The sequence below is a fragment of the Carcharhinus amblyrhynchos genome, chromosome 11, assembly GCF_965287045.1.
Source record: "Carcharhinus amblyrhynchos chromosome 11, sCarAmb.v2.hapA, whole genome shotgun sequence".
Taxonomy (NCBI): domain Eukaryota; kingdom Metazoa; phylum Chordata; class Chondrichthyes; order Carcharhiniformes; family Carcharhinidae; genus Carcharhinus; species Carcharhinus amblyrhynchos.
This window is the reverse complement of record NC_137334.1, coordinates 15,377,711-15,625,776: the sequence shown is the minus strand read 5'-3', so window position 1 is coordinate 15,625,776 and position 248,066 is coordinate 15,377,711. Positions and strand designations below refer to the sequence as shown.

General features: G+C 47.7%; 1 protein-coding gene across 1 annotated transcript; it reads right to left on the bottom strand.

Annotated features, from left to right (window-relative positions):
• Positions 1–93,231: 93,231 nt before the first annotated feature.
• On the bottom strand, positions 93,232–214,548 carry LOC145349660 (disintegrin and metalloproteinase domain-containing protein 23-like). The gene is made up of 25 exons (XM_080198184.1): positions 214,241–214,548; positions 213,357–213,547; positions 192,073–192,149; positions 176,574–176,637; positions 160,993–161,075; positions 160,118–160,181; positions 156,111–156,180; positions 153,468–153,547; positions 152,741–152,809; positions 148,055–148,126; positions 140,298–140,464; positions 138,487–138,571; positions 136,490–136,580; positions 135,175–135,226; positions 130,227–130,326; positions 128,035–128,106; positions 125,097–125,183; positions 123,499–123,579; positions 121,517–121,567; positions 121,345–121,408; positions 119,724–119,829; positions 111,799–111,918; positions 109,957–110,125; positions 109,256–109,367; positions 93,232–93,740 (listed from the first exon to the last, which is right to left on the bottom strand). The coding sequence occupies exons 1-25, from the start codon at positions 214,317–214,319 to the stop codon at positions 93,646–93,648; spliced, it is 2,301 nt and encodes a 766-aa protein (XP_080054310.1). The 5' UTR covers positions 214,320–214,548; the 3' UTR covers positions 93,232–93,645.
• Positions 214,549–248,066: the final 33,518 nt, after the last annotated feature.

Sequence of the window (248,066 nt, the reverse complement as noted above, 5' to 3'; positions counted from 1 at the left end):
TGGTCGGTGCTGAATTGGACTGAATGGCCTCCTGCCCTGTAGGATTCTGTGATTCTGTGATTCCACTCAGAAATGGGGAGAGCATGCAGACTCCGCACAGACAATGACCCAAGCCAGGAACCGAACCTGGGTCCGTGGTGTTGTGAGGCAGCAGTGCTAACCACTATGCCGCCATACGGCTAAAAGAGATGGAGTAGGACTTAGCAGGCCATGAAGTTGCAAATTGTAATTCATTGAGTACAATTCTGCTGTTGTTGATGGCCTACATCGCCTCATAGATACCCAGTCATGAGTTGCTAGATCCGTTCGAAGTCTGTCCCATTTAGCAAGGTGATAATGCCACACAACATAATGGAACGTATTCTCAATGTGAAGACAGAACTCTGCCCATCGAGCCACCATGGCTGATCGGACACCACATTCCTTTTACACCCACTGTCCCCATAACTCTTTATTGTTAATCAGAATCTATCAATCTCTGCTTTAAACATACACAACAACTGAGCTTCCACAGCTTGCTGGGGTAGAGAATTCCAAAGATTCACAACCCTCTGTGTAAAGACATTTCTCCTCATCCCGATCCAAAGTGGCTTCCCCCTAATTGTGAAATTGTGCCCCTGGTTCTAGACTCCCCGACCAAGAGGAACGTCCTACCCACATCTCCCCTGTCTATTCCTTGAAATATTTTGTAGGTAACAATGAGATCACCTCACATACTCCAAAACCCAGCCCAGTTTTCCCAATCTCACCCCACAAGACAGTCCCACCATCCCCGGAACAAGTCTGCTGAACCTTCGCTGTACTCCCTCTATGGCAATAATATCCTTTCTGAGGTAAGGGAACCAAAACTGGACTCAGTAATCCTTTTATAGGATTGCTGAAACTCTATAAAAGTGTCAATCAATCAGACCTCTGAAGTAGCAATAGCAGAAAGTATAAGCACTTGACATCTCTTTATCTTCAGCTGCGATCTAACCAAGCTCCTATACAATTGCCCTCAGTGTGTCTCAGTTGAAATGCTCCTTGTTGATGTTGTTTATTCCTGTAGCTTCGCAGCGGAGACTATACCTTAAGATTACATCATTGCCTGTAAAGTGCTTTGGGTCATCCTGAGATTGTAAAAGGTGCTATGCAAATGCAACACGTTTTACTTTGACATGTGCTTCCTCAATGTCTACTCTCTCCCTTTGGTCCCACCTTCTTCCCAGAAGGTTTGCGAACATGGATCTCCATTTCTGCCTGCCCTGTGTCACCCTCACACAAGTCAACTGCATCCACCCTGTTATAGTATCATCCGTTTTCTTCCTCCCTCTCCCACCTTTTCTTTCCCACTGACAATGTCGCTATCTACTGTCTACTCCAGTGATGTGACCAAAGTACCCTTTCCCACTTTGATGTTACCCATTTATTTACTCTTTCCTCACATCATTCCCAAGGTGTAGCACGGCAGTTAGCATTGCTGTCTTATAGCGTCTGAGACCCAGGTTCGATTCCTGTCTTGGGTCACTGTCTGTGTGGAGTCTGCATGTTCTCCCCATGTCTGCGTGGGTTTCCTCCAGGTGCTCTGGTTTCTTCCCACACTCCAAAGATTAGCAGGTTAGATGGATTTGCTGTCCTAAATTGACCATTAACAGATAACGATGAACACGTTAGGTGGATTGTTCATACTAAATTGCCCTTAGTGTCCAAAGATGCGTAGGTTAGGTGGATTGGCAGTGCTAAATTGTCCCTTAGTATCAAAAGGATGTGCAGGTTAGGTGGATTGGTCATGCTAAATTGCCCCTTAGTGTCCAAAGATGTGTAGGTTAGGTGGATTAGCCATGCTAAATTGTCCCTTAGTGTCAAAAAGATGTGTAGGTTAGGTGGATTGGCCATGATAAATTGTCCCTTAGTATCCAAAGATGAGCAGGTTAGGTGAATTGGTCATGCTAAGTTGTCCCTTAGTATCCAAAGATGTGCAGGTTAGGAGAATTGACCAGGCTAAATTGCCCCTTAGTGTCCCAAGATGTGCGAGTTCGATGGGATTATAAATATGTGAGGTTATGGCATTGGACTGGGAAAAGGGCCTGGGTAAAATGCAGAGATTCGGTGCAGACTTGGTGGCCTGAATGGCCTTTTCTATGCTGTAGGGATTCTATGATTTTATGATTTCCAGCACTTCCTCATTAGTCTTTCTGCCTATGTAGGACATGTTTTCCATCTCAAATGCATTCAGCTCCCCAGTAATCTATAGTTTACCATTTGGGAGGCAAGTGGGTGCTGGAGTCAGGCACAGGTCGGAGGTGGCCAGAGGGAGTGTTGAGTATAATAGGGCAGCCTTGGTACGCTGGCACTTCATGTCAGTTGTGCTGTTAAATAGTGGGCCCTCTGGCCTTCACTCTCCCTCAACCCCCACCCACCCCTCCAGGCCAACTCACACCAATACATGCCCCACAACCTCCTCAATCGCTCCTCTTTCCTGCCATGCCAAACCATGGCCCTCCACCTACCTCCAACTGGCTGCCATGCCATCTATGTCAACTAATGGCACTTGACACCGCTATAAAGAACAAAGAACAAAGAACAACACAGCACGGGAAACAGGCCCTTCGGCCCAACGAGCCCGTGCCGCCGTCCCACTGTCTCAGTGACCTATTCATGATTTTAGTCTACACCTAACGTGCGAGGATCAGGGAGGTCCAATTTAGGGACAATTTAGTACCCAATCAATCAGCCTAAAAGCACATCTTTGGGGGATGTGGGAGGAAACCGGAGCACCCGGAGGAAACCCACGCAACCACGGGGAGAACGTGCAAACTCCCACAGACACAGGCCCAAATCCATGTGTCCGCACAGCAACAGAGATAGTCTCTGAGCTGTCATGTTGCCCTCGAGATGGTCCAGTTTAAGCACACTAACGACATGAAGCAATAGGCTATCTTGTGTAAATAAACATTGAGACATTAACAAATAGTTCGAAGACAAAAACTGTCAATAAAGCAATATTTTCCTTTGCATGCAGCTGTTTCAAAAGACTAATGGACATCTGGACTCTCAGCTAACTGTTATCCAAATAGCCTTTGGATTGGCATGGGTAGCATGGAGACTCTTTCTGAGTTCTGCCCCCCTATCCGGGGAACTGTCTGACCCTCAATTCATTGGTTTCCATTAAACTTGAACTGGCTCTATAACAGTGGGCAGATATCAGATAGCAATCTTGGGGAACAAAGAGAAATCCTTGTTCAGGGGAGGCGATGGCCTAGTGATATTAACGCTAGATGATTAATCCAGAAACTCAGCTAATGTTCTGGAGACACAGGTTCACATCCCACCATGACAGATGGTAGAATGTGAATTCAATAAAAAAATTGGAGTTAAGTATCTAATGAAGAGAAAATGTTGCTTGACTGACAGCTTTTTAATTTGATCTATTTGTTAATGGTTCAATGTTTATTTACACAAGATAAAGAAGTGTCGAATGCTTATACTTTCTGCTATTGCTACTTCAGAGGTCTGATTGATTGACACTTTTATAGGGTTGCAGTAACAGTGCTTTTTTAAAGAAAATTACAGATGGCTTTTTTGAAGCTTTTGCACACATGCCACTGGTTGTGATATCCGACCCCTCCCATCTACTCATAACCCCACATGACCATGAAACCGTTGTTGATTGTAGGAAAAACTCATCTGGTTCACTAATGTCCTTTAGGGAAGAAAATTTTACCAGATCAGGCCTACATGAGACTCCAAAGCCATAGCAATGTGGTTGGCCCTCAATTGCTCTCCAAGCGCAACTAGGGATGGGCAATAAATGATGGCCAGTTGGCAACACCTATGTCCCACGAATGAATTAAAAAAAATCCTTGTTTGGGTACCTCACACTGGACCAGCAGACCGGACTTGCATTTCTGCATAAACCCTTCATGACTCTGGGATATCCCAAAGTGCTTTACAGCCAATGAAGCGATTCTAAAGTGTGGTCACTATTGTCCTGTGGGAAACGTAGTGGACAATTTTCACACAGCAAGATCCCAGAGTCAGCAATGTGATACTGAACAAATCAACTTTATTGTGATGTCGATGGAGGGCTAAATAGTAGCATGGGATTGTTTATGTACTCCTGTGTGGGCAGATAGGCTCCTCAGTTTGCCACCTCATCCAAAAAGCAGGTCCTCTGATAATGCAGCACTCCCTCAGTAGCACACAGTCATTTGGGCCTAAATTTTGTACTAGGGTCCCTGGAGTGGGATTAGCACTCACAACCCTTAAACTCAAGAGCGCCACCCATTGAGCCACAGCTGTCATACACTTAATTTTGCAAATGTTACTTAATTACGTCAAATAACCAGCGAACAATATTGTCTTAACCATTTGGCACAGGGGGCTAGTTTCGATTTTAAACGATCTCTCTCCCTCCATTTCCTTAACCACCAACAATTCGATTTAAGTCAATACTTAAATGCAGCTGGGTAAAATTTATTTACATACAAAATAAAATCAGTATAATATTACAGATTGATCACTTTTTTTAACATGAAGAATAGCTTCCCATTCTGTGAGTCACATATGTAATCAAAAACAATAGGCTGGCACAGTTTTTAGCACTACTTCCTCACAGCACCAGGGTTCGATTCCTGTCTTGGGTCACTGTCCGTGTGGAGTTTGCACAATCTCCCCATGTCTGCGTGGGTTTCCTCCAGGTGCTCTGGTTTCCTTCACACTCCAAAGATGTGCAGGTCAGATGGATTGGCCATGCTAAATTGTCTCTTAGTGTCCAAAGGTGTACAGGTTAAGGTGGATTGGCCATGCTAAATTGTCTCTTAGTATCCAAAGGTGTACAGGTTGGGTGGATTGGCCATGCTAAATTGGCCCTTAGTGTCCAAAGATGTGCTGGTTAGTTAGATTGACCATGTTAAATGCGCAGGGTGATGGGGATGTGGTAGAGGAGTAGAGGGGTGGCCCTAGGTGGGGTGCTTTTTTGGAGAATGGGTGCAGACTTGATGGGCTAAATGGCCTCTTTCTGCACCGTGGTGATCAGTTGGATTCTAATTGAATTTCTGAGGCAGCAAGGGACAATTAACATGGATATTCTAATCGTTCTGTTTTATTATTGAACTGAAACGAAGAGAAAGGTGCAAAAAAATGATGGTGTGGCAGGAAGATCTATGTGGCCCTTTTGACTCCCATATTTTTTGTCAGTTTGCCATGCGTGATGCCAGGGCCACTCCTGTACACTTGGATGCCAACCCAGTGTTGAACAAATTCTTTCTCTTCATTCACCCTTTGACCCTCTACATGGGACCCTAAGAAGGAAGCAAAAAAAAAGACATCCCATCATTATTAGCAAACTTGCAATGGGCTGACACATTGCAATGGTTACACCGGCAGACATTTGGTGCGTAGGGTTGCCAACCCTCCAGGATTGCCCGGCAATCTCCAGGAATTGATGCTTTAATCTCCAGGACACCGCTGCAAGAAAAACCATCAGCATTTTCTTTTTCAAAATGATTCGGAGGGTTTTTTTTTAAATTGCAGATTTAAGGGGAGAGAGAGGCTGATTAATTAGTCAAGAATCATCCAATTGCAGAACAAAAAGTAGACTCACTTTTTAACTGAGTACAAGAGTTGGGAATCATGTTGCAACTATATAAAATCTTGGTTAGGCCGTACTTGGGGTATTATGTGCAGTTCTGGTCACCACATTTCCAGAGGGATGTGGAAGCTTTGGAGAGAGCGGAAAGAAGGTTGACCAGGATGTTGCCTGGTCTTGAGGGTGTTGACTATAAAGGAGTTCAACGGAATTCTCTGCCCGTTGAAGTGGTGGAGGCTGCCTCGCTAAATATTTTTAAGACGCGGGTTGATGGGTTTTTGATAAGAGAGGGGATTAAGGGTTATGGGGAGAGGGCGGGAATGTGGAACTGAGCCACGACAGATCAGTCATGATCTTATTGAATGGCGGGGCAGGCTCGAAGGGCTAGATGGCCTACTCCTGCTCCTATTTCTTATGTTCTTATGAGAGTTTGAATAAACTAGGATTGTTTTCACTGGAACGATGGAGGGGAGACCTGATAGAGGTCAACAAAATTATGAGAGGTACAGGCAGGATGAATAGTCAGGGTGGAAGTGTCAGTCACAAGGGGGCACAGGTTCGAGATGGGGGAGGGGGAAGTTTAAGGGCGAAGAACAGAAAATGCTGGAAAATCTCATTAGGTCTGACAGCATCTGTGGGAGAGAATAGAGCCAATGTTTCAAGTCTGGATGACCCTTTGTCAGAGCTGTTTTAAGTTTAAGGAAGATGTGCGGAGGAGAGTACTGGATGCCTGAAATGCGCTGCCAGAGGAGGTGGTGGAAGCAGGCACATGAGCAACATTTAAGAGGCATTCGGATGGGCACAGAAATAGAGAATAGAGGGATATGGACTGAGTAAGGGCAGAAGGTGTTTTTTAGTTTAGTTAGGGCATCATGATTGGCACAGACTTGAAGGGTTGAAGGGCCTGTTCCTGTGCTGTACTTTTCTATGTTCTTTATTCTTGATTGCTGATGGTTAGTGGCAGATGGTGAGAATAGGCAGCCAATAGGGAAAGAGTAATGGGTGGTACACTTGGAAGTGAGCGTTGCTTGGTGAAGGCTTCTGGGTAATATCCAGCCAGAGTTGGCAACACCTTTTCTCTGCCTGACCTCCATGTTGGAGGAGTGACATTTGGTGTAACACGCACAACACGTTACTAGATTTCCAGCGCAGCCAAATTAATCAAGCTTAAATGAGTGGATTGGATTGATTTGCTTTACTCTTTCACAGGATGTGGGTAACACTGGCTAGGCCAGCATTTAAAGCCCATCCCTAATTGCCCTTGGGAAGGTGGTGGTGAGCCACCTTCTTGAACCGCTTCAGTCTTTAATGTAGGTACATCCACAGTGCTGTTAAGGATGGAATTCCAGGATCTCGGTGACAGTGAAGGAATAACGATATATTTCCAAGTCAGGATGGTGAGTGATTTGGAGAGGGAACTTCCAGGTGGTGGTGTTCCCATGTACCTGCTTCTCTTATCCTTCTAGATGCTAGTGGTCATGGGTTTGGAAGGTGCTGCCTAAGGAACCTTAGTAAATTCCTGCAGTGCATCTTGTAGATAGTACACACTGCTGCTACTGAGCGTCGGTGGTGGAGGGAGTGGATGTTTGTGGATGGGGTGCCAATCGAGCTTTGTCCTGGATGGAATGGCGATGTATTTCCAAGTCTGGTGGCTTGGAGAGGAACTTCCAGACGGTGGTATTCCCATGTATCTGCTGCCCTTGTCCTTCTAGATGGTGGAGATGGTGAAAGTCTTGGTGAATTGCTGCAGTGCATCTTGTAGATGGTACACACTGCTGCTACTGAATGCCAGTGGTGGAGGGGATGTTTAAAGTGGTGGATGTTTAAATCCAGTCAAGCGAGCTGCTTTGTCCTGGATGGTGACAAGCTTCTTTGATGCGTTGCTGGAGCCACACTCACCAGTGCGAGTGGGGATAGAAAGAAACCACTCCCCTGAGAGGGAGCGAGCCCGGAACAAGGAGGTTCCACCTTACAGTAAGAGCTTGGCTGGTCATAACTGTGAAAGTAAAAGTAAACTAAAGTTTATTTATTAGTCTCACAAGTAGGCTTACATTAACATTGCAATGAAATTACTGTGAAAATCCCCTGGTCACCACACTCTAGCACCTGTTCAGGTACACTGAGGGAGAATTTAATGTGGCCAATCCACCTAACCAGCACGTCTCTCAGACTGTGGGAGGGAATTGGAGCATCTGGAGGAAACCCACGCAGACACAGGGAGAATGTGCAAACTCTGTGCAGGCAGTGTCCCAGGCCAGGAATCGAATCCAGGCCTTAGCGCTGTGAGGCAGCAGCACTAACCACTGTGCCCCACCCCCTGATGTCAGGAAGCATTTCTTCATGGAGAGGGGAGTGGAAATCTAGATCTCTCCACCCCCCCAAAAAAAGCTGTTGAGGCCACGTGCTAACTGAATATTTGAAATCTGAGATTGTTAGCTCTTGGTTAGGTAGGGGGTATGAAAGGATATGAAACTAAGATGGGTAAAGGGAGTTTATATGACCTAATCAGGTATATGATCTAATTCAATGATTGAATGGATGTTCATGTTGAGTGGCTTCAATGCTGGTGGGACTGTAGATTCCCACCCAAATCAATGGAACTCTGGCTACTTTCCAAATTTTCCAGTCCTGCCCATGCCAATTCCCAACATTGGTGGGACTGAAAAATCCCAGCCTATGGGCGGAACAGGAAAACCCTGGTGTACAGGTGGGATTGGAAAATCCCAGCCCACAGATAGGACTGGAAAATCATAACCTATGGGTGGGACCAGAAAATCCTGGCCAATGGGCAGGACTGGAAAAACCCAGCCTATAGGCAGGACTGGAAACTCCTGGCCTACAGGTGGGACTGGAAAATCCTGGCCTATGAGGGGACTGGAAAATCCCAGCCTATGGATATGACTGAAAAACCCTGGCCCATGCGTGGGTCTGGAAAATCTTGGCCTATGGGTGGGACTGGAAAATACTGGCCTAGAGACATGACTGGAAAATCCTGGCTTATGGGTGGGACTAGTAAATCCCAGCCTACGGGTGACGTTTCTGTTTTCCTCTTGGTGCCACATGGGATGAGAAAAGTGGTGTGTAACCCATAATCAGATTTTCTCGCTATATTGTCCCACACTTGGTAGGAAAGTGTCCTGGATGCATGTCCCATACCATCACACTGGCAGGGCGGGGGCCAAAGAGTTGGCAACATGTCGGCTTTCTTAGAGGGTTCCAGTTAAAAAAAAGGACAAAGAATCCTAACTCCCTACCCTCAGACACAGAGATACCCCCCACTGTGTACATAGGGAACACCCCAACCTACATGGAGAACCCTCCCCAAACCAAGTGCATGAGGACTCCCCCTACCATGGATATGGAGACTCTCCCAACCATGTATACAGTGGACCCCCCCCCCCCACCCCACCACCACCAAGGGCATGGGGAACACCCCTACCCAAATTCCCCGCCATACACTGAGGGAACATCCCATCCTAACCATGTACCCAGGCCATCTCAACCATGTACACGGTGACCTGCCAATTATGTACACAGGGAACCCCATCAATCCATGGGCATAAAGATCTCCTTCATATGCACACAGGAACTCCCCCTTCCTGAAGCACCACAGGGGCACACCTCCCCACCCTCCCAACCCTCCCAACCCCAGTGCTGCCCCATTGGCGCTGCCTCCTGGTACTTCAGGGGCACTGCAGGGGGCACTGCCCAGCGATGTCCCAGCCCTGCCTAGTGGCTGTACTTATCTGTGCGCCCTCAGCATGGTCTGTTTGCCAGGTTCATATTGCTCCTGACCTGGTATGAACAGGAAATTCCAGTGTCATCAATGGTGGTGGGGCAGGGGTAAGGGGAGAGGGGAGGATAAATGATCACACCATGAGACCTCACTCTTGGTCTCTTGTGGAAGTTTTCATCCCTGTGAAATGGTGGGTGCAAAATCCTGGGCATATGTCCTTAACACACAGGCCATGTTCAGGAGCCAACTCGTTCTGAGAATGGGAGCCAGTTCAACAACATGCAAAAGTATTTTGGAAACTTGACCAATTAGTAACTGAGGATGAACACGGACATGGAGGATGATGGGGAGAGGGGTTGTGAGGGGAGGTGGGGGGATCCATTAGAAATTAGGGCAACGTTGTCAACAAGTGAGGCTGGGGTTAAAGTGCCAGCTAGAGACCAGCAGCAGCCTCCTTTGACCTGCCCATTCCTGGTTACGAATTTGGTGGGGTTTTTCTGAATGAGGGTGTTTGCGTAGCAGGTGAACCATGCAAAATGCCATATTGGTGGGACTGGAAAATCCTACCAATGGTGAGTCACCTGCACAAAGCACACCGCAGATGGGGCTGGAAAATCCCACCCAAACAGATCCTCAGGTAGAGACAGGAGCTGGGAACTCTGCCATCCAAATTCCCGACTGAAATCGGCAGACCTTCGACTGGTCTGTCAAATTTTCCAGTCCCACCCATGATGGTTCTGGCCATGGAAGGGACAGGAAATTGGAAGCTGAGGCAAAGCAGGAGAAAAAAAGCAGAAAGGATTATTCATCTTCATAGAATCATAGAATCCCTACAGCGCAGAAGGAGGCCATTTGGCCCATCGAGTCTGCACCGACAACATAACCCCACATATTTAACCTGCTAATCCCCCTGATACTAAGGTCAATTTAGCACGGCCAATCCACCTAACCTGCACATCTTTGGCGTGCAGGAGGAAACCAGAGCACCCAGAGGAAACCCACGCAGACACGGGGAGAACATGCAAACTCCGCACAGACAGTGACCCAAGCCGGGAGTTGAACCCAGGTCCCTGGCGCTGTGAGGCAGCAGTGCTAACCATTGTGCCACTGTGCTGCCCATCTTCCCGCACTGCTGCTGCCCTGCTCTCTGCTGGAGTGCGCTTGCACTGACCAGGGCTGCCACTGCATCCCAGGCAGGGGGTGTGACCCTGCTGGAAGGCCGTCTCCCGAAGCAGGAGTAGGGGGTGTCTCGCTTCTGCTCCACCCCATCAGCATCTTTGTGAGGGCCCCATCTGAAAAGCATGGTGCCATCCTCTGCCACTGTGGGGCAAGTGCTGGGGAAGGGTTTATGTGAAGCTCCCCAGTGTGTTTGCAGCAGTTAATTCATTGCGGGGCAGGTGAATGTGTGGGAACGCGTCACTAGGGCGCTGTGAAACTCGTGGGCATAAAAATGATCATAATGTGGCCTAGGATTTGGCCCAAAAATATGTCAACGCTATTGGAGGGAACCATTCCAGGCATGATCTCACCACCTGTTCATACCACGCTCCCATTGCAGTGAGGTCGGAGAATTTGGCAACCAGCCAAGTCTCCGTTCACTGTGGCAGGATGGGAAAATCCGGCTGGCATGAACAATGGGAAAATTCCGGCCTCTGTTGTTTTGCAGCGGAACCAGCATTGCCATTTTTCGGTAAGATTTGGCCTGCGGTGTGTAATGTCAACTATCGTCAACAGTGACAGATTTAAGGCCAGTTATTCTGTATGTGCAGCACTCATTAATAGAACAAACACATTGAGAAGAATGGAGTTATACTGAACACCCAAGAGTTCGAGCAAGGGTCGGCTAATCCTTCAGATGCAGACATCTTTCTCAAAGACAAATGAGTTAAGGTGGTTGTGGTGAGAGGTTAGCTAGGGCTCCGTGACCGCATTCTCAAATCTGTGTTACAGGGCTAAGCATTCATAGAAACACACAAAAATACAAGCAGGATTAGGCCATTCGGCCCTTCAATCCTCATCTGCCATTCATTCTGATCATGGCTAATCATCAAATTCAATATCCTGATTCTCCCCCTTCCTCCTATATCTCTTGATCTCTTTAGCCCCAAGAGCTATATCTAGGCTGGAATTCTCCTATCCCTCCTGCCACTGGAAATTTAGCAGGTAAGTTGTGGAGAACTTGAAATTCCATTGGCAATCAGGCGCAAATTTTTCAGCTTTTAGACCAGCCGGAGAATTCTGCCCCTAATTTCTTCTGGAAATCACACAACATTTTGGCCTCAACTACTTCCTGTGATAGTGAATTCCACACATTCACCACTCTTTGAGTGAAGAAATTTCTCCTCGCCTCAGCTCAGTTTACCCCTTATCCTCCATCTATGACTCCTAGTTTCAGACTCGGGATTCAATTCCACACCAGAGACTTAAGGCGGGACTTTTCAGGAAAAGAAAGGGTTAGAATTGGCTGGGGACTCACTCGCGAGAAAGACCTGCCTCAGAGACTGACTGGTTGTTCTGTCATCGTTACTGGGAATGGCGGCCATAGTGGAGACTGCGCACAGTTCTCAGATTCAGAGTTCCTCGGAGTTCCAGTAGCCCCCACCTCCCCCCAACTCCGTCCAGGATACGGGTGTGTTTGGTGGGCAGCGGGAGGGGAGAGGAGGGGAACAATTGCCCTTGGCTGTGCGGAGGTAGCAATGGAGTGGGCGTTGGGTTGGAAAAGCCAGGGGCAGAGGGAGCACAAATCTTTGGGACAATCAGTTGGGACATATGCCTGCGTGAGAGACATATCTCCCCCACCATCTCTCTCCCCTCAATACCATCTCCCTTGTCCCACCCCCCCAGTAAAATTTCAGAGAAGATGGGAATGCTCCCTAGCCAATTTCATGAGCCCTCCTCCTGCAGGCACTCCAACAACGGTTTGGATGATTCTACCCTTGGACATCAACTCTTGGCTGGTACTCCAGTGCAGTGCAGAGGGAGTGCTGCCCTGGCAGATGGTGCCATCTTTCAGAAATGGAGCTAAAATCCTTGGGCATACATAAAGATGATCCCATGGTGCCAGCTTGAGAAAGAACAAGGAAGAATTCTCCCTGATGTCCTGGCGATCTTCATCCAACAAGACAAAAGCAGGTTACCTGGTCAGTTCTCACATTAGGGACCTTGCTGTGTGTAAATTGGGTGCTGCATTTCTCACATTGCAGCTGGGGCTACACTGCTTCACAGGCAAGGTAGCTGCGGCAGTGCTGGGCTCCCTCAGTGCTGCATTAGGGTGTGAACCTAGACCCTGTGCCCATGGTGTCACAGTGGTTAGCACTGCTGCTTCACATTGCCAGGGACCCGAGTTCGATTCCCAGCTTGGGTCACTGCCTCTGCACGGTCTGCATGTTCTTCATCTGCAATGTAGGGATTCGATAAAAAAGGCGCGGCACGGTGGCACAATGGTTAGAATTACTGCCTCACTCCCCAACCCGAGAACGATCTGACCTCCCTCCTCCTCCCTCCCCACCACCGATCTGAGTCAGGGAGCTGTTGGAAGCTCTGAACTTCCCTCTTCAGCAGCTGGAGCGCCCGATTCAGTCTTTTATTCAGCGGGTCCGTTACGGCGCAGTTCCGGCTCGGCTAATGCGGTGGTAAAGGGGAAAATGCTGATAAAGTCGGGTTGGCAGTTCATTAATTCAATTTAAATACATGCAAATGTATTTAAATAGTCGTTGTGCCCGTTTCGGGTGTGAATCGGATCACCGCTATTCCTGGGTCTCAGTAAAATGGCTATCTGTGCGGACGTGGGCGTGATTACGTTAATGGCCTCACACCCGACTTTACCACGTTTTCGTGCCCGAAAACAGGTGCGACGCAATGGTAAAGTAGGGCCCATGGTCTTAGTGACCAGACCAGACCATTGTGCAGTGGGAGTCCATTCCCCTAGGGCTGCCCCTGGCCACAGTTGAAGCCAGGCCTATGTCCCAATTGATCATCCCAAAGATTTGTGCTCCCTCCGCCCCTGGCCTTTCCAACTTAATGTCCACCCACCGCCAAGGGCAATTGTCCTCCTCCCCTTCCCCCCCTGCTGCCCATCAAATATACCCGTGTCCTTGGGAGTGGGGTGTTGGGGGGGATGGTGGGGGCTACTGGAACTCTGAGCAATTCTGAGTGTCAGGGGCACAGTCTTTGGGTGGGACTGGATGATCTCAATGGAGAACAGGGTCAGAATATCTCCCCGTAAAATCTGCCTGGAGCACTGCTCCCCACCCATGAACCCCAGTTTCGCATTGGAAGGCCACCTCCTGGCAACTGTTCCCCAGTCCCTCTGGAGGGCTGGAGGCCAATGAGATAATTCCAGTCAACGTCCAACAATGGTCTTAATAGACCTTTAACGAGGTCAGTTGGCTGCCTACAGACAGTTAGCTGTGCTCCCCACCCACTTCAGTCCCACCATCAGGAAGATAGTCAGAAAGTGGGATGGATTTAGGGAACTGGCCCTCCACTTGGTTCACCTCAGCACAGGCTCCATCCAGGTCAAAAAATTCAGGCCCTTACTTCTGGCCATCTTATTCGCAGTAACTTTTATCACAATAGGATGATATTTCAAGGGCAACTTGCATGACCAGAGACTTAGAAAGCTTTGAACATTTCCTCACAAGGCCAGGAATCGGTGATGATTACGTCGGCAAAGGGATTTAGATGGGTAGCATGGTGGCACAGTGGTTAGCATTGCTGCTTCACAGTGCCAGGGAAGCAGGTTCAGTTCCAGCCTCCGGTCACTGTCTGGGTGGAGTTTGCACATTCTCCTTGCATCTGCATGAGTTTCCTCCGGTTTCTGCTCCCAGTCCATTGATGTGCGGGTTAGATTGACTGGCCATGCTAAATTGGGGGTTAGCAGGATAAATATGTGGGGTTATAGGAATAGGGCCTGGGTGGGATTGTGGTCGGTGCAGATCTGATGGGCTGAATGGCCTCTTACTGCAATGTTGGGATTCTATGAGAAATAGTTTAAATAAGTGGGCGAGGGTCTGGTAAATGGAGTACAATGTTGGTAAATGTGAGCTCATCCATTTTGGTAGGAATAACAGCAAGATGGACTATTATTTAAATGGTAAGAAATTGCACATGCTGCTGTGCAGAGGGATCTGGTGTCCTTGTGCAGGAATCGCAAAGAGTTGGTTTGTAGGTGCAGCAGGTAATTAAGAAGGCAAATGGAATTTTGTCCTTCATTGCTCGAGGGATGGAGTTTAAAAACAGCGAGGTTATGTTGTAGCTGTATAAGGTGCTGGTGAGGCCACACCTGGTGTACTGTGTACAGTTTTAGTCTCCTCACTTGAGAAAGGATATACTGGCACTGGAGGTGGTGCAGAGGAGATTCACTAGGTTGATTCCAGAACTGAGAGGGTTGGCTAATGAGGGAAGACTGAGTAGACTGGGGCTATACTCATTGGAATTTAGAGGAATAAGGAGGGATCGTATAGAAACATATAAGATTATGAAAGGAATGGATATGATAGAAGCAGGGAAGTTGTTTCCACTGGTGGGTGAAACCAAAACAAGTGGGATAGCCTCAAAATAAGGGGGAGCAGATTTAGGGCTGAGTTGAGGAGGAACTTCTTCACCTGAAGGGTTGTGAATCTGTGGAATTCCCTGTCCAGTGAAGCGATTGAGGCTACCTCATTGAATGTTTTTAAGGCAAGGATAGATAAATTTTTGAACAGTAAGGGAATTAGGGGTTATAGTGAGCGGGTGGGTAAGTGGGGCTGAGTCCACAAAAAGATCAACCATGATCTTATTGAATGGCGGAGCAGGCTTGAGGGGGCCAGATGGCCTACTCCTGCTCCTAGTTCTTATGTCTATGTTCTATCCAGAGGGAAAGCAGGTTAACTTTGTTTATTTCTCTCTATAACAGTTGCTGACACAGGAAGGATGTTGAAACCTGATTAGACACAATAAACAATTTAGTTGCAAATATATTTGGTGCCAGATTTAAATTCTGCTTACTTCTGGCATATTGGACAAAATTTTCACATCCCTCCTGCTGCGGGGATTGTCACTGGCGGGACACGGACTGTGCAAAGGTCCATTGACCTTGGGAGCAATTTTCCAGTCTTGGGTGGAGTGAGCGTGGCTGGAAAATCCTGTCCGTCACAGCATAAACCAGGGGTCCGACAAATACCTTGCATTCATATTGTACATTAAACAGAGAAACATCACCAAAAATAATTTGGCACCTTAGCTGGAATGTTACAGCTGCTCAGTCTGGCAGGATTTTCCTATCTCGCTGCAGTGAATGGAGATTGGGGCGGGTGCCAAATTCTCCAGCCTTACTGCAGCAAGACAAGGCGTGAATGGTTGGCAAGATCACACCCCAAGTCACAAAAGAAGGCCTGGAATTTCCTCCCTTAACATTTCAAATCTCCGTCTCTCTTTCCTTTACAACTCTCATTGAAGCCTATTTTACTGACCAACCTTCGGTCACCTGTCCTGATGTTTCCTCCTTTTGACTCAGTGTCAGATTTTCTTGATGGAGTCTCTGTGAAGTGCCTTGGGAAGTTTTCCTACATTAAAGACGCTACATAAATACAAGCTGTGAATTTTGCCATTGTCCAGGCTTAGGATTGAGAATGGCCACCTGGGCAAAATGACAAAAGGCTACAAGGTGGCACAGTGGTTAGCATTGCTGCCTCACAGTACCGGGGACTTAGGTTCAATTATCTGCTTGGGTGACTGTCTGTGTGGAGTCTGCACATTTTCCCCGTGTCTGCGTGGGTTTTCTCCCGATGCTCCGGTTTTCTCCCAGAGTCTAAAAATATGTGTGTTAGGTTGATTGGCCATGCTAAATTGCCCCTTAGTGTCAAGGACATTAGTAGGGTAGGTATATGGAGTTACAGGGATAGGGCCTGAGTGGGATTGTTGACAGTGCAGGTTCAATGGGCCAAATGGCCTCCTTCTGCACTGTGGGGATTCCATGATTCTATTAGCAGGAGGCAGTGACCTTGTGGTATTGTCACTGGACTAGTAATCCAGAGGCCCACTCTGGAGTCCCGGGTTTGAATCCCATTACAGAAGAAATTTGAATTCAATAAAAAATCTGGAATTAAAAATCATGAAACCATTGTTGATTGTTGTAAAAACCCATCTGGTTCACTAATGCCGTTTAGGGAAGGAAATCTGCCGTCCTTACCTGGTCAGGCCTACACGTGACTCTAGTCCCACAGCAATGTGGTTGACTCTCAACTGCCCTCTGAAATGGCCCTAGCAAAGCCACTCAGTTCAAGGGGTAATTAGGGATGGGCAACAAATGCTGGCCCAGCCAGTGACGTCTGCATCCCATGAAAGAATAAAAAAAAGAAACGTTGTGTGGAGCAGTTCCCTCATCAAATTAGCCCTTCAGGGTAAATTCGAAAAACAGGGACTGATGGGTGAATGAACAGAGGATGGCATGGAGACATACTGCCTGAGATCTGAGCATGTAGAGCAGTTAGTTCCTTCTCATCATCAATAAAGCGTCTTCGTCCCAGTCCATGGGTTCGAGAGATCATACAATCCACATAGATGTCCCAGAACATCTGTGCCAGGACCCAGAAGAGAGCGGCGTGTTTGGATTCATCCGACGATTTTAGGTAGATCATGAAGTCCCAGAAGCCACTGACGGTGTCTGCTATCCGGGGCTTCCTCATCTCCAGGAGCAGAGTGGAGGAGGATTCCCAACACAGAGGGTCAGCTCGACCCAGAGCTAGCGGGTCAATCTGTCCGTGGCAGGGGTACAGGGGTGGGAACAGCAATCCCATTACAGACAGCGTGCAGAGAAAACTGTGGTTCCTCGCCAGCCATCTTACACTCGTGGGGCCCATTTCCTGCAAAAAAAAATAGGGACGTGAGAGTTTGTATCAAAGGGGAATGAGCCGTGGAGTCATAGAAGTTTACAGCATGGAATCAGGCCCTTCGGCCCAACTTGTCCATGCCACCCTTTTTTTTAAAAACCCCTAAGCTAATCCCAATTGCCTTCAGCTGCCTGGATGCCAAGTTTTAGAAATCCATCTCCACACCTCTCTTTCTTACTTTGAGATGATCCCTAAAACTCACCTCTTTGACCCAGCTGTTTGTCACTTGTCCAAAAGGACTCAAGTTTTGCATGGTAACAGACCTGTGGCCTTGGGATATTTTGCTACCTTAGAGGCACTGGGCAGGAATTTCCGGCCACGCTCGCTCTGAGACCGGAAAATCCTGCCTGAGGTCAACGGACCTTTGCATGGTCTTCTCCCACCCACTACGATTCCTGTGGCAGGCGGGACAGGAAAACTCCGCTCTTTGTCTGTGAAACCTGCCGGGCTTTGTCACCATGCTGTGTTGTAACATGTTGATGACAATACTGTCTTGAATCGTGTGCTCACTGTGCTATATAAACATGGAAACTAGAAGCAGGAGTAGGCCATTCGGCCCTACGAGCCTGCTCCAGCATTCATTTTGATCGTGGCTGATCATTGAATTCAATATCCTTATCCTTCCTCTCCCCCCCAATATCCCTTGATCCCTTTAGCCCCAAAGGCTATATCTAATTCCTTCTTGGAAGCAGATAACATTTATACTACTTTCTGTGGTAGTGAATCCCATATATTTACCACCCTTTGGATGAAGAAATTTCTCCTAAAAGCTTTACCCTTTATCCTCAAACTGTGACTACGTTGGTTTCCAATCCCGTAACGCCTCAAATTTAAAATACTCAGTCTTGTGTTCATGTATCTCAATGGCTTCGTCCGTCCCTCTCTCCAACCTCCTCCAAATCCATAACCCACTGAAATCTCTTTGTTCCTCCAGTTCTGATCTCTTGTGCATCCCTTGCTTCCTTTCACTATGTTTAAGGTATGATGTAGGGGGAGATGGTGGCGCAGTGGTACTTTCATTGGGCTAGTAATCCAGAGCCCGAGTCTAATGCTCTGTGGACATGGGATCAAATCCCACCATGGCAGCTGGTGAAATTAGAAAATCAATTCATTAATAATTCAAGAATTAAAAACTAATCATGAAACTCTCAACAACTGTTATAAAAGAAATCCATCTGGTTCACTAATGTCCTTTAGAGATGGAAATCTGCCGTCCTTACCCAATTTGGCCTACATGTGACTCAGTGGCATAGTGGTTAACACTGCTACCTCACAGCACAGGGCCCCATGTTCGATTCCTGGCTTGGGTCACTGTGCGGAGTTTGCACGTTCTCCCTGTGTCTGCATGGGTTTCCTCTAGGGGCTCTGGTTTCCTCCTACGGTCTGAAGGATGTGCAGGTTAGGTGCATTGGCCATGCTAAATTCTCCCTCTGTGTACCTGAACAGTTGCTGGAGTGTAGTGATGAGGGAACTTTCACAGTAGCGTTCATTGCAATGTAAGCCTATTTGTGACTAATGAATGAACTTTAAACTTTAACCAGGTTAACAAACCTGAGTACAACTCCAATGGCACTGACATTGAGAGAGACCAATCAAGACAGATGTTAAGTTTAGTTTAACAATGTGACCAGGTTAGAACAGGTTAAAGAAAGAGCAAAACAACAGGGAAATACTTTTAATTGGATGAAACAATATTGGGCCACAGTCAGGACTTTGATAGATGCTGAGGTGTCATTAGTAGCTGGACAATGTGATAAGACAATGATAAACCAAACAAAATGTTTGGGCCTGTGACATTGAACTAATATGAAGGATTGGCATTCACAGGACGCCATTCACAGCTCAAAGCACTTTTCAACCATTGAAATACTTCCCTGGAGACCCGTCACTGTTGGATTTGACAAAACACGGCAGCCAATTGTATGCACAGCAAGATCCCACATGCAGCGATTGAAGGAATGATCAGATCATGGCCGGGATTCTCTGATCCCATCGGCCTCTCTGCCAGTGAGAAGGGAGAATTTGGCACTCAGCCAGAGCTTCACTCACTGCAGCGGGGCTGGAGAATCCCAGCCGCGGGCGAGGTCAGAGAATTCCAGCCTATCTGTTTCGATGATAGAAAGAAACAAGCTGTGTTTATTTTGTTGCATTTCGAAGGCATTACAATCACTGAAGTACTGCAGTGAAGTTACTGTGAAAATCTCCCAGTCACCACACTCTGTTCAGGTACCCTGAGGGAGATTTTAGCATGGTCAATGCACCTAACCAGCAGACTGTGGGAGGAAACCCACACAGACACAAGAGGAACGTGCAAACTCCAGACAGACAGTGACCCAAGCCAGGAATCAAACCTGGGCCTCTGGCGGTGTGAGGCAGCAGTGCTAATCACTGTGCTACCGTGCCACCCCAAGTCAGACAGCCCAGTGCCAAAGTGAAAAAGAACAGGGATGTTATTTGAACTTTAATCTTTATATCAACGGGACAAATCAAAATGAGCAAAAGTAGTCTGGAAGATGTAGAATGCTTTTATCACCATTTCCTAGAATAATACATTGTAAAAAAGCAATTTCAGATTTGGTATTGTGTAATGAGGCCAGGTTAATTAACATTCTCATAGTAAATGCCCTCCAGGAAAAGTGATCATCATAAAATTTAATTCCATGTCAGGTTTTAAAGTAGCATCCTCAAGTTAAAAACCATAAAGTTAACAGAAAGTCAATTATGTAAGTGTGAGAGAAGGGCTGGTTACAATTAATTGGATAAATAGCCTAAAAGTATGGTAAACACAGTGGAAAATATTTAAATAAATGGTTGAAAATGTTCAACAAAAATACATTAAAATAAAGAAAAACTCAGCTGGAAACATCTGTCCATGGCTAATTAGGGAAATTAAGGATGTTATAAGATTAAAACAATGTTGCAAATAATGACCAAATAGATGGTGGAATAAAATAAGTAAGTTGATTATTAGAGTGAATTAGCTAGAAGTACATAAACAATGCAGGAGCTTTCGCAAATATAAAGAGGAGGAGAGTAGCTAAAGTAACGGCTGGACAATTGGAGTAAGAAGTCTCACAACACAGGCAATTGGAGCCAGAGACAGGAAATATTATCACGGGGAATGAGAAAATGGCAAGGACGTGGTACAAATTTATATTTTATCTATATTTAAGTTTAAGATTATTTCTTAGTGTCACAAGTAAAGCTTACATTAACACTACGGTGAAGTTACTGCGAAAATCCCCTAGTTGCCACACCGTGGTGCCTGTTTGGGTACACCAAGGGAGAATTTAGCATGGCCAATGCACCAAAGCTTGTCTTTCAGACTGTGGGAGCACCTGGAAGAAATCCAAGCAGACATAGGGTGAAACGTAGACTCCACATAGACAGTGGCCCAAGCCGGGGGTCGAATCTAGGTCCCTGGTACTGAGAAGCAAATTGAGGAGAATGTTTTGAGGATGGAACTAGTCAGGTAGATGAAGGGGAGGTAGTAGACATAGGCCTGAACTCTACCACCTTGCCCGCCACCGAATCAGCATGGGCGAGGGTCCGACAATGGAAATCTCCGTTGACATTGGGTGGGAATTTCTGGTCTCACCCAAGCAAGCCTGTAAAATCCCACCCATCATATGCTTGCATTTCCGAAAGGTAATGGTAAGATTTCACACCAAAGATATAAGGAACCCAAGATAACGGTATTATGGAGTTGTGGGTGATAAATGAGCTTGGACAGATTGTCTAACGGCCAGGAAACAAAGATTAGTGATGCACAGAGTATTTTCAAGTTGGCGGGCTGTAATTAATGAAGTGTCACAAGGATCAATGACTGGATTCAGCTCTTACAATCTATATTAGTGACTTAGACCACTGGAGAGTAATATATCCATGTTTGTTGACAGGACTAAGCTAGATGGGAGTGTAAGCTGTGGGGAGGACACAAAGAAACTGAAAAGAAATACAGGCAGGTTAAGTGAGTGAACAACAAGGTGGCATAGAATCCCTACAGTGCAGAAGGAGGCCATTCTGCTCATCGAGCCTACACCAACAACTATCCCACCCTGGGCTTATTCCTTACATTTTTACCCTGCTAATCCCCCTGACACAAAGGGGCAATTCAGCACGGGTAATCAAACTAACCCGCACATCTTTGGACTGTGGGAGGAAACTGGAGCACCCAGAGAAAACCCACGCAGACACAGGGAGCATATGCAGACTCCACACCAACAGCGACCCAAGCGGGGAATCAAACCCGGATCTCTGGCACTGAGAGGCAGCAGCGCTAACCACTGCGCCACTGTGCCACCTGCGTCAGCTGGAGTATAATGTGAGGAGATGTGACGTTATTCTGAATCTGAGGTTATCCTTAATGGTGAGGGAGCCCAGTGCAGCAATTAAAAAGACACGGCTGAATCATCTTCAACTTGAAATGCTGAGTGGATTCAGTCCGGCTTCCTCCTGAGGTTCCCAACAACACAGGTGCAGGACTTCAGCCAAGTCGATCCACTCTGCATGCTATCAGGAAATGGATTCAGCAAAGGCTATGGACCCTGATAATATTCCAGCATTGATACCAAAGACTTGTGCCCTGGAACTAACCATGCCCCAAACCAAGTTGTTCCAGTTACAGTACATTTGTACAGCTACAATACATTTACTGGGAGGCGATGGTATTATTGCCAGACTATTAATTCAGAAACTCAGCTAATGTTCTGGGTTCAAATCCCGCCACAACAGATGCTGGAACTTGAATTCAATAAAAAAAACCTGGAATTAAGAATCTACAGATGGCCATGAAACCATTGCCAATTGTTGGGAAAATCCATCTGGTTCACTAATGTCCTTTAGGGAAGGAAATCTGCCACCCTTTCCTGGTCTGGCCACATGTGACTCCAGAGCCACAGCAATGTGGTTAGCACTGCTGCCTCACAATGCCAGGGACCCAGGTTCGATTCCCAGCTTAGGTCAGTGTCTGTGTGGAGTTTGCACGTACTCCCTGTGTCGGCATGGCTTTCCTCCAGGTGCTCCAGTTTCCTCCCACAGTCCAAAGGTGTGCAGGTTAGGTGGATTGGCCATATTAAATTGCCCGTTAGTGTCAGGGGGACTAGCTAGGGTAACGGCATGGGGATACGGGGATAGGGCCTGGGTGGGATTGTGGTAGATGGGAACTCGATGGGCTGTATAGCCTCCTTCTGCACTGTAGGATTCTGTGATTCTCAGCTGCCCTTGGGCAACTAGGGATGGCCAATAAATACTGGCCAGCCAGCAACACCCATGTCCCATGGATGAATAAAACAATATATACCTTTCATTGTGGAAAAGTGTCCAGGTATGTTCTGTGCATAACAATCAGGACAAATCTATTCCAGCCACTTACCACCCCATTAGTTTACTCCTGACCATTAAAGTGTTGGAATGCGTCATTGACAAGTGCTACCAAGTGATTAATTCACTGATGTTCAGTTTGGAGCTTGCCAGGGCTGTTTGCCTCCTGTCTTCATTACAGTTTTGGTCCAGTAAGAAGTCTCATAACATCAGATTAAAGTCCAACAAGTTTATTTGGTAGCATGAGCTTTCAGAGTGCTGTTTCTTCACCTGATGAAGGGACAGCGCTCCGGAAGATGCTCTGTCAGAGTCTTTGCAGACTCAATGGGCCGAATGGCCTCCTTCTGCACTGTGTGGATTTTATGATTTGGGAGGGTGCAGAAAAGATTCCTGAAATTGGTTCCAAGGATGAAGAACTTCTGTTATGGTGGATAGATTAGAGATGTTGTTTTGGAAAAGAGAAGGTTGAGAGGAGATTGGCTGGAGGTGTTCAAAACTGTGAGAGGGTGTGGACAGAGTAGATAGAGAGAAGCTGCTACTCACAGTGCCAAGGGCCCAGTTCAGTTCCCAGCTTGGGTCACTATCTGTGTGGACTTTGCACGTTCTCCCTGTGTCTGCATGGGTTTTCTCCGGTTTCCTCCCACAGTCCGAAAGATGTGCTGCTCAGTTGCATTGGCCATGCTAAATTCTCCCTCAGTGTACCCAAACAAGCGCCGGAGTGTGATGACTAAGAGATTTTCACAGCAACTTCATTGCAGTGTTAATGTAAGCCTGCTTGTGACACTAATAAATAAATGTTGTCGATTGATTCACTAAAGTCCTGAGAGTCCTCAACATCGACTCTGGGGTCTCAGGTCAAACACGGACAAGGAGACGTCCTGATGATTACCACCTACCGTTCTCCTTCAGCTGATGAATCAACGCTCCTCTATTTTAAACACCACTTGGAGGAAGCATTGAGGTTGGCAAGGGTACAGAAAGTACTCTGGGTGGGTGACTTCAGAGTGGCTTGTAGTATCACCACAGACCCAAACTGGCCACATCCTGATGGACATGACTGCTAAACTGGGACTGCAGCAGGTGGTGAGGGAGCCAACAAGAGGGAAAAACCTACCTCTTGTAGGCCTAATTAGGGCTCTAATATTGGTAAAAGGATTGAGAACCAGAGGCTGGCTTGAGAGACTGTGTGGTCTACCTCTACTCCGATTTCTTTATGTTCTGACATTAATCACTGGCATGGGATTATTTGACTTCTTCTGGGATAGCTGCCAGATCCTTGGGTCCAGACATCAGGAGTCCAGCTCTCTGGCTAGCTGCTCCCAGTCACTGCTGAGGGTGACTTCTGTGGCCTCCTGGTTCCTCATAGAACCACGCTAATCTCCACTGCTAAAACATCCCACGCCACATCGCTGACCCTTGAGTCTGTTCTCTTTCCTGCTTCCACTTCCTTTGTTTGCGATTGTGTTCAGCAGCAGTCTCCCGTCCTCCTGTGCAACTGTGTTCATAAGACGGACAGACCTGCCTTTAAGGATGGAGATCTGGCCGCACCATCTGCCATTAGTACACGTCGCTCGGCGCCCCCTGCTGAGCACAGGGGCAGCCAGCAGTGCCAGACTCGCTGTCTGCTCCCACTGCAGTCGGGCAGATGAGAAACGGGGCGACACGGTGGCACAATGGTTAGCACTGCTGCCTCACAGCACCAGAGACCCGGGTTCAATTCCAGCTTGGGTCATTGTGCTTGCGGAGTCTGGACGTTCTCCTTGTGTCTGAGCAGGTTTCTTCTGGGTGTTCCAGTTTCCTCCCACAGTCTGAAAGATGTGCAGGTTGGGTTGATTGCCGATGCTAAATTGACCCTTCGTGTCCCAGGATGTGTATGCTAGGGAGATATGGGGTAAATATATGGGGTTTTGGATAGGGCCTGGATGGGTTTGTGGTTTGTGCAGATTTGATGGGCCGAAAGACCTCCTTCTGCACTGTAGGGGTTGTATGATCTTATAGAGGAACTCATCTAAAAAAGGTGCCCAGCATTCCCTCTAATTCTATCTATTACTCTCGTTGTATGCTTCTAAAACTTCACTCTGACCCTTTTAAACTCTCTAACAGTGCTCTAATTCTACGCCTGTAACATTACATTCTGCACTCTCTCCTTTCCTTCTCTCTGAACGGTATGCTACGTCTGTACAGCATGCAATAAACAATACTTTTCACTGCATACTAATAGATGTGATAATAATAAATCAAATTTTAAATATCTAACATTTCTGTTCAAATACCTGCACTTTAACACATGCCTATTCCAGTGACTCTCAATATCCCCTCCTCACTCAGAATCTACACATTCAACCAAAGCTCAATTGTTTTTCTTCCCAGTGTATTGCTTCTCTGTACAGACCGTTTACAACTGCCTTGGGTGACACGGTGACACAGTGACTAATACTGCTGCTTCACAGTGCCAGGGACCCAGCTTCGATTCCCAGCTTGGGTCACTGTCTGTGTGGAGTTTGCATGTTCTCTCCATGTCTGCGTGGGTTTCCTCCCACAGTCCGAAAGACGTGCCCAAACAGGCGCTGGAGTGGGGAATTTCACAGTAACTTCATTGCCACGTTAATGTAAGCTTTACTTGTGACTAATAAATACATTTTAACTTTAACTTACTTTGCACTAAGTGTATAAAAATTTCTCCAGTTCTTTCCTCTGTGAGTTTGCTGACAGTTCAACAATGTGGATGAGAACACAATCTCTGTCCCAGCTCAGACCCACAGTCAACACTGGGGAGCTTACCAAGAATTTGGGAAATTCCCTAAACACGGGATTTTCCAGCCGCGCTCATCCCTGAGGCCGGAAAATCACACCTGAGGTCGGCGGACCTTTGCATGGACCGTGTCCCGTTCACTGTGATTCCCGCCCCCGAGATCCAAAGAAATGGAGCCAAGCACCCTCTATACTGGTCTCCAGGTCAAACACCTACAGAATTCCTGAGCTAGAATTGGAAATGTTGCATTAGCTCTATCGGAGAAAGAGTGGGGGGGAGAAAAAGGCAGATCAGGAAAAGAGGAGGTAGAATAATGAGGGGGAGGAAAGGGAGAAGAGGGGAGAGAGAATGGAGGTAGTGGAATCATAGAATCCTGCAAAAGGAGGCCATTCAACTCATCATGTCTACACCGACCACAATCCCACCTATCCCCATAACCCCATACATTTACCTTAGCTAGTTCCCCCCACACTAAGGGTTAATTTGGCCAATCCACCTAACCCGCACACCTTTGGACTGTGGGAGGAAACTGGAGCCCCCAGAGGAAACCCACACAGATACGGGGAGAACGTGCAGGCTCTGCACAGACAGTGACCCAAGCTGGGAATCGAATCCACGTGAGGCAGCAGTGCTAACCACTGCACCGCCGTGCTGCTCTAGTTGGAAAGGAGGAAGAGGAGGAGGCAAGGAGGTAGGAAAGAGAGGGAGGATGTAATATACGAGGTAAGGCCCAAACTCTGGTCCATGAACTTACAAAGGGTTAGTAATATAATAACCAAACACAGCGCAAAGAGAAAGGTCTTAAACTCTACAGGCCCAAAACTCCGACTGCTGGGACAAGCCCAGAGTGAGTCTCCAACTCAGCTCTCGACTGGGCCCAATTTCAGGGTGATGACACCACGGAGGGGCAAGAGTGAGGGGAGGAAAAGAGAGGGAGAAGAGGAAAAGGAGAGGGCAAGGGATAAGAGAGAGGGAGGAAAAGAGCAGAGGAATGGGCAAGAGGGAGGAATAGGATAGGGGAAGGGTTGGAAAAGTAGAAAGGAAGAAAAGGAAAGGAGACGGAGGGAAGAAAAAAACTGGGACTGGGAGGGAAGGAAGGAAGGAGGGGGAGGGAGGAGGGGGGGAAAGGAGGGGGGGAATGAGAGGGAGAATGGGAGTGGATGGGAATGGGAGGGGGTGGGAGGGGGAGTGGGAGGGAGGGGGAGGATGGGGGAATGGAATGTGGAGAGAGGGGGAATGTGAGGGAGGGAAGAAGGTGGGAAGGGAGGGGAAGAAGAGGGAGGGAAATGGGAAGGGAGGGAGAATGGGAGGGAGCAGGAGGGAAAGTGGGAGAAGGAGGGGAGGGAGGAGGAAATGGGAGGAGGAGGGGAGGGAGGGGGAATGGGAGGTGGAGGAATGGGAGGGGAGGGGGGGAATGGGAGGTGGAGGAATGGGAGGGGAGGGGAGGGAGGGGGAATGGGAGGTGGAGGAATGGGAGGGGAGGGGAGGAGAGGGAGGAGGAATGGGAGCAGGATGGGAGGGAGGGGAGGATGGGAGAGAAGAGGACTTGGCAGGAGAAAAAAAGAATAGTGAGGGTGGGTAAGAGGAGGAGGGAGAGAGGAAGAGGGGATTGGATAAACAGGAAAGGGAGGTAGGGGAGGCAGAGAGATTGGGGAGGGGGGAGTAATGGGAGAGGGTGCAGCAGAGGTAGGGAGGGAGGGAGGATGGGGGTAGGGGGTAAGGAGGAGGCAAAAGGGGAAAGTGAAAGTGAATTGGAAGGGAAACCCCAGATGCCAGCGGAAAGGGAATGTGTAAACACATCACACTCTCTGACATTGCAGCACTGACACGCACTAATGAGTTACTCTTGCACGGTGCAGAATATTGTAACTTTCTACATTCAGTTTCCCTTCCCCGCTTGGTGATTCTACTGGTATTCCCAACTTTGGGAAGCTGGCAGCTCGAATCCCACCTCCAGCTTCCCCTCAATTCCCATCCCAGCGACAAAACTTGCCTGAAATCTGCGGCGCTCCGCTGCTGCTCTGTGTGAAGTCTCACTTTAGCTGCTGCTGTCTCAGTGTGTGTTGTGTTGTGTGTGTGTGTTGTATACGCGGCTCCTCCGAGACTGACAGATCATTGACTGTCTTATTGCCCTTTTCAAGCCCCGATACTCACTTTGCTTCATACGTCAGGCTCTTGACAGAGGGAGACTTGAGAGAGGGGGAAAAAAAATTCTGTGAATCAGCCAGAGAGCATCTGAAAGGCAACATCCCCCCTGTCTCCCCTCTCCCTCGCTTTCCCCATTGCCACTGACCGGCAGGAGACAGACTGGGAATTCAAACCAAGCTTAGCTGCTTGTTTTCTGAGCGATTTTACTGCCCCAGTCTGTCTCTCTAGGTTGTGGTTCTTACAATTGTTGCTAAATCTCTGAGTGCCTGATTACCACGATCAGGAGGACGTGCAGGCTTTGGAGAGAGTGTAGAAAAGGTTTACCAGGATGTTGCCCGGTATGGAGGGTGTTAGCTATGAGGAGAGAGTGGATAAACTGGGATTGTTCTCCCTGGAAAGACTGAGGGGGCGACCTGACAGAAGTTTATAGAATTATATAGAAAGGGTGGAAGCTTTCTCCCAGGGCAGAAATAAGTTCATTAGTCACAAATAGGCTTATGTTCACACTGCAAGTTACTGTGAAAATCCTGACAATTACAAGGGGGCACAAGTTCAAGTTGAGGGGGGAAAGGTTCATTGGAGATATATGGGAGAAGTTTTATTTTACACAGAGGGTGCCTGGAATACACTGGTTAAGTGGATTTGGCCATGCTAAATTGCCCCTTAGTGTCAGGGGGACCAGTTAGGGTAAATGCATGGGGTTGTGGGGATAGGGCTTGGCGGGGTTATATTCGGTGCAGACTTAATGGGCCGAATAGCCTCCTTTTGCACGATAGGATTCTATAATTCCATGATTCTAAGTGAGGTGGTTGAGGCAGATACGCTAGCCACATTTAAGACTTATCTGATAGGCATACGAACAAACAGGGAACAGAGGGATATACGTGGTTGGGTTGGACGGGTCAACGTGATCAGCGCAGGCTTTGAGAGCCAAAGGGCCTGTTTACTGTTCTTTGTTCTTGAATATCTGTGGCATTACAAGTGACAGCCCCAGGGTGCTAAGGAATTAGAAGCATTGCTTTATTTAGGACCTAGACTTGGGGTTACAGCACCATCCACCAAGGCATCATGAACTGTGAGCAGGAGAGGAACCAGGCTGTTGTCAAGGGGCGGGTAAAATTCAGGTAGAATTCTGAAGGAAGGCGTTTTGGTAGGAAGAATAAGTTTTACATTTATTTATTGATGTCACTGGTAGGTTTGCATGAACAGCACGGTGGCACAATGGTTAGCACTGCTGCCTCACAGCACCAGGTTCAGTTCCCAGCTTGGGCCATTATCCGTGCGGGGTCTGCACGTTCTGCCCATGTCTGCGTGGGTTTCCTCTGGGTGTTCTGGTTTCTTCTCACAGTCCAAAGGTGTGCAGATTAGGTGGATTGGTCATGCTAAATTGCCCGTTGGTGCCGGGGTCTAGCAGGGTAAGTACATGAGATTACAGGGATAGGGTCTGGTTGGGATTGTTGTTGGTGCAGACTCAATGGACCAAATGGCCTCCTCCTGCATTGGGCTACATTCACAATGATTTATGGCTGCTGCAATGAAGTTACTGTGAAAATCCCTGAGTCACCACATTCCGGTGCCTGTTCGGGTACACTGAGGAAGAATTTAGCACAGCCAATGCACCCTAACCAGCATGTCTTATGGACTGTGGGAGGCAACCAGAGCACCCAGAGGAAACCCACGCAGACATGGGGAGAATGTGCAAACTCCACACAGACAGTGACCCAAGCCAGGAATCAAACCCAGGTGCCTGACGCTTTGTTAAGTATTATGCTACCCTACCCTGCCGCTGGCTAAGAATAAAAAGAGGCAATATTAAAAAGAAGAATCAGCTCTATCGGGGATGTCCAAGCAAAGCGACCTGGTGGAGGGTGGGGGGGGGGGGTGCTGTGTGGAGGGGGGTGTGAGGGTCATATGTGCATAAATCGCTGGAGGTGATTGAGCAGCACGAGTAAGTCCATGGAGTAAATGGAATGCTTGGCTTTATATACAGGGGCAAAGAATACAGAAGCTAGGGAGTCATGACAAACCTTTATCAAACACCAGTTTAGCCTCAACTAGAGTATTGTGTCTAACTTTGGGCTCCACTCTTCAGGAAGAATGTAAAGGCTTTAGGGAGGGGGCAGAAGTAATTGATAAGAATGGTTGTAGAATAAGGGACTTCCATTAGCTTGGATAGGTTAGAGAAACTGAGGACTGTGGAATGTGGTGTTACAGTCATAGCTGGGGTGTAGAGAAAGATCAAGTTACTGCAACATAGGTCCATTCAAAAGTCTGACGGCAGCAGGGAAGAAGCTGCTCTTGAGTCGGTTGGGACGTGACCTCAGACTTTGGTATCTTTTTCCCAACAGAAGAAGGTGGAAGAGAGAATGTCCGGGGCGTGTGGGGTCCTTAATTGTGCTGGGTGCTTTGCCGAGGCAGTGGGAAGTGTAGACAGACTCAATGGATGGGAGGCTGGTTTGCATTACATTCCCAACCTTTTGTAGTTCCTTGCAGTCTTGGCTATACAAGCTGAGATACAACCAAAAAGAATTCTTTCTGTAGTGCACCTGTAAAAGCTGACATGCCCAATTTCCTTCATCTTCTGAGAAAGTAGAGGTTTTAGTGGGCTCTCTTAACTATAGTGTTCACGCTGGGGGACAAGGACAGGTTGTTGGTGATCTGGACATCCATAGAATCCCTACTGTACAGAAGGTGGCCGTTTATAGAATCCCTACAGTGAAAAAGAAGGCTATTCGGCCCATTGAGTCTGCACCGACAACAATCCCACCTAGGTCCTAGCGCCGAAACCCCACGTACTTATCCTACTAATCTCTCTTTTCCTTAGAGAAGGTTGAGATCTGATTGGATGGTGTTGTTCAAAACCATGAAGGGTCTACGTAGAGTTGCTCGGCAAAGCTGGCTCCATTGGTGGAAGAAAGAGAACTCGAGGAGACAATTCAAGGTGACTGTCAAAAACAAACCAGTGGTTAAACGAGGACAAATATTTCTATGCAGCATTCATAATCCACCACCTGAGATTGAGGAGGAGTCAAATTCGATCATAGTCTTCAAGAGCTAATTGGATCATTATCCGAATGCAAAGCCACAGGGAAAGGTGGGGAAGTCGGCCTAGCAGAGCTGGTATTATAGAAAGCCAGTATGGGATGGACCAAATGGTCTCCTTGTGCTCCATTACTATTGTAATGAACTCCACTGTTTGCAAGACCAAAGGGGATGGGGGTGGGGAGTGGTGGGGGAGGGAGAGGAGGGGTGGATGCAGGTGGGAGGAGTGGGAGCATGTGAGAAGCGTTGTCTATATTAACTTTGGCTTCAAAGTTTTTTTGTTTTGGAGAATCTATAGCCTCAGTTTTTGGACAAAGCATTGGTAAATTGGGATTCCTGGCTGTGACATCAGATTTCTGGATAAATAAACTGTGACGTTGCGTTGCCAAGAAAATGGAGGCTGATTGAAACCAAAAAGAAAATGCATAGCCTTTGGAGATCAGCATTCAGCTGGGGAGTGAATGGAGGTGGCCTTTTGAGGGCTGTGCGTCCGTATGTGTGTGTGAGCGTGTGTGTGTGTGTGAGCATGTATGTGTGTGAGCGTGTGTGTGTGAGTTTGTGTGTGTGTGCATGAGCATGTGTATGTGTTTGTGTGTGTGTGTGTGTGTGAGCGTGTGTGTGTGTTTGTGTGTGTGTGTTTGTGTGTGCGTGTGTGTGTGTGTGAGTATGTGTGTTTCTGTGTGTGTGTGAGTATGTGTGTTTCTGTGTGTGTGTGTGTGTGTGAGATAGCATGTGTGTATGTGTGTGAGAGTGTGTTTGTGTGTGAGATTAAACAGTTTGGGATGTACTTGCTGGAGTTTAGAAGGATGAGAGGGGGAGTGATCGAGGTATATAAAATACTAAAAGGGATTGATAAAGTAAATGTAGACCAAATGTTTCCCCTTGTGGGCCAATCTAGAACAAGAGGTCACACGTATAGGTTGAGAGGCAGTAGATTTAAAACTGAGATGAGGAGAAACTACCTCTCACAGAGGGTGGTGAATTTGTGGAAATTGCTGTCCCATAGCACAATGGAGTCTGAATGGTTTCAAGAAGGAGATAGACATCTTTCGAATAAAAAAAGGGATGAGGGGATACGGAGAATGGATAGGGAGGTGCATTTGAGACTAGGGAGAGATCAGCCAATGTCTGATTGAATAACGGAGCAGGCTTGAAGGGCTGAATTTGCCTACTTCTGCTTCTGATTCCTATGTTGCTACATTCCTATGTTAAATCCCTTTCCATCTCTTCCTCTTTAAGACCTTCCTTGGAAACCATCTCTTTGACCAAACTTTTGGTTCAATCGTCTCAATATTTGCTTCTTTGTTCATATAGTCATATGTCACAGTAAGGGACTAAAATAGACCCTGCAATTTTCTTGGGGCCTGGCCAGATATTGAAGTCTGCACAGTGCTCACAAAATCAGAGGTGTCGTGAAACTTAGAGGGGCCCTTTCTGGAGTCAGGAACTGCATGACACCTATCTTCAAAAGTTATTTCCAACTTCACATGTCATCATGAAATGCTGTATGATAAGGTATATGTGTTTTTAGTACAACTAAAACAATGATTGATGATATAGCTTTGTTCTTAAAAGGCAAGTGGCACTTAAATTGACCAGTATTTTGAATCTGGAGAAGTCTTCAGATACATTATCCACTGGATAAAGTGTTCTTGTGCATTGAAGAATATTGAAATTCCGATTTGCTGGAAAATCTTCAGATATATTATCCACTGAATAAAGTGCCCTTCTACATTGAAGAATATTGAAATTCAGATTTGCCTGTGTCAATTGTCCCTTGTCCCCGGTGCTTTAAATCTCTTCATTGAACTTCAGTTTAGACATCTGTTACACTGCTTCAAAGCTTGAACAAATGGATGAGTTCCTTGAATTGCTTCAAAGGCTTTAATGTATTCAGCTCTGGAGGTTTTGTTCATGGAGTTAAGAAATGTTATCTTATTATGTCTGCTTGGCTGAGTTTTAAACCCACTGGTGGTTGTTGATACAGATGCGAAGGGGACTGTAAGCTTGGTTATTTTGACAGTTTTGTGACCTCTTAATAGGATAATGGATTTTGTTAAGTGTAGTTTGAAGTGTTTGTTAACTTGACAGTTTTATAAGCCCTGCAAGGAAGACTCAGGACTCAAATTTCTCACAATTTTGAAGCTGAATCTCATCAAAGCACTGAACAAACAATACCTCTTAATATCTGTAATCTGGCAATGAAGATGCAACTTTTAGGCCCCAACAACTACAGCTCCAGGGACCCAGTTTCGATTCCCAGCTTGGGCCACTGGCTGTGCGGAGTCTGCATGTTCTCCTCGTGTCTGAGTGGGTTTTCTCCAGGTGCTCCGGTTTCCTCCCACAGTCTGAAGGATGTGCTGTTTAGGTGTATTGGCCTTGCTAAATTCGCCCTCAATGTCCCCAAACAGGCGCCGGAGTGAGGCAACTCAGGGATCTTTGCAGTTGTTTCATTGCAGTGTTAACGCAAGCCTACCTGTGACACCGATAAATAAGCTTTAAAATAAAACAGGCCTTTTCTTTTGATGTTTAATTTTACAGGTACATTAGAGCACTGCAACATATTGGAGCAGGTACAAGTGTGCCTTCATTATACAGATTGACATTTTGAAAGGCCTCACTGGCTGTTCCAGGATTCATGCTTTCTTGCACCATGGTGATGTGGCCCCCTCTCCAACTTTAAACTAGTTAGCCCGCCACTTACAGAGAAAGAAAATAGCATTAGCATTGTGAAGAATACTCAACATCCAGATATTAACCATCTTTGATCCTACTAATGGTTCCAGGGCAAGAGATTTGGTTTATTTTTATAACACTTGCTCTCATCCACTTGCTGAAGTGGGAATCTTTTCATAACATCAATGTTTGCAATAATTGACTCAATATATTCATACTTAGCTTCATAATTTTTGTTTACCAACTATATTTTGCCATAGTTGTATCTATTTATGCACTACATCACTCAACTGTTTGAATCTAATAATGCAAGTGGTGCATGGTCCCATACATTACATGGTAATGGTAACTCACCAAAGTGACAGAGTCAATGTTATGGGTGGCACGGTGGCACAGTGATTAGCATTGCTACCTCACAGCTCCAGGGACCTGGATTCAATTCCTGGCTTGGGTCATTGTCTGTGTGGAGTTTGCACATTCTCCCCATGGCTGCATGGCCTTCCTCTGGGTGCTCAGGATTCCTCCCACAGTCCAAAGATGTGCTGGTTAGATGCATTGGTAAATGTTAAATTGACTTTGATTTGATTTATTATTGTCACATGCGTTGGTATGTAGTGAAAAGAATTGTTTCTTGCGCGCTATACCGACAAAGCATACCATTCATAGAGAAGGAAACAAGAGAGTGCAGAATGTAGTGTTACAGACCTGGCTAGGGTGTAGAAAAAGATCAGCTTAGTGTGAGGTATTGCCCCTTAGTGTCCTGGGATGTGTAGATTAGAGGGATTAGCTGGGTAAGTATGTGGTGTTGCGGGGATAGGGCCTAGATGTGATTGTGGTCGGTGCAGACTTGATGGGCTGAATGGCCTCCTTCTGCACTGTAGGGATTCTATGAAAAAGAATATGAGTCAAAATTTCACTCCGTAGACTTCATAGAATCCCTACAATGCAGAAGAAGGCCATTCAGCCTATCAAGTTTACAATGATAGCAATCTCACCCAGACCCTATTCCTGTAACTCCATGTATTTACCCCACAAATTTTCCTGACACTATGTATGACCAATGCACCTAACCCGCACATCTTTTGGACTGTGGGAGGAAACTGGAGCACCCGGAGGAAACCCACGCAGACATGGGGAGAATGTGTAGACTCCACACAAACAATGAGCCAAGCCAGGAACTGAATCTAGACCCCTGGCACAGTGAGGCAGCAGTACTCATCACTGTGCCACCGTGGAGTGCAGAATCAGGAAAATTCACAATTCTACAAACCTGAAAGGCTTGGATGAAGAGACAGAGAGTAATGTATCCAGATTCACTGATGTTACAAAGCTAGGTGGGAATACAAGCTGCAAGGAGGATACAAAGAGGCTGCAGAGAGATAGAGACATGGTGTGGATAACAAGGTAGTGGTTGGAGTCTCATGGGGGAAAGTGTGAAGTTATTCACTTTGGTCATAAGATTAGAAGAGTAGAATATGTTTTAACAGGTGTGAAATTTGTAACTATTGATAATCAGAGAGACTGAGATGTACTGATACAAGGAACACAGAAAGTTGGCTGCAGCTACAGCAAGCATTTAGGAAGGCAAATGGTATGTTATCATTTATAGCAAATTGTCAAATGAGGTGCGATTGTAGAGTCTGGGTCTACACTTGATGGAGTTTGGGGCAGCACGGTTGCACAGTGGTTAGCACTGTTGCTTCACAGCTCCAGGGTCCTGGGTTTGATTCTCGGTTCAGGCCACTGTCTGTGTGAAGTTTGCACATTTTCCTCATGTCTGCGTGGGTTTCCTCCAGGTGCTCCGGTTTCCTCCCACCGTCCAAAGATGTGCGGGTTAGGTTGATTGGCCATGCTAAGAAATTGCCTCTTAGTGTCCAGGGTAGCAGAGGTTAGAGGGATTAGTGGGTATAATATATAAAGAAATGGGGATAGGGCCTGGGTGGGATTGTGTTCAGTGAGACTCGATGGGCCGAAGGGCCTATGTCTGCACTGTAGGGTTCCATGATCTATGAGTTTACAAGGATGAGGGGGCATCTTATTGAAACTTGCAGAATACAGAGATGCCTAGATAACGTGGATGTGGGAGAGACTAGAACTTGAGGGCACAACCTCAGAGCGAAGGGACACGCCTTTAAAATTGAGACGAGGGGGAGTTTGTTCAGTTAGAGGGTGGCGAATCTGTGCAACTCATCGCCACAGAGGACTGTGGAGACTAGGTCATTGAGTGTCTTTAAACAGAGATAGATAGGTTCTTGATCAATAAAAATCCCAACAAACTACATCTCCCAAAGGATTGTGAATCTGTGGAATTTGCTCCCCCAAAGTGCAGTGGACAGCGAGTAAATTTAAGGAGGAGTTAGACAGATTTTTAATTGGTAATGGGTCGAAGGGTTATGAGGAGAAAACAGGAAAATGGGGATGAGGAGCATATTAGCCATGATTGAATGGTGGAGCAGACTCGATGGGCCAAATGGCCTAATTCTGCTCCTGTATCCTATGGTCTAATTATCCAGGGCTATGGTGAGACCACACGTGTGTGTGATTTTGATCCCTATACCTAAGGAAGTATATACTTGCATTGCAGGCAACACAGTGAAGGTTCACTAGACTGTTCCCTGGGGTGAAGGGATTATCCTGTCTGAAGGCTGGCTGAGTAAAACAGGTTTATATTCTCTGAAATTTGGACAAACGAGAGGTGATCGCATTGAAACATTCAGGGTTCTGAAGGGACTTGACAAGGAAAACACTGGGAAATCTAAAACACGGGGACACAATCTAAATAAGGGGTTGATCATTGAGCAAAAACTTCTTCATCCTATCGTACTCCCTCATCCTATTGTACTCCCCTCTGTTTGGACAGAGGGGAGTACGATAGGATGAGAGAGGAATTGGCAAATGTAGATTGGGGGCGCAGATTGGTTGGTAGGACTGCTGAGGAACAGTGGAGGATCTTTAAGGAGATCTTTCTCGGTGCTCAGCAGAAATTTATTCCGATGGTAAAGAAGGATCGTAGGAGAAGGGATAACCAGCCGTGGATAATGAAGGAGGTAAAGGAGAATATTAAATTAAAAGCTGATGCTTTTAGAGTGGCTAAAAGTAGTGGGCGAGTAGAAGATTGGGAGAGGTTTAAAAATCGACAAAGATTAATGAAGAAGATGATAAAGAAAGGAAGGATAGACTATGAAGCTAAACTAGCACTAAATATAAAAAAGGATAGTAAGAGTTTTTATAAATATATAAAGAGGAGGAGGCTGGCTAGGGTGAATGTTGGACCCTTAGAGGATGAGGGGGGGATTTAGTGGTGGGAGATGAGAAAATGACTGAGGCCTTAAATAAGTGTTTTGCCTCGGTCTTCACAGAGGAGGACGCGAATAGTTTGCCAGATATTAAAGATAGAAGGATGGTAGGAGTTGAGGGCCTGAATGCGATTACTGTCACTAGAGAGGTAGTGCTTGATCAACTAGCAGGACTGATGGTGGACAAGTCCCCAGGACCGGATGGAATGCATCCCAGGGTTCTGAAGGAAATGGCAGAGGTGATAGTAGATGCCTTAGTGATTATTTTCCAAACCTCGCTGGATTCCGGGGAAGTGCCGGAAGATTGGAAAACGGCTAATGTTACGCCGCCGTTTAAAAAGGGTAGCAGGCAAAAGGCAGGGAATTATAGGCCAGTTAGTTTAACATCTGTTGTGGGAAAAATGCTTGAATCCATCATCAAAGAAGAAATAGCGAGGCACCTAGAGAAGAATTGTTTGATAGAGCTGACGCAGCGCGGATTCGTTAAGGGGAAGTCGTGTCTGACGAATTTATTGGAATTCTATGAGGATGTGACTAGTGCGGTAGACAGAGGGGAACCGGTGGATGTGGTGTTTCTCGATTTTCAGAAGGCGTTTGATAAGGTGCCGCACAAAAGGTTGCTTCAGAAGGTTAGGGGGCATGGAGTTGGCGATAAGGTGTTAGCGTGGATAGGGGATTGGCTGTCTAATAGGAGGCAGAGAGTTGGTATCAATGGGTGCTATTCTGATTGGCGGTTGCTGACTAGTAGAGTACCCCAGGGATCGGTGCTGGGGCCTCAACTATTTACCATTTATATAGATGATCTGGAGGAGGGAGCTGAGTGTAGGGTGTCGAAATTTGCTGATGACACGAAGATAAGTGGAAAAGCAAATTGTGCGGAGGGTGTGGAAAGTCTGCAGAGGGATCTAGATAGGCTGAGCGAGTGGGTGAGGACCTGGCAGATGGAGTACAATGTTAGCAAGTGTGAGGTTATCCACTTTGGCAGGAATAATAGTAGGAGGGATTTAAAGGGCGAAAAGCTGCAGCATGCTACGGTGCAGAGGGACCTCGGAGTCCTTGTGCATGAGTCGCAAAAACCCAGTCTGCAGGTGCAGCAGGTGATCAAGAAGGCGAATGGGATGCTGGCCTTTATAGCGAGGAGGATAGAATATAAAAGCAGGGAGGTCTTGCTGCAACTGTACAGGGTACTGGTGAGGCCACAGTTGGAGTACTGTGTGCAGTTTTGGTCACCGCACTTGCGCAAGGATGTTTTGGCCTTGGAGGGAGTGCAGAGGAGGTTCACTAGGCTGATACCGGAGATGAGGGGGTTGGACTATGAAGAGGCTGAATAGACTGGGCTTGTACTCATTGGAGTTTAGAAGGATGAGGGGGAATCTTATAGAGACGTATAAGATAATGAAGGGGATGGATAGGGTAGAGGTAGAGAGATTCTTCCTGCTCAGAAAGGACAACAGGACTAGAGGGCACAGCCTCAAGATAAGGGGGGGGCAGTTTAGATCGGAGTTGAGGAGGAACTTCTTCACTCAAAGGGTGGTGAATCTCTGGAATTCTCTGCCCGCTGAAGTGGTGGAGGCTACCTCGCTAAATATATTTAAGACACAGGTAGATAGGTTTTTGGTAGGCAAGGGGATTAAGGGTTATGGGGAGAAAGCGGGAAAGTGGAACTGAGCCACTTCAGATCAGCCATGATCTTATTGAATGGCGGGGCAGGCTCGAAGGGCTGGATGGCCTACTCCTGCTCCTATTTCTTATGTTCTTATGTTCGTTCAAAGGATGGTGAGTCTTTGCGATATTCTAACCTAGAATATTATGGGTGCTCCATCACTGTTTTTAAAGTTTATTTATTAGTGTCACAAGTAGGCTTATATTAACACTGCAATGAAGTTACTGTGAAAATCCCCTAGTTACCAGGGGAGGGAGAATGTAGCATGGCCAATGCATCTAATCAGCACATCTTTCTGACTGTGGGAGGAAACCAGAGCACCCAGAGGAAACCCACTCTGACATGGAGAGAACATGCAGACTCTACACAGACAGTAACACGAGCATCGAACCCCGATCCCTGGCACTATAAGGCAGCAGTGCTAACCACTGTGCCACTCTGCCACCCCAATTACTAATAGGGTACCTATAAGCTACTCTTACAAGTGACTCCCTGCCTTTTTACTAATTCTTATCTCTGTCCAAACTGATTTGACATTTTGATCTGTAGAGCTAACGTCATCTCTCATTATTGTACTAACACTATTCGGAACTATTAGAGGTACATCATCGGCTCCTCCCAGCTTCCAGTCTTCTGACAGTTAAAGTCTCCTTGAATATTCAGATCCCAGCCTATTTGAAAAGAAAGAAATCCTGATGGAAATGTCTGATGGAAAAGAATTTTTTTAACACTTTTATCATAACAAAAAAGCAAAAATCAACAGAGGGCAAACAATAATTTGACAGAATATACCTTGCAAAATGCTTTTCCTCTACACCATGCTACTGGCAGGTGTTGACACTATAGTTAAGAAAGCCCACCAATGACCCTACTTTCTCAGAAGACTAAGGAATTTTGGCATGTCAGCTACGACTCTCACCAACTTTTACAGATGTACCATAGAAAGCATTCTTTCTGGTTGTATCACAGCTTGGTATGGCTCCCGCTCTGCCCAAGACTGCAAGGAACTACAAAAGGTCATGAATGAAGACCAGTCCCTCACTCAAACCAGCCTCCCATCCATTTACTCTGTCGATACTTTCCGTTGCCTCGGAAAAGCAGCCAGCATAATTAAGGACCCCATGCACCCTGGACAATCTCTCTTCCACCTTCTTCCATAAGGAAAATGATACAAAAGTCTGTGGTCATGTACCAACCAACTCAAGAGCAGGTTCTTCCCTGCTGCCATCAGACTTTTGAATGGACCTACCTTGCATTAAGTTGACCTTTCTCTGCACCCTAGCTATGACTGTAACACTACATTCCGCACTCTCTTGTTTCTTTCTCTATGAACGGTATGCTTTTTCTGTATAGCGTGCAAGAAACAATACTTTTCACTGTATACCAATGCATGATAATAATAAATCAAATCAAAATCAGATATGTACCATTGAAGGGACAGTCTCAAAGTCATCCTCTAGCTCCCTCCAGTTCACCACTCCCTACCAGACCGTAACCTCCAGTGTCCCTTGACAATCATTCCAGCTATTTGTCAGATCCGTTTAGCACCAGCAAAACACACATAGATGGATTTCCTCCTCCTCCCTCACCTCACCCCACCCTTCCTCAGTGTTGATGATCCAGATTTCCAGAGATTCCTGGAGCCAACTCCTTTGAACATTTCAGTCAGCCTGAGTAAAACTGTGATTGTTTTCTTTCCCCTGCAGAGAGATTCTGCTCTCCGTTATTCTGTGTATAACAAAGACCTACCCCTGGAGAGTTCCAATTCTTCACTCCCTGTATTGAAGCAGTACCTTTTACTCTGTTCTTAATTAAAGTTTATTTATTGGTGTCACATTAACACTGCAATGAAGTTACTGTGAAAATCCCCTAGTTGTCACACTCTGACACCTGTTCGGGTACACTGAGGGAGAATTTGGCACTAATACATGTGACAATAAATCAAATCAGAAACCAAAGGAAAGATCCAGAAAGGTAGGAGGCATCCGAGGACAGGAGTTAATTGTGGAGGGGAAAGATTAGAACCTGGAAGAATGTGTCTGCAAGCGATGAAATGGAGAAAAGAAATGAACTTTGCAGCAATGAATAAGTTCACCAAAATCAGCATAATAATGGCACCGAATCACAAAGACCTTTTAGGGAATTAAATTTAAATTGACAAGATAAAAGCTCATTGTAATTAGCAGGGAGAAATGAGCAGTTTCTACCAATTGTCCCTTTACTTAATTCACTATTGACGTGTTCAATTGAGGGAATTGAATACTTTAGGGGCTCTCTCTAAATTCCTCACTCCTGCCTCAGGCACACAGGGGCAGATTTTTAGCTTTAGGACAATGAACAAAGAAAATTCCAGCACAGGAACAGGCCCTTCGGCCCTCCAAGCCTGCACCGACCATGCTACCTGACTTAACTAAAATCCCCTACCCTTCCGGGGATCATATCCCTCTATTCCCATCCTATTCATGGATTTATCAAGACATGAGTGGAGGGTAATCATGCAACTAATTACAAAGGAATAAAAATTCATTGTTTTCTGTAACTGAAGTGGGGGCAGATTGAGGGTGAAGGGGACATACGCTTGCAAGATTAAACCTGCGTAAGATTTATTGGCATTTATTATAATGAATATAGAGAAGTGTTGTTGCAATAGGGTGTTGGTAAGACCACATCTGGAATATTGTGTCCAGTTTTGGTCTCGTTATTTGAGGAAGGATGTGGTGGCATTGGAGGTTCACCAGATTGAAAGGGTTGACGTACAAGGAAAGATTAAACAGTTTGGGCTTAAGCTCGCTGGAGGTTAGAAGAATGAGAGGGGATCTCTCATATCCCTTTATCCCTGAACGAGGTACATAAAATTCTAAGAGGGATTGATAAAGTAAGTGTAGACCAAATATTTCCCCTTATGGGGCAATCTGGAGCAAGAGGTCACAGGTATAGGTTGAGAGGCGGTAGGTTTAAAACTGAGATGAGGAACTACTTCTAGCAGAGGGTGGTGAATTTGTGAAACTCACTGCTTCGTAGCAAGGTGGAGTCTGAATCATTAAATGGCTTCAAAAAGGAGATAGATCAATTTCTAATAAAAAAAGGATAAAGGGATTTGAGAACAGGTGGGAAGGTGGATTTGAGACCAGGGAGAAATCAGCCATGATCTGATTGAACAGGCTGGAAGGGCTGAATTTGACAACTTCTGCTCCTAATTCCTAATATGTTCTTATGTTTAACATAAATAGTGTAAATGCGACAAGAAGATTGCAATGAGGCATTGATAGATGATAGGTTGCAATGAGGCATTGATAGATGATAGGTTGCAATGAGGCATTAATAGATGATAGGTTGCAATGAGGCATTAATAGATTGAGTCTGGGCAGCTGGTGTTCAATGTGGGAAATTGTAAAGTCATCCACTTTGGAGGAACAATAACTCAAAAGTTGTTTCTTCATAAGGAGAGCCTTGCTCAGTCAAGACCAGTAACCATTTTCTAGCTAAACGCCAAAAATATTGCAGATGCTGGAATCTGAACCAAAAACAGAAAAGTGCTGGAAAATCTGACAGCATCTGCAGAGAGAGAATAGAGCCAACGTTTCGAGTCTAATTGACCTTTCGTCAGAGCTATTTTCTAGTTGTTTGGTGGAACCAAACTTGCGTACTGCTAGAAAAAGGGACATGCCATCAAAACTTTTCAGCTTGCACTTATCAGGACAGCTCACAAGAAATTCCCAACATCAAAAGGAGAACAATAATTTATACTGCATGGGAAGAGAGTGCTGATTGATTGGCGTGTGGACAATGATTGTGGAGGCATTACCATGGAGAATTCAGCATGGAAGTTGACTTCCCAACTTTATCCTAATTCAATCTGGTCAACTTTGATTAGTCAAGTCATTGCACTGGAGAATGAACAAGGAAATGGCTGTTTCTGAACTTTAGTTTATTTGGAAAAAGCACAATGTATGGATAGTTTTCTTCTGTCTGTAAAGGACAAACATCACATGCATAAGTGAGTCACACTAGGAGCCAGATTTACAATCTTAAATTGGTCCTCAATGTAATCCTTGGCACAATTGGGGTTGTTTAACAAGTGTTGTCCAATTGCTGAATCACGGGGATAGGGCCAGGGGGGTGTGGGTTGTGGACCTGGATAAGATGTTCTGTCAGAGAGTCGGTGCAGACTTGATGGGCTGAATGGTCTCCTGTACTGTAGAGATTCTTTTCTGATTTTTGCAAGCATGGGCTTGTTGGATATATATTTTTCCAGTAATAACTATTTTCTGTTGTAATCTTTAAGGAGAAGAAAGCTGAAATTGCAGTTAGCTACTGAAAGAATGAAGGCAAAATGATTTTGCATTTTAAAACAAAAGAAGTTTTACTCTACAAGAGTCAAACAAAGCAAACAATAAATACTTTCCTTGGTAACAACCTATACCCTAAAACCCAAAAAACATGAGTTAAGGATCAATTAATAGACAAATTACAGTTGATTATAAATTACATATTAAATGGCAGATGCAAAAAAGACAAATCTTATGAATTACCTCAGCAAATCACTCAACGTAAAGGTCAATCTCAGTCATAGTGGGTGGGATTTGACGGCCTCACTTGGGTGAGATCATGAAATCCTACCTGATGCCAATGGACATTTCCATCCTGGGAACCTCAAATCAGGGTGGACATGGTGGTAGAGTTTTGGCCAATTGTCTTCAGAATTCTGTCTGTCTCATGAAGAATTTCAGCTCCTCTTGTTTTAGGATGTAGCCTGAAAGGAGCACACTGCAAAGCTGGGTACGGTCTTCATCAAAATTGGCACACATCTGCAGAACCTCCCCGATGGCATTGATCCAGCGATGCTACTTTCAAGTAATAGAAACAACCACAGCAACTGCACATTCGCCTATTCTCATCTGTTTGATTCAGCCTCATTTCATCTTTGGCCTGCCTGTACTGCACCATTGGAATCACCACCTGAACATTATGGCTTAATATCCTTTTATACAGTTTCAGCTATAGTTTTAATCAGCCCAGGGGATTTAGGGATTTAAGTTGCAGTTTCAAAGCAGGATTCTCTGGCCTTCCCACAGTGTGTTTCTCGGCAATGGAGGCCCTTCATTGGCTGGCTGCGGCATTTCCTGATCCCGCCGCTATCAATGGGATTTTCAATGGGAAACCTGTGGCAGAGGTTGGCAGGACCAGAAGATCCCACCATCATGAAGAATCAGAAGATCTCGCCCTTAATTTCCAGAGAAGCTGGAGGAATCACGTCTTTTTTTCGATGAGAGTCTGTCTCAAAAAAGTACAAGCTTTGAAACCATAGTTTGCATCCCACGTGGAAAGATAGAAACATTTAGGGATGATGGAAAAGAAAATCAGTAACAGTTGTTGGAGACGTGCCAGAAAATAAGCAATGGGTTTCAACAACACATGTTGATTGGCCTTTAATCGCAAGGAGGTTGGATGACAACTGGGGAGAGATACATTACAGTTATACCTTATATAGCTCTGATTAGTCTAAGTCTTCACTACTCTGGACACTGCACCTCAGAGCGGACATATTGGCCTTAAGAGGGTGTCATAGAAACTCAATAGATGATACTGAGGCCTAAAACGGTTAAGTTCTGAGGACAGTTTCCACGGAGACTAAGCTGCTATTCCCCTCGTTATGGGATGTTAATTGATGATCTAACTGAGGTTTAAGATGGTTAAAGGATTTGATGGGACAGATGGAGAGAACCTACTTTCTCTAGTAGAGGAGTCCAGAATAAGGGGAGGATAGCGGGAGGGAGTCACTTGCCTTAAAATTAAAGCTAGACTGTTCAGGGCTGATGCAGGAGGCACTTCTTTGCACAAGGGGTTATGTGGCGCGGTGGTTAGCACAGCTGCTTCACAGCACCAGGGACCCGGATTCAATTCCAGCCTCGGGCACTATCTGTGCAGAGTTTGCACATTCTCACCGTGTCTGCATGGGTTTCCTCTGGGTGCTCCGGTTTCCTCCCACAGTCCAAAAGTATGTAGGTTACGTGGATTGGCTGTGCTAAATTGCCCCTGAGTGTCAGGAGGATTAGCAGGGTAGATACACTGTAGATATAGGGATAGGGCCTGGATGGAATTCTTTTTGGTGCAGACTCAATGGGCCAAATGGCCTCCTTCTGCACCATAGGGATTCTATCATTCTATAAATCTGCAAAACACTCTCCCAAGAAGCTACTGAGGCTGCAGTTCCAATAATAATGTCAAAACCAAGTTTGTGAGGTAAGGTGATGGGGCAATGAAGTAAGGCAGGCAGCTGGAGTTAAACTGTGGAACAGACCTGATCTAATTCGAGGGAAGAATAGGCTTAAGGGGCTGAATGGTCTTCTCCTGTTCCGACATTGGTACTGGCTTCTCATCTCACATCTAAAGTTCAATTACACTCTGACCCACAGGCTGGCTGTAAATTACACTCACTGCTACCTGTTTAACCATAAGGGCAGAATGGGCTGAATGATCTACTCCGCAAAAAGAGAGGAAAACATGATCCTTTGAGGGCTATCCTTTAACTCAATCGTGTCACCTTCTGTGGTAAATGAACTGTGTCTGAGGCATATTGTCCCTCAGAGGCATGGCAGCACTTCCACCTGATCCCCTCTACCTAACTCCTCACAGCTTTTCTGAAACAAGAACTCTCGGCCTAATGTTTGAGCAGAAACCCTACAGATACCTCATCCTGAGGCTAGAACAAAAAAGATTTGTGAAACAGCAAAAGGGAGGAAGTCTCTAATTCTCTGTCCAGCGATGCATGCTGGGAGATGGTGTCATTATTCTAGTCACAGAATCTTAGAAACAGTGCAAAAAGAGGCCATTCGGCCCATCAAGTCTGCGCTGATCACAATCCCACCCACGCCCTATCCCTGTTATCCCACGTCTTTACCCTGCTAATCCCCCTGACACTAGGGTTAATTTTGCATGGCCAATCCACCTAACTTGCACATCTGTGGAGGAAACTGGAGCACCCAGAGGAAACCCATGCAGACATGGAGAGAATGTGCAAATTTCTAGTCAGCTGACAAGCAGGTGTGGCTTGTTTGTTGTTTCTGTGTGCCCTTTTCTCTCCTCTTTAGGATCTAATTAGTTACTTTATTAACCTGTTGGACCAGGTCAATAAAGCTGTCTCCCTGACCATAAGTCCTGGGGTGTAATCTTACACCGGTGGAATTGTCTGGCCCCGCCGCAGTGAATGGAGGCTTGACAGCGAGCTAAATTCTCCATCCTACCTTGCGGCAGCAGAGGGGGTGAGCGGCTGGTAAGATCATGCCCCAGTAGGGTGACTTAAACCCAGAGCAACTTGCTCAGGGTGATACCTGCTAGGGAACCACTAGACCCCCACAAGTGGAATTGCACTCTCAATCACCAAAAGGACACTTCCTTTAACTCATTCACCTTTCCTGTTGTTTCACTAATGGGAAAATCCGAGATGAGACTACCTGGAACTGTCAAATGCACAAGACAATAAGATCATAAGGCATCGGAGCAGAATTAGGCCATTCGGCCCATCGAGTCTGCTCCGCCATTCATTCATGGCTGACATTTTTCTCATGCCTATTCTTCTGCCTTCTCCCCATAACCTCTGATCCCCTTATTAATCAAGACCCTATCTATCTCTGTCTTAAAGACACTCGATGACCTGACCTCCACAGCCTTCTGCAGCAGAGTTCCACAGATTCACCACTCTCTGGCTAAAGAAATTCCTCCTCATCTCTGTTTTAAAGGAGCGCCCCTTTTGAGGTTGTGCCCTCTGCTTCTAGTTTCTCCTCCTAATGGAAACATCCACTCCACGTCCACTCTACCCAGGCCTCACAATATCCAGTAAGTTTCAATAAGGTCCCCACCACCCCCCATCCTTCTAAACTCCAACAACTACAGATCCAGATTGCTCAGCTGTTCCCCATACGAGAAGCTGTTTATTCCAGAGATCATTCTTGTGAACCTTCTCTGGACCCTCTTCTTGGACACACCCTTTGTCCTTTGCTTGGTCCACCAGTCAAGACAAAGAACAAAGAATAAAGAAAAGTATAGCAAAGGAGCAGCCTTCGGCCCGCCAAACCTATGCCAATCACGATGCCTGCCTAAACTAACAGCGTATGTACTTACATAGTCCATATCCTTCCATTCCCATCCTATTCATGTATTCGTCCAGTTGCCCCTTAAATGCCCCCATCGTACCTATTCCCACCACCTCCCCGGGCAGCACGCTCCAGAAATTCACCATCCTCTGTGTAAAAAATGTACCTCACACATCTCCTCGAAACTTTTCCCCACACACCTTAAACCTATGTTCTCCAGTACTTGACTTTTCCACCCTAGGAAAGAGCATCTCTCTATCCACTCTGTCCATGCCACTCATAACCCTGTAAACCTCTATCAGGTCACCCCGCAACCTTAACCAGACAAATCATTTTAAGTTTCTTGCCATTCTCTTCTCTCAGCATCAGAAGATTGTGTATTGTAGGCCCACTCCAGAGTGCTGCACTGCCGGAGGTGCTTTTTTTAAAATGAAATGTCAAATTGACATCCTCCCTCAGAGATGAGTTAAAGTTCCCAATTCTCTGTTCTTGAGCAATTAGGGAAGGTCTAGCCTGGGAAGCTCACCATGCTGGCACTATAATTCAGAAAGCCCACTGATGCCTCCCCTTTCTCAGGAGGCTAAGGAAATTCAGTATCTCTGCCAAGGCTTCCGCCAACTTTTACAGGTGCACCATAGAAAGCATCCTTTCTGATTGTAACACAGCTCGGTATGGCTCCTGCTCTGTCCAAGACCGCAAAAAACTACAGAAGGTTGTGGATGTAACCCAATCCATCACACAAACCAGTCTCCCATCCACTGACTCTGTCTTCACTTCCCACTGCCTCGGAAAAGCAGCCAGCATAATTAATGACCCCACACACCATAACATTCTCTCTTCCACCTTCTTCCCCCAGGTAGAAGGTACAAAAGTCTGAAAACACCTACCAACCAGCTCAAGAACGGCTTCTTCCTGGCTGCCATCAGACTTTTAAAGAACAAAGAATGGACCTACCTCATATTACGTTGATCTTTCTCTACACCCTAGCTATGACTGTAACATTGCATTCTGTACCCTCTCCTTTCTTTCCCTATGTATGGCATACTTTGTCAATGTAGTGTGCAAGAAACAATACTTTTCATTCTACCCCAACAAAATAATAAATCAAATCAAATCACAGCATGAACAAATAAATAAGTATGGTGGTAAAAATGAGACACTGCAATGCAAACTCCGACTGGACTTGAAATGCCAGCTCTTTTCTCTCTTTACAGATGCTTCCAGACTTGCTGAGATTTTCCAGCATTTTCTCTTTTAGTTTCAGATTCCAGCATCTGCAGTAACTTGCTTTTATCCTTAGCACAAGGTTTAGGGCATGGAGCAGATATTTTGTGTATGGCTCTTGAAGCAAAAATAAAGAAGATAAGGTGGCATTTCCCTTTAATCATTTTGAGTGTAATGTAAATCCCAGGCAGCGAAAAGACATTCAGAAGGTTTAGTAGATAAATGAGCCATTTGTCCGACAGTAAATTGAAATGTCATATGAATCAGTTCATCTGCACGCTGTTTAGAAAAAAAAAATCCACTTGCGATATAGTAATTGAGGGAGCAATTGAAATCAAATGTACTGGATTTAACCCAAGGGCAAGTAAAGTATTTCAATATCTATCATTACCTTCAGATGACTAATTTTTCCGAAAGATTACGCACAGATGAATACAGATTATGTCTGAGCAGCCCATGGCACCTTAACCCTCTCGCTGCATCTGTCACACCTTTTGGAGATGCCTTTAGTTTAGCCAGCGTAGACATATCTGGGAAGTGTAGGGTGCTGCAAAACAAACTACCTTCCAGTCTCCACAAACCCATCCAGATGAGTCATCTGATGAAGGGGCAGTGCTCCGAAAGCTCATGATTCCAGATAAACCTGTTTGACTTTAACCTGGTGTTGTCAGACTTCTTACTGTGCCCACCCCAGTCCAACACCAGCAGCTCCACATCATGACACAGGCTTACAAATAGGCTTACATTAACACCTCAGTGAAAATCGCCCAGTCGCCATACTCCGGGGCCTGTTCAGTTACATTTTAGTATGACCAGCGCATGTCTTTTGGGCTATGCAGGGAAACCGAAGCGCCCAGAGGAAACCCATGCAGACATGGGGAGAATGTACAAACTCCACATAGTGACCCAAGCCGGGAATTGAATCCAGGACTCTGGTGCTGTGAGGCAGCAGTGCTAACCACTGTGCCACCATGCCATCCATAGGAAGTTGCTGCTGAAGGGAAGGCTCCATGTCCAAGCAAATCCTGCAGACTGAGCGATCAGTTTGAAGAACACCTTCGCTCAATCCGCAAAAATCACACTCCAGGGACCTGGGTTCAATTCCTGATTTGGGTGACTGTGCAGTCTGCACCTTCTCCCCGTGTCTGTGTGGGTTTCCTCTGGGTGCTCCGGTTTCCTCCCACTGTCCAAAGACGTACAGGTTGTGTGCAATGGCCATGCTAAATTGCACCTTAGTTCCCAGGATGTGTACTTTAGAGGGATTTTCGAGGTAAATATGTGGGGTTATGGGATAGGGTCTAGGTTTGATTGTTGTCAGTGCAGACTCAATGGGCCGAATGGCCCCCTTCCTCACTGTAGGGATTCTATGAAGCATGACCCCAACCTTTCTGTCGCTTGCCATTTCAATTCAGCATTTTGCTCTTATGGCCAAATGTCCATCCTTGGCCTGTTGCAATGTTCCAGTGAGGCTTAATGTAAACTGGAAGAACAAATCCTCATCTTCGGATTGGGCACTTTACAGCCTTTGGGACTCAACATTGAGTTCAACAATTTCACACTGTAAACCTTCCTCTCCATGTTGACCCCCGGTTTGCTTTTTGTTTCCTTGGCTTGTCCCAATTCAGCCACTCCCCCTTCCCCACAGGGCCATCTGTCACTTGTTCCTCAGTTTAGCTTTCACTGAGCACTAACCTGTGTTCTCCTATTAACACATTATATCTTACCTTTATGCTGCTATTAGCACTTCTTTAGTCCTTAATGCCACCATTAACACTCCCTTTGTCTTGTGCCCATGACACTTTTATCAATCTCAGCTGAGTTCCGACCTATTGCTGACCTTCTGTTCTGTCCCACTCCCCTCTCCATCTACACATCTACACATCTCCATCACAATTCTATCCCTCTTTAGCTCTGAAGAAGAGTCGTACAGACTCGAAACATTAACTCTGTTTCTCCCTCCACAGATGCTGCCAGACCTGCTGAGTTTTTCCAGCATTTTCAGTTTTTGAATTCCTGTTTTTTTTTGTTTCTTTCTCTCATGCCTTCTGATGGCCAAGTTTTATGTTAAATCTGAAGCCACCTATTTAATTCAAAGAAAGCAAACCATAATCCCAGAGAAAGCCAGGGTCAGCTGCCTACCTGAACCTCAGTAATGATATTGTTACTCTGACAAGGCTTCAGGTAGAAATGAAAAGGGTAGACCCTACTTCTCCTAGTTTTTAATTCTGATTTTTTGAAGGGTTGGGGGATTGTCAGGGTCAGGGCGACTGATGGTTACAAATCAAATACTTGAATGCTGTCAGCTCACTGTTAGGGCAGGATAAAGTTCACTCTGCTCCAGTGCAAGTGGCTGAATTTTGACCTTCCGAAGCATCTAAAACATTCTCCCAACATGACTGGAGCCATGAGATGCACGTGGAGCTGCCCAAGAACGGGGCTCTGGTCTCTACCAGAACACAAGTAATTTTTCAGTATCAGAGTAGGGATGTCTTGCACAGGGATATCTTATACAAGGCCTCAGTGAGGCCACACCTTGAGTATTGTGCACAATTTTGGTCTCTTAGTTTGAGGAAGGACATTCTTGCTATTGAGAGAGCTCAGCAAAGGTTCACCAGACTGATTCCTGGAATGGCAGGACTGACATATGAATAGAGACTAGATTGACTAGGTTTGTACTCACTGGAATTTAGAAGAAAGATAGGGGATTTCATAGGGGTATATAAAATTCTGATGGGACTGGACAGGCAAGATGCAAGAAGAATGCTGGGGAAGTGCAGAATTAGGGGTCACAGCTTAAGAATAAGGGGTAAGCCATTCAGGACTGAGATGAGGAAGAACTTCTTCTCTCAGAGAGTTGTGAACCTGTGGAATTCTCTCCCACAGAAAGCTGTTGGGGTCAGTTAAATGTGTTCAAGAGGGAGCTGGATGTGGCCCTTGTGGCTAAAGGGATCAAGAGGGTGTGGAGAGAAAGTGGGAGTGGGATACTGAAAGTGCATGATCAGCCATGATCATATTGAATGGTGGTACAGGCTGGAAGGGCCGAATGGCCTACTCCTACACCTATTTTCAATGTTACTATAGAGTAGACCATTCGGTCCACACACTGCTGTGCCATTCAGTACCATCAAATGAGCCAGACCAGGTGCTAGACTTGGAAGTTGGTGTGCATTTTGGTGATAGTGACCACAATTCGGTTACGTTCACCTTAGTGATGGAAAGGGATAGGCATGAACCTCGGGTCAGTAGTTTTAGCTGGGGGAAGGGTAATTATGAGGCCATTAGGAGAGAATTAGGAAGCATTGGTTGGACTAGGAGATTACAGGGACTAGGAACGTCTGAAATGTGGAGTTTTTTCAAGGAGCAGCTACTGCGGGTCTGTGATAGGTATGTCCCTGTCAGGCAAGGAGGAATTGGTAGGGCTAGGGAACCGTGGTGCACTAAAAAAGTTGATTTGTTGGTTAGGAAGAAGAAGGAGGCTTATGTTCGGATGAGGCTTGAGGGCTCGGGTAGTGCAGTAGAAAGCTTTAGATTGGCTAGGAGGGAGTTGAAGAGGGAGTTAAGAAGGGCTAGAAGAGGGCATGAGATGACTTTGGCTGATAGGATTAAGGAGAATCCTAAGGCGTTCTATAGGTATGTCAAGAACAGAAGGTTGGTTAGGGCAAGATTAGGGCCAGTTACAGACAGTAGGGGGAAGTTGTGTGTGGAACCGGAAGAGATTGGAGAGACATTGAACCATTATTTCTCTTCAGTGTTCACGCAGGACGATATGAATGTAGCTGAGGAGGTCACTGGGGTGAAGGGGTGTAAAATAGAAAGTATTGCAGTTGATACAGAGGATGTGTTGGATATTCTAGAAGGGTTGAAAATAGATAAGTCCCCTGGTCCAGACGGGATTTACCCTAGGATTCTATGGGAGGCAAGAGAGGTGATTGCAGAGCCACTGGCTCTGATCTTCAGGTCGTCGTTGGTCTCTGGTATAGTACCGGAAGATTGGAGGACAGCGAATGTTGTCCCATTGTTTAAGAAGGGGAACAGAGACTTCCCTGGGAATTATAGACCAGTGAGTCTTACTTCCGTAGTGGGCAAGGTTTTAGAAAGAATTATTAGGGATAGGATTTATAGTTATTTGGAGAGTAATGAATTGATTAGAGATAGTCAGCATGGTTTTGTAGCGGGAAGGTCGTGCCTTACTAACCTTATTGAGTTCTTTGAGAAGGTGACCAAAGAGGTGGATGGGGGTAAGGCAGTAGACGTGGTATATATGGATTTTAGTAAGGCGTTTGATAAGGTTCACCATGGTATGCTTCTGCAGAAAATGCAGATGTATGGGATTGGTGGTAATTTAGGTACTTGGATCAGGAATTGGTTAGCAGATAGGAGACAGAGGGTGGTGGTTGATGGTAATTATGCATCATGGAGTTCGGTTACAAGTGGTGTGCCTCAGGGATCTGTTTTGGGGCCACTGCTGTTTGTAATCTTTATTAATGATCTGGATGAGGGTATAGTTGGGTGGATTAGTAAGTTTGCTGATGACACCAAAGTCGGAGGTGTGGTAGATTGTGAGGAAGGGTGTCGAAGTTTGCAGGGTGACTTGGACAGGTTGCAGAGCTGGGCCGCGAGGTGGCGGATGGAGTTTAATGTGGAGAAGTGTGAGGTAATCCATTTCGGTAGGAATAACAGATGTGTTGAGTATAGGGCTAACGGGAGGACTTTGAATAGAGTGGAGGAGCAGAGGGATCTAGGTGTATGTGTACATAGATCCCTGAAAGTTGGGAATCAAGTAGATAAGGTTGTTAAGAAGGCGTACGGTGTCTTGGCGTTTATTGGTAGGGGGATTGAATTTAGGAGTCGCAGCGTCATGTTGCAACTGTACACAACTCTGGTGCGGCCGCACTTGGAGTACTGTGTGCAGTTCTGGTCCCCACATTACAGGAAGGATGTGGAGGCTTTGGAGAGGGTGCAGAGGAGGTTTACCAGGATGTTGCCTGGTATGCAGGGGAGGTCCTATGAGGAGAGACTGAGGGATTTGGGGTTGTTTTCACTGGAAAGAAGGCGGCTAAGAGGGGATCTTATAGAAACATATAAGATGATTAGAGGTTTAGATAGGGTGGATGGTGATAGCCTGTTTCCTCGGATGGAGAAAGCTAGCACGAGGGGGCATGGCTTTAAATTAAGGGGGGGTAGTTATAGGACGGATGTCAGGGGCAGGTTCTTTACCCAGAGGGTGGTGAGGGACTGGAATGCCCTGCCTGCTGCAGTTGTAAATGCGCCTAGTTTGGGGGCGTTTAAGAGATTGGTGGATAGGTTTATGGACGAAAAGGGATTGGTTTAGATTAGTGGGTCAATGTTTTTTTTTTAAAAATAAGACTGGTCGGCGCAACATTGTGGGCCGAAGGGCCTGTTCCGCGCTGTAATGTTCTATGTTCTATGTTCTATCATGGCTGATCTTGGGTCTCAACTCTGCTCACTGCCTGCTCCGTATCTCCTCTAATTCTTGGGTGTTAAGATGTTCAGAATCATGGAAACTCTACAGTGCAGAAGGAGGCCATTCAGCCCATCGAGTCTGCACCAACAACAATCTCACCCCACTCCCTATCCCCATAACCCCACACATTTACCCTGCCAACCCCTCTAACCTACACATCCTGGGGCACTAAGGGGCAACTTGGCATGGCTAGTCAACCTAACCAACACATCTTTGAAGTGTGGGAGGAAACCAGAGCACCCAGAAGAAACCAACCCAGACACGGGGAGAATGTGCAAACTCCACACCGACAGTGACCCAAGCTGGGAATCGAACCCGAAGTTCCTGGAGCTGCAAGGCAGCAGTGCCAACCCCTGTACCACCGTACTGCAGGTCCAATGGTTGTTTGTTGACCTTGCTGTGTGGGAAATGACTGCCACACTTCCTAAATTACAAAAGGGATCTCCAAAGCACCCCATTGCCAGTGAGGTAGCCTGGAACACTCGAAGGCAAACTGGCTGCCAATTTCCGCCCCTGGAAACGGGTTGGTGCTGGCTTCTTCCACTGTGAGAAGGGGTGAAAGGCTCAGTCGCCATTCCTTGGGAGGGGTGTGGGGCAGGTAGGAAAAAGATTTGCATTTATACAGCGCCTTGTCATATCGTCATCTAGAGTGGCCTACATGTGACTCCAGACCCACAGCAACATGGCTGCAATAGAATTTATTTCCTTTCTCGTGTAAAACAACACTGGGAAATGGAAAACACAAATGCATGGAACTAAGGGCTGGATAAGACAGATTACTTAGGACCTTTTAGCCCTTATTAGCTGTGTCGAACCATTTTTCTGCCTAGTCCCACTGCAGTCCTTAGTCTGCACCTGGACCATATCCCTCCACATCCCTCTCATCCATAACCTTTCCAAGTTTTTCTTAAATGTTAAAAATGAGCCCGCTTTCACCACTTCATCTGGCAGCTCATTCCACACTCCCACCACTCTCTGTGTGAAGAAATCCCCCCCCCACTAATGTTCTCTTTAAACTTTTCCCCCTTCACCCTTAATCCATGTCCTCTAGTTTTTTTTTCTCCCCTAGCCTCAGTGGAAAAAGCCTTCTTGCATTCATTCTACCCATACCCATTATAATTTTATACACCTCTACCAAATCTCCCCTCATTCTTCTACGCTCCAGGGAATAAAGTCCTAACCTATTCAACCTTTCTCTGTAACTCAGTTTCTCAAGTCCCGGCAACATCCTTGTAAACCTTCTCTGCACTCTTTCAACCTTATTAATATCCTTCCTGTAATTAGGTGACCAAAACTACACACAATACTCTAAATTTGGCCTCACCTTCACTGAGCTTGTCCAGACTATATACACTCAGTAAAGAAGGCTAGTGGTATGTTGGCCTTCATAGCGAGACGATTTGAGTAGAGGGATAGAGATGTTTTGCTGCAATTGTATAGGGTGTTGGTGAAACCACACTTGGAGTATTGGTGTCCTTATCTGGGGAAGAATCTCCTTGCTATAGAGGGAGTACAGCGAAGGTTTACCAGGCTGATTCCTGGGATGGCAGGTCTGACATATGAGGAGAGACTAAGTCAGTTCGGATTATATTCTCTGGAGTTTAGAAGTGTGAGAGGGGGTCTCCTAGAAATTTACAAAATTCTAACAGGGTTAGACAGGGTAGATTCTGAAAGAATGTTCCTGGTGGTGTGGGGCATCCAGAATTAGGGGTTATAGTTTGAGGATAAGGGGTAAACCTTTTAGAACTGAGGTGAGGAGAAATTTCTTCATCCAGTGGGTGTTGAATGTATGGAATTCACTATCAATGAATGTAGTTGAGGCCAAAACATTGTGTGATTTCAAGAAGAAATTAGATACAGCTGTTGGAGCTAAAGAGATCAAGGAGTATTCAGAGAAAAGGGGGAATCAGGATATTGAATTCGATGATCAGCCATGATCAAAATGAATGGTGGAGCAGGCTCGAAGGGCCAAATAGCCTCCTCCTGCTTCTAGCTTCTATGTTTCTTGAGCATCATGATTAAACACTTTCTCCCCTTTGCACCCACTATCTCCTGAGAGAGACAGGAAAATCCGGGCCCAATAGGAAAGAAATTTCCTGAAACATTCCTCTCCAACTGATTGAAGCCAGTCCAGTAGACCAGAGAGCCACTGTTAGGCACAAACACACTTGGGATGTGATCTCGATCCAGTTAAGAACCGCTCCAGCACGCTTTGAAGACAGAACATGGAGGTGACAGTGACTGAATGTGGGTTCCCAGCAGCTACGAAGCTGGGATGATGAAAGGCAATGTTTCAGAAGGCCACTGGTAAGGCCACACTTGGAATACTGTGTACAGTTCTAGTCACCCTATTATAGAAAGGTTATTATTGAACTAGAAAGAGTACAGAAAGAGGATGCTACCGGGACTTGATGGATTTAGTTATAAAGAGAGTCTGGATAGACTGGAACTCTTTTCCCAGGAGCGTAGGAGCATTAAGAGTGATCTAATAGAGGCCTATAAAATAATGAGGGGCATTGGTAAGATAGATAATCAACATCTTTTCCCAAAGGTAGGGGAGTCTAAATTTAAAGGGCATAGGTTTAAGGTGAGAGGGGAGAGATACTAATGGGTCCAGAGGGGCAATTTTTTCACACAGAGGGTGGTGAGTGTCTGGAACAAGCTGTCAGAGGTAGTAGTAGAGGCGGGCACATATTGTCTTTTAAAAAGCATTTTGACAGTTACATGGGTGAGATGGGTATAGAGGGATATGGGCCAAATGCGGGCAATTGGGACACAGCTTAGTGGTTAAAAAGAAGGGCAGCACGGACAAGTTGGGCCGAAGGATCTGTTTCCATGCTGTAAGTCTCTATGACTCTATGCAGGTACAGCGAGCAGCATTCTTTATGTGGGTCTCAGCGTTGCAGCTCTTGGGTTACTTGGCAGCATTTCTCTCAGCTGCTATTGGGGCATCTGACCCTTGTGTGCCCTCACCTTTCCTATTCCTCTCCCTCATTCGCTGTGGGACTCTGAATGAAGGGGGTTCCATGAAGTGGGCCAGCATCCAGCGCTCACGTAGGGTTTGAAAGACAGAGAAGTTAGGGGTCAGTGACACTTACTGTGTGTGAGAGGGCAGTTAGGACAGGGCGAGCCTGAGTTAGGGGTTTCTGCATGAGGACAGGACTGGGGCAGGCTGTGAGAGGTTAACAGGTATGCAGGGGTCCGTGATTCCCAGGGAGCTGGTAAGTCAGAGCCAAGATCAGACACAGAGAGGAACAACAGTTTTCACGTAAAGATGGCACAATGGCACAGTGGTTAGCACTGCTGACTCACAGTGCCAGGAACACCAGTTCAATTTCAGCCTCGGGTCACTGTCTGTGTGGAGTTTGCACATTCTCCCCGTGTCTGTGTGGGTTTCCTCCGGGTGCTCCAGCTTCCTCCCACAGTCCAAAGATGTGTGGGTTAGGTGGATTGGCCATAGTAAATTGCCCCTTAGTGTAAATATGTGAGGTTGTGGGATAGGGCCTGGGTGAGATTGTGGTCAGTGCAGACTTGATGGGCCGAATGGGCCATCTGTTGGGGCTCTTTGATTCTAATTCCATGAGATGCCTGAAGCCGATATGGATCAGGTTAACTTCAACACTTCAAAGAGTCAATGGAAGCAGTCAAGCAAGGTCTTCCCAACCCCTGCACACTCCCCCTCCCCCATGCATCCCCCTCCCCCCACACTGAGGTCATCCCCTTCCCTCCAACTGGAACACCAGTTACCTTCGTTGTGTGCATGTGTCCCCTAGCAAGATATTACAATATTATAAATGAACGCTTGCCTCCTAGCTCCCCCTCAGATGCCTAGCCTCTGTAGTAAACTCCGCCCACATGACTTCCAGTAGGGAGAGCTGGTGAATATCCCATGGCCGCCACATCTGAGGTCAGTCCCACTAATAACACGGAGGCGAAGGTTTTTGTGTGATTATCAGGTTACCGCTCTGTCTGGTGGGAACCCACTTGGGGCTGGCGAGGGCGGGTACGTCCCCAGAGCCCTCCGGCCTGTCGAGAATCCTTATCTTTGGCCGACACCCCATTCACTGAGGCATCAGGATTCCTGCGGGCTATCTGAAGAGGTTGGAGAACCGAACCCAAAGTGTGCCCATCTTCTCTACGCCTACCATAATGACTCCATAATTTTTAAAGGCCCCTCTTTAGTCGGACCTTTTCTTCTCTGGATCAAAAAGCCCTCCTCTGTTCAGTCTTCCTCGATTGCTGTGAACTCTCAGTTCTCAAAGAATCATAGAATCCCACAGTACAGAAGGAGGCCATTTGGCCCATCAGTACTGCGCTGACAACAATCGGGAGCATTAGGGGTGATCTAATAAGGTCTATAAAATAATGAGGGGCATAGATAAGGTAGATAATCAACATCTTTTCCCAAAGGTAGGGGAGTCTAAAATTAGAGGGCATAGGTTTAAGGTGAGAGAGAGATTAACCCCACATATTTACCCTGCTGATCTCCCTGACACTAAGGGACAATTCAGCACGGCCAATCCACCTAACCTGCACATCTTTAGACAGTAGGAGGAAACCAGAGCACCCAAAGGAAATCCACACGGATACAGGGAGAATGTGCAAACTCCACACAGACAGTCCCCTGAGGCTGGAATTGAACCTGGGTCCCTGGCACTGTGAGGCAGCAGTGCTAACCACTGTGCTGCCCCAGTATCATCCCGGTCAATTCTATCTGCAGAATCAGACACGCATTTTGAAGATCTTGGCATTTAGAAGATCGAGAGGTGATCTTTTTTGGAACATATAAGACACTGAAGGGACTTGATAGGATAGATACCAGGAAGATGTTTCCATTTGTGAGGGAGCCTCGAACAAGGGAACAGATTAAAAGGTAGGGGGAGATGAGGAGAATTTTTGTCTCTTGAGGGTGGTCTGTGAAATTCTCTTCCCAGAGAGCACTGGAGGATGGTCACTGAATTTATTCAAGAATGAGTTAGAGGTATTTTTGATGGACAAAGGAGAGAAGGGGTAGGGTGGGGGCCAAAGCAAGAAAATGTAGCATTGAACCCACTACAAGAGCAGCCATGATCTTATTGAATGGGCTGGCAGTGTAGGCTCAAAGGGCTGAATGGCCTATTCCCACTCCTATGTGCTTAGGCCTTTCATCACCGGAACCACAGCTAACAATGGTCATTTTTGAGAGTTGTATTTTTATGAATGAGGATACTCTATTCAGTAATAGTGACACAAATACCTGAGATAGTTGATCAAAACTGAATTTATTGAAAATGGCTGTGTACAGTACAACAAGTCGATACTGTCTGGTTTTCTGATCGGCTGGATGATATTGGTTAATAAATTTGCAAATTTGACATTCAAGTCCGTTTTGACGTAGTCAATTTTTTTTATTTACACTCCCATGTCAACAGAAATTTCAGATCTGAAATGATGGCCAATAAATGTAACGATTATCTCACACTTTCTGGGGTGGCACAGTGGTTAGCACTGCTGCCTCACAGGGTCAGGGACCATGGCGTTTGATTCCCAGCTCGGGTCACTGTCAGTGTGGAGTTTACACATTCTCCTCATGTCTGCGTGGGTTTCCTCCGGGTGCTCCGGTTTCCTCCCACAGTCCAAAGATGTGCTGGTTAGGTGCGTTGGCCATGCTGAATTCTCCCGGAGTGTGGCAACTAGGGGATTTACACAGTAACTTCATTGTAGCGTTAATGTAAGTCTACTTGTGACTAATAAATAAACTTTAACTCCCTGATTGTGTTGGTCAAGGGAAGATTTAAACTGAAGCGTGACCTAAGTTGCGCAGCTTCAAACACATTTTGGATGGAATTCACCATTGTGGCCACAACAGAAACTCTACCCCAATTTGTTTAACAAATGTGAGCAAATTGTGTGCAAATGTGAACAACTCCTGTATCATTGCTTCATCACTGGCCCCTCTTACCTCAGTTTGGTGAAGTTATTGAATTTCTTCCAGTGTTCCTCGAGATGGCATTTACAGCCAAGGTTTCCTCATTCTGAGCCACACAATATCTTGAGGAACAGGGTTGGCCAGTAGCCCATTCTGCCATTCAGTATAGTCGTGGCTCATTGTCTACCTCAATGCTGCTTTCTCGCACTATCTCCATGTCCGTCTACGGTTAGGGTGCATTGACCCAAACAGGCGCCAGAGTGTGACATCTAGGAGAATTTCACAGTAACTTCATTACAGTGTTAATGTAAGCCTTACTTGTGACTAATAAATAAACTTTAACTTTTAACTTTATGCTATTAGCATCCTGAAATCTATTGATTCCTATCCTGAACATACTCAATGAATGATCTTCCACAACCCTCTTGGGTAGAATATTCCAAACATTCACCTCCTCTGAGTGAAGAAATTCCTCTCCATCTCAGTCCTAAGTGGCCCACCCTTTATCCTGAGATTATGTTCCCTGGTTTTAAAGTTTAAACTCTTCAGTCAGGGTAAACATCTCATCCACATTCACCCTGTTACATGCTGTAAGAGTTTTGTAAGTTTCCATGGAGTCACCTCTCATTCTTCAAAACGCTAGGGAATACCGACCCAGTCTCCTTAATCTCTCCTCATTACATAATCCCACCATCCCAGGGACTAATCGGATCAAGCGCCTTTGCATTCCATCTGTGGCAAGTATATCCTCCCTTAGGTGTGGGGACCAATGCTGTGCACAATACTCGAGGTGAGATCTTATCAAGGCTCCAGTTATCGGCAGTAAGACCGACTCCTGTACTCAAACCCGTCACGATGAAGACCAACTTGTCATCTGCTTTCCGAATTGTTTGCTGCATGTGCATGCCAGCTTTTTGTGACTCTCAGACAAAGACCCCAGGTCCCTCTGGATACCCGCACTTGTCAGCCTCTCACCAGTTGAGAAGATAATTTAGATAAATGCGAGGTGATGCATTTTGGGGGATCGAACCAGGGCAGGACTTACTCAGTTAATGGTAGGACACTGGGGAGAGCTACAGAACAAAGAGGTCTAGGGGTACAGGTTTATAGCTCCTTGAAAGTGGAGCACAGGTGCACAGAGTGGTAAAGAAGGCATTCAGCACGCTTAGTTTCATTGGTCAGAACGTTGAATACAGGAGTTGGGACGTTGTGTTGAAGTTGTACAAGACATTGGTATGGCCACACTTGGAATATTGTGTACAGTTCTGCTCACCCTAATATAGAGAGGATATTATTAAACTAGAAAGACTGCGAAAAGATTTACCAGGATTCTACCGGATTTGAGTTATAAGGAGAGGCTGGATAGACTGGAACATTTTTTCCTGGAGCATACGAGGCTTAGGGGTGATCTTATAGAGGTTTGTACAATAATGAGGGGCATGGATAAGGTGGAAGGTCGACATCTTTCTCAAAGGTAGGTGGGTTGAAAACTAGAGGACATAAGTTTAAGGTGAGATGGGAGAGATACAAAAGGATCTAGAGGGGCAATTTTTTCACACAGTGGGTGGTGATACCCAACTAATAACAGCCTGCCATCCCAGGAATCGTCCGTTTATTCCTATGCTCTGCTTTCTGACTGTTAACTAATTCCCAAACCATACTCGTGTTCTTCCCACACGCTGGGACCTTAGAAAAACTTTCTGAAAATCTAAATACATCACATCCACTGGTTCTCCTTTAGATGAGATTTTTTCTGGCCGCTCCTAATGCCAGGATCTTCCAGTCCTGCCAAAGTCAACGAGGATGTAGATGGATTGCTTCATTCACCAGAGGAAAACCCCTCTCAGGGCAGGTGGAAAGTCTCAGCGTTTATCCACACTACAAGTAATATCGCCAAAAAACTCCCAACAAGCTTGTCCAACACGATTTCCATTCCAGAAATCCAGTGACTTTGCCCAATTTTACCATTCTTTTCTAAGTGTTCAGTTATCATCTTTTTTATAATAGATTCTAACACACAGGAAAATAGGAACATAGGAATTAGGAGCAGAAGTAGGCAAAGTCAGCCCTTTGAGCCTGCTCCGCCATTCAATCAGATCATGGCTGATCTCTCACCGGTCTCAAATCCACCTCCCCACCTGTTCCCCATGTCCCTTTATTTATTAGAAATATATCTATCTCCATTGTGAAACCATTCAATGATTCAGACTCCACTGCGCTACGGGGCAGCGAGTTCCACAACTTCACCTCCTTCTGTCAGAAGTAGTTCCTCCTCATTTCAGTTTTAAATGCACCGCTTCTCAACCTTTTACCCGTGACCTCTGGTTCGAGATTGCCCCATAACATTTGGTCTACGTTTACTTTATCAATCCCTTTTAGAATTTTATATACCTCAATCAGATCCCCTCTCACCTTCTAAACTCCAGCGAGCATAAGCTACTGACGTCAGACTAACAGATCTGGAGTTCACCATTCTCTCTCTTCCTCTCTTCTTAAATAGTGAGGTTACACTTGCGACTTCTCAGTCCAAAGGAACCTTCCAGAATCTATACAATTCTGAATGGTAGTGACCGATGCACCCACTATCTCTCTCAACACTTTGGGATGAAACTCATCTGGTTCAGTAGATTTTTCCGGTCTTGTTAGCTGTCAGAAATGTCGCGGGTGGGATGGGAAATTTGACAGGCCATTGAAAGGTCCATTGACCTCAGATGGGAATTTCTAGTCTTGGGTCAGGCGGGACTGGAAAATCCTGCCCCGGGGTAAAAACAAGAGGTCAGGAGTACAGTTTCCAGAACATTTTAGGCAGCGTTCCCTCAATTTTGCTTGTGGCGTTAGACCAATTGATGTCAGGGCATGGGACCCTCATTTCTTACGTACACATGCCAGACTTTCAAAGGGGCCAAGTTGTACGTGACCTGCTGAGAAGCTTGGAGGCAGCACGGGCTGGGGGAGGGAGCACAAAGTACGTGAAGGGTTTGAACGCAAGGATGAGAGTTATAAATCTGAGGCTGACTTATACTCTGGCAAACTTATAAGGTGTTGAATGAATCAACCCCGCAAGACATTGGGAGTGATTCTCACATTCCAACCGGGTAATTTTTTGGTGGGTGGGAATGGGAAATATACGCAAGCAATGATTCACATGCATTCCCGACACGTGCACGTCTCCAGAGCCAGGGAGCAGGCATGGTCGAGACCACGCTGGAAATCGGCAGGAAGGCCAGGTAAGCCATTTTAATCTATTTTTGATGTAATTTAGATGTGATTATCGAACCCAGGTCTGAATTCTCCCAATCCACTAGCGTCTCCCTCCCCGCCAGGAGTATCTCACACCAGCAGGATTTAGACTAGTTCCCCACTTTTGGGGAACTGGTAAGGGACCCCGCTGGAGTGAAGGGGTGGGGGGCAGTCGGGTCCCCACAGGGGGGCCGGGCAGTGTGGTGCTTCTGGGCATCCTAGCAGTGCCAGCCGGTGCCCCTGGCACTGCCCAAGGAGCAAAGTGCCCATGCCCCAGGGGCACCTTGGCACCACCCGCCAGGCATCAGGCAGTGCCAAGGGGCGGGGATTATTGTGGATGGAGCTTAGGGATGATCGTGGGGATATGAAGGTCACACTGCCACTCTGCATGGGGCATCAGTCGGGGCTGAAGGAAGGCTAGCGATCAGGGCGGGCTGGGGGCGGGGGGGGGGGTGCGGGCATCGTGATCTGCCGGGTTGCATCTGCCTCCTGGATGGGGGGGGCGTTCTACTTCCCATCGGGTGGGAGCGGCGTCTGCCGTGGTGTGGGGTATTGTTACTGCTTGGGGGGACGCAGGGTGCTGGGGATCAGGGTGATCAAGCTGGCCAGCAAAGTGCAGGCTGACAGTTTTGTGCACGTGCAGAGTTCCAGGACTGTCAGCTTCCTGTGTGAATAGGCTCCGCCTCCCCCGAGCTTTTAATGATATTCACGATTGTGACCTCTGCATTGCACAGAGTGTGGGAGATTCGAGTCTGAACTCCCGCTGAAAGAAACAATCGTGAATTTTTTCTGCCAATTCAGCACTCAGAATTTTTTTGGGAGAATTGCCCCTGTTTTGTGGGAGAGTTCCCAGGCAGCCTTTAAGAATCCAGCCCTTTGAAGGAATCACACATGCTTTGGAAAAAGGGGAACCAGTGGATGCATTGTACTTGGATTTCAGGAAGGCATTTAGTTAGGTGTCAAATCAAAGGTTATTGTGGAAAATGAAAGTTCATGGTGTTGATGCGGTAACATGTTAGCATGGATTGAAGATTGGCCAACTAACAGGACTCAAAGTTGGCATATATGGGTCTTTTTCTGGGTGGCAGGTTGCAATGTGTGGATTAGTGCTGGGGCCTCAACTCTTTACTATTCATATAAATGACTCGGGTGATGGTCTGAAGGGACAGTCACTAAATTTGTTGATGGCACAAAGATAAGAACAAAAAAATGTACAGCACAGGAACAGACCCTTTGGCCCTCCAAGCCTATGCCGATTATGATGCTCTAACTAAACTGAAAGAAAAACGCTTCCGCCCTTAAGTAGGAAGGTAATTTGTGAAGAGGACATAAGGAGGCTACAAAAGGGGCATAGATAGGCTAAGTGAGTGGACAAAAACCTGGCAATTCTGTTTGGGGTCTGCACATTCTCCCCGAGTCTGCATGGGTTTCCTCCGGGTGCTCCAGTTTCCTCTCACATCCCAAGGATGTGTGGCTTAGGTTGATTGGCCATGCTAAATTGACCCTAGTGTCAGGGGATTATTAGGACAAATTATGAGATTACAGGAATAGAACCTGGCTGGGATTGTGGTTGGTGCAGACTCGATGGGCCGAATGGCCTCCTTCTGCACTGTAGGGAGTCTATGATTTGATGAAATGTGGGAAAATGAGAAATTTAACAGGAAGAATCAAAAAAAAAGTTTGATACCATATTGGTGAGAGATTTCAGAGCTCTGAGGTGCAGAGGGAGCTGGGGGTTCTAGTGCATGAATCGTGTAATGTTAGTATGCAGGTACAGCTAGTAATTTGGGAAGTTAGTAGAATGTTATCATTTATTGTGAGGGGAATTGTTTACAGAAGTAGAGAGATTATCCTTCAGTTACGTAAGGCATTGGTGAGACTACATCTGGAGAATTGTGTATGGTATTGGTGTCCTCAAATGAGGAAAGGAGCAACCACGTTAGAAGCAGTTCAGAGAAGATTTGTTACATTAATACCATGAATGAGCTTATGAGGAAAGTTTGGAGAGGTCAGGTTTGTATGCACTGGAGTTTAGGAGTAAGAGACGGTTTGATTGAAGGCTTTAAGATTCTGAGGGATATTGACAAGGTGGATGTGGAAAAGATGTTTCCGCTTATCGTTGCCACACTACCAGAAAGACATGGAGGCTTTGGAGAGGGTACAGAAAAGATTTACCAGGATGTTGCCTGATATGGAGGATATTAGCTACAAGGAAAGATTGGAGAAACTTGGCTTGTTCTCAGTGGTTGAGGGGTGATCTGATAGAAGTCTACAAGATTATGAGGGGCATGGACAGGGTAGATAGTCAGAAGCTTTTTCCTCAGTCAGTTACTAGGGGGCACAGGTTTAAGGTGCAAGGGGCAAGGTTTAAAGGAGGCAAGTTTTTTACACAGAGAGTAGTGGGTGCCTGGAGCTCGCTGCCAGGGAAGGCAGTGGCAGCAGATACGGTAGTGACTTTAAAGAGGCATCTTGATAAATACATGAATAGGATGGGAATAGAGGTCCCATGAATAGGATGAGAATTGGTCCCCAGAAGGGTGGAGAGCTTTAGTTCAGTCAGGCAGCATGGCCGGTGCAGGCTTGGAGGGTGGAAGGGCCTGTTGCTGTGCTGTAATATTCTTTGTTCTTTGGTCTTTGTTCGTGTTGGAGAATCTAGAATGGGGGGGGTCACTGTTCAAAAATAAGGGGTCACTCATTTATGATGGAAATGATCTTATTGAATGCTGGAACATGCTTGAGGGGCCAAGTGGCCTACTCATACTCCTAATGTGTATGTCTGGACGTAGCTCCAATCTCCCTTGTTCTGCTCCATAAAGAAGTTCCTTCAGTCACACAGGGCGGGAGGTTTTGGCCTCACTCATTCCAAAACCATAAAATCCCATCCGAGGTTTATGGACCTTCCCATGATCCGCCCCTCGCCCTCTCCGATTCCTGTAGTGGGTGGGACGGTAGAATTCTGACCACAAGGTTTCAGGGACCTGTGATGTTACTCTATCTGTCACATACAGGGCAGCTTCCCACATTCTGAAAGACCTGCTGGTTAGGTGCATTGGCCATGGAAAATTCTCCCTCAGTGTACCCGAACAGGCACCAGAGTGTGGCGACTAGGGGACTTTTACAGTAACTTCATTGCACTGTTAATGTGAGCCTACTTGTGACACTAATAAATAAACTTAAAACTATGCCCTCATTTTGAACAACTCAACGATTGGCCAATCTTATTGCAAGTCAACTAATTTATTCAAATATTGACTGGCAACCAGTGTGTCACAGCTCGTGGTACAATGGACTGTGGGCTCCAGAAATTTGAGTATAAAATCCAGGCCGGCACTCTCAGTGAAGAACTGAGGGGAGTGCAGCATCTTTCAGATGAGATGTCAGACTGAGGCCTCATCAGTCCTGTATAATAGGGGGTATTCCTTTCTAAGAAAAGCAAGAGAGCTCTCCTGAGCGTCCCTTAACCAACATCCCGAAAATAGATTTTCCGACCACTATTTTGGTGTTGATATGGGATCTTTCTGTGCAAAATCTGGCTGTCACATTTCCTGCATGACAACTGGCTGTAAAGTGTCCTGAAATGCCCTGACGCCATGGAAAGCCATGAAGAAACGATAATCATATCGTGCGAACAATCCCACGTAAATCTCGGGATTTCCAAATGGATCACCGAAAGCAGTTGTGTGGAATTAGGAGTGCTGTTTCAAGTCATGGACACCATGGGCGGGATTTTTCAGCCCTTCCTGTCAGTGGGATCTTCCAGTCCTGCCGAAGGTACCCCGCGCCCACACCCCCCCCCCCCCCGCCCACCCACCACCACCACCATCACCCCCTCCCGCCAACACCCCACCCATGGCTGAAACCTCACCAGTGCAGACGGCAAGCAAGGCCATTGACTTTGGCAGGACTGGAATCCCAACAGTGGCCAACCGCAAGCCGCCTCTATTGTTGGAAAACATGTCCATGGTAGGGGCTGGAAAACCCTGGCCATTCTCTGTTGGGACGGTAACCAAAAGGCCAACTTGACGCATTTGTTCATTGAAGCGTACCTGATTGAGTAATTGGTAAATCCGTGTGGTTTAAGGCGCAGTAGCTGTTGCAGTTCATTTTCTCGAGGGTTAACCAGTGAATGTGGAGCCAGTCTAAATGTCACAGTTATCAAGATACCTCAATGGGGGCCTGATGTCATCTGGTGGGAGGTCATTTGTAAGTCACCACAGGTTCCAAGAGAGAGTGCACTTTATAACCTTCAACATTGAGTTCAACAACTTCAGAAAACAACCACCTTCTTGGGGAGCAGATGTAGTAATGCTCCTGTAGTTACCACTTACACCACCTCCAGACCCATCAATTGCCTTTTTACTTGTGCCACTACCCGTTGCTTTATGACGTGCCCCATCATTAAATCACGCCTGCCCTCTGCCTCCTAAGCAAGCTTTCCTTCTGTGTTCTGTGCCCCTCCCTGCCTCCCTCCCCGACTCTGGACTTGCTCATACGATGCTAAATCTCTCATTTTCTTTTCAGTTCTGCCCGTAACACTGTGCTGAACATTCGATGGCGTGTGGCGGAGGGGCTGGAGGCAGACTTGGCTGAAATTCCCCAAACTGCCCATCTGGTGCCATGGTGCCAGCCCCAGGCTGGACGGGTTGGGGGGAAAGGGGGGGAATGGAGGAGGAAGAGAGTCACAGCTGCAGCCCCAAGCCATGCCATGGAGTGGCTTCCTCCTCCACAATGATGTTTGGGTAGCTATGACCAGCACTTATTATTAATCTTAGTTAAAGGCGTCTCCAAGATCAGCACGGTGGCATGGTGGTTAGCACTGCTGCCTCACAGTGTCAGAGTCCCAGGTTTGATTCCCAGCTTGAGTTCCTATCTGTGTTTTGAGTCTGCATGTTCTCCCCATGTCTGCATGGGTTTCCTCCGAGTGCTCCAGTTTCCTCCCACAGAGCACAGATGTGCGGGTTAGGTAGATTGGCCATTTAAATTGCCCCTTAGTGTCAGGGGGACTAGCTAGGATAAATGCATAGGGTTATGGGGATAGGGCCTGGGTGGGATTGTGGTCGGTGCAGACTCGATGGGCTGCACTGTAGGATTCTGTGATAATGATACCATCGTGAGGTGCCCCTTCATTTTCATATTCAGACCTGCAGCTCCCACCTGTGAAGATGGGGTTGCCTCCAATTAGACGTCCAGCCTCGAGAGCCCGTCCTCCATCCTTAACTGAGTACTTAATTGGTCACCTCCTCGAAAACTGTCCTCTGGACTTCGGCACTGGCCGTTTCCCACCCACAATTCATCCCAACCACGAGGTCGAGACCCCAGAATGAAAGTTGAGCACTTTACCTCTACGGATGCTGCCTGACCTGCTGAGTATTTTCCAGCATTTTCTCTCATTATTTTTGGATTGACAGCATTGACGAGTATTTCTGTCAGTGGGAAGCATCTGTAATTCCGACATGAAAAATATCAATAATAACTATCCACATGCTGCTTTCTGGTATATTGCGTCAGAACAGGTGACTGCCAAGTCAAGAAGTGGCTTTACACAATTTCTAAATGTTAGAAGTCATTTCTTATTTTAGCAGCAGTTTATCACATGCAGAGAGCCACAAAGTTCACTTACAATTCTGTTGGCTGTGAGGTATCTGCTCACTTATAAAATATTAGAACATGAGCAATAAGGGTAGGGGTTGGCCATTCGGCCCTTCAAACATAGTCTACCATTCAATAAAGTCACGCCTGAGCTTCATTTCAACGCCGCTCTCCTGCGCTGTCATCATATCCATTAACTACTCAAGTAAAAATCTATCAATTTCTGTCTTAAATATAGTTAATGGTTAAGTACTCACAGCACTCTGGGGTAGACTGTTCCAAAGATTCACAACCATTAGAGTGAAGACAATTTTCACTCCTGTCCTAACAGGACAGAATCACAGAATCTTACAGTGCAGAAGAGGCCCTTCAGCCCATCGAGTCTGCACCTACACTTGAAAGGCCTTGACCTGCCCACCTAATCCCACTTGCCAGAACTTGGCCCATAACCCTGACTGTTACAACATGCCAAGTGCTCATCCAGATACCTTTTAGAACATAGAACATTACAGCACAGTACAGGCCCTTCAGCCCTCGATGTTGTGTCGAGCTATGTCCAATCCCAAGATCAAGCTATCCCCTCCCTATCATTCTGGTGTGCTCCATGTGCCTATCCAATAACCGCTTGAAAGTTCCTAAAGCATCCGACTCCATTATCACAGCAGGCAGTGCATTCCACACGCCAAAGGATATGAGACATCACACCTCTACCATCCTCCCAGGCAGCGCTTTCCAAATCATCAACACCTTCTGGGTAAACAAGATTTTTCCTCAAATCCCCCCACTCCTCACTTTTAACCTGTCTCCTCTTGTAATTGACCCTTCAACTAAAGGGAACAGCTGCTCCCTCTCGACCCTGTCCATGCCCCTCATAATCTTGAACACCTCAACCAGGTCACCCCTCAGTCTTCTCTGTTCCAATGAAAACAACTCAAGCCTATCCAACCTCTTTTCATAACTTAAATGTTCCATCCCAGGCAGCATCCTGATGAATCTCCTCTGCACCCGCTCCAGTGAGCTCACGTCCTTCCTATAATGTGGTGACCAGAACTGCACACAGTACTCCAGCTGTGGTCTCACCAAAGGTCTACACAACTCCATCATGACCTCTCTGCTTTTGTAATCTATATCCCGAATGATGAAGGCGAGTGTGCCATATGCCTTTTTCACCACCCTATGTACCTGCCTTTCTGCCTTATTCTGAAACTGCAGCCCCTGAATTCTAGACTCCCTTTTTGTTTTGTTAGGCACAAGTAAGCTTACATTAACACTTCAATGAAGTTACTGTGAAAATCCCCTAGTCTCCACACTCTGGCCCCTGTTTGGGTACACTAAGGGAGAATTTAGAATGGCCAATGCACCTAACCAGCAGACTGTGGGAGGAAACAGGGGGACGTGCCCCGGACATGGGGAGAACGTGCAGGCTCCACACAGATAGTAACAAAGCCAAGAATTGAACCTGGATTCCTGGCGCTATGAGGCAGCAGTGCTAACCACTGTGCCACCGTGCCATTCATTCCCCAGCCAGAAGAGGCATTCTCCCTTTTAAACCCGTGAAGAATTTTATCCATCTCAATGAGATCACCTTTCATTCTTCTGAATTCTGTGGAATATAGGCCTGATCTATTCAATCTCTTCTCACCGTACAATTAAGGGTGGTACGGCAGCACAGTAGTTAGCACTGCTGCTTCACAATGCCAGGGAACTGGGTTTGATTCCTGGCTCGGGTCACTGTCTGTGTGAAGTTTGCACATTCTCTTCATGTCTGCGTGGGTTTCCTCCGGGTGCTCTGGTTTCCTCCCACAGTCCAAAGATGTGCGGGTTAGGTTAGTTGGCCATGTTAAATTACCCCTTTTGTTATGAGATTAGTAGGGTAAATATGTGGGATTATGGGCCTGGATGGGGTTGTGGTCAGTGCAGACCCAATGGGCTGAATGGCCTCCTTCTGCACTGTAGGGATCCTATGAATTCTGAGTTTCTTGTTGTATCTGATGCTAACGTTCTGTGATTTATGTAAATATGCACCTAGGGCCCTCTGCCATTTCCTTAACTCTCTCACCATTTAATAAATATTTCACTTTTCCTTCCAAAGTGGATAACTTCACATTCTACTCCTTTGGACTCTAAGGGGCAATTTAGCATGGCCAATCCACCTAACCCGTGCATCTTTAGACACTAAGGGGCAATTTAACATGGCCAGTCTTTGGAGTGTGGAGGAAACCAGAGCACTCAGAGGAAACCCAAGCAGACATGGGGAGAATGTGCAGACTCCACAGCCAGCCCCCTGAGGCCAGAGTCGAATCTGAGTCCCAGGCGCTGTGAGGGAGCCGTGCTACCCACTGCTATCCCAACTCTTTCCTTGTTCTCAGAACTTACAGGTCATAGGTGTGGTATGGAGGTTACAATTTACTGCACTACTGTGTGTCTTACAGTCACAAGAGTTACAATGCTCCGGTTGCATTATGAAAACTGGGTGCAAATATAAATGAGCCCAACACATTTTCTTTTAGTCTGGTGACCTTTAATGAAAATACACCTGGTGCTGACATATTACTAAAGAACTAGTTAGTCATTCCATTTATGGCATTTCAGTAAAACCTTCAAGAACAGAAGTAAGTATATAAAAAAATCATTTTTTTCATGATCTTCAAGTATTTAGCAGTTCATACCGTGATTCTTTTTTTGTGTGAATATCTGTGTGCAATACACATCTTTGCATAGTAAATAAAAAACGTAATTGTTAATCTTTCCTTTCTTTGTTTAATTCCCCATGCACCTATTAGCATATCCCTGCTGAATGTAATCTCGAATTTCTCAATGAATGATCCAAGCCCTGGTTACATCGCGGCATGCAGCATCCCAGCTATAGCCAAGGTTGTGTGTTCTCTAGACGGGCTAATGTTATATACAGTACTAAAAGCAGTAGCTATAGAGCAGGTGTACTGGGCAAGGCAGGTGTCTATTCAGGCGCTGTGGTCCAGATACCATCTTCCATTGATCTCACCAGAAGCAACGGGAACCCATCTCCCTGAGGATTACCATTCCTGCGGGAATGGAAGGTTAATCTCCGAGATGGGTGCTTGGGGGCGTTACACAAAAAAAGAACACTTTGTATCGGCCACAAAAACGTCATCAAGGTGGCAAAGAATAAGCCGTCTGATTTGGATGCTCCTTCACAGCCAATCAGATATTCAACAGTCAGCTCTCTTTCCGGTTGGTGGGTAAAGGTGGAATGTCACATCAGATGACCAATGGGTGAGGAGCGAGGCAATCGGAGGGGGCACCAGGGGAGGGGGGGTCATGTCAGAAAATCCCCAGGAATGCCAGCTAGGGGTGGCATTGTTCGAGGAATAGTTGGTGGAACTGCACTGCAAAATTAATGTTCTCCATTGCAGACGACAGTGGAGGATTGGAGACAGAGACTTCCTGACATCACCGGTAAGGGCTGTCTGGGGACGGAGAGGGTCTGGAGCAGGGGATTCGGTCTAGGGCAGGGGTCCCGGTCTAGGACAACAGTCGCAGTCTAGGGCAGGGGGCCCAGTCTAGGACAACGGTCCCAGTCCAGGGCAGGAGGCCCAGTCTAGGACAACGGTCGCAGTCTAGGGCAGGGGGCCCAGTCTAGGACAGGGGGCCCAGTGTAGGACAGGGGGCCCAGTCTAGGACAACGGTCCCAGTCTAGGGCAGGAGGCCCAGTCTAGGACAACGGTCCCAGTCTAGGGCAGGGGGCCCAGTCTAGGACAACGGTCGCAGTCTAGGGCAGGGGGCCCAGTCTAGGACAACGGTCCCAGTCTAGGGCAGGGGGCCCAGTCTAGGACAACGGTCGCAGTCTAGGGCAGGGGGCCCAGTCTAGGACAACGGTCGCAGTCTAGGGCAGGGGGCCCAGTCTAGGACAACGGTCCCAGTCTAGGGCAGGGGGCCCAGTCTAGGACAACGGTCGCAGTCTAGGGCAGGGGGCCCAGTCTAGGACAACGGTCGCAGTCTAGGGCAGGGGGCCCAGTCTAGGACAACGGTCGCAGTCTAGGGCAGGGGGCCCAGTCTAGGACAACGGTCGCAGTCTAGGGCAGGGGGCCCAGTCTAGGACAACGGTCCCAGTCTAGGGCAGGGGGCCCAGTCTAGGACAACGGTCGCAGTCTAGGGCAGGGGGCCCAGTCTAGGACAACGGTCGCAGTCTAGGGCAGGGGGCCCAGTCTAGGACAACGGTCCCAGTCTAGGGCAGGAGGCCCAGTCTAGGACAATGGTCCCAGTCTAGGGCAGGAGGCCCAGTCTAGGACAATGGTCCCAGTCTAGGGCAGGGGGCCCAGTCTAGGACAGGGGGCCCAGTCTAGGACAATGGTCCCAGTCTAGGGCAGGGGGCCCAGTCTAGGACAATGGTCCCAGTCTAGGGCAGGGGGCCCAGACTAGACCAGCAGTCCAGTCTAGGGTGGGAACTCGGTCTAGGATATGGGGACCCAATTTAGGGGAGGGGATCCAGTTTGGGATATGAGGACCCAGTCTGGGACATGGGGGTCCCCGTCTAGGATAGGGAACCCAATCTAGAACATGGGGTCCCAGTCTGGGACGTGGGAACCTAGTCTAGGACATGGGGACCCAGTCTGGGATATGGGGACTCAGTGTAGGGGAGGGTACCCAATCTGCAACATGGCGACCCAGTCTAGGACAGGAGACCCAGTCTGAGAAATGGGGATACAGTCTATGACAGAGGACCCAGTCTGGGACATGGGCACCCAGTATAGGGGAGAGGACCCAGTCTCTGGGACATGGGCACCCAGTTTTGGGATAGAGGAACTGAGCATTTTCTCCTGGAATATCTTTATCAATGACTGAGTTGGGATGTTCTGTTAGTGTGGAGAGTTCAGTGCAACTGGATAATGATAGTAAGCATGTCCACTGAGAACAGATGATACTGTCTTTGTCTCCGGCAGGCTGTCACGGATGGAGTAGATACTTATCACAGTCCCCACTCCCCTCGATTCCCCTACAAGTAATTTTTAAAGCTATTCAGTGAATCACGTTATCGTACCTCCCTGAACCCCTGGCTGCAGTCTGTCTTACAAAAGGACGCACTGCAGTGACTCACTCGGACAGCATCTATCAAACCTGCAAGCTCTACCACCTTTGAGAAAAGCAGCCAATACATGGTAACACCACCACCTGCCAGTTGCCCTTCAAGTCATTCTCCACCCTGACTTGGAGATATAGCGCCGTTGCTTCGCTGTGGGTCAAAAGCTGGGCCCTCCCTCCCTAACAGCACCATGGGTGTACCTACCCTAAATGGACTGCAGCGGTTCAAGATAGATCACCTTCTGGAGGGCAATTAGGGATGGGTAATAAATGGTAATTAGCCTTCCCAGCCACATCCACCTCCCAAGAATTGTTTTCTTTCACATATTTTGTTTTAAGCCACAACTTACATTTTAAATAGAAATTGGTTTAATACATGTACAGACCCTGAAATGTCTCAAGTTCCTTTCCCTTTGAAAAGAAGATTGATTGCAGTGCTGGAGAAGGTAAGGGACATCAGTGCTGGGAAGCGGCAGCATTTTCCTTATTCAGAGTCCGAGCTCAGTGTCAAATCCTCCCACGTGTCAGGTATGGTCCACATTGGCGGGAGTGCCAGTTTCTCTGTGTCGTTCTGTCAAGCACTCCAATTGGGGTGCAGGGTGAGGCTCCTTCAGACATTTCCAAGGCCCACAGGTTCGAAGCAAAGCCTGTCAAAGACGTCAGAATGGTTCCAATCGTTGTGGGTGCTGACACTGTGCTCTGAAGGATTTTCTCTACTCATGTCGGTGGGTGGGGGTGAGGGGAGTGCATTAACAACCACGGACAGCAACGCTTACTCAATCTGATCGCTGTATAAGTCCGCACGCTTCCAGTTCCCAACATTGAGTTGGCTAAGTAAGTGCCAAATCTTGATCCTTTGAACTCTCAGCACGCTGGGTTGAAGCTGCGAGGCAGTCCCACCTAGAGAGGGCAAGATCATTCAAACCCAGGCCCCAGATAAGAACAGGACACTGTTCGAACTCAGAGATCTAAATCACAGCCATGAACACAGCCTAGAGTGTTACCCTGACAGAGATGGTCAATAGCAAGTCTACAGTCACAGTTTTTTAGGCGGCAGGGAAGTGTGCGTAGGGAACGTTGACATCTCTCTTTTCCACACCCTGTGCATGTCTGGAAAAGATGTCCCTGGGATCGCAGCTTCTAATCTCTCTACCCGGCAAATAGGGTTTTGGCTGCCAGATTTTCTTTTGAGGATGCGCGAGAGTACAGCAGCGTGGGTTGACCCAGGGGAGCGTAAGCTGGCTTGGTGGGCATTCATCAGCGTGCATCAAAACATCACTCTCTCGGTCTCTGGGTGGCAAGAGGTTCTCTCGTCAAACCGTGCCAATCAGATTGTTTTTGTAGTGCAGTGTCACGGGAGGGGGAAGAGTGAGGCATTCCTGCCTTCAGTGGAACCCATTTAGTCAGAGAGGTTTACAGCATGGAAATGGGCCCTTCAGCCCAACTTGCCCATGCCACCCGGTTGTTACCACTAAGCTAGTCCCAAGTGCCTGCATTTAGCCCATATCCCTCTACACCAATGGGCGATAAATCTACCACTGGCCAAAATGCTGAGGCCTCATCCACGAGATAAGGGAGTAAAGGTCAGGGGAGTTGAGGAGAATTACTCTGGGGGTTGGGTTCTGGAAATCACGCCTTGAAATGGTGGCAAAGGCAGAAAACCATTTAAAGGAAAAAAATACCTGTTCGCTTGAGTGCTGGAATTCTACCGACTCGCCCACCATGGGAACGGAGCGGGGGATGGGCAGACAACGGAACTGTCCGTTGACTTCGGGTGGGATTTTCCAGTCTCGCTCAAGTGAGGCCCTAAAATCGTGCCATAAGTGTTGTGAAGCACAGGGCTATGGATCAAGAACTGGAAAGGAAATTGGCACAGTGGCTCATTCTGGAGCCAGAGGGACACAATGGGCCATGTGGCCTCAGGCGGGATTATCTGGTCCCACCGGGCAGGATTATCAGTCCTGCTGGGGCGGGATATTCCAGTCTCGCCGGGGCGGGATATTCCAGTCTCGCCGGGGCGGGATATTCCAGTCTCGCCGGGGCGGGATATTCCAGTCTCGCCGGGGCGGGATATTCCAGTCTCGCCAGGGTGAGATATTTCAGTCTCGCCAGGGTGGGATATTCCAGTCTTGCTGGAGAGGGATATTCCAGTCTCGCCAGGGTGGGATATTCCAGTCTCACCAGGGTGGGATATTCCAGTCTCGCCAGGGTGGGATATTCCAGTCGCGCCAGGGTGGGATATTCCAGTCGCGCCAGGGTGGGATATTCCAGTCTCGCCAGGGTGGGATATTCCAGTCTTGCCAGGGTGAGATATTTCAGTCTCGCCAGGGCGGGATATTCCAGTCTTGCTGGAGGGGGATATTCCAGTCTCACCAGGGTGGGATATTCCAGTCTCGCCAGGGTGGGATATTCCAGTCTCGCCAGGGTGGGATATTCCAGTCTCGCCAGGGCGGGATATTCCAGTCTCGCCAGGGCGGGATATGCTGATCCTGACGGGGCGGAATATTGTGGCCTCACCACGGCAGGATATTCCAGTCTCGCCAGGGTGGGATATTCCAGTCTCGCCAGGATGAAATATTCCAGTCCTGCTGAACTGGACAATGAATTTAATAGCCTGCCACATGTGCAGTGAAATCATGGGTGGAATGTTTCAGCCGTTCACATCAGTGGACTTTTCCAGTCCCGCTGCAGTGAACGGAGATTAGGCTGAGGGCCAAATTGCCAATTCTCGCTTGCAGCAGCAGTGGGGAGCGAATGGCTGGAAAATCCCAATCGGTTTGTCTTAATAATCTCCTAAAATCTCCCGCATTGCCTTAAAAACACCTTCAAATATATATTACACATGGGGATGGTGATGAGGGAGGTATGGGAAGGGATAAAAATCGAAATTTGCCTTTTACAAGTGCCCCAATATTTGATTGTTTTACATCCATACGCACACATACACGCACACACGTATAAATAATATACTCTATTTTACACATATCCTGTGGCTGCCTCGGTGAGTGGGTGTAGGAGAGGGAGAAAAAAAATCAGTTAAAAGCAGATAAAGAAGAAAAAAATTAAAATGGACCTGAGATTGGATGAAAACACTTTGTTTTGTTTTTAGAAACTGCTCCCGAGCTGGTGAGAAGATTTTCCTGTCACGGCATCTGCCCCTCCTCCCCCAGGTCCATCGATGCTGCAACATCTCTCGCACTCCTTGCTTTCTTTCCCGATTATTTTTTTCTTTAAGTGTCCATGCAGGTATCCATTTTTCTGGAAAAGAGAAGTATGGCATACCGCGGGAGAGCAGATGAGGGAAAAGTGTCAACCCAAGGGGAAAAGAAATCGTAAAAGGAAGAGTGAAAACTCCAATGGGGGGGTGGGGCGGGGGCCTAGTTGTTGTTCTCCTCCATCTTGGTGCAGCTGCTAAACCGTCTGTGATCTCCAGGTCATTTGTGGGGGGGGGCGGGATGCTGAGTGGGTGGGGGAGGATTGTATGTGTTGCCCCACCCTTTTCCCCTCTCATTGTCCTGGAGGTGGCAGGGGGGGTGGGGGGGGGGGGGAGGGGGAGGGGTTGGGGAGCTCGAGAGCCCACCCTCCCCCTCACTGTGTGTCGGTGTCAAACCAAGATGGCGGCTGGTTGGGTGAGTCGTTGTTCTGCTCTCTCCTGGGCCTCTTCTGTCGTTGTCTTCTTGATTTTGTTTCTTTCTTTCCGCGGTCAAAGCCCATCGGCGTCGTCCCGCCCCCACCCCCCTCTCCCCACCCCCGGAATTCGGAGGCGAAGCGAGGCGGCTGTCTCCTGCCCAGGCCTCACCATCTCTTCAGATGGCGCCCGCCTGACTGGGGTCGTACCTCCTCTTCTTGACATTTCTTGCAACGGGCAGCGGAAAGGAGAAGGAGGGGATGTCGGGAGGCAGGGGAAACATAATTGGGGGAGGGGAGGGGGCCAGAGGGAAGAGAATCGGGGGACGATAGGGTGGCAGAGGGAAGAGAATTAGGGGAGGGGGCATATGGAAGAAGATGGGGGGAGAGGTGCAGTCAGGGGAAACATAATTAGGGTTGGGAGGAAAGGAAGCGGAATTAGGGATAGGGAAAGAGGAGGCACAATTGGTTGGGGGGGGACAGGAGACATCGTTGGATGAGGGGGGAGAAGAGACATTGTTAGGTGAGGGGGGAGAAGAGACATTATTGGGTGAGGGGGGAGAGGGAAAATAATAGGGGGAGTGAAATGGGGCAGAGGAAACAACAAGGGGAGGGGGGAGAGGAATCATAATTGGGGGAGGAAGGTACATTATTGCAGGAGGGGGATGAGGGAACATAATTAGGGGAGGAGGAAGAGGGGTCATAATTGGGGGAGGGGAAAGGAAACAGAATTGAGGAACAGGAAGAGGGGAAACACATTTAGGGAGTGATAGGGCAACAAAACCACAATTGGGGGAGGGGCAAGGGTAACAATGGGGGGGGCAGGGTAACAATGGGGGAGGAGCAGAGGTAACAATGGGGGGAGGGGCAGGGTAACAATGGGGGGAGGGGCAGGGTAACAATGGGGGGAGGGGCAGGGTAACAATGGGGGGAGGGGCAGAGGTAACAATGGGGAGAGGAGCAGGGTAACAATGGGGGAGGAGCAGAGGTAACAATGGGGGGAGGAGCAGGGTAACAATGGGGGGAGGAGCAGGGTAACAATGGGGGAGGAGCAGAGGTAACAATGGGGGGAGGGGCAGAAGTAACAATGGGGGAAGGGGCAGAGGTAACAATGGGGGAAGGGGCAGAGGTAACAATGGGGGGAGAGGAAGGGGGGAGAGCAGGAGGGAAAAAAAAGAACATTAGTAACAGAGCTCGCGATCAGACGTTGGGGCTGCCTTCATGATACAGGCATACCCTTACTCTAAAGCTTCTTACTGTGCAGCTGAGGTGGGGGGCGGGGGGATACAGAAATGGCAACGTGAAGCACATAGACTATCTGCGCCATATTGCTGTTCACATTGGATGGGGAAACCCATTGTTTTGTCCAGCCCCCAGCAGATGTTGCAGGCGGGAGGGGCGGGGAGAGAGTGAGTCATTGATTTTCCCTGCCTTCCTCTGGAGTGTGAGGGGATGAAGCGACGGAGCTGCCCTCAATGCCATGGACAAGTTGGCACTGCCACTGAACCCAGCCGTGGCAACTCCAAACGCCAACCCATCAGTTATTACATTCAGTTTTCCCGCTTCCCGTTTAAATCATGTCACGATTTGACAAATGGTGCGGCCGTCGCTGTCTGAGAGGGGTGGGGGTGGGGGGAGTGCAACTACATGACTCTTTGTCTCAAAGGAAGCTTTAGACTGAGGGATGCCTGTACAACTGAAGCACAGCCTAGCTGCATCAACAGTGGGAAGAGTGGGGAAGGGGGGGGTTGGTAAGAGGGTCACACGTACACATCACACCTACTGTTGGAAAATGGACAGAACCGTGACCTTTGCATTGTTAACAGGTTGCTGGGATTTAACGTGTCTGCCAACCCCCCCACTCCCTTGAATATATTGGGCCGTGTTGGCACTGGCTGTCCATTCTCCCAGGAAGGAGGTGGTTGTAGAGGAGGAGGAGGAGGAGCAGGAGGAAATAAAGCTCGTTCTTTTACAAGAGTGGTTGGGGGGGGGGGGGGGGGTGGAGGGGGGGAGGTGAAGGGAACAGCAAGACATCACAAAGCGATGGGAATAGGGATATGCTCCAACCTCCTCAAAGTCTGGCTTTATGTGGGGCATATGTGCATGGCCTCATGCTAAGGCATCTCAACCTATTATTGTATATTCTTTGCCTTCCAAAGATAAAGCATGCCCAGTACTGTTAGAGATGGCATGCAAAGGAAATCTAGAAGAAACCTTAAGAAGATCTTAAAGAGTACACACTGACACCAAAAAGTATACCAGAGGTCAGGAGCGATGCAGACAACCAAAAGTTAGCACACAATTTCTCCAGCTCAATAACTGAGGCTTCTTTCTCCTGCAGTGGTTAGAGCTTACCCCTAAAAAGGCAAAATGTAAGGCAAAACCATCTCCAGCATTGCCCTTGCTGCCCCACAACAGAAAGTGACTGCCATGAGCAATCCAGGGGATGGGGTTGCCAACTGTGATCAGATGCATTCCTGGAGACTTCATCATATGACTCCCCCCTCCGCCTCACCGAGTTCCAGCCATTACGTTTTCGTTGTAAAGTTTATTTATTAGTCACAAGTAGGCTTACGTTAACATTGCAATGAAGTTTACTGCGCCACACTCTGGCGCCTGTTCGGGTACACAGAGGGAGAATTTAGCACTGCCAATACACCCAACCAACATGTCTTTTGGACTATAGGAGAAAGCCCACACAGACATGGGGAGGACATGCACACTCTGCACAGGCGGTGACCCAAGCCGGGAATCGAACCCAGGTCCTTGGCGCTATGAGGCAGCAGCGTTAACCACTGTGCCTCCCATTAGTCTGCCAGCACGGCCTTCCTACGCCCATTGGAGAGCAAAATAGACTCGCTACCCAATTAGGTGATGCTTGACTGTCAGCCAAACAGCTTCTTTTCCCCCATTTTCACTATTTTTATATCTGGTACAGAGATGTGAAAGAAAATTGGCAAAAAAAAGATTTTTAATGCCCCCACAGGGTCGCACACAGCAGTGCCCTGGAGATGGATCTTTAATTCCCTCCAGATGCCCGGTCAACCCTGGAGGGTTAACAACCCAACTGGGTGCAAATAAACTGTGTGATTTCTTTTCATTTCCTTCAAATGCTTTTATCACAAATAAAAACAAATTTACTTCTTTATTTGTTAGTGTCACAAGTAGGCTGATATTGACACTGCAATGAAGTTACTATGAAAATCCCCTAGTCGCCACAGTCCAAGGCCTGTTCAGGTACACTGAGGGAGAATTTAAGTGGGAGTGGGAGGCGAGTGGCTGTTTGACAGTTAACTATTTTCCAACTAAGTCAGATGGAGTCTGTTTACTTCCATTGGGGTAAATGGAGTCCAGGGGATGGGGATGGTGGTTGTATCAATGGTGAGAGGCTGGGGGCCGGACAGGATGGAAACTTCTGCAATGCATTCAATGACAGTTGGCTACTCTGAGTACAGTTATATTTGCAGCGTGATATTAGAGATTTGGATAGCTACTTTTCTTCATGTCACAAGGTCTACCCCCCCCCCCCCCCCCCCCAAATCACACTTACGCCTATAAATGGTGTTTTTAATACCTTTGTGTAGAGACCCATGACTGGATGGAACAACAGAAATGTCAAGTGTGCTCTATACCTGAAACATATCAGCGCACCTCAGCTCTGATACTATATTTGGTACAAGATATGAAGCCAATTTTACCAGGTCAATCTCACAGGGAACTTCAAATGGCATTGCCAGCTGCCGATTATCGTTACCAAAATATGCATCAGGCTATCTTGTTCCAGGAACATGGGAACACCATCACATCCAAGCCACTCACCTGACTTGGAAATATATCACTGTTGTTTCACAGTCACTGGGTCAAAATCCTGGAATTCCCTCCCTAATGGCATTGTGGGTCAACCCACAGCACATGGACTGCAGCGATTCAAGAAGGCAGCTCACCATCACCTTCTCAAGGGGTAATTAGGGATGGGCAATAAATACTGGTCTAGCCAGCGACACCCATGTCCCACAAATGAGTAAAAAAATGTCCAGGCTGACGCTTGTTGATCCTTTTGGATTCTGCTGATTGATGGTGAACATTCACTTTGCCATTGTATCCTCGTTGTCTAAGGCAACAACGCAGTGAGAGGACGACCGGAGGAGGACACACGAACCTCCAAACAAGCCACCTCCCCAACTTCTCAAGCACCAAGCCCACTCCTCATTGCGGCAGGATCTACAGATTGAACCCATCAAATCAAAGTGGAAGCAAGTCACACTCGATCCCAAGGGACTGCCCCAGAAGAAGCGAGCGGCGCCGGTCCAGGGAACAGCTGGCACAACTTTTAGGAGAAGATGGGAATTGGAGCAGTGATGGCTAATTTCACCAGGCCTTCCTCTTCCAGTAAGTTACCCAAGGCCTTCTCCACTGGAGTGGGAACATTGCTGATATGTTGTAAAGTGAAGGAAGGAAACTTCATACAGCACCTTTTTACAGCCTCAAGAATTCCCAAAGCATTCGGAAAGTACTTTGGGAATGTTATCATTCTTCCAAAGTGAGAAATGTAGCAGCAAATGTGTACACGGGAAGGTCCAACAAACAGCAATATGATAATAACCTGATTACCTGTCTTTTCAATGATAGTTCAGGGATCAATATTAGTTGGGGAATTCCCCCCATCCCACTGAGATCCTTTCCGTCCATCTGAAAAACCTCTGTTTAATAACTCCTCAGACACTCAGCACCTTCAACAATGCAGCACTCCTTGAGTAGGGTGCTGGAAATATCAACCTAAATTCTCTACGAGTCACTGGAGTGGGGTTGAACCCGCAATCTTCAGACTCAGATGTGAGTGTAGTCCACTGAGAGACAGCTTTAACATGGCTAAAGAGGCAGAAGTAGGTAACGATGGTGCTGTGAGCCACAACAGCAGTTGGCATGCTTGGTTTTATCATCAGAACATCGAATACAGGAGTTAGGCCATCTTGTTGAAGTTGTACAAAACATTGGCAAGGCCACACTTGGAATACCATGTACAGTTCTGGTCACCCTATTATAGAAAGGATATTATTAAACTAGAAAATGTGCAGAAAAGATTTACTAGAATGCTTGTGGGACTTGATGGTTTGAGCTATAAGGAGAGGCCGGATAGACTGGGACTTTTTTCTCTGGAGCATAGGATACTTAGGGGTGATCTTATAGAGGCATATAAATAATGAGGGGCATAGATCAGCTAGGTAGCCAACGTCTTTTCCAAAAAGGTGGAGGAGTCTAAAACTAGATGCATAGGTTTAAGTGGGAGGGGAGAGATACAAAAAGGTCCAGAAGGGCAACATTTTCACACAGAGGGTGGTAAGTGTCAGGAACGAGTTGCCTGAGCTAGTAGTAGAGGCAGGTACAATTTTGTCTTTTAAAAAGCATTTAGGCAGTTACATGGATAAGATTGGTGTAGAGATAGGCCAAACATGTGGGCAGCATGATGGCACAGCAGTTAGCACTGCTGCCTCACAGCGTCAGGGATCGGTTCAATTCTGGCTTCAGATTACTGTTTGTGTGGCATTTGCATATTCTCCCCCTGTCGGGATGGGTTTCCTCCAGGTGCTCTGGTTTCCTCTCTCAGTCCAAAGGTATGCAGGTTAGGTTGATTGGCCATGCTAAATTGTCCCTAGTGGCAAGGGATTAGTAAGGTAAATATATAGGGTTATGGGAATAGGGGCAAGGTGGGATTGTGGTGGGTGCAGACTCAATGGGCTGAATGGTCTCCTTCTGCACTGCAGGGGTTCTATGAAAGGATTCTATGATAAATGCAGGCAATTGGAACTAGGTTAATGGTAAAAACTGGATGGCATGGACAAGTTGGACTGAAGGGCCTGTTTCCATGCTGTAAACCTCTATGGCTCTATCATAAGCCATGACACCCCACAAAGCAACAAATGAAAAGCCCCAAGGCTTTGCATTCAGGCCTACAGCTGCTCTCCAGATCTTCTCCCTGGCTTTACTGACACTAGGCCCTGTTAGGGACAGATTTGTACTTTGGTGGTTATTTTCCAGATGTCGCTGGATTCCAGGGAAGTGCCGGAAGATTGGAAAACGGCTAATGTTACGCCGTTGTTTAAGAAGGGTGCCAGGCAAAAGGCGGGGAATTATAGGCGGGTTAGTTTAACGTCTGTGGTAGGTAAAATGTTAGAATCCGTCATTAAGGAGGAAATTGCGAGGCATCTTGAAGGGAATTGCTTGATAGGGCAGACACAACACGGTTTCATTAAAGGGAAGTTGTGTCTGACAAATCTAATGGAGTTCTATGAGGATGTGTCTAGGGCAGTGGATAGAGGAGAGCCGGTGGATGTGGTCTTTCTGGATTTTCAGAAGGCGTTTGACAAGGTACCTCACAAGAGGTTATTGCAGAAGGTCAGGGGACATGGAGTTGGGGGTAGGGTGTTAGCGTGGATAGAGGATTGGTTGTCAAATAGGAGGCAGAGAGTGGGGGTCAATGGGTGCTATTCGGATTGGCGGTTGGTGACTAGTGGGGTGCCCCAGGGGTCGGTGCTGGGGCCTCAGCTATTTACCATTTATATAGATGATCTGGAGGAGGGAACCGAGTGCAGGGTGTCGAAATTTGCTGATGATACCAAGATTGGGGGAAAGGCAAATTGTGCGGAGGGTGTGGAGAGTCTGCAGAAGGATCTAGATAGGCTGGGCGAATGGGCCAGGAAATGGCAAATGGAATTTAATGTTGGCAAGTGTGAGGTGGTCCACTTTGGTAGGAAGAATGGTAGGAAGGACTATTACTTACGTGGCGAAAAACTGCAGCAGGCGACGGTGCAGAGGGACCTCGGGGTCCTTGTGCATGAGTCGCAAAAACCCAGCTTGCAGGTGCAGCAGGTGGTCAGGAAGGCGAATGGGATGCTGGCCTTCATAGCGAGGGGGATTGAATATAAAAGTAGGGAGGTCTTGCTGCAGCTGTATAGGGCATTGGTGAGGCCGCAGCTGGAGTACTGTGTGCAGTTTTGGGCGCCGCACCTGCGCAAGGATATTTTGGCCCTGGAGGGAGTGCAGAGGAGGTTTACTAGGCTGATACCGGAGTTGAGGGGATTGAGCTATGAGGAGAGGCTGAATAAACTAGGCTTGTACGCGTTAGAGTTTAGAAGAATGAGGGGAGATCTCATTGAGACGTATAAGATGATGAATGGGATGGATAGGATAGAGGTGGAGAGACTCTTCCCGCTCAAAAAAGACAGTAGGACTAGGGGGCACAGCCTCAAGATAAAGGGGAGGCGGTTTAGAACGGAGTTGAGGAGGAACTCCTTCACTCAAAGGGTGGTGAATCTCTGGAATTCTCTGCCCGTTGAAGTGGTGGAGGCTGCCTCGCTAAATATTTTTAAGAAGCGGGTTGATGGGTTCTTGATAAGAGAGGGGATTAAGGGTTATGGGGAGAGGGCGGGAAAGTGGAACTGAGCCACGACAGATCAGCCATGATCTTATTGAATGGCGGGGCAGGCTCGAAGGGCTAGATGGCCTACTCCTGCTCCTATTTCTTATGTTCTTATGAAGCCCAGGACAGTAAAACATGGAACAAGAAACCTCAGTGGGTTTAAAGCAGGAACCTCTCAGATCCAGGGGTTCAGCATTAACAGCAACGCACCAATAGGATGATGTGGAGAGAGATAGACCAAAGGTATATAGAGGCATACAAGATGATCAGAGGATTAGATAGGGTGGACAGTGTGAACCTTTTTCTTCAGATGGTGATGGTTAGTACGATGGGACATAGCTTTAAATTGAGGGGTGATAGATGTAGGACAGATTTCAGAGGTAGGTTCTTTACTCAGGGAGTAGTAAAAACGTGGAATGTCCTTTCTGAAATAGTAGTGGACTCGTCAACATTAAGGGCATTTAAAGGATCGTTGGATAAGCACATGGACGATATTGGAATAGTGTAGGTTAGATGGGCTTTAGATTCGTTCCACTGGTCGGTGCAACATGGAGGGCCGAAGGGCCTGTACTCCGCTGTAATGTTCTATGTTCTATTAAAGATCTTCGCCTCCCTGAAATTTCTACTCTCTTCTCTGCACATTCAAATCAAATGCTACCAATTGAGATACTGGTTGATACTGTGCAGGAATCATGGGATGGAGAAACATGGCTACCTCCTGGATAATGGATACCCGTGTGGGACAGTGGCCTCATTTGCCTTCCGAAAGTCTCACGCAGCAGTTGCCATGGCAACGATAACTTGGCACTCAATATCTATTCCCAAGGCAATTCACAGATGTGTTGACCAATCAAAAAAAGAAATGACACTGGACCTGAGGAGAGAAAAGGCACCCAAAGCTTTGTCGAGGAGCATCTTGGAAAGGTAAGGAGGCAAAAAGATTTAGGGAAAGAATTAAACAGTTGAGGGCCAAGGCAGTTTAAGACATGGCTTCCCACAATGGGTCAATAATATGCAGACAGCCAGAACTGTCAGGGTGTGGAGGCCTTGAGAGATTTTATGTATAATTAGCCCTTTTTGCTTCAGTCTACACAAAGACTTCATTTTAAGATATTTCTGCCAACGTAACTAATTCTGCCAAGCTGAAAGATTGATTCTAACTTGACTATGTGTAGAATCAGAAGGCTAAAGTTAGCTAGAACTTGACTGCATTCCTGAAGGGTACACAATGCAGGCAAACAAGATTTTCATAACAGCAGCTGCCAGGAATGTTTTTCTAGACCGAGTCACCCTGCGGAAAACATTTCCAATAACGAGATAAGAGTCGAAATATAGTTTGGATTTTAGTGTGTACGTTTTTTCAGTTTGTTTTCGAGATCCGTTCAGTGCGTTCCAGTTCAGGACGGAGGCTGGCAGTAAAAGCCAGTCCCAAGTTCACTTTCCTTTTCGTTTTCACTTTTGTCATGTTAATCATTTCTGTTCAATAAAAGAAAACCATTTTAAAACACATATCAGTGCTGTCCCTCATCTATTCGAATGAATGAATCGATCGAACAGGCCTCATAAGGTTGTGAGGCTGGAGGAGATTACAAAGATCAGGAAAGTCGCAAGGCCTTGGGGGGATTCAAAATCAAAACTGAGGCCTTACCTGACTGAGAGCCAGTGTAGGACAGCGAGATGTGGGGTGATGGGTGAATGCGACTCAGTCAGAGGTTCGGACACCAGAGTTTTAAATGAGCTCAAGTTTATGAATTGTGGAAGATAATAAGGCCAACTTCATAAGCTCAGATCAGAATCATAGAATCTTACAGTGCAAAAGGAGGCCATTCGACCCACTGAGTCTGCACCAACCACAATCCCCTCCAGGCGTTATCCCCACAGCCCCATGCATTTACCGTAGCTAGTCCCCCTGATACTAAGAGGCAATTTAGCATGACCAATCCATCTAACCCACACATCTTTGGACTGTGGGAGGAAATCAAAGCACCCGGAGGAAACCCACGCAGACACGGGGAGAACATGCAGACTCGGCACAGACAGTGACCCAAGCCAGGAATCGAACCAGGGACCCTGGCGCTGTGAGGCAGCAGTACTAAGCACTGTGCCACTGAAGATAATGTCTCTTAGAATGCTTCACGAATTGGGACTCTTCTACAAGAAGAGCAGGTCATTGTGTCATTTGTTTCAGTCTTTCAGAGGTGGGGAAATCCTATATCCAGAGGTGGGGACTTTGGCCAAAATTCCTGAAGGGTCAGTGAGTCATCTTCAAGTAGGCTTCTCTTCCTCACATCAAAGGGCATTTTGTGCTCGGAACTGGTGTTGGACTGGAGTGGGCACAGTGAGAAGTCTCACAACACCAGGTTAAAGTCCAACAGGTTTATTCACAATCACGAGCTTTCAGAGCGCTGCTCCTTCACCTGATGAAGGACCAGCACTCCGAAAGCTCATCATTCCAAATAAACCTGGAAGAATGAGGAAGACAACTCCTGGTGATGGGGAAAGAAGGAATATTTGCCTTCAGAAAAGCAAAAGTAGAGGCCTAGTCAGTAAGATGTAGGCCAAATCCAGCCCAGCCAATTACCACCCCATGTGCTTACTCACAAACATCAGCTCAGTGACAGATAGTATCATTGACTGTGCTATTGGCAGCACGTCTCAGCAACTATCTCCTCAGTTTGGGTTCATTCAGGGCCACTCAGTTCCAGAAATCATTATAACCTTGGTCTAAATGTGAACAAAAGAACTGAATGCCGGAGGTGAGGTAAGAGCCACTGCCCTGGACGTCAAGCCAGTATTTAACTGAGTGTGGCCTCAAATAGCTTTAGTAAAACTGGAGTCAAGGGGAGTCAAGGAATTGGAAACTGCACAGGTCAGAGACATACCAGCACAAAGGAAGATGCCTGTGGTGATTGGAAGTCAATTATCTCAGTCCCAGACATCACTACAGGAGTTCCTCAGGGCAGTGTCGTCAGCCCAATCATCTTCAGCTGATTCATCAATAACCTTTCCTCCGTCATCAGGTCAAAAGTGGGGAGATTCATTTGATGATTGTGCAGTGTTCAGTTCCATTCACAACTCCTCAGATACTGAAGGTGGGCATGTCGGCAAGACCTGGACAAGTAGCAAGCAACCTTTACATCACCCAAGTGCCAGGCACTGAACATAAGAACACAAGAACTAGGAGCAGGAGTAGGCTATCTGGCCCCTCGAGTCTGCTCTGCCATTCAGTAAGATCATGGCTGATCTTTTTGTGGACTCAGCTCCACTTACCCACCCGCTCACCATAACCCTTAATTCCTTTACTGTTCAAAAATTTATCTATCCTTGCCTTAAAAACATTCAATGAGGCAGCCTCAACTGCTTCACTGGACAGGGAATTCCACAGATTCACAATCCTTTGTGTGAAGAGGTTTCTCCTCAACTCAGTCCTAAATCTGCTTCCCCTTAATTTGAGGCCATGCCTCCTAGTTCTAGTTTCACCCGCCAGTGGAAACAACTTCCCTGCTTCTATCTTGTCTATTCCCTTCATAATCTTACATGTTTCTATAAGATTTCCCCTCATCCTTCTGAATTCCAATGAGTATAGCCCCAGTCTACTCAGTCTCTCCTCACAAGCCAACCCTCAACTCCGGAATCAACCTAGTAAATCTCCTCTGTTCCCCTTCCAATAGCCCCTCCGGTTTTGGAGGGGGTATTGGAGTGGGTGCAGAGGATATTGACTAGATTCCTTCTCAAGGAAGGAGACCAAAACTACACAGTTGAACCATCTCCAACAAGAGAGAATCTAACCACCTCCCTTTGACATTCAATGGCATTCCCATTGCCAAATCCCCCACAATTGCCATCCTAGTGGGTTATCATTGACCAGAAACTGAATGGAATCAGCCATAAAAATACTGTGGCTACCAGAGCAGGTCAGAGGCTGGGAATACCGAGGTAAGTAACTCGCCTCCTGATTCCCCAAAACCTATCTGCAGGAGTGTGATGGAATACTGTCCTCTTTCTTGACTGAATAAGTGTACCTCTCCCAATACTCAAGCTGGATGCCACCATCCAGGGCAAAGCAGCCTCTTGATTGGTAGCAGCACATAGTGGCAGCAGTGTGTGCCATCTACAAGATGCACTGCAGCAACTCGCCAAGGCTCCTTTAGCAGGGCCATCCAAACACATGACCTCTATCACCCAGAAGGACAAAGACAGCGGGGAACACCACCATCAGCTGGTTCCCCCACCAAGTCACACACCATCCCTGACTGGAATGTTCCTTCATTGTCACTGGTTTAAAATCCTGGAACACCTTTCCTAACAGCAGTATGGGCTTACCTACATCACACAGCAGCAGTCAATATCGCCTTCTTGAGGGCAACTAGGGATGGACAATAAATGCTGGCCCAGCCACATGCTTAGAAATAATGAAAATACAGACTTATAGGAGACGGACACTGAACCCTTTTTAGATCAGATATTAGACATCTTTTTAAAGTTTATTTACTAGTGTCACAAGTAGGCTTACATTAGCACTGCAATGAAGTCAGAGTGAAAATCCCCTAGTCGTCATACTCCAGCGCCTGTTCAGGTACACTGAGGGAGAATTTAGCATGGCCAATGCTCCTAACCAGCATGTATGTGCTGTGGGAGGAAACCAGAGCATGCGGAGGAAACCCACGCAGACATGGGGAGAACATGCACAGACAGTGACCCAAGGCTGGAATTGAATCCAAGTCCCTGGTGCTGTGAGGCAGCAGTGCTAACAACTGTGCCACCATACCACCCTCCACATCTACCCCTTTGATAATCTTGGAAGACCTACATCAGGCCACCCCTCAGATTTCTCTTCTGTAGAGGAGCAAACCTCAGGTTGTTCAATCTACTTTAAAATGTACAACCTCTCAGTTCTGGTATTAACTTTGTGAATCTTTTCCCACCTTCCCCCAAGCCTCTGCACTCTTCCTGGCAGTGTCAAGATACATTGGCCGCAAGTTGGTGATACACACTCAGAGTAATTGGCAAGTGGCAAAACACCAAAATAATATCTGGTTGCCATCGAAACACAATCGATGAAGGAAGTCGATCGGCTGTCACGCACCAACTCTAACAAAATAAAGCATTCTCCATGGGAAGGAGAAGTGGGAGATAAAACTGATAGTTAAGGGGGGGGACTTCTCCTGTCCTGCCCACCATGAGAACCGTAGGGGGGATGGGAAGGGGGGATAAAAACACAAAGGTCCGTTGACCTTGGGAGGGATTTTCTGGTTTTGGGGAGAGCACGGTCAGAGAATCCCACACAAGACCTTTGCACTTTGAAAGATTTTTCTCCCGTGACTATTAAATGGCAAGGAATGCATTAAGAAGCACGTGGGTGTTCGGAAGGCAAGTCTCGAAGGCTATCCGGCATTATTACTATGACTCCGTCAGGTTGCTGAGGAATCGCTGCCGTGTCCAAGCGAACTCGAGCATTTTTGTGGAGCTAGCAGGGAGAGGTTATAGATAAGACAACTGGCTGCCTAACCTCAGGAGACTGTGAGAAACAGATTTGCATGTTACATAACAAAGATAGCAAACCATCCGTTTTGCTATAAGTTCTAGAAGACAAAGTGGCAGTAGATTAAAGAAGATACCAAATAAAGAACTTTACTTGTCAGCCAACCAAAGTAGAATGATGGTCATTCTGAGCTGCGCATTATGCCACTGACCACATTTGTAACACCCTTCGCCATGTGCATGGAGTGTTCTGGCTAGAACTCTCCATTCACCTGACAAAAGGGGTAACCTCGAAAGCTTACTATCAAAAAATTTAAAATTTTACTATCAAATAAATCGGTTGGACTTAAACCTGGTGTTGTCAGACTTTTTACTGTGTTTACCCCAGTTCAACACCGGCATATCCACATCATCACATTTGTAACTGCAGAACCGCCGCATTTTAGTGCCAGTAAAACTAATCATTCAGTAAAGATTTTAGCCTCCAGGGTACCTCCCCAGTACCCTGAAGAGAGAGAGATGAAAACCCTACAAACAGCAATATTTCACTGAGCTTCTCTCACTTTCTCTCTGCATGTAGCATCCTTGATACCCGAGGGATGCTAATTGTGGCTTACGGCAATGGTACCATTTGGGACAAGGTGAGGAGCCCAAGAACTATCTTAGCCAGTATGGATTGTCAGGAGTTAAGTCTGTACCACACTCTGGCCATCTAGTCTAATTAGGCCCTTCCCCAAACTTGGGTCATCTATTGCCCCGCAATTTGCAATCCTTCTTAAACAAGGCGGATGTATTCCCATTCCTTAAAATTCCACATCTCATCTCCCCGCATCTGCTCCATCTCAGATAAAGATGCCCCAGGGAACCAGGTGGGTAAAATAGTCTTATCAAACTTAATATGAGAGTGGTGAATTCAAGGCTCACTTCCTGTTGATGCAAAAAGTGCATCCAGATCGATATTGCCTCTCGGAATCGAGTACATTACACTCATTCACGGGAGGTTCAAGGCCACAGCTGCAGGGGCAACAACGGAGACACTGAGGTGCTTTCCTTAATCGTGCCAATCGTGGCACATGGGGAAAAACGGTAGCTTAGTGACATTATCGCAAGACTATTAATCCAGAAACTCAGCTAATGTTCTGGGGACCCGAGGTTCGAATCCCGCCACAGCAGATGGTGGAATTTGAATTCAGTAAAAAATATTTGGAATTAAGAATCTACTGATGGCCATGAAACCATTGTCAAAAAAGCCCAGCTGGTTCACTAATGTCCTTTAGAGAAGGAAGTCCTTACCTGGTCTGGCCTGCGTGTGACTCCAGAGCCACAGCAATGTGGTTGACTCTCACCTGCCCTCTGAAATGTCCAAGCAAGCCATTCAGTCTAGGGTCGGCCAATAAATGCTGGCCAGCCAGTGACACCCATGTCCCATGAAAAAAAATCACCTCCAAGGGAAAGCAGTTAAAAAGTATTACGACTAATGGCAAAGAATTTTAGGAACTTAACAACGGCAATCATAGGGAGTACAACTCGTAGGGAAAATAGAACAATGCTGACACGAGTCTCACATGAGACACTCTTCTTTTTAATCAGGCCTTACTTCCTCACAAGGAGTGGAAAGAAATGTGCGACAGTACGCCCCCCCAAAGACCAGGCCAGGCAAGGAGGGTGTTGCTTGGCTGGTAAATCAATGGCACGCCAACTGAAGCATTCATAACCAAAGGAACATAGTTGTTGGTCCAGTTCGCTGGATTCCAAGTATCTCCCAAAGGTCTCCCACACCCCATTTAACTCCTATAGAATCGTGAAAAATTAAACTTCGACTCCTTTCCCATGATCAACAACTGATCAGTGCATCAAAACCACTTTGCATGTGTCCTGGTCTTGTGAATCACTTTGGGATATCAGATAATGACACAAATTATAGATAGATAGATAGATATATATATATATATATACTTCATAAAACATGCACTTCAAGCTTTGAGCTAGGCCAGTCCAAATTGTCTGTGGTTCTGCTGCAGACCAATTAATGGAAAAAGAATGTTTCTCTCATTATCCGAGATTTTTTTTTTCCGTTTTGCCACAGAGAGAAACAGAAGAAAAGAAAAAGGACAGCAAAAGTTTCAGTGCTGGCCCCTTCAGATTAACGGTCAATCTCTCAGCCAGAATTTGATATTTTTCTTAGGTCTTGTAGCAGGACCTCAAAACTTGGTGTTGTAAGCAGAGTGTAGTGCCACAGCTATTGAAGATAAGACATGCGACATTGCTTACTTAAAGCCCCATCCTGTACCCCCAAGGACAATAGCAGCCACTAGGATGGCGCCAGCGATGGACCCTATTATAAGATTGGTAGCACTAGGACCTGTGACAAAGGATCATGGGAAGAAACAGCGTCAGAACCAGTCACTGTGGTCACACTTGAGGGAAAACAATTTTTAATTCATGCTAATTAAGAATGATTGAATAACAAAACTTCTTATCACTTCATTAATAAAACACTACACCATGCACAAAAACAAAACCGCCAAGATCCCACTCTACAGCTCACAGGAAGATGTGGTTGGACAATTCGATCTGTGAAAAGGATTCCTCAGGCGAAAGCTGCGTTTTAGCTAGGTGCCCAGAGACAACTGCGGATACGCGGTGCCAAATCAGTTCTGGAATGTTCTACCGGGAAAAGAGAGAGAGAGAGAGAAAAAGAGAGAGAAAGAGGGAAAGAGAGAGAGCAAGAAAGACAGAAAGAGAGAGAGAAAGAAGGAAAGAAGGAAAGAAAGAGGAGAGGAAGAGAGAGTGAGACAGAGAAAGAGTGGGAGTGAGGGGAGTGGAAGAATGGAGGTGGGGAGATTAAGAGAGAGAAGAGGAGCGAATAAGGAGAAAGAGGGAGATTGGGGAAAAGGATGTGAAGAAAGACTCTGACCTCTTTATACCTCAGTCGGATACTTCAACAGATTCGGGCAATACCTAACGTTCATTCTTCGAAATATGTTAACTTGTTGAAGATTTAACACGCACTAACGACTTGAGCAGGTTTTGTACCAAGGAGTTTCTTTCAACCCGACTAAGTAGTTTTTTTTTAAACTGTTCATTAGTCCACAATTACACGTGGATAAATTAACTCGATAAGAAATGTCAGAGAAATTTGGTTAATGGAGTTAAAGCCTAGAGTACTCATACGTTGGATCATACACAGTCTCTTTCAGCTGGGCCACACTCAGGCAATTGAGTGACTAAACTAACCAGAATGAACACTGTTTGCAAAATAAACTAAAACTGCAAAGACAGTTGCTATGGCCGATTCTGTGATGCAGTGTGACAACGTGCTGAGACCAGGAGATTTGGACAAGAGCTGCGTTTGGGACTTGGGTGGCAGAGTGATGCGTCCCCAGGGAAAAAAATGTGGCCCTTTCGATAGAAATGAGCTGCTGTGGGCATATGGCAGTGCCTCATCGCTGCCCTGTGTGGTTAGCCAGATAACCCAATTTGTCATCACCTCTCTTTCACCCCATAGTGCAATCGGTAGAATCCAATTCAACTGGAAACAAATAGAATGGAATCGGAAAGTTACCACTGCGTCGGTCCAATCACTGACCCCCTCATTTTGTGATTTCCTCACATTTTATTTCCTGCCATCCAATGGTGGCCTTCTGAAATTCTTTTTCTTGTTTCCTTAAGTGCCAATTGGCGCCAAGGCATCTCTTGCGGTCTGTGGCACTGATCCTTCCCCACTGGGCGTTCTCTGTATTGAGTGGTCTTGCCACTGTCAGGACCGTGAGGGGAGAGACATAGCGAGTCATTCGGTGTAGAAAAGGCCCTTTGGCCCATCAAGCCTGCACCGACTAAAACTACCATTAATGGCAGAGAGTTGGAATAAAGATTTTTAAAAATGGGTGAAGGGTGAAGCTTTGCTCCTTGCCCTCAGTCTGTCCAATTCCCCCATATAAATGCTGCCCTGGTGACTTCTAAGAAGTCTGGATAACTGCAGATCAATTTTGTATCAACTCTATGGGTGTTGCCTTGTCTCATTGACACTGCAGCTAATTACTCGACTAAATCCTCTTTCTAATGAGAGATCTGATTATTCGAGGCCTTGTCAAACAGGCTTCAGCCAGAACTGGTTGCTAGGAAACTTGTTAGGCCTTCACAGTTTGAAAGCAGAACCAAAAGACATCTCAATTACCACGTCACATTTCAGCTATTTATTTTTTTGTGAGCGTTTCTTTTCCCCCAATTATTTTCTCTCTCATGCCCCACATGTCCCAGAAAGGAGAGGGTTTCAACACTACACAAGCAAATCACAGGACACAGACACAGTCAATCACATGACGCAGAAATACAGTCAACCACACTGACACAAAGCCAAGAAGGTGACACACAGAAAGGCCTCGGGTGCATAACATGTACCTCACACACTGGCACCAATATCAAACTCAGACCGAGAAGGATGCTTACTCTATTCCCCACCCTGTTCCTCCAAATATCACCCCCAGAGCCAGAATGGTCCCTGCCACTGCACCTATTAGCCTGTTAGTGGTCAAGCTCACTGCATAGAGGGAAAGATAAGGGATACTTTAAAGCAACACTTGGAAAACAGGTAAACTCCATACAGACAAATGAAAGCTGCGTTCTCTTTAACACAAAGTAATATTTTGAAATACGACTTTGTGGTTTTTCTCAATGTAATTTAGTCAAAAAGAAATTCATATTACTCTCATTACAAAGAAAACTAAACTGACTGAATACGTAATTAACCTAGCTAGCTGGGGAAAAAAAAAAGCAAATTACTGCGGATGCCAGAATCTGAAACCAAAAGAGAAAAACGCTGGAAAATCTCAGCAGGTCTGGCAGCATCTGTAAGGGGAGAAAAGAGCTGACGTTTCAAGTCTGGGTGACCTTTTGTCAAAGCTAAAAGGCAGAGAAAGCGGGAGATATTTATACTGCAGGGGGAGGGAATGAAAGATGAATCATAGCCACAGAAACCAGGGGAAAGGGCTGCTAATGGCAGTCCAGAGAGAGAATGGAAAAGATGTGAATGGCCAAATGGACGTAGAGCCATTAGGAATTGGGGTGGGGTGTTGTTTTTGCTCTTGCTTCTTGCAGATGTGCATTCCAGCTTTGACAAAGGGTCATCTGGACTCGAAACAGCAGCTTTTCTCTTCTTACAGATGCTGCCAGACCTGTTGAGATTTTCCAGCATTTTCTCTTTTGGTAGCTAAAAAAAACCCTTCATTCCTGCAGACCAGGATTTTTTTTTAAAACCAAATGCATGGAAAGAAAGTATCTTACAAATCGCAGCTTCATTTTTTTTCCTCTCGGTGAGTTCATGCGCGTTTTAACATACGATTCCAAACTGACACATTCACAGAAAGGCCTCAGTGGTAACTCTTGTTTAAACAAAAAAAAAGAGTCAAATGCACGGGTGAACACAGGGAGGGGTTACAGTTTACAGGCAGTACGATGGTGTCATAAACCCCTTTGGAAATGAAAGGAAAAATAATCAGTGATCAAACTCAAATGTGTTCACAGTAACGTAAATGGATGGAAAGTTCTGGAAATGTGCAAAATGAAACACCAGAACACAAATTTAATCAAATGGTGCTTCGAAGGACGCCATTGGCTGATTCTCCTTCCCCTCCCTTTATACAGAAACTTCACAAGGTTTTGACAGGCTGAGCTATTTTCTGCCAAAATAATCCTCAAATGAACCTTGCCCGTGTCAGCGTGGGTCTCTTTCTCCCAGTTTTGGGTGGGTTTTGTGAGTCTGTCAGAAATCATAGAATCCCATCGGTGCAGGAACAGGCCATTCGGCCCACTGAGTCTGCACCAACCATAATCCCAGCCAGGCCCTATACCCATAACCCCACACATTTACCCTGCTAACCCTCCCCTGAGGAAATTTAACATGGCCAATCAACCTAACCCGCACATCTCTGGACTGTGGGAGGAAACCGGAGCATCCAGAGGAAACCCACGCAGGCATGGACAGAATGTGCCTAATGCCAAGGCCATCCACACATAGTTCTGGGAAGGCAGTGGTGTAGTGGTATTTTTGTTGGACTAGTAACCCAGGGGACTGTTCTGGGGACCCAAATTCAAACCCCACCATGATGGTGGAATTTATATTTGATAAAACTCTGGAATTAAGAATCTACTGATGACCATGAAACCAATGTCGATTGTCGGAAAGAGTCCATCTGTCTCATTAATGTCCTTTAGGGAAGGAAATCTGCTGTCCTTACCTGTTCTGGCCTACATTTGTTTGACTCCTAAGCACCCTCTGAAATGGCTCAGCAAACCACTCAGTTCAAAGGGAGGACAATAAATGTTGTGACGCCCAAAAAAGCAGTGATTCACAATTTCAACAATAGCACCCCTACAGTTCAGGACTAGGCCTTGCAGCCCATCTAGTCTGCACTGACCGCAATCCAACCCAGCCTCTATTCCCATAGCCCCACGTAATAACCCTGCTCGGTCAATCAACCTAACCCACACATCTTTGGACTGTGGCAGGAAACGAAAGCACCCAGAGGAAACCCATGCAGACATGGGGACAACATGCAGACTCCGCACAGACAATGACCCAAGCCGGGAATAAGGCTGGGCCCCAGGTGCTGAGGCAGCAGTGCTAACCACTGTGTCACTGTGCCATCTACTATCCAGAGAGTTGTTGGTTAATTCTTAGTGTTTAGTGAGAGTTTCTATGTGAAAGCTGGGAAGCTCACTTCTGTTTAAAAGATATTGAGTGGGATTTTATGGCATCACTCGGGTCACTCGCCCGAGATCAATGGATATTTCTGTTGTTGGACCCTCTCCTGCTCCAATTCCAAGCGGATGAGGTGGCAGAGTTCCGGCCAGAGAACTTAGATGAGAAGCCTTCGACTATGAGGTTTCTCTCTGCAAGCTCCCTTCCTCTGAGGGTACAACTCTTCCAAATATACCTTGACACTTGGGCTGCACAGTGGTTAGCACTGCTGCCTCAAGCTCCAGGGAACCAGGTTCAATTCCAGCCTCGGGTAACTGTCAGTGTGGAGTTTGCACATTCTCCCCGTGTCTGCGTAGGTTTCCTCTGGATGCTCCAGTTTCCTTCCACAATTCAAAGACCTGCAAGTTAGGTGGATTGGCCGTGATAAATTGCCCCTAGTGTCAGCGGGACTAGACATGAAGTTATATGGATAAGGCCTGGATAGGATGATTGTCGGTGGGCTGAATGGCCTCCTTCTGAACTGTAGGGGCTCTATGACTCTATCCCTCTGCCGTTTCTTTTGGCTAAGATCAAGTGTTGGATCAAGCCCAAGATGGGGTACAACGCCTCACTTTGTCAGCTTGTTCCCTTCCCTTGTGAAGACCACTGGATTCAATTTGAAATTGGTGTTTGGCACAAACAAGGCGATGGACTCGGGTTGGCCCAGTCCACTCTGCGCACTGGCTTTCTAACGTTAAGAATGAAGTGAAAATTTACTCTGCCCAGGGCTCAGGCCATACTCAGTTGCTTTGATTGATAATGTGGCCATGGAAAAACTTTGATAAGAAGGCTTCTTGCTAAAAGTAAAATCCAGCTAGTTGTTTGAGGACATGTTTGAAAACTTGGCACCTCAGGACATTCAGGCTATGAGCCAAGTGCTTGTAAATAGGATTAGGTGGGAATTCAGGTGTTTCTCACATATCGGAACAGACTCGATAGGCTGAAAAGCCTCTCCTGCGTTGCATTGTTGCAAAGTTGTGTACAGCAATTGTAGATTGGAAGGTAGGAAATTAGAATTTGGTAAAATTATAAAAATAGTAAAATGCCTGGGGGGGCCCTTTGCATGGTGCTGTTAAAAGGTGGTGCTCTTTCTACACTTAGAGTGTTAAAAAAAGTACACAGAGAGCCCAAACTGAAACCCGCATATCAAATGGCCAAGCAGCAGTGTTACCAAGGCAACAGGCTTTTGAATTTAGCCAATCAATTTGAATCAGGCACTTAGATACCAACAACCTATTAAATTTAAATATGATGGTTTTGACAACCTAGGGCCAATCCTATTGTGGAAAATATTGATGCGTCATCACAGGTATAAAAGAAGGGGGCAGTGGGACAAAAGGGGAGAGCAACAGCCACCTGCCAGGGCTATTAGTTCTCGAAAGAGAGAGAGAGAGAAAATCATTGGCTCTCATAGCTTTTTTTTTAAAGCACCATTTAGATAGCAAAGGTACCAAAGAAGAAAGAAGTTCCAGACAGAAGAATCAACAGAGAAAGCCCAAAATATTCCAGAAGAGACAAAACCTGGTTGTAATTTTGAGAGAGACTAAATTCTATTTTGTTAATGAGTGAGAATTGTATTTATCTGAACAGTATACAATTAGAATCTTGTTTTATTCGGGAAGTGTTAATAGTTAGAAGGGAGTTATTCAGTTTGTTAATAGTTTAATTTGCTCACTGTTAGTCAGATAAATAAGTTGTTACGTGCTGATTTTAGAGAGTGTCATGAGTTTATTTTGCATTTAACCTTTAAAAGTTGCTGAAGAGCAGGTCACATCACTTCTCACACACTTTTTACAGATTATAGGATGAGGTACTCCTCTTTGGGCATTTCGGTGTTAGTTCTCAGAAGGGGGATCCACCCCTGCTTTATAACAATGTGATTCTATGTATGAAGCAGGCAGATTCTCATAGGCACAAAGTACAGGACTGGTATAAAAGAGAAAATTTGACAGTCTGCCAGCCTGTCCATTCTCACTCAGGAACAGTGAATTCTCAGTATTATTGTAAGTAATCTTAAGTAGTTGTGTCATCATGGCTCAGATCTTTCATTCAGAGTCAGAAAAAGGACATCAGCCACTCTTCACACTTACATTTGTTGCAGAATCATAGAATCCTACAGTGCAGAAAGAGGCCATTTGGCCCATCGAGTCTGCACCGACCACGATCCCACCCAGGCCCTATCTCCATATTCCGACATATTTTACCCATTAATCTGTCTAACCTACGCATCTCATGACACTAAGGGGCAATTTTAGCATGGCCAATCAACCTAACCCACACATCTTTGGACTGTGGGAGGAAACCAGAGCACCCAGAGGAAAGCCATGATGGATGTTTGCACTGGAAGTTCCTATTAGGCTACTTTACAGAACACCAGGGGGGATCTTTCCTGTTCCGTCCACCACAGGAATCATAGCGAGTGAGGGGCAGACCATGGAAAGGTCAGTTGACCTCAGGTGGGATTTTCCGGTTCGGGGTGAGCGCGGCTAGAAAATCCCACCCCAGGAGTCTGGGTGTACAGAGCAAGAAATTGAGTATCTCTGTAACTAATCAGATTGAAGGATTGTTGCTGAGCAGCACAGGAAGTATTGGTTTGAATAATTAATTCAGAGTCAAATCATGTACAGAAAACAAAATAAAGAAAGAAGTACAATTGGGTTAAAGGAGAGATGAAAGAGACAGAAATAAATACTTACTTAAATATTTTTAAATCTCCAACAATAATTAAAAGCTGAGTGAATGAGACTCCACACTTGCAGGAGTTGATTTTCAGCGTCAGAGGGATTTGGCATTAATTAAGTTTCGAGAAGGAGGTAGATCTATTTCGAATAATTAAAGGGATATGGGGAACAGCTGCAGAAAGGTTAATGGAGACAACTTGCCTGGGAGAGTTGAGTGATAAAAGCGATAGAGGTATTAGATGCATGCATTTGTAACATGGTAGAGTGGATTTATAAATATGTTGGTTGAGTTTAGAAATTCACATTTAGAGATACATAGGGACTTGGCTTTTCAATTGTTCAATTTCGAATGGGAGTGAAAGGCTTTTACAGCTTGCAATGTTTCCCAGGTAAATGAGAAAAGATTCTGAAACGTTATTGCAACATTTAAGAGGCGTCCGGATGGGTACATGAACAGACAGGGAATAGAGGGATATAGTCTGAGTAAGGGCAGAAGGCTTTTTGTTTAGTTTAGTTTGGGCTTCACTATCAGCACGGGCTTGGAGGTGTCAAAGAGCCTGTTCCTGTGCTGTACTTTTCTTTGTTCTTTCATCCAAAATGGAGGCAATGGGAAAACATGGAAGTTCATTTTATATTTTGGAGTTCAGCTCAGAGTGATGCTGTGGACAATGGAATTGGAATATTAATGGGAAAAGGGTATTTAAAAGAAATGTGTTGGGCTTTTGCGTTGATTGTCTGGGAAAGACCTCCTGGGTCTATACTGGGAGAGCGTGAATCAGCCATTTAGTCAGGGTGAAAGAGTCTTTGTTGCAGACAATAGTCTTCTTTCTGAATATCCTTAGATTTCCATAGCAGAGTGGAAGTGAGTCATAGAATCCTACAGTGCAGAAAGAGGCCATTCAGTCCATCGAGTCTGCACTGACCACAATCCCACCCAGGCCCTATCCACATAACCCCATATATTGCCCTGCTAATCCTTCTAACCAATGCATCCTGGGACACTAAGAGGCAATTTAGGATGGCCAATGCACCTAACCTGCACATCTTTAGACTGTGGGAGGAAACCAATGCAGACATGGGGAGAACGTGCAAACTCCACACAAATAGTGACCCAAGCTGGGAATCAAACCCAGGCCCCTGGCACTGTGAAGCAACAGTGCTAACAACTATGCCACCATGCCACGCAAGTGAGAAGTTGTGTGGTATACCTGTCCTAAAGTGATAACAGTTTTGCCTTGGATGACATTACTGAATTTTTTAGAATTAAAAATCAGTAAGAAATTGTTGTCACAAAGGTGTTTACTTGTGAGTTCTGACTAATTTTTTTTATGAAGGATGTTCTGTAAAACTGTTTTTCTTACTGTAACTGTAATCTTGTGTGCTTAAGTTTTCTTTTCCTCTTCATTATAAATCTTTAAAATTTATCTATACATCTCAAAAATGTTACTGGAATTCTATGCTACTGGGATCAGTAGGTTTCTTAGAATTATAGAACTCCTACAGTGCAGAAGGGGGCCATTTGGCCCATCAAATCTGCACTGACCACAATTTCACCCAGGTCCTATCCCCATAACCCCATCTACCCTGTCAGTCCCCTTGACACTAAGGGGCAATTTATCAGAGCCAATCCACCTAACCAGAACATTTTGGACTGTGGGAAGAAACCAGAGGAAACCCACACAGACACAGGGAGAATGTGCAGACTCCGCACAGACAGTTACCATCCAAGGCCGGAATTGAACCCCAGGTCCTTGGCACTGTAAGGCAGCGGTACTAACCATTGTGCCACCGCGCCAACTTTTAACTAAAACTGCCTGGTCAAACGTCACTGGCTTGCTGAAATTTTGGTGGCCAGCCACGAGATTACAACCATAATTCAGGTTGATAATCACACGGATCCAAACATTTATTCAGGTGACCAATCACAAGAATCCTAACACAGTTTATGTTGACCAATCACAAGGTGGCTAACAAACTTAGCTGACAAATCACAAAACTCCTAACATAATGTATGTGACCAATCACAAGGGGCTTAACATCATTTGGGCCCAATTACAAGGAGGCTAACATAAATTGGGTGGCCAATCAGAAGAGTCCTAAGATAAGTTAGGCAGCCAATTGCGACAGTCTAGTATGTTGGGTGGCCAGATATCCAAAAGTACAGCAGGTATTGGGCAACACAGATGATTTGGGCCAGCAGAAACCTTGATTAGAAAGAGCACTATAGAACCCCTATAGCACAGATGGAGGCCATTTGGCCCACAGAGTCTGCACTGATTCTCCGAAAGAACATCTTATCCAGGATAACTCCCCCACTCTGTCCTATCCCCAAAACCCCAGGCATTTACCATGGCTAATCTTTCTAACCTACACATCTTTGGACACTAAGGGGCAAATTAGCAAACAAGAAGGGGAGATGCCACACAGGAGCGAAGCGCAGCCAGACCTGCTGGAACAAGCCCAGGCAAGTCTGAGTGAGTCCCCAACTCAGCTCCCAATTATCCCATGACCCTCTCAGGGAACCATCCCTTAACCTGCACACCTTTAGACTGCTGTTGGAGCTGAGAATGTAACCCTTCTGAGATGAATACTAGGGAGTGAAAGGTTATGTGGGGTGGGAGAGGAGGGTAGGCAGGAATGTAGGGTTGAAGCTCCAACCAGATGGGTACTGGAGTATTGTGCACAGTTTTGGTCCCCTTATTTGAGGAAAGACGTAGTGTCATTGGAGGCAGTTCAGAGGAGGTTCACTCAATTGATTCCATAGATGGGAGGTTTGTCGTATGAAGAGAGATTGAACAGTTTAGGCCGATACTCTCTGGAATTTAGAAGAATGAGGAGAGATCAAATTGAGGTCTACAAGATGATAAAAGAACATAAGAACATAAGAAATAGGAGCAGGAGTAGGCCATCTAGCCCTTCGAGCCTGCCCCGCCATTCGATAAGATCATGGCTGATCTGTCGTGGCTCAGTTCCACATTCCCGCCCTCTTCCCATAACCCCTAATCCCCTCACTTATCAAAAACGCATCAACCCGCGTCTTAAAAGTATTTAAAAGTATTAAAAGGTATGGATAAAGTAGACATGGAGTGGATGCTTCCTCTTGTGGGACATTCTAGGATGAGAGGCCTTAGGATAAGGGATAGCAAATTTACAACAGAGGAAAAACTGCTCCCAACGGATTGCGAACTTGTGGAATTCACTACCCCAAAGTGCAATGGATACTGGGACAGTGAGTAAATTTAAGAGTGGGTTAGACAGATTTTTAATTGGTAATAGGGTGAAGGGTTACGGGGAGAAGGCAGGAAAACGGGGATGAGGAGCATATTAGCCATGATTGAACGGCAGAGCGGACTCAATGGGCCGAATGGCCTAATTCTGCTTCAATATCTTATCTTGTGAACTTATAAACAATGACCTTATTGGATAACAAAGCAAGCTCAAGGCCGAGTGGCCTACTCCCATTCCTAATGATGTATGTAAGTGCATAAATATGCATATTTCTGTTTTATACTTTGAAAAAGGAAAGTTTAAACACATCATAAGGACCTTCCTTAAAATCCTTTTATGCACAGCACTGGAGAGGACACCTTCCAAGCACTTGTAGGACAAGTGAGATTTCTTCATGGAGCAGGTCAAGTCAAGGAGGGATTTCAAGATATTCAGATTCACAAAGGATATCAGCAAAGGGAAATAAGATAAGCAGATGGGGACACAGATTTCAAACAGACAAAGGGCAGCACAATGGCACAGAGGTTAGCACTGCTGCCTCACAGCATCCGGGACTCAGGTTCAATTTCTGACTTGGGTCACTGTCTGTGTGGAGTCTGCACGTTCTCCCTGTGTCTGCGTGGGTTTCCTCCGGGTGCTTCGGTTTCCTCCCAGAGTCCAGGATGTAGGTGGATTGGCCATACTAAATTGCCCCTTAGTGTCAGGTGGACTAGGTAGGGTAAATGCTTGGGATTGGGGGATAGGACCTGGTTGCAGATTCAATGGGCCGAGTGGCCTCCTGCACTGTAGACAAGAAGTTTCTATGTACAAGAAGTTTTTTTTTAAAACAGAATGAGTTGACCCAATCTGGAATGCGAGGGAGAAATTTGTGGAACGATGGGATAAAAGATGGGGATGTGGGACTGATTGAATAGCACGTACAAACAGCCAGCACAGTAAGGATGGGACAAATGGCCTCTTGTGGCATTTCATTCCATGGTTCAACAAAATAATGAACCCTCATTCCACGCCCCCCTCCACCCCTGTCTGTACCTATGTGGGTTTCCTCCCACAGTACAAAGATGTTGTGGTTGGTGCAAACTCGATGGGCTGAATAGCCTCCTTCTCCTTTTATTAAAGTTGCAGTTAAAAATTTCAAGGCGGTGATTAATCTCAGGCATGATCAGTTGACCTAGAAACGTCTTCCTTAGCTTAGTCACTGACACTGATTAAATTACAGCCTGATAACTTTTTCCTGCTATCCAATATTCTCGATATAATCCATTACTGAACCTCTGTTATTTTCTATAATGCGTCTGTGGGATTATTCATGATTTTATTGCGTCCATAGGGTATGAGGTAAGATTCATGCTCCGGTCAATGAACTAACAAAGGTTTATTAACTGAACAACTGTGCACATTGTGATGTTAGTGTACCTTTAAGAGTTCTTTTTTTATCATGTTCTCATAGAATCCCTACAGTGCAGAAGGAGGCCATTTGGCCCATCGAGTCTGCACTGACAATAATCCCACCAGGCCCCATCCCAGAAACCCCGGAGAGTTAACCCACTAATCCCTCTAACCTATGCATCCTGGGACACTAAGGGGTAATTTAGCGTGGCCAATCCACCTAACCGGCACGTCTTTTGGACTGTGGGAGGAAACCGGGGCGCCCAGAGGAAACCCACGCAGACACGGGGAGAACGTGCAAACTCTGCACAGACAGTGACCCAAGCCAGGGAATCGAACCCGGGTCCCTGGAGCTGTGAAGCAGCAGTGCTAACCACTGTGCCACCTCCTTCACCAGTCTGTCTGCGGCACTGTTTTCAACGAACTATGTACTTGTATTCCTAGAACTCTCTGTCCCTTTCTCCAGGGGAGTGTTGAAGTGGTTTGGGGGGAGGGGGAGAAGGGAAAGGCAATAGAGGTTATGCCGCAAAATCGAGGAGGGGTGGGGGGGGGGGGGGGGGTGGTGGAAGGAGATGGCAATGGGATGCATGTAGAAACACAGCAGTACTAACCACTGTGCCATTTTCTGGAGCTCACAGCTCTCATTGTGGCTCCAGTTGTCTAACAGCCTTTTTACTGCTCCTTATGTGGTTTTAAATGGAGGTTGATTTATTTTTACTTTGTCCATTAGTTTTATGACCCTGCATTGTCAGCGAGAAGAATGTTTGCAGGTCAGGTAAGTGCAGCTTGTTCATTTCCAGTTCTGAGCTGTAGCTTTTAGTTTAGAAGGAAGGAGGGAAATCAGATTGAAAGCAGTGTCTTCTCTCTCTCTCTCCCCGGTTTTGGGAAATTCTGCTGTTTATAGAATCATAGAATCCCTACAGTGCAGGAGGAGGCCATTTGGCCATCAAATCTGCACCAACCTCAATTCCACCCAGGCCCTATCCCCACTTACTTACCCCCTTGGGGCAATATAGCAAGGCCAATCAACCTAACCCACACATCTTTGGAATGTGGGAGGAAACCGGAGCACCCAGAGGAAACCCACACATTCAAGGGGAGAACATGCAAACTCTGCAGAGACAGTGACCCAAGCCGGGAATTGAACCTGGGGCCCTGGTGCAGTGAGGCAGCGGTGCTAATCACTGTACCTTCCTGGGATAGGAAATTTGCTGGTGATGACTTGACCAGAGAGTCTCCTTGGGTTTCTAAGAAGCTGTTCTGACTTCAAACTGTTCTGAGAGTATCAACAGAAATGTAGATTTCAGCCAAAGGGAGCATTAGTCTTTGCTGTGTTAAATCTGTGGAAAGGGTTTTGTCTAAAGGAAGTTTTGTTTTTGATTGGAACACCTTAGATATATTTGTTAAAGGTTATACATTATTGTGGTTGTTTTTTTTTGTTTTGTAATTGATAAAAGTTATTGCTGATTTTCTTTCCATACATGTTAACTATATTCTGAAATTATCTTTGCTTGGTAAAAGCTCCCTAGTGGGTTATTTGAATTGTACCTGAGATGAATCATATCATGCTTATCCTAACCAAATTCAATGTGAAAAACTTGTGATCCAGGCGGACTCAAGCCAGGAATCAAACCCGGGTCCCTGGCCCTGTGAAGCAGCAGTGCTAATACTGCGGCACCATGCGCCCCGGTTATAACAACATTATAGAGCAAGGAAAAAGGTCTTAAACTCCATAGGCCTAAAACTCCGAATGCTGGGACAAGCCCAGACAAGTATGAGTGAGTCCCCAACTTGGCTCCCAATGGACTAGCAGGTCACATGATCCTTTCAGGGAACTGCCCCTTAATGGGATATGACACCACGGCGCCTACCACGTAAGGTGACCAATGTTATGCCTCTATTTGTGACTGCCATCAGTGTGGTGATAGCTAATGAACAGTAAGATGTATCAAATGAATGTGTTACCACTGTGGCCTAGTGCTCACAGCCTTTGCAAAGGGCTGTGGAGACTTGCGTATAAATTATTAATAATATATACCGTAGCCGCTCACACACACTGTGTTCCCATTTCCTTCCCCCCGTAATGCTGGCGGATCACCCATTATTGTTCCTAATAGCTCTTCACTGGTTGTGGCACCTAGAATTCTGCCCCTGGCACTCTTGCTGTGCCCGATATAACACACAGTCGTCAAACAAAACTTATCTGAATCAGCCGGAATTCTACCGCATCGCCTGTCATGGAATCGGAGAGGGCGAGGGGCGGACAGCGGGAATGTCTGTTGACTTTGGGTGGGAATTTCTGGTCTCGGTCGAGCGAGACTATAAAATCCCGCCCCTAGTCTTTTCAGACACGATCAGCTCACTCCTTCTTTGGTTTGCGGTGCGTCTAAAAGAGATGCATGATGGTACTGGTTACTGATCTGTCTCCTTCTCCCCACCTCCCTTCTCCTCACAATGAACTGAGGGGAAAGGCACACTGACATGTGTCTCTGTCTGGTCCAGCTCATGTTATATTGTCCATCAGCTATCTCAACACTGACCACACTTATGAATAGAGGCACATTATTGGCCATCTTACATGGTAGGACACCGAGGAGTCGTAGAATCATAGAATCCCTACAGTGCAGAAAGATGCCCCGAGTTTGCACCGACAAGTTTCACCTATCCCCATAACCCCACATATTTACCCTGCCAGTCCCCCGACACTAAGGGGCAATTGAGCATGGCCAACCAACCTCACCCACACATCTTTGTAATGTGGGAGGAAACCCCCAGTCACAAGTAGGCTTACATTAACACTGCAATGAAGTTACTGTGAAAACCCTCCAGTGGTCACACTCCGGTGCCTGTTCAGGTACGCTGAGGGAGAATTTAGCATGGCCAATGCACCCAACCAGTATGTCTTTCAGAATGTGGGAGGAAACCGGAGCACCCGGAGGAAACCCACGCAGACACAGGGAGAACATGCAAACTCCACACAGACAGTGACCCAAACCGAGAATTGAATCTGGGTCCCTGGTGCTGTGAGGCAGCAGTGCTAAGCACTGTGCCACCATGTAGCCCTGGCGATCATTGGGATGGACGCCTGAGAAAGGAGGTCTGATTGACCTTGTTTTCCAAGCTCAGAAACATAGAAACTAGAAGCAAGAGAAGGTCCTTCAAGCCTGCTCTGCCATCCATTATGATCCTGACTGATCAAATTCAATATCCTGATTACCCCCCTCCTCTCATACCCCTTGATCCCTTTAGCCCCAAGAGCTATATCTAATTTCTTTTTGAAATCATACAATGTTTTGGGCTCAACTACTTTCTATGATAGTGAATTCCACACATTCACCACACTCTGGGTGAAGACATTTCTCCTCACCTCAGTTCTAAAAGTTTATCCCTTATCCTCAAACTATGACCCCTAGTTCTGGACTCCCTCCACCATTAGGAGCATTCTTTCTGAATCTACCCTGTCTAACCCTTTCAGAATTTTAGAAGTTTCTATAGATCCCCTCTCACCTTTCTAAACTGCAGTGAATATAATCCTAACAGACCTAGTCTGTCTGCATATGACAGACCAGCCATCCCAGGAATCAGCCTGGTAAACCTTTGCTGTACTCCCTCTATAGCAAGGACATCAAAACTGTACACAATACTCCAGGTGTGGCCTTACTGGTGCCCTGAACAATTGCATCAAAACATCCCTATTCCTATACTCAAATCCTCTCGTTATGAAGGTCAGCACATAGCATTTGCTTTTTTTTTTAAAACTGCCTGCTGTACCCTGAACTATAAGATATTTGAAATCTGCAACTAAAACTTGCAGGGTTTATGTGTTGTGTGCACTGCTGAGTGTATAATTATTTATTGCATAGCTAATGATTCAGTGACAGCTGACATTCTGTGTTGCAAATTGTATTAATTTCAGGAGTTAATTGTACATAAGATTGCAATCTGTCACTGATAATTACCTGGGAGGTTGTGGTTGGATATCTTTTCTTTCCTGCTGTAAAATTGGCAGAAATTAAATTCTGGGCCTCAATATTCTAAGCCTTGCAGTCAACCATATGGATCTTTAGTTGAATTCAGTTTGGAAGACCTCAGCCTACATAGCATGAGCTGGAGATGGTGTTTGTAACAAACGTTTTGTAGTTAGCCCATGGAATGACAAACACAAAAATGAAATGGGAATTTTGAACAGAATTTACCCCAATGATGAGCAGATTTAAAAGCAGATGTCTCATTAAGGGGATTCTAGAGTTTTCTTTCCAGCCTTCCCCCCACTTCTGAGCACGTGCGGGCCTTCCCCCCACTTCTGAGCACGTGCGGGCCTTCCCCCCTCTCCTTCTGAACACATGCGGGCTTTTGTGGTGGTTTTCCATCTGCAAGAGTGGGCAACACTTTCCTGCTGCACTCACCCCAAGACCGGGAAAATACAGGCCAAGGTCAACGGATCTTTGTATAGTCTGTACTGCCTGCTACAATTCCCATGGCGGGCGGAATGGCAAAGTTCCCAAGAGTCTTGCAAACCAAGACATGCTCTAGTTTTCATTTGTTCCCTACTGTTCTGTTAAACTTTGTAATGTACTTATTTATATCAAAAAATCTTTCTTCGAATCACAGAATTCTGTAGTGCAGAATTGGCCCATTGAGTCTGCACCAAAAACAATCTACCCAGGCCCTATCCCTGTAACCCCATGTATTTACGCTGCTAATTCCCCTGCCACTTAGGGGCAATTTAGCATGGCCAATCCACCTAACCCACACATCTTTGGAATGTGGGAGGGAACCAGAGCACCCAGAGGAAACTCACACGGACACGAGGGGAGAACGTGCAAACTCTGCACAGACAGTGACCTGAGGAATTGAGAGTGCCTCTCTCTATTCAATGCATTTACCTTCAATGAACCATTCTACCCAACGCTTAGTCCCCTCAAACCCTTTGTGAGATTCAGTGCTCAGACACTTTGGCAATTCTCCGGCTGTTTACACCAGTGGGATTCTCCGGTCCTGCTGGCAGCGTACACCTGCCCACGGATTTCCCACTAGTGTGAAGTGACATCAGTGGGAATTCCCATTGACAGTGGCCGGACAGAGAATCCCACTGCTGGCCAAAAATGCCCACCTCCCACCGGTGAGAAACGTGCAGCTGGGAGGCCAGTCAGTTAAATCCTCTGGTCACCTTTGACGTATCTCTAGTCAGGCACAACACTTTGAAGCACAATTCCTCTGGTGTCCAGAAATTTTGCCTGAATCAAAATGCCACAATCCTCTGTGCCCAATCCTTCTAAAATGCTCTGGCTGGCTGCTCTACCTCACTCCTGCTTTCAAATGTCTCTGGATCCTGCCCGCCAACTGTCCCTCTCCACCTCATCCGGTTTTCTATATTCCTCCTCGTGTTCTTTCAAACACCAAGCTGTTGGGAGGCAGGGGGTTGGCCTGAAGGCAAGAAGTGCAACGGAAATCTAAATCGCCATACTTGCTCTCCATTCATGCCGAAAAGCCGGAGACATCGGCTTGGACTGGAGATCTCGCCAGCGGCCCCCTCCCCATGCTGCAGGGGAAGGGCCAGAGAATCCTCTCTGAAAGGTCCCAGACATGGGTGAGAGCGAACGGTCAAAGGTCAATGATTAAACCTAATGGACCAATGGGAATTGGTGGTTGGGTATGGGGGTCACCTATTGAGTTGTCGTCAGGCATCGCTTCCTCCCTGGACAGCCTGATACAAAGCAATGGGAGCACTCACCTCAACAATAGTTGGCTAATAGTCTACGACCCACAGTGAAAAGACACTAGCAGGGAGGGCAAGGAGAATATAAAAGGTGTTCTTTAAAGGAAAACAGAAATGCAAAAAAGATAGCAACATTTCTCTTTTCACGCCTGCCTGGTTTTTCTAGCCCGCTTAGGTTCCAAACTGTGAAAATGCCAAGATTTTATCTTAGAGAATGCTAAAACAGTCTGCAAAAAGGATAGAGACGCCAAGAGCGTTGGAGAGAGAGAGAGGCAAAGAGTAAAATCAAACAAACAAACCCTTAGGGCCCTCAGGCGGCGGTTTTGTCTCATCGCGTTTAGGGTCGTACATGCTGCAGTCCGTCCCCGCCCAGGTCCCCTCGCAGATACACGTTGCCTCATTGCTGCATAGCTGTAACAGATTGGAATCAAATCAGCAGCCATTCTACACTCGTATCGCACTACCAGTCAGACACAGCAAGAGACGGTCTTCCTATGCCTTCATCCCGTGATGTTTCAGATGTTGGCAACATTTTCCATCCGGATGCCTCTCGAGTGGGCGAGCTCCAGGCAGACAGCCAGTTAACAGGCCGCCCCCATGCCCCTCATCTGGTTCAGAGGGTGGCAGCTGGATCGGGGAGCCGGGAGGGCAACCGGGAAGATCACCAGCCAAGGCCGGGAGGACGAGGGAGGGTCTCAAAATGGAGGCCTCACCAAAGGCTCCAAGCTTGCCTGAACATTGGGTACCTGAGATCAGCCTGGAATGATCCTCCCAGAGCCCTGCCGTTTCCTGAAGGCGCCATTTTGAAATCAGTCAGAGACATGGCTGCTTCTGGAAGTGAGGCCAGGCTCCCTCACAACGGTGGGTGGGTGGGGAGGGGCGAGGAGTCCATGCAACATCAGGAAATTTCCAGCACTGACAGGAAATGGCCCTCGACTGAGACCGTAATTACCTCGTAATCAACATGTGCTCCCCCCCCGTACAACACGCACGCACTCACCCCATGGCCGGAACATATCTTTGTCACTGATCCACTGGGGCAGCTGCTGAAGTTGAAGGAATTAATGGGCTGGCACTTTCGGTCCATACACATCATGGACGGTCCACAGGGCGTTCCATCCTCAACGTATCCCAGATCGGTCCCGTCATCCATGATGATGTGACTACCACTGAAAGACATGGGACAGCAGGGATAGTGAGAGAGTCATCACCCGCTGAGCAGAGTCCAGTCACCTGAGGCCACCCAACAACAATGCATTTACGTGGCACCTTTAACATGATCAAGTGTTTGAAGATTGTAGACACCAGCGTTATCAGACACAATTTGTCTGAGCCACATTGGGAGAATCGAGGACAGCTGATCATAGGTGTTAAGGATCCTGATCACAGAGGATCATCATAAAGGCTGACAGGGGTTTAGGGAGGCAATCTCAGAGCTTATGGCCTAGACAGTGGAAGGCACGGCCGCCAATGGTAAAGCAAAGGATGTGGTGAGCGTACACACGGAGAGAAGTGGAGGAAGACAGAGATCCTGGAGGGGTGTGGGGCTGGAGCAGCTGTCAAGACAGGGATGGATCTGAACACAAGGAATCAGAACGCCAGTCTAGATCAGCGAGCACACAGTGATGGATGAACCGGACTCGCTGTGAGTTAGGGTACGGGCAGCAGGATTCGGATTGGGCCAAAGCTTATAGCAGCTGGAAGGTGAGAGGTCGGCCAGAACACAAAACGTAACAAAAGCACTGATTTGTGACTTGGCAATAAATCAGCCAGGACCAGGGTGGAGATGGGCCTTGAATACAATGTTCCTGTGAGTGGGCACACAGCAGCAATCCTGCCAAGAATAAAAAACTGCACATGCATTATAAACGTGCATTTACAAACATACACATTACACACATATTATACTTGCAAACATATGTACACACATTATACGTTCACACATATACACAGAAGTGGAGTATTACTGAAAAAAGAGACATCCTGTCAAAGTTTTTCATCTTACACTCATCAGGGCAGTAGTAGAGAATCAATTAGCAGATTTCTCAACTAGCACGTCGAGGAAGGATTGCCTATTAGATCACTCCATTTCAACAACGAATTTGAGCACAGGATGGAGCACATTAAGGTGCGTAAGAAAACTTTCACATGCAACCGTAACGTGGTATATGAATTTTAGTGCTAGTGCGATGCACCTACTGTGTGTCCCAACAACTGGGGGATCGTATCAAACAGCACATTCATATGACTGTTTGCAACAAGCAAGATACTGTCTGTACCCAAACCAGCTTGTGCTGGGAAAACTCAGAACATAATGGGTTTGCCCAAATCTGCATATATTCACGCACAGAGAACTTCCCTCTGCAGGCAAAAGGAGCATGTCCAGGCAGTGCACCTTTCAAAACAAATAGTTTCCTGGTACATTCAATTTGAGTCAACTTGCCAGCCAATCACCACCATTTTCTCAAGCAGTTTAAACCATTGCTCCCTTTGAAATTTGATATTCTTGCATCTGTCCTGATGAGTGAAAATGGAAGAGATTCAACAGTACGTCTCTTTTGATACGAGAGGTGAGTTCTGTGATTATTTATACACGGGAGCTGTATATGCACACAAACATATACACCTACCCTTGCTAGAAGCAAAAATAGGCACACAACTGCCATATTACAGCAATTACACAAATTAAGTGACTGTGGATTTTACACAGCACAGTTATGGTTCGAGTTTAAAAGATAGTGCAGCAGATATTCAAGCGCTCATGTTAACACCAACCTAGTCCAAGCACTCAAACAGCTAATAGTTCCCAACTTTGTGAAACAGAAAGACACTGAATTCCTACCTGCAGTCCACCAGCTTGCCCTGGTGATAGAACGACGTGGGCGTGATCTCACCAAGGAGGCGGCCAATCCGAGGGACCCGGCTAACGCCAGTGCAGAGAAGGTAGCCACAGAAAACATCACTGGCACGGAGAGAGGTCAGAGGGCAGGGGAGGAGAAGTTAGGGAGGGTGCAATAGGAGGGGAAAGAGAAAAGAGAGAACGGTCTTTGATACAGACAATGTGTTGGAAACTCCTGACAACCAGAGACACTTTTACACCCGAGGAGTCAGTACAATAACAGTGCCCGAGTGACACCCAGAGTCACAGACACAGCAACCCACACATTAAAAGGTCGATTAATACCACTCCTTGGAGCAACTCTTGGCCGAGGTTAGACTTGACCATATGCGCTCTAAGCTTTCAGGTCATGTAGAGCTCGAGATAGAGGGAGGGGCGGCACAGTGGCTCAGTGGTTAGCACTGCTGCCTCACAGAGCCAGGGTCCTGGGTTCGATTCCAGCCTCAGGTGACTGTCTGTGTGGAGTTTGTACATTATCTCTGTGCCTGCATGAGTTTCCTCCGGGTGCTCTGGTTTCCTCACACACACTCCAAAGATGTGTAGTTTAGTTGGATTGGCCATGCTAAATTTCCCCTTAGTGTCAGGGGGGATTAGCAGAGTAAATATGTGGGGTTAGGGGGATAAGGCCTGGGTGGAATGGTTGTCAGTGGGCCAAATGGCCTCCTTCAGCACTGTCGGGATTCTATGAAAATAAATGCCAATTCCCTTGCTACCTGCTCTCATGCTTTGGGGAAAGCCTTTATTGTATACTTGTGAGATATCCCTTTCATTCCAAAGTGAAACTGGGGAGTTAAAAGAGAGCAATTTAACTTACTAGCAAGCATTTTTATTCTTTTAAATGCCCGAGTGATGTGGATTGCTCTGAGGCTGAAGCAAAGGTGGAGGGGGGATGTCAAAGTTACACCTGGTCTCAAACCTTTGGTTCAAAACAGATGTGGGTGGAGATGTAGGGAGAAGGGTTTAGAGTATATATGATGTAGTGGCGTTGGAGGCAGTTCAGAGGAGGTTCAATAGATTGATTCCAGAGATGAGGGGTTTGTTGTATGATGAGATTTTGAACAGTTCAGGCCGATACTCTCTGGAATTTAGAAGAATTAAGGGGAGATCAAATTGAGGTCTACAAGATGATAAAAGGTATGGATAAAGTAGACATGGAGCGGATGCTTCCTCTTGTTAAAACAGAGTTGGGGAGAAACTACTTCTCCCAAAGGGTTGTGAATCTGTGGAATTCGCTCCCCCAAAGTGTGGTGGATGCTGGGACAGTGAGTAAATTTAAGGAGGAGTTAGACAGCTTTTTAATTGGTAATGGGGTGAAGGGTTATGGGGAGAAGGCAGGAAAATGGGGATAAGGAGCATATCAGCCATGATCGAATGGCGGAGCAGACTCGATGGGCCGAATGGCCAAATTCTGCTCCTATATCTTATGAACTTATGACCTTACAAACTAGGAGACTCTGAGAATAGAGTAGGTGCTGTGTTACAGTGCAGCACAGTTAAAAAGAGACAGAAAGCTGAAGAGGGGGGGGTGGGATCAGGAGATTGTGGACTGGCCAAGTCCACTGCTGCTGTTTCAATTTTGAGGTCCAAACAAACTCGCCAAACTGGCCTACAAAGTAGGCCAGAGGTGGAGTCTCTGGGATCCTGTGCAAACATGATTATTAAACATTGTCTAAGGACCGTCTGCAGAGGTGGGCCGTTTGGATGTCAGTCATACCCAGGAACCTTGGGCAGAATATGACTGACGGTGATAGCTATTTTTTGATTTGATTTGATTTATTATACAGTGAAAAGTATTGTTTCCTGCACGCTATACAAAGCATACCAGAAGGAAAGGAGAGAGAGCAGAGCGTAGTGTTACAGTCATAGCTAGGGTATAGAGAAAGATCAACTTAATATACAGTAGGTTCATTCAAAAATCTAACGGCAGCAGGGAAGAAGCTGTTCTCGAGCCGGTTGGTACGAGATCTCAGACTTTGGTGTCTTATTCCCGATGGAAGAAGCTAGAAGAGAGAATGTCCAGGGTGCGTGGGATCCTTGAGCTTCCATTGTTTGCTGGAGCAGAGAGAGAGAGCTAAGATTTTACCTGTTAAAAACCTGTTTAAAATAAGTTTAAAGCACTTTACTCTTTGTAGAACTGTTTAAAGCATTTATTTATTGTATTTACTGCTTTAAGAATTCTGAGGGTGTGGTGAAAAGGCATTTGTGGACCAGCCTGCTTTAAATCAGCGCCAGGTTTAAAAGGAGGCCTGGTGTAGACAGCGGGCAGCGTCTGAGCGGGCAGCGGAGTGAGGGGGAAGCAGAGTGAGTTAATAGGGCTTAATATCAAAAAGGGCTTGAAGGAAAAAGGCCAGGTGAGTTTGTTTGAAAAAAAAAACAAGGAAAAAACATTTTTTTCAAAACTACTACAGCAAGAAACAAGGAAAAAAATTTTTTCCCCATAAAAAATTACAGTGAATAATGGAGGGGCATGTGATGTGTGGTTTCTGTATGATGTGGGAACTGGCGGACCCCAGGGTCCTTCCCAGTGACCATGTCTGCAGTAAGTGCAGGTTGCTGGAGGAGCTCCAGCTCAAGGTGGATGAGCTGGCCTCTGAGCTACAGACACTGAGGCTCATCAGGGGGAGAGAGGGTGCCCCTAGACTGGCTAAATCTAAGGGTCAGGGACAAAAGGGGGCTGCTGGGAGGAGGAAGGGGGGTGAGGAGCGGAGGCCTCAGCCTCTTAATCTGCATAACAGGTTTGAGGTTCTTGCTTCCAGTCTGGAAGAGGACGAGGCAGGTGAGGTTGGTGAGCAAACTGCACACGGTACAGTGATGCAGCAGGACATAGGCAAAGAGAAGGGGAAAAGGAACGTAGTAGTGATTGGAGATAGTGGGGTGAAGAGTATTGACACTGTCCTTTGTCACAATGACAAAGTGCACAGAAGGGTGTGTTGTCTGCCTGGTGCTCGGGTACAGGATGTCGCAGCTGGGCTGCAGAGGAATCTGGAGTGGGAGGGTGAGAATCCGGTCGTTGTAGTACATGTGGGTGCCGGCGACGTAGGCAAAGTGCGGACTGAGGATCTGGGGAGGGAGTATGAGAAGCTGGGAATGGAATTAAAAAGTAGAACCGACAAGGTGGTCGTCTCTGGGCTACTGCCTGAACCGAGTGCAGACGGGCGTAGGGTTGACAGGATAAAGGAAGTGAATGGGTGGCTCAGGGATTGGTGTGGGAGGAATGGGTTCGAATTTATGGGGCATTGGCGCCAGTATTGGGGTAGGTGGGACTTGTTCGGGCGGGATGGGGTTGGTCTGAATCGTGCTGGGACCAGAGTGTTGGCGAATCGAGTAAAGAGGACTGTAGACAGGGCTTTAAACTAATTAGGGGGGGGGAGGGTGCGAGGGTAGGTGACGCTACGAGGTCTAACGTTAAGGATAGGGTACAGGTAAGGGAAGAGGCCAAGGATGTCCCAATTGGTGGCGTTACGGCAAATAGGGTCCAGGTGAAGGCTGGGATGAAAGCGCTTTATCTGAATGCACGAAGCATTCGGAATAAAGTGGATGAGCTGGTGGCGCAGATCAACACAAATGGATTCGATCTGGTGGCCATTACAGAGACGTGGCTGCAAGGTGACAGGGACTGGGAGATGAATGTACAGGGCTATCAAGTGTTTAGGAAGGATAGGCAGGAGGAAAGAGGGGGTGGCGTAGCTCTGCTGATTAAGGATAGTATCAAGGTGGTAGCAAGGGATGATATCGGAGCCAAAGAGCAGAACGTGGAATCGTTGTGGGTGGAGATTAGGAACAGCAAAGGGAGGAAGACGCTGGTGGGTGTCGTCTATAGGCCCCCGAATAATGATCTGGAGGTGGGGCGGGCTGTTAACACGCAAATAAGTGCGGCGTGCAGGAATGGGACGGCAGTAGTTATGGGAGATTTCAATCTGCATATTGATTGGTCGACCTATGTTGGACGAGGTGGGCTCGAGGAGGAGTTCTTGGAATGCTGCCGGGATAATTTCCTTGAACAGTGTGTGTTGGAGCCGACGAGGGAGCGAGCTATCTTGGATCTGGTGCTATGTAATGAGGCGGGTAGAATTAGGGACCTTGCGGTGAAGGATCCTCTTGGAGAGAGTGATCATTGTATGGTGGAGTTTCTGTTGCAGATGGAGGAGGAGAAAGTGGGTTCCCGGACACGCGTCCTTTGTTTGAATAGAGGGGAGTATGGTAGGATGAGAGAAGAATTGGCGAATGTGGACTGGGGGAGTGCGTTGGAAGGTAGGTCTGCTGAGGAGCAGTGGAGGATCTTTAAGGAGATCTTTCTTGGTGCTCAGCAGAAATTTATTCCGATGGTTAAAAAGGACAGTAGGAAGAGAGGTAATAAGCCGTGGATAACGAAGGAGGTGAAGGAAAGTGTTAAATTAAAAGCGGAGGAATTTAGAGTAGCTAAGAGCAGTGGGCGAGAAGAGGATTGGGAAAGGTTTAAATGTCAACAAAGATTGACAAAGAAGTTGATAAAGGAGGGTAGGAGAAGCTATGAGGCTGGGCTAGCACTTAATATAAAAAAGGATAGCAAGAGTTTTTATAAATATATAAAAAGGAAGAGGCTGGCTAGGGTGAACGTTGGTCCTTTAGAGGATGAGAAAGGGGACCTAGTGGTAGGGGATGGGGATATGGCTAAGGTCTTGAATAACTTTTTTGTTTCTGTCTTCACGGAGGAGGACGTGAATAATTTGCCAGGTGTTAGCGATGGAAAGGTGGTAGGAATGGAGGGTCTTAATGACATTACTGTTACTAGAGAGGTGGTGCTCGACAGACTGGAGGGGCTGATTGTGGACAAGTCCCCAGGACCGGATGGAATGCATCCGAGGGTTCTGAAAGAAACGGCGGAGGTTATAGTGGATGCCTTGGTGGTTATTTTCCAGACGTCGCTGGATTCCGGGGAAGTGCCGGAAGATTGGAAAACGGCTAATGTTACGCCGTTGTTTAAGAAGGGTGCCAGGCAAAAGGCGGGGAATTATAGGCCGGTTAGTTTAACGTCTATGGTAGGTAAAATGTTAGAATCCGTCATTAAGGAGGAAATTGCGAGGCATCTTGAAGGGAATTGCTTGATAGGGCGGACGCAACACGGTTTCATTAAAGGGAAGTCGTGTCTGACAAATTTACTGGAGTTCTATGAGGATGTGTCTAGGGCAGTGGATAGAGGAGAGCCGGTGGATATGGTCTTTCTGGATTTTCAGAAGGCGTTTGACAAGGTACCTCACAAGAGGTTATTGCAGAAGGTCAGGGGACATGGAGTTGGAGGTAGGGTGTTAGCGTGGATAGAGGATTGGTTGTCAAATAGGAGGCAGAGAGTGGGGGTCAATGGGTGCTATTCGGATTGGCGGTTGGTGACTAGTGGGGTGCCCCAGGGGTCAGTGCTGGGGCCTCAGCTATTTACCATTTATATAGATGATCTGGAGGAGGGAACCGAGTGCAGGGTGTCGAAATTTGCTGATGACACCAAGATTGGGGGAAAGGCAAATTGTGCGGAGGGTGTGGAGAGTCTGCAGAAGGATCTAGATAGGCTGGGCGAATGGGCCAGGAAATGGCAAATGGAATTTAATGTTGGCAAGTGTGAGGTGGTCCACTTTGGTAGGAAGAACGGTAGGAAGGACTATTACTTACGTGGCGAAAAACTGCAGCAGGCGACGGTGCAGAGGGACCTCGGGGTCCTTGTGCATGAGTCGCAAAAACCCAGCTTGCAGGTGCAGCAGGTGGTCAGGAAGGCGAATGGGATGCTGGCCTTCATAGCGAGGGGGATTGAATATAAAAGTAGGGAGGTCTTGCTGCAGCTGTATAGGGCATTGGTGAGGCCGCAGCTGGAGTACTGTGTGCAGTTTTGGGCGCCGCACCTGCGCAAGGATATTTTGGCCCTGGAGGGAGTGCAGAGGAGGTTTACTAGGCTGATACCGGAGTTGAGGGGATTGAGCTATGAGGAGAGGCTGAATAAACTAGGCTTGTACTCGTTAGAGTTTAGAAGAATGAGGGGAGATCTCATTGAGACGTATAAGATGATGAATGGGATGGATAGGATAGAGGTGGAGAGACTCTTCCTGCTCAAAAAAGACAGTAGGACTAGGGGGCACAGCCTCAAGATAAAGGGGAGGTGGTTTAGAACGGAGTTGAGGAGGAACTTCTTCACTCAAAGGGTGGTGAATCTCTGGAATTCTCTGCCCGTTGAAGTGGTGGAGGCTGCCTCGCTAAATATTTTTAAGAAGCGGGTTGATGGGTTCTTGATAAGAGAAGGGATTAAGGGTTATGGGGAGAGGGCGGGAAAGTGGAACTGAGCCACAACTGATCAGCCATGATCTTATTGAATGGCGGGGCAGGCTCGAAGGGCTAGATGGCCTACTCCTGCTCCTATTTCTTATGTTCTTATGTTCTTATACTGGCTGCTTTTCCAAAGCAGGGGATGTGTAGGCAGAGTCAATGGATGGGAGGCTGGTTTACGTGATGGACTTGACTTTATTCACAATCCTCTGTAGTTTGGGCAGAGCAGGAGTCATACCAAGCTGTGATACAACCAGAAAGGATGCTTCCTATGGGGCATCTGTAAAAGTTGGTGAGAGTTGTAGTGGGCATACTGAATTTCCTTAGCCTCCTGAGAAATTAGAGACATTGGTGGGCTTTCTTAACTACAACTTCGGCGTGGAGGGACCAGGATAGGTTATTGATGATCTGGACACCTAAAAACTTGAAGCTACTCGAGTGCCTAATCCATTGGGTGGAATTTTCGCAGCATGTTTTCCGATGATGGAGGCAGCTTGCCATTGGCTGCCGGTAAGATCTTCCAGTCCTGCCAATGTCTACACCATTTTGCGTGGCTGTCCATCCTGCTGCCAGGGAATATCCCACGGGGACGTCACTTTCGACACGAGCGGAAGATTCCACCATTGGGAAGGGCCGGAAAATTCTTGTCCGTTGAGTGGGAATTGAGAGATACTCCATATCAGAGATCAGGTCGAAGAGATAGTGAGGTTTTATTTGGTGCCATATTAGTGCAGGAAGAGAGCTTGTTGTTCCAGGAAGCCTGTCTTTGTTGTATCAACCATTTCAAGTGAACTACACCTTTTGATTTGAAAAGTCATTCACCTCTTAATTAGTGTTTGTATTACACTGAATTTAACTGGTTTGTTACAGTAAAGGTTTTAAAGAGATAAGTCTAGAAAATTGGATTTGTGGGGATTCCTTTTTTTTTTAAAAAGTTATCCATCTCGACAGGAATCAGAACAGTGTCCCTGTTGCCAGGGGCTAATAACTCAAAGGCGCCACTCTGCATCCAGCCTGACTCACCAGGACTCTCTCCCACCCTTACCACCAGCCATTGGTGCGTTTGGAAGGATTTGCAGGTTGACACTCAACCTGTTTGGCTGCGTTATGAATGCGGTTTCACGGGGCGGGACTCTGTAATGACTTTAGTCAGGCAATTCAGGCGGGTCTGTTAAAATATTAAAGGCCAAATTGATTTGTACACAAGCAGGCGTGTCAGTTCCTCTGGCACTCCTAGTGTAGACTGCTCACTGAAAGCTCTCTGCATGGTATTGTCAGACTTGTAAATAAAGGGATTTTGGGTGAAGGACCTCCGAGGATTTATTAAAGACTTGAGCCCGGAGCTCCTGGCTCAGAGGCAGGGACACTAATCCACCATACCTCCACCCAACCAAAGCTACCAGCGAGTAAAGATCCAAACTGGGGACCTAACCTCATTACAAGGAATCCAACAGGGGACACATTTTTGCTGCACAGCCACTGGCCAGAGGACAACCTGCAGAGACCTCAGAGATGTGCCTCTGTGCAGCCGTTTTGTCCAAACTCTTTGAGAGTGAACTCATTGTTAACCAGCTCCTACTTACTGTTTACTGCACTGCAGCCATTTATTACCATCCTTTCCACAGTTCCCTTTCTCAGTACCTTCAGTGTTGAGTTTCTCGTAGCAGAACTTGTCTGAGCCCCTTGCCTCTGTGGATGAGAAAAGCTGTCAAAAAGTAACTCACACTGTATTGTATCTGTATAGATAGTTGGAGGCTGGAATTTTTCAGATGGGGACACAGGGTAACCTCACCCCTCCCTCCGACTGCCTCCCCCCCCACACCACTCCCCACACTTCCCCCTTCCCTTCAGTGGGCGATGGGACCCAGGACTGCATTTTATCAGTGGCAGTCAATGAATAGGTTGCCTCTAAGCCTTCCAACCTATTAGGCAGCACGGTGACACAGTGGTTAGCACTGCGGTCTCACAGCGCCAGGGATCCGGGTTCAATTCCAACTTCAGGTAGCTTACTATCTGTGCGGAGTCTGCATGTTCTCCCCATGTCTGCATGGGCTTCCTCTGGGTGCTCCGGTTTCCTGCCACACTCCCAAGGGTGTGTGGGTTAGGTGGATTGGCCATGCTAAATTGCCCCTTAGTGTAAGGGGAATTAGCTGGGTAAAAAAATTAGGTTACAGGGATAGGGTCTGGGTGGGATTGTAGTCAGTGCAGACTCGATGGGCCAAACGGCTTCCTTCTGCAATGCAGGATTCTACGATTCCCAGCAACAGTCCATTCAGGAGGACAGCAGCCCTGCTGGGGTCGTAGCTGGAGGATGGTCCATGGCCAGCCACTGTAGCAGGCAGGTTAAGTGGGATCTGGTGGGGGCCCACAAGGCAGGGCAGGCAGGCGAAGGGAGGTCGGGGAAGGGGCATTTAGTCACTGAGGGCAGGGATGGAAATAGAGCGCCCTGATAGGAGGGACCATCCTCTCTGGGATGCCGCCCGGGTTTACTAGGCCTCTCCACAAGTGGCAGACGAACCCCTGTCACTGGTCAAATATCAGTGGCGACAGGAGGAGGTCCTTAACTCGCTCCGTAAGTGGCTCAATTGGGCTCCAGGCAGGTTGGACATTTTGCCACCTTTATCACCACTGGCAAAATGGCAGGACGAACTTGGGCATGACACGTGCCCCACCGTTTTAGCCCACCCTCTGCAGCTCCCGGCAGAAGCAAAAGATTGCTTCTGGGTCAGTCAGCGAGCAGAAGGCAGGCCAGGATGGAAGCCACGTTTGAGGAAATCGGGTGTGACAAGTTAGAGAGCACGGAATCACCAGACAGAGCCCTGTGTCAGGAAGTCCATCCGATTGTGCTTCAGGGGTTGAGTGAAAGGGATCTTGTCTATAAACATTTGACAAAACATCCGACATGGCAAGAAGACGAGATCCTATTAGAACCAAATCAGTGTTAGAACGTTAACTCAAGGTTACACATCCGTTGAGAGTGCCGTGTAACATTGAAACATGGCCTGGGGTTTTCAGGTGTGTCAAGAAATTAAGAAGGAATATCTTTCTCTGTAGTTTAGAATATTAGTAAGTAATGTTTGGTCAATGTTGATTTTAGTAGGTTTATTACAGTAAAAGTCTTAAACATGAAATATTGTCCAATTGTTTGCATGGGTCACTGCACATCTTATTTTAAAGTCTCTACAAGTAAGACAGTTCACTTACTTGAGCCCCAGATCAGTTTGCACTGGTTGTCTCTTGTTTTGCATTCTCCACTGAAGCATCGGCCCTGCGAGGTGAAAAAGGTCAAGGGTCAACTCCACCTCTGGAGCCACTGAGGTCAAGGGGTAAACATGGTTCCAATAAAACATGCTGGCAGAAGCCTGAATGAACCTACCTGGCTAAGGTCACAGGTATATCCATCCTGCTTGTGAAGGTTGGGTGGGCACTGGGGAAGAGAAAGTACGTAATAAAGTCAATGAAAATTGATTGTGTAGGATACATGGCACAGAAACTGACCGTTCGGCCCATCATAAACTCTATTTATGCCTGAGCTATCCACCATCTTTCCTCATCTAAATTAATCAGCCATCTATTCTTATCTCCCTCATGTGCAAGTTTAGCTTCCTCTTAAATACATTCATACTAGGTGTGGCACAGTGGTTAGCACTGTTGCCTCACAGTGCCAGGGTTCCAGGTTCAATTCCACCTTTGGGTGACTGTCTGGTTGGATGTTTCCGGCTGCACACACCCCAAAACCCAAAAATCCTGCCTGAGGTAAATGGATCTTTGCCTGGTCCACTCTCCCTCGCCCACTATGGTTCACGTGGCAGGCGGGACGGGAACATTTCGCCCTCTGTAGGGAATTTGTCTGTCCTTCCCACAGTCCAAAGATGTGCAGGTTAGGTGGATTGGCCATGCTAAATTGTCCCTTAGTGTCCAAAGACATACAGGTTAAGGGGATTGGCCACGGTAACAGAATAGGGTAGGGGAGAGGCTAAGACGTTCTTTAAGAGAATTGGTGCAGATCTGATAGACCGAATGGTCTCCTTATGTAGGCATTGCTATTCACTTCAACCTTTCCCTGTGGTAGTGAGTTCCACATTCTCACTACTCTCTGGGTAAAGAGGTTTTTCTGAATTCTCTATTGGGATTTCTTGGTGACTGTCCATACTGGTGGCCTCTGCTCTTCCCTGCAAGAGGGAATAGTCTCTCAGCATTGACCCTAACGCAATTTTTCTTAATTGTAAATACCTTCTCGGTCCCCTCTCAGCCTCCTTTATTCAAGGGAGAAGTGTCCCAGCCTTTCAATCCTTTGCTGATGTGTAGGGCCCCCCGCAATTCAGCGATCGTCAGTGTGAATCCTCTCTGCATCCTCCCCAGTGCCTCTATTTCTTTTTCCTAACAATTCAGAAGGACTGATTTGCTGACTTCCTGACAAGACACCAGCCAAAGGTTATTCTTTTTTGTTTTTTGGGGTTTCTTTTGTTTGTCCCAGTGCCACCCCTCACAAACTCTTCCCCCCCTCTCCCCCATACAAACAGGGCCATCTGACACTTGTTTTTCAGCTTCGCTTTCACTGAGTATTGACCTCTTTTCTCCTATTAACACACTCTTACCTTTACGTCGCTATTAGTACTTCTTTAGTCCTTAATCTTAGAATCCCTATAGTGCAAAAGGAAGCCATTCAGCCCATCAAGCCCGCACCAATTCCACCCAGGTCTATCCCAGTAACCCCACATATTTACTGTACTAATTCCCCTAACACTAAGGGACAATTTAGCATGGTCAATCCACCTAACCTGCACATCTTCGGACAATAAGGGACAATTTAACGTGGCCAATCCACCTAAACCCACACATTTTTGGACGCTAAGGGACAATTTAGCATGGTCAATCCACCTAACCTGCACATCTTTGGACACTAAGGGGCAATTTAGCTTGGCCAATCCACCAACTTACACACCTTTGGAGTGCCACCATTAATACTCTCTCTGTCTTGTGCCCAAGGCATCTTTGTCAATCTGGTTTGAGCTCTGACCTATTCCTGACCTATTTTGTCCTGCCGCCTCTCCAACTGTACAATCCATCACATTTCTATCCCCCTTCGGCTCTGAAGAAGAATCATACGGACTTGAAACATTAACTCTGTTTCTCCCTCCACAGATGCTGCCAGACCTGCTGAGTTTTTCCAGCATTTCCTGTTTCTATTGCAGGTAGCCTGTGGTGCAAATAACCCCAACATCCCCAGTTTGGGATGGGGGCTACAGTCATCCATGAGGGAAGATGTTGGGAGGGGGGGAGGTGGGGATGGTAAGCTCCACCATCCTTCCAGCCTTACAGAATTTTGGGCCCTTTGAGAGAATGGACAATACGTACCTGGCCAGAATCTCCCGTGCAGTACTCCGCAATGTCGCAATCATTCACAGCATCTCGGCAATCATACCCTCGCTTTATGAACTGAGTATAAGAATACAGAACATTTCCGAGTTACTTACTGACCTTTGAAGAGGATTCCTTTTTTCAAAAGTACTTCAGAAAGGTTTATCCTATCAGTGCTTTGTGGGAACTCCTGCACATTTTCCACATTTCCTACATTTTTTCATTCATTCATGAGATATGGGTGTCACTGGCTAGGCCAGCATTTATTGCCCTTGTTGCCCTTGAGAAGGCAGTGGTGAGCTGCCTCCTTGAATCACTGCAGTCCACGTGCTGTGGGTTGACCCACAATGCCGCTAGGGAGGGAATTGCACCCGGCAACTGTGAGGGAACGGCCGATATACTTCCAAGTCAGGATGGTGAGTGGCTTGGAGGGGAACTTGCAGGTGGTGGTGTCCCCGTGTATCTGCTGCCCTTGTCCTTCTAGATGGGAGTGGTCATGGGTTTGAAAGGTGCTGTCTAAGGATCTTTGGTGAATTACTGCAGTGTATCTTATAGATAGTACACACTGCTGATACTGAGCGTCAGTGGTGGAGGGAGTGGACGATTGTAGATGTGGTGCCAATCAAGCGGGCTGCTTTGTCCTGGACGGTATCAAGATTGTTGAGTGTTGCAGAGTCACACAGTCAAAAGCGCTCTTTCGATTGTTGAGTACTCTGGGACATCCTGAGGTTGGTGAATGTTGCATTCATATAGAACCTTTCTCGTATGCCATCTTTCAGCACCCGAGTGGACTTGTTTGCAAAATGTGACACAGTCCTTGTGCTTTGCGTCGACTGGCGGCAGTGGTAGGATGCCATGTGAACTGAGTGGGCATTCGGAACTGGGTTCTCCAATCGGGTTAGGCAATCTGTGCTGTGTGTGTGTGCGAACATGCGTGAGAGTCCGTGCGTGTGTGGAATTCGCAGACATCCAGGAGTCATGTCTGGACTTGCCCAGAGGAATAGAGCAGGCCAGAGACAATGCCTAAGTGTGTTGGAAGGAAGAAAAATTAAAAAAAATCTGGAACTAAGAATCTATGATGACTATGAAACCATTGTCAATTGTCAGAAAAAACCATCTGATTCACTAATGTCCTTTAGGGAAGGAAATCTGCTGTCCTTACCTGGTCTGGCCTACATGTGACTCCACAGCCACAGCAATGGGGTTGACTCTTAACTGCCCTTGGGTAACTAGGGATGGGCAATAAATGCAGGCCCAGCCAGCAACACCCATGTCCCATGAATGAATGATCTGGTAAGTGGTAGTTATGGTATCGGGTTGAGCTGGGTAACCCTGGGCAAATGAATGTTAAATAGAATGACCGTTTCACCACTCTGCCACACAGCCCAGCGGCTGACAGCTCGCCTGGTGACTGCTGACATTGAACCCGTCAGATTGTCACTGCCTCCCCCGACCCACCCAACCCTCCTCACCCCCACCATCCACCTCCAGCACCCTGCATTACTGGGGAAATTGGTGTTAACCCCATGGTGAGTGATCATTACACTGGCACATGCAGAGTTAACGGTGGAGCTGGTATTATTGGCACAGGTTACCTGGCATGTGTGATTGCAGCAAGGTCCATCGCTACAATGGGCACCGTTGGCAAGGGAACACTTCTTGCAACAACTCCCGAAGCATTCCTGGGGGGGGGAGAGGGAAAGGGAGAGAAACAAGGATAAGTCATCTGCCATAGTCACACAACCCATATCCCAGAAACAGGCCATTCAGCCCCACTGGCATTTATATTTCCCATGAGTCTCCTCCCACTCTACATCATTCCTTTCTCCATCACGTACTTATCTAGGTTCCCTTTAAATGCATTTATATTTGACCACCATGTGGCAGCACATCCCGCACTCACCTCCCTGAATAAAGAGATTTCTCTGGAATTCCAGATTGAATTTATTGCTGGCTAACTTTATTTATGGGCCCTAGGTTTGGATTTCCCCAAACACTGTTTGGTTAGCACTGCTGCCTCACATCGCCACAGACCCGGGTTCGATTCCCGGCTTGGGTCACTGTCTATGCGGAGTCTGCACATTCTCCCCGTTTCTGCATGGGTTTCCTCCGCATGCTCCCATAGTTCAAAGATGTGCAGATTAGGTAGATTGGCCATGCTAAATTACCCCTTAGTGTCCAAAGATGTGCAGGTTAGATGGATTGGCCATGCTAAATTGCCCCTCAGGATCCAAAGATGTGTAGGTTAGATGGATTGGCCATGCTAAATTGTCCCTTAGTGTCAGGGGATTAGAAGGTAAACACATCGGGTTTTGGGGATAGGGCCTAGATTTGATTGTTATTGATGCAGGCTTGATGGGCCAAATGGCCTCCTTCGACACAATAGGGTTCTATGAAAAACTGCGAACATCTTTGTGTTGATTCTCTCAAACTTGTTTATAATTTTGAGAAACCGTATCAGATCTGATAAAAGAGCTGGATTAACCATAGAGAATTCACGCACTTCTTTCTTGTACAGGACATGTCTGAACAGTATCAACCGGAGTGCCTCTGACAGCTTCACCAGGGATCGTGCCATTCTGCTCGGGGCTAAAATTTGCCTCAGTGCCCTGGGAGAGGCCATCAGCCATGGTTCCCACTCACGATCAGAATCTGGACTGTACGATGAAATGTGTTGCAGGAAGGAGCAGATGGCACAGCAGAATGCCACTTCCATGCCGCTCCCAGATGTTTCTGTCACATCAGGCAGTCTGCAGTGTTGACCAAGAGGCTGAAATTCTATTGGTGAAGAAGTGATATCTTCACCCCTCAAACCTACGGCCTCACCCACCAAGGAGGACAGTGGAATTAAGGGAATGCCATCACTTTCTCGCCATGCCACTTACCACCCTGACTTGGAATTATGTCATAAGACCATAAGATAGAGCAGGATTAGGCCATTCGGCCCATCAAGTCTGCTCCACCATTCGATCATAGCTGATATGATTCTCATCCCCATTCTCCTGCCCTCTTCCCGTAACCCTTGATTAAGAACCTATCTATCTCTGTCTTAAAGACACTCAATGACATGGCCTCCACAGCCTTCTGTGGCAATGAATTCCACAGATTCACTGTCCTCTGGCTGAAAAAATTCCTCATCTCAGTTTTAAAGGAACGTCCCTTCACTCTGCCCTTGAGTTCTAGTCTCTCCCACTACTGAAAACTTGTAGCATCTTTGCTGTCGCTGGGTCAAAATCTCTGGAACTCCCCCTCTAACAGCACTGTGGGTGTACCTACACCACCGCTGTGGTTCATGAAAGCGCCTCACCACCACCTTCCCAAGGGCAGTGGGGGAAGGGCAATAGCGATGCCGAGGTTCATGAAAGAATAGTTTTTTTTAAAGTAACAACAGGACTCAGACTTTAAGGGGTGCAGAACCTTCCCAGCATGCAACTGGGGATGTGCAATAAATGCCAACCCTTCCAACAGTGCCCAAATCTCAAAAATGTGTAAACAAACCAAGGTGGGCAGGTACAAGATGCAAAGATTAGCACCCACATGAGCTTGATGGATCTTCACTCTACCGCATTCAATCATAATTCAGGTAGCATCTGGTAACCCCACATATTTACCCCCCTAATCCCCCTAACCTGCACATCCTGGGACATTAAGGGGCTATTTAGCATGGCCAGTCTACTTAACCTGCACATCTTTGGACACTAAGGGGCAATTTAACATGACTCATCTACCCAACCTGCACATCTTTGGACTATGGGAGGAAACCGGAGCACCTGGAGGAAACCCACACAGACATGGGGGAAGAACATGCAAACTCCACAGAGACAGACTGTGGCCTCAACTCCGCCTTTCTATCTGCCCTGATAACCCTGATCTCCATTTTAGATCGCAGCGTGTTTTGTGGCAGTGGAATGGTCCACCATTGGCCTGGGGAGGGGGGGGGGGGGACAGGATTTTCCAGTCCTGTTGCTGTCAACATTGTTTGTACCCTCTGCTGGCGGGGAAACTGCGGCTGGAGGGATGAGTGTGGTCGCCATCGGTGAATCTGGAAAATCCCGCTGGCGGGTAAAATCAGAAAATCCTACTTGTAATGCTCAAATTACCATGGTAACCTCAGACTCAATAGCGGCCTAACATAAACACAAGCCTGTAAAGTGCCATCTGGAGTGAGGCTCTCCCATTTAACCCAGAGTGGCAGCAGGTCAAAGGCTAGGTGTCGGCGTTCCTGGCCACGGTTAAACTTGTAAGGTGTTCTGGATTCCCTGCAGTTAACCTCCTACCTTGCTCGGCCAAGACGAGGCCTAAGGCCTGACTCGCTTCCCTGCCTCCCACCTTTCGAACGGAGGAACATCACTTCATGGATCTGACGGAGAATCCTCCACCGGGTAGTTCATGGAAAAGTTGAAAATTAGCCCCACACAGTAACTACGGCAACGGCCAATCACTGGGCTGGCCAATTCATGTGCTCCCAATCCACAAGGCAGGCCTCACACAACAAGCAGGGGTGGGGAAACACTGTTAACATTCGAAACTTACCACTCGCAATCCACAGTCACATTCTTCCCCGGATTCGACATATCCGTTCCCACATTCTGTGGTCTCAAACAACTGTAAAGGGACAGAGAAGGGAGAATGATTATCACACTGGTCAGAGGTAAGAGACTGGGCCCATAACACCTCTAGAATCATAGAATCCCTACAGTGCAGAAGGAGGCCATTTGGCCCATCAAGTCTGTTCCAACTCCCCGATAGAGCATCCCACCCAGGCTCAGACTCATTCCCTGGCCCATCCTCAAAACCTCACACACCTATCCAGCTAATCCCGCTAAACAACACATCTTTGACACTAAAGGGGAATTTAGCATGGCCAATCCACCCAAACTGCACATTTTTGGACACTAAGGGACAATTCAGCATGTCCAATCAACCTAACCCGCATATCTCTGGACTGTGGGAGGAAACTGGAGTACCCGGAGGAAACCCACGCAGGCACAGGGAGAACGTGCAGACTCCACACAGACAGTGACCCAAGCCAGGAATCGAACCCGGGTCCCTGGAGCTGAGAGGCGGCAGTGCTGACCACTGTGCCACCGTGACTTGGGCCTGGGTGGAATGGGGCAGATCACCTTTGAAGCGGTCTGGAAGGCGGAATGGATTGTCCAGTTCTACAGAACCTCGCTCTGTATTTCGTTCTGCCATTTGCCATTGCTCAGAGAGGTGGGGAAGATCTTCCATTTACATCTTGTGGGGGTGAGGGGGTTCATTCCTGCATGAGCACAGAAATTCAGGCTTCCACATCCTCCCTAGGCCTCAGCCAAATATTTGCCAGTCTGAGAGCTGAGAATGTGCCAGAAACAAGGTAACTAATCCCCAGGGCAATCCATCGCTCTGATTGAATCATTACTGCCTCTGTCGGAACTGAAGATTACACTAGGGCTTCTTCCGCCTTTGGCCTTGGGGTCCTTTCAGTGGGGCAGCTTCTGCCTGTCATCACATGGGTTGTGGCAGGTACCTCTAAGGTGGCCCCACAAAAAAAGGCCCCCGAGAAACATCAAGAAAATACAGTTTGAACCAGTATTCTTATTTCCCCTTTATACTCCTGTTTACAATCTACAAGACCAACTCAGAGTTGTATTCCCATTTCCCCATTTTCCCTTCTGGAAGAACAAAGAAAAATCAATCTAAAAATAAAATTAGCCACCGTATTTACAATTTACAGGGTAATTGACAGGAATTCGATACAATATAAAATATATTATGTTTTAAAAACAAAACATAGAAACCCTATTGTGCAGAAGGAGGCCATTCGGCCCATCGAGTCTGCACCAATCACAATCCCACCCAGGCCCTACTCCCATATCCCTACTAATTTTACCCATTAATCCCTCTAACCTATGCATCTCAGGGCACTAAGGGGCAATTTTAGCATGGCCAATCAACATAACTGGCACATCTGTGGACTGTGGGCGAGAACTGGAGCACCCGGAGGAAACCCACGCAGACACGAGGAAAATGTGCAAATTCCACACAGACAGTGGCCCGAGCCAGGAATTGAACCCAGGTCCCTGGAGCTGTGAAGCAGCAATGCTAACCACCGTGCCACCTGTTTGTCCTCCCACAGTCTGAAAGACATGCTAGTTGGGTGCACTGGCCATGTTAAATTCTCCCTCAGTGCACCTGAACAGGCGCTGCAGTGTGGCGACTATTTTTACAGTAACTTTATTGCAGTGTTAATGTAAGTCTACTTGAGACTAATAAATAAACTTTGCATTGTTTAAAATTTAAGTTTATTTATTAGCGTCACAAAGTAGGCTTATATTAACACTGCAATGAAGTTATGTGAAAATCACCCAGTTGCCGCACTCTGGCGCTTGTTTGGGTACACTGAGGGAGAATTTAACATGGCCAATGCATCTAACCAACACGTCTTTCCAACTGTGGGAGGAAGCCGGTGCACCTGGAGGAAACCCGCGCAGACACGGGGAGAATGTGCAGACTCCACAGTAGGTGACCGAAGCTGGGAATTGAACCCTGGTCTCTGGCACGGTGAGGCAGCAGTGCTGATCACTGTGCACCCCCCACACCCCCCCACTGGAAAATTGTTTGAGTATCTGGTATCTTGAGTGAACCTGGATGGTTGAGATTAAGTGAAGTTTTTGCTGAGGGCTGGAAATTGATACTAGTTGGATCTTACTGATCTGGGGCCTACTTGACGAAGAAAGCCTTACCTTCGTTGGTCTGTTGAACAGGCAAGCTCCCCCACCTCTCTGTAGAAATTCCTTGTATTCCATAATACTGCACTTGGAAAATTTGCGAGGATGGTAGAACCTGCGGATGGGGCCATAGCAACAGTTGGCATGAGAGCTCAAACAAAGCCAAGGGGCATATAACCCAAACCAATGGAACGAAACAGATTGCAAATAAAATCCATCTCGGTTTGATGTCTAACACAGTTAAAGTACATCTCAACCAAATCAATGTCGCAAAACTCAGCGTGTTTGACCCACACAGAAACCAAACCCAACTCAAACTGATCTGAGCAAACTGGGCTAGTCAAAACTGAACAGCCCTGTCCCTAAAGTTCAATTCAAAGCAATACAAGAAAAGAACTATGCAACCAAACGGAACCCTCTTAAAGTCAAGACTTGAGCAACAGTTGGACTCAAGGAGTTGAACCCAGGTCCCTGGCGCTGTGCTAACCACTGTGCCATTGTGATGCGCCCTCTAGTGGAAGTGAGGCTATAGGGAGAGGCTGGATAGACTTAACTTTTTTCCCTGGATCACAGAAGGCTGAGGAGTGATCTTATAGAGGCCTACAAAATAATGAGGGGCATAGGTCAATGAGATAGATGGTCAACATCTGTTCCCAAGTCTAAAACTAGAGGGCATAGGTTTAAGGTGAGAGGGGAGAGATACAAAAGTGACCAGAGGGGCAATTTTTTCACACAGAGGATGGTGAGTGTCTAGAACAAGCTGCCAGAGGCTGTAGTTGAGACGGGTACAATTTTGTCTTTTAAAAAGCATTTAGACAGTTACATGGGTAAGATGGGTTTAGAGGGGTTTGAGCCAAATGTGGGCAACTGGGGTTAGCTTAAAAGAAAGAGGCAGCAAATTGGGCCAAAAGGCCTATTTCCATGCTGTAAACCTGTATGACTATATGATTATGAAGAGATCCAGTGGGACAATTCAGGAGAGGAAGGGATGCTTTCCCTAATGATTGTGTGGATTTTTGGCCATGTTTAAATAGATTAGCGATCGAAAGGCTTTTGAACAGTATGGTAAACACCGCCTCCTCACTGTTTATTTTTTTCTTCAAGGTCGTAGTCAAGGTGCACTTGGAGCCTCCTCATGGATTGAGCGCTGGGAAATTAAAAAGACTCAACAAGGCTGACCGAGGCGCTTTGCAATTCCAATGACTGTTCTCTCCTGTCTGTTCATGAGCAAAGCTGAGAGGCCTCAGCACCAAGTGCCTCTGAAGAGCTCCCTCGAGACACATTGGACTATTTTTAAAATCTAGGCTCCTGCTTAAATAAAAGATTATTTCTTTTCGTCCGCCAATGTCCTCAACCTGCCTTCGAGGGCCCTCAGCACAAGCGACCAGGCCGTTTCTCTTTTTCATCTGAAACCACGCTCAAAGGGTCACAAAACCAAAATGTCCCTGGCAGCCAGCGCTAACACTCTCTTTCTTGGAGTAGTTCTCAATGATTTTCAACTCTTTCTCCAGCTCCCCAACTCACCCTCTTCCCATCACCCCTCTTGAAAGAACAGAATCTCCCTGAGGGTGTCATTCATAGAATCCCTACAGTGCAGGAGGCCATTCGGCCCATCAAGCCTGCACTGACCACAATCCCACCCTAGCCCCATCACCAGAACCCCAGGTATTTATCCTACTAATCACCCTGACACTGAAGTACAATTTAGCATGGCCAATCCCCCTAGCCTGCACATCTTTGAAGCACCCAGAGAAACATAAGAACTAGGAGCAGGAAGAGGCCAGCTAGCCCCTCAAGCCTGTTCCACCATTTAATAAGATCATGGCTAATCCGTTTATGGACTCAGCTCCACTTACCCATCTGCTCACCATAACGCTTAATTCCTTTACTGTCCAAAAATCTAGCTAGCCTTGCCTTAAAAACATTCAGTGAGGTAGCCTCAACTGCTTCACTGGGCAGGGAATTCCATAGAATTCCATATTCCATGGGCAATGGAGAATCCATCAATAGGCACCAGCCTTGATAACTAGGCCCCAATATCCCGGCTCACCCACAGTTCTCCTCTTGATCCCCAAATCCCCAATACCCCCTGCACCCCCCAATTCTCAATGCCCTCGGCCGCCCTGAGTTCTGATCCCCTTGGCATACCAATCCCCTCACCTCACCCACCACAATCGCCAATCCCCTTTGTACCCCCTTCAATCAACTCCCCAATTCCAAATCTCTTTTCCCCCTCTCCCCCACCAACCTACCCCAACTCACCAACCTCCTCCCTGTTCTCTGTCCCTCAACGATTCCCAATCAAGTCTGCAGTCCCCAACCCTGAGCTCCTGCCAGACTGGCGAGAAGCAGCTGTTAAGTGTCCTCAGTTGTGTGTGGGGGGGGGGGGGGGGGGGGGGGGCGAAGGTCAGCAGGCCTACCCTAGGCCTTGCCCACCCTATGTACAGCTGCAGGTGGGGAGAGGGGCATTTCCACTACCTGCAAACCTGGTGATGGGGGGGTAGGTGTGAATGGGGGGACAGGGGGGGAGAAATCTCTGCCCAGGAATCCTGAGGTGAGACTCAATCTCATCTTTCCTGCTGCAGATTCTTGCAGCCTGGGTTCAGAGGCTGGATTCACTTTGGCCAATTCAACACAGTCTGTAATGACCCCAACAAAGATCATGAGGTGGGCCTCTTGGAGTATGAGCTCCCTGATTGAGGTAGTGATTGTAGAGCATGCAATGGCCTAGTGGTATTATCGCTAGATTATTAACCCAGAAATTCAGCTAGTGTTCTGGGGTTCGAACCTCACCACGGCAGATGGTGGAATTTGAATTCAATAAAAAATCTGAATTAAGAATCTACTGATGACCATGAAACTATCGTCAGAAAAACCCATCTGGATCAGTAACGTCCTTTAGGGAAGGAAATCTGCCGTCCTTACCTGGTCTGGCCTACAAGTGACTCCAGAGCCACAGCAATGTGGTTGACTCTCAACTGCTCTCGGGCAGCGAGGGATGGGCAATAAATGCTGATGTGGGTATGCCGGCGTTGGACTGGTGTAAACACAGTAAAAAGTCTGACAACACCAGGTTTTAGTCCAAACGATTTATTTGATAATAGACTAATAGCTTGTGAGTCTATTATCAAATAAATCATTTGGACTAAAACCTGGTGTTGTCAGACTTTTTACAATAAATGCTGGCCAGTCAGCGATGCCCATGTTCCACCCACTGAATTAAAAAATATACTGATATATTGAGGAGTGTCAGGGCTATGGACACTCCGGATTCTGACTGTGTACCTGAAGCACTCTTAAGAGTAAAGATAAGTTTGTAAATAAAGGGAATCCGGCCTCTGAGGAGTTATACACAGTCAAGGCCTCAAATGGTTCTTGGTCTGGTTGGTTCGAACACTACGTTGGAAGGTGTCTTTTCCCACAGGGCTGGAGAACTCGCTTCTTTTCATTTTCCTGCATTTTACTGATTAACACACAGCTGAGTGCTTCACAGGTGACAATCACACGGTCGAACAGCGCTGGCAACCATTCAGCTCATCGACCGCATTACATTTTATTCATTAGTGTCACAAGTAGGCTTACATTAACACAGCAATGAAGTTACTGTGAAAATCCCCTAGTCGCCACACTCCAACGCCTGAGGGAGAATTTAGCATGGCCAATGCATCTAACTAGCACATTTTTCAGATGGTGGGAGGAAACAGAAGCACCCGGAGGAAACCCATGTGGACACGGGGAGAATGTGCAAACTCCACACAGGCAGTGACCCAAGCTGGGAATTGAACCCAGCTCCCTGGCGTTGTGAGGCAGCCACTGTGCCATCGCGTTGCCCCATGGAAATATTTCACTGAAAATTGTCACCACTGGACAGGCAATCCAGGGTAATGCTCTGCGTCTGAATCCCACCATGGCTTGGTGAAATTTGAATTCAATAAAAATCTGGAATTATGAATGTAACAATGATCATGAAACCATTGCCGATTGTGGGTAAAACCCATCCGGTTCACTAATGTCCTTTAGGGAAGGAAATCTGCCATCCTTACCTGGTCTGGCCTACATGTGACTCCAGAGTCACAGCAATGTGGTTGACTCTTATCTACTCTCTGAAGTGGCACTGAGCTCAAGAGGTAGGCAATAAATGCTGGCCAAGTAAATGGAGGGTGGCACAGTGGTTAACACTGCTGTCTCACAGCGTCAGAGACCCAGGTTCAATTATGGTCTTAAGTTGCTGCCTGTGTGGAGTTTGCACGTTCTCCCCATGTCTGCGTGGGTTTCCTCCGGATGCTCCAGTTTCCTCCCGCATTCCAAAAATGTGCGAGTTAAGTTAATTGGCCATGCTGAATTGCCCCTGAGTGTCAGGAGGGTTAGCAGGGCAAATACATATGGTTACGGGGGGGGGGGCGGGGAGGGGGGCCTGGGTGGGATTATGGTCGGTGCAGACTTGATGGGCCAAATGGTCTCCTTGTGCATTGTAGGATTCTATGATTCAAAGTCAGCCACGCCCACCCACATTCCATGAATGAATAAAAAAAGTGTCGATTAGAATCCTTACAGTGTGGAAGGAGGCCATTCGGCCCATCGAATCAGCACCAACAACAACAATCCACCCAGGTCCTATCCCCATAACTTCAAGTATTTACTCTGCTAATCTGCTGACACCAAGAGATGGGCAATGCACCTAACCAGCACATCGTTCAGAATGTGGGAGGAAACTGGAGCACCCGGAGGAAACCCACGCAGACACGGGGAGAACGTGCAAACTCTGCACAGTCAGCCGAGGCCGGGATTGAACCAGGGTCCCTGGCGCTGTGAGGCAATGGGGTTCTAACCACTGGGCCACTACATATTCCAAAAGAAACAGGCAGGAGAAATCTAAAGTAGAGTGTGCCGGGGTTTATCTAAAGCATAAACATTGCCACAGACCGGGGCCGATTTCTGTGATTTAAACAGAGTGCAAACGTACCCTGTGTCTTCCATGATGCATCCCGCCCACGAACCTGGACACTCACATTCCTCTGGAAGAGAAAAGGACACACACAGTGTCAGAACACAATGTTCTGCCTTCAGGCTGCCCTGGTTAAATCGAGTCCCAGCAGGGGCTGGCCTCCTGTTGGATTTGGGGAGGTACTGCTGTTAAACAATAGGGCCCACGCCCCAGGCTGTACTCCCACCCCTGAACCTCATCCCAACTTTCCAGCACACCTCACTTCCAAAGGTGTGAACTGGGGCTCAGGCTAGAGCTTCCTGAGGCATCAGGAACAGCCTGGTGGTATTAAAATGATGGCTGACTACCACCTTCTCAGTGGCAACTATGGATACCAGCCTTGCCAAGTCATCCCGTGAGCAACTTCAAATATTTCTAGGGCAGTGGCAGCGAACAATGAATCATTCTGCGATGGCCTAACGGTACTATTGCTAGACTATTAATCCAGAAACTCAGCTAAACGTTCCGGGGACCTGGGTTCGAATCCTGTCACGGCAGATGGTGCAATTTGAATCCAATAAAAAAATCTGGAGTTAAGAATGTACTGATGACCATGAAACCTCCTATCCATTGGCACTGTCTACACTTCCTGCTGCCTCAGCAAAGCAGCCAACATAATCAAGGATCCCACGCACCCCGGACATTCTCTCTTCCACCTTCTTCTGTCAGGAAAAAGGTACAAAAGTCTGAGGTCACGTACCAACCAACTCTAGAACAGCTTGTTCCCTGCTGCTGTCAGACTTTTGAATGGATCTATTATATATTAAGCTGATCTTTCTCTACACCCTGGCTATGACTATAACACTACATTCTGCACTCTCTTCTTTCCTTCTCCCCTATGTACTCTATGAACAGTATGTATAATGTGCAAGAAACGATACTTTTCACTGTATCCCCATACACATAAGAATAATAAATCAAATCAAAGTCACGAGCAATGTGAAGCTTGTACACCCATCAGTGCACCTCTCTGCCCGCCCCCTATTCCCATTAACATCCTGGCTGTGGGACACCCGGCAGCCGAGTTTCCTTACATCGGTGATCAGTGGCGAAAGGCAAATGGTTATGGTCATCAGAAGAGGGGTCAAGGTTCATGCCACTGCCCCGCAGACACAAATAAACCGGGGCCAACCGACTCACATCGCTGAAGGGCCCTTACAGGCGAAGTTATGGATCTCACTGTCAGGAATCTTTCTGGGGCTGGGAGAGAGTAGAGGCTGTGAACAAACCCCTCCCTCACTAAATGTAAAACACTTTTCGGAGCGCATGTCTCGACGAGATGAAAAATACTTACTTCTCCGTTTCGATTCAGACTCCCACTGGATGCCCAGGTTCTGAGCGAGACCCTGACCCAGCACCATTGTCGTTGACCACACTTGTCCATACTAGATTTGAGAGATTAAAATAAAGACCACATAAGTAGAAACATGGAATGTAAGACTATAAAAGATACAGGAGCACAATTAGGCCATTCGGCCCATCATGTCTGCTCTGCCATTCTCCCACCTTTCCCCTGTAACCTTTGATCCCCTTACCAATCAAAAGCCTATCTATATCTGTCTTAAATACACTGACTGACCTGGCCTACACAGCCTTCTGTGGCAATGAGTTCCATAGATTCACCACTTTCTAGCTGAAGAAATTCCTCCTCATAGAAACCCTACAGTGCAGAAGGAGGCCATTTAGCCCATCGAGTTTGCACCGACCACAATCACACTCAGGCCCTATTCCCATAACCCCACACCCTGCTAATCCCTCTGATGCGAGGGTCAATTTAGCAATCGACCTAACCCACACATCTTTGGACTGTGGGAGGAGACCGGAACACCCGGAGATAACCCACACAGACATGGGGAGAATGTGCAAACTCCACACAGACAGTGACCCGAGGCTGGAATTGAACCGGGTCCCTAGCGCTGTGAGGCAGCAGTGCTAACCACTGTGCCACCCATATCTTTAGTATTTATTGGGTGCGTACGATAACATCACGCCCTGGAATGAATTCGAAGCAGAGGCCATCAGTAAGATGCTGAGTGCAGACTGTGGAAGGGCAGAGTAATTTGGATTTCCACATTTACCTGCACATACGTGGTCTCCAGTACAAGTCTGATTCATTCCACAGTAACAGAGAACACCCACTGTTATTCTCAACGCTAAATCCAGTGCAGTTCGGTGGGGAGCTAGGGCACACGCTTACAGTGAGAGAGGTAAAGTACAAAGGAGATGTGAGGGGCAAGTCTTTTTTACACAGAGGGTGGTAGGTGTCTGGAATGTGTTGTCAGGAGTGATGGTGGAGGCAGATATGATGGGGCATTTGAGGGGCTTTTAGATAAGCACATAATTATGCAAGGAATAGAGTGCAGCATGGTAGCACAGTGGTTAGCACTGCTGCTTCACAACACCAGGGACCCAGGTTCAATTCCCGGCTGTGCAGAGTCTGCACGTTCTCCCTGTGTCTGCATGGGTTTCACCCGGGTGTTGCAGTTTCCTCCCACGGTCTGAAAGACGTGCTGTTTAGGCGAATTGGCCGTGCTGAATTCTCCCTCAGTGTACCCAAACAGGTGCCAGAGTGTGGCGACTAATGGATTTTCACAGTAACTTCACCGCAGTGTTAATGTAAGCCTACTTGTGACACTAATAAAGTTAAATATGGACCAGGGACAAGCAGAAGGGATTTATTCAATTTGGCGTCATCATAGAATCTTACAGTGCAGAAGCAGGCCATTCAGCCCATTGAGTCTGCACCTACCACAATCCTATCCAGGTCTATCCCGGTAACCCCTCATATTTACCCTACTAATCCCCCTTACAGAAGGGTTAAACTTAGCATGGCCTTACCCGCACATCTTTGGAGTGTGGGAGGAAACTGGAGCACCCAGAGGAAACCCAGGCAGACACAGGAAGAATGTGCAAACTCCACACAGACAGTGACTCAAGCCGGGAATCGAACCGGGGTCCCTGGCAGTGTGAGACAGCAGCGCTAACCACTGTGCCACCGTGCCGTCATGTTCAGCATAACGTTGTGGGCCAAAGGGCTTGTTTCTGTGCTGTACTGTTCTATGGGACTCTTCCCCCCCCACCGCGCATATCTTTGATATGGTTTCTGGGATTTTCTTGGGGCCAGACGGGGCCTCAGGTTAATGTCTTATCTAAGAGACAGCACTTGCAGCAATGCAGCACTCCCTCGGTACTGCTCTGGCGTGTCAGCAACAGCCAATGGTGCCAATCAGAAGTGGATGAACCCGCAAAAAACAAAATGGGTGAACAGGAGGCGTTTGGGGAAAATCTTACCTCACTCACCCCAACTCCCCGTGTGAGGGAACAGACACCTCCAAAGAATGCCATGCTGCTCATGCTGCTTTTAAAGGTGGTTCCACTGCACAAAACACAAAGGAAACACGGTTATAGCACCACAGGACTGGAAGCAAAACCAACGCAGAGCTGATACGGACGTGGGATCCCAGGCTAACCCCGTCATTCCCACGACGATACGAAAGCGCACATGTCACATCTGACCCCAACTGTTCTGTCAAAATGGAAACACACAACCTCCTTAGAAAGGTCAACTGACTCGCCTCCCCCGTGAGCAGATTGGTCACATCCCCCCACCTCCTTTCGGTTCAGGAGTCGGTGGGCCCAAGGCGGTTTACATTCCTCGTTCAGATTTTTAAAAAGAAACAAAATTGCGTTTGCATAGTCCCAGTCCTCCCACGCTGATGCTATAGTAGTTAAGAAAGTCCACCAACACCTCTACTTTCTCAGGGGGCTCAGGAAATTTAACGTGTCCGCCACAACTCTCACCAATTTGGTTTACAGATGCCCCATAGAAAGCATCCTCTCTGATTGTATCACAGCTTGGTCTGGCTCCTGCTCTGTCCACGACCACAAGAAACTACAAAGGGTTATGAATGAAGCTCAGTCCGTCACTCAAACCAGCCTCCCATCCACTGACTCCGTCTAGACTTCCCACTGCCTTGGGGAAAAGCAGCCGGCATAATCAAGGATCCCACGCACTCCGGACATTCTCTCTTCCACCTTCGTCCATAGGAAAAAAGATACAAAAGTCTGAGGGCACGTACCAATTGACTCAAGAACAGTTTCTTCCCTGGTTCTACCATATAGTAAGGAGACTTTTGACTGGACTACCTATATTAAGCTGATCTTTCTCTACACCCTAACTACGACTGTAACATTACATTCTGCACCCTCTCCTTTTCCGCTCCCTTATGTGCTCTATGAATGGTATGCTTTGTCTCTCTAGCACGCAAGAAACAATAATTTTCACTGTATTCCAATGCACAGTGGTTGGCACTGCTGCCTCACAGCATCAGGGACCCGGGTTCAATTCCCAGCTTGGATCACTGTCTGTGTGGCGTCAGCATGTTCTCCCCGTGTCTGTGTGGCTTTCTTCAGGGTGTTCCGGTTTCCTCCCACAGTTCGAAAGACGTGCTGGTTAGACGCACTGGCCATGCTAAATTCTCCCTCACTGTACCCGAACAGGCACCGGGGTGTGGCCACTTGGGGAATTTTCACAGTAACTTCATTGCAGTGTTAATGTACGTCTGCTTGTGACACTAATAAATAATGTGACAATGATAAATCAAATCAGAAAGACACATGCTAGCAGCCACATACACTCACACACAGGGCTACTGTCCATTGCAGAGAAGAGGGACATACCCACACTTTGTGCTTTTTCCTCAGCCCTCTGTAGAGTCACACAGTGCAGCAAAGGCCCTTTGGCCCATCGAGTCATGACTACCACTAAAGTGGCGTTCATCCCATTTTGTAACACTTGTCCCATATCCTTGAATGTTAGTGGGACTTGTGAATCCACCTAACCCCGACCTGTGTATCCCAAATTCCCTTCAGCCCACCACAGGTGGTCCTGAGTTTTATAAACTCTGGGATTCGCTCTCTTCCCGCTCCGGCTTTGGGACACTCCTTAAAGCCACCGCTCTGACCGAGTTTATCCGCCTCCAAGCTCTGAGGTTGCCTCCCAATGCCCAGTCGCATTGGGTCAGCGCCCGAGGTGGGTGGGTGTGCGTTTCAGGAGGCTGCGGGCGCTGCGCGAATGCAGGTTACCGCGGCGGCCCACTCACGAGAGCAGCTGGACAGAGTCGGCCTGCTCGCTCACAAACTGCTGCCGGTACTTGGAGAAGCTGCGCAGGGTCTGCATCTGGTCTTGGACCACGTCGATCCTGTCCTTGTCCGACCACGTCTCCACGGCGACCAGGACCACCCTGGTGTTCAGCTGCTCCTTGAAGATCTGCAAGACAGGAGGACAGGACCGGTACAGGAGTGGTACACTGGGTAAACGGACAGTTAGCCCATCAGATCAGCAGAAACACAAGGGTAAAGCAGGAGACACACATGGGGTGAGAAACTCTATTAGACAAATTCCGTTTCCTTCCGAATGCAGCAACAAAAAGTTAAAAGGCTTCCCCGTCCTTCTGAGACCTATAGATGTCAAGAGGTCCTCCATTCTCCACGGATGATATTAGAGTAACGTAGGGCTTTAGATTGGTTTCACAGGTCAGTTCAGCATCAAGGGCTGGAGGGCCTGTGTTGCGCTGTAATATACTCTGTTCTTTCCATTACAGGTATCCAGTCAGAAAACTTACAGGAAGATCATCTTATCAGGACACTCCACAGGTAATGAAGCCCTTTGGAAGCACAGGGATGAAGAACAAAGAAAATTACAGCACGGGAACAGGCCCTTCGCCCTCCAAGCCTGCACCGACTATGCTCACTGAACTAAAACCCCCTACCCTTCCAGGGACCATATCCCTCTATTCCCATCCTATTCATGTATTTGTCAAGACAACCCTTAAAACTCACTATCGTACCTACTTCCACTACCTCCCCCGGCAATGAGTTCCAGACACCCACCGGCCTCCCTGCAAAAAACTTGCCTCGCACATCTCAAAGAACAAAGAAAATTACAGCACGGGAACAGGCCCTTCGGCCCTCCAAGCCTGCATCAATCATGCTGCCTATCTGAACTAAATCTCAGCCTAGATTTCAAGCTCAGGTCTCTGCAGTGCGAACTGAATTCGCAGCCTTCTGACACAGAGGCGAGGTTTTAATTTTAAAAACACCGGTTTGGGGAGGCTGGTCCACGTATTTTGCCCCTCAGGGGGCTTTGGAGAGATGGCACAGTGGTTAGCACTGCTGCCTCACAGCTTGGGTCACTGCCTGTGTGGAGTTTGCACATTCTCCCCGTGTCTGCATGGCTTTCCTCCGGGGGCTCCGGTTTCCTCCCACAGTCCAAAAATGTGCGGGTTAGGTGGATTGGCCATGCTAAATTGTCCCCTAGAGTCAAGGGGATTAGCAGAGTAAATACTTGGGGTTAGGGGGATAGGATGGGATTGTCGTTGGTGTAGACTCGATGGGCCAAATAGCCTCCTTCTGCATGGGAGGGATTCTACGATTCGACAACTTTGAATTCGGTGGCTGAGGCATCAGTGAAGCTGACGGTGCTGAATTGTGGGATCTTGTTGTGCAGCAGCTGGCTGCCAAATTTCCTATAGAGTAACCGTAGGTACAGTTCTAACAGGGTTGGCTGGGAGAGTGGCTCCCAGGTTGTGCAGGGCACTAGATAAATGCAAGAAAGGTATCCACAAATATTATCCGTAAATGGCCGATGGAAAGAGAGCGAGAAAAAGAACAGTGATGGGAGGACAGGCGGCCATCTTGTGACCCCGCATCTCTCAGCTTCTTTTTGTCCAAGGAGGCTTCCTGGCGAGGAAAGGGTTAACCTTCCCAATTGAAACTCTTTGAGCTATTTAAACAAGCTGATTAATACAGTGTTAAAATGGCAGCAGCGGAGGGCGTTTAGTGCAGGAACGTGGGAAGAGGAATCACAGACAGTCCATGATCACATGGCTGGAGATTTACCGTCCCACCCACCACGGGAATCGGAGCAGGCAAATCATGGGCTCTGACCTCGGGTGGGATTTTATGGTTTGGGGACGAGCGAGGCCGTAAAATTCCGCAATGAACTTTGTTGCGGCCCCCCCGGGTCAATGTCCTGGAACTTCCTCTCTCACAGCACTCTGGGTGTGCCTACACCTCAGGGGACTGCAGCAGCTCAAGAAGGCAGCTCACCACCACCTTCTCAAGGACAACCAGGGACAGGCGGCATGACGGCACAGTGATACGCACTGCTGCCTCGCAGAGCCAGGGACCCGGGTTCAATTCCCGGCTTCGGTCACAGAGTTTGCACATTCTCCTCATGTCTGCATGGGTTTCCTCCAGTTTCCTCCCACAGTCCGAAAGATGTGCTGATTAGGTGCATTGGCCATGCTAAGTTCTCCCTCAGTGTACCCGAATAGGTGCTGGAGTATGGCAACTAGGGGAATTTCACAGTAACTTCATTGCAGCGTTAATCTAAGCCTTACTTGAGACACTAATAAATAAACTTTAAGCTTACATCTTTGGGTATCAGTCATAGTCACCCTATCTCTTGCCACTATCATTTATCCCCATCTCCCTCAACACTTGTGCCTACATTGCCCGTGAGACCAGGCAGAGTTTGGTGTATAGACAGCGGTGCGGCTGTTTTGATCTGGACCTGAATAGGCGCCACTGTCTCAGTTACACATGATGGCCCTCAGCCTAATAATGTGAACATTCAGCACGTGTTTCAGTAACAAGGCTGTTGGGTCCTCACGTAGACACTCAGTCCCAGATATTTAAAGTCCTTTGGTTCTTCAGGGATCAGCAGATAAACCAGGAGCAGGAGGAGGCCATTCGGCCCACTGAGCCTGCTACACCATTCATTCTGATCATCCAACTCAGTAACCTGCTCCCCTCGTATCCCTGTAGCCCCAAGTGCTATACCAGAGGGTGCAAAGAAGGTTCACCGGGATGTTGCCTGGTCTCGGTGGCACTGGCTATGAGGAAAAATTGAATGAATGAGGATTGTTTTCACTGGAAAGACAGAGGTGGAGATGCCGGTGTTGGTCTGGGGTCAGCGCACTAAGAAGTCTCCCAACACCAGGTTAAAGTCCAACTGGTTTGTTTGAAATCACGGGCTTTCAGAGCACTGCTCCTTCATCAGGTGAGTCACCCAGTGAAAGAACAGCGCTCCCAAAGCTCGTGATTCCAAATTAGCCTGTTGGGTTTTAACCTGGCGTTGGGAGACTTCTTATTGGAAAGACAGAGGCTGAGGGGAGTCCTGATAGACGTCTACAAAATGACGAGAGGCGTAGACAGGGTGGATAGTCAGAGGCTTTTTCCCAGGGTAGATTATAAGGAGGCACAGGTCGAAGGTGAGAGGGGAGGAAGTTGAAGGGAGATGTGCAGGGGGAGTTTTTCACACAGAGGGTGGTGGGTGCCTGCCAGAGGAGGTGGAGGAAGCAGGCACACTAGCAACACTTAAGAGGCTGCTGGATGGGTACAGGAATAGAGAGGGGATAGAGGGATACGGACTGAGTAAGGGCAGAAGGTTTTTTTTAAGATTAATTAGGGCATCATGATCAATATGGGCTTGGAGGGCCAAAGGGCCCGTTCCTGGGTGCTGTACTTTTCTTCTGTTCTTTGTTCTAATTCCTTCTTGAAAACATACATTCACCATCCTCTGGGTAAATAAGATTTCTCCTCAATCCTAAAGCATCTACTCTGTATCCTTAGACTGTGACCCCTGGTTCTGGACTTCCCCACCATTGGGAACATCCTTCCTGCATCTACCCTGTCTAGACCTGTTAGAATTTTATATGTTTCAATGAGATTCCCCCCTCATTCTTCTAAACTCCAGCGAATCCAAACCTAACTGACTCGATCTCTCCTCTTGCATCAGTCCCGCCATCCCTGGGATCAGCCTGGTAATCCTTTGCTGCACTCTCTCGAGAGCAAGAACACGCTTTCTCAGATAAAGAGACCAAACCTGCACGCAATATTCCAGGTGAGGCCTCACCAAGGCCCTGTATAACCGCTTCAGGACATCCCGTACTTGGATACTCCATGAATATATCAGTTGCTTACTTCACTGCCTGCTGTATCTGCGTGCTTTACCTTCAGTGACTGGTGGACAAAGACAGCCAGGTCCCGCTGCACATTCTCTTCCCATTTATAGCCATTCAGATAATCATCTGCTTTCCTCTTTTTGCTACCAAAGTGGATAATTTCTGCTGCCACACAGCGCCAGGCACCCGGGTTCGATTCCCAGCTTGGGTCTCTGTCTGTGCGGAGTCTGCACATTCTCCCCATGTCTGTGCGAGTTTCCTCCGGGTGCTCTGGTTTCCTCCCACAGTCCAAAGATGCGCCGGTTAGGTTGATTGGCCACGCTAAATTGCCCTTTAATGTCACACGGATTAGCAGGGGAAATACGTGGAGTCATGGGGGATAGGGCCTGGGTAGGATTTATTATTTAGCTACATTCAATCAAAGTCTCAGCCAGTAAGACATTCCCGATCCAAGCTGACATGACAGCCTGGCCTCTTCTTGTCTACGGCTTGATCTTAACCTGGTGTTGTGAGACTTCTTACTGTCTTCACCCCAGTCCAACACCAGCATCTCCACATCTTGATCTACACAATCCAAGCTGATCAGAGCAGAAACTGCACCTCCTCCAGTGCTTGATCAGAGTCCCATCTTAGCCAAAAGACATAGCTGGCGTTTTTTAAAAATTGCCTCAAATGTAACCTCATTGACTTTTTTCAAGTGCAAGATCAAAAACTACACCTGATCTTAGCCAAAAGGCTGCGAAGGGCTTGGATGGGATTGTTGTTGGTGCGGGGACCGTACAGCCTCCTTGTGCACTGTACGGGTTCTATGATAACCCTGCATCTATCCACATTATGCTGCAGCTGCCATGCATTTGCCCACTCGCTCAACAGAAGCATCTGTGATGCCTTCCCACAGCTCACCCTCCCTTGTGTCGTCTGCAAAAGGCCTAAACAGATCACAGACCGAAAGGGTCGGTATTCATATAATTCCTACAGTGCAGAAGGAGGCCATTCGGCCCATCATATCTGCAGCAACCATAGTCCCACTCAGGCCTTATCCCCACAACCTTCCTTACTTACCCCTGACACTAAGGGGCAATTTAGCTTGGCCAATCAACCTAACCGGCACATCTTTGGGCTATGGGAGGAAACTGGAGCACCTGGAGGAGACCCACGCAGACACGGGGAGAATGTGCAGACTTCGCACAGATAGTGACCCAAGCCAGGAATCGAACCCAGGCCCCTGGCACTGTGAGGCAGCAGCACTAACCACTGTGTCACCCAATTCATGGCACCTTTCCTTGCAAAGGCAGGAGAAGCAGCGCCATCTCATGAAACATGAAGAGATGCAGGCCTGGGAGACAGATGGGCAACTCCTCCTTCTGACATTCACATGGCTCTTTTGTCAGTCTGGGGCCTGCAGGAGGTGATGAGAAACCCAACAAGAGGGCAGACATTTCACTTCATCCTCCGTGTCAGACGCATCCGTCCCTTGACAGCATCAGTCCTCATGGAGACAAAAGTCTCATCTTCACATTGAGGATCCCCTCCATCGTGCAGTGAGGCATTCCCACTGTGCGGAGTGGGATAGATTCCCAACAGATCCAGCTACTGAACATCCACAAGGCAATGTAGGCCATCAGCAGCAGCAGAACTGCATACAACCACAATCTGTAACCTAATAGCCTGGCATAACCTGCTGTAGCTCTGGTTCAACAAAGAGTGTGGCACAGCATGCCAGGCTTAGCATTTTAATCTAAGAGTGAGATGCGAGCGATGGCCTAGTGATATTATCACTATTAATCCACAAACTCAGCTATTGTTCTGGGGACCCGGGTTCGAATCCCGCCTCGGCAGATGGTGGAATTTGAATTCAATAAAAAAAAATGTGGAATCAAGAATCTACTGATGACCATGAAACCATTGTCGATTGTTGGAAAAAAACCATCTCACTCACTAATGCCCCTTTAGGGGAGGAAATCTGCCATCTTTACCTGGTCTGGCCTACATGTGACTCCAAAGCCACAGCAATGTGGTTGACTCTCAACTGCCCCTGTCTACATCAATAGGGACAAAGTGGAAATGGTTGAGAGCTTCAGGTTTTTAGGTGTCCAGATCACCAACAGTCTGTCCTGGTCCCCCCTGATGCCAATGTTATAGTTAACAAAGCCCACCAACGCCTCTATGCTCTCAAAGACGTCAGCTACGACTCTCACCAACATTTACAGATGCACCAAAGAAAGTATTCTTTCTGGTTATATCACAGTTTGGTATGGCTCCTGCTCTGCCCAAGGCCACAAGAAACTACAAAGGGTTGTGAACAAAGTCCAGTCCATGACGCAAACCAGCCTCCCATCCATTGACTCTGTCTACACTTCCCACTGCCTCAGCAAAGCAGCCAGCATAATTAAGGACCCCACACACCCCAGACATTCTCTCTTCCACTTTCTTCCGTTGGGAAAAAGATACAAAAGTCTGACGTCACGTACCGACCGACTCAAGAACAGCTTCTTCCCTGCTGCCATCAGACTCTTAAATGGACCTATCTCACATTAAGCTGATCTTTCTCTACACCCTACCTATGACTGTAACACTACATTCTGCACTCTCTCCTTTCCTTCTCTATGAATGGTATACTTTGTCTGTATAGCGCAGTGTATGCGCCTGTGTATCAATACATGTGCCTATAGTAAATCAAATCAAATCAAAATCACTGAAATTCCAGAGTGAGACATTCAGTTTCAAGGGCGACGAGGGATGGGTAATAAATGCTGCCCAGCTAGCAATGCCCATGTCCTGCAAATGCATAAAAAAAACCTGGTGAGGCTACAATGTAGGACACCAACTCGCCAACATCTTCCAAACCCACAACCTCTACCACTTGGAAGGAGAAGACACATGGGAACACCACCATCTGCAAGTTCCCCTCCAAGTCACTCACCATCTTGACTTGGAACAAACTTGGCCATTCCTGCCTGGAACCCCCTTCCCAACACTGTGGGTGTACCTACACCACATGGGCCATAAGTGGGTTCAAGACAGTGGCACAGAACATAGCAGGTAGGAGTAGGAGCAGGCCATTTGGCCCTTTGAGCCTGCTCCACCATTCATCATGATCATGGCTGATCATCCAACTCAATAGCCTAACCCTGCTTTCTCCCCTTAACCTTTGATCCCATTCACCCTTAAGTGCTATATCCAGCCGCCTCTTGAATACATTCAATGTTTTGGTGTCAACTACTTCCTGTGGTAATGTGGAAAGGCTCTCCATCTGGGTGAAGAAATGTCTCCTCATCTCCATCCTAAATGGTCTAACCCGAATCCTCAGACCCTGACTCCTGGTTCTGGATTCCCCCACCATCGGGAACATCCTCCCTGCATCTATCCTATCCAGTCCTGGTCCTGTTGGAATTTTATAAGTCCTGATGAGATTTCCCCCCTCGTTCATCTGAACTCCAGCGAGAACAATCCTAACCTAGTCAATCTCTCCTCATACATCACTTCCTTCCTGGAACTCCCTCTCTAACAGCACTATAGGTGTACCTACACCATATGGATTGTAAGCAGGTTCAAGAAGATGGCTCACCACCAGCTGCTCAGAGGCATATCGGGCTGGGGCAATAAATGCTGGCCTTGTGATATTCACACCCCATAGACTATTACAAAAAAAACTTAGCTAAAAGCTGCCAAATTCCCCAAATTACAGCAGTGTCTACCTGTCAAAGTATCGGGGGAGCTGAGGACTCCTCTCCCACAATGCTTAGCGTCACAAGGAAGGGTCCTACTCACTACAGGTCGCCATGCCCCCTTGCACCATCGACACTCCTGACTGCAAAGTGACAGCAAAACAACAACAGCCTCTGCGCCCTCACTCATTACCTGCACAAATTGATTAATTCTTTACTTACAAAGTCTAGCAGGTTGACGACGGACTTGGCAAAGTTGTTGGTGTGAGGCCGAGACGATCGATGTCGCTTGTACTGCGAGAGAGAGAGAAGGGAAAGAGGACATCAGTTCCCAATGAAACACGAGGAATGGCCATTAGGTTTCAGGCAAAGTTACAGCCCCGATTCTACAAAAGCAGCGAGGGTTGCCCCTGGTAACTAACACAGTTCCGTGACGACAGCACCATCTGAGGGACAGAGAGCGGAGACGGTAACACAGCGATGCCCCCACCCCTCCACACAAAGGTTCGCTGTTGACACACTTTTAAGTTTTTGAAGGAGCTTAATGACCTGGACTCAAAAGATGGCAGTATATCAAACAACAGGCCTAAGGAGGACCCCAACAGCTTGGGGAACGTTAGTTTATTTTGCGGAGCAGAATGTGCGCAGATATTGGAGTGTGCAGGGGAGACAGTGGCGTAGTGGTATTATCACTGGGCTAGTATTCAAGAGACCCAGAGTAATGCTCTGGGGACCTGAGTTCAAATCCCACCATGGCAGATTTCAGTAAAAATCTGGAATTAAAAGATGGATGATTTCGATTGTTGTAAAAACCCATCTGATTCACTAATCAGGATAGGGATTAGGAACAGTGGTTAGCACTGCTGCCAGGAACCCGGGTTCGATTGTGGCCTCGGGGGACTGTCTGTGTGGAGTCTGCACGTTCTCCCCGTGCCTGCGTGGGTTTCCTCTGGGTGCTCCAGTTCCCTCCCACATTCCAAAGATGCGCAGGTTATGTGGATTGGCCATGCTAAATTGTTCCTTCGTGTCAGGGGGATTAGCCGGATACATACGTAGGGTTACGGGAATAAGGTGGGATAGTTGTCATTGCAGACTCGATGGGCCGAATGTACTGTAGAGATTCAATTCTATCCCAGATGTGGAAACTGATGCATTTCTTGTGGGAGGAATGGGGGCAGAGATTAGAAAATTGATGATACAATTGAAAAGAAGCTGCAGCTACAGAGAGAACTGGGAACGTACGTACACAAATGTTTGTACTGGGCACATTGAACCATAGAATCTACAGTTCGGAAGGAGGCCATTTGGCCCATCGAGCCTGCACCGACCACAATCTCACCCACAGCCTATTCCCATAACCCTACATATTTACTCTCATAATCCTCGATACTAAGGGGCAACTTATCATGGCCAATCAACCTAACCCACACATCTTTGGAGGTTAAAAGGGGCATCTGGATTCTTGGGTTTATGAATAGAAGCCCGAGGTACAAAAGCAAACAAATTATGGAAGACAAACCTTATAAATTTTGGTTAGGTCTCAGTGGGGGTGCAGGGGTCATTTCTGGGTACCAAATTCTCGGGAGCATGTCAAGGGCTGGGAAATTTGAGGGATTCATGAGAAGTACGTCAACGGCGTGAAGGAGATTCACCAGAGCAGTGCCAGGGATGTAAAGACTTCAGGTGTGCAGAGAGACTGGTGAAGGCACCATTACTCTCCCCACAGCAAAAACAACTAGACAGAGGTTTGACTCGGGTGTTTAACATCCAGAGGAAATCAAGGTAAAATTGGTTCCGGTGGGATGGGGGGGGTTAACAGTTCAGTAGATTCTGAATTCCAGATTTTTTTTATTGGATTCAAATTTCACCATCTGCCGTGGCGGGATTCAAACCCGGGTCCCCAGAACATTAGCTGAGTTTCTGGATGAATTGTCTAGCGATAATACCTCTAGGCTATCGCCTCCCTGAGTCACATGGAGTCAGGTTTAGACCAGACCAGATTTCCTTCCAAAGGGGCATCAGAATGCCAGGGACACAGATTCCAAGGTGATTGGCCAGAGGTGGAAGCAGGGGCAGTTTCACCCATGGCGTCTCGTTGTGAGTGGGAATGGATTCCCAACATCTGCCTTCCCAACTCCATACATCCTCATGTCACAGTGAACCACCCAAAACTGAAAGAGGAGGCGATGGCCCAGTGGTATTGCCGCTAGATTATTAATCCTGAAACTCAGTTAATGCTCTGGGGACCCAGGTTCGAATCCCACCACAGCAAATGGTGGAATTTGAATTCAATAAAAACTATTTAGAATTAAGAATCTACTGATCACCATGAAACCATTGTCAGAAAAACCCATCTGGTTCACTAGTGTCCTTTAGGGAAAGGAATCTGCCTCCTCACCCGGTCTGTCTACATGTGACTCCAGAGACACAGCAATGTGGTTGACTCTCAGCTGTCCTCAGGCAACTAGGAATGGGCAATAAATGCTGGCCAGCCAGTGATGCCCATGTCCCACAAATAAATAAAAAAGATGTAATCGAGGGGTCCTGATGGTTTATATCCATAATGATGGGTATCTGAGAGTGAGACATAGATTGAAATGCAGTGGAGGGATTATATCCATAGTAAGAATAAATGGGTAGCGTCATAACCTGCATCATAGCTGATAAGGGTTGTTGGCAAAATGAAGATCTTTTTAAGCAGTCTTAAAATGATAGAAGACTGGAACTAAAGTATACCTGGGTACTGTTACTGGAAATATTGCAGGTAGAGTTTTCTTAACAAAAGTATGTTCATGAATAGCAGCATTGCTCAAAAAACTGGAAGTAATCTTTATTAAAACAAACTAGTTAACTCGTTTAACTAGCGATTGTCTCCCTGTGGTATGTGTATACAGGCTGCCCTCTGGTGAATGAACATTGGAACTGCAGGAGACTGGGTCCAGAGCAAAATCATTTCTCCTCATCCACACTAATGAGTCATATTGCGGACCGCAGTGGATTCTTGGGATGTAGCAACTAACCACAAAGGACAACAGTATATGGTAGCACGGTGGCACAGTGGTTAGCACTGCTGCCTCCCAGTGCCAGGGACCCGGGTTCAATTCCCGGTTTAGGTCACTGTGTGTGGAGGCTGCACATTCTCCCTGTGCCTGCGTGGGTTTCCTCCGGGTGCTCCGGTTTCCTCCCACAATCCAAAAGATGTGCTGGTTAGGTGGAATGGCCACGCTAAATTGTCCCTTGGTGTCCGAAATATGTGCTCCATCTGGATGGATTGGCCATGTTAAATTGTCCCTAATTGTCCAAAGATATGCAGATTAGGTGGATTGGCCATGCTAAATTGCCCCTTAATGTCCCAAATTGTGCAGGTTTGGTAGGTAGGCCATGCTAAATTGCCCCTTGGTATCCAAAGATGTGTAGGTTAGATGGATTGGCCATAGGAATTTGCCCTTTAGCATCGCAGGATTAGCAGGGTAAATATAGGGGTTATGGGGACAGATTCTGGTTGGGATTGTTGTCAGTGCAGACTCGATGGGCTGAATGGCCTCCTTCTACACTGCAGGGATTCTATGCTGATGCTTGCTAATCTTGTCTGTTGGCTTTCCAAAAATCCAAGTCCGTATCCCGAGCCTACATTCTCAATAAACTGCAAAGAGGTCAGTCACTGAAGTATTGAAAAGCAAAACACTGCGGATGCTGAAAAATGGGAATGGAAATTCGCTGGAAAACCTCAGCAGCTCCGGCTGCATCTGCAGAGAGAGAACGGAGCCAAAGTTTTGAAGTCTGGATGACTCGAAACATTGGCAGGACTGGAAAACCCCAGCCTTGTGGGGAGAGCCGGAAAATCCCTCTCATGCCGTAACACAGAAGACCCTATTTCCAAATTTGCAGATGACACAAAAATAGACAGGACAGTAAGTTGCAATAAGGAAATAAGAACCTTACAAATGGATTTGGATAGGTTAGGAGAGTGGGCCAAAAAGTGGCAGATGGAGTTTAATGTGGATAAGTGTGAGGCACTTTGGTCGGAAAAATGGGAAGGTGATGTATTATCTAAGTAGGGAGAGACTTCGGGGGTGCTCAGGTGTAGAGGGATCTGGGTGTCCTCATTCATGAGTCACAGAAAACTAGCAGCAGATACAGCAGAGAATAAAGAAAGGGAATGGAATGTTGGTATTTATAGCTAAAGGAATAAAGGTGAGGAAGTATTGTTGCAACTATACAAGGCATTGGTGAGGCCACACCTGGAGTATTGTACACAGTTTTGGTCCCCTTATTTGAGGAAAGATGTAGTGACATTGGAGGCAGTTCACAGGAGGCTCACTAGGTTGATTCCAGAGATGGGAGGTTTGTCGTATGAAGAGAGATTGAACAGTTCAGGCCGATACTCTCTGGAATTTAGAAGAGTGAGGGGAGATCAAATCGAGGTCTACAAGATGATAAAAGGTATGGATAAAGTAGACATGGAGCGGATGCTTCCTCTTGTGGGACATTCTAGGACGGGAGGTCACAGTCTTAGGATAAGGGGCAGCAAATTTAGAACAGAGTCAGGGAGAAACTACTTCTCCCAAAATTCACTACCCCAAAGTGTGGTGGATGCTGGGACAGTGAATAAATTTAAGGAGGAGTTAGACAGATTTTTAATTGGTAATGGGGTGAAGGGTTATGGGGAGAAGGCAGGAAATGGGGATGAGGAGCATATCAGCCATGATCAAATGGCGGAGCAGACTCGATGGGCCAAATGGTCTAATTCTGCTCCTATATCTTATGAATGTCAATGTGACATGTGAATGACTCCAAATCAAATGCAAACGTGTGAGGCGAGGCGGGTGTTTATGAGGTGGCAAGGTAGTGAGGTGGGTGTTTGCGAGGTAGTGAGGTGGGTGTTTACAAGGTAGTGAGGTGGCCTACCATCTTGTGGTCGTTGACAATCATCAGCTCCAGGTACTTCATCTCGTAGAAAACACTGTGGCGGTGAACCTGAGGGGACACAAGTTGATTGGTTAGGCCTGTTCAATCGATTGGGGGGGAGGGGCGGCGGCGGCAGTTCATCAGCCATTACCCCTGCACCCCAGCCAATCTGACACTCCCTCCTCTATCAGGTGGACTATAACTGATGAACTGACTTTGACGTTACCAATCTCCAAGTACTTCTGTTAATACGGAGAGCATTAACGTCTATCAAATACAGCAGCCATTAATCACGCAAGGGCCAAGGCCAATGCAGAAATCCAACCCCTGATCTGTTTCCTGTCTGCTCCCTCAACCTCGCCTGTTCTGATCTTAGCCACGAGTCCACTGGCCATTTTGTTTTTGACATCCCTTCACCAGATTCCCTTTATTTATAAACTTATCTCCATTGCTTAGGGTGCTTCAGGTACACAGTCAGAATCGGGTGTGCCAATGGACCCAACACCCCCATATTTATACACAGGTGAGACTCCCTGATTGGGAGGGCAATTAGAGCTTCAATCAGGGAGCTCATACTCTAAGAGGCCATGGATGAGGTCCTGACATTGCTGGCCTGTGAGATGGGTGGCCCAGAAGTGAGTAAGAGATAAAGCACCCCTGGAAAATCCCACGCACCGACCGATCAGGATAACGGCAGATTGATGGTGGAGGGGGAGGGGGCACTTACCGCTCTCCGTCTCCTGCGGTTGCGGAGCCAGGGTACGTCTGCCAAGAAAGACCATGTCGTGTTGTCCTGGGTTCGATTTGCTGAAAGAGACCGTGGGAGATAAGTCAGCGACAGCAACCAGAGATCAGCCTTCACCGAAAGGGTTCGTAACGCACACCGTTCGCCTGGCGAGGGGGGGGAAATCCCCAGCCTGAAGCAGGAGAAAGAGCTGACAGAAATGAGGAGAGACTCGGTGGAGGAATCGCACAGCTTACTACCTGGATAGCTGAAAGCACGGCTGCCAATGGGGAAGGAGAAGGGGTGCCCTGGAGACCAGGATTGCAGGAGGACGAGAGATCTCAACGTTCCGATGCCAAGTGGCTTACGTAGGCACCAACTGCCTTTAAAAGAGAGGCCCCCCCCCCCATCAATGGTCCCTGACCTCTAACCCCAGCCAACGTGGCGACTTCCCCTTCCTGTTGCTGGTTACACAGCAGCAGAGGCGGGATGTGGTCTTTTAGGTGGAGCATTGATTACCCTAAAGGATTACCCTAAAGGGTCGGTGCTGGGGCCTCAGCTTTTTACCATTTATATAGATGATCTGGAATGGGGAACCGAGTGTAGGGTGTCGAAATTTGCTGATGACACCAAGATTGGTGGAACGGCAAATTGCGCGGAGGGTGTGGAGAGTCTGCAGAAGGATCTAGATAGGCTGGGCGAATGGGCCAGGAAATGGCAAATGGAATTTAATGTTGGCAAGTGTGAGGTGGTCCACTTTGGTAGGAAGAATGGTAGGAAGGACTACTACTTACGGGGCGAAAAACTGCAGCAGGCGACGGTGCAGAGGGACCTCGGGGTCCTTGTGCATGAGTCGCAAAAACCCAGCCTGCAGGTGCAGCAGGTGGTCAGGAAGGCGAATGGGATGCTGGCCTTCATAGCGAGGGGGATTGAATATAAAAGTAGGGAGGTCTTGCTGCAGCTGTATAGGGCATTGGTGAGGCCGCAGCTGGAGTACTGTGTGCATTTTTGGGCGCCGCACCTGCGCAAAGATATTTTGGCCTTGGAGGGAGTGCAGAGGAGGTTTACTAGGCTGATACTGGAGTTGAGGGGGTTGAGCTATGAGGAGAGGCTGAATAAACTGGGCTTCAAAAAAGACAATAGGATTAGGGGGCACAGCCTCAAGATAAAGGGGAGGCGGTTTAGAACGGAGTTGAGGAGGAACTTCTTCACTCAAAGGGTGGTGAATCTCTGGAATTCTCTGCCCGTTGAAGTGGTGGAGGCTGCCTCGCTAAATATTTTTAAGACGCGGGTTGATGGGTTTTTGATAGGAGAGGAGATTAAGGGTTATGGGGAGAGGGCGAGAAAGTGGAACTGAGCAGCGACAGATCAGCCATGATCTTATTGAATGGGGGGGCAGGCTCGAAGGGCTGGATGGCCTACTCCTGTTCCTATTTCTTATGTTCTTATGTTCTTTTATTGAGCATCAGGGTCGGAAGGCCGTTTGCAAGCCTGGGTTTACTCGGGGTAGAGGGAGGGAGGTGGTGGGATCATAGTACAGCACAGAAGGAGGCCATTCTGTCCATCGAGTCTGTACCGACTACAACCCAGGCTCTATTCCCGTAACCCCACATATTTACTCTAGCTAGACACGAAGGGGCAATTTAGCATGGCCACCTAACCCGCACATCTTTGGACTGTGGAAGGGAACAGGAGTACCAGAGGAAACCCACACAGAATCGGGAAGAACGTGCAGACCCAGCACAGACAGTGACCCGAGGCCGGGGATTGAACCTAGGCCCCTGGTGCTGTGAGGCAGCAGTGCTAACCACTGTGCCACATCTCTACACTGGCACCCTCAGCTGGTTTAAACTGCCCCCAACCCCCCTCACTCCATATACCCGCACTCCCAACCACCCATCGCCTACCTCCATCACCATTACTGGGGGGAGGCCAATCATTTCTACCCAACTCCAGGCTTGCACACAAACCCCTTTCCTTCCCCTTGCTTGGGAAATAACCCCCTGAAGGAACCGGGACACACACAGGAATAGGGGTTAGGCCATTCAGCCCATTGAACCAACTCTACCATTCAATGTAATCATGGCTCTTTGGAAACCTCACTGCCTTTTACACCCACTGTCCCCATAACTCTTTATTGTTAATCAGAATATATCAATCTCTGCTTTAAACATACACAACAACTGAGCTTCCACAGCTTGCTGGGGTAGAGAATTCCAAAGATTCACAACCCTCTGTGTAAAGACATTTCTCCTCATCCCGATCCAAAGTGGCTTCCCCCTAATTGTGAAATTGTGCCCCTGGTTCTAGACTCCCCGACCAAGAAGAACGTCCTACCCACATCTCCCCTGTCTATTCCTTGAAATATTTTGTAGGTAACAATGAGATCACCTCACATACTCCAAAACCCAGCCCAGTTTTCCCAATCTCACCCCACAAGACAGTCCCACCATCCCCGGAACAAGTCTGCTGAACCTTCGCTGTACTCCCTCTATGGCAATAATATCCTTTCTGAGGTAAGGGGTTCCACAACCGCACTCAGTACTGCAGCTGCGGTCTAACCACACTCCTACGCCATCGAAGATAGGCCTCACTATCCTGTACACAGCAGCCCAAGGTGCCAACATTAGTAACGACCCCAATTACCATAATGGAGAGGTTTCTCCGCCAATCCAACTGGGATCCGGTGCAGTATGTGCGGACGTGGCGAGTTCTTCTGCAGGGAAAAAAAGAAAACATTTCTTCAACAGCCATCATCCGCCTGAGATTTGTGAGCTTTGAAAATTGGAATGAGCAACAGCAAAAGTGTCAAACAACTATTTCTCATTGTTTAAGTTTGTGTATAAGTGTCACAAGTAGCTTTACATTAATACAGCAAGTAATTTACTGTGAAAATCCCCTTGTCCTTCACAGGGCGGCATGGTGGCACAGTGGTTAGCACAGCTGTCTCACAGCACCAGGGATCGACCCGGGTTCGATTCCTGGCTTGGGTCACTGTCTGTGCAGAGCCTGCACATTCTCCCCATGTCTCCATGGGTTTCCTCCAGGTGCTCCAGTTTCTTCCCACAATCTGAAAGACATGCTGGTTAGGTGCATTGGCCATACTAAATTCTCTCTGTGTGTACCCAAACAGGCACCAGAGTGTGGCCACTAGGGGATTTTCACAATAACTTCATTGCAGTGTGAATTTAAGCTCACTTGTGACAATAATAAATATGCCACACTCAGGCACCTGTTAGGGTACACTGAGGGACAATTTAGCATGGCCAATCCATCTAACCTGCACATCTTTGAACAGTAAGGGACAATTTAGCATGGTCAGTCCACCTAAACTGCACATTTTTAGACTGTGGATGGAAACCGGAGCACTTGGCGGAAACCCACGCAGACATGGGGAGAACATGCAAACCCCACACAGGTGGTACGTGACCAGGTGATTGATTATCTGTAGGAGTACAGCTAATGGCTGCGATTCCTTTTAAACTAGGGGCGAACAGGCAGTCCCTGTGTCTCAACTCAGGTGGGGGTTCTTGAACCCTGTACTTTGACATTAATCTAATCCCCACGCTAACTGTCTAATCGACCGAGCTAACATTCCCCCAGTCTGCATCTATCTCATCAGTAAGAATTTCTATGACGGGGGAAAAGAGGAATTCGCTTTCAACTTGAGTAGAGGTCTTGCTGAGTGGGTCGGGTGTGTTGAGTTCCACACATCTGGCCAGCTGTGCCTCACTGATGGCGCACTAAAGCTGGTTGTGGAGTGGGCAGATGTGTACGCCAGTGATTTTGGGCTGCGTAGTTCTGCACGCCAGGATACAACCAAAACAAAGCTGGCAATCGATTGGAAAGAAATCGAAACACGAGCAGGCAAAAAAAACTGCCAACCTTCAATTTGCAAAGACTGAGAGTGAATAAATAATTGGTCACTGATACCAAAATAGCCTAAAGAGGTTTGGCTCTGCAATAGATAAATTAAATGGGTTTTTGATTCGAGATGTGCCCACACATTATTACAGCAGGTTATGTGCAGTCAAAGAATAGAATTGTACACAGCAAATAACGTTTGAGCCAGCGAGTGATTTACACATGATCCCAGGGCACTCAGTGGCACAGTGGTTAGCACAGCTGCCTCACAGTGCTTGGGACACAGGCTCGATTCCCAGCTTGGTCACAGTGTGGAATCTAAAGATGTTCAGGTTAGGTGGATTGGCCATGCTAAATTGTCCCTTAGTGTCCAAGGATGTGCAGGTTAGGTGGATTGGCCATGCTAAATTGTCCCTTACTGTCCAAGGATGTGCAGGTTAGGCAGATTGACCATGCTAAATTGTCCCTTAGTGTCCAAAGATGCACAGGTTAGGTGGATTGGCCATGCTAAATTGCCCCTCAGTGTCTAAGGATGTGCTGGTTAGGTGGATTGGCCATGCTAAATTGTCCCGAGGTGTCCAAGAGATGTGCAGGTTAGGTGGATTGGAAGGGTAAATACATGGGGTTACAGAGATAAGATGCTCTGTTGGAGAGTTAGTACAGACTCAATGGGCCAAATGGCCTCTTTCTGCACTGTAGGGATTTTATGTTTTTTTGATGCCCTCAGGTGACGTCAAGGACTCCTCTCAATACTGCCCCTGCCCACCTTCCCCCACTTGCCTTCCTTTATGAAGCAGTGTCCCATTGTAAATCTGTAACCCCTTGTACAGTAATTAGCTGCAATTATCTCAGTACACGATGATTCAGCTTTCTGGCTTTCTTCCCTATTGATTCATCAAGGCTCACTGAACTCTCTCTCTCGGGGAATCAATCTTCAAATTAATACTGACCCTGCTTCCCGTATAAACATCACGCAGCCATCCATAAGTCCTGATTTGTTGGATCTCAGTTGTGGTCATTGTAATTGTGGTCATTGGGATAGCAGCATATCATCACCAGAAGGGAAGTGTGTCATGTGATCCAGTCTCAGTTTCACTTTGCAGCACAACACAGCTAACATCTCCCTGCTGCTACAACTTTTCGATCTGTGCATATATTTTCTCGGTGCACCTGTTTTGCTAATAGAGCTGACGCCGTATTTCCCCAACCCCTTAGTGCCTTTATAACATTATAATAATGCAACATGGTGGCGGCAGAAGTCAATTAGTGTGGCAGCGAGACTAAGGACAGGTACAATATGGTGAAGAACCTCGCTGCATAAAATCATAGGATCCAACAGTGCAGAAGGAGGCCATTTGGCCCATCGAGTCAGCACTGACCACAATCCCACCCAGGCCCTATCCCCATAACCCCATGCATTTACCCCAGCTTGTCCCCTTGACACTAACGGGCAATTTAGCACAGCAATCCACCTAATCCATACATCTTTGGACTGTGGGGAGAAACTGGAACATCCAGAGGAAACCGTTTGCCCCAGGGGCAAACTGGCACTGCCCACCAGGCACCTTGGCACTGTCCACCAGACACTAGGCAGTGCCAAGGGACAGAGTTGGTACAATTGGTGGGGGCGGGGGGGGGAAATCCCACTGCCACTCTGCTATCGGGATCGGCGGGAGAGAGAGGGAGGAGGTGATCAGGGCTGGCCATCAGGGTGTACGGGATGGTGCGAGTTGCCTGGGTGGGGAGAGGGCGGTTGGTTGGGACTGTCCATCTTGGCGGGGGGGGGTGGAGTTGGGCTGGCTGTTGAGGATGGGTGGCGGAGGGGGGGAGATCTGGGCTGACTGGGAGTTTGGGGGGGTTGGGGAACATAGGGACGGGCCCAGGGTGATCCAGAGGGCAACGATTGAGGGGTGGGGTCAACGAGACTAGCAATCGGGAGGCCAACAACTGGGGGGGCCACAGATCGCCGCATGCACAGTGGCCCACTCACCGCTATGCTGCCGGCCTCTCCAGCCGGAACAGGCACAGCCCATCACTTCCCTGAGGGAATCATGCTGGGGGCACTTTGCAGTGTTCAAAGTTTACTGCTGTTGTGTCGGGTGTTGTTGAGGCCATATTGCATTGTGTACAGTTTTAGTGTCCTTATCTTTCTGCACCCTTGTTCCTGAATCCCGGGGAATGCCCAATGCTGGCCTGTTTCATGACAGAAGCTTCATCTGGTTGGTCCTTACCATCGTGTCAGCTACGACTCTCACTAACTTTTACAGATGCACCATAGAAAGCATTCTTTCTGGTTGTATCACAGCTTGGTATGGCTCCTGTTCTGCTCAAGACCGCAAGGAACTACAAAGGGTTTACAACATAGCAAAATCCATCACGCAAACCAGCCTCCCATCCATTAAATCTGTCTACATTTCCCATTGCCTTGGAAAAGCAGCCAGTATAATTAAGGATCCCACGCACCTCGAACATTGTCTCTTCCACTTTCTTCCATTGGGAAAAAGGTACAAAAGTCGGAGATCAGGCACCAACCGACTCAAGGACAACTTCTTCCCTGCTGCCATCAGACATTTGAATGGACCTACCATGTATTAAGCTGATCTTTCTCTACACCCTAGCTATAACAGTAACACTACATTCTGCACCTTCCCCTGTCCTTCTCCCCTAAGTGCTCTATGAATGGTATGCTTTGTCTGTATAGCATGCAGGAAACAATACTGTTCACTGTTCAATAATACTTGTGACAATAATAAATCAAAGCCAAAAAATAAATACTAGCTGGCACTCACCTCTGTATGTGTCTGCGTCAATGGCTCAATGACGTATATGTAGTTACCATCATCGAACATGCCACTACAAAGAGAGAGAGAGAGATGACACAGTATTACAATGAGGTCAGCAATCCCGAGTAGTGTCCAGTACCTCACACAAAGTCATCGTCCCAGCATTTTAACTGGTCCCCCACCCCTGAGTTTCCTTATCTTTGGTTCCATTTGCATTTCTGAAGGTGAAGAGAGTCTGTGAAGTTGACATTTAGAATCCCTACAGCACAGAAGGAGGCCATTCAGCCCATTAATTCTATCTGACCACAATCCCACCCAAGCCCTATTCCCGTAACCCTCATTTACACAGCTAATCCTCTGACTCTAGGGTCAATTTAGCACGGCCAATCAATCTAACCCGCACATCTTTGGACTGTGGAAGGAAACCAGAGAACCCGGAGGAAACCCACGCAGACATGGGGAGAACATGCAGACTCCACACAGACAGTGACCCAAGCCAGAATTGAATCTGGGTCCCTGGCACTGTGAGGCAGCAGTGCCACCACGCCAACCAGTGTTTACCATTTGTTACTACCAAGCACTCCCAGGATAGGTTTGATATGAAGTTCGAAGAAAGCTGAAGCTCCCTGGACTCCAGCACTTAAGATGCTGGGCCTTTTAGGAAGATATTTTTAAATAGTCAGTTTTGAGAAAAAGTGCGGCTGCCTCATTCTTCCCATTCCGATGGCCCGCGTTGGATTCGAACTTTGGTGCCGAGAGGTGAAAGGGCTGCGGGCGTGGGTCCAGCGACCTTTCACCCCGAGCCCACTCAGGGCAACCCCAGTGTTGAAGCTGCTAAGCCCTGTGTGATCATCACAGGGACAGCTCACTGTCATACTTACTGAAGCCCATCGCAGGTGGAGAGTGCGACCTTCGACTTGGCGATGCCCCGTAGCTGCCCGTGATAGTAACAGTGTTCTCCACCCTGGGGGCAAAAGGAAATATAGTTCAAGCAAGGTCACAGGTCACTTGGCAGCCATTTACACCAACGCTTTCTGATTGGATGAGAAAAATTTGGTTGCCATTTGCAATGACCTGGTTGGGTGGGGGGTGGGCTCATCTTTTCTACACCAGCCCAACCTCCCCCCCCCCCCCCCCCCCCCCCATCTCCTATTAAATCAGACCATGCCACACCCTATCTCCTCAGACTTGGTTGGGGGGGTGGGGGGGAGAAGGGTGGTGGGATTTACAATGAACAGTACAGCACAGGAAGAGGCCCCTCAGCCTCTCAAGCCTGCGACGATCATGATGCCTGTCTAAGCTAAATGTGCACTTATCGAGTCCCTATTCTTCCATTCCCATCCTATTCATCTAATTGCCCCTTAAATGCTGCTCTCGTACCTGCTCCCACCACCTCCCTGGGCAGCCAGACATTCACCACCCTCTGTGTAAATAAACGTGCCTCACACATCTCCTCTAAACCTTTCCCCATCGCCTTAAACCTACGTCCCCCAGTACTTGACTTTTCCACCCTAGGAAAGAGCATCTGACTATCCACTCTGTCCATGCCACTCATAATCATGTAAACCTCTATCAGGTCACCCCTTAACAGTCATCGTTCCAGTGAGAATAAATTGAATTAATCCAACCTCTCCTTATAGCTAATATCCCTCCAGACCAGGCAACATCCTGGTAAACCTTTTCTGAACCCTCTCCAAAGTATCCACATCCTTCTGGTGGTGTGGCGACCAGAATTGTACACAATATTCCAAATAAGGCCGAACTAAGGTTCTGTACAGCTGCAATACTCAATGCCGTGACTGATGAAGGTAAGCATGCCGTATGCTGTCTTGACTACCTTATCCACCTGTGTCGCCACTTTCAGTGATCGATGGACATGTACAACCCAGATCTCTCTGCCTGGCAATACTCCTAAGACTTCTACCATTTACTGTATAATTCCTACATGCATTGGACCTTCCAACATGCATTATCTCACATAAAAACCGGTCGGTCCCTTAATAAGCCATACTTGGCTGGGGAAAATTAGCTCTGATGTCCGGCTGGCTATGGATTCCTGCGGTGGAATTTTATCATCCCGCCCATGACGGGAACGGTAGCGAGCGCCAGGGTTGGTGTAGACCACGTAAAGGTCCATTGACCTCGGGATGGGATTTTTTGAGTTTTGGGGTGAGTGCAGCTGTAAAATCCCACTCCTGGCTTCTTACTCGATTTCAATGCATTCTGGGAGGCATGCCTCACAATTAGTGCCACGTTGCCCTTTGTACCATCAATGTCGGAATGAAAACCTTGCATTTATATAGCCACCTGCGCCACCTTCAGGGTGTCTCGAGATGTTTTACAGCCAATGAGGTACTTCTGAAGTGTAGTTGTGAGGTCAGGAACACGGCAGCAAACCTGCGTACGGCCACGTTACCCCAATCAGCGCTGTTTGCCGGTCGAAGAATGTGTTTTTATTCAGAGGAAAGCAAAACACTGCAGATGCTAGAATCAGGAGCCAAAAACAGAAAATGCTGGAAAATCTCAGCAGGCTTGACAGCATCTGCGGGGAGAGGATAGAGCCAACATTCCGGGTGTGGGTGATCCTGCCTCAGAGGTGAGGGCAAAGAAAATCAGGAGAGATTTACACTATGGGGGGCGGGTGGGGAGTGAAATGGGAGAAGGGGAGTGTAAATGGGGATGCTAAAGGCCGGGAAAGGTGCTAACAGTGTCCATTAAGTGATCAGAATGTGTAAATGGCGGAACAGAGGTACAGATGGTTCAGACAATTGCCCTGCGGGGAGGGGGGGCTGGGAATAGAGATCGGGAATGGAGAAGTAAAGAAATGGAAGTGGGAAAGGAGGATGATAAAAATAGACAAATGAGATGAAAAGAAGAAACAAAATGAAACGAAATAAATGGAAATGGGATGAAGGTGGAGGAGGGAGTTCACACACTGAATATTTCTTTACTGATTGGTTGAAGGATAAATCTTGGCCAAGATACCAGGGACAATCCCCCTACACTTTCCTCAACATAATGGCAGACAGCTGCTGGGAGGTGGTGTGCCCAACGCCCTCTGTGTTTGCCAGCGGTGGGAAAGATGGCATCTGGAGGATGTTGGAGATGCCACTAAAGGACCCATTTTAGCCTCCATGGGCTAACCTCCAGTGTTATTGTAAGCCGCCTTGCGACTATGATAAAAAAAAACTTTAAACTTAAAATGGCCTGCTCCTCATCCTGAAATTATAGTCATACATCAGACATCACCCGTGGCTGGGATTCTCCAGTCCTGCTGCAGTGGACACAGTTTTGGCTGAATAGCCTCCTTCTGTACTGTAGAGACTCTATTCTTCTATTTCCTGTTTTTATTTCAGTTATCGGAATATGAACAGTTCTGCGGTACAACTGTGGAAGGATTGGATGGAATAGGCAAGCAGCTTCTGAGAGTTGGGTGGCTGGATTCAAGGAGTCACGGATACATAGAATCCCTGCAGTGCAGGGAGGCACCATTTGGGCCATTGAATCTGCACCGACCACAATCCCACCCAGACCCTATCCCCGTAACTCCATGCATTTACCCTGTTAATCCCCCTGACACTAGGGTTAATTTAACATGGCCAATCCACCTAACCTGAACATCCTTGGAGTGTGGGAGGAAAACCGAGCACCCAAAGAAATCCCATGCAGACACGGGGAAAATGTGCACAGACAGTGACTCAAGACAGGAATTGAACCCGTGTCCCTGGCACTGTGGGGCAGCAGTGCCAACCACTGCGCCACCGTGCCGCCCAGGGCTCAATGTAAGAGAACTCGGGCAAGATTCTCTGCCCGCCTCTTCCTTGTGGATCCCTTCTGATGCCTGCCCGCCGCTGTCAAAGGGAATTCTCTTTGAACCCACCCCCAGGAAGCCTGCTGGGAAAATTCCACCCTTTAAACGGAAGCCGAAAGAGACTCCTGCACAGAAATTTTGGAGCAACTCACTTCCAGGATTAACGGTTAAGGCAAAGAAAATCCAGATTTGACAGGTGAGATAGGTAGTTTCATTCAATAGAAATGATAATTCCAGCGTGGTTTTGTTTTCTGCAAAGAAATTTCCACTGTGCGTGGGGGCAAGGCAGATTCGTGCTAAACGCACAGCAGACTGCACACTGAATCACACAGCCTGATAGATTCCTGCACCATAAGATTCTCACTGCAATGCTACACTTAGCCATTACCTCAGAGTGCACTGAAATCAACACATCCAGGGTGAGGATTCTATGTTAACACTCAGCGCACTCTCTCTGTATGCAGCTAAAAGAAAGACCTGCATTTATCTAGTGCCCTTTGCCACCTCAGGACACGTCCAAGGCGGTTTGCAACCAATAGAAACCTTACAGTGCAGAGGGAATCCATTCGGCCCATCGAGTTGGCACCTATCATAGTCCCAGCCTGACCTTGTTCTTGTGACCCCTCATATTTACCCTGCCAGTCCCCCTGACACTAAGGGATAATTTGGCATGGCCAATCAACCTAACCAGTACGTCTTTCGGAGTGTGGGAGGAAACCGCACCACCCAGAGGAAACCCACGCAGACACGAGGAAAATGTGCAAACTCCACACAGACAGTGACTCAAACTGGGAATCGAACTCGGATCGCTGGTGCTGTGAGGCAGCAGTGCTAACCACTGTGCCACCATGTCGCCACAATGAAGTCCCTTTCTGAGGAGCAGTCACTGTTATAATGTACAGCGGCCAATTCTTGTGAACAACGTGTTCCCCACAACCAGCAATGGGTAATCGATGCTAGTCGAGGGATAAATGGTGGCCCAGGCACTGGGGAGAGCTCCCTGCCCTGTGGCAAAATACCCCACGGAATATTAAACCCCTAGACTAGATAGGTCCGTGGTTTAACATCACAATTGAAAGTTGGGTCCCTCCGACAGCGCTGCAACCCCTCACTGGGAGCGTCAGCCTGGAATTCTCTGGTCATGCACATTCCACCACCGCCAGCGAGAACGGAAAATTTGGTCCTTTCCACTCACAGCATCGGGACTGGAGAATCCCAGCCACAGGGCGAGTTTGGAGAATTGTGGGGCGGCACGGTGACACAGTGGTTAGCACCGCTGCCTCACAATGCCAGAGACCCGGGTTCACTTCCCGGCTTCGGGTCACTGTCTGCATGGTGTGTGAAGGTTCTCCCCTTGTCTGTGTGGGTTTCCTCTGGGTGCTCCAGTTTCCTCCCACAGTCCCAAAGATTGGGTTAAGTTGATTGGCCATGCTAAATTGACCTTAATGTTGGAAGATTAGCAGGGTAAACGTGTGGGGTTACGAAAATAAGGCCTGGGTGGGATTGTGGTCGGAGCAGACTCGATGGGCCAAATGGCCTTCTACTGCACTGCAGGGATTCTCTGATCTATGGTTCCATGTTCCTTAACTCCAGCCCTATGCTCAGAAAGATTTGCCTGAACCCGGGGACCTTTTAGATTAAGGAGGAAGGGTCACTCCCCCCGCCCCCCAGAAAAACATTGACACCAGCTCAGAATGGTCACGGTGCACACGATGAAACAGCCTCTAACCGGGCACCGATTGGTACTGTCGTGTGCGGTGCTCACACAAAGAACTGGAATGATGCCCACACTGCTGGGGTAAGGTCCACCCTCAGATATCCAGCCAGGTAAGGCATCTTGCCATGCCATACACATTCTGGGGGTTTTTTGTTCAAATTTATTTATTTATCAGTGTCACAAGTAGGCTTACATTAACGCTGCAATGAAGTTACTATGAAAATCCCCTAGTTGCCACATTCTGATGCCTGTTCGGGTACACTGAGGGAGAGTTTAGCATGGCCAATGCAACTAACCAGCATGTCTTTCAGACTGTGGGAGGAAACCGGAGCACCTGGAGGTAACCCACGCAGACACAGGGAGAACGTGCAGTCAGTGACCCAAGCTGGGAATCGAACCCAGGTCTCTGACGTGGTGAGGCAGCAGTGCTAACCACTGTGCCACCCTGCCACCCCAGGACTGGCTACGGGGAATCGGCAATGTAAAAGAAACCAGTTCTCAGCCTGAATGTCCCCTGTCGAGAACCCAGCAAGCATTTCTTTGATACATAAATTCAGGTGAAAAATACTCTGCGAAAACACAGCATGTGTAAGAATACAGCAATCATATTTTTAACTGAACACTAAATGGCATAATTAAAATGACAAAGTGCTTTACTATCCAGAGGGGAAGAGAATAATCTCTATGTAAATCTATCTGAAAAGTGGTTCTCCTTCAGCGACTGGTTTTTATTAATCTCACTCTTCCCCCGCCCTCTCTCCCCAACATTATCCGGATCTCGGGTTTTCTTCCATCACACCAGTCTATTTTTGGATTTGCGAGGGAGCGATTTGCATACAAGAGATTGCTGGAGTTGCCGTGGCGAGCACTAAATTAATTCCACCAACCTCACTGCGGCTCGCACAGCTCCTGGACTCTGCAGCACTGAGGGTGAGGCCAACTCAATCCACAAGGTGCCACTGCCAACCATGGCACCGCTAGATGGCTCCGGGAAAGGATTACTTTGTGCCCCCTCTCCTTTGTCAGCATCAACCTGGCACACTGCATTTATTAGTAAGGGGACTAGTATAGAAGAGTGCTGGGCTAGTCACTGCCCTGGTTGCTGAAGTAGTTACTGGAATAGTTACTGGAATAGTTACTGGAATAGTTACTGGAATAGTTACTGGAATAGTTACTGGAATAGTTACTGGAATAGTTACCGGAATAGTTACCGGAATAGTTACCGGAATAGTTACCACACTAGCTACTGGGCCAGACATGGGTAATTTGCAGGGCTAGTTACTGGATCAGTTACTGGGCTACTGCACCAGTTACTGGACTGGTTGCCTACTGGACTACTTGCCAGACTAGTTACAGGGCGAGTTAATGGACTAGTTTTTCAAGGGCCTGTAGTATTAAACCAGAAACACGAATTAAAATCCCAACAAGGTGGCTGTGGAATTTAAGAACAAAGAAAATCACAGCACAGGAACAAACTCTTCAGCCCTCCAAGTCTGCGCTGACCACACTGCCTGACTTAACTAAAACCCCCTATGCTTCCAGGGACCATATCCGTCTATTCCCATCTCATTCATGTACTTGTCAAGACACCCTCTAAAAGTCACTACTGTATCCGCTTCCACTATCTCCCCCGGCAACGAGTCCCAGGTACCCACCACTCTGTGTAAAAGATCTGCCTTGTACATCTCTTTTAAAACTTGCCCCTCGCACCTTAAACCTGTGCCCCCTAATAAGTGACTCTTCCACCCAAGGAAAAAGCTTCTGACTATCCACTCTGTCCATGTCCCTCATAATCATGTAGACTTCTATCAGATCACCCCTCAACCTCCATCGTTCCAATGAGAATAACCCAAGTTTCTCCAACCTCTCCTCATAGCTAATGCTCCATACCAGGCAACATCCTGGTAAATCTTTTCTGTACCGTCTCCAAAGCCTCCACATCCTTCTGGTATTGCAGCGACCAGAATTGAACACTATATTCCAGGTGCGGTTTAACTAAGGTTCTATAAAGCTGCAACGTGACCTGCCAATTTTTAAACTCAATACCCCGGCCGATGAAGGCAAGCATGCCGTATGCCTTCTTGACTACCTTCCCCACCTGCATTGCCACTTTCAGTGACCTGTGTACCTGTACACCCAGATCCCTTTGCCTAACAATACTGTTAAGGGTTCTGCCATTTACTGGATATTTCCCATCTGTTCATAAATTCAGCTAACTGAATAAATCTGGAACGAAGAACTTGTATATCAGCAAAGGTGACAATGTAATTAGACTGTCATCAAAACCCACTCTTAAGGGAAGGAAATCTGCACATCGCTACCCGGTCTGGCTTACAACTGATGCAGCAATGACTCTTAACCACCCTTGAAAATGGACCAGCCCACCCCTTGCTTGTATTCTGAAAGGTAGCACATCACCACCCTCTAATTTCAAAGTTTTAAAGTTTATTTATTAATGTTGCAAGTAGGATTACATTAACCCTGCAATGAAATTACTGTCAAAATCCTCTAGTAGCCACACACTGGCAGCTGTTCGGGTACACTGAGGGAGGATTTAGCATGGCCAATTTACCTAACCAGCACATCTTTCAGACTGTGGGAGGAAACCGGAGCACCCAGAGGAAACCCACGCATACACGTGGAGAATGAGCAGACTCCGTACAAAAGGTGACCCAAGCCGGGAATCAAATCTGGGTCCCTGGCACTGCGAGGCAGCAGTGCTAACCACAGTGCCACCGTGCTGCCCATTCATCAGTTAACACCACCTTGTGGCATACCCTATGCCCATTGGAAAGCAAAATAGACTCGCAGCCCAAAAACCACAAAGACTGACCCAAGCTGCGAATTGAACCCAGGTCCCTGGCGCTGAGGGGCAGCAGTGCTAACAACTGTGCTGCCAATTAGGAGGGTACCCTGCCAGCGATGCCCACATCCCATTGAGGAACAAAGAGAAACGGCAAGTTTTATCAGCAGAGGGCAGCTCGGGAGGTGTGGGGGCGGGGGGAGATCATGAGTCAAGGCAGCTGAGAGCAATCTGCAGGGGCACCAGCTTCCAGGTGAATCGATCATGCGGACACCTCATGCAGGAGGAAGTGCTGACCGGGTGTGTGGAAGAGTAAAATGAGCAAACACACTAAAGGAATTGTGCCAGCGTTGGCAATCCACCAGTTTTGCTGAGATCAGAGCAGGTCGATTTCATCCCGTCATTATAACTGATTAATTACCTGCGCAAAGAGGGAGAAGTCAGCTGGTTCACAACAGCGTTCCCTCCGGAGAGAGGAGAGGCGAGTATCAGTGCACATCGAGGTGTAGAACTAACCCACCCAGAGGGCATTGGAGGGATCCTGAGTCTGCTTAGCCCTGTCTGTTTCAGTCTTGATTTGATGATTGTGATGGCACAGGGTAAATGCGTGGGATTACAGGGATTGACCGGGGAAATGGGCTGGATAAGATACTCAGTCAAAGAGATTGGTGTGGTCTCAATGGGCTGAATGGCCTCGTTCTGCAGTGTACAGATTTTATTCTATGCCTAATTGATCTTACAGACAACGCCCGCAGTGAGCACCAATCTGGGGCATCAGTTCACATCTGTTAAAATGGTAGAAATGAAAATGTTATGTTTCAAAGGCTATTGAGGGTGAGGTGAGAGGTTTAGGAGCCTTGACTCAGCAATTGGGGTGGCACGGTGCCACAGTATAACAGTGGTTAGCACGGCTGCCTCACAGTGCCATGGACCCAGCTTGGGTCACTGTCTCTGCGGGGGGAATCTCAGAGATTTATAAAATTCTAACCAGATTAGACAGGGCAGATGCAGGGAGGATGTTCCCGGTGGTGGGGGTGTCTAGAACCAGAGGTCACAGTCTGAGGATTCAGGGTAGACCACTTAGGACAGAGGTGAGGAGACATTTCTTCACCCAAAGAATGGAATTTATTACCACAGGAAGTAGCTGATGCCAAAACACTGAATGTATTCAAGAGGCAGCTGGATATAGAACAGGATCAAAGGTTATGGGGAGAAAGCAGGATTAGGCTATTAAGTTGGACGATCAGCCATGATTGTGATGAATGGTGGAGCAGGCTCGAAGGGCTGAATGGCCTCCTCCTGCTTCTATCTTCTATGTTTCTATGACAGAAGCAAAAAAGCGAAGTTGGAGACTGGCTTTTCAGCCAGACCTTCAAAGAACTGAACTGTACTTAAATTTGAACTGAATTCACACACTCTAAAATCCAAAATATATTTCAATCCTTATCTCATTATTGGAATTGTTTTTTGCATGCTGTCTCCATCTAGAAAAACAATCCCTACTGTTGTTTGCCTGCATTGTGTACCCTTCAGGAATGCAGTCAATTTTTAGCTAACCCATCATGCCTTCTGATTCTGCATATAGCTGCAATTGGTCAGCTTAGCAGAGTTAGTTAACCCTTACAGCCTAGTATTTAAATGTAATTCTACATAGGGAGAAATATCTTAAAGTGAAGTCTTTGCGTAGACTGAAACAGACAGGACTAAGCAGACTCAGGATCCCTCCGATGCCCTCTGGGTGGGTTAGTTCTACACCTCGATGTGCACCAATACTCGCCTCTCCTCTCTCCGGAGGGAATGCTGTTGTGAACCAGCTGACTTCTCCCTCTTTGCGCAGGTAATTAATCAGTTATAATGACGGGATGAAATTGACCTGCTCTGATCTCAGCAAAACTGGTGGATTGCCAACGCTGGCACAATTCCTTTAGTGTGTTTGCTCATTTTACTCTTCCACACACTCAGTCAGCACTTTCTCCCGCATGAGGTGTCCGTCGAATGATCGATTCAATTGGAAGCTGGCAGCTGGTGCCCCTGCAGACTGCGCTCAGCTGCTGAGTGCTCTAACCAAGCAAATACTTGGGCTGAGAAGTGGCAAGTAACATTTGTGCTACACAAATGCCAGGCAATGGCCATCACCAATAAGAGACACTCTAACCACAGCCCCTTGACATTCAATGGTGTAACCATCACTGAATCCCCCACTGTCGACATCCTTAAGGTTACCATTGACCAGAAACTCAACTGGACTCACCAAATTCACACACTTGGCTACAAGAGCAGCTCAGAGGCTAGGAATACTGTGGCGAGTAACTCACCTCCTGACTCCCCGAAGCATGTCCACCATCTATAAGGCACAATTCAGGAGTGTGATGGAATACTCCCCACTTGTCTGGATGGGTGCAGCTCCAACAACACAAGAAGCTTCACCCCATCCAGGATAAAGCAGCCTGCTTGATTGGCACCATATCTACAATCATCCACTCTCTCCACCACCGATGCTCAGTAGCAGCAGTGTGTACCATCTACAAGATGCACTGCAGCAATTCACCAAAGACAGCACCTTCCAAACCCACAACCACTCCCATCTAGAAGGATAAGGGTAGCAGATATCTGGGTACACCACCACCTGCAAATTTCCCTCCAAATCACTCACCATCCTGACGTGGAAATATATCGGCTGTTCCTTCGCAGTCGCTGGGTCAAAATCCTGGAATTCCCTCCCTAGCGGCATTGTGGGTCAACCCACAGCACGTGGACTGCAGCGATTCAAGAAGGCAGCTCACCTCCACCTTCTCAAGGGGCAACTAGGGATGGGCAATAAATGCTGCCCATCCCTAACTCAGTGCTCCTTCCAGCTTTTCCCAGTGCCAGACTCAACACCTCAAATCTCTCCATTTTGGCATCTCATCCCCCCTGCCCCATACCATCTGTGACCTTCAACTAGCCCATACCAAATCCCATTCACTCATCACCCACAACCTACATTTCAAGTTTGAGGGGCCGAATGGCCTCCTCCAGCTTCAATTTACAATGTCTCAATCGAGAAGGAATTAGATCTGGTTCTCAGGGCTAAAGGAATCAAGGGATATGGGTGGGGGGGGGAGATCAGGGCAAATTGAATTTGATGATCAGCTATGATCAAAATGAATGGTACAGCAGGCTCGAAGGGCCAAATGGCCTACTCCAGCTTCTAGTTTCTATGTTTTTATTACATGAGCTCCATATCTAAAAGAAGCTCACATTTAAACTCTCATCCTTTCGTTCAAACCCTTTCAATGCTTTGCAACCAACCGTCTGCCCCATCTCTAAGTTCCTCCACTCCTACAACCTCCGAGATCTCTGCATTCCTTGAATTCTATCAACATCCTGGCCAGAAACTGAACTGGGCTAGCCATATAAACTGGGGCTACTAGACAGGGTTAGAGGCTAGGAATCCTGCAATGAGTAACTCACCTCCTGACTCCCCAAAGTCTGTCCACTATCTACAAGGCATAAATCAGGAATGTGCTGGAATACTCCCCACTTGCCTGGATGGGCGCATCTCCAACAACACTCAAGAAGCTCAACACCACCTAGGACAAAGCAGCCCCATTTGACTGGCACCATATCTAGAAACATTCAGTCCCTGCACCACCGACACTCAGTAAGAGCTGTGTGTGTTATCTACAAGATGCACTGCAGCAATTCACCAAAGATCCTTAGACAGCACCTTCCAAACCCACACCCACTTCCATCTAGAAGGACAAGGGCAGCGGACACATGGGAACACCACCTGCAAGTTCCCCTCCAAGCCACTCACCATCCTGACTTGGAAATATAGCACAGTTCCTTCACAGTCACTGGGTCAAAATCCTGGAATCTCAACCGTAACTGCATTGTGGGTCAACCCACAGCACGTGGACTGCACAGTTTCAAGGAGGCAGCTCACCACCATCTTCTCGAGGGCAACTAGGGCAATAAACGCTGACCTGGCCAGTGACATCCATGTCCCTCACCCCACCACTGACTGGGTCATCAGCTGCAAGGCCTTTAGCTCAGAAATTCCCACCCTGAATCTTCCCCATGGTTCTCTCTCTCTCCCCCCGCCCCATTCCTGTTCTTTAAAGAGACTCGGTAAAACTTTCCTCGCCAATCAAGCATCTGGTCACATCTCCTTGAGCAGCTGAGAATCAAGGTTTGGTTGGTCGGGCCTGAGGGATGTTAAGGGTGATATCAAAATGCAGGCTGTTCACCTACTTGCACATTCCCAATTCCACACACTCCCATGCATGGCAAATCAACCTAAACTGAGAGAAAAGGGAAGGCGATGGCCCACTGGTATTATCGCAAGACCATTAATCCAGAAACTCAGCTGGTGCCCTGGGGGACCCAGGTTCGAATCCTGCCATGGCAGATGTTAGAACTTGAATTCAATAAAAAAGAATGAAGCCATTGTCGATTGCTGGAAAAACCCACCTGGTTCACTAATGTCCTCTAGGGGAGGAAATCTGCCATCCTTACCTGGTCTGGCCTACATGTGACTCCACAGCCCACAGCAACGTGGCCGACTCTCAACTGCCCTCTGAAACGGCCGATCAAACCATCTACTAGGGATGGGCAATACAAACCATCTACTAGGGATGGGCAGTACAAACCATCTACTAGGGATGGGCAGTACAAACCATCTACTAGGGATGGGCAATACAAACCATCTACTAGGGATGGGCAATACAAACCATCTACTAGGGATGGGCAATACAAACCATCTACTAGGGATGGGCAATACAAACCATCTACTAGGGATGGGCAATACAAACCATCTACTAGGGATGGGCAATACAAACCATCTACTAGGGATGGGCAATACAAACCATCTACTAGGGATGGGCAATACAAACCATCTACTAGGGATGGGCAATACAAACCATCTACTGGGGATGGGCAGTACAAACCATCTACTAGGGATGGGCAATACAAACCATCTACTAGGGATGGGCAATAAATGCTGGCCAGCCAGCGACGCCCATGTCCCACAAAGGAATAATTTTTTTTTAAAAAATTGCCGCAATTCTACCGTCCCGCCCGCCGCGGGAATCGAAGCGGACGAGGGGTGGACAACGGGAAGGTCTGTTGAGCTTGGGGTGGGGTTTTCCAGTCACGGGCCAAGCAAGGCTGTAAAATCTCACCCAGTACGCCTCACTCACACCTGCGAGGGCAAGATGTATATCCCGGGGGCGGTGGGATGGGTGAGACCACCCCTCCTCCTCCATCAGTCTGTATAGATAGCCACAGGGCAACAGACTGAGTACCCTCTCCGAACCCTGTAACCCCCCCCCCCACCCTCTCTGCACTGACGGTTGACGCTCACTGATATTCCTTTGCTGAATTAACACTCTGCGAGTTCCCGTCTGCTGCAGTTGTACGCCGTCCAAGATGGTCTTACAGATCTCACTGGCGGCTTGTTACCGTGGCAACAGGATGCTGGGGACATCCAGGAGGGGATCGTTTCCGTAGCTGAACGCACCCAACAAGGTAAAAATCATTATATTCAGAAAAAAATTAAACCTGTCCAGTAAGGAATGATTCCACACCGAGCTGCTGAACCACTGCCAATCATCCTCTGGTGTCCGGCTGACATTTTGTTTTGGTTAACCCTTCATTTGCCTTTTCCCAGTAAAGCTCAAAACCAGCTGCACCTTAGAACTGGAACTTTACCACCGCGCCTGCCACAGAATTGGAGCGGGCGGGACTCCAAAAACATCGACCTCGGGCGGAAATTTCTGGTCTCGCCTGAGCAAGGCTGTAAAATCCCGCCCATAGAAAATAGAGGCCGGCCATTCGGCCCTTCAAGCCTGGCCCACCACACAACAGCGGGGGGGTGGTGGCACAGTGGTTAGCACTGCTGCCTCACAGTGCCAGGGACCCGGGTTCAATTCCTGGCTTGAGTCCCTGTCTGTGTGCAGTCTGCACGTTCTCCCCGTGCCTGCATGGGTTTCCTCCAGTTTCCTCCCACAGTCCAAAAAATGTGCAAGTTAAGTGGATTAGCCATGCTAAATTGTCCCATACTGTCCCAAAATGTGTAAATTAGGGATGTTAGTGGGATAAATACTTGGGGTTACATGGATAGAGCCTGGGTAAAATCGTAGAATCCTACAGTGCAGAAGGAGGCCATTCAGCCCATTGAGTCTGCACTGACCACAATCCCACCCAGGCCCTAACCCCACAATCCCATACATTTACCCTAGCTAGTCCCCCGACACTAAGGGAGAATTTAGCACAGCCAATGCACCTAACCTGCACATCCTTGGACTGTGGGAGGAAACCCATGCAGACACAGGGAGAACGTGCAAACTCCACACAGACAGTGACCCAAGCCAGGAATCGAACCCAGGTCCCTGGCGCTGTGAGGCAGCAGTGCTGGTCACTGTGCCACCGTGCTGTTCCACTTTGAAGGCACTTCAGAGGTTCTCCTCGAGGAGCCACAGCAGAACATACACACACGCAAACATGCATGCACACACACATGCATGCACACGCACACACACACACACCCCGCCCCACCCCCCAAAACAGCTGTTGAAGCCAGTGGAGGGGCAGTGGGATGGTCAACGTAAAATCTCAAAAGTGGGATTGACTGATTTGAGTTGGGTAGAATGATTACGGAAAGAAATCCCACAACACCAGTTTAGAGTCCAAACAGGTTTATTTGTAGCAAAAGCCGCAAGCTTTCGGGACAGCCTGTCCCTTCGTCAGGTGGCCAGCCTCCTGACGAAGGGACAGGCTGTCCCGAAAGCTTGCGGCTTTTGCTACAAATAAACCTGTTTGGACTCTAAACTGGTGTTGTGGGATTTCTTTCTGTTCTACCCCAGTCCAACGCCGGCATCTCCACATCATGACTAGAATGATTCCACCACAGGAGGGGGCCTGGCACGTCCATGCCAGCCCTCTGTGAGAACAACTCCACCCATCCCACTCCCCACAGGATCAGAGAACGGTGACACCACTGGAGGAGGCCATTCAGCCACCATGTGGGGTAAGGAGCCAATGTGGGTCAATAGAGTTCTGATCCACATCAGCCATGGTCAAATAGATTGACAAAATAGGCCAAGGGAGCTGAACATTAGATTTTTAAATGAATGTTCCCGGCACAAATTGTGTGTATATATGTGTGTGCGTGTGTGTGTGTGTGTGTGTATTTGTGTGTGTGTGTGTATTTGTGTGTGTGTGTGTGTGTATTTGTGTGTGTATTTGTGTGTGTATTTGTGTGTGTATTTGTGTGTGTGTGTGTGTGTATTTGTGTGTGTGTGTGTGTGTATTTGTGTGTGTGTGTGTGTGTATTTGTGTGTGTGTGTGTGTGTGTATTTGTGTGTGTGTGTGTGTGTGTGTGTGTATTTGTGTGTGTGTGTGTGTGTGTGTGTGTATTTGTGTGTGTGTGTGTGTGTGTGTGTATTTGTGTGTGTGTGTGTGTGTATTTGTGTGTGTGTGTGTGTGTGTGTATTTGTGTGTGTGTGTGTGTGTGTGTATTTGTGTGTGTGTGTGTGTGTGTATTTGTGTGTGTGTGTGTGTGTGTGTATTTGTGTGTGTGTGTGTGTGTGTGTATTTGTGTGTGTGTGTGTGTGTGTGTATTTGTGTGTGTGTGTGTGTATTTGTGTGTGTGTGTGTGTGTGTGTGTGTGTGTATTTGTGTGTGTGTGTGTGTGTGTGCATACATGTGTTTGTGTGTGAATGTGTCTGTTAGTGTGTGTGCACGCACGTGTGTGTGTGTGCGCGCGTGTTCGTGTTCTTTTTACTCATTTGTGGGACATGGGCATCGCTGGCTGGGCCAGCATTTATTGCCCATCCCTAGTTGCCCCTGAGAAGGTGGTGATGAGCTGCCTTCTTGAATCGCTGCAGTCCACGTGCTGGGGGACGACCCACAATGCCGTTAGGGAGGGATTTCCAGGATTTTGACCCAGCGACTGTAAAGGAACGGCGGTATATTTCTGAGTCAGGATAGTGAGTGACTTGGAGGGGAACTTGCAGGCGGTCGCAGGTTTGTGTGCGAAACCGCAGCCCAAACTGATGTGGGTGCCTCATTGTAGCCTGTTAAATCCCAACCCTTCTCCGGGAGAGTTTTTCCCTACCCAAATAATCGAATTAAAGCCCGGCCTTACCTTGGAAAAGAAGGTCTTTTGTTTCTCAAAGTGTATTTCTTTGTACTTGGAGGACAGCAGGTTACTGTTGGGGTGGAGAAAGGAAACCACAGGTTAGTGGACACGGAAATCGCGGAATGCGTCACCTCCCTCAGCGTTGCCCATGGTACCCGGGGGTCCTCAGAGCTTTATAGCAGCCCACCGCTCTGCCTGATTTCATTACAATGGACTCGGAAAAAATTTAAAAACACAGGCGTAAATGTTAATTTTAAATTGATACCGAGATTCAGATCATACCTTTAATAGTCTCAGGATGTCCCTCAGAATTTACAATTAATCCTCGTGGGAGAAACCAGAACTGGCGAGGCGGGAGGAAGGCTGTCACTGTTTAAAAAATAACAGCCTCCTCCCCCCCCACCCCCACCATTTAAGACAGAGACGAGGAAAAATTTTTTTCTCAGAAGGAGCCATGAGTCTCTTCCTCAAAAGGCAGTGAAAACGGAGGACGGAATTTTACCACCGTTCGTGCCGGCGGACTTTTCCCATCCCACCGAACGGACATTTGGCTGGCCACCAATTTCTCTGACATCGCTGCAGCGGGAGAGTGGCGTGAACGGCCGGTGAGACTGCGTGCAGAGTCTTTGAACGTTTTTAAGGCAGAGCTAGATAGCTTTTCAATTAATAAGGGGGTGGGGGGTGGGGGGGGTGGGGATGAAGGGTTAGCAGGGAGGGGGGGGTCAGCAGGAAAGTGGGGCTTGAGATTACAACTGGATCAGCCTGCAATCTTACCGAACGGCAGAGCAGGCTCGAAGGGCCGAATGGCTCCTAATTCATACGCTCGTTTGTACTTTTTAAATTATCCTTGTAACCATTGAGCGATACCGTACAGAAAGAGGACCCCAACATCACAGGTTCAATTCCCACACTGGCTGAGGTGATTCATGAAGGCCTCGCCTTCTTGGGCGGCACGGTGTCACTGTGGTTAGCACTGTGCTGCCTCAGAGAACCGGGGACCGAGATCGATTCCCGGCTTGGGTCACTGTCCGTGCGGAGTTTGCACATTCTCCCCATCTCTGCATGGGTTTCCTCCGGCTGCTCCAGTTTCCTCCCAAAATCTGAAAGACGTGCTGGTTAGGTGCATTAGCCGTGCTAAATCCTCCCTCAGTGAACCCGAACAGGCGCCAGAGTGTGGCGACTAGGGGATTTTCACAGTTACTTCATTGCAGTGTTAATGTAAGCCTACTTGTGATGTTAGCAAATAAACATTTTTTAAAAAGCCTTTAGCTTGCCACTCGCATGTGATGACTACCCTCCCCCTCAGGTTAAATAACCACTAGTCAGTTCTTCCCCCTTAAAGGGGACAGCAACCCATGTTCATCTGGGACTATGGCAGAGCACAGATGGAGATCATTCAATCCATCTTGTCTGTACTAGCTCTTTGAGAGAGCTACATAGACGACTGGATCCATAACCCTGCACTTACCCCACAACAGTGTAATTCCCCCATTTTAGTTGAGTTTGAAACTAAAACCCTTTCCAAGGTTATTAGTGTCACAAGCAGGCTTACATTAACACTGCAATGAAGTTACTGTGAAAATCCCCTAGTCACCACACTCCATCACCTATACAGATACTCAAAATAGCACGGTCAATGTACCTCACCAGCACATCTTTTGGACTGTGGGAGGAAGCCGGAGCAGCTCCACGCAGACACGGGGAGAATGTGTGGACTCTGCACAGTGAGCCAAGCTAGGAATTGAACCCAGGTCCCTGGCGCTGTGGGTCAGCAGTGTTAACCACTGTGCCACCGTGCTGTCAATACTGCTATTGAGCTTGTTTCCACCAATCTTTCAGGCAATGTACCACAGTGCACTATGCAAAAAAAAAGATTTTTCCCAATTACTTTAAACCTATGTCCTCCACCTTCTGCCACTGCCAATATTTCTTTTTCCCTACTCCATCTAACCCCTTTGTGATTTTCTCACTGTAACACTTTGAATCAGGCAGTTGAGGTGGGCCTATTAGAATATGAACTCCCTGATAAAGGGCCAATCAGGGAGCCTCTTGCTTTGTATCTAACCAGGCGTGTCAGTTCCTCTGGGACTCTGAGTGTAGAGCGCTCACTGAAATCACTCCGTATGCTGTTGTCAGACTGGTAAATAAAGGGATTTTGGTGGAGGGATTTCTGCCTCCTAGGACTTACTGAAGTCACACCCCCACCGAATCTCCCCTTAACCTTCCTGGCTTGAAGGGAAACTTCCCAGATGTCCCAGCCTGCCACAGACTTCAAACCCCTCAACCAGGCCCCATTCAGTGATTCTGTCCTGCACCCGCTCAGGACTGGACACCAGCAATTTATGAAGGTTTACCGTGGATACCTTCCTTTTGTAACCCTATTGTGTTATAAACGGGCCACTTTTGTTTTGCAAAGAGCTTTACTGACTTGCTCATTACTTTTCAAAGTTTATGTATCACAAGTAGGCTTACATTAACGCTGCAATGAAGTTACTGTGAAAATTCGCTGCTCGCCACACTCCGGCACCTGTTCAGATACACTGAGGGAGAATTTAGCAGCGCGTAATAGCCCATTCAACTCAACCAGCCCACACTAACATTTATCCTCCCCGCTTTTTGCATCTGTTCTTGCTTTACAGGGAGTGCAGGCAAGGCAGGGACTGACGTACGAGGACAGGTTGAGTTGGTTAGGGTTGTATTCGCCGGGGTTTAGTAGTATGAACTGGGCCTGGGCGTCTCGTGAGGCAGCAGGCTCCTGACACAATTGAACCATCCCAGGCTGACAGGGCACTGCAGCGCTGGGTGAGTGCTGCACTGCCGATTCTCCACCTATCAGTCCAGACTTTACACTGGAGGCCCTGTCAACTCCCTCCATTGGACATAAAAGATCCCGTTATTTAGAGGAAGAGCAGAGGGGATCTCCCCAGCATCCTTGCCAATCTGCAGCCCTCAACAAACACCTCCAGAATACCTGGGGTGGGATTTTCCTGTTCCCCCCCTCCCCCCGTCACAGCATGTCTTCTGGCAGTGGAGGTGGCCAGCGACAGGCTGTTCCTGTCCCACAGATGGCTTTGCCTGGCTTCACTCTGCACCCTCTGTCGCTGCGAATGTGCCACAGAGGCTGCGGGGGGGGGACGGTGTCACCATTGGCAGAACCAGAAGATCCCGCTAGCAGGAAGGGCCAGAACATTTCGGCCCCCGGGTCATTACAGGGCAGCATGGTGACACGGCGGTTAGTTCTGCTGCTTCACAGCTCCAGGGACCTGGATTCAATTCTGGTCTCGGGTCACTGTCTGTGTGGAGTTTGCACATTCCCCCCGTGTCTGCGTGGGTTTCTTCCGGATGCTCTGGTTTCCTCCCACACTCCAAAGATGTGCAGGTTAGGTTAATTGGCCATGCTAAATTGCCCCTTAGTGTCAGGAGGTTACGGGGTTAGGGCCCGGGAGTGATTGTTGTCAGTGGAGGTACGATGGGCATCACAGCACCAGAGACCCAGGTTCAATTCCTGGCTCAGGTCACTGTTTGTGTGGAGTTTGCACATTCTCCCCATGTCTGCGTGGGTATCCTCCAGGTGCTCCGATTTCCTCCCACAGTCCAAAGATGTGCGGGTTAGATGGATTGGCCAAGCTAAAATTGCCGCTTAGTGTCAAGGGGAACTAGCTCAGGTAAATGCATGGGAGTTATGGGGATAGGGATTGTGGTCGGTGCAGACTCGATGGGCTGAATGGCCTCCTTCTGCACTGTAGGGATTCTAATTCTATTGGTGAGGAACACATTCTACTTGATTGCACCAAGCAGGCAAAGGAAGTAATTCTGAGCGTGGACGATTTGAAAACCCTTTCAATTAATAGTCCCCAGGATGAGAAAACTCCTCCCCGATATATATATGAAACTGACCGACCGCCAGCTATATCCCCAAGGAGCAATTATGAACTGCAGCTTAACGAATGGTGCACTGGGCAGACACTGCACACAGGTCCATTACTGTCACACGCACACCACTATACGCTTGTTTCAATTTGCCCAGTGGAGGACAAGTTCACCAGACTCAACTCAGAACTCCGCCAGCCATTGTGGCACTGCCAAGTTAAACTTTATTTATTCACGTCACTAGTAGGCTTACAATAACGCTGCAAAGAAGTTCCTGTGAAAATATCCGAGTCGCCACACTCCTTGACAGCTTCAAGTTTTTAGGTGTGCAGATTACCAACAACCTGTCCTGGTCCCTCAATGCCGACACTATAGTTAAGAAAGCCACCAACGCCTCTACTTTCTCAGAAGATGAAGGAAATTTGGCATGTCTGCTACGACACTCACCAACTTTTACAGATGCACCATAGAAAGCATTCTTCCTGGCTCTATCACAGCTTGGTATGGCTCCTGCTGTGTCCAAAAACACAAGAAACTACAAAAGTAGCCCAATCCATCACACAAACAAGCCTCCCATCTATTGACTCTGTCTACACTTCCCGTTGGCTCAGAAAAGCAGCCACCATAATCAAGGACCCCAGCACCCCGGACATTCTCTCTTCCACCTTCTTCCGTCGGGCAAAAGATACAAAAGTCTGAGGTCACGTGCCAACCGACTCAAGGACAGCTTCTTCCCTGCTGCTATCAGACTATTGAATGGGTCTACTATATATTAAGTTGCTCTTTCTCTACACCCTAGCTATGACTCTAGCACTATATTCTGCACCCTCTCCTTTCGTTCCCCATGAACGGTATGCTACGTCTATATAGCATACAAGAAACAATACTTTTCCTTGTGTACATGTGACAATAATAAATCAAATCAAATCCGGTGCCAGTTTGGGAACACTGAGGAAGAATTTAGCAAGGCCAATGCACCTAACCTGCATATCTTTTGGATGTGAGAGAAAACCGGAGGAAACCCATGCAGACATGGGGAGAATGTGCAGACTCTGCACAGTGATCCGAGGAATTGAACGTGGCTCCCTGGCACTGTGAGGCAGCAGTGCTAACTACTGAAGCACCCAGTGTGCAGATGGTAACACTCTGGCCTCTGAGTCTGAGTGCGATGGGATCCAGCCCCACTCCAGAGGCCTCAACACATCAGACAGGCCGACACGCCTTTGAGGCCAACCTCTGGCTAAAAGGTAAAATCAGGATCTTGCCCATCCTCTGATCTTGCTTGTGATGTCGTTTCAAAGGATCACAGCACCCTGGGCCGGGATTTTCCAGCTGGATCCACTGGTGGAATCTTCTGGGTCATGTTAAGGGCAAACACACCCCCCCCCCCCCCCACTTCCTTCCTTCCTTCCTTTCTGTGGTGGACAGTTTGAACAAGGGGAAACCCCGTTCAGAGTGGTGGGACTGGAAGACTCAATCGCCAGCCTATGGCATGCACTGTCTCCTCCATTGCAAAATAGGGAAAGAAACTCCACCCCTGCCAACCAGAGTTGATATTGAATAACTTTTTTGTTTCTGTCTTCACGGAGGAGGACGTGAATACTTTGCCGGGTGTTAGCGATGGAAAGGTGATAGGACTGGAGGGTCTTAATGACATTACTGTTACTAGAGAGGCGGTGCTCGACAGACTGGAGGGGCTGATTGTGGACAAGTCCCCAGGACCGGATGGAATGCATCCGAGGGTTCTGAAGGAAATGGCGGAGGTGATAGTGGATGCCTTGGTGGTTATTTTCCAGACGTCGCTGGATTCCGGGGAAGTGCCGGATGATTGGAAAACGACTAATGTTACGCCGTTGTTTAAGAAGGGTGCCAGATAAAAGGCGGGGAATTATAGGCCGGTTAGTTTAACGTCTGTGGCAGGTAAAATGTTAGAATCTGTCATTAAGGAGGAAATTGCGAGGCATCTTGAAGGGAATTGCTTGATAGAGCAGACGCAGCACGGTTTCATTAAAGGGAAGTCGTGTCTGACAAATTTACTGGAGTTCTATGAGGATGTGTCTAGGGCGGTGGATAGAAGAGAGCCGGTGGATGTGGTCTTTCTAGATTTTCAGAAGGCATTTGACAAAGTACCTCACAAGAGGTTATTGCAGAAGGTCGAGGGACATGGAGTTGGGGGTAGGGTGTTAGCGTGGATAGAGGATTGGTTGTCAAATAGGAGGCAGAGAGTGGGGGTCAATGGGTGCTATTCGGATTGGCGGATGGTGACTAGTGGAGCGCCCCAGGGATCGGTGCTGGGGCCTCAGCTTTTTACCATTTATATAGATGATCTGGAGGAGGGAACCGAGTGTAGGGTGTCGAAATTTGCTGATGACACCAAGATTGGGGGAAAAGGCAAATTGTGCGGAGGGTGTGGAGAGTCTGCAGAAGGATCTAGATAGGCTGGGCGAATGGGCCAGGAAATGGCAAATGGAATTTAATGTTGGCAAGTGTGAGGTGGTCCACTTTGGTAGGAATAATGGTAGGAAGGATTATTACTTACGGGGCGAAAAACTGCAGCAGGCGACGGTGCAGAGGGACCTCGGGGTCCTTGTGCATGAGTCCCAAAAACCCAGCTTGCAGGTGCAGCAGGTGGTCAGGAAGGCGAATGGGATGCTGGCCTTCATAGCGAAGGGGATTGAATATAAAAGTAGGGAGGTCTTGCTGCAGCTGTATAGGGCATTGGTGAGGCTGCAGCTGGAGTACTGTGTGCAGTTTTGGGCGCCACACCTGCGCAAAGATATTTTGGCCTTGGAGGGAGTGCAGAGGAGGTTTACTAGGCTGATACCGGAGTTGAGGGGGTTCAGCTATGAGGAGAGGCTGAATAAACTGGGCTTGTACTCGTTAGAGTTTAGAAGAATGAGGGGAGATCTCATTGAGACGTATAAGATGATGAATGGGATGGATAGGATAGAGGTGGAGAGACTCTTCCCACTCAAAAAAGACAGTAGGACAAGGGGGCACAGCCTCAAGATAAAGGGGGGGCAGTTTAGAACGGAGTTGAGGAGGAACTTCTTCACTCAAAGGGTGGTGAATCTCTGGAATTCTCTGCCTGTTGAAGTGGTGGAGGCTGCCTCGCTAAATATTTTTAAGACGCGGGTTGATGGGTTTTTGATAAGAGAGGGGATTAAGGGTTATGGGGAGAGGGCGGGAAAGTGGAACTGAGCAGCGACAGATCAGCCATGATCTTATTGAATGGCGGGGCAGGCTCGAGGGGCTAGATGGCCTACTCCTGCTCCTATTTCTTATATATTCACCCCTCAAACTCCATCACCAGATCATGTTGCTGCTGGGATCTTGCTGTGCACAAAGCAGCTGCTGTCTCTACCCTTCAAGGATAGGGTTGGTGGTAAAGCACTTGAGGGAAGCCACCCCCCACCCCAAGGGCAGCTCCTTAAAGGCTCCTTCCTCAGTCCAATACCGCAATGACAAAGCGGATTTTGTGTGCCAAACTCTTGCCTTCTGAGGTAGTGCCACTGCCAGCGTGAGCCAAGATTAACAGGATACGGAGCGCCGGATGGTGCCAGCTTGGCGCCACTCCCTCAGCTTTTTCACACTTGCAAAGGATTCCTCAGCCACTGCGGAGAGCGGGAAGGCAGGTGACAGCAACAGAACCAGCTGTGTCCCTTCAGGCGATGCTAACTCCCCTCAGCACTGCCAGGTTCAGTCACAACTACCCATCTAAAAATAATCAGGACACCAGCAAAGGGACTTGTCCTCAGAGCACGCCGAGGATGTATTTTTGGACTGATTTTTTTAAATATGTACATACGCTGCGAGGTGAAAAGCTAAAATAGAAACTGGTGGAAGCGAAATCTCCCGAGGAGCAGAATCTGAGCCAAAGCAATCTGTGAAAGCAGGCAGCCATTCCGGGAATGAAGCCTCTCGCAAAGAGAGGAGCAGGGGTCTTGTGAACTATTCCAAGGCCCCTCTCGGCAGTGCCAACTGGAATTCTTCTCAGCTGCAGTTCTGTGACTGTGTGAGCGAGTGCAGCACCATTACACAAACAGCTCACGGGTCTTTCACTCAATTTATCTGAGAGGCCAGAGGCTATTATACCATTTTGTCTTGTATCCCTTTACAGCTTAATCATAGAATCCTTACAGCGCAAAAGGAGGCCATTTGGCCCATTGAGCCTGTGCCGACAATAATCCCACCCAAACCCTATCCCCGTAACCCCACATATTTACCCTGCTAATCCCCCTGAGAATTTATCATGGCCAATCCATCTAACCTGCTCATCTTTGGACATTAAGGGACAACTTAGCATGGTTAATCTCCCTAACCTGAACATTTTGGGCACCAAGGGACAATTTAGCATGACCAATCTACCTGAGCTGCACACCTTTGGACACTAAGGGACAATCTAGCATGGCCAATCCACCTAACCTGCATCACAGGGACAATTTAGCATGGGCTATACACCTAGCCCACACGTTTTTGGTCGCTAACGCACAATTTAGCATAGCCAATCCACCTAACCTGCACACCTTTGGACTCTCAGGGGCAATTTAGCATGGCCAATCCACCTAATCTGCACATCTTGAGACTGTGGGAGGAAATCAAAGCACCCGGAGGAAACTCTACAGTCACCCAAGGCCGGGTCCCTGGCACTGTGAGCAGCACTGCTAACCACTGTGCTCCTGTTCCGCCAATCCCAAGCTCTTCTTCTTGACTAATTGATAGTCAAGGTCGGATTATTTCTTGTCGATCCTAACTCTGCATTTAGCTTCTCCCAAAGTAGTGCAATGCCAACTTCGGGAGGTAGAAGCGGCCTTAGTTTGAAAAAACTGCACCTCTGACATTGCAGCACTCCCTCAGTGCTGCACTGAGTGTCAGTATCTGTATGAAGTGGAAGTGAACCCATAACCCTGAGTCAAAAGAGTTGCTGATTAGACAATAGGCCCCTGAATAGTGCAAGGAATGGGGGTGGCATAGGCGGAGGGTGTGTTTGTGTGTGTGGCTCTGCAGGAGGTTGGACATGCAGGATGGTTGGGGGGGTGGGTGGTCCTGTCGATTTTAGCAGCAAGGCCTCATTGTCAGGGAAAGCTGAGGGATTGGAGGGGATTGTCGTAGATACTGGTCCCGTTGTAATTTGATTTATTATTGTCACATGCACTGGGATACAGTGAAAAGTATTATTTCTTGCGCACTATACAGACAAAGCATACCAAACTTACAGAAGGAAAGAAGGTGCAGAATGTAATGTTATAGTCATTGTTAGGGTGTAGAGAAAGATCAACTAAATATATGATGGATCCATTCAAAAGTCTGACAGCAGCAGAGAAGAAGCTGTTCTTGAGTCGGTTGGTTTGTGACCTCAGACTTTTGTGTCTTTTTCCCAATGGGAAAAGGTGGAAGAGAGAATGTCTGAGGTGTGGGGTCCTTGATTATGCTGGCTGCTTTTCCAAGAAGTGCAGACAGAGTCAATGGATGGGAGGCTGGTTTTCATTCACAACACTTTACAATTTTGTGCTGTCTTGGTCAGAGCAGGATCCACACCAAGCTGTGATACAACCAGAAAGGATGCTTTCTATGGTGCATCTGTAAAAATCAGTCAGAATCGTAGCTGACATGCTGAATTTCAAAGAACAAAACAGCACAGGAACAGGCCCTTCCACCCTCTAAGCCTGCACCAATCATGATGCCTGCCTAAACTAAAACCCTATGCACGTACGGAGTCCCTATCCTTCCATTCCCATCGTATACATGTATTTGTCTAATTGCCCCTTAAATGGCACGATCATACCTGCTCCCTCCACCTCCTCAGGCAGTGCGTTCCAGATATTCACCACCCTCTGTGTAAAAACACTTGCCTCGCACATCTTCTCTAAACCTTTACCCATGCACCTTTAAACTATGTCCCCCAGTACTTGACTTCTCTACCCTATCCCCCTTCCCCACCCTCGCCTCTCCCCAGCCTGTGTTGGCAACCTTCTGAAGTTGACGCAGATGCAACTGGCAAACACCGGCTCTTTTCCCTCCTTACAGATGCTGCCAGACCCGCTGAGATTTTCCAGCGTTTCCTCTTTTGGCGGCCGCACCTGATTGGAAGGTGACTTGACTGCTGGTGGCGTGCGTTTACTGAGACTCTCGCTCTGTCACATCATGGGCACTAGTGCCAAAGGTAACCTCCCATCCCTGGGAGGAGCAGAAACTCCTAACAAAGCCATGCCCTCTGTTGGCAAGGCCTCAGAGGTGACAGCCCGGGGCACAGATCAGCAAACTCCACTAACTCAACTTCCAAATCATAGCCAGAGTCAGGGAGTGGGGGGAAAAAATGAAATCAATCCCAGCCCGGAGTTATTGCATCAAATTAATTGGATGTAGTCGTCCGCGTAAAGATGACACGATTCCCTCCCCACCACCACCCCCCACCCCGATTCCTCCACCCCAGGGGTTCCCTGATCCTGTGCAGCCAATTATGCTTCTCTCTGTGGGTGCCTGTAATGCTCGATGGGTTGTTTGTTCTGTGTGAGGAGAGCCAAGGGAATGGAGATGACTCTGAGCAGTCTGCATATTACAATGTCCCAACCCTTAATGGCATCAGTGCACTCACCCAGCCCCTCGGGAATATTTTCCTCTCCTTTGCAACATTTTCAGTAAGAACTCCCCTCCCAGAGCCCTGCCCAAGAAGCTACAAAGGGTGGTGAATGAAGCCCAGTCCATCACGCAAACCAGCCTCCCATCCATTGACTCTGTCTACACTTCCCACTGCCTCGGAAAAGCAGCCAGCATAATTAAGGACCCCACACACCCCAGATATTCTCTCTTCCATCAGGAAAAGGGTACAAATGTCTGAGGTCACGTACCAACCAACTCAAGAACAGCTTCTTCCTTGCTGCCATCAGATATTTGAATGGACCTACCTCGTATTAAGTTGATCTTTCTCTACACCCTAGCTATAACTGTAACACTACATTCTGCAGTCTCTCATTTCATTCTCAATGAACAGTATGCTTATGTATAGCCAGCAAGAATCAATACTTTTCACTGTATACTAATTCATGTAACAATAATAAATCTCATAGAAACCCTGAAGTGCAGAAAGAGGCCATTCAGCCCATCAAGTCTGCACCGACCACCATCCCACCCAGGCTCTACCCCCAAACCTCTGCATACTTACCCATTAATCCCTCTAACCTACACATCTCAGGACACTAAGGGCAATTTTTATCATGGCCAATCCACCTAACCCGCACTTCTTTGGACTGTGGGGGGAAAACCAGAGCACCCAAAGAAACCCATGCAGACACAGGAAGAATGTGCAAACTCCATACAGACAGCGACCCAAGCCAGGAATCGAACCTAGGTCCCTGGAACTGTGAAGCAGCAGTGCTAACCACTGTGCTACCGTGCTGCCCCATTCCTCAAATCAAATACAAAAGTCTGAGGTCACGTATAAAGCAACTCAAGAACAGCTTCTTCCCTGCTGTATCAGATTTTTGAATGGACCTACCTCGCATTAAGTTGATCTTTCTCTACACCCTAGCTATGGTTGTAAAACTACATTTTGCGCACTCTGCTTTCCTTCTCTATGAATGATATGCTTTGTATAGCAGACAAGAAGAAATACTTTTCACTATATCCCAATACATGTGACAATAATAAATCAAATCAAACACATCAAATCAAACCCTTTACCCTCCCTGTCCCTTTATGATGGAGACAAAGAATACATTATGAAGATATTTCCAAGGTGTGGGTGCTTCACTTAAGATAGCGGTGAGCAAGCCATCTGGCTTCTGAGTGTGGCCAGGATGGAGCCTGTCACCAGGTTGGCCCCACCGTCCTGGTCGGGGGGGTTGTGCTGGTCAGGAGCGTGGTGAACCTCAGTGAAACAGCACCCCCCCCACCAACTCCCCACCCTCCGAAAGCCATTCATCCCATTGTGCCTGTGCCACATCCAGTTGTTACAGAGCAGGAGGAGGCCATTTGGCCCATATTGTTTGCCACGGCTCCCCAGACAAGCATTAGTTCCATTCCTCTGCCTTTTCCCCCTATTTTCAAAGTTTATTTATTAGCATCACAAGTAGGCTTACATTAACACTGCAATGAAGTTACTGTGACAATCCCCTGGTTGCCACACTCTGGTGCCTGTTCGGGTACACTGAGGGAGAATTTAGCATGGCCAATGCATCTAACCAGCACATCTTGCGGACTGTGGGAGGAAACCTTATCGAGACAGATCGGATTTTCGGGATTTGACAGGGTAGATGCTGAGAGGTTGTTTCCCTTTGTGGGAGAGTCTGGGAGCAGAGGGCATCATCTCAGAGTAAGGAATCACCCATTTAACACAGAGATGAGGAGGAACTTCTCCTCTCAGAGGGTAGTGAATTGGTAGAATTCTTTACCGCAGAGGGCTGCAGAGGCTGGGTCATTGAGATGTTCAGTAAGGGAATCAAAGATTATGGGGATAAAACAGAAAAATGGAGTTGGGGACTATCACATCAGATCAGTCACAATCGCATTGAATGGTGGAACAGGACCAATGGGCTGAGTGGTCTACCGCTGCTCCTACATCTAATGGTCTGCACTGGCTGGATGATGGCCATGTTATCTTCTGTACAGCAAATTGTCTACAGGGTCATGACCTCCCGAGCGTCCATATTTCTGACAGAGGGGCACCTTGATTTGATTTATTATTGTCACATGTATACAGTGAAAAGTATTGTTTCTTGTGCACTATACAGGCAAAGCATACCATTCATAGAAAAGGAAAGGAGTGCAGAATGTAGTGTTACAGTCATAACTAAGGTATAGAGAAAGATCAACTAAATAACGCAAGGTAAATCCATTCAAAAGTCTGACAGCAGCAGGGTAGAAGCTGTTCTTGAGTTAGTTGGTACGTGACCTCAGGCTTTCATATCTTTTTCCCGATGGGAGAAAGTGGGAGAGAGAATGTCAGGGGTACGTGGGGTCCTTGATTACGCTGGCTGCTTTTCCAAAGCAGTGGGAAGTGTAAACAGAGTCAATGGATGGGAGGCTGGTTTGTGTGATGGACTGGGCTATATTTACAACCCTTCATAGTTTCTTGTGGCACAGCAGGAGCCGTGATAGATCCAGAAAGGATGCTTTCTATGGTGCACCTGTAAAAGTTGCTGAGAGTTGTAGCGGACATGCTGAATTTCCTTAGCCTCCTGAGAAAGTAGAGGTGAAGATGGCAGAGGTGTGATGGATACTTGACAGCCGCTGATGTCCCTCACCTCTGGAGGCTGACCATTTGGACAGATGTTGACAGAGGCAAGCAGAAACAGATGGCTCAAGTTGCCCAGACACGAGGCCAGAGGTCAGCAAATCATCACAGACAAATCTCCTTGGCTGGAGCCGGGGCCTCCCTTCCCTCCCCTCCCCTCCCCTCACATCGCCCTCAACGAGAGCGAATGGAATGCCACATTCAGGAGGTGGGAGGTAAGTGAGGTCAGCACTATCGTTTTGTGACTCTCCCCCCACAGCCCCCCCAGGAGTTTAAATAACAGTTTCTGTCAATCGCGGCACTGTAGGCAGTGAGGTTTGGTAACAATTAGCAATGCAGGCACACTGAGGTGGAAATAAACACCACCTTCTAAAAGCAGTCTGCTCCTGACGTTCATTATTTCCTCAGCCTTAGTTGGTCTTCTGGCCTGTTCTTGCACAGAGGGTACTTGTACTGCATTTCAAGGTACAATTCCAGCTCTCAAATGCACCCCACAACACAGAAAGGCAGACGAATCTCAGGCAAGTTGGGCACTGCGTCTGCCTGGGGTTCAGTCATTATTTGTATTTTGTCCGAAGACGTGCAGGTTAGGTGGATTGGCCATGACAAATTGCCCCTTAGTGTCCAAAGGTGTGTGGGTTAGTGGGTTAAATGTTTGTATTGAATGGCACGGCAGGGGCCTGGTGGCCCACTCTTTTCAGCTGGATGAAGCAGTAGAAGATGGAGTGAGTGTAAAATTTACACTGAGGGGTTAAAATCAGGGCAAAGTGGCTGTCTTGTTTTCTGCAAGAGGTCACGGCTAAAATTAGCTCCAATTCACCCACACAGATTTACTCTTAAATCTCCCACCAAACATAAAAATCCGTGTAAACAGAGGTGGGCAGATTCTTTTCCAAAGGAAGCGTGGAGGCTCTTTATCATAAATTCCCTCTTTAAATATGAAAATTAAAAGTCAACAATCAACTGACCATCATTGATGCACATTAAGCACAGCGAGTCTATCAACAGGGAATTCTGAAGCTCTTCAATATTTAATGTTGCTCAAACTGAAGTAATTAAAACTCATTCCAACAACAAAACAGAGCTGGGGTCACCAAGAAAGAACATATATTTTCTAGAAGGCTTTTTAAAAAAAACACACCATACCCCAGAAAGAAAATGGCCGCCATCCCTAACTCTACTATGGGAACGGGAGTAGGCCGTTAAGGCTCCTTAGGCCTGCTCCGGCACTCAACAAATCATGCCTTATCTTCTATCTCAATCACATGTTATTGCCCCAACTCTATATCTTGCCTCTCGCTACTGTAATGTTCGGGGCAGAGGTCCCTCCACCAAAATCCCTTCATTTACAATTCCAGCCTCCCATCCACTGACTCTGTCTACACTTTCCACTGCCAGAGGAACTGACACCATAGAGTCTCCACAGTGCAGAAGAGGCCATTCAGTCCATCGAGTCTGCACTGACAATAATCCCACCCAGGCTTTATCCCAGTAACCTCACATATTTACCCTGCTAATCCCCCTGACATTAAGGGGCAATTTAGCATGGCCTAACCTAAACATCTTTGGACACTCAGGGGTAATTTATGATGGCCGATCCACCTAATCTGAACATCTTTGGACAATAAGGTGTAATTTAGCATGAAGAATCCACCTAAACTGCACAGCTTTGGACACTAAGGGGTTTAGCATTGCCAATCCACCTAGCCCACACATCTTGGGACACTGTGGGACAATTTCCCATGGCCAATCCACCTAACCTACACATTCTGGGACACTAAGGGACAACTTATCATGGCCAATCCACCTAACCTACACATTCTGGGACACTAAGGGACAATTTCCCATGGCCAATCCACCTAACCTACAGATCTTTGGACTATGAGAGGAAACCGGAGCACCCAGAGGAAATCCATACAGTCAGGGAGGATGTGCAAACTCCGCACAGTGACCCAAGGCCGGAATCAAACCCAGATCCCTGATGCTGTGAGGCAGCAGTGCTAACCACTCTACTACCATGAGATTAATGTAGCTGTTTCTAGGTGCTGGCTTTGTGCAAACTGGCTCCGGCATTACGATGGGGTCTATACCTCACTAATAACTCAATGTCGGAGAGATGCTTTGGAACATCCGAAGAACGTGGAAGGCACAGTATAAATACAAGCTCTTTCTTGCTTATACCTGACGAGGCTGGTTGTGCTGGAACTCTGTCCCAGAGGTCAGAGTTCAGTCCACGCTCCACTCTCGCCAAGGGCAAGTCCTGCGATTAAAAAACTCTCCCAACAGAACCTCACATGATCCATAGCCCGTTGATTCTCACCGGTCTTCAGTAAGTGAGAAGAAGGAACCACTAACTACCCCCACCGCACCCCAGACCATTTTCAGATAAAAATCAACACTTACTGGTTCAGTGTAACATCTAGGATAAATGTGGACCCGAAAGCTTCGACCTGGAAGCTTGCATGTGTAAGGTGGACAGCCTGTGGAAGTAAGTCAGAGAGACGAGGGTTAATAACACTTCATGAGACATAAACAACAACTGCAGTATAGTTTCCAATTGAGTGTCACATTTTAAAAAATGTTTATGTATTAGAGTCACAAATACATTAACACTGCAATGAAGTTACCGTGAAAATCCCCTGGTTGCCACACTCTGGCACCTGTTTGGGTACACAGAGAGAATTTAGCACGGCCAATGCACCTAACCAGCGTGTCTTTCAGACTGTGGGAGGAAACCGGAGCACCTGGAGGAATCATAGAATGGTTACAGTGTAGGAGGAGGCCATTCAGCCCATTGAGTGTGCACTGACTACAATCCCACCCTATCCCTGTAACCCCATGTAGTTATCCTGCTAGTCCTCCTGATACTAAGGGACAATTTAGCACGGCCAATCCACCTAATTCCCCGCCCCCATCTTTGAGCTGTGGGAGGAAACCGGAGCACCCGGAGGAAACCCACGCAGACACAGGGAGAATAAGCAGACTCCACACAGACAGTGCCCAAGAACGAAATCAAACCCAGGTCCCTGGCGCTGTGAGGCAGCAATGCTAACCACTGTGCCACCCTGAAGGGTAATGGAGAAAGGGGACTAATTGGAAAACACTTCCCAAAGAGGTGGCACAGATATGACAGGCTAAACAGCCTCCTTGTGTTCTATATCATTCAATGACTACAGTCCCGTGGCTAGAACGGGTTCAATGAGTAGAGTGACCCCCTCTTATTGTGAACTGTTTAATAAATCACACTGTGAAACACGCTGTGAAGAATTTCACCCACCTGGTCTATTTATTGATTAATGCTTTAATTTTTAACCAATAAGTTTCAGTTTTTTCTCCAAGTTTAAAGTTTATTTATTAGAGCCTGGATTAGAGGGTATGAGCTATAAGGAGAGGCTGGACAAAACTAGGGTTGATTTCTCTGGAATGACAGAGACTGAGGGGAGACCTCAGATAGAAGTCTAGAAAATTATGAGAGGCACGGATAGGGTTGACAGAGGGGCAAATTTTCCTATTCTGTCTGCCGCGGGAATCGTAGCGGGGAAGGGAGACGAACCGCGGAACGGTTCGCTGACCTCGGGTGGAATTTTCTAGTTTCGGGGTGGAAAATCCCATTCAGAATCTTTATCCCCCAGCACTGAAATATCTAATACTAGGGGGCACGGACTTAAGGTGAGAGGTGGGGGGGGAAGTTCGAAGGTGATGTGACGGGCAAGTTTTTTTTTACACAGAGGGTGGTAGGTGTTTGGAACACACTGCCAGAGTGGAGGCAGATACAATAGGGGCTTTTGATAAGCACAGGAAGAGAAGGATATGGACCAAGGAATTGGTTAATTTGGTGTCATGTTCAGCACCACATCATGGGCTGAAGGGCCTGTACTGTTCTGTGTTCCAATAGAGCATTTCAGTGCCAACAATAAACCCTTCATTTCAAATACTTGGTCACTGCCATGGATAGTCAGATGCTCTTTCCTAGGGGAGAAAAAGGCAAGTACTACGGGACATAGGTTGGAGGTGCATGGGGAAAAGTTTAGAGGAGATGTGCGAGGCCAGTTTTTGTTTTACACAGATGGTGGTGAATGTTTAGAATGCGCTGGCCAGGGAGATGGTGGGAGCAGGTATGATAACAGCAGTTAATGGGCAATTAGACAAATCCATGAATAAGATGGGAATGGAAGAATAGGGACTCCGTAAGTACACATGATTTTAGTTCAGGCAGGCATCATGATTGGCATAGGCTTAGAGGGCCGAATGGCCTGTTCCTGTGTTATACTGGTTTTTGTCCATCTATTTGAGAGTGAGGTTCCCTAAGAACAGAACGAGTCATTTCGACTTAAGCAACAGCACGAATCAGGCACCAAATATCTGGCAGCCCCCACGTGACACTTATCCCAACTTTCACTAAGAGAAAGGCAAAATACTGCCAATGCCGGAATCGGAAACAGAAAATGCTGGAAAATCTCGGCAGGCCCGACAGCATCTGTGGAGAGATGTCCCTTCATCAGAGCTGTGAGGAAGGATCATCCGGACTTGAAACATTAGCTCTCTTCCTTCTCGGTGCCTCCGCCACCCTTGGCCTTCCGAGGCGGGAGAGGTCATGCGTTTGGAAGGTGTGGTTGGGGGAGCTTTGACCTGTTGCTGCAAATTATCTTACACATCGAGGGAGTGAATGTTTAAGGCGGTGGGTGGGACACATCCCCATTTCTGACCTTACGATGGAGGGAAGTTGAGTGGTGAACCATTTGGTTGGAGGCTACACTGAGGAATGCCTGCATCGATGGGCTGTGGTTGGGATGATTGACATTCAGCAATCACATCTTCCTTTGTGCTGTGTATGACTCCAACCAGAGGAGAGTCCTCATTTCAACACCCCGCACCACCACCTCCACCACCACCGCCCCATCCTCCCCTCCACCCCCAGCGATTCTAGTTTTGCGGGGGCTCCTTGATGCCCCATTGGTCAAATGCTGCCTTTGTCAAGGGCTGTCACTCTCAACTCTTGTGTTCAGCTCTTTTGTCCACATTTGAACCAAAGCTGTAACGAGGTCAGGAGCTGAGTGGACCAGGTTGAACCCAAACTGAGCATCAGTGAGCAGGTTATAGTTTCACATTCATTCATGGGACATGGGCGTCGCTAGCTGGGTCAGCATTTATTGCCCATCTCTAGTTACCTGAGGACTGGTGAGAGTCCACCACATTGCTGTGGTTCTGGAGTCACATGTAGGCCAGACCAGGTGAGGACTACAGATTTCCTTCCCTAAAGTACATTAGGGAACCAGAAGGGTTTTTCCGACAATTGCAATGGTTTCATGGTCATTTGTGGATTCTTAGTTCCAGATGTTTTTAAATTGGATTCAAATTTCACCTTGGTGGGATTCGAACCCCGAGTGCCCAGAACACTCCAAAGTTTTACTGGCTACGCTACATTGTCAGGAGGATTTGTAGGGTAGGTAAGTGGGATTATGGGGTTAGGGCCTGGGTGGGATTGTGGTCAGCGCAGGCTCGATGAGGCAAATGGCCTCTTTCTGTAATAAGGGTTCTACGATTCTATTTGCTAATTTTTTGGATTAATAGCCCAGCGATTATATCACTAGGTCATCATAGACAGTCATAGAAACCTTACAGTGCATTCAGCCCATCGAATCTGCCCTGACAACAATCCCACCCAGGCCCTATCCAAATAATCCCAACTATTTACCCTGATAATCCCTCTAACCTACACATCCCGGGACACTAAGGGGCAATTTAGTATGGTATCTAACCTGCACATGTTTAGACAACAACAGAAATCTGTCCAATTTTCCATGTTGTTGTGTAGGAGGCAGTGTTGGAGCTGAGCAGCCTGGCTAAGGGCACGGCTCGTTCTGCAACACAACAGCCAGGATGTTGTCAGCCTTGGCATTACCCAGTGCCTTCAGCCGTTTCTTGACGTTATGGGGAGTGAGTCAAATTGGCCAGAAACCAGCATCTGTGATGCTGAGGGCCTCAGGAGAAGGCCCAGATGGATCAGCCACCCAGCACTTCTGGCTGACGAAGGCTGCAAACACGTTGCCTTAGACTCCCTGGTCATGGCGAAAGGGGGTGTTAATGTCACATCTCATCACATCAGTCCGTGCTCCTCCCAATTTATTGTTTCTGAAGTACAGCCACTGTTGTGTTTATTACTCACAAGTAGGCTTACATTAACACGGCAATGAAGTTGCTGTTAGGCTCCAGTCTGAACTCTGGGCTGGCAGGGGATGGGGAAAGAGGGCACAGTGGGGTTAGTAATAGTTAAAATTCCACCCTCTGATCCCACTGCCTTCCTGCCATATCCCAATCTCAACCTACTCTCGTGAGCATTTATCACGGGACATCCTCAGGCCAGCTTTGGGGTCCTTCTATAAATGTGCCAAGTTGGGACCTGATGATGAAATCAGCTTTCACCAGAGGCCTGAGGCAAGCGGGTGGTCCTTCAGCCCCTTTCCGCCATTTAATTAAATTATGACTGAACAGTAGCTGATCTACTGGGGCGGCACAGTGGCTAGCACTGCTGCCTCACAGTGCCAGGGACCCAGGTTCGTACCCAGCTTAGGTCACTATCTGTGTGGAGGCTGCACATTCTCCCCGTGTCTGCGTGGGTTTCCTCCAGGTGTTCCAGTTTCCTCCCACAGTCTGAAAGACATGCTGCTTAGGTGCGTTGGCCATGTTAAATTCTCCCTCAGTGTACTCGAACAGGCGCCGGGGTGTGGCGACTAGGGGATTTTCACAGTAACTTCATTGCAGTGTTAATGTAAACCAACTTTTGACACTGATAAGTAAATGTAAAAACTACCTCAACTCCACATTGCCCAATAGGTTCTGTAATCCTCACCACACAAAAACTCCTAGCTCAAACCCGCAGTCCTTTGACCCTTGACCTCAGCAGCTTTCTGAGGCAGAGACTCCCAGATTTCCATTGCTCTGGACGTGAATAAGTGTTTCCTGGCCCTCCCCCTGAATGACATCCACCTCCGACCCCACAACCCCTGTGTTCAGACTCCCTCACCCTCGGTAATAACTTCACCTGTTTGTGAAACGTGCGGGGTATCATTTTGCGCAGGTTTGAAGTTTATTACGCACAAGTAGGCTTACATTAACACTGCAATGAAGTTGCTGTGAAAATCCCCTAGTCACCACACTCTGGCGCCTGTTCAGATACACTCAGGGAGAATTTAGCATAGCCATAGCACCCAACCAGCACGTCTTTCAGTCTGTGGGAGGAAACCGGAGCACCCAGAGGAAACCCACGCAGACACAGGTGCCAGACTTGTCCCGTCTCACTCCCCACCAAGGCTTGTAAAATCCTGCCCGAAGCCAATGGAAAATGCTGGTAAAATTCCAGCCAGGGAGAATGTGCAGACTCCGCACAGACACTGAACCAAGCTGGGAATCAAACCCGGGTCCTTGGCAATGACAACGCTAACCACTGTGCCACCGTGTCACGATGTGGGTATGCCGGCGTTGGACTGGCGTAAACACAGTAAAAAGTCTGACAACACCAGGTTTTAGTCCAACCTATTTATTTGATAATATACTCACAAGCTTTCGAGGGACACCCTCTTCGTCAGGCGAATGGAGAGTTCTGGCCTCAGACAGAGCATATAAAGCACAGACAGTTTAGAGATTACTGATTAGAATGCGAATCTTTACATTATCAGCCACTTCAGGTCTTGAACAGCAGGTTAGGTGTAAAGATTCGCATTCTAATCAGTAATCTCTAAACTGTCTGTGCTTTATATGCTCTGTCTGAGGCCAGAACTCTCCATTCGCCTGACGAAGAGGGTGTCCCTCGAAAGCTTGTGAGTATATTATCAAATAAATAGGTTGGACTAAAACCTGGTGTTGTCAGACTTTCCACCGTGTCACTACAGGGTTTGTACCCAAGGAAATTGGCCAAATCATGAAACCAAGATTGTTCAGAATGTTCAGACAATTGGGGGGGGTGGTGGGATCTTATAGAGATTTATAAAACTCCAACAGTAGATGCAGGAAGGATGTTTCCAATGGTGAGGATGCCCAGATCCAGGCGGCATGGTAGCACAGTGGTTAGCACTGCCACTTCACAGCTCCAGGGTCCTGGGTTCAACTCCCAGCTCGGGTCACCGTCTGCGTGGAGTTTGCACATTCTCCTCATGTCTGCGTGGGTTTCCTCCAATTTCCTCCCACAGTCCAAAGATGTGCGGGTTAGGTTGATTGGCTATGCTAAGAAATTCTCCAGGGATGTGTAGGTTAGAGGGATTAGTGGGTATAATATGTAGGGATATGTGGGTAGGGCCTGGGTGGGATTGTGTTCGGTGCAGACTCGATGGGCCGAAGGGCCTCTTTATGACTCAGGGTAGACCATTTAGGGCAGTGATGTGGTGAGCCTGTGGTATTCATTACCACAGGAAGTAGTTGATTCCAAAATATTGAATGTATTCAAATGGCAGCTGGATATAGCACATGGGGCGAATGGGATCAAAGGTTATGGGGAGAAAGCAGGATTAGACTAGTGAGTTGGACAATCAGTTATGATCGTAATGAGCGGTACAGTAGGCTCCTCCTATCTTCAGTGTTTCTATGAATTAGGTAGGCAGCGGGACTCAAAGCCATGGAGAGAAACCCCAATGGATTTCTAGTCCATCACCTTAACCGCTTGGCTACATGCAGGAATTATCTACCCTATCAAATGTTTTATTCATTCTGAACACTCAGTGAGATTCCCCCTCAATCCTCAGTATTCCAGGGATATAGAATCCGACTGGATGCGACTGCTCCTTCTCGTTTAATTCTTTAGTCCCGGGGGGTGGGGGGGTGCCATCAACGACAGGCTGCCAGCTGTGAGAAACTATTCCTCCTGTTGTTCTCTGAATTCCATGGGGAAAGTGAAGTCATTACAAACACAGCGTCTGCCTCGCAGCCCAGTCACACATTGACACCTGTTGTTGATGGTCTCTGCAGCAGCCCGGAAGGTTCCAGCAGGTGTCACTGGCAGTGTGTGTCTAAACCAGGGCCACATGCCAACCTACCTGGGCAGGCATTTTCTTTTCTAAACCCCAAACTCACCCCAACAATGCCAGGGCAACCAGACCCCTTTGTGTGTCCACCATCAACAAAACCCTCTGATCAACTTATTTGTAGGTGGCACAATGGTTGGCATTGCTGCCTCTCAGTGCCAGGGACCTGGTTTCAACTCCTGCCTTCGATGACTGACTGTGTGGAGTTTGCACATTCTCCCCATGTCTGCGTGGGTTTCTTCCAAATGCTCCGGTTTCCTCCCACACTCCAAAGATGTGCAGGTTAGGTGGATTGGCTATGCTAAAGTTGCCCCTTAGTGTCCAAAGATGTGCAGGTTAGATGGGATTAATCATGGTAAATGTGCAGGGATAGGGTGGGGAAAATGGCCTGGGTAAGATGCTCTATCAGGGAGCTGGTGCATAGACGATGGGCTGAATGGCCTCTTCTGCACTATAGGGATTCTATGACTCTCTCTGGCCACAGCTGATTCACAGTGCGTACCAAAGCACTGGGAAAGGGCAACAGGTTTCCGTTCACAAGATTGAACATGAACGCCGGAATTCTCCAATGTCCTACCAACACCCCCCCCCCCCCTCCGCGCCAAGGCTGCTGCCAGCAAGAACGGAGGATCCCACGCACGGATGAGGTCGGAGAATCCCAGCCCAAGAATGACACTGCTTTTGTCCTGAGGCTGAATGGCCTCAGTCAGCTGAGTCCCAGACTCAGGAACTTTCTTTTTAACTTCAAACCTTCAGTAACATACTGGCCCCGCAGACAGGGTGATAGAGCGAGAGCAAGCGGGCGGGCACAGGCGGGCACGCAAGAATGAAAGACAGAGAGCTTCCTGAGAGCAAACTGGCTGCCCCATTCCATACTAACACAAGTGGCTGCACTTCATTTGAAGTCCCTCATCCGATATAAAGAGCTTTAGGATTTCCTGAAGGATGTTATACACACGGAGGTTATTTATTTTTCAGGCAGGTTCTACTTCGGATTGGAATGGGAGGGGGGCATTCCCTTCCTCCATTCTAACATGGCTGATCGATCTTCTACTGGCCTTGGTTTCCTTATCCACAACACCCTTTACCCAAACAAAGATCTACCATTCGCAGTTTGGAAATTTTCAATTGACCCTTAGCCTGAGGGTTTTCTTTTGGTGGGAGGGTGGAAAATTCTGCAGCCAAATTTCCCTTAGACTTTCTGTAAGGTGGGGCAGAATTTTCCCAGGAATCGTAGCAGGTGGGATAGAACATTTGGTGGACCATGAAAAAGCTCTGTTGACCCGGGTGGGAATTTCCGACCTTGGGGTGAGCGTGTCCAGAAAATCGCGCCTCGTGGTGTCTCCTAATTTTACCACCGAACACTCTGGTTCTAATTTTGAGGTTCTGTTCCCTTGTTCCCTCTTATCGGCTCAATCAAATCGCTCCTCAGTCTGCTGGATTTGAAAGAATACAGGCTGAATAATTTGACCTTATTCCCATCACCCTGTTGAATGTGCGTTCCCTCCAAGGCCTATCTGTCCTTCCTGAGGTGCGGTGGCCAGAACTCTCAACTCCAGATAGTGGTAACCCAGGCAGCCAAGGTGATTAAGAAGGCATACGTCATCTTGCCTTCATTGGCCGGGGCATTGAGTTCAGGAGTTGGGAAATCAGGTTGCAGGTATATAAAACCTTTGTTAGGCCACATTTGGAGCAGTGCGCGCAGTTCTGGTCACCACACTACCAGAAGGATGTGGGAGCTTTGGAGAGAGAATACAAAGAAGGTTCACCAGGACATTGCCCAGTTCTCAAAAGCGTTGGCTATGAGAAGAGATTGAATAAAATCTTTGGGCAGCACGGTGGCACTGCTGCCTCACACTGCCAGGGACCTTAGTTCGATTCCCAACTTGGGTCACTGTCTGTGCGGAGTTTGCACATTCTCTCAGTGTCTGCGTGGACTTGCTCTGGTTTCCTCTCAGTCCGAACGATGTGCTGGTTCGGTGCATTGGCCATGCTAAATTCTCCCTCAGTGTACCTGAACAGGCGCCGAGTGTGGCGACTCAGGGATTTTCACAGTAACTTCATTGCTGTGTTAATGTAAGCCTATTTGTGACAATGATAAATAAACAAACAAACAAACATAGGATTGTTTTCAGTGAAAAGATGGAGGCTGAGGGGAGACCTGACAGAGGTCTACAAAATTATGCGTGATGTAGACAGGGGGAATAGTCAGAGGCTTTTTCCTAGCGTGGAAGCGTCAATTGCAAGGTGAGAGGGTGAAAGTTGAAGGGAGATGTGCAGGTGAAGTTTTTCAGACAGAGTGTGCTGGGTCCCTGGAATGTCGGCACATTAGGTGGATGGGTACAGGAATAGGGAGGGAATAGAGGGATATGGACTGAGTAAGGGCAGAAGGTTTTTTTTTTGTAAGTTTAGTTAGGGCTTCATGATCAGTACGGGCTTGGGGGGGTTTAAGGACCTGTCCCTGTGCTGTACTTTTCCATGTTCTTTGAGGTGGTTAACTGGAGTAGTGTATGGTAAGGGATGGGGTTAAAATGGGGGAGTGTGCAGTATTTAAATATTTCATGCTTGTTTGGCATTGGTAAGAGACCAGTACCCAAGAGATTTCACTGGGAGTAACATCCACAGGGAATTATCCTGTTCGCTACTCTGATAATCTTTGTTTATGTCTATGCCTCTTGCAGACTCCCTTTGCCTCTGACAGTCCTATAAAGGCCCACGGAGCCTCTGTTACCTTCCACAGTCAATAGTTCTCCCTTTCTCTGGGATCTATGCCTCGCAAAAACACCGGGGAGTCATCAATATCTCCCTTACCCACAACCTTGAACCCATCATCAAACCTTTTATGTTTAAAGCTTATTTATTAGTGTCACAAGAAGGCTTACATTAACGCTGCAATGAAGTTACTATGAAAATCCCTTGGTCGCCACACTCCGGTGCCTGTTTGGGTACAGCGAGGGGGAATTTAGCATGGCTAATGCACATAATCAGCATGTCTATGGGGGGAAACCACAGCACCCAGAGAAACCCACCCAGACACGGGGAGAATGTGCAGACTCCACATAGACAATCATCCAAGACTGGAATCAAACCTGGGCCCCTGGTGCTGTGAGGCGGCAGTGCTAACTACTGTGGCACAGCCCCAAACAACGTCTCTCCCGCAGATCCCATAATCGCTCAGTCTCCCTGGATCAAAATCACAGCAATTTTCCTCTTCCTCAGGCTGAATAACGGCCTACAGGTTTGTACTCTGATTTTGCAGCAGAATGTGTAAGTCTTGTGTTGTTGTCTCCTTCTAACCTTCGTAACTGAATACATGTTGAGAATTGAGGCCTCCACAGATTGGGTCGGTCCAGCTAAATGAGGTCAAATACAACATTCTGAAGGAAATTATTTTGCTCTGAATAAATCAAGTGTTCACAATGTTATATTTACTATGGTACACACTAACAACCTATCCTGGTCCCCCCCATGCTGAGGCTATAATTCAGAAAGCCCACCCACACCTCTACTTTCTCAGGAGGCTAAGGAAATTTGGCATGTCCGCTACGACTCTCACTAATTTTTTTTTTTTACAGATGCACCACAGAAAGCATTCTTAAGTGGAGTGGCCTTGCTAAATTGTCCCTTAGCATCCTAAGATGTGTCAGTTAGGGTGGATTAGCCATGGTAAATTGCCCCTTAGTGTCAGGGGTCTAGCAGGGTAAATATGTGAGGTTATTTGGTTGGGATTGTTGTCGGTGCAGACTTGATGGGCTGAATGGCCTTCTTCTGTACTGTATGGATTCCAGGATTCTGAGCTCCAGTCCCCATGTCTTCTCCATCACATCACCAAGGCGGCCCATGGCACTGTACATAGCATCTTTACCTCTGGACCAGAAGCTCTGGGTTCGAATCCAACACCAGGACTTGTTGGCCGTGGAAGGGGCATTCAACGTGGTTCAATAACCAGCATGGGAACCTTTCCACTGCTTCCCCCATCATTAGGGTGGCATGGTGGCACATTGGTTAGCACTGCTGCCACACAGCACCAGGGGCCTAGGTTCAACTCCAGCCTTGGCTGACTGTGTAGAATTTGCACACTCTCCCCCATGCTGATTTCCTCCCACAGTCCAAAGATGCGTGGGTTAGGTGGATTGGCTATGCTAAATTGCCCCTTCATGCCAGGGGGATGAGCAGGCTAAATAAGTGGGGTTATGGGGACAGGGCCTGGATGGGATTGTGGTCAGTGCAGAGTCGATGGGCCAAGTGGTCTCCTTCTGCACTGTTATGATTCTGGCATCATTCCCCAAAGGGTAAAAAATGTGAAAAACTATACTCAATTCACACTCTGGCTGGATTCTTCCCCCAGCTGCCCTCCCTGCACAAGGCGCAAAGCTAAAATACTTATCCTCGTATTCCAGACTCTCCATGGCCTCAGCCCTCTTGTAACCTCCTCCAGCCTTATCACTTCTCAGAGTCTCTGCATTCCTCCAGTACTGTCTCCATAGATCCCTGAAAGTTGGCACCCAGATAGGGTTGTTAAGAAGGCGTACAGTGTTAGTTTTTATTGGTAGAGGGATTGAGTTTCAGAGCCATGGTGTAGCTGTATAAAACTCTGGTGTGGCCGCACTTGGAGTATTGCGTACAATTCTGGTCACCGCATTATAGGAAGGAAGTGGAAGCATTGGAAAGGGTGCAAAGGAGATTTCCCAGGATGTTGCCTGGTATGGTGGGAAGGTCTTATGAGGAAAGGCTGAGTGACTTGAGGCTGTTTTCGTTAGAGAGAAAGAGGTTAAGAGGTGACTTAATAGAGGCTTACAAGATTATCAGAGTATCTTGTGTGGTAGCACAGTGGTTAGCACTGCTGCTTCACAGCTCCAGGGACCTTGGTTCAATTCCCAGCTTGGCTCATTGTCTGTGGAGTTTGCACATTCTCCTCGTGTCTGCATGGGTTTCCTCCGGCTGCTCCGGTTTCCTCCCACACTCCAAAGATGTGCGGGTTAGGTTGATTAGCTATGCTTAAATTGCCCATTAGTGTCCCGAGATGCGTAGGTTAGAGGGATTAGTGGGCAAAATATGTAGGGATATGGGGGTGGGGCCTGGGTGGGATTGCGGTTGGTGCAGACTCGATGGGCCAAATGGCCTCTTTCTATACTGTAGGGTTTCTCTGATTAGATAGGGTGGACAGTATGAACTCCCCCCCCTCCACCCTTGGATGGTGATGGCTAGCACGAGGGGACATTGCTTTAAAATTGAGGGGTGATACATATAGGACAGATGTCAGAGGTAGGTTCTTTACTCAGAGAGTAGTAAGAGTGTGGAATGCCCTGCCTGCAATAGTAGCAGACTCGTCAACATTAAGGGCATTTAAAGGGTCACTGGATAAACATATGGATGATATTGGAATAGTGTAGGTTAGATGGGCTTTAGCTTTGTTTCACAGGTCGGCGAGGGCCAAGGGCCTGCACTGCGCTGTAATGTTCTATCCAAACCAGACCAGTAACTTTGCAGCCAAAGACAGGCTCACGCACATATAGCAGGAGTAGGCCATTCAGCCCTTTGAACAAGCCCAATCATTTCAGAGGATCATGCATGATCAAACTGAAACCTCAAATGTGCATCCTGCCTACCCCCGATACTGCTGCCACACCACCCCCACACTTACCAACAATATCTCCATCTCAGCCTTAAAAATGTTCAAAGATTGAGTGCAGCATGGTGGCACAGTGGTTGGCACTGCACCCTCACAATGTCAGGGACCTGAGTTTGATTCCTGGCTTAGGTCACTGTCAGTGCGGAGTCTGTACTTTCTCCCCATGTCTGCGTGGGTTTCCTCCGGTTTCCTCCCACAGTCCAAAGATGTGCAAGTTAGGTAGATTAGTCATGATAAATGTGCAGAGTTACAGGGAGGAGAGGAGAGGACGTGGGTGGGATACTTTTTTGGAGAGCCAGTGCAGATTCGACAGGCTGAATGGCCTTTTTCGACACAATGGAGTCTGCCTCTACTGCCTTTTGAGGAAGAGCGTTCCTGACCCTCATGATGTTCCGAGAGAAAAAAAATTCACCTCATCTCCATTCTAAATGGGCAACCCCTTATTTTTAAGCAGTGTCCCCAAGTTACAGATTCACCCACAGAAGGAAACAGCCCCCCCACACTCACCCTCAGGATCTATGTTTCAATCTTTGGAAAGGAGATCAGGGAAGATAAAGAGTTGGAATCTGTTGTATCAATTTTTCTTTGGCCAGGGATAGCTTCAGCACACGTACGTGCTACAGTTTGAGTTCAGGATGACACTGAAGATATGCAACTGGGAAGTTAATTATGCATTTGATCATTCCGATATCTCCTCTTATAAAATTATAATTTAATCACAGAGCACTTGCTGCTTACATCTACAAAATGTGCTTGTGATATCTAACAGGTACTGCTATCTTCTCCTTAGTACTGGCCTTGGAGAGAGTCCAGAGGAGGTTCACTGGAATGATCCGGGAATAAAAGGCTTGATGTATGAGGAGTGTCTGAGGACTCTGGGTCTGTGCTGAATGGAGCTTAGAAGGTTGAGGGAGGATCTCATTGAATCTTACAGAATACTGAAGGGTCTGGATAGCGTGGACATGGGGAAGATGTTTCCATTAGTCGGAGAGACTCAGATCTGAGGGCACAGATCCTCAGAGTAAAAAAGCAACCCTATAGAACTGAGATGAGGAGGGATTTCTTCAGCCAGAGGGTGGTGAATCTGTGGCATTCATTGGCACAGGGGACTGTGGAGGCCATGTCATTGAACGTTATTAAGACAGAGATGGTTAGGTTCTGATAGGTAAGTGGATCAAACGTTACTGAGAGGTGATGGCTGAGTGTCTTATCACTAAAAATTGGATACAGGAGTTGGGTACGTCTTATTGAAGTTGTACAAAGCCACACTTGGAGTACTGTGCACAGTTCTGGTCACCCTATTATAGGAAGGATATTATTGAATTCGAAAGAGTGCAGAAAAGATTTACTAGGATGTTACAGGGACTTGATTGCTTGAGCTATAAGGAGACACTGGATAGACTGGGACTTTTTTCCTCTGGAGCTTAGGGATGATCTTATAGAGGTCTGTAAAATAATGAGGCATAGATCAGTTAGATAGTCAAATCTTTTCCCCAAAGATAGGGGAGTCTACAACTAAAGGACATAGGTGAAAGGGGAGAGGTACAGAAGGGTCCAGAGGGGCAATTTTTTCACTCAGTTGGTGAGTGTCTGGAACAAGCTGCCAGAGGTAGTGGTAGAGGTGGGTACTATTTTGTCTTTTAAAAAGACAGTTACATTGGTAAGATGGGTATAGTGTGATACGGGCCAAATGTGGGCAATTGGGACTAGCTTAGTAGTTAAAAACCAGGCGGCATAGATAAGTTGACCAAAGGGTTTGTTTCCATGCTACAAACCTCTGACTCGAATGGAGTTGAGGAACTTATCAGCCATGATTGAATGGTGGAGCAGATGTGATGGGCTGAATGGCCTAATTGTGATCTTGCACCTTATGGTCTAACACTCTCACCCACATAATAAGGCTATGCAAATTGAATGCTTTTGACCCTTGACTGTCAATGCCAAGCAAAATTCAATTTTTGCCCTCAACTCAAAATGAACAATTTACACTCTTCCATTAGAATGAGAATCCTATAAGTGAGAACTTATTTACCTGCAAGGTCCAAATTGTGTCCAAAGCAGGAGATATTGGAATCATACCTGCAAACCCTCTTGTCACCCTTAGCAACGGGCTTTCTGCTTCAAAATGGCTGCCTGGCAAAATGTCAGAAGGGGAGTGCTTCCTGGAGTGATACCAGAATGCTTTGCTCCAGTTGCATTGTCACTGACAGCTTATTTAATCCCTTCCCACCCCCAGTGAAATAAAAGGCCTTGGTTGCCCTGTGAAAACAGAGCCATAAGAAACCAATGAAGGGGATAATTAGATAAAAGGAAATTGTGTTTATGTAGCAGCTTGCATGGCCTCAGGACATCCCAAAGCTCTTTACAACCACTTTTGAAGGATTAATACTATTGTAATAAAGGGTTGGCAGGGAGTTCGGTGTAGCGCAATGGGTTAGTGTCCCTGCCTCTGAGCCAGAAGTTCCAGGTTCAAGCCCCACCCCAGGACCTGATGGCCAAGGAAGGTGCATTCATAATGTGGCCAAACAGGTTAAGCGTCAACCTGCAAAATCCTTCCAATCGCACCAATGGCTGGCGGTAACAGCAGAGAGACTCAGTCAGCCATGCTTGTTACAAAGTAGTGTCCCTCAAGCTGTAAACTCCCTGGCAACAGTGACCTGTTCTAGGAAAAACTTTGCTATGAGAGATGTACACCTAGCAGGAAGAGAAACAGCAGGTGCTCCTGTTGCCCTTAGCAACAGGCTTTCTGCTTCAAAATGGCCACCTGGCGAAAGGTCAGAAAGGGAGCACTTCCTGGAGTGAGACCAGAATGCTTCACATACAGGGAGGAAGGAAGGTCCCCACAAACCCATTGAACCTCAGGGCCTCCTCAGTTAAGCCTCCAAAGCCCACCCCCAATCCCCTTCCCTAAAATTGTTCCCCACCCATAAAGCCCAGGACTTGGCTTGGAGGGATGTGTCCCTGACTGGGTTTGAGGTGTTCTAGAACCAGGGACGACAGAGTCTCCAAATCAAGGGCACGTCGTTTAGGACAGTGATGAGGAGGAATTGTTTCACTCAAAAGGGGAGAGTGAATCACTAGAATGATCTATCCCAGAGGGTGGTGGGAGCTCTTACATCAAGTGTATTCAAGACAGAGATCGACAGACTTCCAGGTATCAAAGGTAACAAGGAATGTGGGGATAGTAGAAGAAAATGGCAGAAACCTGGCGCTTTCAAAGAGTGAGCAGAGAGACCAGGCAGCACCCATTCACACCCTGGCACTGCTCACCAGGCACCAAGGTTGGGGGGTGGCCTGAGTGGGGATGGAGCCTGAATGGGGGTGAGGCTATGACAGGGGGAACTCTACAAGGGGAAGGGAAGAGGATGGGGAGGCGAGACCACCGATACAGGGAGCAATCAGTGGGGTTGGGGGGCGGGGGGGGGCTGTGACGGTGTACTATTGGGAGACTCTCAACGCCAGTGGCCTGTGTTACCATGGGGAATGAGGGGAGTGGGGTTACACTTCCACCAATGATGGTGGAAAGAGGACATGGGTGCGGTGGAGGGGGAGATGGCAGGAGGTCTCCCAGTTCACTGGGAGAGCTAGGCACTTGCGCAATGGCACTCCGAGCAGTCTGCAGTTGGCTACACCAGTGGAACTAGGCTCCGCCCCTCCCCCCTACAGATGAGAATCGCACTTCTGTCAAATAAAGTCAGATACACCAGATTACATTTTCAAACTCACCCAAAAAACGGTCTGAAACTCTGCCGTTCTCTCGCTTGTTCGGCCGTTCGTTTCGATAAATTGTACCTCGAGGCCTGACATCATTGGGTACAACAGGAGAAAATGGGGCTTGCCTTGGACCTTTGGGACTGGACACATTTGGGGGTAAATGGGAATCAATTTGACCCGTTGTAAAGGCCAGAACATGAAGCCAATTCCAGTCCATTGGCCAACAATGGGAACCAGTTCACGGAATGGAAGTTGTCCACATTTCAAACTAAGAGCTTTCAATGTAATCATGTATAAACATGTGACAGTAATTAACGAGAATATTCCTTCAATTACATCTCCTAGAATTAGGAAAGTTCCAAGTCTGCAATGCCTGTGTACTAACTGGAATACTGTAGTGAAATGTCAATGCTATTGCCGCAGATAAGAAAGCATAATGCACTGATGAACAGAGCAGAAGGTTGCTGTCACAGGCTGCCAATCTCCCTGATGCAGGAGGCAAAGGGCTTTCAGAGAAACCCTACAGTGCAGAAGGAGGCCATTCAGCCCATCAAGCCTGCACCAAAAACAATCCCACCCAGGTCCGATCCCCATAACCCCACATATTTACCCTGCTAATCCCTCTAACATACACATCCCGGGACACTAAGGGGGCAATTTATCATGGCTAATCCATCTAACCTGTGCATCTTTGGACTGAGAAGAAAAACCGGAGCATCCGGAGGAAACCCACGCACACATGGGGAGAATGTGCAAACTCCACACAGACGTGACCCGAGCCGGGAATCGAACCCGGGTCCCTGGAGCCATGAGGCAGCAGTGCTAACCACTCCTTTAGGAGCTTGAAGGAGCCTATTCAGCCCCTCAAGTCTGTCCGACCATTCAATTAGATCATCTGCATCTCAACTCCTCAGCTATCCACCCTGATTCTATACCTGTTATCATAGGGCAAGGTTTGTAATCTACAGCAAATACAAGAGTCCACGTTGTTAATATTTCAACTCATTGCTGCATCTACGCAGAAATAAAAACCTCTGCGTTTCGGTGGATTGGCCATGCTAAATTATCCCTTAGTGTCCCAAAGATATGCAAGTTAGGTGCATTGGTCACACTGAGTTGTCCTTAGGGTCCCAAAATATGTAGATTAGCAGGACAAGTATCTGGGGTACAGGCATAGGCCTGGGTAAGATGCTCTATTGGAGAGTCGGTGCAGACCCAATGGGCTAGATAGAATCCCTACAGCACAGAAGGAGGCTAAGAATCTAATACTTAAAATAAGGCTAACTCTGTCCCCTGAGGTGTATTTGAAAGATCCTGACACATTATTTGAAGAGTAAGAAATGGCCAAGATCTATCGTTCAATCAACATTACAAAGGAATAGATGATCGAGTCATCCAGATTGCTGCTTGTGGGTGTTTGCAGATTGGAGTTGGTCCTCCTACTTTACAAGCTTGATCTGCTTCATTGACTGCAAAGACATCCAGCAGTCGTGAAAGGTGCAACTTTTCTTGCTATCAAACCAAGCCTGGGGACACTCTCCCCATATGAGCACAGTTACTGGAAAGTCACCGGATAGCAATCCGGAACAGGAAGCTGATTTGCCTTAGAATCTTTATATTCCCTAGGGTGGAGAAAGAGGCCATTCAGCCCTTTGAGTCTGCACCTTACCCTGGCCCACACCTCCGCCTCATCCCTGTAACCCCATTTTACTATGGTTAATCTACCTAAACTACACATCTTTGGACACTAAGGACAATTTAGCATAGGCAACACTTTGTGTATCAAAAAATGTGCAAGTTAAGGGGCAATTTAGTATGGCCAATCTACCTAACTTGTATGTTTTTGGACAGTAAGGTGTAAATTCAACATGGCCAAAACACCTAACCTACACAGCTTTGGATTATGGGAGTAATCATAGAATTATAGACTCCCTACAGTGCAGAAAGAGGCCACTTGGCCCATCAAGTCTGCACCAACCACAATCCCACCCAGCTCCTATCCCCTTGGCCCAACATATTTAAACAGGGAGCAGTCGGAGGAAATCCGCGCAGACACAGGGAGAAGGTGCAGACTCCACATAGACAGTGACCCGAGGCCAGAATTGAACCACTGTGCCACCCAACCCCTTAGGTGCTGAGTTCAATTAGCCTCCTAACAGCCACTCCTCAGTTCATTCAAACAGAGAGAATAACAAAACCTTGGTCTCTACTGCACCAAACAAGCCCTTTAGCAATTTTTTTTTTTTAAACCAATCACGTTGCTCCCTGGCTCAGCAGACTTAGGATTTCTCCATTAAGTCATCCCTTCAGATCTCTGTAAGTTCCTCTATCGCTCCAGCTTACCGAGTGTTGCTATTCTCTCAGTGCTGGCCTTGTGCATGCTGGCTGGATCATTCCATTGTTGGTGTCTTTACCCTAAACTCTAGAATTGCCTCCATGAACCACTCCTGCCCCCTTTAACCAAACATTTGGCTATTAGGTCCTTATGTGTCACGGTTTAAGGTGTCCCTTGGGGCATTTTATTGCATTCTGTTTCCATTCATTCACAGGATGAGGATGTCACTACCAAGGCCAGCATCTGTTGCCCATCCCCAATTGGCCCGAGAACCGGGTATCTCGCTCGACCATTGCAGAGGTTAGTTAAGAATCGACCGCATTGCTGTGCCTCTGGAGTCACACGTCAGCCAGACCAGGTAAGGACGGTGGCATGGTGGTTATCACTGCTGCCTCAGAGCGCCAGGGATCCAGGTTCAATTCCCAGCCTTGGGTGACTGTCTGTGCGGAGTCTGCACGTTCTCCCCGTATCCATGTGCGTTTCCTCTGATTTCCTCCCATGGTCCAAAAAAAAAACGTTCAGATTAGGTGGCTTGGCCACGATAAGTTGCCCCTCAGTGTCAGGGAGAACCAGCTAGGGTAAATGCATGGGGGTTACGGGGATTGGGCCTGGGTGGGATTGTGACCGGTGCAGATTCGATGGGCCAAACGGCCTCCTTTTCTACTGTAGGATTCTGTGGTTTCCTTCCCTGAAGGACATTAGTGAACTAGATGGGGTTCTTTTTTGCAACAATCAATGGTAGTTTCATTGTCACCATTACTAAGGCTAGCTTTCAATTTCAGAAATTATTAAGAATTGAATTTTAAAAATTGCACCAGTTGTGGATTTTAAACCCATGTTCACTCAGCATTTACCTGGGCCTCTGGATTACTAGCACGCTGGGCCTCTTTAGGCATTATATGAAATACAAGACAGCTAATGGGTTTAATAATTAGGTGGTATGATGGCAGTGGTTAGCACTACTACCTCAGTGCCAGTTTCAATTCCCAGCACAGGTCACTGTGTGCTGAGCCTGCACGTTCTCCCCGTGTCTGCGTGGGTTTCCTCCGTGTGCTCCGGTTTCCTCCCACAGTCCAAAGATGTGCAGGTTAGATGGATTGGCCATGTTAAATTGCCCATTAGTGTTGGGGTGGGTTAGCAGGGTAACTATGAGGGGTTATGGATATAGGGCCTGGGTAGGTTTGTCGTCAGTGCAGGCTTGATGGGCCAAATGGCCTCCTTATGTGGCGTAAAACTGCAGCAGGCGACGGTGCAGAGGGACCTCGGGGTCCTTGTGCATGAGTCGCAAAAACCCAGCTTGCAGGTGCAGCAGGTGGTCAGGAAGGCGAATGGGATGCTGGCCTTCATAGCAAGGGGGATTGAATATAAAAGTAGGGAGGTCTTGCTGCAGCTGTATAGGGCATTGGTGAGGCCGCAGCTGGAGTACTGTGTGCAGTTTTGGGCGCCGCACCTGCGCAAGGATATTTTGGCCCTGGAGGGAGTGCAGAGGAGGTTTACTAGGCTGATCCCGGAGTTGAGGGGGTTGAGCTATGAGGAGAGGCTGAATAAACTAGGCTTGTACTCGTTAGAGTTTAGAAGAATGAGGGGAGATCTCATTGAGACATGTAAGATGATGAATAGGATGGATAGGATAGAGGTGGAGAGACTCTTCCCGCTCAAAAAAGACAGTAGGACCAGGGGAGCACAGCCTCAAGATAAAGGGGAGGCGGTTTAGAACGGAGTTGAGGAGGAACTTCTTCACTCAAAGGGTGGTGAATCTCTGGAATTCTCTGCCCGTTGAAGTGGTGGAGGCTGCCTCGCTAAATATTTTTAAGAAGCGGGTTGATGGGTTCTTGATAAGAGAGGGGATTAAGGGTTATGGGGAGAGGGCGGGAAAGTGGAACTGAGCCACGACAGATCAGCCATGATCTTATTGAATGGCGGGGCAGGCTCGAAGGGCTAGATGGCCTACTCCTGCTCCTATTTCTTATATTCTTATGTTCTTATGCTTTGTAGGGATGCCATGGTTGTGTGAAATCAGTACCTGGATTTTCTAAATTTGATTCAAATTCCCAGCTTGGGTAACTGTCTGCACATCCTCCCCATGTCTGTGTGGGTTTCCTCCAGTCTCCTCCCACAGTCTGAAAGATGTGCTGGTTAGGTACATTGGCCGTGCTAAATTCCTCCTTGGTGTATCCAAACAGGCACTGGAGTGTGGCAACTAGGGGATTTTTACAGTGACTTCATTGCAGTGTTAATGTTTAGTTTAGTTTCATTTTATTAGGTGTCGCAAGTCAGCTTACCTTATGAAGTTACTGAAAATCCCCTAGTGGCCACACTCCGGTGCCTGTTCGGGTACACCGAGGGAGAATTCAGCATAGCCAATGCACTTAGTTGGCACACCTTTCAGAGTGGAGGAAGCCCACGCAGATACATGGGGGAGAACATGCAGATTGCACACAGATGGTGACCCAGCTGGGATTAGAACCTGGGTCCCTGGCACCGTGAGGCAGCAGCGCTAACCACTGATTCCGGTGTTAACTTTTCATTTTTGCACCAATGAAATTAATTGAGAAAAATTCAAATACCGGTCTCATATAATCATGGAATCCCTACACAACAGAAGGAGGCCATTCGGCCCATCAATCCCACCCAGGCAGCAGTGCCACCCTATTCATGAATCACAGAATGCAGAAGAGGCTCTTCGGCCCATCGAGTCTACACCAATGCACGAAATGCCCTGACCTGTCCACCTAATCCGAAAATTTTTTAAAATTAGAAATCGGCACATTTCTGGCATAGAGTTAAACAATATTAAATACAATGCAAAAACACAGAGGGGAACCATTAATGCTGCACTTGCCAAGGATTCAGTGTACAACTGCAAAGAGCAATCTCCCCTTTGGATTCAAGACACTTTTACTCTATACATGCATCCACCTGAATGGTAACAGGGTTCCATCACCACACCCATGGATTACAACTAGGGAGGGTGGATGTGTTCAGGGGTTACCTGATGGTGCTTCTGCTGGTCCCTCGCTCTGGTGTCCAGGATGTGGTAGGTGCTCTCGTTGTCATCGTGAACGTAATAGATGAGGCGGAGAGGCCACACTATCGCTCGCTGAGTCGTGTTGCTGCTGTGGTTCAGCGCTGCACCAGTCTCTGCTGCCAAGGGCTCTCCATCAGCACCGCTCCACTGCAGAACTGTTCCCAAACAAGCAGGGGAGATTAGAACAGGAGAGAGAGGGAGGGAGAAAAGAAAAAGGCATGTTCACTTTGGATCAAAGCAAATTACTGCGGATGCTGGAATCTGAAAGCAAGAGAAAATGTTGGAAAATCTCAGCAGATCTGGCCAGACCCACAGATTTTCCAGCGTTTCTCTCTTTTGGTTTCATATTCACTTTGCTTTGTCAGGCAATTGCAGATACAAAGAATAAAGACACTAAACAAAATAAATCAATGCCTCTGCATGCAATAAAATGAACTGCAGTGGGCGAGAGAGAGAAAGCAACCCTTCTTCATGTTTACGGTGCAGTTTTAAATGGTGTTGCTAAGGGGACTCATTTCTCCTTTTGTTTCCCTCCCCTCCCCTCCCTCCACGATTCACTTGTCTCAATCTTGCATTTTATAAAATTGAACAAGGAAATGGGAATAGCTGTTTTTGCAGGAGGGTGGGAAGAATTCCGTTTAAAACCCCAATCACGAATACTTGTCTCAGGCAGGCTACAATTAGGCTATCTGCAGTGCTTCTATTCAGTGTAACAACCAGCCCAGAACTATACACACACACACACACACACACACATATATACACCCCCATACACATTAGCCATCCTTGCACTGTGAATCTCCCCTTGTACACAATGCATTCCCTCCCCAAACCCTTCCTTTACATACCCTCTGCGCCAAAAGGCTGGAGGAGGCTGCAGCACAGGAGAAACAGGGGCAGAAAACAGCAGCGCCCGGGAGGATTCATGATTCATATTTGTCGCCCTTCCTCTGGCTCCGGCTGCTCGATTTCTTGCTCAACCGCCTGCTTTCTTCTTCCCCTACTCAGTGAGGTGGGCGGGTGCGGCATCGGACCCCATCCGGCTGTTTCTTTCCTTCCTTCCCCTCTCCTGCCGGTCTCAGGGATGCCTGCCTGTGGACATCTTTGGCTGGTACTGCTGGAGCAGGTGCCGCACCTGCGCACACTGGCTCCCTCTCAGTCAAAGCCTGAGCTCCAGCAATGCAACAGCCAGGCAGCTCCTGACAGCCTTCTGCTGGCGAGAGCCAGCTCCTTGCCTCTTTATCATCGACTGCAGAAAATGTGACCAGGCAGCATGCATTATTGAGACTTTAATTATGCTACATTCCTTTGGAGGATCAGTCTTCTAGCATGCATTAAGAAACTGGGATGTGTGTGATGTGTATCTATGTGTGAGAGTGTGTGTGTGTGTTTTTGCTGCCATTTAATTGCTTTTCGAGTCCAATCAAAGCACATTTTTCAGCCAATTCGCTGCGCCTGTTGTAGGTGCAGCAGAGGCCATTCAGCCCATCAAGTCTCTGACCTCTGCCCCATCCTATTCCCACAACCCCACACATTTATCATGGCTAATTATTCTAATCTACATTTCACTAAGGGGCAATTTTAGCACCTAATCCGCACACCTTTGGATGCTAAAGGGCAACTTACCATGGCCAATCCACCTAACGTACACACCTTTGGTGTATGGGAGAAAACCGGAGCACCTGGAGGAAACCCAGGCAGACACAGGGAGAATGTGCAGACTCCGCACAGACAGTCACCCAAGGCCGGAATTGAACCCGGGTCCCTGGCACTGTGAGGCAGCAATGCTAACCACTGTGCCACCATGTAGGCATCACCAGGAACCCCAGCATTTATTGCCCTTGAGTAGATGCTGGTGGGTCTCCTTAAACCACTGCAATCTACGTGGCGAAGATGCTCCAACAGCATCTCTGTCTGATCCAGTGGAAACAAGCCCTTAGGCCCAAACTGGTCCATGCCGAACAAAAAGCCCATCTAAGCTAACCCCATCTGCTCTGGTGGTGGCAGTAGGTGAGCCAGGAGGTGAGCTACTTACACTGGTATATGACCTGCTCTCATGACAACAACAATAATTGGCTGCCTCCTGTTCACTTTCTGCTCAGACATCCTTTCTCTATTCACTCTTTCATGGCCTGTGGGTACCATTGGCAAGGCCAACACTTGTTGCCCATTCTTAATTTCTCTTGAGCCAAGTTGGCCTGCTCAGCCATTTCAGAGAGCAGCCACGTTTTTGTGGCTCTGGAGTCACATGTAGGCCAGACTGGTAAGGATGGCAGATTTCCTTCCCTAAAGTTCATTAGTTGAACCAGATGAATTTTTACAGTGAACAATAATTGGTTTCCTTGTCACCGTTATGAGACAACCTTAACAATTCCAGATTTTATTAATCACATTTAATTTCCACCAATAGCCGTGGTGGGATATGAACCCCTGTTCCTACAACATTAACCTCAGCCTCTGAGTTATCAGTCCCAAGACATTACCACAATGCCACCATCTCCCCAGGTAGAAACACATGAGGCTATTTTATTGCAGAAACCCGGTCAAAGGAATATATTTTATATGTCTGAATGAAAAAAAGAAAGAGAGGTTCAAGGAGAAACTTCCAGCGTACAGGATCTGTGTGATGAAAGGGGTAGAATTATAGGACCTCCACAGTGCAGAAGGAGACTATTTGGCTCATCAAGCCTGAACTGACTCTTCAACAGAGCATCCCATCCAGTTCCCCTTTCTGCAACCACATGTGTTTACCCTACTAATCTCCTCATCTACACAGCATGGGACACTAAGAGACAATTTAGCATGACCAATCCATCTAATCTGCATAACCTTGGATACAAAGAGACAATTTAGCATGGCCAATCCACCCAACCTGCACATTTTTGGACACTGAGGAGGAATTTAACATGGCCAATCCCCCTAACCTGCATATCTTTGGACACTAAGGAGCAATTTAACAAGGCCAATCCCCTAATCTGCATATTTTTGGACACTAAGGGGTAATTTAGCATGGCCAATCCACCTAACCTGCATATTTTTGGACACTAAGGAGCAATTTAGCAAGGCCATTTCACTTTACCCGCACCTTTTTGGAGTATGGGAGGAAACCGGAGCACCCAGAGGAAACCCACACAGACTCCACAGAGACAGTGACCTGAGGCTGAAATCGAACCTGAGTACCTGGAGCTTTGAGGCATCCGTGCTAGGTGCTGTGAAAGAGAGTTGGTGGGACTGTGGGAGGGGCAGTGAATGGTGAGGGCTGTATTGCCCACCTCACCAGCCCAGTAAGTTAATCCTCCACCACTTCAACACCAAAGCCAGGCTTGTCATTTTTATGCTGAATTGTCACCGAATGCATCAAGCTAATTTGCTGATTTATAATTGATCGCTCATAAAGATATCTGGCAATGTGAATTATTAAGATCTGAATTGTGCTGTGTTCCTTTAGACAGTTATTTATTTGTGGCAGACATTTAAAAGCAAGACCCAAGGAGTGACCCAGAACACTTTGCACGCAACAAATTACTGTTGAAAAGTTGTCAAAAGTGGGGTTGGAGCCAATGGGAAGGATTTGGAGGAAGCTGTGTGTAGACAGGGAAGGGACAACCACAACAATGATTTCAACAACAATAATGCCAATATTAACTTTAAAAGATAACGGTGACTGAGAGTTAAGCATGCTGGGATTTTTGGTCATCTTATAATTAAAATCAGATGCCGGTCATAAAATTGCTGCAAGTTGTGACCTGGTCTGTGACCTGTGACCTGATGTGTCCTGTGTTGATCAAATAAGGGAAATCGTTTACTCTTGAGTTAGACCTGTTGGCACTGATAGGACAAGCTATGTGTCCTATATGCAGGCTTGGGTAAGCGTTATGGAGTCCAGTGGCCTGGTGAAGCAAGTTTTTGGTTACACCATTGACAGGATGCCAGAGAACTTTCTAGAAGGATGCGAGAAGTTTAAGTTACGTTTGAGCCTTTGTCTCTAGCGAGAACTCGAGAATAACCATCGCGAGCATGCCCTGAAGGACAGCTTTGGAGAGACACCAGTTTATATATTGGGGATAGACCTGGCCATTTTGTTCCAAATTGGGCGGTATCTATTTTCGGTTATAGAATTACAGTTAAAGTTCCATTAAAGAGTTGATGTTTAGTAAAAGAATTAAAGTTCAGTGAAAGAGTTAAAATGTTGCAACTGTTGTGATTCAAGTGTTAAATAAACAGAAGATTGTTAAGAGAATTAAGAGTTGACTCCTGTCCTTGTTTGGCTCATTAAACTGGAATGCTTGAACAGGATTTGAATTAGTAGCTGAATAATATGTCAGTAATATTATTTCTGATCTATATACAACAATGACGGCACAATGGCGCAGTGTTTAGCACTGCTGCCTCACAGCACCAAGGATCTGGGTTCGATTCCCAGCTTGGGTCACTGTCTATGCAGAGTTTGCACATTCTCCCCATGTCTGCGTGGGTTTCCTCCAGGCGCTCCGACTTCCTCCCACAGTCTGAAAGACGTGCTGGTCAGGTGATTTGGCCATGCTAAGTTCTTCCTCAGTGTACCCGAACAGGCGCCGAGTGTGGCGACTAGAGGATTTTCACAGTAACTTCATTGCAGTGTTAATGCAAGCCTACTTTGACACTAATAAATAAACTTTAATTTTAAACAACACAGAACAGCCATGTTGCCACAGTGATGGAGACAATGGATGCTTAAGCCAGTGGCTGGAGTGCCAAGCATGCAGTCTGCTTTGTCACTTTGGTAGGAAGAATGATTAATTGGCAGGTGCAAGACCCAGTAATGTAGAGGAACAAACGGACTTCAAAGAACAAATACGCCAACTACCAAAGGATGTACCACAGATTAGCAAGGCCATAGCATAACAAAACAAGCACTGGACTTTATCGCCAGAGGGTTAGAATTAAAAAAAAAGGAAGCCTTTCTGAACTTGTAGCGAACTTTGGTAACACAATGTTAGAGTACTATGAATGTTTCTGGTCACCGTGTTATAATAAGATAGAGAGATGGGTGCCATGGTGGCACAGTGGTTAGCACTGCTGCCTCACAGCACCAGGGACCTGGCTTCAATTCTGTGCTTTGCTCACAGTCTGTGTGGAGTTTGCAAGTTCTCCCCGTGTCTGTGTGGGTTTCCTTTGGGTGCTCCGGTTTCCTCTCACACTCAAAAGATGTGCATAGGTGGATTGACTATGCGAAATTGTCCCTCAGTGTCCAATGATGTGCAGGCTAGGAGAATTGGCCATGCTAAATTGCCACTTAATATCCAAAAACATGCAGGTTAGGTGGATTGGCCATGGTAAATTGCCCCTTCGTGTCCCAAGATGTGCAGGTTAGGTGGGTTGGCCATGCTAAATTGTCCTCTTAGTGTCCCAAGATGCGCAGGTCAGGTGGGTTGGCCATGCTAAATTGTCCCCTTAGTGTCCCAAGATGTGCAGGTCAGGTGGATTGGAAGATGATGAATGGGATGGATAGGATAGAGGTGGAGAGACTCTTCCCGCCAAAAAAGACAGTAGGACTAGGGGGCACAGCCTCAAGATAAAAGGGGGGCGGTTTAGAACGGAGTTGAGGAGGAACTTCTTCACTCAAAGGGTGGTGAATCTCTGGAATTCTCTGCCCGTTGAAGTGGTGGAGGCTGCCTCGCTAAATATTTTTAAGACGCGGGTTGATGGGTTCTTGATAAGAGAGGGGATTAAGGGTTATGGGGAGAAAGCAGGAAAGTGGAACTGAGCAGCGACAGATCAGCCATGATCTTATTGAATGGCGGGGCAGGCTCGAAGGGCTAGATGGCCTACTCCTGCTCCTATTTCTTATGTTCTTATGTTCTTATGCTAAATTGTCCCCTTAGTGTCCCAAGATGTGCAGGTCAGGTGGGTTGGCCATGCTAAATTGTCCTCTTAGTGTCCCAAGATGCACAGGTCAGGTGGGTTGGCCATGCTAAATTGTCCTCTTAGTGTCCCAAGATGCGCAGGTCAGGTGGGTTGGCCATGCTAAATTGTCCTCTTAGTGTCCCAAGATGTGCAGATTAGGAGGATCAGCGGGCTAAATATGTAGAGTTATGGGGATAAGGCTTGCATAAGATGCTCTATCAAAGAGTCAGTGCAGACTTGATGGGCCAAATGGCCTTCTTCTGCACTGTAGGATTCTTATGATTCTCTGTGCTGGAGAGAGTGCAGGGAGGATTTATCAGGGTGATAACGAGAATTTCAAAAATTGTATATTGAGATATAGGAAAGGATTGGGTCTCTTCTACTGAATAAATAAGCCAGAGTCCTTAAAGAGGTCTTTAAAGAGATAAAATGTTGTGACAGGTGTGATAAAGAAAGAATGTTTCCCCTATAGGGTAACAGCATATCTAGACATCATCAATATGGTTTAGCCAACAAGAAATCTGACCAGGACCTCAGAAGCAACTTTGTTGTCCGAAGAAGTGGTGAGAATGTGGAACCCAGTACTGCAAGTAATAGTTGGGGCAAATATTTATGCATGCAATTTATGGGAAACTCGCCCAGCGTATGGGGGAGTGGGGCGGGGTGGGGGGGGGGGGCGTGCGGGGACTACTTGGTGGATTTAGTTGGGAAAAAAATGGGTGGAGACTCAAGTGGAGCAGTTGAGCCAAAAGGCTTGTTTTTGTGCATATTTCCTGGATAATCCTGTGCCCACCGTTAGGTTCTTACCAGTGGTGGTGGAGATGAGGCCCTTAAGTGGACATTAATTACACATTTAAGGGCCTCAATTAGTGTTGGTGAGGGTAAGCCATCCATAAGCATTTCCACCACAGATTTAACCGCAGTGGAGTTGGGAAGGAGATGGGGGAGTCCACAACCAGCAGCTCTCCTGCCTGATTAAATACCCCCCCACCCCACTCCACCACCATACCCGCCACGGAGGATGGCACAGACACTGCCATCGGCACAGATGATGCCATCCAGTGTCAATAGGATTTGATTAAGTTTCTCCCTTGTTGGTAGTGGTTATCGCCTCGATCATTGCCTTGCCCGCGAATGTTACTCGATGCCCACTGTCAGCCTCGGATTCTCACTGGAGTAGTAATCCAGGTCACTCTTTCAGAGGCTGGGTTCGAATGCCACCGCGGCAGATGGTGAAATTTGAATTCAGTAAAATAAAAATGGGGAATTAGATGTCTAATGTTGACCATGAGTGATTGCACGAGATTCTCTGGCCTTCCCTCAGCGCCATGGAACTTCTGATTCCACCGTCGTCAATGGGAGCTCCCATTGAAACCACCCCACGGTGCTGGAAAACCTGCGGCAGAGGGTGCCTTGCCAGTGAAACCATAGAATCCCACCGGCATGAACGGCCGGAGAATTCCAGCCACTGTCATAGAAACGCACCTGGCAATTTATGGCAAACTCGCCCAGCGTATGAGGGGGGAGGGACTAGATGGTAGATTTAGTTGGGAAAAAAATGGGTGGGGACTCAAGTGGAGCAGTTGAGCCAAAAGGCTTGTTTTTGTACATATTTCCTGGATAATCCAGTGCCCACCGTTAGGTTCTTACCAGTGGTGGTGGAGATGAGGCCCTACAGGGAAGGAAATCAGCCGTCCTTACCCTGTCTAGCCTACATATGGTTGACTGTGAAATGCTCTCTGAAATGGCCTAGCAAGCCACACAGCTCAAGGGCAATTAGTGATGGGCAATAACTGGTGGCCCAGCCAGCGACGCCAACATCCTGTGAATGAATAAGAGAAGATTGAAGTTCAGGATGGCGATGAGGGGGGCAGATTCGAGCAATGGTGATGCCACTTGAACCCCCCCCCACACCCAGCCCCCAGAGAGTTGGTGATGGTCCAACTGGTCAGAAAGAGTCATTTCCTTGATGCTTGTGAATATACGTTAATTGAACAATGTTTGTTTTAATTGCAGCTAGACGTGGTAAATTGTGAGTTATCGCTTTTGCTTTCCAGCCTAACCTTTTAAAGGTCTGAGGCCAGCTCGTTAAGTAAGGATGTCCTCACAGTTTGACCCCGATATGAAAGATTTTGGCCCTTTTGCTTGGCTGAATTCCACCTCCTGTGGTTTTGCCTCCCTCCGGTCCTTCCGTATCTCCATGGTTGCTCCATAAATTCAGCTATTCCTCTTCCCGAGGATGCCCTGACCTGCCTCTCAAATGAATAGAAAAGATCCAATTGTACAATATCAAGCCCAGACAGACAACCCTGATCTCCAATAACATAAACACAAACCGCGCTGGAAATTTAATGCTGAATTGTCACTGTGCAAATTAAGCCAATTTGCTTATTTATAATTGATTACAGAAGATAATATCAGGCAGTATGCATTATTGAGACTTGGGATTATGCTCTATTCCTTTAGAGGATTACATACTTACGGCATGCATTAAAAAGCAAGGACATGTATTTATACAACCCTTTCCGCACCTGAAAACATCTCAAAGTGCTTTGCAGACAATGCCATACTTGTGAAGTTTTCAAAAATGGAGTTTTCAGACAATTCAAAGAGCAGTGTCGGTCCTACTATTTCTGCTTTTTCCTATTAAGAACACAAGAACTAGGAGCAGGAGTAGGCCATCGGGCCCTCGAGTCTGCTCTGCCATTTAGTAAGATCATGGCTGATCTTTTTGTGGACTCAGCTCCACTTACCCACCCGCTCACCATAACCCTTAATTCCGTTACTGATCAAAAATTTATCTATCCTTGTCTTAAAAACATTCAATGAGGTGGCCTCAACTGCTTCACTGGGCAGGGAATTCCACAGATTCACAATCCTTTGTGTGAATAAGTTCCTCCTCAACTCAGTCCTAAATCTGCTCCCCCTTATTTTGAGGCCGTGCCCCCTAGTTCTAGTTTCACCTGCCAATGGAAACAACTTCCCTGCTTCTATCTTATCTATTCCCTACATAATCTTACATGTTTCCATAAGATCCTCCCTCATTCTTCTGAATTCCAATGAATATAGCCCCAGTCGACTCAGTCTCTCCTCATAAGCCAACCCTCTCAACTCTGGAATCAACCTAGTGAATCTCCTCAGAACCCCCTCCAGTGCCAGTATATCCTTTCTCAAGTAAGGAGACCAAAGCTATACACAGTACTCCAGGTGTGGCCTCACCAGCACCTTATATAGCTACGACATAACCTTGTGGTTTTTAAACTCCATCCCTCTAGCAATGAAGGACAAAATTCCATTTGCCTTCTTAATTACCTGTTAATTACCTGCAAACCAACTCCTTGAGATTCCTGCACAAGGACACCCAGATCCCTCTGCACAGCAGCATGCTGCAATTTTTTACTATTTAAATAAGTCCATTTTGCTGTTATTCCACCAAAATGGATGACATCACATTTACCAACATTGTACTCCATCTGCAAGACCCTCCACCACCCAGTAAGATTATCCATATCCCTTTGCAGACTTTCAGCATCCTCTGCACGCTTTCCTCTTCCATCCATCTTAGCATCATCAGTGACACTACACTCGGCCCCCAACTCCAAATCATCTATGTAAATCGGAAACAATTGCAGTCCCAACGCTGATCCCCGAGGCACATCACTAGTCACTGATCGCCAACCAGAAAAACACCCACTTACCCCCATTCTTTGTTTTCTGTTAGTTAACCAATCCTCTATCCATGCTAATACATTACCCGTAACACCATGCACCTTTATCTTATGTAGTATTCATTCGGTGGACATGGGCATCACTGGCTGGGCCAACATTTATTCCCAAGTTGCTTTTGAACTGAGTATCTCACTCTGTGATTTCAAAGGGCAGTTGAGAGTCAACCACAGTGCTGTGGCTCTGGAGTCACATGTAGGCCAGACAAAGGCAAAAAATGCGGATGCTGGAATTTGAAACAAAAACAGAAAATGCTGGAAAATCTCAGCAGGTCTGACAGCATCTGTGGAGAGAGAATGTTTCGAGTCTGGATAGCCCTTTGTCAGAGCCTAAGAGAACGTCCTTCTCAGTATCTGAGTGTGATCTCTGGGGGTGTGTGTTAACATCTGAATGCAGAAGGAGGCCATTCAACCCATCGAGCCTGCATCGACCACAATCACATCCGGGTTCTATTTTGGTAACCCCACATCTTTATCCTAGCTAGTCCCCCTGACACCAAGGGGCAATTTTAGCACGGCCAATCCACCTAACCTGCACATCTTTGGACTGGGGGAGGAAACCGGAGCACCCGGAGGAAACCCACGCAGACACGGGGAGAATGCGCAGACTCCGCACAGACAGTGACCGAGGCTGGAATTGAACTGGGGTCCCTGGCGCTGTGAGGCAGCCGTGATAACCACTGTGCTGCCTTCAGAAGTGGGTCTCTCTCCAGCTCCATCAAGTTTGCCTTTGCTAGCTGCCTGCTAGCCTCCCTGGTGCCTCTGACTCCCATTAAATCCATATCCACGCTGCCGGAGCTAAAATTAGAAACCTGTTCCCTGCGTTCAGCAAAACTCCAACAAACGAAATGAATAGTGATCAGCTGACTCGGGAGACCTTGGGCTACTGTCAAATCAGCATTTTAACAATGCAAATGCAAATGCAAATGCCACAGAGTACTCTTCAAGGACTGCAAATCTGCTCAGTTTCCGGACTTTTTTGCCTGATTTTATATCCTCAATACCGGCGGGCAGGTCCCCGCTGCCAGTTAAGAACAGATAAGTGGCTGTTAAAAGTCGCTGACCTCTCCTTCTGCTTTCGTCCTGACTCACACTAACTTCCTGGTCAGCAACCAATAATTCAGTCCTGGGCACATCAGTGTAGCCTTGGGATTTTGCCCTCGCCAGGCTCCAGAACGGCTGGCTCATCCCGACTCAGCACTCCTCCAACACCTCGCCCCTGCTTTTTATGTGGGTGGAGAGACGGCGATCGCTGGTGCGTGCAAGGTTCACACAGCGCAGAAAGAGGACATTCTGTCCATTGTGCCTGTGCTAGCCCTTGGGCAGAGTTAGTCACACTCCTCCCTGCTCCTTGCCCATTGCCCTGCTGATTTACAATTTGCTGTGTTCAAATCCCAGGGCGTGCCTTTTCGGCCGCGCTCTCCCGGAAAATCCCGTCCAATTCAACGGACATTCTCAGATCCACTTCCCTCCACACCTACTGTGATTCCCACGGCGGGGTCGGGCAGGAACAGAAATTTCCACCCCTTCTGCAGCCACCACCCTCCCAGTTTTGAACTATTTATCCCAGGAAGCGCATTCTAAGTCAAGAGAGACGGAGGCGATGGCCTAGCGGTATTATCACTCAACTATTAACCCAGAAACTCAGCGAATGTTCTGGAAATCTGGGTTCGAATCCCGCCACGGCAGATGGTGGAACTTGAATTCAATACAAACAAATCTGAAATTAAGAATCTACCGATGACAGTGAAACGATTGTCAGGAAAACCCATCTGGTTCACGGTGGCATAGTGGTTAGCACAGCTGCCTCACAGCACCCGGGTGCTCTGGTTTCCTCCCACAGTCTGAAAGACATGCTGGTTAGGTGGATTGGCCGTGCTAAATTCACCCTCAGCGAACAGGTGCTGGAGTATGACAACTAGGGGATTTTCACAGTAACTGCGTTGCAGTTTTAATATAAGCCTACTTGTGACACGAATAAATAAACTTTAAAGTTGTTTAGGGAAGGAAATCTGCCATCCTTACCCGGTCTGGCCTACACGTGACTCCAGAGCCACAGCAATGTGGTTGACTCTTAACTGCCCCCTGACCAAGGACTACTAGGGATGGGCAATAAATGCAATAAACCAGGACAGACCTGAGCGTCACTCTCAATGGGGCAACTTGCAAAAGTGCACGAATTCCTAAAAGATACGCCCGTAATGAAATGGAGGAAAACACTGGCCGTTTGTTGCCCACCTCCAATGCTGGAATTAAACGAGCTTTTTTTCCCATTCAGCACTCCTCACATCCCCAGGATCACGGCCAGTGAAATTTTTCCCCTGTTTAATGCAGGAAGTGTGGCAACCAAATTGTGCTCAGCAGGGAAAGAAGCTGTTCTTGAGTCGGTTGGTACGTGAGCTGAGACTTTTGTATCTTTCTCCTGACAGGAGAAGGTGGAAGAGAGAATGTCCGGGATGCACGGGGTCCTTAACTATCCTGGCTACTTCCCTAAAACAGCGGGAAGTGTAGACAGAGTTAATGGATGGGAGGCTGGTTTGTGTGATGGATTGGGCCATGTTCAATACTTTTTGTAGTTCCTTGCGGTCTTGGGCAGAGCAGGAGCCATACTAAGCTGTGATACAACCAGAAAAGATGCTTTCAGAATACAGAAAGAGGAATGATTTTTGCATTACCTGCAAAACACGTGTGCGGCCCAGACTCATTTGAAATTCTTAGGGAGTTATATCCCCCTCCGGATATTAATCTGACGCAAATCTTTAATGAAGTTTTATAATTTACAAGCTATCTTGCACTTGGAGCACCAGCTGTACTAATTTAAAATCGATTTTGTTTACAATATTCAATATGTTTTTCAGTGCCATACAAAACAGCACCACACAAAAACATCACCCTTTTCTGATTGGTGACTGGGAAGTGTGAAACACTGAGGTAACTTTGCAACGGGATCCAGGAAAGACTGGAATTCCCCATGGAAGAGTGCTGGGTTCTGCGGGTAGTACTTTTACTGTGGTCCGGATACCTGTGGTAATCCAGATCAGAAACTCCAAGGCGGTTTACAAAGTAAGCCTGTACCATCCATTTTGTACTCTGAATTTAGCATGGCTGAGATAAAGTGTCACAAGGCATAAAGCCATGTAATGGCCTGTCCAATCAGGGAGTCCTGCCTGTGTACATAATGTGGAGTGTCAGGGTTACTGGTACAAGGAAGTAGGGTGGCATGGTGGCACAGTGCTTAGCACTGCTGCCTCACATCTCCAGGTACCCGGGTTCGATTCCCAGCTTGGGTCTCTGTTTGTGAGGAGTCTGCACATTCTCCCTGTGTCTGTGTGGGTTTCCCCCGGGTCTTCCGTTTCCTCCCCCGAACGATGTGCCAGTTAAATTGATTGGCTACACTGAATTGCCACTTAGTGTCCTGGGTTGGGTAGGCTATAGGGATTAGCGGGGTAACAATGTGGGAACGCAGGGATAGAGTCTGGGTGGGACTGTTGTCGGTGCAGACTTGATGGGCCGAATGGCCTTCTTGTGCACTGTAGGAATTCTACAATAAAAGTACCTATTTGAGTATTGCTGATTATGTAAACAAATCTAAGTTTGGTGAAGAGGCACTGGCTTCGGAGGAGTTATTTCAGTCTCTTGGTAGCATGGAACTTAAGTATTGCAGAGAAAACAAAGTTTTGTTGAAATCTTTTTGTTTTGAATTCATCAGGGCAATTCACAAGAATATCAATGGCAGGAGAAACAACATACACATACTGTATGAGAAGAGGGTATTGATTGGTTTGACTCTAATTGATAAAGATGTTGCTGTGGATAATGCACCAGTTGATGGTAACTGACTGTTAACTGCCAAGCATGTGCAATGGTACACTGGGGAGACCATGCAGACACTACGACAACGGGTGAATGAACACCGCTCAACAATCACCAGGCAAGCCTATTCCCTTCCTGTTGGCCAACACTTCAGCAGTCACAGGCATTCGGCCTCTGATCTTCAGGTAAACGTTCTCCAAGATGGCCTTCACGACTTACGACAGCGCAGAGTCGCTGAGCAGAGACTGAGAGCCAAGTTCCGCATACATGAGGATGGCCTCAACCAGGATATTGGGTTTATGTCACACTATCTGTAACCCCCATGACTTGTCTGGGCTTGCAACATCTCACTTATTTTCCTGTCTGGAGACAACACACATGTCTTTAACCTATGCTTAATACTATCTCCACTCACATTGTCTGCACCTTTAAGACTTGATTAGCTGTAAAGACTTGCATTCTAATCAGTATTCTGTAAACTGGGTGTGTGCCTTTATATGCCCCGTTTGTGATCAGAACTCCCCACTCACCTGATGAAGGAGCAGCGCTCCGAAAGCTAATGGTGTTTACCACCAAACAAACCTGTTGGACTTTAACCTGGTGTTGTGAGACTTCTTATTGTGTTTACCCAGTCCAATGCTGGCATCTCCACATCATGAATGCATAGTCCCAGAGGAGGGCAGCACCATGTAAAATTAATCGCCACATAACCATAGCATCCCTACAGTACAAAAGGAGGCCACTCAGCCCATCAGGTCTCCACCAGCTGTCCTATCCCCATAACCCTGTGCATTTACCAGGGCCAATCCACTGAGCCAGCACATCTTTGGACTTGGACAACAGGGGCAATCTTGGGCGGCATGGTAGGCAGTGGTTAGCGCTGCTGCTTCACAGCTCCAGGGACCTGTGTTCGATTCCCGGCTTGGGTCACTGTCTGTGTGGAGTTTGCACATTCTCCTTGTGTCTGCGTGGGTTTCCTCCGGGTGCTCCGGTTTCCTCCCACAGTCCAAAGATGTGCGGGTTAGGTTGATTGGCCATGCTAAAATTGACTATATATGCATAGGTTAGAGGATTGGGTAAAATATGTCCCAATATGGGGGTAGGGTCTGGGTGGGATTGTGGTCAGTGCAGACTCGATGGGCCGAATGGCCTCTTTCTGCACGGTAGGATTTCTATGAATCTACGATTTACCAGAACTTGACAGAGTGTTGGTTCCAGCAAAAAAAAACCTGCTTCTTTCCAGATCTTACCACACACCAAAACAGGGACAGCTGGGTGAACTTCACTCCTTCGTGGTGTGGGGCAGGTGGAGTGGGGGGGGTAGAAGAAGGGGCCTCAACACACTGGCAATGCTGGGGTGCTCTGAAATCAGGGCACCATGTTTAAAGGATTCATGCTCAGACCATGAATCAACCCCCCCCACCCCGCCCACCAGCCCACCACGCAGATCTCAGGGATGCCACCCCTCCGCCCCTCCATCTCGCCCACTTCCCCTCCCCCTCCCAAACCCGACACCAGCACCCCTCCCCCTTCACCCCCCTCCCCAATAGTAAGTGTCGGCACCCCATCCCTTTCCTGCCAAACACTGGGCCTTCCCACCCCACCCTCTCACCCACAGAGCCACCGCCAGCGTCACAGCTCCGACCTCCGCTCCCAGGTACCACCACATATAAATGAACTGCCACCCGCCCCCACGTCCCCCATCACCTCCCCGTGAGGCTGCCACTGGGCTCTGGCACAACCCCTTGGCATAGGTTGGCGTTACCAGGTCAGCACTGCCCAGGTCAGCACCTGCATGGTGCCAACCTGTGCCAGGAGGCATTTCCAGAGCACTACCTGGCCATGTCACCCTCCCCCCCCCGGCAGGGGAGGGGGGGCCACACTCGCCCCCATCCCCTCCCCACCCCCGTCCCCGCCACCCCCGGAGGAGATTCCCCCCTGACAGTGTGGGTGTGAGCCTGTTGATGTCACCGGCCAGGGGAGGCAAAATTTGGAAGTCGCAATCTCCCCACTGTGATCCGTAACTTTCAAGATTTCGCTACATCTTGAGACTCTGGCGGCAATCTGGTGGACACGACAGTGTGGGCTCAAGGTCCTGCCCAGTATCCTGCATTTATAGAGCACCCGTAACACATTGAATGCTTAACAGGCACGTCAGCAGGTAAAGCGTTATGCCGCTCAGTGAGAGGAGGTGCTGGGACTAGCAGCCAAAAGCTTGGTCTGGCAGGGAGTTGAAGGGGGGATTGAGGACTGTGCGGAGGTCGGAGGTTTCTGGGGGAGTTCCAGAGCTGAGGCAGTTGAAGGCCTAGCCACCACTGATGGGGCAATTAAAATTTGGGGGCCAGAAGTGGGGGGGAACTGAGAGTTGTTTGTAGGACAGGGGCAAGTTTTAAAGTAGGCTTACATTAACACTGCAGTGAAGTTACTGTGAAAATCCCCTAGTTGCCACACCCTGGCACCTGTTCGGGTTACACTGAGGGAGAACTTACCATGGCCAATGCACCCTAACCAGCACGTCTTTCAGACTGTGGGAGGAAGCCAGAGCACCTGGAGGAAACCCACACAGATGTGGGGAGGACGTGCAGACTCCACACAGACAGTGAGTTAAGCCAGGAATTGAACCCAGGTCCCTGGCGCTGTGAGGCAGCAGTGTTAACCGTTGTGCCACCGTGCCACCCAGAGATAGGAAGGAGCCATGGAATGATTTGCACAGAAGGGTGGGATGAAATCCGGGTATTAATGGCAGTGGCACAGTGGCGCAGCACTGAGCACCACTGCCTCACAGCGCCAGGGACTTGGGTTCGATTCCTGGCTTGGGTCACTGTCTGTGTGGAGTTTGCACATTCCCCTCGTGTCTGCGTGGGTTTCCTTCGGGTGCTCTGGTTTCCTCCCACAGTCCAGAGATATGCGGGTTAGGTGGATTGGCCATGCTAAATTGGGGAACTTAGCGTTAGGGAGAATGGCTAGGGTAAATGCATGGGGTTAGGGCGATAGGGCCTGGATGGGATTGTGGTCGGTGCAGACTCGAAGGGCTGAATGGCCTCCTTCTGTACTGTAGTCGTCCATGATTCTATGATACTATGACCACATGAGTGGGGGAGGGGGGTCTGGGTGTAAAATAACCTGAGGGAATTAATGATCTCAGAAGTGCTTTAGTTTCCTGCGCATCTTGCCTGTGCTGTCACCAGCCTTCTGTTCCTGCTGAGTGCGAGTTCCCAAATGACACCAGCATGCATCACAGCAGCACTTGCAATGATGCACCGACTGTTCTGTACTCAGTCAGCATTTTCTCAACTATTGATGCCTTGTTAACATCGACACTGCAGGCTGAGGCAAGGGGATAGCTCCATCTACCCAATGTTTTGTACAGGAAATCTGAGACAGATTCAGCTCGAGCTGCTTACGTGTCAAAAATAACCTCCCTCACAGCAGTTCCGATTTTTAACATGTTCCCAAATTTTCTTTCCTTCTTTCCTGAAGCTGATGGCAGATACTGGGGGAGCCTCGTGCATTGGGATAATTCGTGGATGCAGTCCTGTAGGTGTCGACTCATTCTAGCACACAATCTGGGGTACAATCCAGTGGGTTTTGACACGTTCTAGGGTACAGTCTGCGGATATTGACTTTGTTATTGACAGCATTTGTTGGATAAAAGAAGATAGGGAGGCAATGGCCTAGTGGCATTATCACTAGACTATTAATCCAGAGACCGGCTAATGTTCTGGGGACCTGGGTTCGAATCCTGCCACGACAGCTGATGAAATTTGCGTTCAATAAAAGATATCTAGAATTAAGAATCTACTCTTGACCATGAAACCATTGTCAGAAAAACCCATCTGGTTCACAAATGACCTTTAGGGAAGGAAATCTGCTGTCCTCACCTGGTCTGGCCTACATGTGACTCCAGAGGCACAGCAATGTGGTTGACTCTCAACTGCCCTCAGTAGGGTGGCACAGTTGTTAGCACTGCTGCCTCACAGTGCCAGGGACCTGGGTTCGAACCCCAGCTTAGGTCACCATCTGTGCAGAGTCTGCACATTCTCCCTGTGTCTGCGTGGGTTTCCTCTGTGTGCTCCAGTCTCCTCCCACAGTCCAAAAACATGCTGGTTAGGTGCATTGGCAGCTAGGGATGGGCAATAAATGCTGGCCAGCCAGCGACACCCAAATTCTTCGAATGAATAAAACAGAAGGAACTTAAATCAATCTTCCAAAATTCCCTAGATCTTGGAAAGGTCCCAAGAGATTGGAAAATTACAAATATTGCATTTCTGTTCAGAAAAGGAGAGGGACAGAAAGCAAGAAACTATAGACCAGTTGGCTTAATGTCTCTCATTAGGAAAAAGCTAGAATCCATTGTAAAGGAGGTAATGGGGGACATTTAGAAAATTGTAGTACAGTTCAGGCAGAGTCAACATGGTTTTGTGAAAGGGAAATCATGTTTAACTAAATTTATTCGGTTAGATGGATTGACCATGCTAATAAGGCCATGAAGGGATTTTCACAGTAACTTCAGTGTAATGTTAATGTTAAGTCTACTTGTGACACAAATAAATAAACTTTGAACTTTATGAATCTCAAACTGTTAGTATGCAGGTACAGCAAGTGATTAGGATAGCAAATGGAATGTTTACTGCAAGAGAAAATTGAGTCTGCTGTACTGACTCTTACACAGACAGCAAAGTTTATTCATTAGTCTCACAAGTCGGCTTACATTAACACTGCAATGAAGCTACTGTGAAAATCCCCTAGTCGCCACACTCTGGCACCTGTTCGGGTACACTGAGGGAGAATTTAGTTTGGCCAAGGCACCCTGACCAGCACGTCTTTAGGACTGTGGGTGGAAACCGGAGCACCCGGAGGAAACCCAAGCAGACACGGGGCGAACATGCAGACTTCACACAGACAGTGACCCAAGCCAGGAATCGAACCTGGGTCCTTGGCACTGTGAGGCAGCAGTGCTAACCATTGTGTCACCGTGTTGCATCTTGGAATACTATGCGTAGTTTTGATGTCCTTATTTAAGACAGAACATAACTGCATTGGCAGCTGTTCAGAGAAGATTCGTCCAATTGATTCTTTAATAGCTGAGGCATAGTGTTTAAGAACATGGATGTTGTGCTGGAATTATATAAAGCTTTGGTTGGGCCACAGCTAGAGTACTGTGTGCAGTTCTGGTAACAACATTACAGGAGGGATATGATAGCACTGGAAAGGGTGATTCTGTTCAATTCAATAATCTGTTCTATATTCTATTTCATATTCTATATTTATCCACATCAATAACACTGATTTTCTGCTCTTTTGACTATTGTTTGTGTGAGTAACTTCCAGACTATAAACTGATGATCACATTTCCTGCGTTACAACAGTAATGAAAAAAAAACAGAATATCTTGAGATTTTAAGAGACATTATAATGTGTGGCGTAGGTGGATTGGTTTTTTTGATTTGATTTATTAATGTCACATCTATTAGTATACAGTGAAAAGTATTGTTACTTGTGCGCTATACAGGCAAAGCATACTGTTCGTAGAGAAGGAAAGGAAAGGATGCAGAGTGTAGTGTTACAGTCATAACCAGGGTGCACAGGAAGATCAACTTAGTGCAAGGTAGGCCCATTCAAAAGTCTGACAGCATCAGGGAAGAAGCTGTTCTTGAGTCGGTTGGTACGTGACCTCAGGCTTTTGTATCTTTTTCCCGAAGGAAGAAGGTGGAAGAGAGAATGTCCGAGATGGGGTCCTTGATTATGCTGGCTGCTTTTCCGAGGCAGCAGGATGTGTAGATGGAGTCAATGGATGGGAGGCTGGTTTGCGTCATGGACTGGACTTCGTTCACAACCCTTTGTAGTTTTTTGTGGTCTTGGTCAGAGCAGGAGCCATACCAAACTGTGATACAACCAGAAAGAATACTTTCTATGGTGCATCTGTAAAAGTTGGTGAGAGTCGTAGCTGAAAGCAGAGGCGGTCAGAGCATCCTCTGTGGGGAAGGGGGAGGCAGGTGAGATGTATCCCTGTGGGGGAGGAGGCGGGTGAGATGTATCTCTGTTGGGGGGGGGATGGAGGACCGATTGCTCACTGATGGGGGGTTGGAGGGGCGGACAGATCTCTGGTGGGGGGGGGGAGCAGGAGGGTCCGCTGTCACTCTGCGGGCGATCCCGTCTCTCCACCAGAGGAATGAATCCCTCCTCCCCGAATGGCTGCACGCGTCGACTCCCCACCGATCGCCCGCAGCGTGCCAGTGGGACCCCCTGCTCCACACCCCCCCTTTACCCCGAGGATGATCTGTGTCACGGAGCTGCTCTCTCCGCTTTCCGCTGCTTTGCTTTCCCGACCTGGGTGCGCTTTTTCAAACTTTTTCCTACCTGCGCAGGCGCAGTTCAGAGCTCCGATCGTTCCGGCGGCGCCAAGGCTCCGCCCCACAGCACCAGTCGGACTGGAGATGGCTGAAAGTGTATGGTCGCGCTGCAAAGCAGATTTCGAGATCGGATCTGTACTATGCCCAGATTCGGCACTTAGAATCAAACTGGTAAAATCGGGCCCCGAGTGTCAGGGGGATTAGAGGGGTAAATATGTGGGATTACAGGGATAGGGCCTGGCTGGGATCATTGTTGGTGCAGACTCACTGGACCAAATGGCCTCCCTTGTACTGTACGGATCCTATATCAGTCCAAGTTGGTTCTTTAAATAAACACTTGAGCTGTTTGTTTTGTTTCTGCCACATGGTGGCGCCATCCACAAAGGTATTGACACCTTGATGGGCTGCAATCCAAACAGGTACGAGCTTTCACCCCCAGCCTCACCCAAATGCTCGGTATTGATTCCTCGACAGCAAAAGGGGGTGCCGGGCGGCTTGTGGGTCGAATGATCGAGCCAACTAGATTGATCAGAAATACGGCTGTGACACGGTGCCGAGCGCCACCATGTGGCCAATACAGCCACATACAGGACACAAAGCAAGACCTGTTTGGCGGAGGTGAAGGAGCAGCTTAAACAAGGATTTGGGGAGAGATGGAGAGATTTACAGAGGGAATTCCAGAGCTCGGGGCCTCAGCAGCCGAAGGCGTGGCCGCCTGCGATGGAGCGATTAAAATCGGGGAGGCCGAAGAGGCTAGAACTGGAACTCCGCTGGGGGGGCGGGGACGGGCATGGTGGATTAAAACTCAAGGCTGGGCCATTTACTTTCACATGGAGAGGTTGCTCCTCCAGTGAGGACAGGAGAGAGACGATGGCAGGGCAGCAGGTTCCTGCAGAGTTCTTGTGATCAGATGGATGGTCTGGTGAGAGGCAAGCCCAGAGGTTGCAATGCGATTGTGATTTGGTTTGGTTTGATTTTGATTTGATTTATTATTGTCACAGGTATTAGTATACAGTGAAAAGTATTGTTTCTTGCACGCTTTCCCAACAAAGCGTACCATTCATAGAGAAGGAAACGAAGGAGTGCTGAATGTTATGTTCGTCATAGCTAGGGTGTAGAGAAAGATCAGCTTATTATGAGGTAGGTCCGTTCAACAGTGAAAACTATTGTTTCTTGTGCGTCAGACAGGCAAAACATACTGTTCATAGAGTACGTAGGGGAGAAGGAAAGGAGAGAGTGCAGAATGTGGTGTTGCAGTCACAGCTTGGGTGTAGAGAAAGATCAACTTAATATAAGATAGGTCCATTCAAAAGTCTGACGGCAGCAGGGAAGAAGCTGTTCTTGAGTTGGTTGTTACGCGTCCTCAGGCTTTGGTATCTTTTTCCCGATGGAAGAAAGTGGAAGAGAGAATGTCCGGGGTGCGTGGGGTCCTTAATTATGCTGGCTGCTTTTCCGAGGCAGCGGGAAGTGTAGACAGAGTCAATGGATGGGAGGCTGGTTTGAGTGATGGACTGGGCTTTGTTCATGAGCCTTGTTTCTTGCAGGCTTGGACAGAGCGCAGGAGCCATACAAAGCTGTGACACAACCAGAGAGAACCAGCAAGTGTGATTGCGATGTGTTATTTGATTGGGTGTAAATTGAGAGAAGTGGAAACTCAGCAAGACCTTGGTGTCCTTGTGCATCAGTCGCTGAAGGTAAGTGTGCAGGTACAGCAGGCAGTAAAGAAGACAAATGGTATGTTGGCCTTCATAGCAAGAGGATATGAATATAGGGATAGAGATGTTTTACTGCAATTCTTTAGGCCACACCTGGAGTATTGTGTGCAGTTTTGGTCTCCTTATCTGAGGAAGGATGTCCTTGTTATAGAGGGAGTACAGCGAATGTTTACCAGGCTGATTCCTGGTCTGTCACATGAGGAGAGACTAAATCATTCGGATTATATTCTCTGGAGTTTAGAAGTGTGAGAGGGGGTCTCCTAGAAACTTATAAAATTCTAACAGGGTTAGACAGGGTAGATTCCGAAAGAATGTTCCCAATGGTCGGGGAGTCCAGAATTAGGGGGTGGCAGTTTGAGGATAAGGGGTAAACCTTTTAGAACTGAGATGAGGAGAAATTTCTTCACCCAGAGGGTGGTGAATGTGTGGAATTAAAGGGGCAATTAGGGATGGGCAATAAATGCAGACCCAGCCAGCGATGCCCACATCCTCTGAATGAATGAAAAAGAATCCATTGCATGCAGGTGGACCTTTCATGGTTCTCTGTTCTTTTCCCCTTCATTTTCTTTGCAGTTGACATTTTTTTTACATTCTCATTGTGTGTAAATATATTTAATGGGGTGATCGGGGTGACTCTGGTTTCCTCCCACAGTCCAAAAATGTGTGTGTGAGGTGCATTGGCCATGCTACATTGCCCCTTAGTGTCCCATAATGAGTAGCTTTGAAGGATTAGTGAGTAAATGTGTAGGGTTGAGTGGAGGGGGCCTGGGGTGGGATTGTGGTCGATGCAGATTTGATGGGCTGAATGGCCTCCTTCTGCACTGTAGGTTTTCTATGGGGTGCGATGCCTTATCCTGTCAGCTTGGATCTTGTTTGTCTCTCTTGTGGGGACCATGAGTTAGATTCAATTTGAATTTGGTTTTTGGAGCAAGCGAGGGGACGGATCCGAGTCTGCTCAGCCCAATCTGCGCATTGGCTTTGAGAATGGAGCTGGACACTTGCCCATGTTGATGACCCTCCCCCATCACTCTCGTTCCATCCTCGCTGACCTCTGACTTTGGTCACTGGGAGATTCTGGGCCTTTACCATCCTGCCACTGCTCTCAGTGCGGCCTGACTGAGTAATGCATGGCCGTCAGCCTCCGACTGACCGGCAGCTCACCCAGGGTCCTTGACCTGGGAGAAGTCCGTCACTGTCCACTTAGTGCCTGAATGGCTCTCCTGTAAGGAAGTATCACGGGACTTCTATCAGCTTCCCAGCCAGCAGGCGAAACCCCAAAAATACCAGCCTCGGTGTGAGTTTGAGTTTTTTTTATTCTCTTGTGGGACATTACTGCACCCCTGATCCCTTGTTGTCCAAGGGCTGTTGAGAGTCAACCACATTGCTGTGGCTCTGGACTCACATGTAGGGTAAGGACAGCAGATTTCCTTCCCTGAAGGACATTAGTGAACTAGATGGGTTTTTCCTACAGTGGTTTCAGGGTCATCAGTAATTCCAGATATTTTTTATTGAATTCAAATTCCACCATCTGCTGTGCTGGGATTTGAACGCGGGTCCCCAGAACATTTGCTGAGTTGCTAGAGTGATAATACCACTGGGCCATCGCCTCCCCAGTGGAGGGAATGTTGCTAAAAATACTTTCCCTCCCACTGTGAATGTTGATAAAAGGTGAGTTCATCAGGAGGTTAGGTTTTACCCAGACTTATACAGTTCATTATGTTCTCCCAGTTAAGAGTAAATACATGCACAGATTATTAAAGCTATCTGGATATAATTATACCATTATCTCCCTGGAACATGACCTTAATGAAAAGAACATCAGGTCCCCGAGGACAACCATCGCTCTAAGGGAGAGGAGGTGCGTTACATCGGTGAACAAGTGTCCTGACTTGTACACATTCTATTCACTTGACTCAAAAGATTTGGATATTTTACATGCAGCACAAGATTGGAGTGCAATGAATCTTCTGACACTGTGATCTTTTGCTCCACCAGCATCGGATGGGGTCCTCCAGCCCCGGCCACCGCTGGGGTCCTCCAGCCCCGGCCATGGATGGGGGGTCCTCCGGCCCCACCCACAGACAGTGGGGTCCTCCGGCCCCGCCCACAGACAGGGGGTCCTCCGGCCCCGCCCACAGACAGGGGGTCCTCCGGCCCCGCCCACAGACAGGGGGTCCTCCGGCCCCGCCCACAGACAGGGGGTCCTCCGGCCCCGCCCACAGACAGGGGGTCCTCCGGCCCCGCCCACAGACAGGGGGTCCTCCGGCCCCGCCCACAGACAGGGGGTCCTCCGGCCCCGCCCACAGACAGGGGGTCCTCCGGCCCCGCCCACAGACAGGGGGGGTCCTCCGGCCCCGCCCACAGACAGGGGGGGTCCTCCGGCCCCGCCCACAGACAGGGGGGGTCCTCCGGCCCCGCCCACAGACAGGGGGGGTCCTCCGGCCCCGCCCACAGACAGGGGGGGTCCTCCGGCCCCGCCCACAGACAGGGGGGTCCTCCGGCCCCGCCCACAGACAGGGGGGTCCTCCGGCCCCGCCCACAGACAGGGGGGTCCTCCGGCCCCGCCCACAGACAGGGGGGTCCTCCGGCCCCGCCCACAGACAGGGGGGTCCTCCGGCCCCGCCCACAGACAGGGGGTCTGCCGGTGAATGGGGTTTTGGTTGAGTGCCAAACCCTCCACTCTCAGGGGCAGCGTGGCGTGCGAGACCAGGGAATTCTGGCCATCATGGTGGGATTTTCCAGCTGTGCTTGCCCCAATATCAGAAATTTCCACCTAAGGTCAACGGACCTTTGCATGACCCATACTGCCCTCTCCCCCACCCCAACCCCTGCCTGCTCGCTCGCGATGAAGTCTCGAACCAGCTGCGTTTCCAACTTGGTTGTACACAGGAATTAGGAGCAGGAGTCGGCAAATTCAGCCCTTCGAGCCTGCTCTGCCATTCAGTCAGATCTTGGCTGATCTCTCCCTGGTCTCAAATCCACCTCCCCACCTGTTCCCCATACCCTTTGTTTCATTAGAAATACATCTATTAGAAATCTCTCTCCCTCTTGAAACCATTTAGTGATTCAGACTCCACTGTGCTACGGGAGTTCCACAAATTCCTCTGCCAGAGGTGGTTCCTCCTCATCTCCGTTTTAAACCTATCGCCTCTCAACCCACGCCTGTGACCTCTTGTTCCAGACTGGCAAACAAAGGCAGGGAATTATTTCTGAGGGAAAGAAAAATCCTTTCAGTTTTGTCAAACATCTTATCTGATGTAAGATTGCAGGAGCATTGCAAACACTGGCTTACCCGCCATCGCTGGTCACTATAGAGCAGCGGAGAGTGGATTACTAGCTCAGTGGGGCGACATTGAGACAGACAATTAAGGGTTCGAATTCCAACCCCGATACAAGATCTAAACCAACAGTCCAGCACCAGTAGAGAAGGTTGTGTTTGAGCCTCTCGGTTGCAGTTCAGGAGACATGAGTTCCACTTCTTCATAAACGACCTTTATTTCTTAAATCCAACTCCATATCCAATTCTCCACCAACACCCAGTGCCACCTGTAGCCTCTTTATATAACAGTGATTTCTATTGAACAATCAACATCAAATTAGGACTTAATTGGAAGGCTGGTTAATCCATTCCTAACAGGAGTGCGGCACGATCAGAGGGATTACTTCCAGCTGAACAAAACTGTGTTTGGCTGGTGGGCAACCGTGGCCCATCAGTGTTCTGAGCCCAGCCACCAAGACATTAGTTGACCGTTGCCCATGTCTAAGGTGGCCACACTCCCTTGGCATCCATAGCTTTTCTCCTACTGAAAGGATATGCACGTAAAGCAAGGGCAAGTGGGGAGAGGTGCACAATATCGACTGCGATCCCTCTGCGCCCAAACAAAGCATAAATATTGATTTTCATAGAACCATAGAATCCATACAGTGCAGAAGGAGGCCCTTTGGCCCTCCAAGCCTGTGCCAATCATGAAGGCCTATCTAATTTAAAAAAAACCTTCCGCCATTACTCGGACCGTATTCCTCCATTCCCTCCCTATTCCTGTACCCATCCAGCTGCCTCTGAAATGTTGCTAATGTGCCTGCTTCCACCACCTCCTCTGGCAACATCCCAGGTACCCAGCACTCTCTGTGTTTCCCCGTACATCTCCCTTAAGCTTTCCCCCCTCTCACCTTCAACCCCTGCCCCCTTACAATTGATGCTTCCACCCTGGGAAAACGCCTCTGACTACCTACCCTGTCTATGCCTCACGTAATTTTGTTGACCTCTATCAGCTCTCCCCTCAGCCTCCAGGGAAAGCAATCCCAGTCTATTCGACCTCTCCTCGTAGCCAATGCCCTCGTGACCAGGCAAAGAGCACACAATGACACCAAAGTTTTGAACCTCAATGGTGTTTACCTTTATCCTAATAAACAATGACATACTTATTTGAAAAAAATCATCATCAAATATAAAATGTGCTTCTATTTATATCTCGTTAGATGGGGGTTTTTTTGTGAGTTAGTGTTTCAAACAATGGCAAGGCTCTTGCGTTTGGATAACCATGGCAACTGTTGCCACTGAAGGCAGCTGCCAGGTAACCGGCGTGCTACCAAAGCCTGAGGCCTCATCCAACAATGAGCGAAAGGTCAGCTCTCCGTAATATCCAGGCTCGTCTTCCCACCAATATATTCATAAATTCACTGCGGAATAAACCAATAAAGGAATACAAAAAAATCAAAGAGTTACTTACCAGGCACCTAAAAGCTTTCTGACTTCAAATAGGAAATGTATTTCTGCTCCGAATGGACTTGCAAATGGCAAGGCCCAATTTCTATCCATCAGAGTCATATGAAGCTCATTATCGTGGTAGTGTCAGGCTCTCAGAGGGCGGCACAGTGGCATAGTGGTTTAGCACTGCTACCCCACAACACCATGGGTTTGATTCCAGCCTTGGGTGACTGTGTGGAGTTTGCACATTCTACCCGTGCCTGCGTGGGTTTCCTCTCACACTCCAAAGATGTGTAGATTAGATGGTTTGGCCATGCTAAATTACCTCTCAGTGTCCAAATATGTCCAGGTTAGATGGATTGACCTTGCTAAATTACCCCCTATTGACCAAAGATATGCAAGTTAAATGGATTGGCCATGCTAAACTGCCCCTTAGTGTCCAAAGATGTGTAAGTTACGTGGATTGGGAATGCTAAGTTGCCCCTTAGTGTCCAAAGATGTGTAGGTTAGGTGGATTGGCCATGTTAAATTGTCCCATAGTGTCCAAAGATGCCCGGGTTAGATGGATTGGCCTTGGTAAATTGCCCCCTATTGTCCAAAGATGTGCAGGTTAGATGGATTGGCCATGCTAAATTGCCCCTTAGTGTCCAAAGATATGTACGTTAGGTGGATTGGGAATGCTAAATTGCCCCTTAGTGTCCAAAGATGTGCAGGTTAGATGGATTGGCCATGCTAAATTTCCCCTTAGTGTCCAAAGGTGTGCAGGTTAGGTGGATTGGCCATGCTAAATTGTCCCTTGTTGTCCAAAGATGTGCAGGTTAGATGGACTGGCCATGCTAAATTTCCCCTTAGTGTCCAAAGATGTGCAGGTTAGGTGGATTGGCCATGCTAAATTGTCTCTTAGTGTCCAAAGATGTGCAGGTTAGGTGGATTGGCCATGCTAAATTGTCTCTTAGTGTCCAAAAATGTGCAGGTTAGGTGGATTGGCCATGCTAAATTGTCCCTTAGTGTCCAAAGATATGTAGATTAGGGCATTGGGCGGGAGGGCCAAGTCCAAGACCAAGGCCATAGAATGGGCCAACAGCTGGGGCCCAGGTGAAGGGGAAGGTACATGGTACAAAACACCAGGATTGGGGGCTAGGGAGGTCTGGGCATGTTGCAATCATTCATGGCATTGTGATCATTGTCCAGAGGCCGAACGAGCAACAGGAGCTCACCCAGGACCATCTGCAGCATCCTCTTGTCATCCAGTGTCCCTCCGCCTCCATTGTTTCGATAGGAAGATACCTGGGCTCAGTTACCTGAGTGAGGAGCAGTGTCTCTATTTAAGATGCTGCAGTTTCTCATTCCTTCCAGTACACCTGCTGACAGCAGGAAAAGTTTCCTGGTGAGCCGTACTGTAGAAAGCAATGGCAAACCGCCGCAATACTTTACCAAGCATCTTCATGGGCTAATTCAACGGAAGTCCACGCCTTCCAACACCCTCTTCTGGTCTGATACTGTAGGAATCCATGTCCTAATGCAGCGAGACCCAGACAATATCCAAGCTGGGGCTGACAAGTGGCAAGTAACAAGTGCCAGGCAATGATCATTTCCAATCTAACCATCTTCTCAAAGGCACTACCATCGCTGAATCGACCACCACCAACACCTTGGAGGGTTACCATTGACCAGAAACTGCACTGGACCAGCCATATAAATCCTGTGGTTACAAGAGCAGGTCAGAGACTAGGGAGGGAGTTTTCCCATCCCTCCCACCATGGGAATTATAGCGGGGGGGGCGGTGGATCATGCACAGGTCTGTTGACCTCATGGGGGATTTTTCAGTTTTGGTGTGACCGTGGCCGGAAAATCCTGCCCTAGGAATCCTGAGGCGAGTAACTCACCTCCTGACCCCTCCAAAGCCTACGCACTATCTACAAGACACAAGTCAGGAGTGTGATGGAATACTCCCCACTTCCTGGAGTGGTGCAGCTCCAACAACACTCAAAAAACTTGACGCTATCCAGGTCAGAGCAGTCCCGTTTGATTACTACCCCATTTCACAAACATTCAATCCCTCCAGCACCGAGCCTCCTTAGATACCACCTTCCAAACCAATGACCATCACTACCCAGAAGGACAAGAGCGGCAGATACATGGGAACACCACCATATGAAGTTTCCCACCCAAGTCACACACCATCGTGATTTAGAAATCCTGGAATTCCTTCCCTAACAGCACTGAGGGTGCACCTACACTCCAGGGACAGCTTCACAGCCACCTTCTCAGGGGCAACCAGAGATGGGGAACAAACGCTGACCTGGCCACTGATGTCCATATCCCACGAATGAAATTTTAAAACACGGATAGATTAATATTCCTCCAGACTCCATGTTTGTGAAGCCTGAGCTTAGCACCTTTTTTTAATCAAAGGAGCGGAGAAAGAGAAGAGAGGGGGAGCCCGGGAGAAGCAGGAAGGATGTAGACACAAGCGAACAGGAGAGGGGATGGAGTGTGCAGAGAGCGAGAGGGAAGGGGTAGTGAAATAGCAGGGGGAGGGTTGGGGCAGAGGCAATCAGTCCCTGATGGATCAAAATCCTTCACACCACAAAGCACTGCCCCATTGGCAAGAAGCAATGAGTGCTCCGACCTTTTAAGGAGATTTCTCCCGCTGGAATCATGACCACAGCTGGTATTTTGTGACCTTGTTGAGGCAAAGCTCATGAAATTCCACCCGAGGCCAATGGAGAATTCCGTTCTGCGAGCCACAGTTCCGGCAGTAAAATTCCTGTACGTGAAACCATTATCAATTGTCGGAAAAACCCATCTGGTTCACTAATGTTCTTTAGGGAAGGAAATCTACTGTCCTTATCCGGTCTGGCCTACATGTGACTCCAGAGCCACGGCAATGTAGAACCATAGAATCATGGAACCCTACAATGCAGAAAGAGGCCCTTCGGCCCATCGAGTCTGCACCGAACACAATCCCACCCAGGCCCTACCCCCATATCCCTATACATTATACCCACCAATCCCTCTAACCTACACATCCCTGGACACTAAGGGGCAATTTCTTAGCATGGCCAATCAACCTAACCCGCACATCTTTGGACTGTGGGAGGAAACCGGAGCACCCAGAAGAAACCCATGCAGACACGGGGAGAATGTGCAAACTCCACACAGACAGTGACCTGAGCCAGGAATCGAACCCAGGACCCTGGAGCTGTGAAGCAGCAGCGCTAACCACTGTGCTACCGTGCCACCCCGGTACGACTGTTCGACTGTACGACTGTATGTGGTCAACTGTTAAATACCCTTCAGGATGGGCAATAAATGTTGGCCCAGCCAGTGACGCCCACGTCCCACGAATGAATTAAAAAAAAAACCCCTGATGAGCGACAGCTGGTGGCCAGAATTCTCCAGTCTTGCCCGTGGCTGGGATTCTCCAGTCCCGCTGCTGCGAGCGGGGATTTGGCTGAGCGCCGAAATTCTCCATCCTGGCCTGGCAGCGGGGCTGCGAGCAATGCAGGACGCTGGGCTCTGTAACTGAGTCTGGAGGCAAAAGAAAAGCTTCCCAGTGCGAGGAGAATGTGGGAAACCGAACCGAGGGCTGGTGGTTCTTCAGCCATTTGCAGGGGGCAATAAGAGGACCATCTTTGTTAGCCCAAAACGAGGCGGGGGCCACCTCCGGTGAGCGGTGCCAGCCCAGCCACCATTTGCTCTTGTTTTGCCTCTTTTCTTTAGTTTGCCCCGCTGGCAGCGCATATGCAATTCAAGAACAATGGCGCCTGAGTAGCTTAGGCAGGATTTTCAGAGTGAGGGAAGCACTTAAGTGAAACTGCGCCGATCCGCCATCAAAAGGAGACTGAAGAGGCTTGTCTCCCCTTTGTGTCGAAGTAAACAAGGCCAGATGAAAGGACTGAGTGCTCAGCGCTGCTGCCTCACTTAGCAATCAGTGAGATAGGAACACAAGCAGTCACAACAAAGTGCGGGGTGGGGGTGGGGGGACACAAGGACAGTAAGACCAGATGTTGCTTCAGGACGACAGAACGCCAATCTTGCCTTGCTTTTTTTTATATATACATATATTTTTCAAATGACATCCTCTGTACTTTGGGCCAATTACAGCATAAAGAACACAGCGCGGCTCTCGTTCTGGTCTCTGCGATTTATTCCGTGCCGTAATTCATTGAAAAATTGCTGGCTTTTTATCACAAGGGACGGTTGATTAAAAGCAGAGCCTATCAAAGCGAAAGATCGACTCCGTTTCGGGGCAGCAGGGTGGCACAGTGGTTAGCGCTGCCACCTCACAGAGCAGGGGAACCGAATTCAATTCCAGGCTTTGGGCAACTTTCTGTGTGGAGTTTCTCCCCGTGTCTGCGTGGGTTTCCTCTGGGTGCTCCGGTTTCCTCCTACAGTCCAAAGATGTGCAGGTCAGGTGGATTGGCCATGATAAGTTGCCCCAGAGTGTCCAAAAGTTGTGCAAGTTAGGGGGATGAGCCATGCTAAATGTGCAGGGTTACGGAGTTGTGAGGAGGGGAGAGCCTGGGTGGGCTGCTCCTTCAGAAGGTCAGTGCTGACTCGATGGGCCAAATGGCCTCTTTCTGCACTGTAGCGATCCTACGGCCCTTCCCTCAATCTTGGTGAAGCAGGTGGAGGGGCAACATCTCAAGGCCATGATGGGGCACTGTTTTTGGCCGAGATTCTCGCCATACCTCTCACCCCGGCTTGCCATTGGCCGCTGGGCAGGATCTTCCGGTCCTGCCGAGATCTATGGCCTTTTGTACGGCTCGTCTGCTGGAAAGTCCTGTTGGTGGCAAAGGGTGGAAAATCCCACCCTTGATGTCAGCAGGGGCTCAGCGAGTAGCTCACCAAACTCCGCATTAACGGGGCATTTGAGTGCAGTACGGTCAGAGGTGCTGTCTTTCAGATGAGATGTTAAACTGAGACCCATGAGTGGACAAAGAGTAGCCGGAGAGCTCTCTCCTGCATCCCGGCCAAAATTCATCGCTCCAATGAATCACTGAAACAGACTCAAATTTGAAGTTTATTTATTAGTGTCACAAGTAGGTTTACAATAACACTGCATTGTAAAAGCGAGGAGTAAATTTGAAGGAAGGCCAATCTTTTCTTTTATTCATTCTTGGGATACTTTTATTGCCCATCCCTAGTTGCCCAAGAGCAGTTGAGAGTCAACCACATTGCTGTGGCTCTGGTGTCATATGTAGGCCAGACCAGGTCAGGGCAGCAGATTTCCTTCCTTCAAGGACATTAATGAACCAGATGGGTTTTTCCGACAATCAGCAATGGTCATCAGTAGATTCTTAATTCCAGATTTTTTTATGAAATTCAAATTCCACCAGCCGCTGTGGTGGGATTCGAACACAAGTCCCCAGAACTTTAGCTGAGTCTCTGGGGCAGCACAGTGGCATAGTGGTTAGCACTGCTACCTCACACTGCCAGGAGCCTGGGTTCGATTCCCTGGCTTGGGTCACTGTCTGTGTGGAGTTTGCACATTCTCCCTGTGTCTGCGTGGGTTTTCTCCGGGTGCTCCGGTTTCCTCCCACAGTCCAAAGATGTGCAGGTTAGGTTGATTGGCCATGCTAAATTGACCCTAGTGTCAGGGGGATTAGCAGAATAAATACATGGGATTATGGGAATAGGGCCTGGGTGGGATTGTGGTTAGTGCAGACTCGACGGGCCAAATGGCCTCCTTCTGCACTGTAGGGATGCTATGATTATGAATTAACAGACTAGCGATTATCCCTTAAGGCCATCCCCTCCCCAGATTTGCAGGCAAGTAGCTCTAAAGGAGGGTGAGTTTGAGGGAAGGTGGGTGAGGAGGAGGTTAGGTACGAAGGAGGGGAGGTGTGGGGAGGAGAATTGGAGTATCAGTTTTAATATTACCCCCAGATATTGACCCTTCCATCAGTGCTGCACCATGAGCCCATACCCAAAGGACTAAAAGGCTTTTGTATTGCAGTAACATGTGGGTTGTGGCCAACTGTACATCACCACAGGGTCTGAACACAACATCAAACCTGGAGAGAGACAACACTACATTGAAGCAAAGCATGGGAGTCCTGCCTTGAAAAGGGTGATTAACTAGGTAAATATTGGGGGATTACAGCAATAGATCATTCAGCCTCACGAGTCTGCAACCACATTCATTCAGATCAGGCGTCGACAATCATATTTCACTTGTAGAGCCTTTTTAAAAGAAGATTATCAAACATAAATCATTTGGGAGCCACAGTATGAAAATTTGACATTTCTAAGCCAAGCTTTGGTCCAATTAACAAGTGTCTCTATTAAAGTGCATGATTTGCATATATAATCCAGAAAATCCATGCATTGAATTTATATATCAATGGAAAAATATTCAAAATTTAAATATATCTCGCTTGGAATTATTGCCTCTCTGGCTTTTCTTAACTTGGGGCAGAACAGTGGCACCGTGGTTAGCACTGCTACCTCACAGCTCCAGGGCCTGGTTCAATTCTTGACTTGGGTCACTGTCTGTGTGGTGTTTGCACATTCTCTGCTGCGTGGGTTTCCTCCAGGTGCTCCAGTTTCCTCCCACACTCCAAAGATGTACAGGTTAGGTGCATTGGCCGTGCCACATTGCCCCTTAGCCTGGGTTTGCAAAATCTCACTAACTGTCTTGGCATGAGACAATTCACACCTCTTTAACCTGTGCTTAACCCTCTTTCCACTCTCGCTGTAAATACTTGATTATCTGCTAAGCCTCGCATTCCAACCATTACCTTGTAATTGAGTTTGTGTCTATATATGCCCTGTTTGTGAAACAAATCCTGCATTCACCTGATGTAGGAGCAGTGCTCCAAAAGCTCGTGCTACCTTTTGGACTTTAACCTGGTGTTGTGAGACTTCTTACTGTGCCCACCCCAGTCCAACGCTGGTATCTCCACATCATTGCCCTTTAGTGTCGGGGGACTAGCTAATGTAAAAGCATGGGGTTATGGGGATTGGGCCTGGGTAGGATTGTGGTCAGTGCACACTCAATAGGCCAAATGGCCTCCTTCTGCACTGTAGGGATTCTATGATTATAAAGTCACCTTTCAAACATATTTTTTCTTGAGATGTGTAAAATTAAGACAAGAGGCAAGATCCTCCTCTTTGATTTGATATATTATTGTCACATGTATTGACATAGAGAGAAAAGTATTGTTTCTTGCATGCTACACGGACAAAGCATACCATTCATAGAGAGGGAAAGGAGAAGATACAGAATGTTGTGTTACAGTCATAGCTAGGGTGGAGAGAAAGATCAGCTTAATATAAGGTAGGTCCGTTCAAAGGTCTGGTGGCAGCAGGGAAGAAGCTGTTCCTGTGTCGGTTGGTTCATGACCTCAGATTCCAGCCTCCAGCCACATGTTTCCTCCTGGTGGGAGGTCACGCATTGTTGGCCAGCGGTGGGATTCTCCAGTCTCGCCACTGTCATTGGGGATTCCCATTAACATTACCCAAAGCCGGCGGGAAACCCATGGATAGGGGTGCACTGCCGGCGGGACTGGAGAATCCCATCACTGTGAATGGTCGGAGAATCCCGGACGGTATTTTTTGACTACTCGTTCTTACGATTAAACAAAGCCTAGAATCCCTACGGTGCTGAAGGAGGCCATTTGGCCCATCGAGCCTGCACCAACAACAATTCCACCTGGCCCCTCTCGCTGTAATTCCCCCCCTCCCCCAATATTTACCTAGCTAATCCCCCGACACCGAGCGTCAATTTAGCATGGCCAATCCACCTAACCTGCACAGCTTTGGACTGTGGGAGGAAACCCATGCAGACACGGGGAGAACATGCAGGCTCCGCACAGACAGTGACCTGAAGCCGGAATCGAACCCAGGTCCCTGGCTCTGTGAGGCAGCAGTGCTAACCCACTGCGCCACCGGACCACTTCTTAAAAGAAAAAGCACATGGGGAATAATTAATTGTCTCAGTTTATTAGAAAGAAAATATTTGAAAGAATAACAATCGGAAACCATAAAACATGTTTCTTGAAGCAAAGACATCTCTGAAACTCAAGCTGCTATATCAATGTGATGCATTCATTCAGAATGTGACAATGTTTTTCCTTCAAATACTCGCTTGAATCCGCAAAGTGCAACATAATTATTAGCCTTTTATCCCCACAATAAAAACACAGCTCTTGAATTTCTTGAATTAATTAGTTTTTTTTTGGCCTTTTTCATGTTAATGGGATCCAACCGGAAAGCAAGTGAGATGTTGAGGGGCCTCGTGTGTCTCGATCTGGAGCTGCAGTTTGCACACGTCTGATTTTAGTTCATCAGTATCTCAACTCTGTTTAGAACTGAAGAACCAGGAGCAGCAGTAGGCCATTCAGCCCCTCGAACCTGCCCCGCCATTCATACGATCGTGGCAATCTTGCCTCAGCCTTCCTGCCCGTTCCCCGTTACCCTTCATCCTGCTACTAATTAAAAATCTAACCCTCCTCCTTAATTTT

Excerpts from the sequence above, each read along its gene's own strand:
- LOC145349660 (XM_080198184.1), bottom strand. The coding sequence starts at position 214,319 with ATGAATCCTCCCGGGCGCTGCTGTTTTCTGCCCCTGTTTCTCCTGTGC. Across the intron at positions 138,572-140,297 it reads GACTCTGTCCAGCTGCTCTC|TGGAACCACCTTTAAAAGCA; the intron begins GTGAGTGGGCCG and ends TGTTTTGTGCAG. Across the intron at positions 93,741-109,255 it reads GCCGCCTGAGGGCCCTAAGG|TGAGCTTGACCACTAACAGG; the intron begins GTTTGTTTGTTT and ends CCCTCTATGCAG.